The sequence below is a fragment of the Lissotriton vulgaris genome, chromosome 5, assembly GCF_964263255.1.
Source record: "Lissotriton vulgaris chromosome 5, aLisVul1.2, whole genome shotgun sequence".
In the NCBI taxonomy this organism is placed as follows: domain Eukaryota; kingdom Metazoa; phylum Chordata; class Amphibia; order Caudata; family Salamandridae; genus Lissotriton; species Lissotriton vulgaris.
The window spans coordinates 1,334,902,833-1,335,191,190 of NC_141693.1; the positions used below are offsets into that span (position 1 = coordinate 1,334,902,833).

General features: G+C 45.6%; 1 protein-coding gene across 1 annotated transcript; it reads left to right on the forward strand.

Annotated features, from left to right (window-relative positions):
* Positions 1-85,672: 85,672 nt before the first annotated feature.
* MAPK13 (mitogen-activated protein kinase 13) lies at positions 85,673-207,097 on the forward strand. Its single transcript, XM_086923267.1, has 12 exons — positions 85,673-85,980; positions 186,625-186,754; positions 191,971-192,029; positions 194,864-194,972; positions 195,093-195,122; positions 198,812-198,859; positions 200,032-200,146; positions 201,364-201,435; positions 202,214-202,293; positions 203,383-203,461; positions 204,760-204,933; positions 206,808-207,097. The coding sequence occupies exons 1-12, from the start codon at positions 85,862-85,864 to the stop codon at positions 206,891-206,893; spliced, it is 1,101 nt and encodes a 366-aa protein (XP_086779393.1). The 5' UTR covers positions 85,673-85,861; the 3' UTR covers positions 206,894-207,097.
* The last annotated feature ends 81,261 nt before the right edge of the window (positions 207,098-288,358 follow it).

Sequence of the window (288,358 nt, forward strand, 5' to 3'; positions counted from 1 at the left end):
GTGATTGCTCAGAATTGAAATGTTCTGCCGCCTTACCACCATTCCGAAGAGTTAACTCAAATTTTTTGCGAACAGTAAGAGATTGCCCTTCATTAAGGTCCCCTGCTTCCTCCAAAAACGAATGCTATGTTCACTACCATCATTGACACTCATCTGTGTTGTGTGCTGAAGATCTAGGTCCTCACATGATGAGGTTGAATGGTCAGAAAATGAATAAAAGTTGCCTGATTCTGCATCAGGCATATGCTTTTGATCATCGCTTGAGAAGTGGGGAAGCCCATTGGAATCTTCATTGCCCTCATTAGCCCGAGGTCCATAGCACCCTGTGTCATCATATCACCAACATTCTCTCCCCCGACAATATCTCCAACAAGTATTAGGGGAGGTATTAGGGGAGTAACAGTAACAGTGGCTGAATGAGAGTCAAAATCAGCTTCTCCATTCGCCTCTCCAATCACAGCAGTCACAGCAGTGGGGAGAATAACATTCTGCATGGGGGCTTCAATACCCTCATTACAAAGAACAGAATCTGCCATGTCATTCAGATGAGCACAGTCATTTGTGGGGGGGAACAGGTTGTTTACCCTTACGCTTTTCTTTACTCGCTGGAAAATTGTCTCAATTGTTTTCTTCTTTACACCATCCTTTCCTCTGGTGGCAGCAGCATCTATTGCAACATGCGTGCAAGCACCCTTTGCTGGCTTAGTAGCATCTGCTAGCGTAGCCTCGCTCACCTCAGGACCGGTGGTAGTGCCGTTCGTGTTCGCGATGTCTGGTGCGCGGGGTCTACCACGCGTTCCCTTTGGGGGCATTATGAAGGAACTGCAACCGCATCTCAGCCCTTCTTGCGTTTTTCGGGAGCAGAAGCCACAACGTTAACCAGCAATCCAAGTAAACCGCCAGATAGCCATCCCACGCGCCGCTAACCGCCGGCTTCCTGACACCGCCCACACGCCACACGTCGCACTAGGAAGCGGCTCGAGTCCGCCACTTCCACGGCGAGCCTCCACGAACAAAATGGGACTGAAGCAGAGACAGCACAGATCTTTTTTTCGAAGCTTGGCGAGTCTACAGCAATAAAAAAGTATCCCTCCTGGGCTAGAGCAGCAACATTGTAACAGGTTCTGCACGAGCCATCAGCCTACGCGTCCACATCAGGTGCCATCTTGCCTCTCACACACATGACATTGTAATTCTATTAAAGTGTCTTACATAACTAGATAACTTATCGTGTGTTTATCTGGCAGCACCACAGATGAAAGGAGGGCAGTCATTAACCTACATGAATTTTTAGTTCTGGCTTCACAATGCAACTTTCACCTGACCTTTAACCCGACACTAATTTTTTTTTTACAGATCTGTGCTTCCACACGGATACATATCCATTACCATGCTATCTACTTGTAAAGCTTCACATTAGCATTCAACATTCTTTTGAAGCCATGCCTATTGGCATTGCCAATGCGTATTGAATGATTGGATTGTACGGGGGCGCTAGAGGGCGCCAGGCAAGATGGCCGCACAAATGTGAGGCTCCGCCAGATCGAGCCAACATCCTTATCAAAATCCTGTGTAATCTGTCCCTGTGACATCCCAGCGTAGCGGGCTTACCTTTTGGGAGTGAGGCAGCAGCGACTGGCAATCCGTGTGTCCCTCTGTCCGGCCCGATGGTGCGTGCTGCCGACTGCTATGCCGGCCGGGCCCTGACAACGTGGTGAGCGGAGACGGCCCTGCGCCGGAGGCCTGCCTGCGGGGACGGAATCCTGTGGTGCCCAGCGTGACTTCCTGAGAGGCTCGTGCCGCTGGTTGACCCTGTCGGGGCTGGAGGAGCGGCGCTGGGCTGCAGCGGAGGAGAGAGGCCGTTGACTGGGTTGACTCCGGCGTCTGCCGGTTGCGGTGAGTGGGGAGACGGCCTGGGAAAGCCCGGGGCTGCGGAGGTGGTGCTGGGGCCGCTCCGCGCGAGCTGGGGCGGGGTGAGATCCGGCGCGGCTTTGGGGGCCGATCCGACTGGTGTCGGCTCTGTGGTGCTGCGGAGGCTCTTGCGGCAGGCTGCCTGGGTCTGCGGCGGTGAAGGTGCTGTGGGTGGCGGCGGACTGCCCGACGATCTACTGCCGAGCGGCGGGGCCTACCGGGAGGCAGTTGCTCTTGCTCTGCTGGCCGCCGGTGCCCCCAGGGGACTGAGGTGCTACTCCGGTGCTGCTGCTGCACTGTTCTGGAGCTGCGATAACGTCTGGGGGCATCTTGGAACCTGTGGATCGTCCTGGTGACTGGGGCTACTGGAGGCCTGTAGGGCCGTGATTGGCGCCTGGGGAGCTCCACGCTGAGCCTTGCTTTCCTGCGCGTTTCCAGCTGGTGGTACTGCCTGTTGTTTATTGGCACTCCCTCCTCCTGGTGGTTGTGTCTGCCATCCAATCTTTGTTGTTGGCTATTCTGCCAGATTTGCTGGTGGTTGCTGCTGAGACAGCGTGGGCTACTGGTGACTGTGTGCTGGCGCTATGGGCAGGCCTGAAAGGAATCAGCCCAAATTGACTTTTGATGCTAGGAAATCTACGACGTCGGCCTCGCAGGCGCCGCCGGACACGGAACTTGCAGGGGCGTCTGGGGGTGCACCTAATTTGGAGGCTGTGCTGGTGGCGATGCAAAAAACTCTGCAGTCCCTAGAAGGTACCATGGAGGCAGTGAATCACAGACTGGACCATATGGCATCCCAAATTTGAGAGACAAAATGAGCGTATGGGAGAGGTTGAAAAGAGAGTGTCCGCCACCGAGGATGGCCTGGCCACTACCTCCACCAAGGTGTTCAACATGGAGCGTGTTTTGGAGGTCATCCAGGCCAAGAATGAAGAGTTGGAAGGGCGGTCCCGGCGCAATAACCTCCGCGTCACGGGGCTGCCGGAGTCCACCAATGTGGGTCGGATGGAGGATTTTATGGAACGCTTGTTGTTAGACATTTTTGGAGCGGATCAGTTGTCCCGAGTGTTCATAGTAGAGCGGGCACATCGCTCATTGGCGAAGCGTCCAGTGCCCGGAGCGACGCCCCGTCCCATCATTGCCCGCATACTCAATTATAAAGACAGAGATGTGATTCTGCGACTGGCCCGCGAGAAGGGCACCATAGACTATCAGGGCAATAAACTTGAATTCTATCCTGATTTCACAGTTGCGGTGCAGACAGCGAGGAAGGAATTCCAGGTGGTCAAGCAAATGCTCAAGGCAGAAGATATTCCATAGGCCATGCTCTACCCGGCCCGCCTCCGAATTGGACCGCCGGCAGACAATAACATTTTTACATCTCCTAAGGCAGCCATGGAGTATGCGAAGAAACAAAAGAAACGGAAACGAGACTCCAATGCAGCGCAAGATGGGGAGGAGGAGATGCGCGATGAAGCGGCATAGGTCTACGCTTTCCTTTGGTATCATTGACGATACTGGCCACACTGGTTGAGACCTCTCTGTGCGATAATGCTACACTCTTATCATAGACTGATTTACGCTTGTACACGGTCGTGGTGGGCTGCTGGGTCCGTGCGCTATTGTATTTTCAATGTTCTTAACAGTGGCCTAGCCGCAGAGCTGTGACGAATGTAATGCTCCTTGCTTACATGTTGGGTTTGATGCACGGTTGCTGGGTGGTGGCGGGTTGTGACCATTGTGCTGCAACGACGGAGAGGCTCTGGCTCTGGAGGGGAGACATGCTGCACTGCTGTTTGATATATTGTTGGTTGATGACGGGCTCTGGGCCTCTGTGCAGTCCTATATAGAAGGGTTGCACCTGCCTTCTGGAACAGGTCTTGGGGATGGCTGCTACCTGGGAGGGTTCCTGTTGCCCTGCTGATGTGCCTGCTCCCAGTTATATACTAGCAATTGCTGATGACTGTACTGCTGCCTCCTCCACTGACTGCGGCTGGAACGTTCTAGAAGGTGCCGCGGCGCGGGGGGTCTGGAGAGGACAGGTTGGATGGCTCGATCCCCTCCTGCTTAGCTTTCTAGTGGGAGTTGGGCACCTCTACGCCCCCACGCATGGGAGCTCCCCACAATTGGTTTGGTGCGAAAGTTGGGGTGTGGGCACTGAGGGGTTGGGGATGGCTTTGGCAGGTTGGGGGTGCTGAAGTGGGTGGGGGGTGGGGAACAGGTTACCAGGGTTTTCGGTTCTGGGGGGGAGTTTGGCACATGGGGGTACATGCAGGGAGGGTCTGACTGGCGATGCTGGGGGCTGCCTCTGGTGGGAAATGGAAGGAATGTCATTGTTACTGTATATTGGCCGGAGAGTGCATTTGAGACCAAATGGTTGAATATGTGTACTACCTGTTATTCTCTCTAGGGGGGGGTACGCTGAATTGGATAACGTGGAATGTGCGGGGTCTTAACAGACCACAAAAGACTAGGCAGATGCTTGCGTATTTAACTAGGCACGCTGTACAGGTGCCTTCCTGCAAGAGACGCATCTCAGAGGGCAGGCGGCTACTGCGATTGCTTGCCGTTGGGCTGGTACCAAGGTGGCCACTTCATACTCCTCTTACGCCCGTGGTGTTATGATTCTCATTAAAAAAGGTGTCCCATTTGTGAATCTGCATGAGGAGGTCGATCAGGAAGGTCGCTATATCATATTGCATGGCAAACTGTTTGGTACGCTAGTCACGTTGGTTAATGTGTATGGACCCTGTGAGAAGGTGGCCTGATATGCAGTGCTCACTATTCTAGTGAACACTATGTATCAGTCCAGCAACCCTTATTGATGATTGGTTGTAAGTCAACCTTATAGACCAGCTATCCTAGTAGCGTGGATACGAGCAGTCTAAGGCTAAAGACTCGAGAGGGCGCGTTAAGCCGGCTGTTTACCACACATATACCCCTTGAATACCAAGTGAAAGGACACCACACAAGTGTTATGAAAATAAACAGTTATTTATTTAAAGATCACAACAGCCCTGTACTCTTTATGAGGACAGGGTACTAAGCACAAACCAAAACTCTTACAAAAATACTTAAGTTAGCACAGTATATACAAATGCCCGAGGGGCACGGAAAACCATATACTCTGAAAGTGGAATGCGAAATTCCTAGCAGGTAAGTACAGTACTAATAGCTTTTGGAATCGCTAGGACTTGACTAGGGAATCGTTAGATTACTTCTAGGAGGCCTAGGGGACTCGGGTGCAGTGTGTGCACTCTCACGCGAGATGCGGGACAAAAGTCTATGGTAGCTAGGAAATAGAAAGGTAGTGTTCTCGGGCGAACCCGACCTGGTAGGGAGAAAACGAAAGTAGATTCTGACCCTTGGATAGTGAGGCTATGCTGGGGCACCGAAATGCCGAAGTTACCTAGCCCAGGGGCTGCAGCTGCATAGGTCTGAAAAGACGTCGGGAATCCTCGTAGACGGACCAGGAGCCGGAAGAAAAGATGCTGGCCGGTGACCAGTGAAGAAAGTTCAGTTGGATCCAAGCCTGGATCTCGAAGATGGATGACACCTGAAAGCAGAGGGGACCAAGTTCGAGACTACTAGCCAGTAGTCAGTGGGCACCAGGAGGGCACCGGATGGTAGCCACCTCGACAAGGTGAGTGGGTGACGCTTGACTCGAAGATCTCACGGACCAGGAGGCGTTGTCGGCGACCAGGATGGAGGATCGAGCTGTCCCACGAAGATAGAAGCTGTCGGCGTCGCTGGACCCAGGATTGGGCAACAAAGCCTTGGCAAATTCAAGCCCACGCGGTGGACCTAAAATGGCGTCTGGAGTGGACCAGGAGGGTCCGGGGTGCCTCTCTTGAAGAAGGAAGCAAGGGCCAGCCTGGAGCAACCAGACCAGCAGAAGAGTTGTCGTCGGGCGTCGTTCAGAAGGCCACAAGCCAGCCGGCTAGTAGCCAAACAACGCGGTGCACAGCAAACAGCAGAAGGGCCCCACGCCGATCGTGGAGATGCAGGGAGGCTGATCTTGGGTGCTGGAGCTGCGCAGGGTTGGGGCTTCTCGGACCCCAAAGCACTCACCAGTGGAAGACTCGGTGGGCTTGCAATAAAGATGTCGTGCAGTCTTGGCGATCGTCGGTCCCTTGAGGTCTCGTCGCACTCACGGTTCTCAGCTTGGCTGTAGAGGTGAGTAGAGGTCAGAGGTGCCAGGGAAGCCGGGTCTCGTCGAGCTGGGTCGTCGGATTCGTGATGAAGGACTTGCAGCAGACCGCAGTGTTCTTTAGGATGGTGCCTGCGGATGCAGGGTGACTACTCCTTAGCCACAAGGGAGAATCTTGAAGAAGAAATCGTGAAGTCCTTTCGAAGAAAGTGGTATCTTGATTCCAAAGATGATCTAATTTTAACAGGGGGCCCGCTCCCATCTTTATACTAAAAAAGGGGGCTGACCCGGTGACTAGGTCCTGCCTATGGGTGGGACTAGGTGGGGGGTGGTTACACCCCTCAGCCATGCCGGACTTCCCCAGGCCAGGGGCTGGTGTGCCCCTGGAACTGGTTCAGACCGGCCTATGCGTAGTGAGCACCGGGGTGCCACTCAGCAGTCACCTTCCTGTAAAGCCCTGCCTACCCAGGATACACAAAACCATGTCTGGGACGGTGCTAGCACCGCCCCTGACAGGAAACCCTTTGTCCAGGCTCCCCTCGCTGGAAGGACTCCCAGCTGTAGGGGGTCAGACTCGTGTCTGTGGTGGCAGCATCCATTTTGTGGAGCTGAGGCTTCAGTTAACTTTAACCGGGGTTCACAGTTACATACATGTCGTGTCCCTCTAGAAGGGTGGAATGCTAACCCCGTCGCCAGAATTGGCGAGGGGTTAGTATTCCAATTCGTATGACACCTTACTCGACATGTTTTGATAAAGCAATACCAAAGATAGCATTTAACCGCGAGGATTATAATGCACTTAAGAGTATATGGTATGCGATATCATGGAACAGCTATTAGGACTTGATTCCGCAAGCTGCAGACAGGCTCAGCTCATGCCAGAGCACCATCTCACACGATTCCAAGCACTCTGCCTTCAGGATTGTCAAGGCCTGCCATAGGAGTGACTGATAGGAATCTGTGTGTCCATTTTAGGGTTAGGTATAGGTATACTACACCTACAGCAAAGGGTGATTACACGACTTTGCCCCAGCTGTCATGCAGCCAGTTGTGTCAAATTTAGGAGGCCAGCCAGGGGTGGCATAATACATGCTGCAGCCCCTGGCAGCCCTGGGTACACCTATGCCCTGAGTTACAGGGTCTGATAGGGTGGCCCAGTACCAATTGGAAATGTACCTAGGGTACATGGAATCCATTTTAAAGAGAGAGCAGTAGGCCTGGGGTCCTGATTGGCAGGGTCCCAGGTCGACTATGTCCAAAACCAGCTAAAACACAGGGCAAAAAGTTGGGGGCAACCATAGTCAGGATGTACCTTCCTACACAACCCCCCCCCAAACGAAAGGAGATAAGGCTATCCTTGTCCAGGTAAGCCTCTATTACCTAAGTGGCCATATAAGGAAGGACCAGCTCTGGCTTGGTTTCCCCCTGTGTCATGGTCCACTAGGCAACCCCTCACCCTAAGGGTATCTGAGGGTCTCCACCATAGGGAATCTCTGTCTCTGGTGTGTCTTGGGAAAGAAGAAGGCTGATGCTGGGATGGAGTACTGAAGTGAGGCTCCTCTACCTTTGGGCTCAACTTCCTCCAATCACCATTCATCATGTGTGCCTTTCTTTCTTTAGCTGAGATGCACTGAGCTCTCAGGGTCAGCCTCTGGCTACCTAAAGCTGGAGGCTGAGTCCCTCTGTTTGGCTTACTGGAGGGACAGGTCAGGTCTGGGGTTTTTAGGCCCCATGTTTGGCTGTGCCCAACAGTGTCCAGCTGTGGGAGTTCCCTAACTACTTTTAAGGGGGATCCCTCAGGAGTCTGTTCTATTTTCACTTGGCTAGGTTTACCAGCTTCAGTGATCCTAATCTGCTGATTAGGGGGTTCTTTTGGACAGGGGGCCCTTTGGGGTCCACCACTGGCCTCCCTGGTCTCTTCAGCCCTGGGCTGACTGAGGCAGGGTAGAGAGGTGCAGGTTACCTGCTCCAGACTGGGTCCCACCTGGGAAGGGTCCACTGCCATCAGGGGTTCTGCCAGGCTAGGCCTGACTACCTCTGGGGCAGTTCCTTCAACAGGGGTAGAGTCAGTTCCCTGAGGAGGCTGGCTCTCACCTAGTGTCTGGGAGGGGGAAGACTCTTCTTCCTCCTCAATGCTCTCTGTTTGAGTGGAGTGATCCATTGTTTCAGGCTTCACAACCTCACTATCTGTCTGAGTAGAGGCTGAGACCATTTCAACCTTGCCAACCTTTTCAGGAGGGCACTCAGTCTGTGTTTGGGCTGTGACTGTCACAGCCCTCCTATCCTGTTCTGAAAAGTCTGTCTGAGCCTGGGCAGTGGCTACCACTGCCCTTCCAACCTTTTCAGGGAGGAATGGTGCTTGGACTGGGGCTGTAGCTATTACTGCCCCACTAACCTGTCTGGATAGGCCTATCATTCTGGAATGAGTTTCTTGTTCCACCTCAGCCCATGCTGAGAGTTCCAGGTCATTCCCCAGTAAGCAATCTACAGGTAGGTTATCTGTCACTGCCACTCTCATGGGCCCTGTGACATTACCCCAGCTGAGCTTGACTACTGCCATGGGATGCCTTCTTTTCATTCCATGAATGTCTGTCACCTGATAAGTAAAACCAGGGGTCAGTTGAGCAGAGGGGACCAGATGGTCACTCACCATGGTGAGGCTGGCCCCTGTGTCTCTGAATGCCTCAACTTTCTGACCATTCACTAAAACTTCTTGTCTATACTTGCCCAAAACGTGGGGTCCAGTAGTGAAGTTGGCAAACCCCATGCCAGTCTCACAGACAAGAGTGTGGTCAGGGAACCTGGCTAAGCCATAGTCCTCCTGTTGGCCCAGAGTAATGCCCACCACATTCTTGGGGGCACTCCCACCACCTGGGGGATTACCACTAGTGGTAACAGGAGGTTTAGGAGTATTACCTGGGGGTGTATTTCCCTTATTACCATTTTTAGGGCAACTGGCATCACTTTTGTAATGGCCCACCTGTTTACAGGTATGGCAATAAGGTTTCTTTTGTTCAGAAGGAGTGTTCTGGGACCCACCACCCTTGTTGGAGTTTTGGGGCCCTTGGGAAGTCTTCTCTGTGGATTTATCCCCACCCTTCTCTTGAGGCTTGGTTGATTCCTTTTTCTGGTCACCACCCTGGTTTTTAGGCCTAACCCTGGTTCTGACCCATTTGTCTGCCCTCTTACCCAATTCCTGTGGAGAGGTCAACTCAGAGTCTACCAGGTGCTGATGTAATAGCTGGTTCTGACAATTATTTAAGATTTGCTCCCTCATAATTAGATTATACAATCCTTTAAAATCAGTAACCTTACTACCCAGTAGCCAGCCTTCAAAAGCCTTAGTGGCACAATCAACAAAGTCAGTCCAATCTTGAGACTGAGTTTTCTGGGTGTCTCTGAACAGCATCCTGTATTGTTCAGTGGTTAAACCAAACCCATCAACCAGTACATTCTTCAAGACTTGGTAATTGTTAGCATCCTCCACCCTTGTGGTGAGGAGCTTATCTCTACCTTTACCATCAAAGGAGAGCCACAAGATAGCTGCCCACTGACTTTGGGGAACACCCTGCACAGTGCAGGCTCTCTCCAAAGCAGTAATCCATTTGTGGATGTCATCCCCTTCTTTAAAGGGGGGCACTATCTTATTCAGGTGCTTTGTATCAAAACTCCTTTCCCTATTGCTAGGTTTATTGCTGCCACCAGTGGGAACTGTCCCACTCAATTGTTGCTCTCTAGCAAAGGCAAGTCTCTCTTTGGCCAGGGCAAGTTCTTCCCTTTCAATCCTTAGTTTGACTGCCCTTTCTTCAGCTTCATACACTCTCCTCTTAGGGGAAGACATTCCTCTGTGAGAAGAGTTGAGAGAGCCATTGGTTCGAAAGGATCTGCTAGAGCCTCTTGATAGAGACCTAACTCGTCCATTCCCAATGTTAAGCTGACCTGAGAGTGGGCCCAGGGGTCCCCCAGTACCAAGCTCATGTCTGCTTAAGTTGGACCTGCTTAGTCTGCTGACTTCTACCTGTCCCTTATCTGCCTCATCCCCTGATAACTCATCCTCATCCTCAGCAACATCTGCCTCAAGGAGGGGATGGATATCAAAGGGACCCTGTAAGGAGGGCAAACTTCCATCTGGATTAGAAGGGTCTGGGTTACCAGCCCTACTGGCATCATAAGCCTCTAGGAGACCAATCAGAAAGGAAGTGGTGGGGTTAGACCCCTGTTTTAGTTTCCTGAGAGTACACACTTGTCTCATCTCATGGAAGCTAAGAGCAGCATATTTAGAAGGGACCTGTGGAGGGTCCACTGACACAAGGGGATACTCAGAGTTTCCTCCTTTGTCTGACATGCTGCTTCTAGTGTGGTGTAAGTGATGCACCTACCTACACTATGTGTTTACCTACTGATCCCTTGCTAAGAGTTGCAGCCAAGGTGTGCTAAGCCTTGAGGAGCTACAACAGCTGGTTCAGTAGAACTCAGAGTATTCTAAGCTTTAGTTATATGTACCTAACAGTACTTATGTGATCTTTCAACAAGATATTCTTAGGATACGTGTGGTAAAACAACAGCAAGCTCAAATCCCAACCGCTGCTCACCAATGTGAGAAGGTGGCCTGATATGCAGTGCTCACTATTCTAGTGAACACTATGTATCAGTCCAGCAACCCTTATTGATGATTGGTTGTAAGTCAACCTTATAGACCAGCTATCCTAGTAGCGTGGATACGAGCAGTCTAAGGCTAAAGACTCGAGAGGGCGCGTTAAGCCGGCTGTTTACCACACATATACCCCTTGAATACCAAGTGAAAGGACACCACACAAGTGTTATGAAAATAAACAGTTATTTATTTAAAGATCACAACAGCCCTGTACTCTTTATGAGGACAGGGTACTAAGCACAAACCAAAACTCTTACAAAAATACTTAAGTTAGCACAGTATATACAAATGCCCGAGGGGCACGGAAAACCATATACTCTGAAAGTGGAATGCGAAATTCCTAGCAGGTAAGTACAGTACTAATAGCTTTTGGAATCGCTAGGACTTGACTAGGGAATCGTTAGATTACTTCTAGGAGGCCTAGGGGACTCGGGTGCAGTGTGTGCACTCTCACGCGAGATGCGGGACAAAAGTCTATGGTAGCTAGGAAATAGAAAGGTAGTGTTCTCGGGCGAACCCGACCTGGTAGGGAGAAAACGAAAGTAGATTCTGACCCTTGGATAGTGAGGCTATGCTGGGGCACCGAAATGCCGAAGTTACCTAGCCCAGGGGCTGCAGCTGCATAGGTCTGAAAAGACGTCGGGAATCCTCGTAGACGGACCAGGAGCCGGAAGAAAAGATGCTGGCCGGTGACCAGTGAAGAAAGTTCAGTTGGATCCAAGCCTGGATCTCGAAGATGGATGACACCTGAAAGCAGAGGGGACCAAGTTCGAGACTACTAGCCAGTAGTCAGTGGGCACCAGGAGGGCACCGGATGGTAGCCACCTCGACAAGGTGAGTGGGTGACGCTTGACTCGAAGATCTCACGGACCAGGAGGCGTTGTCGGCGACCAGGATGGAGGATCGAGCTGTCCCACGAAGATAGAAGCTGTCGGCGTCGCTGGACCCAGGATTGGGCAACAAAGCCTTGGCAAATTCAAGCCCACGCGGTGGACCTAAAATGGCGTCTGGAGTGGACCAGGAGGGTCCGGGGTGCCTCTCTTGAAGAAGGAAGCAAGGGCCAGCCTGGAGCAACCAGACCAGCAGAAGAGTTGTCGTCGGGCGTCGTTCAGAAGGCCACAAGCCAGCCGGCTAGTAGCCAAACAACGCGGTGCACAGCAAACAGCAGAAGGGCCCCACGCCGATCGTGGAGATGCAGGGAGGCTGATCTTGGGTGCTGGAGCTGCGCAGGGTTGGGGCTTCTCGGACCCCAAAGCACTCACCAGTGGAAGACTCGGTGGGCTTGCAATAAAGATGTCGTGCAGTCTTGGCGATCGTCGGTCCCTTGAGGTCTCGTCGCACTCACGGTTCTCAGCTTGGCTGTAGAGGTGAGTAGAGGTCAGAGGTGCCAGGGAAGCCGGGTCTCGTCGAGCTGGGTCGTCGGATTCGTGATGAAGGACTTGCAGCAGACCGCAGTGTTCTTTAGGATGGTGCCTGCGGATGCAGGGTGACTACTCCTTAGCCACAAGGGAGAATCTTGAAGAAGAAATCGTGAAGTCCTTTCGAAGAAAGTGGTATCTTGATTCCAAAGATGATCTAATTTTAACAGGGGGCCCGCTCCCATCTTTATACTAAAAAAGGGGGCTGACCCGGTGACTAGGTCCTGCCTATGGGTGGGACTAGGTGGGGGGTGGTTACACCCCTCAGCCATGCCGGACTTCCCCAGGCCAGGGGCTGGTGTGCCCCTGGAACTGGTTCAGACCGGCCTATGCGTAGTGAGCACCGGGGTGCCACTCAGCAGTCACCTTCCTGTAAAGCCCTGCCTACCCAGGATACACAAAACCATGTCTGGGACGGTGCTAGCACCGCCCCTGACAGGAAACCCTTTGTCCAGGCTCCCCTCGCTGGAAGGACTCCCAGCTGTAGGGGGTCAGACTCGTGTCTGTGGTGGCAGCATCCATTTTGTGGAGCTGAGGCTTCAGTTAACTTTAACCGGGGTTCACAGTTACATACATGTCGTGTCCCTCTAGAAGGGTGGAATGCTAACCCCGTCGCCAGAATTGGCGAGGGGTTAGTATTCCAATTCGTATGACACCTTACTCGACATGTTTTGATAAAGCAATACCAAAGATAGCATTTAACCGCGAGGATTATAATGCACTTAAGAGTATATGGTATGCGATATCATGGAACAGCTATTAGGACTTGATTCCGCAAGCTGCAGACAGGCTCAGCTCATGCCAGAGCACCATCTCACACGATTCCAAGCACTCTGCCTTCAGGATTGTCAAGGCCTGCCATAGGAGTGACTGATAGGAATCTGTGTGTCCATTTTAGGGTTAGGTATAGGTATACTACACCTACAGCAAAGGGTGATTACACGACTTTGCCCCAGCTGTCATGCAGCCAGTTGTGTCAAATTTAGGAGGCCAGCCAGGGGTGGCATAATACATGCTGCAGCCCCTGGCAGCCCTGGGTACACCTATGCCCTGAGTTACAGGGTCTGATAGGGTGGCCCAGTACCAATTGGAAATGTACCTAGGGTACATGGAATCCATTTTAAAGAGAGAGCAGTAGGCCTGGGGTCCTGATTGGCAGGGTCCCAGGTCGACTATGTCCAAAACCAGCTAAAACACAGGGCAAAAAGTTGGGGGCAACCATAGTCAGGATGTACCTTCCTACAGACCCAACATCGATGATCCGGATTTTTATGTCACGTTATGGAATAAGATCTATCAGCTGCCCCCCTCGGCGATTATCTGTGGGGGGGACCTGAACGTGACGCTGGATCAAGGGTTGGATAAAAAGGAAACGCGCCATTCGTCCATGAAGCATGCAAGCGGGGCTGTCAGGGATGGGATGGAGGTGCTGGGGCTGGTGGATGTGTGGCGCTTGGGTCATCCTGGAGTGCGGGAAGGCACCTGCTATACCTCTGCTCATGATACATGGTCGAGATTGGATTACTGGTTGGTGACGAAGGACGTGAGTGGTTGGGTGGCGAGATCTGAACATCTGGCTCATACTTTATCCGATCACGCTCCTGTTCTGATGGAGGTCCAGCTCCCGACGCATGCGAATGTATCGTTTGCCTGGAGGCTGCCTGCCGGTGTTCTGAAAGATCAGGTTATGCGAGAGGGTTTACGTGAAGAGATTGAAATGTTTTTTGATAAAAATGTTGGTTCGGTGACCAGTGCGGGTGTGCTGTGGGAAGCGTTTAAGGTGACAGTGCGGGGCACTTGTATCGGCATGCAGGCCGGAGTACTCAAATCGCTTAGGAATTCTATGGAGCGGTTGGAACGTGAGTTGTTATGTCTGGAGCGACAATGTGAACAGGAGCCCTCCGCTCGCTTACTAGCGGATGTGCGCCTAAAGGTCTCCGAGTACAACGAGCTAGCAGATCAGGAGGTTCAGTACTTATCCAAGCGTACCAAAGCTCGGTACTTTGGCGAGGGTGGCAGGCCTGGACGGGGTCTGGCGGACATACTGCGCGAACCCTGGGCCAAACAGTGCACAGTGCAGGAGATCAGGGAGGGTGATAGGACTGTGACTGACGCGGAGGGTGTCTTGGACTGTTTCACTCGATACTATGCTACCATGTATGCACATAAGGACATGGCAGACGAAGGGGAAATTGCTGACTATCTAGCGGACGTCGCGCTAGTCTGGCTCTCGAAGGGGCAGCAGGACTTTCTGATGCACCATGTCACTGAGGGCGAATTGAGAGATGCGATTGCGGCTTTGCCGAGCGGCAAGGCAGCCGGTACAGATGGCCTGCCGCCGGAATTCTATAAGGAGTATGTGGATTTGTTGCTGCCGCATCTGGCGATGGTGCTGGAGGAGGCCTTTGAATGTGGGCAGCTGCCTCTGACTCTGAGGGAGGCTTTGCTGGTGGTCCTTCCGAAGCCCGGCAAACCTCTGGATTGCTGTGAGTCATACCGGCCGTTGTCGTTGATGAACACAGACGTTAAGATTATCGCTAAGGTGTTGGCCACTCGATTGCAACTATTATTGCCGGTGATGGTGTTGCCGGACCAATCTGGATTTGTCCCGGCGCGATCCACCACACATAACCTCAGAGCATTGTTCGCGGTCCTACATCTACTCAAACCTGATTTAGCTGCGGTGGCGGTCCTATTGGACGCTGCCAAAGCGTTCGACTCTGTTGCCTGGAGTTACATGATGGCCGTACTGCATCGTATGGGGGTGCCGTTCTTTTTCACGTCGCTAATTGCTTTGTTGTACACTAATCCTGTGGCCCGTGTGCGAGTGAACGGACGCGTGTCAGAACCGTTCACCATACAAAGGGGCACGAGGCAGGGGTGCCCGCTCTCGCCGTTACTGTTTGCCATCATTATGGAACCATTGGCCTGCATTTTGCGGCAGCGACATGCATCCTCGTCCCTTTGTTTCCGTCTACGCTCCCTGGCGGTATCCATGTACGCGGATGACATAGTACTTTATGTTCGAGAACCAGACAGATATCTAGATGGGGTGCTCAGGGAATACGTGCGGTTTGAGCGTTTCTCCGGCTTGTCGATCAACTGGGGAAAGTCCATAGTGCTGCCCCTGACGGATGTTACGCGCCCATGTCCGTTAGAATTCCCTTTGGAATGGGCTGACGAACCTGTCCGCTATCTGGGTGTCTGGATACATAGAGAAGCCCAAGAAATGATTCGGGCTAATTACGGTGTGGCCATTTCCAACTTAGAAGACCAAGTGGCGCGCTGGACTCGGCTGCCGCTATCGTTCGCGGATCGCGTAGCTTTGATTAAAATGGTGGTGCTCCCCAAATTCTTATATTATTTTGTCAACATCCCGCTCCCTTTGACGTCGAGTTTTTTCACAACGTTGCAGTCACTGCTTACTACTTTAGCTTGGGGGGGGGGGGGGGGGGGGGGGGAAGAAACCGCGTGTGAAATGGGACACCCTGACTAAGCCATATGAGAGGGGTGGCTTTGCGGTGCCTGATATGAAGCTCTATTATCTATATGCGCAGGCGCATTTTGCCTCGTACTGGGTCTTGGCGCCGCCATATACTCCACACATGGCGATCGAGGCGGCGGCAGTACAACCGCTGCCGTTGAAGGCAATGATTGTAAACTCACATTCTATTTATGAACGGGACGAGGTGGACACGGTGCAGAATACGGCGAGAGCGTGGCGGGAATTGGGCAGACGCGCTGGTTCGTTGCCTCTCTATGCGCCGGCCATGCCACTGCTTCAGCATGAGCACATCTCAGTATCGAGTGAGATAGGGGCTCTGCATCTCCTACAAGATGCCGGCATAACCACGATGGGGGACGTCTTCCCGGCAGGCCGCTTTCTGGAATTATCGCCCATACTGGACTGCACGAATAATGGCACCATGGCTACCTTTGTGTATGTCCGGTTGAGAGCCGCAGTGCGCGCTCATTATCCGACTTTTCCGTTAGAGCCGCCCGTGCTGGCTGCGCTACAGTTCATGTACACTGCTACTTCTAGAGTCAAAATGGTTTCGAGGTTGTACAAAATTTCACAAGATGAAGAGGGTGGTATGGATACTGCTGCGAAGACTAGATGGGATGCGTGTCTGCTGGAGCCGCTTCTGGAGGATGAATGGGAAGAGTGCTGTGCCATGACCAGGAAGTTTGCTGTTAATGGTAACTTCAGACTTTTGCATTATAAATTCTTGCAGCAATGGTACTACACACCGGAGCAACTCTTTAAATTTGGCCTGCGTGACTCCCCTATGTGTGTGCGCTGTGGGGCTGCTGTGGCTGACTTTCTACATCTGGCTTTGACATGCCCGCGAGTGTCTAGGTTTTGGGTGGCAGTGACTGAGGTGTTGTCTGCTATGACTTCGGTGTCCATTGAGGCGACGCCACATGTATGTTTGCTGAGAATGGTGTCTGGAGTTCCTTTGGGCGCTCGCCGGTTGGTGGCTCTGGCGCTGCAACATGGTAAGCGCGGTGTGGCGACCTGCTGGGGGGGGGGGGAGACGGGCACCGGATGTAAAAACTTGGTTAAAGGACATGGCATATTGTCGAAATCAATTGACATGCTATTATGAAGAACTACCAGAACGCTCCCGTCCCCGCGACATCTGGGGCCCGTATACCACCTACATGCTGGCGCAATTGTCCGATGATGACTAGCTCTGTCTATGTTTATGTGTGAGGGTTGCTATGAAGGGGGATGCCTGATGGGAGCGGCGGGCTGCAGGACCTCCTGTTCTCTTAAATTGATGCTTTGTACTGAGGCCTTTTAACCTGTGCTGGTTGCCTGGATGGTGTCTGGCCACCGATTGGGTAGCCTTTGCCTGTGGTTGACCCTTCTGAATTGCTGCACTTCCTTGACTCCCTTGCTTTCTGGCTCGACTACTGCTCTGCTGAACCTCTCTCCTAGGGGGGGTGGTCCACCCGCATCGTATTTGCGATCCCATGCATTGTTGCTTACCTGCTGTGCTACTCCAAGAGGGGGAGGGTTGGGGCAATGTGGTTCCTAATGTTATTTTTCAATTTTAAAAAAAAACACAAAATGAGACCTCAGATGACTTTCTAACTGCTTCCCAGATTTGTTTCATGCTCCGTGATGCTAGTTGCTGACTGGCGCGCCAACGGGCCTATGGCTGTCGGTACTCTGGCTGTGCACTATGACTCGTTTGTGCTTCTGATTTCATCGTTTGCGGCCGGCCCGCTGGGTTGTAGGCCAGAGGCTGTGTAACTGTACTTCAGATAATAGAGGTCTTCAAAAAAAAAAAAAAAAGAAAATGATTGGATTGTACACCTCTCCCTCATTTTTTTGATTTGTAATTGGCGTCAAGAAATCAGCTGTGTCAAGCAGTTCTTTGGAATTTACTTTCAAATGAATCTGTCTCCTGTCTGTAGAACTCATGTGCTTAATTCTTCTTTTTGAGTTGGAATTCATCCAAAATTGCTGAGAAGCTTTGTCTTGTTGCTGGCCAAGAAGGAGACCCTGAACGTCATTGGGGAATGGATGCAGTCACATCTAGGAGTCGGGGATCTGGCATCAGACACATTGTTTAACAAGCAATGCCTATTTGCCCTCGCGAGAAAGTTAACACCTCTGTTCCAGGTTCTTATGTCGCCGGTTCTGTAGGGAGAACCTCTTGAGTGCATGCAGTGTTTATGATTCTACCATAACATATGACCTGTCAAGATCTGACCTTGTCTGGATGGTACAGCAATAGGATAGAATCTTGAATTCCATAAACTGGTTCAGTGCATTCTGGGGTTAATCAGGCTGCAAGAGAGATAAACTCACTCTTTGAAGAAAGGGGCGATCTCACGGACTCATTGGTACATGTGGTTCCTAGGACCATATCGTCAGTACTGAAGATAATAAGAATGATTCTTGGTACTTTTTAGCGTTTAAAAAATATGTTTAAAGAAAGGCAAACGAGGCTTTCAGACCAATATTCGTCTCTCTTTCAACTCTCTTTCTCGTCTTGTATCCTATAGAGAAAGAAAATGGATCGGAAAGAGTCGTTTCATGATCAGTTTTATTTGCCTTCGGTTGTGGAGCAAAGATTCAGAGGCACACAGGACCAAGGGTTCCAGTTTGTCCTTCGATACATACAAAGCTGATAATAATGTCCTGGGAGGAGAAGCATTAGTCCAGTTGTTTCACTGTACTTCCTTTTTAGCCGACCTCGAAAGGAGCCTGATTATTCACCTCATTTGCCGTTTTCCCTCTGCCAGTTTTGATGCTGCTAATTTCGATCCTACTTTTGGTCATAGTCCACCTGTATCTTTAACTAATGTTCAGATGCTTACACCTGGAACTTTAATGTATTCGAAAGACTATTGATGCTAATAAATCCTTAATGCCCTTGCTGTTGCTGCCAATTGTGCCAGCTTCCGTTACAAGAGATTTAATACAGTCTCATTCCGGTGAACTAGCTAGCACTGTCAATGCTTTCCCAGAAGAGTTCTTGTATTTTTCAGCTGTTAGAATAAAGGACAAGGCTCCAGTCCCTCTGCTGGGGCGTCCCCCTCTCTTTCTGCTTGGTGATGGTCGGGGCCTCCTAGTCCTGGGTTAATTAAAATTCCTGTTGGGACAGAAAAGCCCCTTGCATGGGGATCGTGTTCAACTGGCAGCTGGCCCCCTCATAGTGATGAAAGACACTAGCCAAAGATGTAAGTAACACGAGCCTGGTAGTGGCAGTATACCATGTAAGGATCAGTAGGAGTGAACGGGCATTTTGTGCCTGTGTCGCTGGAGCTAAGTCTAAAGGCTCACTCAGTTAATGTTCCACTGCTGAGTGCTTAACTCACCCTTAGCCTGTATCAAGTTAGTATGTAGTGCTCTGCAGTGCTGGTTTGTTGCTACATGCATGTACTTTGTGTATGGGTGCCTGTGGATGGTACAATACATGGAAGTTCTGGGTTCCATTTTGGGAGATCCCGTGTTTACTGGAGGAGGAATGCTGCACTCCTAATAACTGGATGGGACACATTGGATGAAGAAGAAGCCAGGCTCTTCAGTACACTTCTCTTTGATTAAGGGTGAGGTCACTGGAAAGGGGCCTGGGGAGATCTCAGGGAGGAGATGGGGCTGATAAGAGAATCATAAAGAATAGGGCTGGGGCACTGAGGTAAACTTTCGATGCACATCTCACTGTGGCTGACATCCAGATGTGAACCGTTAGCCGCTCACATGGCCTGTGTTGTGAGGCTATCAGATTTGGAGTCACTCCTGCTGTGATGGATTGTGTTCTGGAAGAAGGGCTTAGGAGTGGGCACTTGAAAAGGATGCAGACCCTGCACGATAAACTTCAAACGCTCAGACCCTAAATCACATATGGGTCTTGAAATGGAGCAGCCAGTTGGGTTGTATGTCGAGGAGGAGAACTTCTGCAAGACTTCTGTCTCTGACCAGGACTGGGGTCTAAGGCTTGCCAGTCTCCCAGCTGAGCCAGGGGACATCACCCAGGAAAATCCAAGACCTCCTACCCCTGGAAGACCAGTGTCTGCCTGCTTGCGAAGACCAATGTGTCCTGTGAGGAAGAGGAGAGCGTTTGGAAGGAGCGAGATACAGTAGAGGATAGTCATCAGTGGATCCCTGTAGCAAGGTGTGAAGAGACGGCTGCTGCACCATTCGGGTCTCTGCCCATGTGCAGATTTTAAGCAGTGACTTTGTATGCCAGAGGGGGGCCACTGTGAAGTTAGCCGTAGTTGCACCGGTCGGGCTCTTGATTTTACTGTCATAATTTAATGGCACTCATCGAATAGTTTTATAAGCCTTTTTTATATTTCTATGTAAGCACTGCACTGCATTTTTATCATGTGTATGAATGATTTTATTGGTGAACAACAACAACTTTTTATATTGATAGATCACAACAGTGCAATGGTTTTTCGTAACTATGCATAGTAAAAGAAAATTAGAAAATATGAACTTAAACTCTTCATCATTGGCTTTACACTTATGTAAATTGGGCAGTATATTTGCAGTAAGTGTGCTCAACATATCCATCTAATCATTCAGCATACTGGTCAATGTACTGAATTACAGACTGATCAGCATAGTAACGCGGGATTTTGTAAACTTCACTGCCATGTAAAGGCTATCCATTAAGGCAGCAAATTTATCAAGGAGGAGCTGCAACCCTCTAGCATGCAGGAACATTAGGACCACGTCGTTGGCATATAACAATACGAGGAGCGAACTCAGGCCCACCCTAGGCAGTCTGTCTGAGCCGAGAGCAGGACCTACACAAGCTTATTAATGTATAGGGTGAACAAAAATGGTGCAAGGATGTACCCTTGCTGCACCACTTTGCTAGTTGGAAAAGACTGGACGCAAGCGGTACCGTGCGAGTATCGCATGGATGTAGAGGTGTATGAATGCAGGTTTAACATGTAAAGCCATCAAGTTAGCCTTCGCCCCTAGCTCAAGAAACAGAGCCCACAACGTGGCATGATTTACCCAGTTTAATGCAGATGTAAGGTCTATAAAAGCCAAGTGGAGGATTTCAGGCTGGGCAACAGTGTACTTATTTATGATTAGATAAAGGTTCAAGCATTGGTCAGGTGTGGACCCCCTAGCCTAAAGCCATATTGGATTGAGAATATCACTGGTGTCTGACTAGTTTAGTACTACTCTCTCAAGGACCTTCACTACAGCATCAATAAATTAAATGGGGCAGTAGCATTAGGAGTTGTCCTTGTCTCCCTTCTTGAGCGCCGTTATGATCATCGCCATTGACCATGAAGGCGGGTTCCCACAGCTTCCAGCTGCATTCAAAACCTGGGTATGAAGGGGGCCCCATAACTCAACAGCCATCATCAACAAATCCGGCAGAAACTCATTGGGTCTGTGCTTTCTTCCTAGTGAGAGCATTTATACCATTGGTTACTTCCTCCAGGGCGAAGACCACGGAAGTCTGCCCCAACTCGTTAACTACCTCAACCTCGTCCGCTACCACCACACCAAAATTGTAAACTGGGTAGCAGCAACACACATTGCCATGGGTGCAGACTCATGTCAGGTCACAAACTTATCAAGGTCTTGCCTCCTGTTTTCTACATTGGATCCACGCTTTTGCTTAATGTTTATAGCAATGGACGATTCTTTTGATCCCTACAACATTTACGGATGTGGGTTGGCCCATTTGATATTTAAGAAAGGGTCGTTATCACAGAGGGCTATACATTCCAACAGGGAAGTCCACACTCCTTACCGTCACTTGCGCTATTTCGCATGAGTTAGACTCTAGTTTTCTGCTTGGGACTCATCATTATACGTTGGCCTATGAAGCGCTCATACTGGATTACTTCAAGTTGTTTTTTCCATATTGCCTTGAAAAAGTCTAAGAGTAGACAAAACACATTTTGCTAAATCGTGTATTGGGAACTTTTTGAGAAAAATAATAAAGAGTTAATGAAAATCAACAGATGACTTCTTTGGACTACTTCCATGTGCAGTACACTTGTAGTCTGCTTAGATTGTTCATGAGAAATCCTGCCAAGGACTGTATCAGGATATAGACCTTTTCACTATTTATCCAAGACTGTTTTTTGATGGATGTATGTACTAATGGGTGTGCTGTAACAGCTTTTGTTTTTGGTTCATTTGGATGCATAATAATTCTTAATGTGCTAACAGCACCTTTGGGTAGTTGTAGCCTGATTCATGAAGTAAAATTGCGCCCGCAATCGCTGCGAAAATGCAAATGCGGGCGCAATTTCCGTAATCGGCATTCAACATCAAAATAGCGAATTCGCAAACACATATTTGCGAATTCGCTAATATATTCGCAGAATCCCGGCAGGTGAGCATTAGCGAATCGGAAATAGCGACACACCACGGATTCTGCGAAAATAATAGCGAAATTGCAATATAATCGCAATCGGTATTCAAGAAAAATCGCTATTAGCGAAAAACCCAAAAATCGCTATTTGCACCGCGCAAAATAAGGACAACTCAAAGCAGGTGGTAACCATGAAAGCCATGCAAAAAAAACATTCAAAAAACCGTTGTCCTATCACCAACAGGTACTGGCCTGACCAATCACACATAAGGACCATCATCATGAGCAGCATTAGGAGTCCCACAATGCCAGGAATGTACATGGTGGTGAGGCGTCGCAGGCTAGAGCGATTAGCACGGAGGAGACGCAGGATCCAGGACAGGACATTCCGCCAGCGGGTCACCTTGCTGGGCCAAACCAGAGAGCAGATATATGCGAAATACAGGCTGAATGGGGAAATGATAATGCAGCTAATACAGGACCTTGACCCCCTGATGCAGCACCCAACAAGCCGTACCAATGCTGTGCCTACACATGTGCAGGTATTGTGTAGCCTGCACCTCCTGGCCTCCGGGAGTTTCCAGGGGATAGTAGCGGCTGCTGGGGGGATATCCCAGCCCACCATGTCACGCTGCCTCCACACTTTTGTTGACGCCATGCTCACCCAGCTACACCGTCACATCAAATTCCCCGCCAGCCAACAGGAATTGGACATGACCAAGCTACAATTCTACAATGTAGCCCATTTTCCACATGTGCTCGGATGCATAGACTGTACCCACGTCGCCATCTGCCCACCAGCTGGCATGGAGTATATGTTCCGCAATAGAAAGTCCTACCACTCCCTCAACATCCAGATGGTCTGCAATGCTAAGACATACATCACTGACATTGTCGCACAGTACCCAGGGAGTACCCATGACTCCTTCATTTTCCGGCACAGCGGCCTCCAAACACGACTGGTCAGGGGAGAGTTTGGGGAAGGACACCTACTTGGTAAGTACACTTTGTTGGAAATGTCACATTGCTAAGATGTAACAGCGCAGCACAGGCAATCACCATCTGCTCCTCTCATTCAGGTGACAGTGGCTACGCCCTCCGTGAATACCTCCTGACCCCATACCTCAACCCTGCTACACCCCAGCAACGGCGCTACAATGTTGCACACATACGGACAAGGAATTGCATAGAAAGGACATTTGGCATGCTCAAGAGCAGGTTCCGCATACTGCACAAGACAGGTGGGGCCATGTATTACAGTCCTGAAAAGTGCTGCCGCATTGTGGCTGCCTGCGCAATACTACATAACATTGCAACCAAGCGCCGGATACCTGTTGACATCTCTGGCAGTGAGACTGAGGGGGACAACCGGCCACCTGCACATGCGCGCCATGCACATGGGGAGAACCCAGCAGAAGGGCACAGACGTCGCAACCACATCACAGTGAACAGTTTCTAGTACAACCACTTCCATCACCCCACAAATCAACAATGCATGCAAAATGTAATGATGACACAACGCTAATGTGTGTAGCAAAATAAATGTATTTGTTCAATTCACAAAAATAAAAATAAGGTTCCAGTCCAAATAACTACAACAAACAGTATTACGCCATACTGCTGTGCATCACTACATGGCAGGCTTAACTTCAGCCTGTGCCATTGATTTACTGCAGTTCTCAGGAGCGCCTAGTGCGCGTTGCGCCATAGCGCCTCTGAGGGGCATCCTCCTCCGGGGCTTCAGGCAATGTGGTGGGCCTGGTGCTGCGGGTGGGTGGTGGGACCTGTGAGGCAGATTGAGAGCTGACGCTGGACGCCCCCTCACTCGCATCATCACCCCCCACAACAGATGGAATAGCTGGAGGGTGAAGAGCAATGACGGCCGTGGTGAGGGTCTCCAGCACCCTAGTCATGTCCTCGCTGCACTGTATTATTTGGTGCTGCTGGGTCAGGGAGCGCCGCGCCAACAGAGAAGTAGCATTCGCTGCTACATAACTAGCCCTGCTGTAAGTGGCCAGCCGGGTCATTAGTTGGCGGTGGCGCCGGCGTGCTCCACTGCGCTGTCTCGACATGGCAGCGGTGTTGGCCTCCACGGCTGCAGCCATGCGGGCCATTCCCTCACCCACACCGGCCATGACTGCAGTCATGTTGTCCAATCTTTCTCCCACACCTGCCATGGCTGCCCTCATGCCGTCCATGTGGCCTGCAACAGTGGCCACATTGCGCCCTATCATATGCAGCTGGAGCTGTATAGCTCCTTGCTGCTGTACCTGGCGCTGGTGAATCCGAAGCATGCGTCTCTCGACGCTGAGCCGTGCCAGTCCCTGATCATTGGCCCGCCTGCTAGCTGGAGTGGAATGCTGGCGTGACCTGCCACGCCTGCCCTGCTGGCCTGAGTGTGTGGCTGGCCGCAGCGTGGAAACTGGCGCAGCCCCGGATGTAGAGGCGACAGCTGCTGGGGGTATGACCGCAGGTGTTGCAGGTGCGCCAGATGCAGGGGGTGTGACTGCTGGTGTGGCTGGTGTAGAAGATGCAGGGGGCACAGTGGTGACTGCCCTGGCTGCGGCTCTAGGAGGAGCAGCGGTAGCAGGTGGCACGATGGTGGCTGGCCTGGCAGCGGCTGTGGGTGCTGCAGCAGTCGCAGGGGGGACACTGCAGGTGGTTCTTGCTGCTGGTGTTGATGCAGCGACAGGGGCTGGTGCCTGGGTTGATGGTGGCACCTCCTCCTCCTGGACCCCCATATCGATTTGCAGCCTTTCGCTGTCGCTGCTATCGCCACCTGTGGGGGTAAGTGGTGGGATGTATCTGGCAGACGTGCAGTTGCTACATGCATGCTGGGTGACATTCCCTGAATGGCAGTGGCTTTGTGTGCTTTGGGACCTGTCTGGCTGCATTGTGGTACTACAACATTGTGGCCAGACTACATTTCCCACAATGCTTCAGGACATTCCTTGATGTGCAACTATGGCATGCCTATGGGACATTGGGGGAGCCTATTTGGTCATGGACATCCATAGGGGGCAGGGTCGCAGTCGCATGCCACTTACCTTGGGTGTCTTGGGTGGTGCGGGATGAGTCCAGTCTCGTAAATCCAACACAGGCCTCCTTCTCCAGGGTGTCCTCCACCTGGTCCTCCATGGCAGTATTGGGTGGTACAGTTGGTCCTCCTCCTCCAGTGCCCGAGGACTCCCCAAGGCGCGCCGCCACCCTCTCCTTGGCACGGCCTCGGAGGTCGTACCACCACTTCTTTAATTCATCGAGGGACCTGTCCGCCACTCCCACGGAGTTCACTGTCGCGGCTATCCCCTGCCATATCCGGCGCTTCTCCTGTTCAGGGACCCTCCTAGAATCTGTGCCAAACAGTCTGTCATGATTTGCCACCACCCCCTCTATGAGGTGTTCAAGCTCCTGCTCCGAGAATTTCAATTTTCTTTTGCGCCCAGACGAGCTGCTGGTGCCAGGTGCAGGTTCCTCAGCCATTGTACCAGGGTTGTGGTTCTGTGGTATTTTTCCTGATTAGCTGCAGCTCTCCAAAATGCTCCCTCTCTCTCAGCCTCACTGTGGAGAATGGTGGTGGGAACCGGCAGCTTCCTGGTTGTGATGTCATCACTGGGCTCGAAATGCGACTTCCCGTTTTCCCGATCTCGCGAGTTTGCGATCTCGCAAATAGCGATATCGCAAATAGCGATATCGCTATTTGCAAGCTCGCAGTCCAGGCGCGGGTAGCCGGAAATAGCGATTATTCTGCGATTATCGGTCATCGCTAACGGAATTTGCGATCGCGTGCGAATCGCTTTTTTTAATCGCAATTCTTCATGAATTCGGATTTGCGATTTCTGAATAGCGATTCGCTTTTTTTCGCTATTACAGAATCGCAAATGCCGATTTTCATGAATATGGCGGTTGGTGTATTAGGCTACTTTAGCACCCTAAACAAATTTCAGTGATAACATTATTCACACTTAAATTATGGTAAGGTGTACAACACAGATTAATATTGATTGTGCTGTATCTTTCCCTCATAGGGACCACTACTACCTATTTCTCCTCTTTATAAAATTGTAAACCCGTGCAAAAAGATCTACCCACTGTTGCTCAGGAATGTGGGTCCAAATGGCCGGGCCTGTCCCATCTTAAAAATAGGGTCTATTCACTATTCTCCTGAAAAGAGAACTAACTCCTTTTTCGCTTGCATGGACTAACTCATCCCAAGCTCGTTCCTGAAGGGTATATTTGCATTTGGCTACTGCCTGCTTGTAAGCCTCCCTTCTGGCTGTCAAAGACTCCTGTTTCTAAGGACCTGTTTCAGTGCTATCTTCAGCAGCTGAAGGCGCCATCAAACCATTCCGGATCTTGCCTGCCCACATGGATTGAGGGTGCAGTCAATAACTCCTTTGCTTTACTTGCAATACCCCAAAATTAGCACAATAGCCTTCTCGAGGGCCTCTGCGTCCAACCAGGTCGCCATTCCTGGGCTGTGGGGAAAAGAAGAGTAGCTTTAAAGGCCACCAGGTCTACCTGGGTCCAGTTTAGTCGCCTACCTTGGTCAACAAGGAGGAGCCCCCTAGGGACGCCCCGACATGAGCAAGTGGTGTCCATGAATCCTTCAAGTTCCAGGGACAAGGGGTTATGGTCACTAAATGGGCTAACGGTGATATTAAAGTCGGTGATACACAAAAATAGGGGAGCAGACACAAAGATAAAATCAATAATAGAAGTTCAGCCCCTCCCCTTGAAGGTTGGAACAATACTAGGATTAGGCGAGTTCACCAACTTCTACAGGGCAAGGACCAAATTATGAGTTTCCAAAAACATACTGAGCTCAGAACCTTCCTTGGAATGAACGACGTGGATCCCTCCGTCACCATACATCTGGGCTTGGGGTCACCATAGGGAGTGGGGGGGGAGGGTAACTAGCTGAGAAGATGGATATGGTTAGCAGCAGGGTGGCTGGAACGACTGCTGCTTTCGACATCCGGTGGCACAGCTGATCGCAATTGCTACAGTGTGTTGAAGATGGGCTTATTGCTCACCCGGCCTCCCCCACCCCTTATGCTCTGGCGTTACCTCTCTCTGGACTTTCCGTACACATTGGCAGACTGACACCTAAGTCCTTAACGCCACAGTCAACCACCTCTGTCACTCAAGTAGTAGATGTAAGGATTCAAGAGCAGTTTCCGCAGGAGTGCCAGGAACCGACGAATGGCCCAGCCCTTCCCCCCTACACCTCTTGAGTCTATCAAACACTAGAACGCGAGGGTGATATGGAGGGAAAGGAGGGAACAAAACAAGAAAAGTAGGGGAAGAGATACTGGACTTCTTGGACGTTTCTCCCTCTGCATGGAAGTAGGCCCTGAAAAGAATGGTTAAATTAATACAGCAACAGTCAAGACACATTCACTTAATTTCAATACCTGGACAACCTTTACCTGACTGTGCATAGGGTATCAAGAGGTGTTTTACTGGAATCCTAGTTGTATTCAATGTGCCTGGAGAGCCACGGAATGCCTGGTGTAAATAAGATGGATTACCCCTGGAAACTGAAGTATCTAAGTATATTGTAACATAGATCTACTGCGTCTTACCCTGTAATGGCTATCGCTTGAGCTGTGTGGTAAATATTGCAAGGATTAGGTCCCAGAAGTAGCTCAACTGAGACAAGAACATCAGCTGCATCTGAGGAAATGGAAAATCTTTATTCTCAGGGGTCTTACTAATATCAATAAAGAACTTGGCACAGAAGCTGAAATATGAAAAGACATCTTTATTAAACTTTCAATAAGTGAGGCTACATCACCCAGTCTGAGGAATACAGAGAACAGAGGCCTTTTATAGGCTTAGGGTTACAAAACTCAGCATAAAAGAAAGGGGCAGTCCTAGCTTTTGCAAGCATGCAAAAAGCCCAACATTCCTTCTTACACAAGTCGGAAAAAACCATAATAAAAGACCACAACCCATATCGTAAACAAGCCATAAAAGGAGGAACAAAAACAGATGAGAAGTAGGATAAGGGGTGTGTATGTGCATACCAAACTTTACAATCTCCTGTGCTCTGATCCTTAATCTTGATCAGCTACTGGGCAAGGAACTGGTCTAACAAGGTCAGCTTCAGGCAACAGGGTCATTTCACTCAGGTCATCCAAAAGTCAGCTACGTTACGTTCACCATAGGGTGCAAAGGCTACGCGCGTATATGTTAAATACGTAACACAAGATGGCTCGGGCATCTATAGATTGATGCAGTAGTCACCAGATCGCCGTAGAAGCAGGTATGGTGTGAGAAGTGTGGGCAGTTAAAAAGATTACCACGCTTAATTTTTGGATAAACAAATTTTTAAACTATAAACGATCTTCCATGCGTAGGAAAACACCGATATGGCCTGAAGTTAATACAGCCGCTCGAGGAGAGGAACGCACAGTTAATTGCAGTACACGAAGGGAAAACAGAATTGAACAGGTATGCCATCCCTATGGTGAACATAACTAATAGGGCTAGGGATAAATACACTTGAGAGTTACAGGAATGTTTTATCAATTTTAGGTTGTGAGTACAAACAACGTGCAAGGACGAGTGCCCCCTCAGAAACAGGAAAAAGGGAAGAGTGTCGAGATAAAGAAAAAGACACACCAGGTGTGTGCAGGGGTAGCTCGTGCTTAAATGCTGTCGGGCAGGTACTAGTCACAGAGAGTGATAATATATCCTACTTTGGTTTTAGGATCAAGACCAGGAAAAATAGTTGAGTGAAAAACAAACCTGCAGCCCGGCGACAGCTGGAAAACAGGTAAAAATAGCGACAGTATGATCTAATGGAGGAGAGCGAAGGAAGCGCAGTTAACTAAAACTAAAAAATCTTTTTGCTTTATATACATTTTAGAGACAAACACAAAAGACAGAGCCCTGAAGAGAACCTGAGAATTGATGTTATCGAGTTTGAAACGTGTCAGCACACAAAATGAAAATAGACATTTATTGTTGAATAGACCAAGCAATTGATTTATGGTTTATTGAAAAATTCTCTTACATTTAGTTGTTGTTTATTTAACCTTTAGTCCAAACGTGACTTTGTCTTGAAATAAGTGTGGTCAGTAAACACACTGTACAAACACGAACTGTTGTGTATATAACGTCAACAAATGTGCATATTGTGTATTTATATGTGTTGTAGAAATGTATTGTATTTATGTGTAAATTGTCAAAATGTCTAGTGTTTTTTTCATACATGAAATACTGAAAAATATGGAAATAATAGAATAAAAGGGTACAAATGAAGTATACCCAACAAACTAAGGAGTAATACTGGTTTGTTTTCCTTAAAACTTGAGGATCTAGAGAAATGTGTAGTTGGTAATCTTCACTTTGTAACAGTCAATTGAACTTTTGGCATGCTAGGTTAGGCCCCAGGCCAGAGATTGCAGTTTTAAATTAGATGCAGAATTGACGATTCATTCTCTTTTATGTGGATTACCACCTCTTATATACTCTTTCATGTGTATGGGGATTTCTACGGCTGCCATATTAAATCTATTTGCCTAAAGATAAATAGCGCGAGCACATATAAGCTTTGAAATCACAAAGTTTCAAACCAACTGTCAATGAGTTTAGATAGTTGGGGATGCCTGTCGATCAAGATAACGAGAAATTACATTACCATAATCTTGATGTTGTGCTTTGTAGATTTGCAGACATGCAAAACAGTGATGCAAACTACTTCTTTCATGCATAGGGAGGACAACCATTTATAAAACGAAAACCCTTCCTAACAAGCATTTACAATGCAATAGGTCTCCCATTATGAAAGTTTGAGCTATTTGTCTTGTAAATGACAATATTTTTATTCATGTGTTGGTTTTGAAAATAGCTAAATTAATAGCTTTGTCATTTACAATGCCAATAGTTATAACTTTCGCAAATGTGACAACTATAGCATTTGTAATGCAACATGTTTTGTATTTACGTGACTTAGATGTATAGCTATTACAAATAACGATGGCTTTTAATTTTTTAAAATAATTAATACTTAAATAAAAGTGATTGTAATGTATATTGGCAATAGCTTAAACTTTTGTAAATAACTTTTGTGAAGATTATGTTTAGTTTATTTTATTGTGATGAAAATCCAAGAACAGAAGTGGAATATTACCATCTTTTTGTGACATTTGTGGGCCCAGACCCAGCGGTGTTTATTTTATTTGTAATAAAGCTTGAAACATTGAGAGAACATATTTGACCCAGTTGTTGTTGAATTGTTGCACAGATTGATTCTGTAATGGCGCGGAGTGATGTTGTGGTGGCGACCAGTGATGCTGTGGCATTCAGTGATGCTGTGGTAGCGCATAGTGATGCTGTGGAGGCCGTGAGTGATGCTGTGGAGGCCGTGAGTGATGCTGTGGAGGCCGTGAGTGATGCTGTGGAGACCGTGAGTAATGCTGTGGAGGCCATGAGTAATGCTGTGGAGGCCATGAGTGATGCTGTGGAGGCCGTGAGTGATGCTGTGGAGGCTGTGAGTGGTGCTGTGGTGGTGCTGAGTGGTGCCGAGTGGTGCTGTGGTGGTGCCGAGTGGTGCTGTGGTGGTGCCGAGTGGTGCTGTGGTGGTGCTGAGCGATGCTGTGGTGGTGCTGGATGGTGCTGGGTGGTGCTGTGTTGGTGCTGAGTGGTGCTGTGGTGGTGCTGTGGTGGTGCTGAGTGATGCTGTAGTGGTGCCGAGTGATGCTGTGGTGGTGCTGAGTGGTGCTGTGGTTGTGCTGAGTGGTGCGGTGGTGGTGCTAAATGATGCTGTGGTGGTGCTGAGTGATAATGTGGTGGTGCTGAGTGATAATGTGGTGGTGCTGAGTGGTGCTGTGTGGTGCTGTGGTGGCGCTGAGTGAATATGTGGTGGTGCCAAGAGACAATCTGGTGGTGCTGGGTGGTGCTGAGTGATAATGTGGTGGTGCTGAGTGATAATGTGGTGGTGCTGAGTGGTGCTGTGGTGGTGCTGAGTGGTGCTGAGTGATAATGTGGTGGTGCTGAGTGATAATGTGGTGGTGCTGAGTGGTGCTGTGGTGGTCTTGAGTGATAATGTGGTGGTGCTGAGTGGTGCTGTGGTGGTGCTGAGTGGTGCTGAGTGATGCTGTTGTGGTGCTGAGTGACGCTGTGGTGGTGCCGAGTGACGCTGTGGTGGTGCCGAGTGACGCTGTGGTGGTGCCGAGTGACACTGTGGTGGTGCCGAGTGACACTGTGGTGGTGCCGAGTGACACTGTGGTGGTGCTGAGTGACGCTTTGGTGGTGCTGAGTGACGCTGTGGTGATGCTGAGTGACGCTGTGGTGGTGCTGAGTGACGCTGTGGTGGTGCTGAGAGAAGCTGTGGTGGTGCTGAGTGATACTGTGGTGGTCCTGAGTGGTGCTGTGTAGTGGTTCTGTGGTGGTGCTGAGTGATGCTGTGGAGGCCGTGAGTGATGCTGTGGAGGCCGTGAGTGATGCTGTGGAGGCCGTGAGTGATGCTGTGGTGGTGCTGGGTGGTGCTGTGTTGGTGCTGAGTGGTGCTGAGTGATGCTGTGGTGGTGCTGAGTGATGCTGTGGTAGTGCTGTGGTGGTGCTGAGTGATGCTGTGGTGGTGCTGAGTGATGCTGTGGTGGTGCTGAGTGATAATGTGGTGGTGCTGAGTGACAATGTGGTGGTGCTGAGTGATAATGTGGTGGTGCTGAGTGGTGCTGTGGTGGTGCTGTGGTGGTGCTGAGTGGTGCTGTGGTGGTGCTAAATGATGCTGTGGTGGTGCTTAGTGGTGCTGAGTGATAATGTGGTGGTGCTGAGTGATAATGTGGTGGTGCTGAGTAGTGCTGTGTGGTGCTGTGGTGGTTCTGAGTGATAATGTGGTGGTGCCGAGTGATAATGTGGTGGTGCCGAGTGATAATGTGGTGGTGCTGAGTGGTGCTGTGGTGGTGCTGAGTGATAATGTGGTGGTGCTGAGTGGCACTGAGTGGCGCTGTGGTGGTGCGGAGTGGTGCTGTGGTGGTGCTGAGTGGTGCTGAGTGATAATGTGGTGGTGCTGAGTGATAATGTTGTGGTGCTGAGTGGTGCTGTGGTGGTGTTGAGTGATAATGTGGTGGTGCTGAGTGGTGCTGTGGTGGTGCTGAGTGATGCTGTGGTGGTGCCGAGTGACGCTGTGATGGTGCCGAGTGATGCTGTGGTGGTGCCGAGTGACGCTGTGGTGGTGCCGAGTGACGCTGTGGTGGTGCTGAGTGACACTGTGGTGGTACTGAGTGACGCTTTGGTGGTGCTGAGTGACGCTGTGGTGGTGCTGAGTGACGCTGTGGTGGTGCTGAGTGATACTGTGGTGGTGCTGAGTGGTGCTGTGGTGGTGCTGTGTAGTGGTGCTGTGGTGGTGCTGTGTAGTGGTGCTGTGGTGGTGCTGAGTGATGCTGTGGTGGTGCTGAGTGGTGCTGTGGTGGTGCTGAGTGATAATGTGGTGGTGCTGAGTGATATTGTGGTGGTGCTGAGTGATGCTGGGGTAGCGCTGAGTGATGATGTGGTGATGCAGAGGGCAGAAAGGCACCAAAAAAGAGTCTAACAGGGCAGAAGGGCAGAAAAACAAGGGAAAAACGAGTCTAACAGAGGGCAGAAGGGCACAAAAAACGAGTCTAACGGGGGCAGAAAGGCTCAAAAAACGAGTCTAACAGAGGGCAGAAAGGCACAACGAGAGTTTGAGCTATTGCCACTGTAAATGACAATGCCTTTTATTTATGTGTTTTGAAATGCTGCAAGCGGTACAAAAAGACGCAAATTTCTTACTTATAGTCCTGTAAGTACAAAGTGCGTGTTTACGCACCACTTGCAGGTTTTTAAAATACGTAAATAGCTCAAACGCTTGCAAATGCGAGACCTATTGCATTGCAAACTCTTTTGATATACAACACATCTAAAATGTGGTCTCTAATAAGTTTTAATGCATGCGCTGCTCTATACGAGACCTAAACATGAAGGTGCGCCCCTTCCAGATACAGCTGGTGCATGCAATCAATAGTGCATTCATGCTTGGTTGAGAGGCTTAATGGTACATGATAAACGTATGAATTAATGACAGACATTAATGATGTAGGATGGCCTCGTGAGTGACATCATCAGGCTGAGGCTGCCGGAGAGGCTCGTGCAGACAGTGCCGTTTACCCCCAGTGGTTGGCACCGGAAGGGCTGTTAGAGACAGATATTATGTAGAGGCCCTCCACGCGTAAACTCAACCCGTAGGTATCAGAGCGCTTTAGGTGAGCACCAGTTACATTACAGACAGACACATTAATTTTTAGGCACGGGGAAAATAAGTGATTTGTCCAGAAGATGTTTGAGTCTCCCGCCGGGACCGAACCTGGTTCCCCATCTTCAAAGTCGTCCGCTCTAGCTGTTGGGCCACATCCTGATCAAGTAAGCCCCTGACCCTGCATGGATGTCACAGTCAGCTTGCTGGGATCATCATATCAGGCAGCCTCAGCAAGCAGATACAGTGGGGTGTCTGATAGAAAGCACGACAGCCAGACATCCATCCATCCTACTTTGTGGCTGTAGGTATGTGTCACAGGGTTTATGAGAAGGCCACCCGACGCATGCGCAATAGAGGCGTTCCTGCATTTCAGACCCAGCTGCAAGTTGGACCACGAAGCAAAGAAATAAAAGCCTGTATGTGTGAATGTTTGTATATTTTTGATTTAAATGACCTAATGCACGTCTTCACAATGATGCGCGGCCCCTGCATCTATTTATGATTAAAGTGGATGTGTGTATAATCTAAGTTTGGCCTGGTCTGTAGGCCTATCCGATGACATGCAATGTCTGTGTGAACGGATATTGGATTGTTACAGCAAAGGCCTTCATTTCAGTAGTTACAGAGCAGTGGGCCAGGAATACAGAATTATGCCACATGTATATGCATTTTAAGCAGCACTCTAAGGTGTGCTAGCTTATGTTGTGTGGACTGACCGTATTTCGCGTCCATCTGCGGCAATTTACATTGGTTACGATGGTGAGCACCAGCCGGGACGCGAAATACGGTCAGTCCACACAGCATAAGCTAGCACACCTTAGCGTGTGTGCTGCTTAAAATGCATATACATGTGGCGTAGTTATTTTTTGCCACTCACCTTCACTTTTTTCAGCTACACCACATTTTTAATTCACTGTGAGTAAGGTCCTGAAGGAAGCCCAACACAGTTTTATATGGGCTGAAACATTTCGACCTAACAGATAACTGAGACTCGACTAAATAAGTCTCCTGTAGTTATCCACCTGTTTTTATTATATCCTGGGCAACTGTGAATAAAAAAAGTTAATCAGTTACAGTCCCAGAGATATTTTTAAAACACCACTTCATCACACTTTCACACAAAAAAGTGCTCCACTGTAATCAGGTGTCGCAGCACAGCTGAGTAGCATTCGGCTACTGAGCGGGGAACCCGATGATGAAGCATGACACCAACTAGGTTGGTGTGTGAGGGTTCTTCTAACAAAACCCTGCTGTGCTGGACGCTGCAGTGTCGGACATTCTGCTAGACAACCAGTCCTAGCTCTCTCTCTTGTTTTGTATAGAATTTTTTTTTTTGCCATCTTGAGAAGCAGACTAGTGTTTATGGAAGCTCGCCATAAGAATAAGGGTGCTGCGAGGCCATGCTGCTGGTGCGCCAAAGGCAAGCCCGTCTACGCCCATCCATGTCTAGGCGTGCCAGGGGTCAGAGCCCCTGGTCACTTCAGGTCAGCCTCGACCTTTTATACTAAACACGATTTGCTGAACTTGCACCCTGTCCCTCCTAAAGCCTGCCGTGAGTCCATAAACCTTGAGGACATGGACGCTAGGTGTAGCCATTGCGATGTTCTGCTCCCTACCTCCAAGCCAATGATAAATAGAAGCATTTTTATATGAAACCAATGTACCACACATTGAATCTTTTCCCTCTTCACTGTAGGCCGCTAGTCAAGCATAAAGTTGAAATGGATGGGGGGCGTGGCTGCCTGCTAAGGGAGCTCCGCGCGCTGGAACATATACCGGGCGAATACCATCCTATCTGCACCCACTGCAAGTGTGGAGACCCCTTGAGGACGAATAGGAACAACTTCAGAACATTTTGGTGGCATCGCGAGTCCTCTACCCCGAGCAATGCTACCATTTTGAAGGGGGTTGCAGCCGCGGACTGAAGAAAATGGCGCCGAACTAGAGGGTGTATTGTGAGGCCTCTGACTACGGCTGCGGACTTGATCTCCCGACTGCGGACGACACAGATATTGGCTGCTGTCACTGTGCTCCTCGGGCTGACACGGACGTCGCAATCTGTTTGGCGATGGTGAGGACGACTGCATGCGGGTGATCTACGGGAGGGGACCAACGGCTGAGGGCCCTGTGCGGCGTACCCCCGGTGCGGACACTGGCCTGTCGGGGGTGATTGAAAAGGGCGGTCTGAACGCCTGTTTGAGGTCCTATGCGGCATCGCTCTACGAGACTGAAGGAAGTCTGGAAGCTGTCGGTGCGGAGGTGAGGAGGAGCCAGTCGGGTGAGGTGAGCGGAGCGCGGCGGAGGCCTGGGCTTGGGGCTTGAACGGTGTAGCTCCAGCGGGGTGCGGAGACCCAGTGACTGGGGGCACGCTGAGGGGGCTGTGCCGTGTAGGTCGCGAGGGGCCGTTGTTATGTTGTGCTTTTCCTTATTACTTGTATATTGCTTTAAGGCTCGCGTTAGTGCGTGCCACCATGTAGAATGTCGATTACTGTGCTTGCATTCTTGTTCCATGCGAGGCCAGTTGAAGCCTTCCTCTGCTGCTGTTAGTTGTGCTTCCTGGCTCCACCTGTTTTATCATTTATCTCAAATAAACCTTATGAGATACAACAGCCTCCATCTCTACTTTACAATTGGCGAAGAGGATGGGATCGACACCCTGCAACTTTCAACCTCGGATTATTTTTTTTTTCTTTTTCTTCGTCTAACAAGAAGAAAAGAGAATTGCTTTACAGAGAATTATTTTTTTTTCTCTCTACTATCACCTGAGCCATCTACATTTCAACGGATTCAAAAGCTGGTTCGTATATTTTCCTTACTGTAACGGAGACTTACTGACTTGCAGGCTCCGGTTGGTCGCGCATGCCGGCATCTTTCAATCGGGAGCCGAGTTCCAAGCACGATCTCCCGACGCGCGACCACGGAATGCCTTACGTCAGTCACGCGTTCCTTGTTTAATCGCGTGATGACATAATCGCGCTAGGTCACGTTGCGTGACCCTGCGTGGCGGCCATTTTAGGTTGGTCGAGGAAATCTCGGAGATTCAGTTACCGAGGCTCAGTCACCGAGGCAGTTTCATAAAAAAAAAAAAAAAAAACGAACTTTATTGAACCAGCGCTAATCCATCCTTGGCTCACACTATTGAATAACGTTTCTTTCTACTAAGGAGGATAAAGATAAACAGGTGAGACTGTCGGGGCACTTATTCTTTGTTAATCAACCAAGTGTTGTGTTTTAAACGAGATTACTGCACAAAACCCTTGTATTGCTTATATATATATATGGATTCTGGGGATCAACCCCAAAGTGAAGATAGTTCTGAAGCAGTAATGGCTCAACAAAGCTTTGTCATTAGCCCCCCACAACCCTTTTGGGCTACTGGATCACAACCAGACATGAAGTGGGTGGAGTGGAAAGAGTATTTTAATAATTACATCTGTGCTATTGATGAAAATGCTAAAATGAAACCGGAGCAAAAGAAAAGAATACTTCTACATTCACTGGGTCCTAAAGGATTAAAAACATATTCACGTATGCAAAAGTTAGCTGACGCTGATTCAAGTGAATTTGATAATGCCATTGCTGATATGGATAGATATTTCGCACCTAAAGTGTGTATAGGTGTTGTGAGACACAAATTCTTCTAAAGAAAACAAAAAAAGGATGAATTGGTAGATGAATGGGTTGATGACCTTAAAAAACTTGCTATTGATTGCAAATTTGGAGACTTACACGACGAACTTATTCGAGATCAGCTGGTGATGCACAATGACAATTCTCCTATTCAAGATCGCCTTTGGGTAAATGGCGATGCACCTCTCGACGATGTACTCGCAATAATGAGGAAATCAGAAATGTCGGGAAGATGCGCTACTGTAATTAAGGATACTGTTAAAGATTCTGACAAGGCGTCATCGGCTGTCTTCAAAATCCAAGGAACACCAAAATATCAGAATAAACAAACTTATAACAAAAGTTTTAGTCAACCTTACAAGAACCAAGGAATGGATAACAAGTTGGAAGATAAAAAGTGTTACCGTTGTGGTAGCAAAGAACATATGGCTTACTACAAGTCATGCCCTGCTTTACGAAAAAAGTGTAGTGTTTGTGGTCTCATTGGCCATTTTAGCAAAATGTGCCGCAGGCGTACTAATGTCAAATGTATTTGGAATGAGGATGAGTGTGTTGATGGAAGTAGTGATGATGAGGGTGGTTGTGTAAAGAATGTGAGAGGGAATTACATGTTGAACATTACTGAGGAAGGCAATTATATGTTGAACATTACTGATGAAGCAATGGAGGGCAAACCGATCTGTGAAGTCTCTTTTGGCGGCGTTAAAGTTAAGGTATATGCAGATTCGGGGTCTCCATATACGATTGTCAACGAGGAGATATGGAAAAAGAATTTCACACAGAAAATAGGGGATAAATTGAATACCTCAGATGTTAGTCCGGTAAGTTATACTGGTGGTAAAATTGAACTTTTAGGGTTCAGATGGCTCACATTCATATTTAAAGGCAGGGTGACCAGAGGCAAGTTATACATTGCAAAAAAAGGACCTTCTGTTCTGGGGTGGTATGACCAGAAAAGTCTTCATATCATCTTAGACCCGAATAGCAAAGAGAAGGTGCTTGTCGTAGATGAGGGCAGCAAATTGGAAGATATTTTAAAAGATAAATTCACCAATGTTGTAAGCGGACAGTTAGGCAAGCTTAGGGGTTTTGAGCATAGAATTATGCTCAAAGGCAATGCACAACCTAAAGTGCATAAGGTTAGGCCTATTCCCCTTTTGATAAGAGATGAAGTCAAGAAGGAAATTCAGGGTCTATTAGCCAAAGGTGTCATCGAGGAGGTAGACTCTTCGGAGTGGATTAGTCCAATAGTCGTAGCGAGGAAACCCAACGGAAAAATCCGTTTATGTCTTGATTTACGCCATCTTAATCAAAATATTGTGATTGAACGTTTTCCCTTGCCCAAAATTAATGAAATGGTTTCTTCCTTAAGGGGAGCGACTTGGTTTTCCACAGTGGACCTTTCCGCTGCATACCACCAGGTAGTTTTGGATCCTGAGTCTAGGCATCTAACAGCCTTCATCACACCATTTGGCTGTTTCCAATTTATAAGGATGCCATTCGGCCTTGCATCAGCCGCGGCTGTATTTCAACGCCTAATGCACAGATTGTTTGGTGACATGGATGGTATTAGTTTCTTCCAGGATGATGTTCTGATTGCTGGCAATGATAAAGAGGATCATGACACCAAGTTGTGGAAAGTTTTTACCACACTTAGTTCTGCTGGTTTGACTGTTGAACTGTCTAAATGCAAATTTGGGGAAAGAAGTGTTTCATATCTGGGCCATATAATTAGTGAGGAGGGCGTCAGACCAAAAACTTCACTAATAGAAAGTATTGTCAACTCACCTGCACCTGATTCTAAAGAAGGAATCAAATCCTTTTTGGGTATGGCTGAGTATTGTGCTAAGTTCATCAAAGACTTTGCTTCAAAGGTATACAACATCAGATCCCTATTGAAGAAAAATGTAAAATTTGAATGGTCTAAAGAGTGTGAGAAAGAGTTTGCTGAAATCAAGTGGGAATTGCAAAAAGTGAGCGCCTTGTCTAGTTTTGACCCTAATCTAGATTGTTATCTGACAATGGACGCGAGTGACAAGGGTTTGGGCGCAGTCTTATCACAGGTTGATGAGAGGGGTAAAGACAGAGTAATTTTGTTTGCATCCAGAGCCCTGTCACCTGCTGAAAGCAGATACCCGATTATAGAAAGGGAAGCCTTGGCTTGCGCTTGGGCTTTAGAACATTTTCGTGCATTTGTTTGGGGGAAAATGGTTCACATTAGGACTGATCACAAACCGTTGGTCCACATTTTATCCACTGATGGCACAGCTACTGCTTCTGCCAGGTTGGCAAGGATCTCTATGCGGATGAAAGAATACGTTTACGTGATCACATATGTACCTGGTAAAGACAATGTTGTCGCTGATTGCTTGTCTAGACTCCCTTCTCCTCTGGAAGAATGCGTTGATGATCCTTGGGGAAACATTAGTGTAGCATTTATTCATGATTCTGGTTTCCCAGCCATTAGCAGGGAGGATTGGTTAAGAGAACACAATGTTGACAAGGAATTAGTGGAAGTCTCAAAGTTTATTTGCCACGGCTGGCCAAAAGAGAGATTTTTATCTGGCACTGTGAAGCCGTTTTGGGAGGTACGTTCTGAATTATCATTTGAAAAAGAGGTTCTACTGAGAGGGGACAGGATTGTTCCACCTTCTGGGCTGAGGAAAAAAGTCTTAGAGTTATGTCACGAGGGACATTTCGGTATAGTAAGGACTAAGCTAGCGGTTAAAACCTTGTTTTGGTGGCCCAAAGTTGACAGTGAGGTGGAAACCTTTGTCAGAGGTTGCTCTGTTTGCAGTTCTGCAGACAAGTCTTTGAGGACTCTTAGACCAGCTATGAGTGAGGGACTCATTCCTAGCATGCCTTGGGAAACTATCGCGGTAGATATTTTTGGCCCTGTAGGTGACCCAAAGGAATACGGCCTTGTTGCCATTGATCTGTTTACCAAGTGGCCTGTAGTGAAGTTTGTGGACAGAGTGGATACTCAGACCGTGTTAAAATTTTTGGATAAAATTTTTATTGTGGAAGGTCTACCCGTTAACATCCTAACGGACAATGGTGTACAGTTCTTGTCCAAAGTTGCCCAAGACTATTTTGCAAAATGTGGTATTACACACAAAACGACCTCTTTGTACAATCCCAGTGGGAATGGAACTGTTGAGCGTTTCAATAGAGTCATTAAGGGGATTTTGCAAGCTGCGAATTACAAAGGTTTAGATTGGAAATTGGAAATACAAAAAGCTGTATGGTCTTACAAAGTGACTTTAAATAACTGCACAGGAGTTTCCCCTTTTGTGATGATGCGTGGCAGGTTACCTAGGTGTAAATTCAACCCCGGTTGGTTATTCAAAGATAACGTCCAGCAGTGGTCACCTATTGAGGTCAAGAAAAGTTTGGAATTGGTGCATGACAAGAGCAAAGCTTACTATGATCAGCGCCATGGCGTGAAAAATGTCATTATAAAAAATGGTGATTGGGTCAGGATTAAGAAACCGTACAGGGTTTTGAAAGGTGAGAACAAATTTGATTCGCCTAAACAGGTTCTTGAAGTTCTTAGGAACTCAGTCAGGTTAAGTGACGGGAAGGTTTGGAACCTGAAGGATGTGGCCTTGGATATTTGTCAAAACCATGATGCAGATGAGATTGTAAGAGACAAACTTACTGATTTTGATTGGGTTGAGGATTACTTTCAAGGCAGCAGTTTGCAGTCTCAACTTGCGCCTAATGGTTCTCTGCCTCAATTAAGGGAGGGGGATGGGGTAACCGATTCTCCTGTTTCTCACGGTTGTCGGACAAATAAATCCTCACATAAACCTGACAATATTGAACAGGAACCCAATTCAGTTGACACTGGTCATGTGCATGACAACGTGCCTTCCCTTCCAATTGTAACTTCCTCTTCTGTTAACAATGATACTGTTTCAGCACCTACACTACCTGCTGTTAAAGTTTCCAATAGGACACGAGTGTTGCCTTGTTGGCTTAAGGATTATGTGAAGTAGTTTATTATTTCCCTCCTTGTTCTTTCCTCCTTTCCTTTGTTCCCTTGCCTTTTCCTTGCAGTTCCTTTTGCCTATTATTGTGAGGGGGGGGGATGTGTTATGTTGTGCTTTTCTTTATTACTTGTATATTGCTTTAAGGCTCGCGTTAGTGCGTGCCACCATGTAGAATGTCAATTACTGTTCTTGCATTCTTGTTCCATGCGAGGCCAGTTGAAGCCTTCCTCTGCTGCTGTTAGTTGTGCTTCCTGGCTCCACCTGTTTTATCATTTATCTCAAATAAACCTTATGAGATACAACAGCCTCCATCTCTACTTTACAATTGGCGACGATCGGGATCGACACCCTGCAACTTTCAACCTCGGATTATTTTTTTTTTCTTTTTCTTCGTCTAACAAGAAGAAAAGAGAATTGCTTTACAGAGAATTATTTTTTTTTCTCTCTACTATCACCTGAGCCATCTACATTTCAACGGATTCAAAAGCTGGTTCGTATATTTTCCTTACTGTAACGGAGACTTACTGACTTGCAGGCTCCGGTTGGTCGCGCATGCCGGCATCTTTCAATCGGGAGCCGAGTTCCAAGCACGATCTCCCGACGCGCGACCACGGAATGCCTTACGTCAGTCACGCGTTCCTTGTTTAATCGCGTGATGACATAATCGCGCTAGGTCACGTTGCGTGACCCTGCGTGGCGGCCATTTTAGGTTGGTCGAGGAAATCTCAGAGATTCAGTTACCGAGGCTCAGTCACCGAGGCAGTTTCATAAAAAAAAAAAAAAAAAAACGAACTTTATTGAACCAGCGCTAATCCATCCTTGGCTCACACTATTGAATAACGTTTCTTTCTACTAAGGAGAATAAAGATTAACAGGTGAGACTGTCGGGGCACTTATTCTTTGTTAATCAACCAAGTGTTGTGTTTTAAACGAGATTACTGCACAAAACCCTTGTATTGCTTATATATATATATGGATTCTGGGGATCAACCCCAAAGTGAAGATAGTTCTGAAGCAGTAATGGCTCAACAAAGCTTTGTCATTAGCCCCCCACAACCCTTTTGGGCTACTGGATCACAACCAGACATGAAGTGGGTGGAGTGGAAAGAGTATTTTAATAATTACATCTGTGCTATTGATGAAAATGCTAAAATGAAACCGGAGCAAAAGAAAAGAATACTTCTACATTCACTGGGTCCTAAAGGATTAAAAACATATTCACGTATGCAAAAGTTAGCTGACGCTGATTCAAGTGAATTTGATAATGCCATTGCTGATATGGATAGATATTTCGCACCTAAAGTGTGTATAGGTGTTGTGAGACACAAATTCTTCCAAAGAAAACAAAAAAAGGATGAATTGGTAGATGAATGGGTTGATGACCTTAAAAAACTTGCTATTGATTGCAAATTTGGAGACTTACACGACGAACTTATTCGAGATCAGCTGGTGATGCACAATGACAATTCTCCTATTCAAGATCGCCTTTGGGTAAATGGCGATGCACCTCTCGACGATGTACTCGCAATAATGAGGAAATCAGAAATGTCGGGAAGATGCGCTACTGTAATTAAGGATACTGTTAAAGATTCTGACAAGGCGTCATCGGCGGTCTTCAAAATCCAAGGAACACCAAAATATCAGAATAAACAAACTTATAACAAAAGTTTTAGTCAACCTTACAAGAACCAAGGAATGGATAACAAGTTGGAAGATAAAAAGTGTTACCGTTGTGGTAGCAAAGAACATATGGCTTACTACAAGTCATGCCCTGCTTTACGAAAAAAGTGTAGTGTTTGTGGTCTCATTGGCCATTTTAGCAAAATGTGCCGCAGGCGTACTAATGTCAAATGTATTTGGAATGAGGATGAGTGTGTTGATGGAAGTAGTGATGATGAGGGTGGTTGTGTAAAGAATGTGAGAGGGAATTACATGTTGAACATTACTGAGGAAGGCAATTATATGTTGAACATTACTGATGAAGCAATGGAGGGCAAACCGATCTGTGAAGTCTCTTTTGGCGGCGTTAAAGTTAAGGTATATGCAGATTCGGGGTCTCCATATACGATTGTCAACGAGGAGATATGGAAAAAGAATTTCACACAGAAAATAGGGGATAAATTGAATACCTCAGATGTTAGTCCGGTAAGTTATACTGGTGGTAAAATTGAACTTTTAGGGTTCAGATGGCTCACATTCATATTTAAAGGCAGGGTGACCAGAGGCAAGTTATACATTGCAAAAAAAGGACCTTCTGTTCTGGGGTGGTATGACCAGAAAAGTCTTCATATCATCTTAGACCCGAATAGCAAAGAGAAGGTGCTTGTCGTAGATGAGGGCAGCAAATTGGAAGATATTTTAAAAGATAAATTCACCAATGTTGTAAGCGGACAGTTAGGCAAGCTTAGGGGTTTTGAGCATAGAATTATGCTCAAAGGCAATGCACAACCTAAAGTGCATAAGGTTAGGCCTATTCCCCTTTTGATAAGAGATGAAGTCAAGAAGGAAATTCAGGGTCTATTAGCCAAAGGTGTCATCGAGGAGGTAGACTCTTCGGAGTGGATTAGTCCAATAGTCGTAGCGAGGAAACCCAATGGAAAAATCCGTTTATGTATTGATTTACGCCATCTTAATCAAAATATCGTGATTGAACGTTTTCCCTTGCCCAAAATTAATGAAATGGTTTCTTCCTTAAGGGGAGCGACTTGGTTTTCCACAGTGGACCTTTCCGCTGCATACCACCAGGTAGTTTTGGATCCTGAGTCTAGGCATCTAACAGCCTTCATCACACCATTTGGCTGTTTCCAATTTATAAGGATGCCATTCGGCCTTGCATCAGCCGCGGCTGTATTTCAACGCCTAATGCACAGATTGTTTGGTGACATGGATGGTATTAGTTTCTTTCAGGATGATGTTCTGATTGCTGGCAATGATAAAGAGGATCATGACACCAAGTTGTGGAAAGTTTATACCACACTTAGTTCTGCTGGTTTGACTGTTGAACTGTCTAAATGCAAATTTGGGGAAAGAAGTGTTTCATATCTGGGCCATATAATTAGTGAGGAGGGCGTCAGACCAAAAACTTCACTAATAGAATGTATTGTCAACTCACCTGCACCTGATTCTAAAGAAGGAATCAAATCCTTTTTGGGTATGGCTGAGTATTGTGCTAAGTTCATCAAAGACTTTGCTTCAAAGGTATACAACATCAGATCCCTATTGAAGAAAAATGTAAAATTTGAATGGTCTAAAGAGTGTGAGAAAGAGTTTGCTGAAATCAAGTGGGAATTGCAAAAAGTGAGCGCCTTGTCTAGTTTTGACCCTAATCTAGATTGTTATCTGACAACGGACGCGAGTGACAAGGGTTTGGGCGCAGTCTTATCACAGGTTGATGAGAGGGGTAAAGACAGAATAATTTTGTTTGCATCCAGAGCCCTGTCACCTGCTGAAAGCAGATACCCGATTATAGAAAGGGAAGCCTTGGCTTGCGCTTGGGCTTTAGAACATTTTCGTGCATTTGTTTGGGGGAAAATGGTTCACATTAGGACTGATCACAAACCGTTGGTCCACATTTTATCCACTGATGGCACAGCTACTGCTTCTGCCAGGTTGGCAAGGATCTCTATGCGGATGAAAGAATACGTTTACGTGATCACATATGTACCTGGTAAAGACAATGTTGTCGCTGATTGCTTGTCTAGACTCCCTTCTCCTCTGGAAGAATGCGTTGATGATCCTTGGGGAAACATTAGTGTAGCATTTATTCATGATTCTGGTTTCCCAGCCATTAGCAGGGAGGATTGGTTAAGAGAACACAATGTTGACAAGGAATTAGTGGAAGTCTCAAAGTTTATTTGCCACGGCTGGCCAAAAGAGAGATTTTTATCTGGCACTGTGCAGCCGTTTTGGGAGGTACGTTCTAAATTATCATTTGAAAAAGAGGTTCTACTGAGAGGGGACAGGATTGTTCCACCTTCTGGGCTGAGGAAAAAAGTCTTAGAGTTATGTCACGAGGGACATTTCGGTATAGTAAGGACTAAGCTAGCGGTTAAAAACTTGTTTTGGTGGCCCAAAGTTGACAGTGAGGTGGAAACCTTTGTCAGAGGTTGCTCTGTTTGCAGTTCTGCAGACAAGTCTTTGAGGACTCTTAGAGCAGCTATGAGTGAGGTACTCATTCCTAGCATGCCTTGGGAAACTATCGCGGTAGATATTTTTGGCCCTGTAGGTGACCCAAAGGAATACGGCCTTGTTGCCATTGATCTGTTTACCAAGTGGCCTGTAGTGAAGTTTGTGGACAGAGTGGATACTCAGACCGTGTTAAAGTTTTTGGATAACATTTTTATTGTGGAAGGTCTACCCGTTAACATCCTAACGGACAATGGTGTACAGTTCTTGTCCAAAGTTGCCCAAGACTATTTTGCAAAATGTGGTATTACACACAAAACGACCTCTTTGTACAATCCCAGTGGGAATGGAACTGTTGAGCGTTTCAATAGTCATTAAGGGGATTTTGCAAGCTGCGAATTACAAAGGTTTAGATTGGAAATTGGAAATACAAAAAGCTGTATGGTCTTACAAAGTGACTTTAAATAACTGCACAGGAGTTTCCCCTTTTGTGATGATGCGTGGCAGGTTACCTAGGTGTAAATTCAACCCCGGTTGGTTATTCAAAGGTAACGTCCAGCAGTGGTCACCTATTGAAGTCAAGAAAAGTTTAGAATTGGTGCATGACAAGAGCAAAGCTTACTATGATCAGCGCCATGGCGTGAAAAATGTCATTATAAAAAATGGTGATTGGGTCAGGATTAAGAAACCGTACAGGGTTTTGAAAGGTGAGAACAAATTTGATTCGCCTAAACAGGTTCTTGAAGTTCTTAGGAACTCAGTCAGGTTAAGTGACGGGAAGGTTTGGAACCTGAAGGATGTGGCCTTGGATATTTGTCAAAACCATGATGCAGATGAGATTGTGAGAAACAAACTTACTGATTTTGATTGGGTTGAGGATTACTTTCAAGGCAGCAGTTTGCAGTCTCAACTTGCGCCTAATGGTTCTCTGCCTCAATTAAGGGAGGGGGATGGGGTAACCGATTCTCCTGTTTCTCACGGTTGTCGGACAAATAAATCCTCACATAAACCTGACAATATTGAACAGGAACCCAATTCAGTTGACACTGGTCATGTGCATGACAACGTGCCTTCCCTTCCAATTGTAACTTCCTCTTCTGTTAACAATGATGCTGTTTCAGCACGCTCGCGTTAGTGCGTGCCACCATGTAGAATGTCGATTACTGTGCTTGCATTCTTGTTCCATGCGAGGCCAGTTGAAGCCTTCCTCTGCTGCTGTTAGTTGTGCTTCCTGGCTCCACCTGTTTTATCATTTATCTCAAATAAACCTTATGAGATACAACAGCCTCCATCTCTACTTTACAGCCGTGGGTAGCGCTGTGCTCCCTGACCGTGTTACTGGTGACTAGGCTGCCCTCGAGGCCTAGAGGGATCTGTCTGCTGGTCCTCTTGACCCTCACTTGCTCATACATTGGGTGGGGAGGGTTGAGGGGGTAGCGGAGGGCCTCTTGGTTGCGGTGGATAGCGAGAGCGCCGGTCTCGGTGTTGGGGACCTGCCTCGAGGGGCTCTGTCACGGTACTTTGAAGCACTGATTTTACACACCAGAGACTGACATTCACGCTGACAAACTTTGCTGAGGAGGATCTGCTCGGTGGGGACATTTGGTGGCAATCTGGAAAGGAGGCCTGTATCCTTGCGTCATCTATCTACTACACACACTGGCGAGACACAAATAGCTACGTGCTGGGAACGGTGGTGAACACTGTGTGCTGGTGCGACAGTGGTGATCTGGCCATGAGGAGGACTAGTCCGCGCTATCCTGTTGTTCTGGGCTGCTGCATGAGTAACCTGCCACGCCTGGGAGTGGAAGATCCAAGCATGGGCAGTCAGAGCCTAAGCAGGCACAACTCCAATTTGAAAGCAAAAGGTCGACTCGCGTCACGGAAGGTATGGGGGAACGCGAGGTGCGTCAGAACACACAGAAGGAGCCGAGGATGACACACGATCCATTTTGCTAGAACTGCGAGCAGGAATGAAGACAATAGATAGCAAAATAGATGCCTTGGCCACCGGCCTTGATATAGTGAAGAAAAAAGTAGACACCCACGAGCGCAGATTGGATGTTCTTGAAAATTGGGTATCAGATGGCCATGACGAACAAGCCGAAGCGCGCACACAACTCTTGCAGATGGAAAAAATAATGGCCGTAATTAGTGGAAGGGACCAGGTTTCAGAAGCGCGCTCGAGGAGTAACAACGTTCGCATTATTGGATTATCGGAAACCACACCCACATCCAAAATGGAGCCCTTTATAGATGGCATGCTGCGTGAACTTTTTGGTCCCGCTCTCTCTGGTGTAATGATAGTGGAACGTGCACAAAGTTCGCTGGGGCCGAGGCCCAAGCCGGGAGCGCCGCCGTGTCCGATCATTGCGCGTCTCCTCAACTATGCAGACAGGGACGCCATTTTGAGAGAGGCCCGAGCTAAATATCCGGTTGTCTACAAAGGAGATAAACTTTCATTTTTTCTGGACTACACACCCGCAGTGCAATCGGCAAGGAGAGAATTTGTGCCTGTGAAAAAGCTGTTGAGAGAGGCGTCGGTGCCATATGTCATGTTATACCCGGGAAAGTTGAAGGTTACTCATGAGGAAAAATCGCATTTCTTCACTGACGCAAAATCTGCTCTAAAGTTCACCAAGCACATTTGTAAGATGTCGTCGCTGAGGAAACCCGTGGAGGGCCACACGATGGAATCAGGACTGGATAATGAGGGTCATATTGATGCATGATTGTATGATGTTGCAATGTTGTTTCACCCTGGGTGTTGTCCTAGAATATAGTAAGCAATGTTAACCTTATGTTTAGGATGTGTATGGGGGTGGAGGATGGCCTTATATGTCGCTGTACACTGATAGTCCGGAGGGGGGGGAATGAGCAACCTGGTGGATTATGAGGTGCTGAGATAATGCAGAGGTGGTGGAGAATAAAAGTTGGGTTATTTCCGGCGACCGCACTGCGGTGCAAGCACACGTCGCTGAGCCTCGTCCCCGGGAGGGTGTTCCCCACATGAGGAGATGGATAGTTGGGAGTGTTGCGTTGAGAGTGGGGGGGTATTGGTCTCGACCTGATTGGGAGGCTGGAGTGGGTGGTGGGGGAGGGAAGGGAGGAGGAAGAGGACGTTTTGTTTGAGTTTGTTTTATATTATGTTCGTTTCACTGTGCATATCAACATGTTTCATAACTGACAGGGTTGTGTTGTGCTGTAATGGAGTGCCTAATGCCCCTCTGGGATCTGAAGGAGTGCTAAGGATCATGGGCTGAGTAGTGGCTGACGGTAGATAATTGCAAGATGTTAACCTGTCATGTCCGGGGACTAAACTCTCCTAAAAAAGTGCGACAGGTATTGGCGTATTTAAATAGACACATGATACAGGTTGCCCTACTACAGGAAACGCACTTGACTAGATATACCGAACGGAGTGTGGCGAGTAGATGGGCAGGATTTCAACAGACTGCGTCATACTCATCATATGCGAGAGGGGTGCTCATACTAGTTAAGAGAGGGGTGGAGTTCCAGCCTTTGCACACTTACACAGATGAGGAGGGTAGATTTGTGATGGTATGTGGGAAATTGTGAGGAACGATGGTCTCCATTGTCAATATGTATGGGCCGATTGTGGATGATCCAACATGTGTGGATCGGATATGTGGTAGGTTGAGGGAGTGGCCTACTGCTCCTGTAGTTTAGGGAGGAGACCCTAATACATATTTGGATGTGACGCTGGACAAATCTAGCCCAATTTCTCACCGTACCCCTAAAGTGGCCATGAGTATCTCGTGAGCCATGGAGGAATTTGGTCTGTATGATGTTTGGAGGGTGCATCACCCACAGGTGAGAGAGGGTACACATGCGACACCATTGCATGGAAGCTGGTCGCACCTAGATTATTGGCTGCTTGGGGGAGAATTGATGGATTGGGTGGTGAGTGTGGCTCCGTTGGCTAGAATACTATCGGATCACAACCCGGTGAGATTGGACATTGCCTTCCCGAAGTATGTAAGACGTCCCTCTACGTGGAGATTGAGATCGGAGGCTCTGCTTGACCCCATATACGATGCGACGATTCGCAAGGCCATAATACAATACTTTGCAATAAACAAAGGTACAGTGGATGGGGCTTCAACGTTGTGGGAGGCCTTTAAGGTTACAATTAGAGGAGTATGTATTGGAACGACAGCGGGTATATTAACAGACATAAGAACTCAACTTCAAAACATAGAAAAACACACTTCGTGATTTAGAGAGGGACTATGCGGTCAGAACGGAACCGAGCATGCTGGATCGAATGCAGGAACTGATACGGGAATATGACGAGCTCGAGGTGAAATATCTCTCCCGTCGGCATACCGCGAGGAAATATGGGGAGGCGGGTAGACTGGGGCAAACACTAGCATTTAAAATTAGGGAGAGAATTGATAACCCCCTGGGGGGACAGAATAGTGGATGATCAGGGAGGTGAGCACTATGTACCCGAGGATATTGGGAGGCAGTTCTACAGCTTTTACAAGGACCTGTACACGACGCGCAGCTCTGCGACGACATCAGCCTTTGAGGAATACCTCGAGAATATAGCCTGTGCTTGGCTTTCTGATGTGCAGAGGAAGTACCTCTGTTTACCCATAGATGAGCAAGATATAAAACTGGCAATTGCGTCAATGTCCAATGGCAAGTCACCCGGCCCAGATGGGCTCACAGTTGAATAAAAAAAAAAAATGCTGGTCTCCTCGCGCCTTACCTGTTGGAGGTATATGAGGAGGCGCATGACACAGGGACGCTGCCTCCTTCATTGAGAGAGGCATTGATTATCACGTTGCTTAAGAAAGATAAGCCGCCGGACAGATGCGAATCCTATCGCCCGTTATCTCTCATCAACACAGACGCCAAGATCTTGGTGAAAATACTGGCAACTAGGTTGCAGCCTCTATTACAGGGCCTGGTGCTGCTGGATCAGTCGGGATTTATTCCTGAGGGATCTACATCCCATAATCTCCGGACTATTTTTTCCATGTTTCACATATTAGAGCTAAGTCTTGAGGCAGCGGCAGTGGTAGTGGACGCTGCCAAAGCGTTCGACTCGGTGGAATGGCATTACATGTTCCAGGTTCTGAGGCGCATGGGCTTTCCACCCCTCTTCATACAATGAATAGGGGTACTCTATGCGGCGCTGATGGCAAGAATACGAGTAGGGGGACTGACTTCTGAGGCGGTGCACATTGAGAGGGGCACCCGTCAAGGGTGCCCTTTATCACCACTGCTTTTCGCGATTGTATTAGTACCCCTAGCTAGTGTCATTCGCCAACGACATAGAGAGGCTGCAATTAACTTTAATTATAGACCAGTGGTGACCTCCTTGTATGCGGACGATATGCTGCTCTTTGTTCGCGAACCAAACAGGTATTTGGCGCAGCTGTTCCGTGAATATGTTCGCTTCGGGTACCTGTCAGGCCTTCACATTAATTGGGACAAATCGTATATACTTCCATTGACGATGGCCACTGCTCGACCCAGTTTGGAATTCCCACTGTTGTGGACAACAAAGCCGAATGTGGTCATTAGGGAAAATTACGGTAGGGCTTACTCGAAGCTGGAAAGCCTGGTTGATATCTGGATTTCATTGCCGCTCTCGCTGGCGGACCGCATTGCTCTAGTCAAAATGGTGGTGCTGCCAAGGTTTCTTTATCTTTTTCGTGAACATACCGATAGTACTCACGATGGAGTTCTTTAAACGACTTCGCGGCCAGTTGATTCGATTAATGTGGGGAGGCAAAGTGGCTCGGATACAATGGTCCACTCTGACTAAAGCGTATGACACTGGAGGGTTTGCGGCTCCTGACTTTTATGTGTACTACCTGAGCGCGCAGGCGTAGTACCTATATTATTGGTATAGACCACATGCATTTACTCCCCATGTGGCAGTAGAGGCAGCTCCCACCCCCCTTCATAGTATAGTTACTCACCAATCGCGTGGTACTCCAAGATTGGAAATAAATGCTGTTGATGCCACAGTCGCCGCTAGGCGCAAAATTGGGGGCTTAGCACAGAAACTGCTGATATACGCGCCACACATGCACCTAGATCATCATGGTGCACTGTCAGTCATGCAAGAAGTGCCCTCAATGAGAATATTGCAAGACGCAGGCTTATCACATATGCAAGATGTTTACCCGAATGGATCATTCATAACACAAGAGGCCCTACAATATTGTAGTTCTGCGCAGGGTTTGTTAGTATTCAGAAATAAATTGGCGCACAACAGGTAGTGGTTGGGTAAAAGGAGTTGTTAATTGTGGTTGGTGCAGCTGGATCAGAGAAAACCCTGAACTCTGAAAACAAGGGCGGAAGGGTTCCTGCCTTGTGATAACTATAAGCAAAGTCCGATGCACACAAGCCTTAGCTGGTTTCATGTTCTAACTTAAGACTTAAGACTGCCATTAAAACGACACAATAAGAACACATGTGTACGACCTCATCCTTGCTACGTATCAGTGATCAATCATATCACCCATACTCTGTTGTGTGCATCGGACTTTGCTTATAGGCCCTACAATATGTCAGCAATCAATCACAGCTTTTCCGCTTTGCCGTGCATAGATTGCGACATGCAACCAAGATACATTACACCACGTTCCCACAGGAACCTCCCACACTGCTGTCCCTGCAGTTCATGTTGACTACTCCCACTAATAAGAAATTGATTTCAAGACTTTATAAGCTGATTAAAGAGGAAACGGTTGTGGTGGCGGATAGGAGTCTGGACAGATACAATGAATGTTTGCAAAGTCCCATATCAGAAGAGAATTGGAAGCATATCTGCGGCTAGACTGGGGAGCTTCGCATGAATGGTAATCTTCGGATTATACATTTTAAATACGTACACCAGATGTACTACACTCCGGCACATCTGCATAGATATGGATTGCGTGAGACTCTATGTTGTAAACGGTGTGGACATGCAGATGTGGATTTCATGCATCTGGCGTGGAACTGTGGAAGGGTGGCTGAATCCTGGAGCATAGTGACGCGTGGTCTGACAGAGATGGTAAATATGGACATACCGTGCACCCCTCTTGTATGTTTGCTTTGTTGTGTGCCACATGTCAAAGGGGTGAATGGTGTTTTTGTATAACTAGCTTTGCTGTTAGCGGCTCAAAGGGTGGCAGTTACATGGGGTGGTAGACATCGACCGGCACTTAAGGCATGGATAACGGACATGGTATATTGTCGAGACAATCTCAAAACGTACGCTGAGGAGCTGCCAATATCTTCGAGACTGAGGGATGTCTGGGAACCACTACGACAGTATCTACTTAATAGTTCTGAATAGTATATTGACATTTGTTGAGGACCCAGGGGGGCAGGACGCATAATGGCTTCCGTAAACATACAGATATGCTTTGTTCACTTCAGTATTATACAGTGACTGACACATGTGTTTTTTGAAGATAATTGGTAGATTGAGTTATGATGGGTTTTATGGTTTAAATGTGATACGTTGTTTTATGTACTGATGATAAATGATATCTAGAGATTGTAGCATCTATATGAAGAATTTGGAAGATTTGATATTTGATTGGAATTGCGATGACGTGTACATTATTTTTATTTTTTGTTTATTATTGCATTCTTTTGGATAGTGTTTATGGTTTAACTATTTTTATTGTATGATGCGTTCTTTTTTTGTGTCATTTGAAAATCATTTAAAAAAAACAAAAGTTGAAATGATTTTCTTTAGGAACTTAAGGCCCGATTACGATGGCGGTCTCACCTCCATCCGTGACTGAATCACCGCCCGCCAGATTACGATTGCGGGTTGTGTGTTGGCTATCGGAAAGACCGACCGCCACGCATCCGACTAGCTCTTTGAGCCCACTGGATTGGCAGAGGGGCTCGTAGTCCCTACAATGGTGGCGGCGCCATAGAGATTACGATGTCCCTTCCCGCTCACCTGCTCATGGCGGTTAACTTGCAATGAACAGGCAGGTGGAAAGGGACTTTGGGGGCCCTTAGTGGGCCCCCTGGGCCCTGAGCTTTGGTCACTGAGGGCACCATAGGTGCCCCTCTACATATACCTGCACCATGTGTCAGGCATTGCATGGTGCCTGTCGGGTGGTCCCTATCTTGATAGGGTGGTGCCATCGTAATCAGGCAATTTGTCCAGACGCAGTCTTTTGACTGAAACTTGACTTAATGACTCCTCTCCTGACATATTGCAGGCCATCCCGCAAGGTTATTCGATTGTTAGTCAAGATAGACCTTTACGAAGAGCAGTGGACTGCCATAATTTTTAAAGAGTCCTCAAATATTCCTTTTCTGAAATCTCTATTGAAAACTGTATAGCCTCCTTTTTCTATCTGACTCTTTCAAAAAACTTTGTTTTGTATCATCCTCCAGGGCCTGAGTCTCACTTCTCCACCTATCTAGCATACACACTGCCCCCTTTAACCTTGTGATGTTAGATGACTTTAATATTTACCTTGATGATATTAACTGTCAAGCTGCTAAAACACTACTTGGTGATCTGAAGAGCCAACAGCTTCTCCAACAAGTTTCTACCCCCATGCACAGATTGAGTCAAATTGAAATCTGTACGCCTATTCCATTGGTTTTCCCAGACCCCCTAGCCGCCCCTATAAATCCATGTTATGTTTGGGTGCCAGTGATCCCTTCCCCCATTTGGGCTCAGAAGTGGTCCAAAGTGACCCCTGAGAGGTTAAATTATGTTGTGAAAAATCAGAGTTTGAGTTTGGACCACAATGTAAGCGAAGCAAGCACTCAATTGTACAGCTGGCTTAGAGGAGCTCTTGACCAGATTGCCTCTCTAGTTAAACAAGTTGTATGGAGACAAAAGCCCTCAGCAGGGTTGTTCAATGATGAACTCTGTTAGGTTCGGAGTTAGAACCCGTGGCATGAATCACCCTGACGATAGTCTCCATGGTGGAATGTAGAATGTGGGGGGGCGGTCGCACAAGTACCTGTTTAATAAACTCTGGAAATTTACCGTGTTGGCTGTCATCTTTGGACTTTTTAGTAACGATGAGCCGAGACGGACCAGGGACAGGCTGAGCAGATGTGATTTGAGTGTCTAATTTTTGCCCTCATCTGGAAAGTGAAGGCTGGGAAGGTCGGCGTTTTGCTGGAGGAGCTGCGTGTGTGGGTTTCTGGAGCTAAAGCAGTGACTTTGTGGTGGGATCTAAGGAGTCATTTCCAGTCTTTTTGGAGGCTAAGACTGATGCTGATAAGGGCTGTGATGTCATTAGGGTCCAAGCACAGTGGAGGCAGTGGTTTCTTGACAACCATCACATGAATGTACATCTTCTGGAGTTATCATGGCGTTCTCACATTTCCTGGCCTGCAACGAGTGTAGCAGAGTTCTCTGCTGCCTGTCAACCATTGCGCCGGATACAGGTCGGAAGCCAGCCACATTATCTTCGGAACGACTGATTTCAAGGGACCTGCAGTGTGTGAGCTCACAAAAAGTAACATTTTGCATATCAGTGATACGCACATCTTGGGCCGTAGCAAGTGAGTCTTCATGAGCCATACCTGGACATTGTGAGTACTCTTTTCCTCGACTCAAGAATGTGTTACTCTCGCCGGTGGTTTGCACACCGCATAGAGGTTATTTATTTATTTGCTTGTTAAGCGCCTGAGTCAATTCCCGAAGGGATATCTCTGCGCTGTTGCTTAAAAACTGGACAGTGTATTATATGATTCAGGCTTTGGAGGGAGATTCAGCAATTTATGGCAGGGTGAAAAGATGAGTTTAAATTTTTTTCTTGAAAGAGTCAAGATTACTGATCTGTTTGAGTTCAGTGGGTAAGGAGTTCCAAAGAATAGGTCCTTTGTAAGACAGGGCTCGACCACCTTGTCTAGCTCTTCTTATCTTTGGGACCTGTAGCAGCTGATGATTGCTTGAGCGTAGTGTACGTCCGGGAGTGTATGGGACAAATTTTTCTTTTAAATATTTTGGGCTAGTTCCAAACAGGCATCTATGTATCATAGTACAGATTTTAGTGTGTGCACGTGTCGGTGACATGCACACCTTAAAGTGATGTGTTGATACTTACTCTTTTAGAGTCTGTCCAGTGTTGATGTAAAATACTTTTTTCCCTTTCCCATTGTGCATTTAGTTCGGGTTACAAACTGTCGCCTCTTGGAGTGGAACCAAAGGAGGATTTGGCTATGGCCTTTAAGGAATTTCCAGCTCCACCAAATAAGGATGAATTATGATAATATATTGGGATGGTGGAGTCTTATGCTCGGTTCATTCCAAACTACAGTGGGAAAACTTATAACAATACAGTACTGATGAGGAAAAGTGAACAGTTTGTGTGGGTTACAGAGCAGGAACAAGAGTTTCAAGATGTCAAACGTCAATTAGGAAATGCTATTCCTCTTCAGCCTTTTGACACAAATAATCCATCTATTGTGGTTATTATTATTATTATTATGTTTCTTATATAGCGCCTGAATCGACCCCCGAAGGGGTATCTCCGCGCTTGCCTTGGGAACCCGTCCTGGCTTTTCCCTGTGAGATAGCCCCTACAGGGCATCCCCAAGGTGAAAGCCAGGCATCCCGCCGCGGGGGGGCCGTTGTGGAGATTAAGCAAGCTTAATGCCCAGAGTTGCAGAGTGTGAACCCATGATTAGGTCAGGCACCGAAGCGAGAATTATCGAGTCCATGGACATTTGAGCTCAAGACCCTGCCGCGTCGGGAATTGAACCCTGGTCCCGGGTCTGACCTCTGCTTCAGGGTCTGCCTGCTCTAACCAGTGAGCCACACTTCTTACTGAAGCCAGTCAGCACGGTTTGGGTGCAGTTTTTTTTTCAGAAAACGGAAGTCAAGGAGGAAGTGGTAGCTTTCGCTACAAGAGTATTGCGGGGTGCTGAACCTATGTACTCTGTAATCGAGCGAGAAGCTTTGCACTGCTGGTGGGGGGTGGATAGTTTTATGAACTACTTGGGGGGGGGTGTTCCTGTGTTTGTTATCCGTATGGAACACATGCTGCTGGTGAATGTTACCACTAAGGGGGCAGGCAGGGCCACTCCTCGCATTGTCAAGTGGCATTACAGAATGATGCAGTACCAGTTCAGACTGGAATACACTCATGGTGCGAAAAATATTTTTGCCTACTGCTTGTCGAGATTACCTCTTAGGAACGAGGGAGCAAGTGTGGAATGTGGTGTAGATGATATGGTAACATCTTTAGAAGAGGCTGGTTTGGGTTAAATTGCTAAGGAGGAATGGAAAGAGACAATTTTGGAGGATGAGGTAATGCAAGAGGTGGTTGGTATATTGGGTAAAGAATGGATGCCCAAGGGTTCAGGAGCAATGGGAACTTGTTTAAACATATATTCTCTGAAGTGAGTATGAGGTGATGATGATACGTGATGATAAGGACAGATTTGTTTGTGGTCCCGAAGAAAATGCAGTCTAAGATTTTGGCTTTGTCTCATGAGGGACATGTGGGCAGGAGAGCAATAGTGATGAGGATCAGGGAGATATTCTGGTGGCGGGTAATGGATCGTCGAGTGAGGCACTATGTCAGGGATTGTGTGGCTTTTGCAGTGAGTGACAAGTCCTAAGTGACCTTTCCCAGCCCGGTGGAAGTTATACCAGTTACAGGGAAACCCTAGTTTAAATTAGGCCTGGACATCATAAGGCTGTAGTATATGCCTTCCCTCGTGCTGTGCCCAGCACAAGGGATTGCCTTCTCTCGTTCTTGTTCCACTCCTCCGTTCTGTTCTAGCTCTCTGGGCAACGCTAGTCAGTTGCCCGGAGTCCTGGAGTCGAGCGGCGGCTTCTCCCTGTGGGTGTTTCCATTTACCGAAATAAAGAAGATTTTAACCTGCAACTCTTGCCAGAAATACTCTTATTTCATTTGGCGAAGAGCGGGTCCCGGACCTACCAACTTCAAACACCCACCAGGAAGTACTCGGCCTACTCCCTCGATGCCCTCCCTCCTACCAGGTGCTCATCTACTTGTCTGCAACACGTCTCATCTACCTGCTCTTCAAGTCGACGGTAGCTGGTTTTTCTCCTGATTTCCTCGATTTCCCAGCATGACGGCTGCAGATGGTGACGGTTGCCTTGAAAGCTCGTGCTTCAGCCAGTGAGTACCACGCGTCCTTCAGCGTCATTGTCCTAGCGCGTCATCATTTCCTACGCGCACTTGACGCTAGTACCCTCGATACTCCAGCGCTCCACCTCATCACGCCCTAACGTCATCACGCTTGCGCACGGCGGCCATTTTAGCTCGTTGCCTAGCTACAGCTGCCCACAACAACACGCTCCGCGCTGTTCTTCACACAAAGTCAGTTTCCTGATGCCTGACGCCACAGCGCGACCTTCGCTTCGTTTCCTTGGCATTTATTGATACTTTGGAGTTAAATACTGGTATTTTTTCAACATTATTTATTATATTTGACAAACTTATTGATTTTGATTTGTGCTCCTTCGGTGACAGGCACACCTCTGCCTGCATTTCAACTGTTATCATAAGCTTTAACTCATGTATATTATTTCTTGAGCACATTTACAACCATAACTGTGATACTTTTCATTTTATTTAAATGGCTTCTTCTCAGCAATTTGCTCAACCCCCACCTTTTCTTCAACTCCCTGGAAAACCTACTATTCCTTGGCGTCAATGGGTTAGAGCTTTTGCCAACCATATTGTAGCAATTGATGCAGTCAAGTTCACTCCTGAGAGGAAAGTTGCCATTTTATATGGTTGCTTGGGAGTTGCTGCGCAACATACTTTTGAGAACCTTCCCAGATTTTCTCCTCCCTCTGGGGATGCTGGTGATAATTGGGATGAGTATAAGGAAGCCTTATCTCGCCTCGCAAGACATTATGGTGAAGAACCTAATGAAATGCTTGAGAGACATAACTTCTTTAAAAGGAGACAGCGAGAAGATGAATCCATTGAAGAGTACATTGCTTAGTTAAGAATCTTGGCGTCTACTTGCGAATTTGAATCTAATCCCGACATTTACATTCGAGATCAATTTGTTTTTGCCTGTTTCTCCAAAAAGATTCAACAACGCCTTTTGAGCTGCAAGAAGCCTACACTTCAAGAAACTATTGACATTGCCAAGAGCATTGAAAGATCCATCACTACTTCTAACGCGCTGCAAAAAGACCAAACTCATTCTTCTCTTCATTCTTCTTCATATGACAATGTCACTTCTATTCGTTTGGTTAACACTAATAGGTCTGTTAGGCCTTTTCAAAGAAAACCTAACCCTAACCCTTAGTGTTACAGGTGTGGTTCTAAGTCCCATATTGGCAACAATCCCTCTTGTCCTGCTTCAGGAAAAAGGTGTGTTTTATGTAAAAAATTAGGACATTTTCAAGGTATGTGCAAATCTGTCAAAAGGTCGTCCAGACCTTCTGTAAATAGTATTCTATGTCCTGATTTGGATGATTGCGTTGACGAATTTCAAGACATGGTTGTATCCATCCATTGCAATTTCATTGACACCTCTAATTTGGTCAAAGGTCCATACTGCTCTGCACTGTTTGGTAACATTGAAGTTACAGTCATGGCAGATTCTGGATCTCCAATAACCATTCTCAATGAAGCGTTTTTTCTGGAAAAATGGAACAATTCCATTTCTTTGCTCAAATCTGACCTTAGTCCCAAAGCATTTAATGAGTCTGATATTATTATGCTTGGCTACTTCAATTATAGGCTTGAGTGTTTTGGGAGATCTATCATTACAAAAATTTATATTGCAACCAAGGGTCCCAATATAGTTGGCTGGCAAGATCTCGCCAAAATGGGTATTTACCTAGTTCCTGGTTCGGATGACCCCATTAGAGTTGGCGATCCTCCTGAAGGTTATTCCCCTGTCCCACCTTTTGTTTCAGTTTGTCTTCTCACTGATAATCATGAGTCAGACATCAAACAGATTTTGGACAGATTCCCCAATGTTTTTTCCAACCAACCAGGCACCGTTAAAGGTTTTAAACATGAGATCAAGCTTAAAGCCTCTGCCCAACCCATTGTTCATAAAGTTCGCCCTGTTCCCATCAGTGCCAGGGATGAGCTTAAATCTGTGCTCACCTCTCTCAAAAAGGATGGTATCATTGCACCTTCGGATTCTTCCGAATGGGTTTCACCCATCGTTATCGTTCGCAAAAAGAACGGTGAGGTTAGGCTATGTGCCGACCTTCGCACCCGTAACAAAAACATCTTGGTTGATTGCCACCCCCTTCCCAAAATTCACGACCTGCTTGCCAACCTAGGTGGTGCCAAATATTTTTCTCTTATTGATTTACGCTCCGCTTACCATCAGGTACCCCTTACCGAATCTTCCCAGGACCTCACCACTTTTGTCACCCCATTTGGTGTTTTTAAATATTTGAAACTTCCATTTGGACTTGCTGGCGCTGCTAGTGTTTTCCAAAAGATTATGGATCATCTCTTCGAGTCTGTTTCTGGGGTGCAGGCCTATCAGGATGACATTTTGGTTTTTTCTCCTGATTGGAAGTCTCATTTATCCCATCTCTCTTCTGTTTTGAGCAAGCTTAATGAAACTGGCATGACTGTCAGGGCTGACAAATGCAAATTTGGTTCTCAATCCCTGGAATAATTAGGTCACACTTTGACTCCTGAAGGCATAAAACCCAAGTCCTCCCTCATTGAGGCTATTTCTCAGGCTTCTCCTCCCAAAGACAAGGATGCTCTCCGTTCCTTTTTGGGTTTAGCGGAGTATTACGCCCGTTTCGTCAAAGGCTATGCCCAAATTGTTGAACCCCTTCGCTCTTTGCTTCGCAAAGGTTCCAAATATGATTGGACTGAAGAGATTAATGCCTCTTTTTCACATGTCAAGGACATGATTGTTGGTGCTCCTGCTTTGCACCCCTTTCAAGACTCTGCCAAGTGTTTTATCATGGTTGATGCCAGTTTGACTGGTTTGGGTGCCGTCCTTGGTCAGTGGGTTTCTGGTAGGGAACACACTGTTGCTTTTTCTTCCAGAACACTTAAGGATTCTGAAACCCACTATAGCACCATTGAGCGTGAGTCATTGGCTTGCGTTTGGGCAATTGAAAAGTTCAAGAACTACATTAGGAGGTTACCTGTCAGGTTTAATGACTATGTGTTAAGCTGAAATTTGTTTCTTATGCTTTGGTCCTAAATGCTTTTGATGTCTTAACTCACATGTATTTGTTTTCCTTTTGTTGTTCTTCATTTTTTCTTTTTCTTTGAAATGTTGTGAAGAGGGAGGAGTTGTAGTATATGCCTTCCCTCGTGCTGTGCCCAGCACGAGGGATTGCCTTCTCTCGTTCTTGTTCCACTCCTCCGTTCTGTTCTAGCGCTCTGGGCAACGCTAGTCAGTTGCCCGGAGTCCTGGAGTCGAGCGGCGGCTTCTCCCTGTGGGTGTTTCCATTTACCGAAATAAAGAAGATTTTAACCTGCAACTCTTGCCAGAAATACTCTTATTTCAAAGGCCCATGTATGTTCTGAATGAAAGGAATAGGTATGGATTGGTACTAGTGGATTACGGCACACGGTGGCCAGAGGTGCAGTTTGTGAAGTCAACACACACAGAAGAGGTGTTGGAGTTTTTGCAGTCCTTGTTCATCAGAGAGGGGGCCTCAGTTGAGTTTGTAACGGACAATGGGGTGCAGTTTACGTCCAAGGAATTTCAGAGATTCATGTGTCATTGGGGAATAAAGCACATCACAACATCTCTTTATCATCCTTGCATTAATGGCCTTGTGGAGTGTTATACCAGGGTCATCAAAGATAGTATTCAATTACCTGTGGCTAGTGGTTTGAATGGGGAAAAAGACCCTAAGGATTTATTGTGGGCTTTACGTGCCACTCCGAATTCCACCACCAATATTTCACTTTTTGCCCTATTAAAAGGCAGGCTGGCAGCCACCAAACTAGTAAGACCTTGGATAAATGACTTGAGAGTGTCGGGTGAAAAACTGGAACAGGTGAAGGACAGTTATGTGAAGGCTCAAGGGAAATATATAGACATCGAAACCTAGAAGGGAAGACCTCAATCAATTTTTATGAAAGGAGATTGGGTAAAAGTAAGGTTACCTGGGATTGTGTCCAAGGCTCATTTCACATTCTCGCAGCCTATAGAAACTGTGATGGTTAAGGAGAGAGTAGTAAAGCTAAGTGATGGGAAATGGTGGAAGAAAGAGATTATTCAAACAGAGAGAAAAGGGGAATGTTAAGAGTGAACAGATGAAGAATGAAAGGGACAAAGATGGTTTGGGTGATCATCTAGACCACGGGTACTTACAGTACGGCCCGCAGGCCGCCAGCGGCCCGGCAAACCTTCCTTGGCAGCCCGCGGACCTTGCAGACATCGTACATGGGTTTTTTGTTTTGTTTTAGAAGTATCAGCAAGCATCGCCAGTTGCAGCAGCGCGGACTCAGAGAGACTGCTCTATGGGGGCCAGGCAATTCCAGCGATAGTCAGAGTGGAGCTGCAGGGGCTTTAAGAAAAGGTGAAATACAACAAAGCCTCATTAACAAGTAAATTGTCTTTTTAAAGACCTGTGAACTACTCAGGTCCAGCTGTGTGTGTGCCCGGGACGCTGCGCGGGGGGTGTGACTGAGGGCAGCAGGAAGTGAGAGCCGGGTGAGGTGAGACAGATAAAGGTAGAGACAGAGACAGGTAGAGACAGAGCCAGACAGAGACATATAGAGACAGAGACATATAGAGACAGAGACAGATAGAGGCAGCGACAGATAGAGGCTGGGGCAGACAGAGCTAGGCAGATACAGGGACAGACTGACAGAGACAGACAGCAATAGAGACAGAGAGAGAGACAGAGATAGAGGCAGGGACAGAGGCAGGGACAGACAAAGACAGATAGAGGCAGAGGCAGACAGAGATAGAGACAGAGAGAGACAGATAGAGGCAGAGACAGGGGCAGACAGGCAGCGACACAGAGGCAGAGAGACAGAGAGACAGAGAGAGAGAGAGAGAGAGAGAGAGAGAGAGAGAAAGACAGAGGGAGAGAGAGTGGGGGAGAGGGAGGGAGACGGAGGGTGACAGAGAGAGGGAGATAGAGAGAGGGAGGCAGAGAGAGGGAGAGGGATGGAGTCAGGGAGAGACGAGTGAGGGAGCAGTAGACAGAGAGGGGGAGACAGACAGTGGGAAACAGACAGAAGGAGGGAGACAGATGGAGACACAGGGAGGGAGACATAGAGAGATAGAGGGAGACAGAGAGAGAGGGAGACAGAGAGAGAGAGACAGAGAGAGAGGGAGACAGAGAGAGGGAGACAGAGAGAGAGGGAGACAGAGAGAGAGGGAGATAGAGAGAGAGGGAGACAGACAGAGGGAGGCAGAGGGAGACAGCTGGGAGAGTCAGGGGAGATGGAGGGAGGGAGAGGGAGAAAGATAGGGAGACAGAGAGGGAGACAGATAAAGGGAGGGAGACAGAGGGAGGGAGACAGAGGGAGAAAGAGAGAGGGAAACAGAGAGAGAGAGAGGGAGACGGGGTAACAGGCAGAGGGGGGGAGACAGAGAGAGAGGGAGACAGAATGAGGGAGACAGAGGGAGAGAGACAGAGGGAGGGAGACAGAGAGTGGCAGACAGAGGGAGGGAGACATAGGGAGACAGAGAGGAAGACTGAGAGAGAGGGAGACAGATAGAGTCAGGGAGACAGAGGAAGAGAGACGGAGGGAGACAGTGGGACGGAGACAGTGGGACGGAGACAGCGGGAGACAGAGAGAGGGAGACAGAGGGAGGGAGACAGAGAGCGACAGACAGAGGGCGACAGAGTGAGGAGGGTGACAGAGGGAGGGAGACAGCGAGAGGGAGATGGACAGAGGGAAAGAGACAGACAGGGGAAGACAGAGAGAGGGAGAGAGAGGGAGGGAGACAGAAAGGGAAGGCGACAGAGAGCGAGACAGACAGAGTGAGTAAGAGAGGGAGACACAGAGAGAGAGAGGGAGAGGGAGTGAGGGAGGAAGAGAAAGAGAGATCGAGAGAGAGAGAGAGAGAGAGAGAGAGAGAGAGAGAGAGAGAGAGAGAGAGAGAGAGAGAGAGAGAGAGAGAGAGAGAGAGAGAGAGAGAGAGAGAGATGTGTGTATGCTGGGTCTGGTGGCTCAGTGGACGAAGGCTTCCGCTGCAGGGTTCAACCTCATGGTCACAGTTTTTTTTTTTGCTCTAGCCCGACCCCTCTCCCACTAACCCCACCCCCACCGGTGCGGCCCTCGGCCACAAACCACACTGTAAATTTAGCCCCCGAGAGAAAGTTTGTGAGTACCCATGACCTAGACCAAGAACGGTCTGGTATAGGAAAGGTCTGTGAGATCTTCATTTTTGGCTAAGGGTATTCTCTATTTATTTTTGGCATGTTTCATAAATGTTTATCATGTAATTGTGGGAGCCTGCTTAGGGTATGACTACTCATATCCTATTTAGATTTCTGCAAATATATTATATATGTATATATATATATATATATATATATATATATATATATATATATATATATATATATTATAGTGTGTTCATAGTTGAATTAGGGCTAATCCATAGTGCTTTACAAATGTTAATGTTGTGTTCATAAGGGGAAAGATGTGTAAGGTTCTGAGTTAGATTCTGGGGCATGAAACACAGTGAGGATACTAGTTATGGTGGAATGTAGAATGTTGGGAGAAGAATCAGTTGCTGGCTGCTAATTGAACTGTCAGTCGCACCAGTAGTTGTAACCCTAGAAATTTACAGTGTTGGCTGTCATCTTTGGACTTTTAAACTCCTGGTCTCAAAAAGGAAATGTAAAAATCTTGAGCACTTTTGGTGTAAAAACTATGACCCTTGTTGTAAGGCAGATTATAAAATGGCATTAAAAGCTTGCCACCAGCTTATTTCTCAGTCCCAGCAAGCATACTATTCACAGAGTATTTTAGCCTCAAACAACTCTTCACACCAAATCTTTCAGATTATTAAAACTCTCAAGTCCTTATTCACTGTCACTCCTTATGTCCCTTCTAAAGAAAGTAGCAATGTACAAGACTCTTTTTTCACTGAAAAAATAGAGAAAATATATGTCTACTTTCCAGTAGAAGCTAGAAATCACCAGCAGTTAGAGATGTGGTTTGATGGTTCAACCAATAATATTACGTTCCGGCAATTCTGTCCAATTTCTTCTATGGAACTGACCTCCCTCTGTTCTGTCATCAAATCCGGCTCTCCAGTGCATTTGATCTCTCCTGCCAACCTGCAACGGGCTGCGAGATTATTCAACCTGCTGTGTGTGAATTAATTAATTTCTCCCTGTCATCAGTCTGTGTTCTCCAACAGTGGAAACACGCCGTGGTGTTCCCACTGTTAAAAACAAAATGGCTACTGGATCCATCTATGCCTGAAAACTATCAGCCCATATCACTGCTGACTCCTTTTTCTAAGTTAGCAGAAAAACACATGAATAGACAACTTTACAGCTTTCTGGATGGTAACAAGCTTCTGCATAGTACGTAATCAGGCTTTCGTTCCCTCTTATAGGACTGATTCAGCATGCGAGGCAGATTATGGAAGAAAGCGTAATTGCAGCTATTCTTATGCTTGAACTCAGTGCCGTGTCTGATACGGTATCCCACAATATTCTGGTCAAGCGGATCCAGAACAGTGGCATTCGCAACAGAGTGCAGTACTGGTTGACCTCATTTCTACAGGGATGTACTTTTCAGGTTTCACAAAAACCATTTCCATCGACAATCCATTCTCTGCAGCAGGGAGTGCCACAGGATGTTATGCCAGGGGCTGTTGCACAACCCGCGGTGTCCTTATCGACACCGCCGAAGGCCATTGGGCAGCCCGTGGGGTCCTCCTCCACACCGCTGCATGCCTTTGGGCAGCCTGCTGCACCTTATGTCTTCACTCTGGCACATCATGGTCTCCTGCGGGGCACGCTTTTGTTCTTAAAACATCATGGGTGCACCCTGTGACGCTCCCATACGTAATGCGGCTGACTGCGGTTCTGCCCTAGATATCTGTTCCCTTGTGGACACGCTGCAAAGCCATAGGGCAGCCTGCTACCAATTATAAAACCTTGCAGCCCTTACCTCAAGGTCTGGGGAATATATTTTATACGGTTCTGTATAGCCATTCTTCTATGCGGGGGCCATCTTCCTGCTTGTCTTCTTCCTATAATTCCAAAGTCTTACTCCCAGAAGGCTTAGGCTTTGGGAAGAATTCTTTTTTATCACTTCTTCCCTATCCAAGATGGCGACTGCCTACTTCCTGTTTTATCACTTCCGGTCTATGGGTACTTAAGGGGCTGAATCCTTCATTTCCTTATGTTGCAAAACTCCTTGCTCCTGCTGGTGTGTCTGCGCTCCTATTTGTGAATCTTGCTCTGATCTCGTGTTTCTTCGTCCCTGTTGGCGCTTCTTGTTCCTGTTTCCTTGAAGCCTTCTGCCCTTGCCTGAAGTTTCCTGTCTTCTAGTCTGGTTCTTTGCTGATCTCTTTTGGCCCCTTCCCTGGTCTTCTCCTTTCGCCTCCTTTTTCGTTTCCTGCCTTAAGAGTTTTTTTCCCTTCTGGGTTTTTCTTCTTTGGGACTCCTTCTGGAAGGCACAGTCTGCTCTGGTGTTACAATGTCTGCAGTACCATGGCTACTGGAAAGTGTCGCCCTTACCTTGGACAGACCAGAACCTTCAGGAACCGAAGTCGGGAACCTTTCCAGTGCACCAACGTTGTTAAGAAAAGCTCATATTGTGACGTATGTCTCTTCATTGAGTCCAACCCTTTTTAATGTTTAAGTCATCCCTCTGACGGAGGTCTTTGAGCAGTATATTTTTACCATTTCTTCATATGCTGAGGACACACAACTGGCCATCACCATGTTCTAAAATAGTGAGCTCATGACCTCTTCTCTCCGTGTGTGTCTTTCAGATGTTGCTACTTGGATGCACCTTAACTGCTTGAAACTGAATGCCGGGAAGACTGACGTTCTAGTATTGGGGAAGCATCTTAACATATTGTCCAGTGCTTGGTGGCCTGACAGTCTTGGCCTCTCAAGCCCAAGGATAACAACCTGGGCATCTGGTTTGATGATAAACTTTCCGTTGATGCCCAGAATAATGCCCTTACTGGAAAGTGTTTTGGGATGTTGAGATATCTGAAAAACATTCTTGCTCCCCTCCCTGTTTCCACCCGCAAAACAGTAGTCCAGGCTCTGGTTATATCCGGATCAAACAACTGTAACGCTCTTTACTTGGGTGGTACCCAATTGCGGCTGAATAGACTGCAACGGGTCAAGAATGTGATAGCTCAGTCACTATTGGGACTCTCTAGAGAAGCCTCGTTCTGCGCCGCTTTGAAGACATTTCATTGGCTGCTGGTGGAACAGACAATTACCTGCTATTGTTTCAAGGCGCTTTCCTGTCAAGGTCCTACCTAGCTACAGCCATGATTACTCCCTAAGGGCCAATTAGAACTCTGAGGTCGGCTGCTGCTAAAAAGGCCTGTGTTCCTAGATGCCTGAATTGGTGGTTGTGCTTTGTCAGTTGACATCAAAGATCTAGAACTCGTTGCCTTTGAGACTTCAGCTATCACCTTCTGAAATGATTTTCAGAAAAAAAGTTGAAACTCTGACTTTTTGGATCTGCTTAAACTTTTTCTAGTCTGTGAGCCAGCATCCTAGCGCTGGGACACTTCATAAGAAGTAGCCATGCGCTTTACAAGTGAAATTATTTTTTGACCTGACCAGAAACATCCTTTATTTCCTAGGCTTAATGATTGCGAAAAGATATATTGCAAGAGATTGGTGTACAGGAAGAACTCAGTGCATGGAGGCTACAAGGGTAATTTCCGAAGGAAAGGAATGGCCCCAAACAATTATGAAATGGAGGAAAATTTATGGACTTAATGACATCATGAACAATTTACCTTAAGAACTTTCAGTGAAGTGATGTTATATATGGGCCAATATTTGTCACTTGCCTGGAACGGTAGGTTGCTTGGCCTGGGGCTTTAGGTTATCTCATCACCAACACTTACTCACTGTTGTGTATTGGAAAGTGCTTCCATGTGTTACTGTTGCAGTTTTTATTCTATGCAAATGCAAAATTAAAATAGTTTTTAATTTAAAGAAAAAACCTACTTAAGAGATTGTGACTCAGAGTACACTTGATGCAGAGAAAATGAAGAAAGTATGCAAAAGTAACTTATTACAGGGCTGCAGAGGTGATAGGACATTTATGTGAGACAGATCTTAAATTTGACAATTACAAGTCTTGTAGAACAATGGATCTTAACCTTTTGACTTCTGTGGACCCCCACTTAATCATTACTGGAACCTGGGGACCCGCAACTAATCCTTATTGGAATCCGGGGACCTTGGTGTAAGTACTTTCGATGGTTTTACTGCAAAACAATACACAAAAAATACAGCAATAAGCATTCATCAAACAAATATTTTATTTATTTCACAAGCAAATATATTTTTTAAAAAAATCAACATTTTAATTTTAATGGGAAGATTGGAGTTTTTCTACATTTAATTGAGGCCACTCATTGTTCATACTACACTGCTTCCACAAATCAATTTGAGGATACTATCTTTTTAGTCTCCAATTTCAAATGCCTTCACATTTTCAGAACATTTAAAAAATTTCAATTTTACATCTCTATATACATTTTAGTAATCTGTTAATATTATGTATTCTTTTTAAGTAGTCACAGACCCCTTCATGACTCACTTCCAGATGGCCTTGGGGTTCATGGTCTTCCTCAGCGTACATGACAGAGAGTTGTTGTCCTTCTCCAGGCACTGCAGACATACCTAGTGGGGGTCTTGCACCGACACATATCAATGACAGGAGTCACTAAGTTTGAACCTGGTGGATTTCTTCAGGGGCATCTCTGAAAAGAGTTGAAAGAAAAAAAGCATACTAGACTTCGACAAATGGTCGAAAGAAGCAAATTGGAAAGTGACTAAGGGAGCTTGATTTAGATCTGCGCTGATGTCGCGGGAAAGAAGGAACTGAAGTCAGCGCACTGGGGTGGCATCTAAAAGGCACCGTGCAGGTCATTTCAGGTGTGGACAATCCAATTACACCACGAGGAGCCAAACAATGACACCTGCTGGCTCACAAGGAGGATTGCTCAAACATTTCTGGATCCAGTCTGACACCTGGTAATATTCTACGGTAAGGAAGCTGCAACGAGATAGAGTCTCTACCAGGTAAAGTGTTACCAAATGTAGATACCTTGTTCTTAAAGTGGGAACTACAGTAAAACATAAGGGGTGGGCAATTTATATCGCTCAACCCTTGAGGGAAGTCCCTTAATGCCTGGGGCAAGAACAATGATTGTCTATTTTATCCGATGGACAGGTAAACGAAATCATCAAAAACTGACAGAGCTGTGGAACGTTAGTGCACTCCGGCAATCTGGATGCTTCTGTTTTTACACCTGTCACGCTTCTCCTTTGTGTCAGGAGGTAGTGGTCTACAAGCAATCTTTAATTCCCTGTTCTATTAACCCAACTCCCTAGTCCTTTAATTAATGCCCTTAGGCGCCTATCCTCACTTTATTTTCTCCCACTGTAGAACATTAAATGAACCAGACTTTGTCTGTTTGTGATTATTTACAGTACTGAAGTGCCTGACGAGCCCAAGTGTTTTATGAGGTGATTGGGAGGAAGCCACTGGAAGCCAGAAAACATGTATCACCAAAACTTTTTTGTAAGTACATTTTGTCTTCTTTAGCAAGCTAATAATACCAATCCAAGTTTGGATCAAGGGAATAGTCAGTTCAGACAGCAGAGTAGGAATATACTGTAAGTGCTCACTTTAAAACTGTGCTTTTTTCTGCTCTGTCCTGATTACGAAGCTGTTTAAACTGGTGTAAGCTGACATTTGTGAATCTTTCTGTGAAAAAGAGGCTGAGCAGAAAGAGGTGCAGGGTTCCATTAGACCTAAACATTTTACCTCCTAGAGATCAAAGAGGCTCAAGCTCAGCCCTCTGGGGAGTGATGTGGACTACCCACCAGCTCAGTACCCATTGTCACATGGCATTCACAAATGTGAAACGTACTGTCTTTGGCTATTGCAATTAGCTGTAGTTTTCATTTCCAGTAGAGCATATGATTAGTTATGATTAGATGCATATACATTGACAAGTAAAAGTGTCTTGGTCTGAGGGTTGGTATTTGATAAAACTAGATTGAAACAGCTGATGCTGTGTTGTGACAAATCCAGGCACCTGTCTACAGGGGCGTAGCTAGAGCTTGTGGCGCCCGGGGCTATCCCTCAGATTGCCGCCCATGGACTCCGCAGCCCTGTGATTGTGTGACCTTAAGTCTCGGACTCGAATTTCAATGACTATGAGTGACACTTTCTCCCGAGCAAAATCAAGCAATAAAGAAGAGGGAAACATATAAATATCAGAAATTACTCATTTGAGCAAAGAGAAAGTCTAACAGCTGCAAAGCACCAGAAAGGAGGGGAACTACCCTATTGCCCATTTAACCTGATTGGACAGTGGCCTCAGACACTCGCCTCAGACACTCTGCATCCTGCAAGGCTCAGGGGAGTGAGGGTGAGGCACACATAAGTTACAGCCAGCCAGGGTGGTGTTGTGTGTAAAATGGAATGTCCCGTTATGAGAAAATCCAAACATGGCAGACGCTGACACACCAAAAGAGGACGAGTTAATGTTTGACATAGGCAACAAAAGAGGTGTGCAGTTTCGTTTTTTTTTTTTTATTAATTCACCATACGTTTTGGCAGGAGGAGCACTTCTTGATCAGTTTCCCAGCGGACGACGGATGTCCTATTAATGTTAAACACAAAAGCCTGGAACAACTATTAAAGTCAGAAAGAGTAATGGTAATAATGAGGAAAGTGTCTAGACTAATGGCCGTTCAGAAAATGACATCCCCCATTTGTAACGTTGAAGAGGAGTCATGAGCATAAAAAAGCTACATATACTGTAGCAAATAAATAGGTAAGCTCTTTCAGACAAACAGAGAGAGAATAAAAGAGCTGCACTGGAGAGACAGTGAGTTCAGGTACCTAATATCTGTGGATGGTTAAATATAACATGCACCGTTTTAAATCACTTTCTGAGCATGTATTTGACAAGAATAACTTTCTGAAATATGTTGCTCAACGACGATAATGTATGTTGCGATTTTCAGTGCTACAGGACAGTGAATGCAAAAGCAGGAGAGCTAATAAAACCTGATACAGTGCTTTAAAATAATTTAGAAGCAGTCACTGTATGGCACATGTATTCAGGAAAAACACAAACCTTTCCCTCCCAAAGCTTGTGGTTAGCAACTCTCAGTATGTAAGTCACAGTATCAATTTATGAAAAAACTGTCTTATCATCATGAAGTATACATGTCAAATGCTTGCTGACGAGACCCTAAACACCTTCCATAGCTGCCAAGGTTTCAGATTGCTTATGTGTGACATTTTCATAATTTCAGTGTAAATATGAGTGGCATTTCATTGACCATGAGTGACACTTCCGCACGAGCAAAATCAAGCAATGAAGACGAATGAAGCATATAAATATAGGAAATTGCACCCACTTAGCAACAAGAAACTCTAAGAAGATCCGAAAACTGCTGCAAATGGCCTGTGGCTTTGCTGTTACTCAATATTTGTGACTGCTGTAGTTTCTATTTTTTTGTTCTTTGTCAATGCCCAACGCCATTGTGTAGTATCATTTATATACCTTATATCTTTATTTGTAAAGCACTCTAACCTCTTTCAGCCCCTCTCTCACAAATTTTTCATTTGTTTTCTAGTGCTGCTCATACCAATGAAGCGTGCCAGAGCACGTTACATCAGACAAACATTATACCAACACAATGGCTCTTTCGTTGTTATTCCAGTCAAGCAAAATGTAATTGGTAGCACATTTCCCCTGACAACAGCTGAAGTGGTTTCAGAGGTAATTATGAAACTGAAGTGATTTGCAGTGTTCACAAGCATTTTGCCTAGTGTTCTACAAGAAATAGAGGACACATTTGAAAATAGCAACTGGGGGCCTAAGCCAGGAGGATATTTGAAACTGAAAATATCCCGCAATGTCACCTTAGTACCAACACAGGCAGGCACGCACCGGCTTTAATACACCGAGCTCTCTCACCCATACAATTTTTCTATCTAAATCTAGATGCTTATATGGCGTGAGGATTAAGGCTGATTGGAGAGATTTGTGTGTTGTGTCGCCGTGGTTATGCGCTTGAAATGTACAAAGGTCAATACAAATGAGATCATCAGTATCCTAATGAGCATTATTAAAACGTCCAAAAAATAGCTTCTATTTTGGCCACAGGATATTGAAAATTTTGAGCGTGACAAAGACAAAAGGGTGCCAGATATCATTGTCTACTGAAGTGCAGGTACTCTCACTTGTGATAGAAAGCCCCGAGGGCACTCGGTACCAGCTCATTTAAAGCACTGCTTGTGCAGGTACCCCAACTTTCCCCTTACTGTGGATGTCAGCCCTCGCGCTGAAATGTAGCGCAGCACGGCACGCGGCAGCTGTGACGAGTCACGCGCTCTCCTTTCATGAGTGGCTGCCAGCTGTCTGAACGTTCGCACCTTGCCCGTTATGGACAGTGAGTGATTAGCCCAGATCACAACTCAGGTAGCGGGCAGCAGCTTTGTTTTCGTTGTTTGCTTGCAGGCACGATGTTGTTTGAAGTCCTGACCTGTATGGCCCAATGCCTCCGCAGCCCTCCCTGGCCCTGACAGACACGCCCTGACCTCTTACCTGCCTCAACGTGGGCTGCTGGGGTCGCGGGTGGGTCTGGGACTGTCCGGACTTCTGTCCCGGCTACTAGGCACACGAAGGTAGGAGCGAGTCTGGGGGTATGGTTTACCAGCTTTATTGGTTCTTTTGGATTTTGTATGCTCTTGCTGGCTCATTAAACAAGGTAATGATCTCTGTGTGGTCAGTTATACAGTCACTGAATACACACAGTAAACAAATAATATGCAGTCTTTTGGTGCTTTGTCAATGGTCTGGCGTCTTTATCCCTTCTTCGGGTGCAGAAGTCTTTGACCGGCCTCCGGAAATCCAGAAGGGAGCGGGGAAGAAAAGAAACAAAACAAGGGTCAGGTCTCTGCCTATTCTCAAGATACGTGGCGGGGGAAAGGGATGTGCACACCTAACACCAGTCCCTAACAGTGCCGTGCCTAAGTGAGGGAGATAACCATGCTAGTGACGTAGTGTGGTGCTCAGGCGGCCCTTCCACCACCCTTTGAACCAGCCCCCAGTCTCCCCCGTCACTTGCCTGTCGCCACGGTCCCAGGTGACCGTGGTATCGTGAGATCCTGCCTCCTCTGGTTCCGTCAGGGGGCCGGTCTCGCTCGCGTTATCTGGGGTTCTTGAGGTGTCTTCAGGTTGGTCCCTCGGGCTCGGGACGTTCTCCTGCCTTTCCTCGTTCTCATTGACGTCCTCTCCTCCGTCTCTCGGCCTCGAAGCGCTCTCGAAGGTCTCCTCTGCTCCTCCCGGTCCCGACTCCGGCTCCGCGCGCTGGTTTGCTGTGGACGTCCCCATTTGTGTGCGCAAAGCGGAAACAGCGCTTCCCATGGCCACAGCTGGTACGCCGACCTGATTTCCGGCCGCGTCCAATCCCGCGGCCATCTTGGGTTGGGTCGGGGTTGCGGATTCCTCACACTGCCTTTCCCCCGAGAATGGACGATCGGGCCATTCGGCCAAAGGACACCGGGAGAGGAAATCCACGTTGTTCTGCAAACTTCCTGGCAAGTGGAAAGTGCTGTAGGAAAAAGGCTGGAGGGCAAGAAACCAACGCAAAACCTTGGGGTTAGTATTCTTATGCAGGGAGAGCCAGGTCAATGGTGCATGATCAGTCAGGAGAATAAAATGACGACCCAGGAGGTAATATTGCAAAGCTTCCACAGCCCACTTAATTGCAAGGCATTCCTTCTCGATAGTGGCATAGGAGACTTCCCTGGGGAACAGTTTTCGGCTGATGTACAAGACAGGGTGGAGGAAGGCTTTCTCGTTGGGTTGGGATAATATGGACCCTAAACCCCTATCTGATGCGTCTGTCTGTAGGACAAAGGTGGTATGAAAATTAGGACAGGACAAAACCGGGTCTCTACACAGGGTTGTTTTCAGGTCTTTGAAGCTCTGTTCTTGGGCGGCGGTCCAGGGCATTTTGTCTCTGGAGAAGGGTTTGGTAAGCAGGTCGGTTAAAGGACTGGCCACAGAGGAAAAATGTGGTACAAACCGCCGGTAGTATCCCACCAGGCCCAAGAAGGAACGGACCTCTTTTCTCGTTGTGGGGCGGGGGATGTTGGTTATGGCTGCCACTTTATTCACCTGTGGGCGTACCTGTCCTTCCCTGATGTCATATCCCAGGTATTCGATATGGTTAGCCCCTAAGGTGGTTTTCCGGGGGTTGAGTGTTAGTCCTGCTTTCTGAAGGGCCCCAAACACCTGCTGTAAATGCAACATGTGGGTTTCCCAATCCGGGCTATATACTATATACCACAATGTCGTCCAGATAGGCTTTGGCGTAGTCTCTATGGGGGCCCAGAATAACGTCCATCAAACGCTGAAAGGTCGCGGGCGCCCCATGGAGGCCGAAGGGCATTACTCGGAACTGAAAGAGACCCAAGGGAGTTATAAAGGCGGTCTTGTCTCTACTATCTGGGTGAAGAGGGATCTGCCAATATCCTTTGGTTAGATCAATACACGACATAACCCTGGCCTGTCCTAACGTCTCAACCAATTCGTCCACCCGTGGCATAGGATAGGCATCGAATTGGGATACAGCGTTTACTTTCCGGAAGTCGATGCAAAAGCGGATGCTTCCATCCGGTTTTGGCACCAGAACGATGGGAGAGGAGCGGGGCTTTTTGATGGTTCTATGATCCCTGCCTCTAACATCGTTTTAACCTCTTCCTCTATTGCCATCCGTCTCGCTGCTGGGATCCGGTACGGAGCCTGTTTAATGGGTTGGGTGGTATGAGTAATGATGGAATGTTCCACGAGTGTTGTTTTCCCCGGTTTTCCGGAGACTACCGTGGGAAAAGAAGCACAGAGGGCCTCTAACTGCTTCTTTTGTTCTTTCGCCGTCTGAGACCCCCAGGAGGGGTTTTCAGTGGCTTCGTGAGTGTAGTGGGAGACTTCTAGGGGTTTGTTTGTGACGACCAAGCCTACCTGTGTGCCTGATCCGGAAGGGAGTATATCCGGTTCTTCCCAGGCTTTTAAAAGATTGATGTGATAAATCTGGGACGCCTTAGGGTGGTGTGGGACAGCTATTCTATACGTGACTGGCGTGATTTTGGCCAGGACAGAGAAGGGTCCTTGCCAAGTGGCTAGCAGTTTCTTATCCGAAGAGGGTAAAAGAATAAGCACTTTTTCTCCCACCTTCAGCTCTCTCAACCTGGTATTCCTGTCATATAACCGTTTTTGCTGAGTCTGGGCGTTTTCTAAGTGCGTGTGCGCTTCTTCCCATACAGCGGACAGGGTCTCTTTAAGGTTTTCACTGTATTGGAGCAGGGGTTTTCCCTCGTCCTCTGTTTCTACCCATTGTTCGGCCGCCATGTCCAGGAGTGTACGGGGCTTCCTTCCAAACATAAGCTCAAATGGGGAGAACCCCGTCGACCTCTGTTCATGTGTGCGAATGGCGTAGAGGACTAGGGGTAGCTGACGGTCCCAGTCTCTGCCTGTTTTATCGATGTGCTTCCTCAACAGAGTCTTGATGGTTTTATTGTATCGTTCCACCAGACCCTCGGTCTGGGGGTGATACACGGAAGTCCTTAACTGTTTGATCTGTAGTATGTCACAGACCTGCCTCATCAGTCGTGACATGAAGGGAGTCCCCTGATCGCTAAGGATTTCGTTGGGAAAACCTACTCTTGAGAACAGTGTTACCATCGCCTGGGCCACCGCCTTGGATGTTGCTGTGGTCAGGGGAAAAGCCTCTGGATACCGCGTGGAATAATCCACAATGACCAAGATGAATCGATGCCCACGGGCAGAAGGTATAAGGGGACCCACTAAATCCCTTCCCACCCGGGAAAAAGGGATGTCAATCACGGGTAAAGGATGAAGGGGGGCTCTAGGGAGAGCTGGGTTGTTCACTAGTTGACAGCGTACGCAGGCAGCGCAAAACCTGGCTACCTCGTGATATACCCCTGGCCAATAAAAGCGATCCAACAAATAATCAAGAGTTTTCTCTTTCCCACAATGGCCTCCCCCGGCCTGACTATGGGCTAGCAACAGGACCTGAGGGCGGAACAGCCCTGGAACCAGGAGTTGTTCCCTTTTCCCCCTATTTGTAAGAGTCAGGCGATACAACAAGCCCCTCTTTACCACAAAATAAGGTCCTACCTTTCCCTCTTGTTCGTCCTCAGCCTGGGTCCACGCATTCTGTAGCGAGTTGTCATCTCTTTGGTCGGCCCTGAAGTTGCGACAGGCAGTTGGAGACTGATCTGAGGAAGAAAGAACATGCATTGGGTGTGTATACTGTGGTCGTGAATACAGCTGTCTCTCTTCCCTCTTCTCCCTTTTGCTTTTTGTCTGTCGGTCCGTGGGTTGTGCTATAGGAGTGTTAGAAAACGGGGCGTTGGTCAACCACTCGGTTGGCGAGGGAGACCCTGTGAATGTCTGTAAGTAGTCCGAAAACCGAGGTAAATCAGTCCCTAGGAGAACGCGTTCAGGCAACTCGGGAATAACCCCTACTTTCCGTAGCTGAACCTCCTTTTGGATCTCCAGGGCTACCTCTGCGAGGGGGTATAATTTTTGGTCCCCGTGCACACAGGTGACTTTCACCTGAGTGTTGGGTATCAGAAGGGCCTTGGGCACCAAGTCCGCGGCTACTACAGTTTGTTGGCAACCTGTGTCGAGTACGGCTATCACTGGTTTCCCATTCACGTGAACTTTCATGTTGTAGGGATTGACAACCTCTCCTGTGCTAAAAATCCTCCCCTTGGTCAACCCCACATCCATAGGTTCTGGCCCCGGGGTTCTATTGGGACAGTTACGTGCTATATGCCCCCACTCGGCGCACTGAAAACACTGGGGTCCTTGATGTGTAGGGACAGGGGACGGGAACCTAGGGGTTATCCTACTAGGAAGAGGAGTGCTCCGGGACTCGGGTAGGGGGTTTGGAGGGCGTAAGGGAGGACGAATAGGAGAAAAGGGGGCGCGGTGCGCTAGGGGACGGAAATCAGGGGAACGATGGAAAGCACAAGCCAGATCTACTGCCAGAGCTACTGTCAAGTTCGGGTGTTGTCGTATCCAAGCCCGGGTGTTGCCAGGTAGCGCCTCTAAGTACTGTTCTAGCACTACTTTCTCGGTTACATTCTCCACCGTGGCGTTGGACGGCTGTAGCCAACGACAACCCAGATCACGTATGCGATAGAACAAGGTTCGGGGGTTATCGCCTGTGGCCCATTTCTCCTTCCGGAACCAAGTCCGGTAATACTCCGTATCATACCCTAATCTCTCTAGGATTGTCCTTTTAATCTCTGCATAAGGCGTGCTTCCATCGGGGTTGGCCGCCTGGTAGGCCGCCTGCAGTTCTCCTGACAGCAGGGGCGCAACATACTGTCCCCATCGCTCGGGAGGCCATGCGGCTGTGGTGGCCACCCTTTCAAAGTTCACAAAGAAAAAGTCAGGATCCTCGCCGGTTTGATATTTTTGTAGCACAGCACTGGGTACATTGGGGTGAATCCTGGAATTGGCCACCACGTCAGACAAACGTAGAATGGCCGTGTCCTGTACTTGTTGGTTGTTGACCAGTAGGGAAGCCTGGTCTCTTAGTGCCACGTGTAGCTCCTCTCTGTCTTTCTGGGCCTGCTTTCCCTGCTCCTCCACCATCAGCTGCAGATGGCGTTGTCCTTCCGCCAGTTGGGTCACTATATTCTCCATAGTGGAGGGGTCAGACGGCTGTGTCGCGGTCTTAATCCCACTTCTGACACCACTGTCAGGACTTCTGTCCCGGCTACTAGGCACACGAAGGTAGGAGCGAGTCTGGGGGTATGGTTTACCAGCTTTATTGGTTCTTTTGGATTTTGTATGCTCTTGCTGGCTCATTAAACAAGGTAATGATCTCTGTGTGGTCAGTTATACAGTCACTGAATACACACAGTAAACAAATAATATGCAGTCTTTTGGTGCTTTGTCAATGGTCTGGCGTCTTTATCCCTTCTTCGGGTGCAGAAGTCTTTGACCGGCCTCCGGAAATCCAGAAGGGAGCGGGGAAGAAAAGAAACAAAACAAGGGTCAGGTCTCTGCCTATTCTCAAGATACGTGGCGGGGGAAAGGGATGTGCACACCTAACACCCGTCCCTAACAGTGCCGTGCCTAAGTGAGGGAGATAACCGTGCTAGTGACGTAGTGTGGTGCCCTTTGAACCAGCCCCCAGTCTCCCCCGTCACTTGCCTGTCGCCACGGTCCCAGGTGACCGTGGTATCGTGAGATCCTGCCTCCTCTGGTTCCGTCAGGGGGCCGGTCTCGCTCGCGTTATCTGGGGTTCTTGAGGTGTCTTTGGGTTGGTCCCTCGGGCTCGGGACGTTCTCCTGCCTTTCCTCGTTCTCGTTGACGTCCTCTCCTCCGTCTCTCGGCCTCGAAGCGCTCTCGAAGGTCTCCTCTGCTCCTCCCGGTCCCGACTCCGGCTCCGCGCGCTGGTTTGCTGTGGACGTCCCCATTTGTGTGCGCAAAGCGGAAACAGCGCTTCCCATGGCCACAGCTGGTACGCCGACCTGATTTCCGGCCGCGTCCAATCCCGCGGCCATCTTGGGTTGGGTCGGGGTTGCGGATTCCTCACAGGGACACTTACACCACCGGCCTCATTTGTATTGACCTTTGTACATTACAAGCGCATAACCACGGCGACACAACACACAAATCTTTCCAATCAGCCTTAATCCTCACGCCATATAAGCATCTAGATTTAGACAGAAAAATAGTATGGGTGAGAGAGCTCGTTGGATTAAAGCCGGTGCATGCCTGCCTGTGTTAATACTAAGGTGACATTGCGGGATATTTTCAGTTTCAAATATCCTACTGGCTTGGGCCCCCAGTTGCTATTTTCAAATGTGCGCTCTAATTCTTGTAGAACACTAGGCAAAATGCTTGTGAACACTGCAAATCACTTTCATAACTACCTATGAAACCACTTCAGCTGTTGTCAGGGGAAATGTGCTACAAATTACATTTTGATAGACTGGAATAACAACGAAAGAGCCATTGTGTTGGTATAATGTTTGTCTGATGTAACGTGCTCTGGCACGCTTCATTGGTATGAGCAGCACTAGAAAACAAATGAAAAATTTGTGAGAGAGGGGCTGAAAGATGTTAGAGTGCTTTACAAATAAAGATATAAGGCATATAAATGATACCACACAATGGCGTTGGGCATTGACAAAGAACATAAAAATAGAAACTACAGCAGTCACAAATATTGAGTAACAGCAAAGCCACAAGCCATTTGCAGCAGTTTTCAGATCTTCTTAGAGTTTCTTGTTGCTAAGTGGGTGCAATTTCCTATATTTATATGCTTCAGTCGTCTTCATTGCTTGAGTATGCTCGTGCAGAAGTGTCACTCATGGTCATTGAAATGCCACTCATATTTACACTGAAATTATGAAAATGTCACACATAAGCAATCTGAAAGCTTGGCAGCTATGGAAGGGGTTTAGGGTCTCGTCAGCAAGCCCTTGACATGTATACTTCATGATGATAAGACACTTTTTTCATAAATTGATACTGTGACTTACATACTGAGAGTTGCTAACCACAAGCTTTGGGAGGGAAAGGTTTGTGTTTTTCCTGATTACATGTGCCATACAGTGACTGCTTCTAAATTATTTTAAAGCACTGTATTAGGTTTTATTAGCTCTCCTGCTTTTGCATTCACTGTCCTGTAGCACTGAAAATCGCAACATACATTATTGTTGTTGAGCAACATATTACAGAAAGTTATTCTTGTCAAATACATGCCCAGACAGTGATTTAAAACGGTGCACGTTATATTTAATCATCCACAGATATTAGGTACCTGAACTCACTGTCTCTCCAGTGCAGCTCTTTAATTCTCTCTCTGTTTGTCTGAAAGAGCTTACCTGTTTATGTGCTACAGTACATTTATATATAGCTTTTTTATGCTTGTGACTCCTCTTCAACGTTACAAATGGGGAATGTCATTTTCTGAATGGCCATTAGTCTAGACACTTTCCGCATTATTACCATTACTCTTTCTGACTTTAATAGTTGTTCCAGGCTTTTGTGTTTAACATTAATAGGACATCCATCCTCCGCTAGGAAACTGATCAAGAAGTGCTCCGCCTGCCAAAAGGTATGATGAATTAATAAAAAAAAAAAGAAACCGCACACCTCTTTTGTTGCCTATGTCAAACATTAACCCGTCCTCTTTTGGTGTGTCAGCGTCTGCCATGTTTGGATTTTCTCATAACGGGACATTCCATTTTACACACAACACCACCCTGGCTGGCTGTAACTTATGTGTGCCTCACCCTCACTCTCCTGAGCCATGCAGGATGCAGAGTGTCTGAGGCGAGTGTCTGACGCCACTGTCCAATCAGGTTATATGGGCACTAGGGTAGTTCCCCTCCTCCCTCGTCTTCATTGCTTGATTTTGCTTGGGAGAAAGTGTCACTCATAGTCATTGAAATTTGAGTCCGAGACTTAAGGTCACACAATCACAGGGCTGCGGAGTCCATGGGCGGCAATCGGAGGGATAGCGCGGGGCTCCACAAGCTCTAGCCACGCCCCTACAGGGCTGTCATTGGTAGCGCTTTCGCGCGCTACAAGATTGACGGCCCTGGGACAGGAAACACAAAGGTACGTACCACGTCGCGTTAATAAGCGCTAAGCAGCCAGGTGTGGTTGCTGTTCAAACGGGGGCCGGGTGGCACTGGAGGCCCGTGGCAGCGATCTTTATAATTCATGTGGGGACACGGACACTACTGTAGTGATTGACAGTAGTGCCCGCGAGTGTCCAAATCGATTATAAAGGTCGGCCACGGGCCACCAGTGCCGCGCGGCCGCTGCCCCCAAAGCAGTGCCGCCTGGGGCAGTCCGCCCCCTCGCCCTCCCCTAGCTACGCCACTGCCTGTCTATGGTGACCACAGTTGCGCTTAGAAATATCCTTGTTCGTCCACTCTAGTTTCTGTATGTCCAAAATGCTGCGCTGGACTGATGAGCCTTCAGACCACGGAGGGGAGTGTGTCTCTTTCGGCTTTAGGCTCCACACCATGGCAAGAGAGCACCGACTGATGAATATCAACCTGACTAAAGGAAATACATTATAATATCAGAGCTGGAAATGCAGTTCATCGATAAAAAGCTCCAATTATGTCAATCATATCCGACTACGCTGTGCTAGGCAGGCATGATGATTTGTAAAACATTGCTATTATGAAGAACAGAGGGCTTTAAACAGCCTAGATAGCAGGATCTCCAATATAGGTCCAGAATGGCCAAATTCAGACCAGATTTTCATGATCATCTCACAAAATAAATGTACATGCAAGTAATCTCACTGTGCCTCGTTTGCATAGTCAGTGGTTATCCTGTAAGTCTGTTAATGGATCCTGACCGGTCTTCATGGACATTCCTGCCACAACTGCATTGGAACCATTATCCTTCTGCAAGTTCCTTAGATGGTTGGATGGTAGTTTCCTTATAAAAATGTTGCTGAATGGCCCCTGCTTGGATTGGAAAATGTTTGGCTTCTTTCACACCTTTTTGGTAATCTCTTGATTTCTGAACAGAGATCTGGCACTCCTCCAGTTATTCCCAAGTTAGATACATGTTAAGCAGACCTTTCAGAGTCAGACAGCCAGTGCATTTTAGGCTCTGTGACTTGGCCATTATTTCAGCTTGTGAGTTCCAGCCTGACAATAAAGCTTGCTATTTCTCAAGCCAAACGATCTCTGACTGCTTCTGTTTAAAATTTCTTGAGGAACCGCCAACAGCAAACTGTAATGCCTTGAGAGGACGGGTTGAGATGTCCCCCACAAAACTAATCACCTTGAAAAAGAGATGTGTAGGGGTATCTGTGAGGCAGCTGTGTCTATCTACATGATATATGGGAGGGAAGAGAGTCATTGTATGTGAACGGTGTGTGTGTGTCAATACAGTGTGACTTTGCAGAGTGCAGCAGGAGTATCTCTGCTGGGAGTCTACCTCTCTGTCTATATTCAGGGGTTGGGGTTTTGTCTACTAGAGAACTGTGTGTGTTTGTGCAGGCAGGTGTCTGTGCATGGAGTGTGTATATGGAGGGTGTGTGCGCAGTGTGAATCTGTCTTTGCAACTGTCAGGTAGTGAATGACTTGGGCGAAGAAAAATAAATGTATGGAATCATAGTTGTTTCCCATGACAAATCCACGCGTGCTTCAGTTAACACACTGCCCCGAATGATCATGTGTATTTATTATTTATTTATTTATAAAGTTTTATATAGCGCGAACTTGATCCCGAAGGATATCAGAGCGCTTTACAATTTGATTCAATTAAATAACTTCCCACCCGATTCCCCTATAAACCCACATCCCACTATGTCTCGGGGTGCCCCACTATGCATCAAAGAGCCCCACACACCGAGGATCCTTCACGCGGTAACGTTTGAAATGGACAGCATGTGCCCCTGCCTCAAATTCACTACTGCAAACTGAAGCTTTTTGACCCTCACCAGTACTAGTTTCATTAAACAATGTCCTGGGCACACATTAAGAGTCAAGTACACAAGTGTCAGTCCACTCCAATCGTATTGCAGGCAAAATAATCACAAAAGGTCGACACTAGTGGATACTTTTTTTCTGTTTATATTTAGCGAACTTTCTTCAGACAGTAACATCATAGGAGAAACAAGCAGACACGTGTTTCATCACCTGGGTATTCACACGTGACTCTTCAGGGCTGAACAACAAAAAAAGCGCAGATTCGCTGGACCGGTGATAATTCCAACTCGGTATGTACGGGTACAAAATGAAAATGAGTAATTGCGCGATGTGCCAATTATAAAAGGCAGGAGTGGGCAGGACGTGTAGATCTCTTGCCGTGGAGACCGGACCAAGTTCGGGCGGGCGGGTACGTCCGTCCTATGACAAACCGATGTTTGACATGCTTTGAAAGTGAGCCTGGAGTCCGTCTCTCTTTTGGAAATACGGAAAGAGTACTAGTTTCATATTTGGTCCTGTTCAAAGACGCATTGCCATGCCAAATATTTCCATGGCCCAAGTAACTGATCTTTAGGCAGGCATGTATACCCCTGTAATACACTGCTGGGACCCACTGTGCATCATTTTGGCCAATGTATTAATTGCAGCACTTGAATTTGTCTTGGCAGAGTATTTTTGAACATGGGAAAGCATGAAACACTAGCACTGCATGATGATCATTTGGTAACTAAGGCTGGCATTAGTACTTTGAAATACCTTGGTGGAGCTCCTGGTGTGATGGTTAAGCAGTGACTGTGACAGGAGGATATGCTGAGACTCGAATAAGGGGCAACATCTTGATGTCAGCATGCATCCTCCACTATTTAAGCAATAATGTAGGCTTCGGCCGACAGACAAAACATCGCCAACTGGCCGGAATTTCTGAAATGTTTGTATTCCCTGCAAAATGGATGTAAATGCCAAGGGGATGCAACTTGCTTTGTTGACAATGATGTCCAAATAGCAGTACCAGAAGTGAGTTATTCAAGAGCATTTGCTGCTGTCTTTCGGTACGTTATGGGCAGTGGTTAATTTGTAAAACAATAAGTGCAAGGCCCTCTTCATGAGGACAAACCAGCTTGCAACATTCATTGCCCCTGCGAGCACTGCCAATTACTCTACCAACACAACTACTAACCATAACACTCCTACAAGTGTACAATTCAATACAAGAGTAGCGAACTTTCACATCATCTGGGAGGAGGATGTAAGGTGGTATGTGGAGCTCATGCAGCTGAAACAGGTCCAGGGCCGGACTGGGAACCAGAACCGGCCCTGGCAAAGTGCTCGGCCGGCCCCCCTCCGGGAGGAGAGGGGAGGGGGGAGAGGTGCGACCGCGCTCTGTGACAGGGCCGGTTTTCGGCCGTTTTTGTTACAGGGCCGTTTTTGCAGCATAACGGCCCTGTAACAAAAACGGCCCCAGGGGCCCAAAACCGGCCCCCAACCATGCGGCCCACAGGGGAATTGCCCGGTGCTCTCAACGGCCAGTCCGGGCCTGAACAGGTCCTTACTGAGATGTGTCCACATACATTTGCCGGGCCAAGTCACGAGCCTTGGACACAACCAATGCTTAATTTGAACGGATGGTTGTCGGTGGTGCCCACCTGCACTCGTTTTAGGGGACCAGCACTTATTTTATTTCATCAGATATTTACACAGAGCAAGAGACAGAAAACCATATAAAACGGAAAGAAGGAGGAAGAGAAAGACATAAAAAGTCACAAATGGACCTTGCCAGAATCTTCAGGGTCGAGATAAAGAGGCAGGAATTGTCTGATAGTGTATTAAATAGGCCTGAGGTGGATTCAAGACTGTGCTGCCTTAGTATTTGGAGCACCGGCCGCAGGCTTCTGAACAGCACATTGGGCACCGGCAATCATTCTTTTACAAATTAAGAGGGGTATGTTTGTGTGTGTGAGAGTGAGTGAGTGTGATAATTCATTAAAAATGTTCATATGTGTAATTATTTACGCATGTGCATTTGGTATGTTTACTTCCTTACAATGTGCTCTGCATGGTTGTGAGCAATGTAAAGTTATTTGCCAATATTTGGGGTATATTGAGCTTTGTGCTGTAATGTTATTCCATGCCTTAATTGAATTGAAGTTGATTCCCTTACAGTACCCATGAGAGGCAGTGTAAGTGGTGGGCAACTTACTTGAAAGCTTGGCTGGAGTATATGTGAGCTTATTTGGGCTGTAGTACAAATAAGGAGATATGAGTAAGTTTTGTAAATTGCATATGACTTATCTTTTATTGCTATATTTTTGTATGTGTATGGTTTTCCCATATCAACTCCCACTTTGTAGTGGATATTTCCCATTTTCCAGCCACTACACTTGCCACTTCAAAATTTATATCTAAGACTCTCACTGAATGGCCCATTAAATTCTGGTATGTGTGGTAACTTCTGCTAGCGAATAATATAGAAATCATATTTTTTGCGGCTAACACTGCTTTCCAGCAGTTTTCTCCAAATAAATCTTGGCAGGTTAAGCAGCTGAAATTTACCAGGGAAAAAGGTGGATTCAACCTAGCCTGGCTGATGATGGGTGATACCCCGAAACTAGTCCTTGGATGCTTGTTTCTGGTCCAAGGAGGACCTGGCTTGGCAGTTCGGCTGGGCTGTTCCCATGAACAGCAGCGCCAAGACTGATTTCCATATGGCTGGGTCTAAACTGGGTTGGCATGGTGAGCAAAAGAACGATGGATTTAACCCAGATTTCTTGACAGGGGGGGAATGTTTGATGTGTTCCACATTCTGTCCATCATTTGTGTCTTTTGCTTTCTCATCCTAAGTGTGCCGGGTATGCCCAGATGTGGATCCTGTGCTCATTGTGCCACTGGATTTCAATCAAGCCTGGCTGATGAGGGGTGATACCCTGACACCGGTCCCAAGATGCTTGTTTCTGGTCCCGGGAGGAGCAGGGTCGAAAGTACCAAAAGAATGATGGCTTTCACCTAGATCTGTTGACTGGAGTGAATGTTTGCTTTGTTCCATATTCCGTCCCTCATTTGTATATCTTTTATATTTCCATAAAACAGTAGTCCAAATCCTTATTTTGGCTTGTGTGAACTGCTGTAACTCACTTTATATTGGTCTTCCTTCCTACTTTGTATCTAGGCTGCAGAGCATGCAAAACACTTCTCTTTGCCCGGTACTTGACCTCCTCAGCACATGCACCTGATATACTACCATCTTTGCTCTTTCCTCTGGAGTTCCTTTCTCAAGTGCAGCAAGTTCAAAGCATTGAACAAGAAGTCTCGGGAAACATGACAGCTTTTTAGGCAAGATCTTTTGATTTTACTAAAATTATGTTTGACACACTTATGTTGGCTTTCCGGCAGTCCTCTTCATCCATTGATTGACCGGTCATTGGGGTATGCATATTTTTCTTCTCCTCACTACAACATGCAGCAGGGGCAGTGGCTCAGCCCACTTCAGACAGTGGCTAACTTCACTGTGTGAGAGGGTGTTCTGCCCTTTCAGAAAGAGCACATCAAAATATAAAGTAGTTTCTCTAAATGCCAGTGACGAATATGTATGACAATTTATTTTTTATTTAGACTAAAACAATATTTTTACTTTTAGCCTAAGTTATTTTTAGACTGGTGAGGGTTTACAACTTTCCTAACAATAACGTTTTGCACATTTCGTGACAAAAAGCTGGCGGACAATGCCAGGTCTATTGGTTTTTCCAAATGTGTGTTTATCGTGCATTCCACACCCAAGCTTCGTCGCTCCAGTTCTGCCAGAATTTTAATGTTAACTGTGTTCCGCAGGTCTAGACTGGGCGGGCGGGTTTTTTCGGTCAATACGTTTCCTTCCATTTCCGTGGCATTACTTGCCACATGACTTACCTCAAACGTCTGAAAACTCCTCTTTTTTGCAGAATAACTGCCTTGTCGTACTTCAGCGGCTTGTTTGTCACCCTCTCCGTGTTTAGCTGTTGCGCTTCTTAGCCGCGTCTCCTAAATATACAGAAGGCGTGTGATCCTCTACCAGGCACCCCTGAGCCTGAAGGGGAGGGGCCGGAGCCCTAGTGAAACGTGAGCTCGGCCCTGACGGCAGGCCCAAGGGAGGGGCCGAGGGCTGGATCCCAACACGCACATACCTGGCCCAGGTAGGCTCCGTCCAGCAGCACTTCCTCCTGTCTGACTGAAAAAACCTGCAACCTCAACCAAAACAAAGGAGACGTCGCGTGGGAACCTTCTGTCCGGGGAACCCACCGGGGCTCCTGGAGCAAGGTGCCGGGATGAGCTTCACCAGGCGGAGGGCTTTCTACCGGGAGGAGGTGAACAAGACCGTCTGGGAGTTGCCCAAGCGCTATGCCTCTCTGTGCTCGGTGGGCAGCGGAGCCTACGGCTCTGTCTGGTGAGTTCTTGCTGTCTTGGGTTATATAACGCTGGTACGAGCAGGGGAGAGGAGCTGGAAAACGCTGTGGGCATTTCATTTTGGAAGGAAGGAAGATATGGAGCTTACCAGAACACACGGGCCAAGTGATTGATCTCAGGGCACATGGAGTTTTGAAAGTCATTTTGTAAATGTACTTTTATTGAGCTGGCGCGCGCACCAATGGCTGCCAGTGGTGAACCCTGCCGTCCCTGCAGTCAGTGCGTGAGTGGAGTTCTGCCTCTGTCGTGTCCAGACAGGTCAGGGGAAGCTAGGCAGGTGACGCACCAACACTTCCTGTTTCCAATTCGCACATCTTCCTGTTGATGCAGGTAGCTCCGAGCTCACATATCACAACACAGGGGAGAAACCGAGTTTGGGGTGGCCCTTATCTTTAAAAAAAACATACCGCCGTTCCTGGTAGAACCAGGAAATGATCCATAAATAACATCCAGTGCGATTCTTTACTATTCCTTTTTAACCTGGCAATGCAACCTCTACCGTAACTCTCAATTATTAATCATTTAGATAGCTCTGAAATGCTTTTTACGTGTTTCCAGCTTGTACGCGTCGTCATTATCGTATATGTCAAAGGGGAAGAAACCCCAATTTTGATGATCTTCACTTGTTTACTTTTCTTGTCCTGAAAATATCAGCCAGGCCGATAACTACTAGTCACGTGGAAATCCTTATGTTTGCACCAGTTCACGTGCCTTCTCATTGATAAGAGTCCACACCCTGCTCCCTTAAAGTGGCAGGGTGCACCCATGGCGCATCATGCGACGCGGGGCTGCTTCAAACACTTTGAGCTTTTTAACTCCTGGAGCTCGCCCAGCTGTCATGTGCAGACTCTCACAGGTGGTAAGAAGAGCCAAACAACAAGCCTCCCAATTCAGAGTATATTTCCTGGCTGGCAACCGGTGTTGCTCATATATATGTTGACCCACCCCCCTCCCGTCAGGCAGCTATAAAATATCATTCCCTTCTAGATTTATCTCTGCTCAGATCCAGCAGGCATAGGTGTTCACCGTTTACAAATAAGTATCGAATATCCGGCTTCAATTTACTTCAGCCTAATTCAGAGTAGTTTTCAAAGACTTTTTGCCATACCCCTTGCCAAATAAGTAGCTGAACCCACCATCCACTTGGGCATGAGGAAAAGTAACACAGCATAACGTGTATTTGTAAAGTGCCAGTTCACCCTTAAGGGTATCGTAGCCATGATGTACGATTGCTTTTAATTTGCACCACTCGTTAAGGTTGATAGAGCGTTCAATAATTTGAGGTTGGTATTGCTGCCCTGGCCCATGAGACAGGAGGCCACTCATCAGTGAAGAGAGATAACTCATAGTAGTTTGTTTAATCGAGCCAGGATCACTACTAACCCAACCTATGAGGTGCCCCACAATTGTCTAGCTTGATTGTGCAGGGCCTCGACTCCCTCTAGTGAGCAAGTGTCGGTGAACTTTTATAACTGACTGCCTGTGTTCTATGGCGTGCAGACAAGCAATATGTGCAGTGGCCAGGGTTGACAGGTCCTTGTTGGATGACCCCACTAGCATTGCTTAAGATTCAGTTCTAGTCACTCAATAAAGGCAACATAAGGAAGCAAAAAACAGCAATCCAAGATCCGTCCTGAAAGGGGACGAGGATACGCTGCCTGCATCTAAACCCACCCTATTCACTGACCTATAGAGAACATTATCATGGGGGCCCAGCAGTCTTCATCCTAATAATGAATATCCCAAGATAGACAAACCAATTTCCCTGTGGGTTGTAATATAAAATGCCCCCTCCCCAAAATTCAGTATGCAATCGGCTGACAATCATCAGCTACCCCCAACAAGACCTTGGGTTTGTTATTGTGCCAGAGAATTTTCCAGCTCCTCAAATTGTAATAATCCTCCCTAGTAATTGTGCCACCTTCCTTGACCATACATTTCCCCATCAGATAGTTGGCAGAAGTGGCAGAGCAATATTTTCCATTAATTCCATAAAATGTTGTCCTACACTTTGGTGCGGCAATCACGTCCGCAGCGTATTCACAAGCCCCAAAGTATTTCTGTACATATCGTAACACTTTGCCATGAAAACCACGAGGTATTGCGAAGGTGCCACAATATTGTATGACTGATGGTATTCTGCTGAACGTACAAGATGCTTCCATGTCTGTCATTTTCATGAATACTAAGGCCATTTCCATGCCAACGTGCATTGTGTGCATGACAATAGCCTCTTGTGTGCGATTGTCTTGAATACAAAGGATGTGTGTATGCAGGGCTTTAGGTGGGCCGGGTGACAGTGTATGTCAAAATTATTACCACATTAATTCTATGCCACACAATTTTGTCATGAATTCCACAGAACGCCGACGCCGTACAGCCCCTAGATGCACATTATTCCAAAACGTGTGCAATAGACGGCGGTGCATACACTGGATATTCGGATGCGAGTTGTGCCATAAATCTACGGAACACTGACATGCCACTGAATGTTCTGATCAGTGTTTGGGATGCTGCTGAACCACACATTATCACATATGCACAGCATGTTTTCTGTGTAACACATTGTCAAAGAATCCCAAAATGTTGCCTAAACATAGACTTGTTATGAGGCCAATAACCTACATTAAAATTGCATACCAGACATTTATTTACAGTAATATGTAGGATTTTGTCATCTGATGCAATTTTTTTAAATCCATGCCGATAGGTTTCCACACTTCAGGACTGGTGTGGGAATTCAGGCATTTTCTAGTAGGCTACAAACTGGGGAGCTGATTTTAGGGCTGACTGCCATTTTCCAGCCCCCAAAGCACACATGCCCCCTCTGTGGCTGAAAGTCCCTGTTGCTTTTCTCTGTGACAGATTGCTCTTTATTTTCTCATTCTGGCAGCCCTGTTGGTCACAGTCGAGTCCTAGACTCATGAGGAGTAAAGACTCGCTCCTAGCTGGTGCTTCTTTTAAAACAGCTGGACCTGGTGTCATGACAAGGCCTTGACACTACTAATAATGGGCCTTGACACTACTAATAATGGGCCTTGACACTACTAATAATTGGCCTTGACAATAGTAATATAATATAATAGGCCTTGACACTACTAATATTGGGCCATGCCACTACTTATAATGGGCCTTGACACTACTAATAATGGGCCTTGCCACTACTAGTAATGGTAATTAAAGAAAAGGGGTAATCCTGTGTCCCTCAGAACCTGGGTAGTTAATGGTTAAATAAATAAATTGTTCTGTTGGGTAAGACACAACTTTTTCATACTGCTTATTAATGCAAACAAGACTTGGTGCTCTCTGTTACATACAATCCTTTGAGAAATTAATGCTCAAATAATGACAAGTCGGCAGATCAGGAAATCGTTTCATGCAGTTTTATAGCAGAATTCATTTGTATTTTATCTGAATTGCTTTTTTCAGTAAAAACATTTAGTACACAATAAGACCGTCAAAAATTATAATGATAAGTGCAGTTTGAGTGACTTTGGTGGGTAGTGCTCAATTGGTGAAAGAATTAATACAATAAAGAAAAGATTTCCAATATACAAATATATACAAGTGTTTGTTCTAAAAAGCCAGATGCTGATTTGCAGCCATGGATTCCTAGTGTTCCTAAGCACTGAACTTTTGCAGCAGATAGAAGGGATGTTGCACCTCCGTCTCCGTGTCTAATCTTGAGATACGAATGGCAATTGTGCCACGCAGACTCAGGCTGAGATTCACCGGTCTTAACTATAAACTGCCAACTTCACTCACACACCTGTCTTGAGAAAGACCCGCCTCGACCACCAACTGGGGCACAACAGGGTCGAAACGTCGACGCATGTCCTAAATCCAGACGCACCAGGATCCCAATAAGAACACTAGGAATCCATGGCTGCAAATCAGCATCTGGCTTTTTAAAACAAACACTTGTATATATTTGTATATAGGAAATCTTTTCTTTATTGTATTAATTCTTTCACCAATTGAGCACTACCCACCAAAGTCACTCAAACTGCACTTATCATTAGAATTTTTGACAGTCTTATTGTGTACTAAATGTTTTTACTGAATGAAGCAATTCGGATAAAATAAAAATGAATTCTGCTATAAAACTGCATGAAACGATTTCCTGATCTGCCGACTTGTCATTATTTGAGCATTAATTTCTCAAAGGATTGTATGTATCAGAGAGCACCAAGTCTTGTTTGCATTAATAAGCAGTATGAAAAACATGTGTTTTACCCAACAGAACCATTTCTTTATTTAACCACTACTAGTAATGGGCCTTGCCAATACTAATAATGGGCCTTGCCACTAGTAATAATGGGCCTTGCCACTAGTAATAATGGGCCTTGCCACTAGTAATAATGGGCTTTGCCACTAGTAATAATGGGCTTGCCACTAGTAATAATGGGCCTTGCCACTAGTAATAATGGGCTTTGCCACTAGTAATAATGGGCCTTGCCACTAGTAATAATGGGCCTAGTAATAATGGGCTTGCCACTAGTAATAATGGGCCTTGCCACTAGTAATAATGGGCTTTGCCACTAGTAATAATGGGCCTTGACACTACTAATACTGGGCCTTGACACTACTAATAATGGGCCTTGACACTACTAATACTGGGCCTTGACAATACTAATAATGGGCCATGCCACTACTAATAATAATAGGCCTTGATACTACTAATAATGGGCCATACCACTACTTATAATGGACCATGACACTACTAATAATGGACCTTGATACTACTAATAATGGGCCATGCCACTACTAATACTGGGCCATGCCACTACTAATAATGGGCCTTGCCAATACTAATAATGGGCCATGCCACTACTAATAATGGGCCATTCCACTACTAATAATGGGCCATGCCACTGCTAATATTGGTCCTTGATACTATCAATAATGGGCCATGCCACTACTAATAATGAGCCATGCCACTACTAATAATGGGCCATGCCACTACTAATAATGGGCCATGCCACTACTAATAATGGGCCATGCCACTACTAATAATGGGCCATTCCACTACTAATAATGGGCCATGACACTGCTAATAATGGTCCTTGATACTACTAATAATGGGCCATGCCACTACTAATAATGGGCCATTCCACTACTAATAATTGTTATTGTTATTGTTACTTTAGTTTGTATAGCGCCAACTCACCCACAGGTCTCAAGACGCTTTAGACTAGGGAAACACAACAATTCTAACAACCAGAGGGAATACAAATGACATATAATTAAATGGGGCCAAGGGCTTCCCTAAACAAAAGTGTTTTCAGCTGCTTTCTAAAGTGTAGAAGGTTGGGCCATTCCACTACTAATAATGGGCCATGCCGCTACTAATAATTGGCCATGCCACTACTAATAATGGGCCATGCCACTACTAATAATGGGCCATGCCACTACTAATAATGGTCCATTCCACTACTAATTATGGTCCATGACACTGCTAATAATGGTCCTTGATACTACTTATAATGGGCCATGCCACTACCAATAATGGGCCATTCCACTACTGATAATGGGCCATTCCACTACTAATAATGGGCCATGCCACTTCTAATAATGGGCCTTGACAATAAACACAGAAAGTCTCCAATAGGAACCATTGAGGGTTGTTACAATTACAACAAAAATAGTTGTATTAGTGGAAGTATTTTACCACTCAAAAATAATATCAACAATATTTATAATGCAGAAATTAAACCCCTGTAAAGCATGTGCAAAAATATTCATTTGCATTTTATTTTAATCAACTCTTTATTCTCTGTTCACAGATACAATGCATATGAATCGACATGGGGTTAAAAGCTATCTTATATACATGGATACTAACAAAACAACACTGTCCTCAGACTTGCATAACAGAGTACACCACGAGTAGAAATCTGTGACCTTCCTGCTCTCTGGATTATATATGCTACTCTAATAAAGCTTTCTTTTTTTTTTTTTTGATTTCTAATCTTTTATTGTATAAAAAAATATATATTTACATGGAGCATGGAATATAAAACAGTTGAACGCATGTTGGCTTTTCCGTCTCTAAACACTGGGTGTAATGGAGACCTTACCCTGGACAATTTAACATTTTTGATGACTATCTTTCCCATCACTATTCTAAAAAACATGAACTTAAATATGCGAGTGTCTTTTCAGTTTCATTTGAAAAACGCATATTCCAGGAAAATGACGTACAATCCCTAGTCACGAAATATACCGTTAATGTTGACCGTTTGTATACAATCATACCTGTTTCTATTCACAAAAGGCGCAGACAACTGTCAAACGTTTTGCTTTGCTTATATCATACAATAATCCACAGGAGTCATGGAAAGCAAACATGCAATGTGTGCGTCAATGCCTCTCGCTTTACATTAATCAAAAGTGAATCCTGTTCCGCCAAGTGCACGCTGTAGCTGTCAGAAAGTAAGCATAATAACGGACACTCCCTAATTAAATATAACCAATGTTCAGTATTTAAGAATAAGATTGAAATTCCCCAAAATTAATGTAACTGACAAAGACCAATCGTCCTCCTACTTCAAACAAGGTACTGAATAATATGTGTTGGGAGCCCGGGTGAAAAATGGGGAAATGGAAAAGACACCAGCCATGGTCGTAGCCACGGAGGTGGGGTGAGGGCTGGGCTAGCCGTAACAAACTTGCCCCCCCCCCCCCCCCCGCCCCCCCCCCCCCCCCCCCCCCACCGCTTCCCAACGACCCAGGCATCTGGTGCAATATAGAAGTGCGGGAGTTCAGAAGGCGAATGAGCAATAAAGATGCATTTTAGTTTTTGTTTTGGTTTTAATTTGTTACATTTGCTGCGTGTTGCAAGACAATTTAAATACATTTCAGGCTGTCGTGTGGCAAGTGGATGCTTCTCCTTTTGTGGAGACGTTGTATACTTTCCTACCTTTGACTGCAAAGTGAAAGGATTTTGTAAAGTGAACTATGACTATCTCGCTGTGGTACAGGCAGGGCCACTGTAATTATACAGCTGTATGCACAAAATTATGTGGCAAAAAAACACAAATTATTCCATTTGATGGGGCACATTTTTTGATAGTATCACTTCTTTATTTTGACATTTTTGCACATTAGCACTGTCTGGGGAAAGATTTCACGTTATTAGCACCAATTGCACATCCAAATGCTGTTCGCTGTAAGTAATTGAAAGGGGACCAGTCCACTTTTGCGAAGGAACCTCCACTGCACTGCAGCACATGTGCAGCATTTTTAGTAACATTTGACCTGTATGAGCTAGAAACAAAATATGTTTTTGTTAAAATAATCAGATTATGCAGCAAATGATGTATTTATTGGCAAATGTGGTGAATTCATAATCGTGCATTAAACACTGCAGCTTCAGAATCTCATAATTCCGCTGCCGCAGAATCACATCATTCAAGTGGCCTTGTATACAGCTAATGCGAAAAGAAATACTGTAGGATGTCAATTTGTTTATAATCCACATACAATGTTAATACCTGTAAATGAACAGTTAAAATATTCAACATATACCAGCAGTCACAAAAGCACTAATGAAGCACATTTTGTTTTATAATTCTGAAGTGCAATGGAAACAAAGATTTGAATAGGACCAAAACAATTTTTCGTGATGTACAAGTGAGAAATATTGTGTACTGTATTGCGCATTTGTATAGCACTTCCTACCCTTATATGTGACACTGAAATGCTTACCTATATGGGTAGCAAGCTACGCCAGATAGGGTGGCATGTAGTTAGAAGGGTGTTGTATTTGTTTTGTGATCCAATATGGGTAGTGATTCCATGTCGTACGCAATGACCACCAAAGTGCGGCGATCATGTCCGGAGACCTGGTGCGTAGTAGTGTGGTGGATAATCAATTATGAGAAAGACAGGCGCGCAATTTATGTTTTTTTCAGTATACTGGAAGCTTTGAACAACTCTGTGGGTACCATTATGGTATTTCTTATGATTATAGCCGGCTTAGCTGATTACTTTACTTGGGTGTCCAATCAGAAATTTTGGGGCAGATTTACTTACATTTCACGTAAAGCAACAAAATAACTTGCTGCCCTCTGCTGCATGAAAGGCAGATAGCTGAAATTTGCCATGTTTACAAAGGTATAGCACAGTTCTACTGTCTCCTAGCATTGGTGTACTGTGTGCTGTCTATCACCAATGCAGGCACCCTTGCACAAAAACTACCCATAGATGCACATTCCTCTTTCTACGTGTGCTGCACAGACCAGCACTCCTAGAATGGGGAAGTAACAAGAAGAAATAAAGAAATGTCTTTTGTTACGGCTCACTGGGGAAGGCGTAGCATTTTGACGCATTCTCAAGTTTAATAGCTTTAGTAAATCTGGGAATGCACCAAATTCCATAAGTGGATGGATCAGAACTCCCATGCTCCACTCATGAATATACTTCCCAATGCAAGGTAACTCGAGGTAGCAAAATGTGCTGCCTTGTGTTATTTTGTATTTACTAGACTACATAAAGCCAAGCAAAGTGGCTTTGTATTGCTTAGTAAATCCCAAAAATGATTTTGCGTCGGGATGCACCACAAAAGTGTCACAAGCCCAATGCAAAATGTTAGTAAATCTGCCTCCTAGTTTATAGTTCTGGCCCACAGCTGACTTTGTTGGAAGGAGAGAGAAGTGGAGAGAGATGCTGGGATTTGTATTATTACTATCATCTCATATCCGAAAGCCATTGTGAAATGTAAAGAAGTGGCCATAGTGTAGAGGTATTTGAGACCTGTAGTCATGGACTAGATTAAAGTCCTTTAATTGAACCGCAGTTTGTGACAGATATCTTCAGTTATTCAATGTCTGTTCATTTAGTGTGGCCGGTTTATTGGCTGCACAGTACTAGTTATGGACAACCCTTGTAGCAGATATGTTTTATGTGAATGTAAGAGGTGTAAGTTCCATTTGGCTGCCAGCTGCTGAGTGTTCTAGTATTAGTTTGAGCCAGAAATGCTATGTATGAACTTACATAACTATATCATAGCCTAGCTAAGCATAGGTCATCTCTCCTTAAATCACCTGCCTACCAAAATAAATCTGCTGGTTGGGTTGTTTGCAATCTGTGGATCGTAAGCTGAAGATTGAGTTTCAGGGTGCAACTGTCTTTCCAGGTTCTGTGCAGAAATGTGTGGTGATGTAGTTGTCTTAAAAATGGCCATGTTTTTCACTGTTTTCTGTAAGTTAAAGATTCTTCGATGCTTCGAATGTTGGCTGGAAAGGTGTTCCAGAGCTTGGCGGCTTGTAACGAGAAAGCAGTGCCTCCTATGGATTGCTCATGTTAAGGTGATATGAGTGGTGCGAGCATGGTGTGCAGTGTCCTGATCTATGTGTATTACTTTAGCTTGTAAGTACAGCGATCCTTTTCTCCGAGGCTCTGTGAACAATGCAAAGACTCTTGAATATTGCCCTTCTTGCTTTAGATAGCCAATGGAGTGTGTCAAGACTGCAGTCTTATGTTCTCTTGGGTGACGGTAGAGAAGACATTTTGCAGGGGTATTTTGGATGAGAAGTTTTTTGCTTATCATGAATGTGGGTATGCCAAGGTATAGGCTGTTGGCATGGTCAAACATGGAGATTACGCGTGTGAGGATGGCTTGCAGTTTCTGTTTGTATCCAAGGTAAGGGTGGATGCAAGGTAGTGTTTTCATTGTGTACAAGGCACTCAGTTTTGCCCTTTTAAACAATCAAATATCGGTCAGAATCCATAATTACTTCTAGGTTTCGGACTTCTCTTGATATCACTTGAGGAGCCACATGTTCCTTTGGCTATATGGCGGTAGGCTGCTATTTTTGTCACTGTCCTCATGTAATAAGGTCTGCCTTCACAATATTTAGCTTTAGATGGGTATTTATCATCCATGTGTTTATGACTCGAAGGGAGTCCTCATGTTTTAGATTGTAGAGGCATTTCAGACCATCCATTTTAGAAATCATTTGGGTGTCATCCACATAGTTGTAATAGGTGAAGTTGAGTGAGTTAACCAGGTTGGGCAAGGAGGTTGGGTAGACGTTGAATTGTAGAGAGGATATGAGGGACTTCTGTGGGACACCACATTGTTGTATGTGAGGAGCTGATAGGAAACCCAAACCTCCCAGCCATTCAGAAGCAATATTCAGTCAGAAAACTCAAGATTCTAATATGGAATGGTGCTTTGATTAGCCTATCGTGCTGGGGCAGATTTATCACATGTCGAGTATAACTTCTATTTGACTCACATTGCTCCACTCTTCACTGGCCTGTTGTGAAACATAGCCTGATGAGATTGGATATCTGCTCAACAGATTGTTATTTTGTTTGCAGGAGCCACATAGTTTGTTAGGGTATTTGAAACCCCTATGCAGCAGGCACATTAACCTAACAAGTAGTCTTGGGAATCTGAAATGGCCCGATATAGCCTGCCATGTCACCAAGGTACCTTTCAAAAATTATTTAATATCTAGATAACCCTGCCAAATTCAAAACACTAAGGATTCATCTCTTGAACCAAATAATGTGGAAAACGTAATCTGGGCATTTGAGGCTGAAAGCATTTGTATTATAATTGCCCTATCTAGACATCTCTGCAGAACATCAACTAACATTTTCTGATTTTTGTATAATGTAATTTATAACTTGTTTAGTTTGAATCTGTTTTTTGAACTTTATTGACTCCTGTGAAATTCTACTTTTATCCTCATCTAATATGTAGTCATACCAGATAAATTGCTGCTATGAAGTTCAATGTTATTAATGTATAAATGATAAATATTTGGTGAACATTTGGGGTAGTGTTTTTTATTGGGAGGAGTGTGGGAATACTGGGTGGTAGGAATTTTATGAATCATCACAGATTTCAGAATTTTCTTTCACAGAAATGTGAGGAAAAGAAAATAGCCAAAGTTTGACGTTTGCAGGCCATTTTGGGTAAGAAAAAGTATCAGAATTCATGCAAACTTCGCCACCCCAGACTTTCCCTGGTACCTTGTTTTGAAACATGTTTGAGCTTGGAAGGTTTCTGTCGGTGCTGACCAAGTCCTGGCCTAAATACCACAGCTACCCACATCGCCAGAATTGTTCAATTTCCAAGGCAACATCTTAATCTTAATCAGGGCTGGAGCCAAATGGCCAAGGAGAGGATACAGGACTTCCAGAATGGAGCTCGGGAGCAGATCTGTTGAGTATGATGGTTGTACAGGTTACAGCTGGAACGGATGCAAATACCATGGAGGTGCTGCCAATATGGAGAGCAGCAGCATGCTTCAGGATTCGGAGCATACAAAGATAAGGGAGCAGTAAAACCCAGCAGGCACAAAAGGTTCAGAGGACAAGCAGGGACGAGGAACCAAGAAGGGTAAAAATAGCAAACCATGATGGGTCACAAATTCCAACTAATAAATTGAAGGAAGCAAAAATAGGCCACAACTGGGAGATGTTGCCAGACACTGAACCTTTATACACAGACGTATAAGGCCCTACACTTCCTGCCCACAACAGGGAAAAGAGAACTAGTCTAGCTTCATGATCCCTTCCTCCACACTATCTAATCCTGAACTCTTTGGAACTTAAAGGAGTGTCTAAAATCTGAATCCCTGGGTAAAGATATTGTGCTAGGCTAATATTTTCTTATAGTCCTAACAGCAATAGGTAATCTCGTTGAGTAATGTATCAACACTGCAGAGCATTGTTACATAGACAAGCATCTCTGCATCAGACTATTGACCGTGCACATTTATATCGCTACTGGAAGTAGTGGACCTGTGCAGAGACCATATTAGAAACCACTTCCACATTTCAGCTCATAATTCTAAAGTGCAATCAAATGAGAAACATTTTACCTATTGTTAATGCAGCCTCCATTTTAGCAAGACCAAGACACTGAAACATCCAGAGCTCCATGCAGCTTTAACTGTCTCTTCAAAATTCAACTTGAACATAAAAAGTTGCATTGTAAATGATACTATGGTAATTTAAGAGGGGCTAATAAGACCATAACTAAAACATAGTTTCAGTAAAGGAGTAGAAAAACAAGGGGGGGGGTTGGGAAGCTGAATATGGGCAACCCCCAGCCTCCCTTAAATATTGTAATAAGTACACGAGAGGGAAAGCCTCACAACTGATAAACTCTTAACATTTCAAGAGCTTATATTAACTGGTCTCAAGATATACCAAAGGGAAAATGAATCTGCACCCGGGTTGTTCGGTGCGACCCTTGCATCACATGGATATATTAGTAGGATCCTCACCCACTAGTACCACCAGTGGCATGCTTCATCATCTGATCCTCACGTACTGTGAAAACCAGCATTAGGAGTTGGTAGCCACCACAATCTGAAGAAAGCCTGCTAGTCCTGAGTGTCACTTGCAACAGGCTGAAACATATCAACCTTACTGAGCTATAGATGTTAGGGGTCATTGCACCCATTTAACATCACACTGTTTTGATCCCAGCTAAAAGACCTTATTATTAATATGCCCAAATTAGGATCCTTGCTCTTGGTTTGAAAAACGTATCTTTGTTGTGCCTCTTTCTGTCAGTCACTGACTTTGGTATAGTATCAGTTGCACAATCAAAATGGGGCTCAATGTAAATCTCACTTATGTTGGAGATTACAAATTGTGACTTTCAAGAAGGTTTTGAAAGGGTGCCTCACTTTCGAGTCACCTCGATGAAGGACGCAGGATGGGTTCCATCCTGATTGGTGATTGGGATAACCGGCTCTGGCTTGCAGTTAATGGGCATAAAACATCTCCCTTCACTTGGATCTTTTGGTGCCATTTGGCAGGGCACAATTTCCGAGGTTGCTGGGTGATTTAGTTCCTTAATTTCAAACGGTAATAAAACAACAGCTGTATTGGTGCCTTATGGTGTATTGCACTCTTGTCTTGATACTATCTTTGGTGCTATTGTTAACCACTAGAAAAATGGGCAGTGGTGTATACATTTGGTAAAGGAAAAAAGTTTGCCAGTATCACTCTACCCTATTGCCAAAGGCCAGGTAGAAGGTGGATTAATGTTATGTTGACCACAGCACATCGCTGGGGTGTCAACTCCGCTGGCAGAATCCATTTACATGAGGGAAATGTCCCATGTAAACGTTTGCACAATAGACCGAAGCAAGACCAACACCGCACAAGATAAGATCATCCTTTGCTTGGTCATAATCTTGGTAGTGTCAGTGGGAAGCACTGGTGTGCCTGCATGAGAAGTGGCTGGATGTGTGAGGACTCTGGTGGATGTATTCCCCCTCCCACCCATTAGGTGTGGAGAACCACAGGGCCTTACTTAGACTAAACAATTCAATTCTGGAGGGACATTCATTTCCTGGTGGAAGTACAGACCTAATAACCATTGGTATTGCCTACCCAGAGAAGGATGCATTCACATAATTACGGTTAGCCTTAGCATACCGTCCTGGTGTCAACAGTTGACACCTGAACAATGACAACTATTACCCGGACACAGGCCAATGGTAGGCTGATTCAATGATAATGAGGAATCTGGACAGTGAATTATGCTTTGCTCACAATGTCACTATACTGTGATATATTGGCAAGCGTGATTCAAATTCTTCCTTACAGCCATGTCATAACAAGCCAGATTTGGAGAGTTTGCCTCCCTCTTGCCTGCGGGAGGCCCAGTATTCCGTATTTGTGCTGCATTTTGCTGGGCCTCAGGACTATGCCTAACAGACATTGTCTGATAGTTTTTGCGCGTTCCGTATGCATTCCCTTCAGCTGCTTAGTTGCCTGTATACTGTACGGCTGCCGTTGACTGCATGACCATGACATATGTGGGAACTGGGCTCCCCATTCACCACAGCACGGGGATTCTGAATTTCTAACCGGGCTAATTTTTTGTAGCCTGATTGATGTCAAATAGTTTCAGTGGAGGTAGTTGAAGTATGTCAGTTTAAAGCGCATATTGCTCGCCACCTCCTGTACTTGTGCACAGGCTGTTGTCCTTTCTTTGCCAGGAAACGGGTCGGTAAGTTGTCATCCCAAGCCCGCCAAGCTCGTAGTGGAGTCAGTGATCTGTCACCTTTTTAGGGTTGTGTATAGTCGCACCACTAGTCTCAAACATATTGTCCCATCTGAAGGAGTCGAATGCTTTTCAAAGTGTAGAGACACAAGGGTGCAATCCTCCTGGCTTTGTTCCACCAAGGCCATGACATAGGTGAGACGCTGTGTATTCATAAGCGTGTTACCGCCCGGTATGATTCAGCAGTGGTCCTCCTGCACCAGTGTTCCTCTTCTGGGCCATCATTTTTGGTTTACTAATCTTTTGGCAGGTATTTCATTGTCTGTGTTGAGCATGGAGAGTGGGCGGTACGCTCCTGTGTCTCTGGGGTTCTTGCATGGGTTTGGGCACCATAAAGATGACGGCTTCATAGTGTCTGGCAAGCGATTTATTTCCTTCACAAGCTTTCCAGTAATTAATCCACCAGGAGGTGAGAATACGCTTGGTAATATTCAGAAAGTAAGCCATCCCCACCAGGGGTCTTACCCATGGGCAGCGAACAAATCCCCACCATTATGTCACCGCAAGTGATCCTTAATTCCAGGACACCAGCATCTGCTTGGGAGAGCCACGGTAATTGGAGGGGCCGTAGACATGCTCGGATCTGCTCTAGGTCCCAGGGGCACAGTTTCGGATCTAGAGCAGTCAAATAGTCTGCCAGTGTGTCATTTATGGCAGATTGTGCCTCAGTCCTGTCAGGCCTAGTAAGGTTTATGATCTGTGAGGTGGGGGTTCCCATTTCAGCAGCCATGCCAGCAGCCTTCCTGATATGCCCCCCTCTTGCTGTAGTTTCTGTCTATAATCTCTTGGGGTGTACTTAACCAGTGTGTCCCACGTATCTGCTATGTCCCCCCGAAGGAACCAGAGTGTCTTCTGGCCGTACTTTTCTTGTCCCCTCCCGTGTCTGCAGGTCCGCCTGTCGTGTCTGTGTAGGTGGGAGATGTTGCCTGATACCACATGTGGTGGGCATACACTCACCCTGGAGTTGTTCCAGTATTCTTAATTGAAAGGGCACATCATATATGACGTCATCAGCAGGTCAGTATCCATAATAATAAGCCATCAAATCATACACTGTGGGGGAGAAGAAGAGAAGGAAGGGACTAAGAGGAAAAACCTAGGCGTGTGATTGAGCTCCGAATCGATGCTTAATTTGTGCTTGTGCTTTCCGGTGCTTAGCACTGCCACTTAATTCTCAACACTGGCAATAAACCGACCACAACATGGTAGTGCTCCTGTCTAATTTTGAAATGAGCACAAACACTATGTTTAATAATCCAATATGCATTGAAAGTTAATAATGCCTGCTGCACATGCTGTTGTTATAGCTCTGGGTGGCCTGGGATAGTCTGAATTCTCACACTTGTAGAAGTGCGATGGTTAGTGGTTGTGTTAGTACTCTCACTGGCAACGCTGGCTGGGGCAAAAGGTGGTGTAAGCCTCAGTAGCCCCCTGAGAAAGATCCTTGCACTTACATTTTTAACAAATGAAGCACTGCTTACAATCCAGAAAACTAGAATTCAAGTGTTACTCCAGACAGATGGGAATGCACAGCCTGCTGTGCAGTTTTTAGGCTTCGCCTGGCGTCCGCTGCGCAGCAGCGTTCGCGCTGGCGAAATCTTATGTTACAACAGTATGTGGCTTTGTCCCGCCTCTCTCTTCCATTGGCTAGCTCCATAAATGGAGGCTAGCCATTGGAAGAGAGATCTGTCCGTCATTGTCCGAGGCGATTCGTGGGCGTTCCATACATTTTTTCCCTCTCCGCCCCCTTGCGATCGTTATTGCGGCGGTGGGCGGATGGTTTTTTTTTCCCGCCAAGGTTTGTTTTTGGCATTCCCCTGAAGATGGCGCCCGAAGAACAAGCTGGCCAAGGGCTCCCGGCTCTCGCGGGCCCTGGCCTTCCTGGAGGATGAGGAGAAGTCGGTGAAGCTCCGCATCTCCACAGCGGAGCTGCCCCCCTGGGTAAGTCGGTGCCTCCTCCGCCCAGCCCGCCCCTATTCCAAACACAATCATCTTTGTTAATTAAAGGACTTCCTGATAATGGATGCCAACTAATCATCCAATGGATCACATAAACACTGGCCTCCTTTTGAGTCTAGTCGGCACTCTCGAAAAAGCATAGTTTCTGCTTAATTTACTGACACTTCCTGAGTTTGTCGTGACAAAACCGGTGCGCCTGGTGAATGTGTAAATAAGTAAATCATTCATGTATGGCGTCACTGGCACTCTCTTGCAATGTCTCAACAAGAGTTGCTGCCTCATGTAAACGGTACTCTTTTACCAACCTTGGAAGGATGAATGGCGAAGTGGTTTTCGTCAAGACTGAAATCTGGAGGCAACATTCACGTTTCTACAAATAGCGTGTGTGGCATATTATGCTAAATACATAACATACCAAACAGTAGTTTATTGCAGGCTTGATTGTACCTTTAAATAACAATTAAATGATATGTTATGTTACAAAAACAATAACATACCGATATATATCTAGCAATAGCTTTTAAAGGTTTTAATGTAATATATTTAGGCACAGTGAAAGGATGGGACAAGACAGGTGTTTCTACTCCAACTTGAAGAATTTGGTTAAAAGGCAAATTTAAAGAGAGCTCCTGTCGAGATGATGATTAACTATTGGAAGGTAACAGAGCTGCTAAATTTGTGAGACTCTTGTACCAGGCGTGGACACCACCCACACTCAGCATTCCCATTAACAGGATCCAGAAGCAATGGTTTTATACAAGTGTCAAATATCCAACCGTCGTACAGGCCACTTCTAGCAAGATCGTCATCGAGCGAACCTTCCTCTGTGGGGTCTGCTTGAGCTGCGGAAAAAGCAAGATGTGTTGGATATGCTGGGTTCAGTTCACAGGGCGGAAAATCAAGCTGACATCAAGGAAGAACAGTAGAGTACAAATGCCTATTGTAAACTTTCGTTATATTTCTTTAGAGGTCCCTAGCGGAGAGGTCTGGTACAGTTCGGAAAGGGGGTGGCGGGCCCGCAAGCTGTGTCTGTGATTAAGTACTCCTCCCCCACACCTGACTTTATTAAAAGCTAGAATAGTGGATTTCTATCCCGCAGCCGGGTCTCTCCAGAGGTGTGTGATTTGGGAGGCCCAGAGGAGTTGGACCCCCCACAAACGGGGTTCCAGATTGAACAGACCAGCCCTGCATTCCTTCTCCTCCAAAGCGGGGAATTAAAACACGAGACACCCACGTGCTGCACGGAAATGAAAAGGTCAGCCCCCGCCGCGTTCTCATTTCAACCCACCCACCCCGTCTTTAATAAATCCTGTAGCTTCTGCAGGGTGAAACGGTCTGGTGCGCAAAATCTGATCTGTCGGGTGGTTACCAATGGGTGAAACGTGATGTACATATATATCCTTGAGAAGCTTACATACCACCAGTGCTTAGTTTGTAAAATATGAAGTGCAGGTGCTCAAATGTTTGTTGGCGACCACACCTACTTTTCTCCAGCTCCACCCATTTTCGCCACTGGCTCCGCCCACTTTATTAGCTCCCCACATCCTCAACTGGCACTGCTAAAAGTCAGATGTAATATGAGGTACAAACACCTGTAAGTAACAATTCAGGGAAAGGGTGGAAACACTAACAGGACTAATGCACCGACGAGAGTAGTGATGCAGAGGCAAATACATGTATTAAGTAGAAGGGCGGGGGGCTGCTGTAGTAAATACATAATATTACTCTAAGAGACATGGGTGAAGTACAACAAACGGGAAATAAGGACATGCTAAAAAACTGTGGACCAACAGCACCATTGAAACGTACCAGAACATTAAGCATACTGTCTCAAGAGTGCAGTAACCATTACTTCCCCGTCCCAAGTTTCACAGCAGACCTGTCCCTCCCCCACCCAGACAAATGAGTAGCTTACTAATGCGTTAATGGAATGCAGATAGCCAGGAATGAGGTGCATCGGCAGAGCTATCATTTGGACTTAAGACAGGAATATCCAGGGCAAGACACCAGGAAGACACTGTTAAGGCGACTAGGCAGAGCGCTGCACGTGCAATTTATGCACTATGAGAGTTATAGAGCACATGGTAGAAAGTTTGTTTCATGTGTCTTTGTATTGGACTTTTGAGCATGTAGTTGTATGGTTTTGCATGGGGCACACTTTTAGGTATGCTGTGTATGTTTTTGATTCAGTTGGCAGCATGGAGTTCTTTGCACAGTAAAAAATGATTTTGCATGGAGCACATTAGGTTTTCACTAATCACGAGTTTGTCATTTTATTCATTTTTAACTTTGGCGAAGGTCTGTAAGTGATTACGTTTGGGATTGCACATTATCCACGGGGTGATTTAGGGCCTAATTGCGCATTAACGGAAGACACAGGTTATCTGGGTACTGATATGCTTTTTTTTTTTTTATACATTACACATACATTACACTTACCTCTGAATTTAGTAATGGAATAAACCGAGGGCCTCTGGGGCAGGGTGGAGGTACATTGGTGGGTCTAAGCTTGGACACTAAAATAACACGGCAGAGCAGACAAGAAGTGGGGGGCACAGGTAGCTCTGTGTGTAGTTTCCTGATTAGAAAAGGTTGGCTGGGGCAAAGATTGAGGTGCATTGGAGCAAATTGGTCGCCAGTGGCAATTTAACGGTGACTGTGAAAGGAGCCTGTGAGCACTGTGTGTGCGGCTAGCACTGCGTTAGAGGGGGTGGGGAAGAGGGTCGTTGTAAAGGTGCATTATTACCCACGCTGAGTGTAGTCTCCAGTGCGCTGGTAGGAAGGATCCCCGTGATCGGTGATTGGTAGAGCTGTGTATAGATAGAAACCTCAGCACTCACCATCAGTAGTTGCCCTCAATGGCCTCCATCATCCAGCGTGAAGCTAATTCTCATACCACTGCCGCAGAATAGGGAAGCAGCACCCTCGGGATGTTAAGCCTGGAGGCCCAACAGTGCCAGGAAGAGCAGCGGGAGCAGTAACATTGGAAACCAGCGATGTGGAGTGCTGCGTGGCGGGTCATACTGCTCTCAGTGACGGAGACACACAGAGAGAGCCCAGGAGCCCCTCAGACACCCAGAGAAGCAGCCAACTGTTCAGCCTCAAACCCACGATCTTTGGAGCCCTCAGCCCTGTGCAGCCGAGTCTTGAAAAGGCACAGGAAACAGGATATGGAAGGTGCTGCACCTTGCACTTGCCCCTCTTCTTACAGTGGTTGCTCTCGGGGCTTGCAAGGGCAGTCCGATGGCACCGTGGCAGACAGGGTCAGGATTAGCGGTGCAGGCCGGGGGCCACGGTATAATTTATTTTCAAATGTTCCCTCTAGAAATAAAAAATGCCCGCCTATTTCCGCTATCGGATTGACGTCAGGATCACTGTAGGGGCAGGAGGCAGAAGCAGAGAGGCGGGCGGGCGGAAGTTAGAGAATGGGGGAAGGTGCCTTTTCCAGAAGGCTGACCTGCTCCGGGGGCTGCGCAGCTTTTCAAGCAGGAGGGAAAAGGGACGTGATTAGAGCCAGCAGCCAGGGAGAACAATGTATATTCATAATTAGCCTTAGGCAGGAGCATGGATATGCACTGCTCAGCTGTGTGCTCCCGGGCAGTCCCAGTGCCTATGCCGCATCCAAATGGAATTTTTTTACGCCGTTTTCCCGTGTGAACATAAAGAGGTCAAAATGGAGTGTAGACCCAGCCCTAAGAAATAAGTGCTGGTGCTAAGCACCGGAAAGCTCCGGCACAAATTAAGCACTGCATACCACCATACTGCAGAGGGACCCTTATGACAGACCTGTCGGTTACAGACTGTGTAGCGCTCGGAGATAACATAACGAGTCTTTGTAAAGCGCACGTTCACACATGGGTGCTAAATAAGGGAGGTTTGCCCCCCGCCCCTTCAGTGGTACTCATTTTATCGAACTCCAGAAGGATGAAAGGCTGAGAGGGTCTGTTGGGATTTGAACATGTGACCATCACGTGGCACACAGGTCCCTGCAGTGGACGCAATAGTCCTCAAAGCCACCAGACCTCCAGGGGCGCGAGTTGCAGAAGCTCGTACGTGTATACTACTCTCTACTACTCACTCTACTATTCACTCTCTACTACTCTCTACTACTCACGCTCTACTACTCACTCTCTACCACTCTCTACTACTCACTCTCTACTTCTCTCTCTACTACTCACTCTACTACTCACTCTACTACTCTCTCTACTACTCACTCTACTACTGACTCTCTACTACTCACTCTCTACTATTCACTCTCTACTATTCTCTACTACTCACGCTCTACTACTCACTCGCTACCACTCTCTACTACTCACTCTCTACTTCTCTCTCTACTACTCTCTCTCTACTACTCTCTCTCTACTACTCACTCTACTACTCACTCTACTACTCTCTACTACTCACTCTACTACTGACTCTCTACTACTGACTCTCTACTACTCACTGTCTAGAGCTCACTCTACTACTCACTCTCTACTACTCTCAACTACTCACTCTACTACTCACTCTCTACTACTCTCTAATACTCTTTACTCACTCTCTACTACTCTAATTCTCTTTACTACTCACTCTCTACTACTTTCTACTACTCACTCTCTACTACTCTCAACTATGCTCTACTCACTCTCTACTACTCTGTACTATCCACTCTATCTACTAATCACTCTCTACTACTCACCCTCTACTACTCACTCTCTAATACTCTCTACTCACTTTGTACTACTCAACTACTCACTCTCTACTACTCACACTCTACTCTCTACTACTCTCTTCCTCTCTACCACTACTCTACCTCTCACTACCTCTACGCGCACACATATGCACATATATGTATACATATATTGTGTGTGTGTGTGTGTGTATATATATATATATATATATATATATGTGTGTGTGTGTGCCACCTTTTATTTATGTTTTGCCTTTTTAAACAAAAATAAAATGCATTGTTATTTTTAATGTCAATAGCTCAAACTCGCGTAAATAGGTCTTGCATTTGAAAGAGATGAAGCTATTGGCATTGTAAATGACAATGCCATTTATTTATCGGTTTTCAAAACCAACACATAAATAAAACTTTCGGCATTTACAATGCCAATAGCTCAAACTTTTGCAAAGGCGAGACCATTGCATTGTAAATGCTTGTTTTAACCTGTGAAAGTCCCACAGCATCGCTGTTCATGGCAGCCTAAGCGCGCGCGATCCCACAGAGTGACGGGGACCCCTGGACTGTTTCCAATCCCCTTACCTGATATGATCGCAGAGAAGGCGTTAACCCACCTGTCATGTCGTGTGGTGTAGTCTAGTGTTTGAGGATGGACCGGTGGGAGGAGCAGGAAAGGGAGGAGCAGGAACAGGGGAAAGGGAAGTCCAGTTAAGAGTAGGATGGCTACGAATAAAGATGTATTGAAGACTACTCCTGGCTCTGGTCCTGTTTGGGGGGGCACGACAATGGCGACGAGGGTGGGATAACGCTGAAACCCACATCTGCCCAGAACCCCTGCCGTCCGTGAACGGCCCGAGACCTGCGAGCCTGCAGCCTGAGTCAGTGCCGAGTGAGAGAAGCGCGAAAATGAAGCGCGCTACATGTCGAGCCTGAATGCTACCCCAGAATTCAACAAACGATAAATAAAAGGAAAGGAGCTGCCTGCACTGTCGGAGGGCCGCCGGAGTGCCTCTAAGTCGGGAGAAACGGCCAGCAAACACGGTGAGCCTGCAGCCTGTGTCAGCGTAGCGCACGGGGGGGGCTCGAAACCAGAATCACCCCTTGCAGCGCGTGCGTATGCTGCCCAAAGCGCGAGGATCAGCGCTACTTCAAAGAAACTGTGCTCACCTGCAGCCTGTGTCGGCGTAGCTTGCGGGGGTCCGAAACCAGGATCACCCTTTGCAGCGCGTGCGTATGCTGCCCAAAGCGCCAATATCAGCGCTACTTCGAAGAAACGGTGTGCCCGCCCTGAAAACCGGCGCGCATCAGCGCCACAGGCGAGGAGAACGCGTGAGGACAGCCAGGCATGAGCAGCAACGAGAGGGTGAGTCCTCGAATGCCTGAATGTCCGTGCAAAAATACACTGATGCCTGTCTAAATTAAAAGGGAGCAAAATAAACGACGTTTGAGAACGGAGCTTGTGATTAAGACAGGAACTATTTGTGTCCCAAACGGCGGCCATATTAGAGTCAGGCGCCACCCATAGGACTCCATCAGAGTTATGGAGTCGGCCATCTTTAAGTCAGGCGAGCAGAGTTTGGGACAGGAACACTGAAGAGAACATAACTTTGGAAACAAGCATTGGTACACAGGATAAACAAGCACCAATAAATGCAATAAATAAGGTGAACAAACAACAAGCACAAGCCAATACAAGAGGCTGAACACTGAAGAGAAAATAACTTTGGAAACAAGCATTGGTACACAGGATAAACAAGCACCAATAAATAAGGTGAACAAACAACAAGCACAAGCCAATACAAGAGGCTGAACAAGCGAACGAACACATGCAAAGCATAAGGTATCGAAGCGAGTTTAACGGCAAGCACAAGCCAACACAAACCGCGACCACAACAAACACAAGCAAATGCAAACTGTAAACGCAACGAATACGAGCTGATGCAAGTTCATAGCAAGCACAACAAGCACGAACCAAGAAGCATACCGCCAATGGGCGAGTGCCGACCAAGCTGATCTCAAGAAACCAAATCCTTTCAACTGAAGCTTGCGCATCCCACCATCATGCCACTGAGGAAAGACACGCACAAACACAACCCCTGCATCGGAATACCTCCTCCAGTGGCACAAACCAGCGACCACTGTTTAGGTCACAAATGGTCAAGGTGGCTGGAGTCGTTGGACGAATTCCTCGCAATAACCGGTGAGCGGAGGGATAGCAGGCGTCGACTACTATTGCTTCAGCTGGTGGGTCACGAAGGCCGACGCCTAATCAAAACATTTTCAACAAAGGACACAGAGAAATATACAGGACTCAGAGAGACGCTGCTCGCTCACTTCTACACAAAGGAAGACGTGGATCATGAACACATTGCTTTCAACGCAGCGCGGCAGGAACCATCAGAATCCTTACCAAGTTTCATTACCCGGCTGCAACGTCTAGTGGAAGGCTGCCACTTCGACACTTTCACAAATGAAGAGGCAATCCGACTGCGGGTGATTGAAGGCTGTTCAAAGCCCAACACCAAGCGCAAGATCATTCAAGGACGGTTCTCGCTAAAAGAGATCATCAGGAGAGCCGAAGTTGGAGAGCGGGTCACAGCGAGAGAAGCATCCAAGGAATTCCACCAGGACGCAGGAAACAACAAGAGAAGAAAGGAGACATTCCCCATGCCCGTGAGGAACATCCAGGAGACAAACAAAACCCAAGAGAGGGAGGGCGAAAGCAAAGCATCCAAGGAATTCCACCAGGACGCAGGAAACAACAAGAGAAGAAAGGAGACATTCCCCATGTCCGTGAGGAACATCCAGGAGACAAACAAAACCAGAGAGAGGGAGGGCGAAAGCAGACAAGAAGCAAGATACCATGAGAGACAAAGTGTCAAGGAACTCCCTGAGCCACCAACACAAAGGACAATGAATAAGGATGCACGAAAGACTAGGACAACCAGGAACTATGACTCCGGAGACATACCAAACAGTGACACAGACCACACAGAGGAGGCCGAAGACAATGACTCCGGAGACATACCAAGCAGTGACACAGACCACACAGAGGAGGCCGAAGACAATCTACTCAATGGTCGTGACGAAAATATCAAACACCGGCGAGGAGACAAATCACGTTACGTCCAGAAACCAACATACCACTTTGGAGAACCATCATGCAGAAACACAGACCACACAGAGGAGACCGACGGTAGTCAACTCCACAGCTATGAGGAAAGGACCAAACACAGGCGTGGGGACAAACCACGCCGCCTCCAGAAACCGAGATACACACACACTCGAACAACTCAAGACCAAACTAAGGAAGCAAATACGTGGCTAGCAAACAACCCCGTAACGACAACAACACAAAAGACATTTCAAGAGATACACCCAAAGGAGTGTCTCATCGACAGCATCGACTCCAAGAGCGTGTCATCGTTACTTCAAGAGATGCACCCAGAAACGTGTCCCTCTGATAGCAGCGACTCCAGGAGTGCGTCATCGAGCGATCCAGAAAGCACGTCTGGACGTTCACCCGGATCAACGGAACCCCAGCACCGACAACAGTCACGGTGTCCACCACCTGAAATCACAGTGGAAGCAACGACCGTCTTGCCTGTCCAAAGTAACGCACCTCAGGCCAACAACCCGCAATGCCTGAACTCCCCACAAAACAACATACCATGTCAACCGCAGGAACATCATGACGTGAAGAATATACCGTCACCACTGAAAGGGTCAGCAAGGCTTACGCAAAAGGGACACAGAAGAAACACGGATGCAGGCGATTGTACCCGCTGGGGGGGGAAAGATCACCCAGTCAGTCATCCACATCAGTCAGAAGGGAAACATGCACCTATGTTGTCGGATATGCCTGTCCATGGACAGGAGGACAGTGTTGCCCTTGACCGGAGAAGACAACGAGAAATAGAAGTGCATGCAGACGCTCGGAAGAAAACCAAAATAACGGACACGCATGTAAGAGACCACTTGTCACTCAAGCTACAATTACAAAAGAACACGGACGGCCGACATCTAGCGGAACCATCGACAGCCACATCACAAGAAGCGATACTCCTGTCAAGAATGCCGGAAAGACACAACGAAGTATCTCCAGCAGACTGCGCCCTGCTGATTGATATGCACGACTCGGAACAAGAGGACATCGGGCCAACAAATGAGTCCCGAGACCAAACCGGGTCACCCATGTCAGCCAGTGCCCTGCTGACTGGTATGCACGACTCGAAACAAGAGGACAGCACTGCCCACGACTCAAAGAGACAGAAGTTAGCAAGATCTCGCACTGATGCTCGGAAGGAAACCAGAACATCGTCCACTCCTGAAGGAGATCGAGCGTCAGTCGAACGAGAACTACCAAGAAAGACAGATTGCCGATATCGAGCTGAGTCACCAACTGTCATCTCACACAAAACAGCCACGTTCGCGTCAGAATCTGTAAATGGGTGGATAACCCGGAAGACTACTGAAGCCCGCAACGAGTCAGAGAACCAGAAGACCACACACAATACTCTGTACTCTCAAAAACACACTCCCGCAGTCAAGGACACCCTTATCGAGGCAGCTGACAGCAGCTCAAACAAAAACAGTGCCTCACTAGACTATACCTTGCTAGCGCCTGAGAAGCTGGCTGAGTACAAGCCTGGAACGGCAATGTGTCCACGACCCCTGCGGACTCCCGCAGATCTGTATGGGGACAGTCAAGAAACTATGAACAAGTTGAAGATGACTATTTTGTTAAGAAAGGGGGAGGTGTCATGTCGTGTGGTGTAGTCTAGTGTTTGAGGATGGACCGGTGGGAGGAGCAGGAAAGGGAGGAGCAGGAACAGGGGAAAGGGAAGTCCAGTTAAGAGTAGGATGGCTACGAATAAAGATGTATTGAAGACTACTCCTGGCTCTGGTCCTGTTTGGGGGGGCACGACACCACCTTGCAAGCCGGTCTTTCAAGGCACGCATCAGCTTCAGCCGGCAGGGGGCGTGCGCCACACGGTAGGAGTCCAGGGTGCAGTAAGATTGTTCAACCCGTGAGGCTGGATGGATAGAGAGAGCTGCCGAACACTTTTTCTTAGGCAGGAAACCACTTCTGCGTCCTGATGCGAGAACCATTATTACTTTGTACAAAAGCTGCATCTGACGAGCAGGCTGAAAGCAAAATTTGAAAGACAAGTGACCGAAACTGGCTCTGAAGCTTTAGATAGTATATCCACTTCCTCGGACTGGAAATGTGTATTACAGTGGGATGCAGACCACTCCACTTTGTTCCAGTCCCTCGTCCTTCTTGACCAAGGGAGCAGTGTTGCGCACCGTAAGTACTGGCTTTCTTCTTGAGCAGTGGTGAGCATGCCTAAAGTGCCGAGAAGCCTACCTGCCTGCTGAGTGAGGGAAGGAGTGTGTCTGGCCATGCAGGAGAAGTCCAGCACCCCCCTGAATGTTTTTAGCATCCAGAGAAGGAAGACTGGAGAGTGAAGCAAGGAGTGACCTATCAGACAGAAACAACCCCCCGCCCCTTCTCTGCATGGTTCCTGAGTGGCTCGCACTAAGTCTGTTACAAATCAGACACCCCACCCCAGTGATGCCTGGCAGTCTGCTGAGGGTTCGTAAAACTGCTGCGGACATGCCCCCCACGGTCTCACCAACAAAAGACAGTCAGTGCTGGAGACAGGGACGGTTCTAGGATTTGCGAGGCCCTGGGCTAAAAGGGAATGTGCGAGGCCCCTCTAATGTCGATAAGTAGCCCCTTGCAAGGAGACCATTCACAGACACTGTGGGAGGCCTATTGTCCAGCATTTAGTCGCCCCCCACAGTTTTAACTTTGAGCCCACAAGTATTTCTCACACCTTCAGTCCGATAGGTGTGAGAATTGCTTGTGGGCTAAAAGTTAAAACTATGGGGGCGCCAAAATGATGGACAATGGCCTTCCAGTGTCTGTGAATGGGTCTCCTTTCAATTGAAGGGAGCGTCTCCCTCCCTTATGTATCCAGATAACATCCCTGAGAGGGCAAGGGAGGGGGGCCCCCTCCATTTCAAAGAAAGGTGACACCTTTCTTTGAAATGGATCGGCAGGAACCGACAGGACACATCACCAGTGCGTGGCCCCATGCTGGTGGGCTGAGTGCGAGGCCCTGGGCAGCTGCCCACGCTGCCCATGCCTATCGCCGGCCCTGGCTGGAGAGACACATGTTTGGGGGCGCGTGAGCAATTGAAATATTGAGTGTGTGTGAGTAACCCTGAAGGACATCGCATCTGATTGGCTGCCGGCAGAGGCCACTTCAGGACAATGGCTCTGGGTCATTTGGGTCACCTGCAGGCAGGCTACCGATGTTTAGGTCATGGGGTAAACGGAACATTTACTCTCTTTTTTTGTTGTTGCCTTTTTGGTGGTATTTATAGAAGCTGAACCTAGCTAATGTGTGAAGTCCCACTCCCAGCACCATACAGGTACGTTTAAAATTAAAACAAAGGGCACAAAGTGTGTAACAGAACGGAAACGGCGTCACAGAAGGGTGAAGGGGAGGGAAGGGAGGGATAAAGTCTTGGAGGGTAGCCAGTTTGTGAGAGGGGACACATCTCCTAAATTTCAACAATACTGGCGCTAGTCTGCAAACGGATGTCGTGCCTCTTATAATTAATCACCAGTTCTGGCGGACTCGGAGGAGGTCCATCAAGGGGTAAGTCATGAGGGGGTGACACCATGAGTAACGGCACTGGGTGACACCAACCCTAGTGACGCCGCTGCCTTATCACAAGTCAAATCTTCCACTGGACAAACATCCGATCTCTCGCTAAGAAGAAATAAAAACTAAAGTTATCCTGACATTTATATTGTTGCCTGTAAATTTCTGAAGGCCAGGAATGCGCAGCAGCTGCTTTTAAAACCACACAATTCTCATAAATACGACGCCCCACCTGAAGTCAACGACTGGTGCGGTCACCCCACTCTAAAGCCGGCCCTGTAAGCCATAGTGTGTTGATGGCCGTAGACGGAGTCCCAACCCTAGTGAGAAGAGAGGAGACTGGCCGGAGTGGGGGTTATAGTTTCTTACAGGTAAATACAGCTAGGATTACAACCCTATATTATGTTCTCATCTGAGTGTGTAATCTCGAGTTCAACTGCGAGATTACAAATCCTCTTATTTTTCTAGAAACGTTAGCATTGGGCTGGACATTACGTTATTGTGTCTGAAGCATTGGACTGCTTAGCTTCGCCATTCTGTAGAAACAACTGTACTTGGCAAAGTTTGCCGAGCCATAGTAGAATGGATCCCAGAACACTAGTGGCAAATGACCTCCAACACCATGGTTGGTGCCCAGTATCCCCTGTCTACCCTGTGGAGGGTCTGACCATTTGTGTTAAAGTTAACACTTGGATAACTGGAACATGAAAGAATTCATTTGTATTGCGTGTGAAGTTTCCAACCTTGGTCAAATATTTATTCACTGCATTTAATATCGGCATACCAAGTAACAATACTTCTGCTAATACAATTCCATTGGCGTTTGCAATAGTTCATAAGCCACACATGCGATTCCTCATAGAGTATACTGTTAAATAGAATTAATAATTCTATGTATGACTCCTTCAGAAACAAACGAGCGCTATGGAGTTCGAAATCCATGTGGACAACTCCTTGTAAACAAACAAGTGATGTAGAGTTCATAATCCCTTTGGATGACTTCTTGTGAAACAAACAAGGGCAATTCTATTCTTGCAAGATACTTCTCCGATTTCCAGATGTCTTTGTCGACTTCATGGCAGAACAGATCCCAGAATTCCAATAACCAGTTCCGTCGGCAGCAATAATGAATCTCGATTAACTAGCAAGGATGCTATGAACTATGAGAAATATATACTCTGTGCTTCAAGAAGACCACCACATTCAGCATGTCTCAGATATGAGAAATGTAGTCCTTGTTTCTAGTCAAATGTTTCATGAAACGTGTCCTAAATTGAAGGGCTTGTGTCAAAGCAACACCCAACCCCTGCGCATCCTCTTGTGCTTCTGAGAACATACACCCTCATGAGCCTCGGAGAAGAACATAGTGAAGCTAAGCTCACAGTGGTAAGCATGTCATAAGATGCCCCCGTCCCAACAGGGACAACATCCTGGCAGTTGAACTAACTGCCACTCTGTAGAGTTCCTTTAGGCCTGGGCATCATAGGCTGATTCTTATGACCGGGTGCATGGCGCAGCCCTTCAGGGCTCCCCATTCAGCAAAATGCCAATTAATATCTGTGAGCTATGAGAGACTCGGGGCCCGCTTCACATTCTGCAGGGAGGTGAGGCTTTATTTTGTATTCCTCTAGACCAAAGTTCTTCCAGTCAACCAAAAACTACAAGTGTCTCCTAATAATTCTTAGATCTTATACATTTGATATTCTTTTTTCAGCTTTAACCTGAATTGGTGCGTAATTTGAAGCAGGACGTGTTTTGTAGAGCAGAGTTTTAGCAAGGAGACCTGAAGTATGGCATAAATATTCATAGACTGGGGTAAATTTAAAGGATATGTTACTGAAGTCACCAGACCTTTAATAAAAAATTGTAACCGCATCTTTTCACCCACTGTATATAAAGGTGCTGGAATTTTTTTTCTCGTCCGCTTTGGCTTTCACTAATGCTGCTTCTGAATTATCTGAAGTTTATCTAAATGTTCTTGAACTTAAGACACTGGTGTAGAGGAACATAATCCAGTGTTAAAATTCTGTTTTGCTACTCACACATACACAAATAGTGACATTCCTGTGGGCGAATGTCACTGTTATTATACATTCATTCTAGCCACAGCATCTTACTTCAGTCCTCTTCTTGCACCAATACCTTATAACTCCAAAAAATGTTCCACACATTGATTAAAATATTGTGTCTCTTTCAGGGTGACAACTAGTTGACAAGCAAAGCTCTATATCCTATTGTTTACACTAATCAGACCAGAATTTTTTGATGTAAATATGGAACCACTGTGAGTTTTCAAACATGTATAATTTTAAGTAGACCAATAATATAATTTGCAAAAATGTATGCTAATACTTTAGAAGATTGCTGTCAAGTTTATACAATAAAATGCATATCTGTGTTAAATGATTATCACCAACCTGTATCTCTGTACAATTCTGACTTCTGGGTAATTACACAATAAAATCCATTGATAATGTATGCCAAGGTTTAAGTGGAACAGCAGACGAGGGTTTCAAAAGTCCCACAGGCTTTGTATGAACTTTTAATCTGGATACAGACAGAACATATCTGAACATATTGTTTAACATCAGTAACAAAGTTGGCCTCCAGAAATACTTTTTAACTGCAGCCAAGGTTTGAGCAATTGCAGGATGCCATGCAGTTTTAGAATCAGGAAGCCAGCTCCCTGCCTGTGGCCTTCTTTGTGCAGTAGACAAATACACTTTCTTTCCTAGATACAATGGCTCATCTTTTTAATTTCGGTCTTTTTTTCCTCTCTGATGTTTTCCGAGCTATAAATTATAACTCTGTAAAAAGCCCCATTAAGAAGGTATCTACATTAATCAGTGCTATGGAGTAAATGTTTGCTATTTCCCTAAGGGACACAAAATGAACGTGAAAAATTAGCATTTATGAAAAGAGACACAGTTGAGGTTGATAAATGGTGAAGGAATACTGACATTTGCAGACCTGATTTTGAGTGACTCACAACAGAGATGTTTGTAAACCTGTAAAAGAGGCATTTGCATATTAAATTGTTACCAAAGTAGCAATAGTGGAGTGGTGTGGCTCACTGGTTAGAGGCGGCAGACCCGAGAGCAGAGAACGGCCTGGGACCAGGGTTCGATTCCCGACGCGGCAGGGTCTTGGACCAGTATCAGCGGACTTGATAATTCTCGCCCCGGTGCCTACTCTAATCAGGGATCACACTCGGCAACTCTGGGCATTAAGCTTGCCTCATCTCCACAACGGCCCCTCACAAACGCCGGGGATGCCTGGTTTCACCTTGGAGACTCCCAGGAGGGACTATCTCACAGGGAAAGCCAGGACGGGTTCCCCAGCGGTCTATAGCGCTACGAGGCCTGCGGTGCGGGTAGCAGTGCGCTTTACAAGACACACAATTTAAATTTAAATTTATATATTGAAGACCAATATAAGCTGGCATCTACACGTTACCAAATCAATACAAATAACAGGATAAGGACCATGTGGAATTGAATTTCTTTATATATTTTTATTTATAAGATTTTATAAAGTGCAAACAGGACCTGTGAAGGTATCAGAGCACTTTACAGGGAAGAAGAGAGAATACACAGTAAAGAGACAGTGATAAAAACACAGAATATTGTGTATACCCAATCAAATATTGTGAGAAGTTGGCCTGGTATATGATGTCCACTATTCTAGTGGGCACCCTGTATCAGTCCAAACAACCCTTATGGTGATGGTTGTGAAGTCAACCTTATAGACCAGCTATCCTAGTGGTAGCATGGACAAAGCAGTCTTAGGCTAAAACTTCAGAGGGCATGTAAAGCCAGCTGTTTTACCAATAATAACCCCTTGAATATCAAATGAAAGGACACCACACAAGGTATATATCAAATATATATGTATTTATTACTAATACAACCCCTCTGCACTCTTTATGAGGTCAGAGTTCGAGATACAGCACAAGTTACTCAATAAGCATACTATAAGTTGCACAAATACAATTCTGCCCAAGGGGCCTCACGAACCATCTACTAAGTAAGTGGTATAAGAACCACTTCAGGAAAGGTGAATAGGCCTAGTGCCTAGAGAATCGCTGGGGCTACACTGGACCACCAAAGGTTAGGAAGCAGGAGTCCCACAGGATGCATGTGCAGTGTCTAAACCCACTCGCAAGTTACCATGGAGTTAGAATGGGAACGTAAAAGTTACAAAGTAGTAGATTTCGGACACTTCCGGAAGGACTATGGGAAAGGTCTGTTAAACTAGGACACTTGGATAGTTAATACCCACGGGAGCATCGGAGTACTCTAGTTACCTCACCCAGGGAAGCCGGATGCATAGGTGTTCTTTTGTGTTGGGTTTCGTCGCTGGATCCTATGGAGAGCTGCAAGAAAGTGCTGCAGGCGACCAAGAGGAAAGTGTTAGGGTGGATCCAAGGGTGGATCGGAGTCGAGAAGAACTTGAAAGTAGAGGGGACAGAGTCTCGGTCACTAGCCAGTGAGCAGGAAGGAACCAGGCGACCACGAGCTGGAGTCGAGCAGTCCCATAACGAATCTATCAGTTGGCGGTGTCTGTATCCGGATTGGACCCAACAAACCTTGGCAAATGCAATCCACGCAGGATTAGAAGATTGGCTTCTGTTCAGACCAGCAAGGTCGGGGGAGCTTCTCCTTTGCATGGAAGCTGGAGCACGACTGGAACAACCAGGCAAGCGGTGTTGATTCAAAGATTCGTCTTCGTAGGGCTCACTAGCCAACGGGCTAGCAACTGGGAAGACGCATCGAGCTGAAATGCAGGAGCGGGCCCCACGCGGCACTCGTGGAGTGTGGAGGGCTGAGCTTTGGTACAAATGCTGCTCAGGTCTGGGGCTTCTCAAACCCCAATGCACAACTTCGAGGGAACCTCTAAAGCTGCACGGTTAGCAAAAAGCAAGTAGTCGAGGATGTCCGGTCCCACGTCTCTCGTGTCGCCACGGGTCTCAGCTTTGCTGTGGATGTGGGTCGGAGTGAGAGAAGTCTGGAAATCCAGTTCCTGAGTCGCTGAATTTTCAGGTTCCGGCAGGAGTGTCGACAAAGCAAACCGGCAAGTTACTGGTGGTGCCTATTTGCACAGGGTGTTCACTCCTTGACCACAAGGGAGATGTCTTCAGTCTTCCAGTCGAAATGGAACGTCGAAGGTCCAAGAGTTCGTTTCAGAGTTTCATTCCAGGATAATCTAATGTCTCTAGACACAGCTCCTAACTTTATACCAAACTAAGGAGCTTGATTACCTGCTAGGTCCCTCCTATGGGTGGAACCTGAGAAGGGGGTGGTTACACCCCTTTCTCTTTGTCCAGTTTCGCACCAGAGCTGGGGCTGGAGTGCCCCAGCAACTGGTTTGAACCGGGCTATGCATGGAGCACCTTGTGTGCCCCAGGCAGTGTCTGGAAAAGCATCTTTCCATTGAACCCACCCTGCCCCAATCCACTAAATGCTGTCAGGGGAGGTGCCAGCACCTCCCTCGACAGGAAACCTATTGTCCAGTCCCCCCCTGCCGGAGTTTCGTCCAGCAGCAGGAGGTCCGAGTCGTGTCTGTAGCAGCAGAATCCATTTTATGATGCTGAGGCTCTGTTTAACTTTAACCGGGTAAAGCAGTAACTACATGTCTTCTCCCTCTGGAAGGGTGAAATGCTACCCCCACCGCCAGGACTGGCGGGGTGGTAGTATTTCAAAGTGTTTGACACCTTACACGACATGTTTTGATAAAGCCAAACCAAAGTTAGCATTAACCACGAGGATTATAACGCACTTAAGAGTATAAGGCATGGCTATATCATAGAACAGCTATAAGGACATGGTTCCGAAAGCTGCAGACCGGCTCAGCTCATGCTAGAGCACCATCTCACATAAAACCAAGCACTCTGCCTTCAGGATTGTCAAGGCCTGCCATAGGAGTGACTTATAGGTATATATGTGTCTATATATAACAGGGTATATATAGGAATACTATATCTAAGCAAGGGGTGATTACACCACCTTGCCCAATCTGAGTGTTCAGCCTGTGGTGTCAGTTTGGATGGCCAGCCAGGGGTGGCATAATTCATGCTGCAGCCCCTGGTAGGCCTTGGATGCACCTATGCCCTGGGTACCTATGGTACACTATACAGGGGCTCACAAAGATGACCCAATACCCAATTAGGTATGTACCTAAAGTACATGGTATGCATTTAGAGAGAGAACAACTGGGCTGTGGGTCTGATTAGCAGGCCCACAGCCACACTAAAGTTGAAAAAACAGATTATCACAGCAAAAAGTGGGGGTGACCATAGGAAGCAGACCCTACTCTCCTACAAATATCCCTACGGATTATTATAAATTGGAAAAATAAATAGATCAAGGCAGAGGATGTGGAGGAACAAAAGGGGGTGGTGATGGACGGAGCATCTGAACCAATTAAACACTCACACCCAGTCAAAAGATCTGGGTTTGATCCATCACCGTTCTTTAGCCCACTCTGCCACCCCAGTTCAGACATGGCTATATGCAAATCAGTCTGACCCTGTGCCTCATGGGAACAGTCCAGCCCGAACTGCCAAGCCATGCCTTCCCTGGACCGGAAACAAGAGGATGTGGAGGAAACCTAAAAGTAATGTGCGGAAAAAATAATATGAAAATTAGTATTGAAATTGGATACAACATTCATGAAATGACGTTTCAGATACTGGAAACATTGGCTTGTACCAAAGGACATGCAACTGCAACAAACATTTTTAAATAAAGAACAAAGTCCATTGATTTTTTTTATTTTTATTTTGAACAGTGTCCTGTACAGTTCTTATTAAGAGAAATTGACTTTAAAACCTTGTTATGTCTGGCTGGAAAGCTGTAGCTTTTGGTGGAGGTCATGTTACTAACTTAAGAACTTCACAGAAACATTTTTTCAGAAAGGGCCTATGGGTCAACCTGCTTCAACCTTTAGCTTGTTTTAAGTGTCCTTTACGTTCTTGTTAATTCTGTGAATGTTACCTATTCTATATTTACATTTTACATTAGTGATTGACTCTTAAAGATGTCCCTTTTCAGTAGTACATCTCAGCTAATGGGCTACAGGGGAGTGTATCATATGGCTGGGTCTGAACTGGGGTGGCAAAGTGAGCTAAAGAACGATGATGGATTCAACCCACCTCTATGAGTGGGGGTGAGTGTCTTAAAAGTTTCATCGCACCGTCCATCGTCTCTTGGTGTTTGCTCTGTTTGACCTAAGTCGGCAGGGTATCGCCAGACGTGGGTCCCTTTCTCACTTTGCCACTGAATTCAAGCTAGCCTGCTGATGAGGGGTGTTACCCCGAAACCGGTCCCAGGATGCTTGTTCTTGGTCCAGGGAAGACCTGGCTTGGCAGTTCGGTCTGGACTGTTCCCATGAGGCACAGGGTCAAGACTGATTTGCATATGCCTGGTTCTGAACTGGGGTGCTGAAGTAAGCTAAAGAACAATGATGGATTCAACTCAGATCTGTGACTGGGGGTGAGTTTTTGAAAAGTTTCAGCGCTCCGTCCATCATCTCCTTGTGCTTGCAATGTGAACACGCAACATGTTTTAGCGTTTGTAAAACCCTGATGGAATCGCTGTGCTCAGCCTCCACACAATGTGAGTTTGAAACTCGCTCTTTAGTGGGCTTTAACACACATTGGTGGCCACCGTGTGATGTTGGGTCCTCAGCGGGCGGCCATGTAAAAGGAGCAGATATTGTGTGACACACGGTTGCACCGTATCAGTTGGCACATCAGTGTTAAAAGAGTGAGGTATTGGCAGCATCACTGAGCCACCGTGAAAACCTGTGCATGAATTACCGCTCCAAAAATGAGCCTGCTTAACTTGTATTCATTGTTGAAAAGCACAAAATGACATTTTGCTAACCAGGGTCCCTATTATAGAAGTGTCCCGGGGGAGCAACGGGTGCTTTCACCCGCGTTGCACGCTCCCGGGGCACTTTGTATTGCAGAAGGGGCCACAGACACTTGTGCATCCCCTTATGTAATACTGAATGCTTTGGCGCACATACAGCGCCGGCGCTTCCTCAAAAGGGCGTTCCCTCATTTGCATGGGGTGTGGCTCCATGCAAACAAGAGAATCCCTTTGCCTGTGCGCCCTTGTCGTACTACAGATGTGGACGCAGAAGCAAAGAAGCTCTCGGGAGGTGCAGTGACAGTGTGCCACCAAAAAGGTATTGCACCCCCTGATCAGGGCCGGACTGGGAACCAGAACCGGCCCTGGCAAAGTGCTCGGCCGGCCCCCCTCCCCCACACAGCAGAGGACCGCACTCTGTGCCAGGGCCGGTTTTCAACCGTTTTTTTTGTTACAGGGCCGTTTTTGCAAAAACGGCCCTGTAACAAAAACGGCCCCTTGGGGCCCAAAACCGGCCCCCAACCATGCGGCCCACCGGGGGATTGCCCGGTGCCCGCAACGGCCAGTCCGGGCCTGCCCCTGATTGTAGCCCTCTGGCTGGTGGGGGGGAAAGGACATCCTCTTGCAGGTGGGTGCAGTCTCTCACTGCAACCTCCTGCCAGGGGGATCTCTAATCCCCTTTAAAAGTGCAGGCGGGTGCCGCCTGCCCTGTGAAACATCGATTGGATTCAAGTCAGCCGCTCAGTTTTTCACATGATGGGGGCTGCTAATTAACCCGAATACGGCACATTTTCCTTGCTGGCGCCAGGCGCACATTTTATGGTTTAAATTTGTTTTATTGCCTCACTTGCATGTCAAATTAGCAATACACATTGTGAGAAAAGCCTCACCATTATACTTATAAAATGCAACTTTTGACCCCTTGTAAAGGAAAGGAGAGCGAGAAACAACAAACGCCCTCAACACAGGCGCACATTTTAAAGGTTCGTCCAGTGCAATCAAGGAAAATGTGCCATATATATAATATGGCCCCAGGAGTGCACTTATTCCATTCTGCTTGGAAAATACGATTGCACTGCTCCTGAAGTGGGCATTAAGCAGCTGCCACTCCATGTGCAATCTACACTACTGTCGGCTGGACACACTGCCCCTTCTTGTCAGTATGCAGATCCCGCCCCCCCCCCCCCCCCCACACACACACACACCCAGTCAGAGGTTGAGCTGGGCGTGCCAAAAATAGCTGCATCCACTTCCTGAACTGCGCTCCATACTCTCCATCACAATACACCCAGGTACAGAACCTTGTGCTCGCACATTGAAATGTAGAAGAGGGAACCAGTTGATCTAGCATCATAGGTAAAACAAACTCCGCACACAGCAAAATCCTAACTGTATTGGTTTTACCTATCTAAGTGGGAATGACTAGGGGTTTGTCTGCCTTCTGCGAAAACCACAGTTACAATGCCATCTCTGTAATCACAGAGCTTTGGTAGCTCATCATCGGGGAACTCGTTATGGCAGCTGCACCCCATGAATCTCTGACCCTCCATAGCATGCACGCTTCCATCCAGAGTGTTGTCTGGCTTCCTGATTGGCAGTGCCTGGTTTCATCGCTCTCATGGCTGGAGCATGGCTCAGTCAGAGAGGGGCGGTGCCCCACGAGCCGCCCGTGCCTGCAGCTCCCTCTGCGTCTCTGAACTTAAGTAAACTCTCAGTTAAGAGACGCCGAGGGAGAACTGACAATCATGTCAGTCAGCATGACGTCGGACCGCCCACCCCCTTCAGAGTCTGAAGGGGGTGGGTGGTCCAACGTCATGTTGACTGACTTGATTGTCCGACCAGGGGCAGCAGGCAGCACCACAAGTGCGCATGACTGGGGAAGGTCGGCGAATGTTTCCGCCGTGCCCAGTCATGTGAACTAGTGTCTGCGCAGGCTGGCGCATACCCATTAGGAGAGCGAGGGTTGAGCAAAGGCTCAAACCTCGGTCTCCTAATGGGCAGGCGCGTGGAGAGTAACCGTGCCCTAAGTCAATCTGGTGCTGCTGGCAGCACCAGGATTGGCTGAGAGGGGTTGCCACCCACTTGCCGACATTGATGTGGCTGTTCTGTTCCTGTAGGCGCCAACGGCCCGAGGAGGCGTGGACCTGCTCAGGTAGGATTTTTTAATGTATTTAAAAACCCCCCTCCCCCCCCCCCCCAGCCCCCACCCCTGCACGATTCTCCTCTCCCCCACCCCCTCCCACCGCGAGCTGCAACTGTTTGCCAAGATATTACCTACAAAGCTTTCTTATGGGTGACTCTCTCAAGGTGAGGCAGCTAAAAACTTTCTGGTTTATGGATGCTATGGAAGATGTGTAAAAGCGTTTTTCTATATGCGAGTGTAATGACGGGAAGCTAACACGAAATTAGCCTGGGAATATTTACATCAATAAAACCGAAATCATGAGCTACTCATTTTACTAAAATGAATCGGTATGCATTTCAAAATCCATTAAATCATTGACGGAAGGGCCGCACCTCTTTGTGTTTCTAGCGCTATCTGTTGTCTGTTTGTTAAGAGCTTTTCACCCGTAGAGTTTTTGTCTAGAAGGGCGTTCTCCGCCTATGCGGGGAATTTTATGTCACAGGGTTCCATTTCTAGCCAGGATTATGTTGCAAATAAATCAAGTACCCAGAAACAGTTGTGTAAAACAACCAAATATAAACACATTAAAAAAGCAACCCAAAACCTGGGATTATGTGCTGTAAGTGTAAGAGTTCATGCCTTACTACGTTGCCATTAATTCACACAAGTAAAGGCTTTGTGAACATTTCTCACTCTTGTGCCCTTCAGTGTTACCCCCTTGCACACTTGTTCTTTCTCAGACTGTTGTCAGTGCCAATTTTCACAGTGGCAACTGTCACCGATCCTTGGGTAAGCGGTATTGAATGTTTCTTTTGCCTCTGCGGTCCTTAGTAGAGTGTGTAAATGTTTGTTTGGTGTTTGGACTCACTGTGTGTGTGTACTTCTACGAATCCGTGGTGTTAGGTTCATTGATTGCTTATTATGGGATTCTCATCTTTGTTGTTGTTTTAATGGCATATGTTGTCTGGTTGACTTGATTAACTAGGAATAGATTTTAACACTTTTGGTTTCTTTTTTCATTTAAATGATGTAGTGGAAAGTAACTAAGGGAATGCTGTTGCCTTTGTGTTTACAGTAAATGCGGTTCATGTCAATGTATCTAGAACTTTTACGCCCTACCACTTCCAAATGTCACCAGCCACCACTGGGCTCTGACCTAACCAGGGTGGTCTGCTCCTTGGCTGTGGAGGTCATTTGGATTGGGCTCCTCCCTGACCCTGGAACCCAAAAGGAGGGAGCCCTTGTGTGTGCTTTGGACAGATGCAGAGTGAAGAAAGAACTGTTGTGTGGTTATGCACGAGGCCTTTACTTAACGCTGATGTCCTTGTTACAGGGGGTTGTGACATCAACTATCATGCACTGTCTGCTGTCCGCAGTAGCCACTAGGGGTGTCGGTCCCCTGTAAATCAGAATGGCTGGTCAGTGGTGATCTCTCCTGAGCCTATGTGACAGGTGATTAGGGGACTGTTGTGGAATACGGGTCCATAATATCTACATTTAAAAAAAAAAAAATTATTGTAAAGGATTTATATAGCGCTGGCTAGACCCGGAGGTATCAGAGCACTTTACATGAGCATTAGATCATAGTTACAGGTTACACAGTTATCAGAGCATGGCAGCAACTTGTCAAACCCGGGGCAGGAGCTCAGTCTACCTACCACTCTGGCTCCCAGAGCAGAGTTGCTTGTGTTATTCTCTTGTGCTAGCATAATTTTTTTTGACTTGGTGCCAGGTTTCTATGGTGTGGGCTGTGGGGCCTGTGAGGTGCTGTTGCTTAAGGGTTGGTACCACAACAGGTTTCGCACTGCACTCTCAACATTGGTAAAATAGGAGTTTTGGACCTTGAAGGGGGTATTTTGCAATGCATACAGAAAACGAGGCAATGCCAGCATTTTGAAAAGGGACGCTCTTCCCAAAAGGGTTAGGGGGAGGGTTCGCCAGTGCTGAATATCGACATGCAGGCGGGTCAAGGGGCCCTGTAGATTGTTCTTATAGAAGAGCAATGGGTCAGGGGTTACATATATCCCCAAGTATTGGAATCCCTCACTTGCCTCGGAGACCTCGCAGCTTGGTGGTAGTTTTGGTAAAGGTCCGTGGATCAGAAATAACATGGATTTAGTTGAGTTTATGCTATAGCCTAAGTGGTTGCCAAAAAATCCAGAATATGTGAAGGATGCGATGGATCGATGCAGTTGGGGCTGCTACATATAATAGTATGTCATCCGCATAGAGGGAATGTTCTGTCCATTTTAATCCCAGTATTAGGGGGTCCCCCCTCATCCATGTCGCCAACGGTTCCAAAACCAGAGCGAAAACAAGAGGAGACAAGGGACAACCCCGACTGGTTCCCCTACCCAATTGGATTTGTCGGGATGTATGGCAATTGACTACTATTTGTGCTTTTGGGTCTGTATAGAGGAGCTTACTCCATTTTGTTCAGTTAGGGCCGAAACCCATACGCTCCAAAACAGTGAATAGATATAATCTGTAGACAGCGGCCCACTCGCTCTCTGTGGGTCCAATCCTCTTTTATCTGTGTCTTGAATCAAATCACCCATGATGCACACAGTGGAAGTTCCTGAACCTAGGACCAGCTTAGGAAGCACTTTCTCCTAGGTTTTCAGGCCTCTGACTGAAATCACCCCTGGACATAGCTACTAAATTTCCAGCTTTGTGAGTAACTTGAGATCTTCAGTAAAAAGTCCGGCTTCCGAGCCAAACACAGCACTGAAACCGCCCTCATCACAGCCACAGACGACATCCGAACGCTGCTGGACAACGGAGAAACAGTTGCCCTCATCCTACTTGACCTCTCCGCCGCCTTCGACACAGTCTGTCACAGCACCCTCATACAACGCCTCAGCAACGTCGGCATACAAGGAAAAGCTTTGACTGGATCATCTCGTTCCTCGCCGGAAGAACCCAGAGAGTCCGCCTCCCCCCCCCCCATTCAAATCAGAGCCAACTGAAGTCCTCTGCGGTGTACCCCAAGGATCTTCACTCACTCCCACCCTCTTCAACGTTTACATGAGTCCCCTCGCATCCATCGCGCGACATCACCTCAACATCATCTCCTACGCAGACGACACCCAGCTGATCATCTCCCTCACCAATGACCCAAACACGCCAAAACCAATCTTCACGAAGGAATGAAAGAAGTAGCCGAATGGATGAAGAACAGCCGTTTAAAACTAAACTCGGACGAAACGGAAGTCCTCATCTTAAGATCATCCCCCTCTGCCTGGGACGACTCATGGTGGCCACCGGCCCTGGGTACAGCACCCACACCTACAGATCACGCACGCAACCTGGGCTTCATCCTAGACTCCTCCCTCTCGATGACCAGACAAGTCAATGCCGTCTCATCGTCCTGCTTCAACATTCTACGCATGCTCAAAAAATCTTCTGTTGGATCACCACAGAAACAAGAAAGACAGTCACCCACGCACTGGTCACCAGCCGACTGGATTATGGAAATACCCTTTACGCCGGAACCACAGCCAAACTACAGAAAAAACTCCAACGCACCCAAAACGCTTCCGCCAGACTCATACTGGACATCCCCCGTCAAGCTCACATTTCCGGTCACCTGAAGGAACTCCACTGGCTGCCCGTCAACAAGAGAATAACATTCCGTCTCCTCACCCACGCACACAAGGCCCTCTACGACCTAGGACCCGAATGCCTCAACAAACGTCTGTCCTTCTACACACCCAACCGCCAATTACGATCATCCAATCAAGCCCTCGCCGCAATTCCGCGCATCCACAGATCCACCATGGGAGGAAGATCCTTCTCCCACTTAGCGGCCAAAACCTGGAATTCTCTCCCCACTCACCTCCGCCTTACACAGAACCACCTCTCCTTCAGAAAGCAGCTAAAAACCTGGCTATTCGATAAGTAATGCACTCACCCTCCCTCAAGCGCCTTGAGACCCTCTGGGTGAGTAGTGTGCTATACAAATTCCTGAACTTGAACTTATTGAAGTTGGGTAATGGTAGCACCTGCTATTTGCAGTGCTTTGAAATGGCAGAATTGCTGAATGAGGTGCTACAGTAGAATCAAGTTGCTATTGTTATTGATAGGCCAGTTATCTATCGATTACTCAACAAGTTTCCTTGTGGCCACATCCTAGCTTTGCAAATGGTACAGGTGTCTGTAGACTGCTACTTCTAAGTGCATGTGGACATCCGTAGTTTGGGGGTGTTGGGACCGTTGTTGGATCGTCTTGGGTCAGCCGGATGCGGTGAGTGTCTGATCAACACACTTCACAGGATTGTATCAGATATAGCCTATTGCATGTCCAGTGATGGTGGAGTTACATGATGTCTTCGAGTATTCTGGCCTGTCCCCTTGATGGAAGGGGTGAGGGTGTTGGGATGTTTCTTTTGTAGCTTGTTAAGTGAGAATGCTTGTCTAAACAGGCACATTTTAGATGCATCTTCAATACTTTATTCTTCCGTTCACTATAGGGAAAGGGTCGAGTAAGTTAAACAATATGGGCTGCATACTGAGTTACCTGCCCCTGTGTTGTTACAGTAGAACTCGATATTGGACATTGTCAAGTTAAGACCTGGTGATCTAGTGGGAACCTCCATAAAGGTCTTCAGTTAGAATAATCCCCTTCTGTGATCTTCTGGTTTAAAAAAGCATCTATGTAGACCCCACCACCACCAACCACTCTTCCCATCTTTGCTTTGTTGCTTTCTCTGCTTCTCCATCATTGGCTATTCCGAGGTGGCCTTTGGTGCCCTCCAGCATCATACACATCTCAGAAGAAAATATCATATCACCTCCACTTATCGTTCACGTCGACCGTTTGCTTGCACTTCAAGTCTGATCTAAAGGGGGAGGAAACCTGTTTAAGCCTGTGCTACAAGTCTTAACAAGCTTGAAATTACGGGTTTTGTACCGTGAGATTATCCTTGCATTGGGATGTTATTTCGGACTATATGCATTCCACTGCTGCTTTCTGTTCGACTTGTGTGCGCTAGTGACACTTTACTGGGGACGTCAGTAGTGTACCTGCAAAAATATTCAGAAACATTAGCAAATCCAATAGAAAATGCCCTTTAATTGTTTGGCAATTTTGTGGGTGGGTTGAATGTAAGACTTAGTCTTTGGTTAGATGGATGTTTCCATCCAACCATTAACTCACTCATCCGTGAACTCGTACAGTCATTTATTCACCCTTTGACTTTTTTATGTGTATTCAACCCAGAACGGTATTAGGGCGGTGGGACTAGTGCCACTGCACTGGGTGCCAAGCTGGGAGTGCTGCGTTTTGTTTATTCGCAGTTTTGACTCATCATAACGTAGCAAAGTGGGTTACTGCTTTTGTCAGAGAGATCCTTTTGTTACTTGCAGTTCATACGTTACAGTACTAATGTAGTGCAGTTGACTATGGCTGTCAATAAAAAGCATAAGAGGACCCCTATTCTGAAGGTACAGGGACCAGGGGAGTAAACAGGAAAATGGAAAGGAGTCCCTAAGGGTGATGACCCCTGTGGGGTTAATCAATGGAAAATTTTAACGCCCACTGCGCAATGGTACTGTACAACCACCAAGTATCAACCGATAGATTTAGATAAATTTAAGGCGTTTCTGTAAACTCAAAAACCAAACACAGCAATATCAACAAAGAGAGCTTCGAGCTAATACTACACAAAATACATCTTGCATAAAATTTCACATGATTTTATTACATTTGATCGTCATTAAAAAGATTTTTTGTTTACAATTTGTCAGGTAATAACCAAAGAGATTACCAGAAGTCAGTACACAATATACAGTCTAATACACAAAAAGTCAATCAAAGAGAAAAATAAACAAACATTTTTTTTAAAAACTTGAGATATAAAAAAGTTGACGCGGCATTTCGGTTAAAAACCTTCTTCAGGACAGTTTCTCAAAACATTATTTCTGTATCGTGCTCAGTTGTTAATTGCTGAGATCAGATACTGGGATGATGTCCTAGTATAGGTCCACACTTGAGACAATGACTGGCCAACTTAATAAGGCTGGGTCTGGTTGTGTTTAGTAATTTCTTATAGCCAAACTGATGAAATCCGAGCTGTGTAGGAGTTGCCACCGTTTATAACTGGTATTACTGTTAGGCAATAAGGAGAGGAAGCTTTATCAATTGCTGTAGCCGCGTGCTGTCTTTGCCTCGTCAGCTATTTGTCAATATCGGGAGTTCCTCGCGGTATAAAGAAACTTCAGGATTAGGTGAGACGGCCTTCCTGCTCCTCCATACACAGCATCCGGGGTTGTGCTGGTATTTTTCTCTTTGATTTATTTTGTGTAGTATTAGCTAGAAGCTCTCTTTGTTGATATTGCTGTGTTTGGTTTTTGAGTTTACAGAAACGCCTTAAATTGATCTAAATCTATCGGTTGATACTTGGTGGTTGTACAGTACCATTGCGCAGTGGGTGTTAGAATTTTCCATTGATTAACCCCACAGGGGTCGTCACCCTTAGGGACTCCTTTCCATTTTCATGTCAATAAAAAGCTGCATGTAAACCTAAAGGTATAGGTTAGAACATTATGGTTTTCCTCCTCTTCCATTATCCTGATTTTGCCAAAAACGTTTCCTTTGGGGAGGAACAAATTCTTATCAGTAAAGCCGACCGCAACCACTATTACGTTTAAATCCTGAGTTGGTACTACTCCAGGCAATCCCTCCTAAAATATACTGCCTACCAGTAAAGAGACATGTGTCTCCTGCACCTCGTACTTCTCATTGTCTTTAACTTTTCCAATACACTGATTTACACACATATGATTCATAGGCTCTGTGTGATTTGTGTGTGATGTAAAGTGCTCTGACACTCTACACTGGTATGAGTAGCACTATAAAAGAAATGAAATAGATGTGTGAGAACGGCTATGGAGAGATGAGGGGCAAGATGAGGGGAAGGTCGCTCCCCCTCCGCACAGCACCACCTGTGCCTCCCTGCCCCAGCTGAGGAATTTCGGGGCCCTCCACCACCTGCAGGCTACCACCTGCGCCGCATCCCTGGTGGCCTGTGGTAGGCCGTAGGTAGATTTGTTCATCCTCCTCTTTATTGCTTTTATTGTATTGCCTGTATTTTCATTGTTGTGTCTGTGACTGCTGTTGTCTGTCTCCCCCCGCTGTCTGTACGTGGTCCGTGCCGCTTTTTCTTCCCTCTGTTCCCTTCACTGTCCCCGTGCTCTCTCCGCCCGGTCTTTCCTTCTGTACCCCACGCTGCCCCTGTCTCTCTACCAGGGTTTCCCTTCTGTTCCCTTCGCTGCCCCATGCCTCTCTGCCTGTTCTGCCTTCTGTTCTTAGCTGCCCCTGTATTTCTGTGTTCTGCCTCTGTGCCACTTGTTTTTCCGGTATTTCTGTGCCCTTTTTGCCTTCTGTGCCACTCGTTTTCCCTCTTGTTTGTACACCTTTTGCCTTCTGTTCCACTCGTTTTTTGTGCACGTCTGCCTTCTGTGCCACTCGTTTTCCCCTCGTTTTTGTGCCCCTTTTGCCTTCTGTTCCACTCATTTTTTGTGCCCTTCTGCCCTCTGTGACACTCGTTTTTTTGTGCCCTTCTGCCCTCTGTGACACTCGTTTTTTTGTGCTCTCCTGCCCTCTGTGCCACTTGTTTTTCCCTCGTTTTTGTGCCCCTTTTGCCTTCTGTTCCACTCGTTTTGTGTGCCCTTCTGCCCTCCGTTCCACTCGTTTTTCCCTCTTTTGTTTGCCCCTTTTGCATTCTGTTCCGCTCATTTTTTGTGCCCTTTTGCCTTCTGTGCCACTCGTTTTACCCCCGATTTTTCTGCCCCTTTTCCTGTGCCTGTTATATTAGTTACCCCTCACCGCCCTCGCTGCCCCCGCCTCCTGCCTCCCAGCTGCTCCTCCCTCCCACCTCCCCATATATGCCAGCCGCTGCGCGGCCGTGCCGCTGGCTGGCCGAAGGTGAACCCGTCTGCTCCCGTCCGTGCCTGGACCGCGCCCAGGGCCAGAACCCCTGGCCCCCGCACCCGCCACAACGACCGCCGCCACTACGACGGCAGCACTCTGCACGCTCTCAACTCTGGACGGAGCCACATCTCCTTCAAGGCTGCCCCAAAACGAACACACAGCCCCTTCACCTGCCAGAACTGCAGCTACACCAGCCTCAGAGCCGATGAACCACCCGCCAAGAAAGAACCCAACTACCTCCGATGCATACTACTGAACACCCAAGCATGCTGTCGAGCTCTGGGACCTGCTCGACATAACTTCCCCGGACGTCGCCTTCCTGACAGAGCCCTGGTTTAACGACTCCTCCGTAACCGACATCGCCATAGCCATCCCAGACGGCTACAAGATCACCCGCAGAGACCACACCAACTGAGTCAGAGGAGGAATCTCCATCGTCCACAAGAACAGCATCAGGGTCTCGACTAGCACTGACGACGTGCTCAGCACCGCCGAACACATGCATTTCCATATCCATACAGACTCTAATTCCAACCTCAGCGGCACCCTCCGCCCCCAGTTCAGCGACTCCATCGCCGACTTGATCAGCACGCACGCCCTGACCTCCACTGACTACATCCTCCTCGGAGACCTGAACTTTCACCTTGAGAACAACAACGACAACAACTCCACAACCCTGATCGATAACCTCGCCAACCTCGGACTGAAGCAACTCGTCACAACGCCTACCCACTCCGCCGGCCACACGCTCGACACCGTCTTTTCCTCAACCCCGTAAGTCTCCATCAGCCACACCACTGAACTCCTCTGGACCGACCACCGCTGCATCCACTTCGCCTTTCAGAAACGCACCACACACCACCGCATCCAACAGATCCACCGCCGCTGCTGGAGCTCTCAGCCCACCCACAGATCCCTCCAACACCGACAACGCTGCCCACAGCCTCAGACGCTGGATCGAGGACTGCTCCAACACCCTTGCCCCGCTGAAGAAACCCCCCCCCACAGAGATACCAGCAAGAGGGCCAGCTGGTTCACCCCAGAACTCCTAGCCTCCAAGCAAGCCTGCCGGAAACTAGAGAAGAAATGGCACAGTGAACAAACTCCAGACAGCCACGCAGCTCACAAGGCCGCCAGCCGCAACCACCACCACCTCATCAGGGCGGCCAAGAAGACCTCCTTTAAAGACCACCTCGACAACAATGCACACAATAGCAGGGAGCTCTTCAGCATCGTGAAGGAACTCTCCAACCCCAGCTCCAACACCAACGACATCCCGCTGTCGCAAGCCCTGTGCGACTCCCTTTGTCACCTTCTTCCACCGCAAGATAGCAGACATCCACAACAGCTTCAACACCCAGGCAGCCCCAATAGACAGCAATACAACAGACCCTCCGTACACCATCGACCATGACCCCCTGCTAAACTGAGCCAGCGTGAGCATCGATGACACCATCAAGACCATGCGCTCAATCCACTCCGGCTCTCCATCAGACCCATTCCCGCACCACGTCTTCAAGAGAGCAAGCAGCTCCATCGCACCCCACCTGCACACGTCATCAATCTCTCCCTCGAGACCCCGACCTTCCCAGAGAGCTGGAAACACGCAGATATCGACGCCCTACTCAAAAAACCTAACGCAGATCCAAGAGACCTCAAGAACTTCCGGCCCATCTCTCTTCTCCCCTTCCCGGCCAAGGTCATCAAGAAAACCGCCAACCAATCGCTAACCCGAAACCTCGAAAAAAACAGAATCCTGGACCCTTCCCAGTCACGGTTCTGCAGCAACCACAGCACCGAGACTGCCCTCATCGCCGCCACTGATGACATCAGGACCCTGCTGGACAACGGCGAGACCGCAGCACTCCTCCTCCTAGACCTCTGTGTCGCCTTCGACACTGTCTGCCACCGCACACTACGCGCACGCCTCCACACCGCAGGGATCCAAGACAAGGCTCTGGATTGGACCACCTCCTTCCTCGCCGGCAGAACCCAGAGTGTCTGCCTCCCCCATTCTATTCCAAAGCCTCTGAGATAATCTGCCGCGAACCCCAGGGATCCTCCCCCAGCCTGACGCTGTTCAACATTTACATGGCCCCGCTCGCACACGTAGCCCGACAGCACGACCTCAACATAATCTCCTACGCCGCCGACACTCAGCTGATCCTTTCCTTCACCAAGGACCCCATCACCGCCAAAGCCAACCTCCACGAAGGAATGAAGGCCGTCGCTGACTGGATGAAGACCAGCTGTCTGAAACTGAACTCGGACAAGACGGAGGTCCTCATCCTCGACTCCAACCCTTCAGCCTGGGACGACTCCTGGCGGCCGACGGCACTTGGGGCAGCCCCGACACCCACGACCACGCACGCAACCTGGGAATCATACTTGACTCCACGTTCTCAATGACCAAACAAGTCAACAACATATCCTCCTCCTGCTTCAACAGCCTCCACATGCTCCGCAAGATCTACAGATGGATCCCAACAGATACATGAAAGACAGTCACCCAGGCCCTTGTCAACAGCAGACTCGACTACCGAAACGCCCTCTACGCGGGAGCCCCAACCAAGCTCATCAAGCGACTACAACGCATCCAAAACGCCTCGGCACGACTGATCCTCGAGGTATCACGCCACGGCCACATCACCCCCCACCTGAGAAACCTGCACTGGCTCCCCATCAACAAGAGGATATCCTTAAAGCTCCTCACCCACTCACACAAGGCACTTCACAAGACTGGCCCAGCCTACCTCAATAGACGGCTCTCCTTCTACATCCCCAACCGCCAGCTACGCTACGCCGACCTCTCACTCGCCACCGTCGCGCGCATCTGAAGAACAACCATAGGTGGGAGATCCTTCTCCCACCTCGCCGCCAAGACATGGAACACCCTCCTACTGAGCCTACGACAGACCCAAGACCTGCTGACCTTCAGGAGGATACTCAAGACCTTGCTGTTCGATCAGTACCGGCCCTCTCTCCCCAGCGCCTTGAGACCCTCGCGGGTATGTAGTGCTCTTTACAAATGATTGATTGAGTGATTGATTGATTGATTGATTGAGGGTGCCACCAAACATTGTCGCACTGGGCGCCACCAGCGCTAAAGCTGGTCCTGATTCAACCTCTCACCCATGCACAGTGCAATACACAATCTCAAGAATCAATTAAAATAAACTTTTAATTGTAATCTAGACCTATTGGCTTTGCCAATATTTATTATGAAATTCAATGAACTACAAATGAGTCAGACAACAGGCTTCACAAAGGAAGGCAATAATCCTTTTTAACTGCAGTTGTGCCGCGACCTACCATTATTCAAACATAATTCCAATATGGGAAAACTTGTAACTGAGAACCATGAACAAATGGTCAGTTGCTTTTACGTTTTGAACTTTGTGGAACATTTACCTTACTACTCAAGTTAGCAATTTTCTCTTTGTATACAATATATTGTATGTTAAATGGTTAGTTTACATTAGCGTAGGAACAATATGGATCCCTCCTGAGGACCTGCTTGCAGCATGAACTGCATATAGAGTGCTTGATAATAAAGAGAGATGAATACCTCATGTTGTCATCTATTAGTGGCTGCAGAAGACTGGTCAGCCTTGGCCCCAGGCATACAGGCGGTCCACGGTAGGAGAAGGTTAGTCAGTGATATAAATGGAAAGATAGAAGAAGTGCAAATACTCAATATTTAAGGTGCTGGTGTTCTCTGATTAAATGTATCGCAGCAGTACTGGGAAGTGCAGGTACTTTCCAATTAAAATTAAAGAAGTGCAGGTACTGAGAAATGGACAGTACCTGCCCATTTAAAACACTGGGCCGCATAGGAAACCGCAGCAGCAACCTGAGCAGTCCCTTCTGACCCCAAGAACCTCCCGATTTACACTGACTGACCTGATGTGTGACTCCGCCCCTGTGAACACCATCCTCCCGGTCACAGTGGCTCTCTGTGCATAGGGCTGAGGTAGGCCAGGTTGCTGCTTTGATGCTTCCATGTCAGATATGGGTGACGTTGATGCAGAACAGTAGCCACGATATAAGATGGCGCCACTGCTGATCGCTCCCTCCCAAGCCGGTTTGCTCCGATGCGCAGAAGTTTGCCAGAGGTTTCAAGTCTGGGCTAACATTAAGTGAAGTCATCTACAAAAAGATTGGGAGCCTACGTATGGAGAACATTCAGTGTGAAGTAGTAGGTCCGAGGTGACAATCTATGCCAGAGAGGGAGGGAGCAGTTTTTAGGTCTCGCCTGAGCAGCGCCCATGCACTGCTCTGCGAGTTAAGGGGGCTTCAAAAAGCTGACCATATGCTTGTGCATGTGTGGCCTATTGCTTGCGGTTACCCGCACTGGCGCCATATGTTATGAATTATTGCGCCCAGACATGGGTGCGATAATTCAAAACATATGGCCTGGTGCTCGCTCTTGCGTGCACAAGCTTGTTTTAATTAGCAGCGGGAGCCGCTGCCATCTTTTCTGGATCGGGTTTCAGCTTTCACTTTCGTGTCTTACAGCGCGCGCACCACTCGTTTAGTTACAGTACTTGCTTAATCAAACGCTCCACCCTTTTCCACCGTTAAAAAGGTTGCTCAAGGCACGTGTTGATGCAAGATTTTTTTTTTATAAACAGAAGTGACATTGCATAATACAGGAACACCAGCAAAACAAAAGATCTAAACCCTGGGCACTGCCGTGCCACTACAGCACTCGACCACTCAAGAATGTAACTTCAGCACCACCACAAAATCAAACCGTTAGAGCAAAGATACATCCATTATATTATTCAAGGGTTAAGCAACCTAAAATGTATTGGTTATTTAACACTCCAAAGACTCTGCAAACCTAGCATGGGGTTTAAGCCACTCTTGCACCAAAACATGGGTTTCCTAGTGTCTACAGGAGACCAGCCCACAACAGGCTGCACATTGGTTGCTACGAGAATCACAGGGCCTACTAGAAAAACATACTTTAAAATCCTTTAGGCACTGGATTACATATAAACAAGGATGGTAATTCTAAAACCTGTCTGCTAGCAGGACTCAAGTGATTAGCGAGAGAAAATGTTGGCACATTACATAAACTGTGAAGTGCTACACAGTATTTTAGATTACATGTTTTTTCACTTCTTCACCTTGATCGCTTTTGTCATGAGTAAAAATGCAAAAGGAGAAGTGGAGCGCCCTGGACTTTCCACATTTCTGGATAGTAGGCTGGCTTCCCCACGTCAGTACAAAGCTGTGAATCCAATGGACGCGTTTCCATCATCATTTCACCACTGTGAGATCACATTTTAGAGTTCCCATAATGAAACCCATCATTTCCTGTGATTGAAAAAGGGGCAAGTGTGGAGTCTAAACATTAATAATCAATGCTATGTTAACAAGTATTGGCATAGCCAATAGTTCTCGCCTTTGGAACCTTATAAGTATTTAGTTATATAAAGTACAATATCCTTGGTGCAAAAACATGAACTGTTGCATGGCTAAACACTTATAAGGTCCCAAAGGCGAGACCTATTGGCTATGCCAATGCTTGTTCTGGCCTATCTGCTGCTCTTCACACAGCAACCACTCCGTGGAGACCGTGGCTGCTATCGGGGCTGCTGCAGTACCCTCAGAAGGACGTTCTTTCTACTCGGTGTGCTTGTCTCCATGAGCATGAGCTTAGAAACCCAGGGGTGACTTTGGGTATTCATCCTGGCGCCCTCTATCTTAGATCTAAGATTTGGAATACAGGAGGAACCAACAAAGTTCTGAACAGCAAGATAGATTTCACTGGGTGTCTATTTTTACTTTAAATCTGTTTAGAAAGTTTTGTCACACAGAACAGTGCTACGCTGTAATATTCAGAACATCTTCATTGGGTTTCTTATGGCTGCACCGCAAAACAAAACCCCTCCAGTACCCTGTTGGCACAGGAACTCCTCATAACCCGAGAGTAGCTGTGTGTCCATCCTTCTCGTGTCCATGGTAGGAGGAGAGCAGGTTGGGAAGTGTGAACTGAAAACTTATGAACCCCATGAAGCTCCCCATGAGGTTCCGGGAAACACATAGCACCATGCAGGAGTCCCCCAGTTACCCTGAGACCTCCAACCTCCTGTCTGTTGGAATTCTCAGATTCTATGGGTTAGGCCCGGGGTAGAAAAGGTCAGGAGCATGGATAGGCAGAGACGAGCGCCCTGCGAGGATAGCATTGTGCAGAAGCAGTGACAATGGGCTCAGCTGGGTTAGGTAAACCACACCAAACCACACTACGACCCCACATTCTGTCACGCCCTGAGGGATCACCGTGTGTGGCCTAAGGCTCAATAACCCAACCATTTTCATACGGAGCGAGTGAGGGCTCAACCTTCTTTTGATAAATCAAAAGAAAAGTGCAAGGTCTTTTCCAGACATTATTTCCATGATTTCGCTTGTTGCTTTTCCTTTCAAAGAATGGTAGAAATGGCTTGAAAAGAAGTTGTTAATTGAAGATTATGTCCATTAGGTACACCGGGGTAGGCGTATTTTAGATGCACCAGTTGAGTACTTTTAGTCATTATTTATCATTGTATGTATTTTTTCTATTTTATGTATCTTATGGCTTAGAAGCCATATAAATGCTTTTACAGTATTATTTCATAATACTCCTTTTACTGTACGCACTTTACTTCATAGCACGTATTACGATTGTAGCAATTCACTTCTCTTGCATGAGAAAGAAGACTGCTCAATAAATAACCTTTTTATTGAAAACGCCTGTCGCTCTATTTCTCTGCACTTCTGGTGAAACGAAGCATGCACGATTGACTGAGTGAAATGGCCATCTATTATTCCGCGACTCTGATATATTTCTTATTCTTGGGGAACAAAGTTGTCATGTTATATGGTTGTCAGAAACTAATCCCTTGTTGTGTATTTGAGAATGTTTCTAGTGACCTCTGAGCTAGCTGGCATTCACAATTAAGTCTAACATTCAATAGAGACCTAGTCGACCTAAGTCCTACGTCTAAACTATTGTTTATGTTATTCCAGTGCACAGAGCCTATTGGGAATATAGGAACTACACTACATGGTGCCTAACGTTTGGTAAGGTGATAATTTAACGCTAGATACTAGAGTAACTCAGTCGTGCTTTTCACACAGACCCCTTTTTCCGTAAAAACTCAAATAGACGTCTTGAGTGGGTAAATGGTTAGTATCCGCCAGAACTAAGTAGGACGAGAATCCTATGTATTCGTTTTTTGGTTTATTCAACGTTGAAGGATACAGTGTTCCAAAATATTGTGCACCTAATCTTTGTTTCCTTGAAACCTGCTCTGCAAACTTTCATTAAACAATGTCAACTAACGGCGACAACAACGCAACCAGTGGAGCTGCAGTAGATGCGAATCAACCGGGTTTAGACAATACAGGGTTTAATGAAAATGAAGATGATGCAATAATCATCCCGATAAATGTAAGAAAAAGTGTAACTTACAGACTAATAAATAGTGGTGTACCATCAAGAGGTGGTACAGTCATATTTGTGGTAGAGGCACATGAATATCCGCAGACAGAGGTATTCTATTCATGGATAACTTTTCCAGCAGCAAATGCTATAACACATGAGTTCCACTACTACAAAGCAGAGGAACCTCCAACGGAATACGTTCCTTGTGAGGACGTTGAAATTCCACTAACTTACCAGGAGCCTCAGTTCTGGTTTAATGGCGCCCTAAAACATCAAAATCACATTACCAGGCTCTGTCCACTAGGTAGACCAGGAGCCACATGGCCGGTTCTAGCCAGCTATACACCACATCCTGACATTGAAGAAATGTCAGACAGAGAACTATTAGTTCAATTAAAACAATTAATTAAAATACATAGACAATTGGTCCCATATGTCATGCGGACTTTAACAGTCCAACCTGCTATAAAAATTACACAACACACCCCTCACCAGGGGAACACAAATACAATTACACCACAGACTATACAATCAGTCATTGGTAAATTACCCGCAAAACAGGAACAAAGTCCGTTCTGGTTGGCTCAAAAGATTACTCAAATAGAGGCAGTATTCCCTGATAGTACACCTCCTGAAAAACACAAAATTCTGACAATCTGTTTACTAATGGGGATCGCAACACATGTGGAAGACTGTGACACTTGGGGAACAGTCTTTGCTTCAATCTACACAAAAACACATGATGTTCCGTCTATGGCGGTTATACCAGACGTACTAAGACAGATTCAAAATGAATACGGTCCAGAGCCTGCTTTAAATCTAGGTATGAAATTACTGAAAGACTTTAAGCAAGTCTCGGCTATACTACTAGCCAACATAAAAGGAGAAGCAGCATCTGTGGCGATCCGCCAGAAATAGCAGACCAGCCTTTTGAACTTGCCAGAATAATTGAAAAATCCTATGAAGAATTAGGTAGAGATAGTGTGGGTGGGAAACCACTAAAACCACAACTAACAGAAAATCCTGAAAATTTCATTAAAAATAGTTTAATTATTCCTAAAAAGAAATGGGAAACTACCAGACCGACTCTTCCTAAAGAGAAACAGTTTCAGTCCAGAGGGAGGTCTCCCCAACGGAGAGATAGATCTCCAGAACGGGGGGATAGGTCTCCACAACGGGAGCCCTCTGAGAAAAGATATAACCTCAGAAATAGGGATAATTTGAAAAAACTTGACAGATATCAAGATATTGATACACGTCCTTCTCGATCTTTTCAGACTTCCTCGCAGAAATCGGAAAGAAGAGGACGGTCAGAACATAAAGAAGAGCGTGTCCAGTCCAAAGACAAGGAACCCGCTCACCAAAGTAAAAAATCTCAATTTCCCAAAAAGAAGGAAGCAAGCATAAAGATAAAACATGCCGAGGATCCTGAGGACACAACTCCAGAACAGGGAGTGGGCCCAAACAGTGCTTGACAGCGCAGCAGAAGTGACCATAGCTCGTAAGATCCTGATGAATCTTCTGGAGACAGTGGATACGAATTAGTACATTCAGTTGGAAACTGCAGACACCAGAGTTAGTGTACCCCATAAATTATATGAAATAACATTGCGTATAGAAGGGGACATAACTAGGAAAAAAAGAACACTCTTTTGGGAGAAGCCATCTAAAGGCTATGATATTCTTCTAGCTGAGAAAGATTGGCCACCAGAATTTGTCAGGGAGTGCCCACATGGCGAAGAAATGATTATGCCTGCCCTCTCAAATCATATTCCAATTCATAAAAAATACACATATGCAAACAAATGGACAGTGGCCCAAGCTCCTGCATTATATAAAAATCATGTAGGATGGGATGAGGAATCCCCTCACCATAAAATCCAGTTAAAAAATCAACCTACTTCACAAAGACAGTATCCTGTTAAGCAAGAAGCTAAAAAACAAGTCAGGGAGATCTTAGATCAACTTGAGTACCAGGGGGTGATTGAAACATGCACCTCACAAATGAACAATCCTTTGTTTCCTGTCTCCAAACCAGACAATTCATATTGTCTAGTATTGGACTACAGACACTTAAACTCTTGTTGCAAAACATTTGCATTACAAAATTCACACAGTGCAGCACTAATGATTAACATTGTGCGCAAAAAATATAAAACCACATTAGATATTTCAAATGGTTTCTTCTGTCAAAACATTGCACCAGAAAGCAGGTATTTGACAACTTTCTCAAGTATGGGGCCCCAGAGGCAATTTGCCATCTCCCCCAGGGGTTCAAGAATAGCCCAGGATTATTTTCAGCCAGAGTAACAGAGTTACTACAAATGTATGATGATGCATTATCTTATGTCGATGACATCTATCTAACAGACGATGATTTTTAAGGCCGACGGTGGTATTGTTGAGGGTGGGGGGGTAAAATGCAGATACGTAAACCGATCTTTCGACCATGGTCCCTAAGGGACACTCACCGTGATGTTTTCCTACTATGTAGAGTACTATGCCGCCCGGCCTCCGGGATGCGGGCTGAATGGCTGTGTATGGTATACTTTTTACTGTTGATCGGGGGGGACGTCACGAGTGGACTGGTTGACTAATTGTATTCTGTGGTTTCTAACTCTGCAATAAAAACAAATAAAAAAAAAAAAAAACAGACGATGATTTGGACAGGCACCTGAAAAGAGTGAACACCATTTTACTTGGGTTCGTATCTGAAGGGTACAAATTCAACTTTAAAAAATCACGGATTGCCCACCTCACTGTCCTATTTCTAGGATATGAGTTATCAAGTGAGGGGAAAAGCCTAGCAGACAATTTCTTAGAGAAATGTGCGCTGCTCCAAGCACCAAAAACCCTGAAAAACTTACAATCAATTCTAGGTTTCCTGAATTTTGGAAGAACTTACGTTCTGAATTACGCAGAGAGGGTTAAACCTCTCTACGAATGAATAAAACCTGATTTCAAACCAAATAATTGAACTCAGAAACACACAGAAATTTTACGTTCAATACAAACAGACATGTTAGCTAAAAAAAAACTGCAAACACGCGTAAACGTACGCAACCTTGTAATCCGAGTCATCCCAGGAAGATGTGGATTCACGTATCTGACCTATAACGAAGGTGAAACGGTACCAGTAGCTTACAAATCACACTTGTACACACAAGCTGAAATAAAATTCACTTCAACTGAGAAAATTCTGACAGAGAGTGAGGCATTTTCTTTTGTTCAATGGAAGCTTCACGCACACAAAGAGGTGTTGTGGTGAATAAATAAAGATATGCGACACGGGGAAGCCTTGCTTGGTGAATGAGGGGGCAGGGTAGCTCCCATTGAGTGAAGGCATTGGGAAATTGAAATGTCATCAGCTGAGTGCGTTTAGACTACAAACAGCGCCATGTGCCAGCGATGGATTTAGGCCCCTATCTCTGTACTGGGGAAAATGTATGACATTGTTCTGCATTCTGTCCATCAACTGTTTTTTCATTTTCACCCCGAGTGGGATGGGTAATCTCAGACGTGAGTCCCATGCTCTCCACACCACTGGAGTCAAGCTATCCTGGCTGATGACGGCTGATAGCCAGAAACCGGTCCTAGGATGCTTGATTTTAGTCAAGTAAAGACATGGCTTGGCAGTTCGGGCTGGACTGTTCGTTCCCATGAGGCACAGGGTCAAGGCTGATTTGCATATGGCCATGTCTGAACTGGGGTGGTGTGGAGTGCAAAAAAACGATGGATTGAGGCCCATATCTCTGTACTGGGGTGAATGTATGACATTGTTCTGCATTCTGTCCATCAACTGTTATTTTGCATGTGCCAGCGAGTGGCGAGGAGAGAGTGAAAGAAAAAGTAGTTGAGTAAAACAAAACATATGGCCCATAATGAAAGTATCCATGTAGCAGAGGAAGTCGCTAGGGCAGGAATAAAATAGCCACAGGGTGGAACAAATGTACATTATTTACCAACAAAAGCAATAGATTTTGTAAAGTCAAGCCAAGCAACCAATGAAAACGTGGAGGGTGTGTTCAGAGTCCCTAGAGGGATTACAGCATGCCTCACAGAGCAGTGCAAGCATGCTGCCTCTAGGCTTGACCTAAAAATGCAAGCAATGCACTCATTCACATTGAGGCAATGGAAAACTAATCCCAGTTCCTTTTGACGTGTCGGATGTTCATGCAGTCCCGTTTTTAAAAACTTTTTTCCATTCTGGTACTTGTTTTGTAACACCAGAATGCAAAGATAAAACCAGGATTGGATGAACTACTGATGACTTGAGTGGGATAACGTGAGTGCTGTGGGCATCTAACTCCTCAGGATAGAGAGAATGTCTATCTGTCTCATAGCTGCCAAGATTTCAGATTGCGAATGTGTGACATTTTCATAATTTCAGTGAAATTATGAGTGACATTCGGTGACCCTTAGTGACACTTTCTCTCTAACAGTATAATGTCACCCACACTTAGTAGTAGCATGGAACAGACCACAGCCTATATTGGACACCTGTTGCCGGGCGGGGCAGCAGAGAAATAATGAAATAAACAGAGATTCCCTGACTTAGCCAGCCCCCACCTCCCTGGCTAACAGCCATGCCGTCGGGCAACGGCCGACGCGGCCCGCCCATTTTGCGGAAGTGCCGCACTGCCGCGAAATCGCGGCCGCAGCAAAGGGTTTAAATGCCCCCCAAAGCCCCAAAGATGAAAAATAAAAAGGCAATTTGTTATCATTTTATTTTAAATCATCCCATCCTGAACCAAGTGTCAGGATGGGGTGGGGCCTGCTGAGTGGCAGCAGTGAGGACTGGTAGACAGAGAGCGGCCTGTGCACTGTTTAAAGTAGGCATGCCTCTTTGGCTGGCTATCCTGCAATGTCCAGCCAGACATGCATACTTTAAACCTTTACACTCAGCGGTCCTAAGACAGTTGGGTTGAAAGCAAGTGTAGGCCTCCTGCGCACTAGGGAGCAGTGAGAGAGGCTGCTCCCTCCAATCAGGGTGCAGCTCTTATGCTGGTTAACAGCAAGTGAGAACCTGCAGTATTGGGACAGGGAGCTTGCTGGTGCCGGCATAGCAGTCGAGGAAAGAAGAGGAGCCAAGGGCGTGTTCATTAAGTGTTTTAATTTTAAATGTTTTTATTGTATGTGTGTTAGCCCTCGACCGCCCTGTAGATACCAGCATAATCAGATCAGGATCAATTGACAGTTTTTCCAGGCTCTCTGCCACGTGGGACCGAGGCCGACCACTGGTTGTGAGAGGGGCAGGGGGTATCTTCTCTCTGTTTAGTTCTCCAATTAGGCCCCTCTTTTACTGCAGTTTAGACTGACCCAGTTTTTAGCATGTATTTACAAGCTTCGTTTTGCGGCTGGACATCCACATCTGTTTGATACTCTGGTTTGAGCAGGGGGTGCCTTTTTTACATTAATTAGAAGGGTGTGTGGTTTTGTGTTTCGGTCTTCAAATCTCTGAAGTTCCTTTGGCTTGCATAGGAGTTTCTGTGATAGTTGAATATTTCCACGTCATAATATATTGAGATTCCTATTCCTCCCATTATACACTAGCGCCATCTTGTGGCCTTTGAAAAATGAGCTCAGCTTTTATGTGTCCACCCCAGCAAAGCAAGAAACTGGAACTCAGGTAATGTGGAAATAGTACTGTTGATGCTTTATTCTAAATGTGAGAAGCGTGTCACTGGCAGGGTACTGTTGATGCTTTATTCTAACTGTGAGAAGCGTGTCACTCGGCAGGGCTGCTGTCTCCGTTGCTGTATCAGAGGGGAGTGTTAGTCAATAAATGAGACACACACTCATTGAGGAAATCCGACACCAATTTTGAAAAATAGCAGATTTGTATATTCATTTATATAACAAGATCTTTGAGATTAGGTAAGTACTTTTAAAGTTAGCGATTTTCAGAAACATAGAAAATACAGCTGTCCGATCTGAGACATGAGCCTCGAACGTGGCCATGTTATCATATGGGAAAAAGATACACTACATAGGGGTACTTTCAATCGAGTTATAGGGTTGTTCTTAAGGTAAGTAGGGGCCAAGGTCCTTAAAACTATCAACAGTTTTGGTTTACCTGCCATGGTGCGTCTGGGTTCAGAGGTGCTTGTCGCAAGGGTAGCTTCAAATGCTTCCACTGAAGTCAATGGGAACCTGTAACAAAAAAAAAGGCTACAAGTGGGGACTAGGGGAACATTTTGGCAGAACCCAAAGGGGGCCCCAGCTCTTGAGGTTCTCTGGAGAAAGGGTGCACCACCGGTAGGCTTGGACTCGGACTGTGAGGCTCTGGTGTAGAGGTGTTTTGTCCAGTGGTTCAATCACACTTTTTAGGTCGACCTGGAGAGGAGGACAAACCAGGACAATTGGGCCACTCTCGATGGTGGCACCTCTGGTGCTGTGTCCCATATTGGTAGGTCTGTCTTGGCAGTGTTGGTGTATGGGATGGACACTAAACAAGCCTTGGCTGTTGCAAGGGCTCCAGTACCCTGCATATTGGTCCAGGGAGGCTCCTGGGGATCCTGGTATCACCAAACTTGGTAGGGAGACGGATCTGACCTTCTGGAGCACAAATACCTCCTTCTGGGATACTGCTTCCTCAGTGAACCCCGGGGTAAGCAGAATGGTGTACTGGGTTAATGCAGTCGGTGGCTGCAGGCAAGTGCTTCCTCCACTTCAAAGGAGATGCAAGCTGGTTGGCAAAGTGCTGGCAGCCCTCTGAGGTTTTGAGGATGCACAGCTGCAGGACAAGTCAGATTTTTGCAATTATCGGGACTGGAGCAGATTGACAAGCAGGGTTTGGCACCAAATCCACAGCTAGTTCACCTTGTTTCTGCCCTCAGAGTGTGGGCTCTTGTCAGCCAGCACGCTAGATAGTGGTAGGTTTTTCAAGGGACACCACTAAAGTGCTCTCTGTGTGCATGTCATAATAAATTGTGTACAAGGTATTTGATACCAAACACCATAGGTTTCAGTAAAGCCATCATGTAGCTGGGGAATTCGTAAAGACCAGTGCCCAGTACATATACTCAAGATGGCTTCCCTGTTCACTTGTACGATCTAGTAATTGAACTAGACAGTACAGGGGCATATCTGCTCAAGCAGATATACTCTCACTTGTAATATAATGCACCCTTTCTTAGGGTTAAAAGGCCTGCTATAGGGGTGACTTACATATGGCTTTGGCATGTTACACAGTGAGTGTGCCATGTCGTGTTCTCATTCAAGGTTTGCATCATGACAAGTGATCTGCAATGGCAGGCTGCATGCAATTTGTATGGGAGTCCCTTAGGGTGGCATAATATATGCTGCAGCTCTTAGGGACCCTCTTTGCTACCCATGCCCTAGGTACCAGGGGTGCCACTTACTGCGGACTTACAGGGGTGCCAAAGTGTGTGTCAATTATTTTGCAATTAGACCCTTTTACCTTGTTTTAGGGAAAGAGCACTGGCACTGGGGCCAGGTTAGCAGGGACCCAGTGCACATCAGTCAAAAAACATCCATGCCAGCGGAGGTGACCATGACAAAAAGGGGCACTTTCCTACAGGTGGCGGCAGCTAAATCCTAACAGTTTAACACAGGTCAAAATTAGAACTTGACGAGTGAACATGCGAGCTCAAATGAGCTCTGAATTGCATTACATGAACGTGTCAGTGCAGTAATGCGGAGATGAAGGCTAATTTGTGTTAGTCTAACTCCAGGTGATGTACTCTTGGCAGAAGTGAATGTTAAAAGGCTGCTGCTGCATATCGTTTTGATGAAATTAACTAGACTAGGGTGAAAGGAAGTTATATTTACTGTTACACGTTTACTCGCTTCTTATGGCCCAGTATCTTACTCTGGCAAATTATCTGACCTCCAAACAAACCCTTACATAGTAAGTGCCATAACCTAAAATGATTTGGTCAGCCTACAAAATATGTTGTGTGGAATCCAAGGTTACCACCAGCCACGGTGTCACTGGTTTACCAAAGTCCTATTCCCTGATCCCAAAATGTTAGATTTCAATGCCATCTAGAGGTCAAAGTGAGAAATGTTCTCACTACTGACACCCGCAAGAGCCTCAGGAGACCAGTTCAAATTACGGAAAGGCCCAATCAGCCTTTCATCTTTACAAGGTTGATACATTATGGACTATTACAGTGGGTAACAGTGATACTGATGTTTACAGTTTTTCTATAATCATAAATAGGACCCTTGGAAGCTGTTACTTTTGCTCAATCTCACCCGGATTTCGAAGGAGTGTGGACTCTCTGCTGTCCTTTGCGGGAAACGGACCCTCATCACCTCCCGACCAACACCTCGCCTGACCCGCTCCGCGGGTCCCGCAGCGCGCCATCTGCTGCTGGTGACTGCTGGTTGCTGAGGAGGAGCGCGGGGAAAGGCGAGTCGACCAGCGGGGCTGCGAGCACAGGCAGGGACTCCAGCATCCAGGAGCCCCTGCGCGCCCAACCTGCAACACCTGGGCTGCTCTCCCCGCTGGCCACGCCCCCCGCCAACAGAGTGAAAACCGGGCTTCACTCTCGCCCCTGTGGGACCCTTGGAAGCTGTTACTTTTGCTCAATCTCACCCGGATTTCGAAGGAGTGTGGACTCTCTGCTGTCCTTTGCGGGAAACGGACCCTCATCACCTCCCGACCAACACCTCGCCGGACCTGCTCCGCGGGTCCCGCAGCGCGCCATCTGCTGCTGGTGACTGCTGGTTGCTGAGGAGGAGCGCGGGGAAAGGCGAGTCGACCAGCGGGGCTGCGAGCACAGGCAGGGACTCCAGCATCCAGGAGCCCCTGCGCGCCCAACCTGCAACACCTGGGCTGCTCTCCCCGCCGGCCACGCCCCCCGCCAACAGAGTGAAAACCGGGCTTCACTCTCGCCCCTGTGGGACCCTTGGAAGCTGTTACTTTTGCTCAATCTCACCCGGATTTCGAAGGAGTGTGGACTCTCTGCTGTCCTTTGCGGGAAACGGACCCTCATCACCTCCCGACCAACACCTCGCCGGACCCGCTCCGCGGGTCCCGCAGCGCGCCATCTGCTGCTGGTGACTGCTGGTTGCTGAGGAGGAGCGCGGGGAAAGGCGAGTCGACCAGCGGGGCTGCGAGCACAGGCAGGGACTCCAGCATCCAGGAGCCCCTGCGCGCCCAACCTGCAACACCTGGGCTGCTCTCCCCGCTGGCCACGCCCCCCGCCAACAGAGTGAAAACCGGGCTTCACTCTCGCCCCTGTGGGACCCTTGGAAGCTGTTACTTTTGCTCAATCTCACCCGGATTTCGAAGGAGTGTGGACTCTCTGCTGTCCTTTGCGGGAAACGGACCCTCATCACCTCCCGACCAACACCTCGCCGGACCCGCTCCGCGGGTCCCGCAGCGCGCCATCTGCTGCTGGTGACTGCTGGTTGCTGAGGAGGAGCGCGGGGAAAGGCGAGTCGACCAGCGGGGCTGCGAGCACAGGCAGGGACTCCAGCATCCAGGAGCCCCTGCGCGCCCAACCTGCAACACCTGGGCTGCTCTCCCCGCTGGCCACGCCCCCCGCCAACAGAGTGAAAACCGGGCTTCACTCTCGCCCCTGTGGGACCCTTGGAAGCTGTTACTTTTGCTCAATCTCACCCGGATTTCGAAGGAGTGTGGACTCTCTGCTGTCCTTTGCGGGAAACGGACCCTCATCACCTCCCGACCAACACCTCGCCGGACCCGCTCCGCGGGTCCCGCAGCGCGCCATCTGCTGCTGGTGACTGCTGGTTGCTGAGGAGGAGCGCGGGGAAAGGCGAGTCGACCAGCGGGGCTGCGAGCACAGGCAGGGACTCCAGCATCCAGGAGCCCCTGCGCGCCCAACCTGCAACACCTGGGCTGCTCTCCCCGCTGGCCACGCCCCCCGCCTATCACCTCACGTACTAACAGTTGTAGACTCAAAAGGAGGGAGTCGCCCCCGCTACGCGGGAGCGTGCGGGAGCGCGCCGGGAGAAGCCCGGGACAAGGGCGGGACCGTCTGTGGCCGTCCGGGGCCGGAGGAGGCCGGGCTGGGCTACATCCCTTGGCTCCGTAAAGCGGATATCCAGATATCCAGCTAACAGGACAATGGCTTCAGGCACTCGATCCTGTAAGACAAAGAAATCTGCTGGAGACGTTGTTTTAGGTACTATGGACCAGTTCATAACCCGAGCAGTTTCCATAGTTGAGAAGGAGATAATCTTGGCAGAACGAAGGTTATCCCGGGATTCTTTGAGTATGTCTAACAAGCGCTCATCTCTGGGCGCCATTGCCCTAGCTGATAGCCCTGGTCATATTCCCCTAACTCCTTTGTTGATAGTTGATTCCCCAACTATCGACGAGAGAGTGAGTCGGATTAGGGCTAGTTTAGAAAGGGTAACCACCACAGCACCAAGTATTGTACTTGACCCGACACACTCCATTTCCTCCGTTCCTAGTATCCCATCACCAGGGGGTCAGATTCTAGATTGCAATCCCGAAATCCTTGACGTCGCTAGCCCCCCTGTGCTTATTAGTGAAGCTGTGAATTCCCCATCTACTGCAGGACATACCGATATCAACACTCTTAGAGTAGTAGCCTCCCAAACTGCACCTGCAGGGAACCCAGCCCTAGGCACAGTCCCACAAAAGAAGAGAAAGCGTCCCGCTAGCCCCCGCAGGGGAGGCTCTCTAAAACCCCTCAGTAAAGTAAGTAGGAACATTGTATCAAAAGGGGGCACCACTTCGAATCAGGTTCCTTACTCAAAACCTCACGCATCCCACACCGGAGATCCTGCTTTGGAGGGTATTCCTGGTCAAATGGCTCCTATAGATACTAGCATTTTCCCTCAAGTCGAGAGCATCATTAAGTCTGTGGTGATGCCTCTCGTAGATAAGATTGACGGCCTCACTCGCAAACTAGCCTCACTTGAGCAGTCAATGCTGGACAACTTTTATGCAGTGAAATCGTTAGTCAAATTTCACGCTAAGTCCCAGGTTGAAGAAAATGGAGGGCTAAGGAGTGGTGCTGTCCCATTAGTTCCCTCTATTTCTACAGCCCTCCCTGAGCCCACATCTTGCCAAAAAACGCTCGCCATGGCAAAGGTTCCCCAATCACAGCAATCCAACACTGGAACCATACCCCCCCCACTTACTTCTACTCCTGAGTCTAGTTTGGCCCGTCCAACGAACAAATCTAGCACCCAGGCTCCCAAGGCACTTAAGGTCAAATTTGCTGCAAATCCCAAGCCTATAGTCCCTAACACTAAGGTAACTGGAAACACAGTGACCGCAAGTAATGGTGTTACAACCACATCTCCTCCAACTCCTGTTACACAGGCCGTGCCCAAACCTCCAGCAAAAACCACGGTAAAATCTCCGGCTAAAGACAGGGTAAAACGGCACACGCCAAATGCTAGCCTTCCCCCTGGCTGTAAGCCTTATGTGGTAATTTTAACAGGGGTCCCCGAGCTTGAAGAGGGTTCTTGTGAGTCCTATTCTGACCTTAAACACAAGACGCTCTCCTGGCTAAAAGCTAATAGACCCCTCCCAGGGCACATTGATGGTAGAATAGCCTTCGTCCGACGCGTGGGTTGGATTGGCAACAGACGTAAGGTTATTACCGGGGACTGTGTGTTGATCAACTTCAATGATCCCAGAGCAGCTGGTATGATCTGTAGCCAGCAGTCGTATCACAATTTCTGCGACATACAAACCAGGGATTTGGGGTACTTCTATCACCCCCCCCTTTAATGGGGCCTAACAAATCCCTTCAAGATGGGGGCAGAGGAGCATGGTTCCCTCATTATCCAACCTTGGACCCCAGAGCAAGGGTATGGACTCCTACTCAATCAGCCACTCCACAGGGTTGGGGCTGGTGACTTGATAATTTAGTGGCAATCAATGTCTCCCCCCCCCAGGGTCAATACAATATGCATAGTTGGGGAGGTACCATTGTCCAATAATGTTGTGCGCCAATCCCCGCCTACCCCAATTCTGCCCGTTCTTTTAGGCGACGGGTCAGATAAAATTGAGTTAGTGGTTGGAACTCAAACTCCAGGTCCACAGGGTGGGAATGGTGGTTGCAATGAGCCCCAGCATCATGCATTCCTGAAAACCATTAGTTGGAATGTGGCAGGCTTAAACAGCAAGCTAGATGTCCCGGACTGGGTGGCGCTCATCGAACCCCACTCAGTCTGTGCATTCCAAGAGACGTGGTGCGTAGAACCAAGGTACCGAGTGGGTCATGCCACCTTCTTTGTCCCGGCAGAAATCCCAACTTCGGGAAGAGGTCGCCCCTATGGAGGTCTCTTAGTTTGGGTAGACATCTCTTTGGGATGGAGGGTACGCCATCACCCCCAAAAATCTCCAGATTTGATGCGCCTCACTGTAACTTGTCCGAGGAGAGCTGAAAAACTGGAGATTATTAACATCTACACACGAGGGGCCTCTGGGAGAGCCTTGTCACCAACGCTCTCGGACCTGGAGGTAGCCCTGGGTGAGTGTAGTAGCGATTCTTTAATTTTGGTTATGGGGGACTTCAATTGTACATTCGAGCCTTTGTTGCCCGATGAATCCCTGGATTTATATGATGAAGATTCTAGGAGAGGTGTCCCGTCACTTGATCTTCCCATCATAAACAGTTGGACCCCCAGAATCATCCAGCTAAATTCCCTCACTCTGGAGCACGGCTTAAGAGCAGCCAATGGGAGGACACCATCAGACTTAGCGGGGGCTCACACATATAATAGGGTCGGTCATTCATCCCGGATTGATTACATCCTTTTAAACTTTTCTTTGTGGGTATATATGAAGGATATGATAGTCCTACCCTCCCTGGATAGTGACCATAATGCTCTTTCTTTGACCCTATCAAACTGGTGGAAAGAGATTACCCCAGCAAGTGGAAACCATGATACACTAGCGATAGGGCCATTGGGAGGGGTGGTTCCATCAAACTGCTTAAGACGTCTGAAATGGGACAAAGTGGCAATAGATGAGGAGAAATTGGCATGTATCAGAGCTGTTACTTCTACAGCCTGTGCCATTTTAGAAAGTGAGCCTATTTGCCCAAATCAGATTACAGCGTTGTTCTGTGAGGTCTCGCTATCAATTGGGGACCTTTTCAAGGCTAAAGTAAAAAAGGGAAACAATAACCGTGATAACCGGCAGGGCAAACCAGGATGGTACTCGAAGGAGTGTCGTGCTATGAAGAGAGCTCTGATATCGGCTGTAAAAAGTGGAGATGCTACTCTAATAGCCACCAAACGGAAGAGCTATAAAACGGAGCTTAAAACAGCAAGGAGAGACTGGGAAGACAAATTTTGGCAGGATCTCCGAATTGCCAGCGCCGGAAAAAACGCTAAAGGTTTCTGGGACTTAGTACGCAAGAAAAACAGACCCCTTGATACAGTCATCACCTGTAACATAACCGAGGACCTATGGTACACTCATTTTTCGAAATTGTATACAGCAACCGCAGCTGAAGCGTTGGATTTCGTATTACCACAGCCCTCTCGAGTGGAGGAGAGACCTGAGGAAAGTCTGTTTACTAAGAAAGAAGCGGAAGGTGCAATAAAATCTCTCGTCCCGCGCAAGGCGGCTGGCCCCGATGGTCTTCCGGGTGACCTGCTCCGTGTTGACCTAGACGATTGGAGTACGTTGATTTCATCTGTATTGAACGCTGCCATGGCGGGTGCTCCTCTGCCTGCCTCCTGGATGGCCGCCGAAGTGGTCCCCCTGCACAAAAAAGGTTCAAGAGAAGACCCAGGGAACTACAGGCCAATTAGCCTGATAGACTGCTCACAAAAAGTAGCAGGCAAGGTCCTCCTAACTAGAATACAGCAATGGGCAGATGAAAACAGGATACTTTCGGATCTCCAAGCGGGGTTCCGAACTGGCACAGGAACAATTGAACAATCGTTAAGGCTATTTATGATTCACTGGAAGGTCGTTACGATTGGGAAGGGCACATTATATCTTGCTTTTATCGACCTCCGGACGGCCTTCGATTTGGTCCCCAGAAATAACTTATGGAAGGTCCTTAGTGATCTTGGCCTGCCACCTTACCTGCTTCACTTGATCATGAAGTTTCACGAAAACAACTATGCCCAAATCCGCTGGGGTCCTAATGGTCAAAAGACCCGAAGAATAGATGTGAATAGAGGAGTGCGGCAAGGGTGTGTTCTTGCCCCAACACTCTTTTCGCTCTATGTTAATGGGGTGGTGGACCACTTGTCAAGGATACCAGCAGATGCCCCTCGCCTGGCTGGTCGTTCTATTCCCACCCTGCTTTTTGCAGACGATACTTTGCTCTTGTCAAAATCGCCAATGGGCCTACAACAGCTTCTTTCGGGCTTTGACGATTTTTGTAAACAAAGAGGACTCTGTATAAATACAGACAAAACAAAGTACCTCATCTTGAACCCTCCGCAAAAACTTGGCCCTCCGCCAACATTGGGCTCCGTGGCACTGGACAGGACTAAGACCTTCGATTATCTGGGTATCAGGCTGGTGGATTCCATGAAATGGGACCAGCATCTGACTAAAATGCTGTTAAACCTAAAAAGAGTAACCGGGACCCTGCTGAAAGAGCAGAGAGCTGCCTCAACCAAACCCATAGCTGCAGTTTTGGACATCTACTCGGCTAGAGGAGTAAGTGCCGCTTTGTACGGGGCGGAACTGTGGGGAATGTCGAACTTGAAAGACCTTACTCGAGCTGAGAATATCTTCTTGAGAAGCCTCATGTCCCTCGGCCCTTCTGTCCCCATCTTGCCTCTGCAATTGGACATGGGCTGTCGGGCGATTGAAGATCTAGCAAAGTTACGCCCTTTGCTTCTGTGGGCCCGCATCTGGAGAGTCCCCGAACTCTCAAGTTATGCGGATGGACTGCGGGAGATATTAAGATCGACAGGTTGGGCGAAAATAAAGTGGCTAACGAATATCAAAGCATTACTCACCAATCTGGGGCTGGAAGAAGCATGGTACCAACAGACAGCCCCGCCCAAATCAACGATAAAACAGCTTTATTGGAATTGGGTGACAAATAGAAGGAATTCTTCCACCTCGATTTGCAAGTCGACCAGAAACTTCATGGAGTCCAAAGATATCCCCTTTAGAGAACTGTATTTGGACATTATCTCAGCCCCTTGGGAAAGGTCCCTGTATTTTAAATTTAGAACTGGTCTTCTCCCCGTAATGGAATTTACTAGTCATTGGAAAATTCCATACCAGACTGCTCCGTGGTGTCCCTTCTGCCCACAGCGCCAAGAATCTGTCCCCCACCTTTTATTTGAGTGTCCTGCATATAAAGTCCCACGGTCAAAATGGCTAAAACCCATGTGTCGCACACTGGGTACTAGGCATTGTAACGTGGCCCTAAGGATTCTTCTTTCAGACACTCGTACCTTTTACGCATGTGCCACCTCGAAGTACCTTGGGTGGGCATGGCGAATTCGGTCAAAAAGACTCAGACAAATTGTTTAATTACGTTTTTTATTATGGTCTGTCTAAAATCCATGCTTATTCTAGGGAATTTATTTACAGTAAAAATTTGCGGTTTTTATCTTTAAATGCATTGAAATGAATTTTAATTGTATGTACGCTTTTTAAGATATTGTTATATGTCGAAATAAAGCCTTTTTGACTGACTGACTGATAAATAGCAAACGTACAATCAATCACTACACAGAAAATGCACAGAATGGGTTATTAGCATTACAGGAAGGCCACATGACCTCCCCTTCTGCGTTTAGTCAATATATATACGTAATGCAGTAGCCGATTGCCGACATATCGAACAGGAAAAGACCATGAACCACATATGTCGCAAGAACATGTTGCTCCACATAATTCAGCATACGTCCCACACAAAGGAAGACTTCAAAAACAGTAATGATGTAGCGATGCGTGCATTGTGCCACGTGCCCTTACTCCAGGTACCGCTTGGCATTCTTTCTTAATACTCTTCGCAGACAAAACTGGGCCGTGGGTTAAACCTGGGGGTTAGGGCAGGGTTAGGATGTTGAGCAGGCTTTAAAGTAGACGATAACTGTACCTCTCTGTTCCAAGGCTGCAGCCCTCAAAGTTCAAAGTCTTGGGCGTCCCTTGCTAATAGACGTGGCAGTTCGAGACAAGCATAGACCAATGGTGTTCCTGCTTTCAGATGTGATGAAAACCTAACCTTAACGCACCGAGGCCAAGATTGGAGACCCAAAATAGTCCAATGAGCCAGCTTGCCTGCTCCTAGCTGGGCATCACCCCTGGACATCTTGACTAACGTTGCATTTTGTATTCAGAAGCAGGACCTTTCAGGCATTTACCACTAATCGGTGAATATGGTAAACCTGGACCTGTTTTGAGCTAAGACGAGACCTGGTGGCCACCACGAGCAAGTGCCCCAGGAGAGGAGGCTGCATGTCGCTTCTCGTAGCACCACAAAATGCTTGGACCAGCCCTGTGTTTACCACTGGCAACACTCCAGCCACCGTGTCAGCCATCTGTTCCCTGCAGCAAAATGTAGCAATGTCATTGAAGGTGAGGAGGCCTTTGTGTTGGGATTTTCCAGAGGCTCACTGGGGCAAGAGGCAAAGTCTTAACTGGGACACTTGGCAGTAAATACAAGAACACAGGCCGAGGGCGACCTATGCAGAGAGGACCGGGGCAAACTCGAATGCAAACCTGGCGTGCACTTATTATGACCCACATTTCTTCCCCAACTCTATCTGCATTTCGTTGTGTCCGCACATGCGCGGTTTATGAGACCTTTTTGGGGCATGAAGCAAAAGCTTGTGTTTTCTTGACCTTTTGTAATTGCTACAAACTGGAGGCCTTTGCTTTTTAAAACATTACATATCCCACCACTGCTTTTGTTTCTGTGTATTTCAAGAATAAAATATGTTTTTATGTAAAATGTAAGTCTCACACCCTGACCGCTCTTTCTGCCACATAGGAATGCAACCCCTCGCCTTTGTGAACATGAAGACAATAATAATCATTTTATGCAGTGGCAACTTTAGTAACTGAAACTGACGCCTCTTCTTTTGAGAAAGATTTGACACAACTTTGTTGATGACACAGGTTGGGTTATGTTACAGGCGATCAAGGTAACAGCGGACACTCATCCTGAGAGAGCATGCGCTATTACATTTGCTTCTTCATTTACCATTTAAATTTCAAGTTCATTAACTGTAAATACCTCCAACCTTTCGAACTTTCTGATTTATAACGCATTAAATGTAGAAAACTCAAACCTTTCCAACATTTAATTCAATTAAAAAAACCTTCTGACAAGTCAGAGTGAGCCACGACCAGTCTCCACTGTTGCTCAGGATTCCAACTGTCTCTTGAAGAATTAGGAGTGTGGTCACTTTCATTCTCATGCCCTGCCATAATGATTCTTGTAACTTGCGGAATCCCCTTGCAATTCCCGGATCCACCATCCCTAGGCACTTGTTTCAGGTAGTCTTAGAATCACCATCTAAGTCTGGCATGTAACTATGAAAACTAAATTCTTAAGCATTAGAGACCAGCAAAATGATTATAGAGACTGAGGGTAGGAAAGATGTTGGCTGCAAAAGAAGCCGAGAATATTGAGATGGTCCTCAACTAACGTTCCCTAGTGATGCCATCTTAGGGGAGGGATGCTCTGCTTGGTGCCCTGATGGCACTCTGAGAAGCACTGAATTCCTCCTTTACCAGGGGAGCAGCAGTGCATTGCCAACCTCTCTGTTGTCACCACATGGGTGACGTGACTGGCTGTATATCCCTCGCCACCAGCTGGAAATCCTAACATTTATTGCGGTCTTCATTCGGTTGTCATGAAGAACAATATGGACACTGGATGACGTCTGGCCAGTCAGCAGACCGCTCTACAGACCTGTGTTTTGGCACTGGGTCAGTGAAAAGGAGTCCACTCAGATCAATGCTCTTTTCTTTAAAGTTGGCATCTGCCTGAAACAGAAGTTCAACCTTACTGCGTCTGTGACTGGGGCAACTTTCATGGTGAATTCTGTAGATTTCTCCATGGGCTTCTCGGTGGTGGTGAAGTAATTGCATCATTCATTTTAGGACGATTGAGAGCAATCAGATCCTCTAATCCATATTTATATTATTTAGTTTGGGTAATGCACATTTCATTTGTTAGTATGCATGTCTCTCCTTTGGCCCACAACCTGTCTCCATCACATGTCTCCAGTTGAAACTTACTTTCCAATGGGTGTTAAAAAAAAATAGGCCACAGATGTGTGTTGCTGCCAAGAGCAATGAGGGACAGTAGTGTCTCTGGCACGTTGCAATACTCTGTGGTGAGGATTGCTCATCCAAAATGGTGGGGCTGCATAACGGAACCACGGACACTCTAGATTGTGACTTGCCTGGGCACATCCCGAAATTACATACATCATGTTGTCATCAGTAGTTCCACATCATTGACTAGGTACTGTACTGAAGCTTTGCTACAAGGAACACAAGCTGTTTCTTCCTTTTTTTGTACAACTGAGAGGATTCCCCACTGGCTAACCCCCACTGATCTCTGGGGGACAGTGCACAATTCCCTTCTCACGTCCTGGTGTAGCCTCTCGAACGACCGAAATGTGTCGTGGACATTTTTTGCGGAATACCTAAAAATAGCTTTGCAAAAGCGAGTGTCTGCGTCTGGTCCTTGGCGGAAGTATTGGAGTGACGGGTGTAAAAGATATATATACCAGCTTACACGCTATTGCCCACAAAGGACCGCATCTTCCTTTTGGCTTGAGGAACACTTGCAAGGTAAATGCATCCGCCAAGGATTGCTGTAGCTATGGGTTCAATCAACCCTGACAATGGACTGTATTGAAACAAGATTTGCAACTCACCAGACAAAAAACGAGCGCATAATGCAAAGGCATGGGAAATATTTTCCACCGGAGGTTTGTAGACATGGATGGCGTGGACCACTAGCCCCAGAATGCATGGCAGCAGCGCGTACTAAGGCGGTCCAATAGACGACAAAGTATTTTAAGAAGCAGTTGGCTTAGTAATGTATCCATCACCAGAATATCAAAAATGTTTCCACGTTCTTAACAAGTTGGCAAAATAAATGAGATTATTACTTACGTTTAAAATTTCAGGTAGCTGTTCAGAGCCACGAGCGTTACTATGTGGGGTTACTTACCCATGGGGGGGAGGGCACTAGAGGGCCAAAAGAGTATAAAAGACTACGCGAGTGGACTTGCACACATGCTGGAAATCTGTTTGATTGCCATACCCTGAACAAGGTCGTGAGACCGAAACGTGTTGGGATGGACAATGCTTTTCAAATTAACGAAGGATCGCCTTCCTATCAAACAATAAAGTGAATGACTGCAATCTTCTCACGCTGCTGAAAAGGGAGAAATGTTGTGTTTATTTATGTTTGTTGTGGTATATATAATATCAGGGTGTGTGTGTGTTTAGTGGAATAGATATATGCAAGTAGTTGCTTAGCAATCCACTATAAAAAGTCATAAACGTATAAACTTCATGTGTACAAACATTAAAAATAGTACTAAAAACGTACCTGTGCTATGCATCATTTAATGTACTTTATTCTCGATCGTAATTGCCATGATGTAGTGGCTCCCGATGTAGCTGCATGCAACGATTGAGAACTGCCCATAAATATTCAACTGCGATGTCAATATATTATGTGAATCCGGGTAAACCGGAGTTCCCTGGAAACACTGGACAGCCGCCAAGTCTGACATGAGCTCAGTAAACATGCTTGTGGCCAGGCGAATGCTGACAGGCAGAGCTTTATACCAATAATCCTGGGTCCTTGCCACAAACTTAGGAACGCCCGCTGGCACACCCAGAGAGGAGGGAAAAGTGGCATCTCATAGACCGAGTGAAATAATCCAGGGCCTTCCAAGTTAAAGCCAAGATGTGAGGTAGAATTTTCCAGTACTAGAAACTTTGTCTATCATCTATAGAAATCCTCAAGTAAAATATGAAATGGCAGTGCGTTAATGGCGTGTGGGTTGAGAGTGGCAAAGACAGTATCTCTCACAGCACCTAGCATAAACTAGAAGAAACTGGCTTCAAGAACCAGCACAGACACTCAAGAATATTGCAGCATAGTTTAGGAATTTCACGGCACAATATGTGAAATTTTGCGGCAACCTATTGCACTTTTAGCAGTATTTTAGCTTTGCTTTACTTTGCCATCACTCATTAAATTTAGATAGCTTTGGAGTTTACCTTTATACTAAATCACCATGGCAGAAGATATATGCATGCTCGCCAGGACAGACACACACATACACACTTTACCACACATCTTGAACAGGTTGTCATTCAAAATAAAAGCACTTTGCAATAGATGGTTCAACACATTGAAAGATTTTCCCATCAGCATAGGAAATGACATCACGGCACCCTGCACTCCTCCCCCCTCCAACAACCTACTCAAAGGCAGGTGCAACGCGGACGTGCCGCAGGCGTGCTGAAGGAAAGACGATCTGTGCCCGGACCGTGCCTAGCGCCAGGAACCTCGGTCTGATCACCGCCCAGCTATACGCCGCAGCATTACTTATTTAGCAACACCCTGACTGCAGTTCCCCCAACTGCTGCTGTACCTTTCACCTGCTCCCTCTATCGATTATCCATCAACCCACCCCACGCAAATACTAGAAATGCCCTCAATACCCCCACCTAACACACACGCCTTGTAAACACCAACAACGCCAACATCCCCACCCCACAACACACACCACACACCACAGCAAACCTGCACATCAACACTTAATCACATGCATGCTTCTAAACACATAATCACTCAGCAAACACACAACTGAAATATGTGACCTTCTGATCAGTGATGGACACAACATTCTCTTCATCACAAAGGCCTGGCTCAACCCCTCATCGACACCCGACATCACCTCAGCAATCCCAGCGAGTTACAAGGTCGTTTAACAGGACCACCATCATAAGCCAGGAGGAGGACTCACTCAGAGGCAGCTGCCACCTTTTTAAAGTGGTGGAGAACTTAAAAAACTAGGTTCAACCCTTTAAATATAAGATTATCTTGCTTGAAGATTGTCTGCGGCACACAATCAGCTGCAGATAAACTCGAAATTCCTCCTTCCTTACGCTGGTTGCTTGACAATAGCATCAGAGCCAATCCACGTACTGCTCTCATGCTGCTTACAATGCTAAACAGCATAAGAGCAATGCTAAGATTGGCTGGAGCAGGCAAACGCAGCGCTCCATAGTGCACTTAAGGAGCTGTGCCTCTGCTTCTCAGCTGCCTTTCAGCTGTTGATTGCAGAATTCCCAACTGTGCATGTCAGGCTGCCCACAGAGAAAATACCGGCCAATTTGACATGCACTGTTCAGTTAACAGCTTCAGGTCATCCCACTAAATGGTTGTGATGCCTATGAGAGAGAGTTCAGTCTAGCCCCCCCCCTCCCCCCCTCCCACGTACAGGAGAGGAGAAAGGAAAGTGTGCAAGGGAGAATGTGTGACTGTGTGATGCAGTGGAGTGGTCCGGGATCAACGCCTTCACACTCCTATGGACAAACCTGGGCTCGCTATCATCTACAAGGAATCAATCAATTGCACAACATCCACAGATAACACCACCACATTCATGGAGCACCTGAACTTCTGCTGCAAATCTATGAAAACTTTACCCTGAATGGAACCCTAGTTTATCGATCACTCGGACCCTGAGCCTCCTTTACCAACCTCATGACTATTTTGCCTCTTCACTCACTATCCGCTCCAAAGCCTACATTCTCCTTGGTGACCTAAACTTTCACTTGGAAGACCAAAACCACCCCCTGCTCCACAGCACTCCCCGAAAGTTTATGCAATATCGGACTCACCCTGCTTGTCTCAGTACCAAAACACACTGCAGGACAGACACTGGACCTCGCCTTCACCAAAAGCTACTGCATCAAATACAACTCCGCCACATCACTCGCATGGTCTGACCACTCCATCATCCTCTTCCAAATCAACACATCTCAAGTCAACCCCCTACCAGGTTCATCATTCCAAGCCGCAGGCGGAGAAAAATCACAGAAGCAGACTGGCTCAGCGCCCTTAGCCTGGATGAACCTAACCCCACAGACCACCTCATCAAGGACATCAACAACTTTGAACACCTGGATCAAGAACTGCATGGACTACTTCGCACTCATCAAATTCAACAAGCATAGTAGATCAAAGGAGCAGGCCAGCTGGTACACAAAAGGTCCCAAAAACACCATACAAGACTGCAAACAGCTAGAAAAGAAATGGAGAGCCAGCACGACACCACCGACAGATCTACCTACAAGGCTGCATTCGGAGACCATCACCGGCAAATAAGAGACGCCAAGAAAAAAGGACAAGTGGACTGCATCAAAGTAATCTCCAACAGCTGCAAGGAGATCTTCTCGCTCGTCAAAGATTTTTACCTTGCATTGAGTCACTGTCAACAGAATTGCTGCCTCTCTGTTGAGAGTCTCTATGATAACCAATACAACTTCTTCCACAGCAAAATCACAATCATCTACAGCAACTTCACACAACATCCCAACCCGAGAGAGTTCATCGCTAACCAACCCACCACCAACCAAGATGACCAACAAGACTGAATGGACAACCCTCACAAAAAACAACACAGCAGCAATCATGCAGACCATGCACTCAGGAGCCCCAACCGACCCGTGTCTCCACCATATCTACAACTTGGGGCATCACCAATCGTCACCACCGTGACCCACATCATCAACACCTCCATCACGTCTGCCACTTTCCCAGATGAATGGAAACTTGCAGAAATCAACGCGCTCCTCAAGCAGCCCACAGTGAACCCCTATTAACTGTGCAACTTCTGACCCATCTCCCTACTCCCATATCCATTAAAGTAATTGATAAGGCCATCAAAAAGCAACTCAAAACCCAAATTGAACTTCACCATCTTTGGGGCAACACTCCATCAGGATTCAAAAAGAACCACAGCTTCAAAACCATGCTCATCGAGGACACCAACAACTTTCGAATCTTCCTGGACTGAGGACAAAAAGCGACCATCATCCTACTAGACCTCTGCGAAGCCTTCAATACTTCAACACTGCCTCTCCCAACACCCCCATCCGAAGACTCCATGAGATTGGCATACAAGTATACGCTCTCAAATGGATCTGTTCCCACCTCAAGGGAAGAACCCAATGGGTCTGGCTGCCACCCTTCACATCAGAGACCAAGACACTGGTATGCAGAGTCCCATAGGGATTGTGCCTCAGCCCTACACTTTTTAACATAAACGTGACACCTCTCGCCAACATCATCCGATCACAAGACATCACAGTCCTATCCTATGCTGATTATACTAACTCATCCTCTCCCTGATGTACAAGGCAACCACCAACAGAACTAAATTCACCTACTGCATGACCATGGTAGCAGATTGGATGCTAACCAGCATTCTGAAGCTCAGCTCTGACAAGATGGAAATACTGGTCTTTGGCAACAAGACCTACCCATGGGACTCCACCTCGTGGATGTCATATCTAGGACCAACACCCACACCCATAGTCCACGCAAGTAATTTAGGGATCATCCTAGATTACAAGTTCAACATGACAGATCAAGTCGACGCAGTGTGCCCCTCCTGCTTCCACATCTTATACATGATATGAAACATCTTCAAAGGGCTGGCTCAGAACACCAGACAGTCACAGAAGCATTCGTCACCAGCCAGCTGGACTCTGGCAACACTCTACTCCGGAATCTCAAAACAACTCCTACACAGACTCCCGATTATCACGAACACTGCAGCACGACTCTTATTCAACCTTCCACATCACATTGCACCTCGGGACATTTGCTGGCTCCCGATTTACAAGCACAGCCATTCAAACGTCTCACACAGACACACATACAAAGCACTACACACCACTGGACCAGAATAACTGAACAGCTGCTTAAACTTTCACCAACCCACCAGACATCTACGCTCTAACTTACTCTCACTCGCACACACTACCGCATCTGCAAAAGCAAAACTGGATGTTGCTTATTTTCCTACATCTCACACAAGATATGGAACAACATCCCGCAACACATTAAAGCCTCCTCCTCCCTTCCTGCTGCAAGAAGACCTTGGTCTTCGTATAAGCACCTTGGGGACCTCGCACCTGCCCAAGAGCCTGGACAACCTCTTGGGCGATTAGTGCACTATACAAATCAACATATCATAATATAACATAACAGTGTGTGCTGATCTTTGTTGCAACTGATTTTATGGGGATATTGAAATGCCCAGCAGGCTCCATCAGCACAGCATTGGTCCTGATGTGGCAAACGTTACAGCTAGGGAGCTATAGAGAACAGGTGTGTGTGTGTGTGTGTGTGTGTGTGTGTGTGTGTGTGTGTGTGTGTGTGTGTGTGTGTGTGTGTGTGTGTGTGTGTGTGTGTGTGTGTGTGTGTGTGTGTGTGTGTGTGTGTGTGTGTGTGTGTGTGTGTGTGTGTGTGTGTGTGTGTGTGTGTGTGTGTGTGTGTGTGTGTGTGTGTGTGTGTGTGTGTGTGTGTGTGTGTGTGTGTGTGTGTGTGTGTGTGTGTGTGTGTGTGTGTGTGTGTGTGTGTGTGTGTGTGTGTGTGTGTGTGTGTGTGTGTACATGTATGTACATGTATGTACATGTATTTATTTTTTCATTAGAGGTGGGCGAGCCAACAAATAAACAAGGGTAGCTGAGCGAGAAGTGTTGCTTGGTTCTAGGAGCCTGTGCATGAGCCAAGCCACGGAAAAATGTGACTGGTAAATCTTGCAACAAACATCATGTAAAAATTAGATAAAGTCTCTACAAAACTGAAAAAAAGTATATTACTTGGGAAACCTTTTCCCTTAGCATATCATATTATATCACTTATTAGAGATATTTATTAAAAAAGATAGGATTTAAACATGAATTTAGAAACTTGCCTGCCCCCACTGCCCTCCTGAGGACAATGCGATAGTGATCTAAGAGTCAGTTGTCATGTGAACTCTATATGTGGCGTAGAGTCTTATTAATTCAACATAGATGAGGGCAGGAGTACTACTCTCGGTTTTGAGGTGTGCACACTTTTACTTGGACCAAAGACGGTCCTATTCTTCAATTCTTCATTACTCAACAAGAACTAATATAGTGCCACCGTTATTGAACACTCTCACCCGATATATTTCGATCACTTAAACACCTCTAAGAATAACACGCGATGGCGTTTTATATACATGACTTCAACTGCAACATTGTGAAATATCGTAAGGAGGGTAGCCATATGAAATAGTTCCCTGAACAATGGTTAGCTTTTCGTTTGTTTATGCATTTAAACTTAACAGCTTTTTCGTTTAGTTAGAGTAACCTTGTTGTTATATCAGATAAAAGCTATTTTGTATATACTATTGATATATTTTCTTGTGTTGTATAAAGGAGTGATAGATACATTCTTTGTTTCACAGATTTCCCCGATGAAGGCCCCATGGCCGAAATGCATTGGAAGGAATGTTTTTTTGACTTATGAAAAATAAGAAAGTTATATATATATGATCCTTGACGGATAAACAATGAACGTGATCATGCAATTACATTGAATAAGTTCTATGAGTATGAATAAAATACTTGTGAAGATCAAAAGTGCAGAAAACTTTATTGAAAAACTTTATTGAAAAACTTTATTGACTAAACATTAGCTGTTTTTTTCAGCACTAACTCACCAGTGCCCTAGGAGACACTTGCACATTCAGTGTCAGTGCTGTCCTCAATTATTGTTATGTACACCTGAGCGGGGAGTATTCCCAAAGAGCACGGAATACGCCTTTAATTGTATATATAGACTTTGCAGTGCACGGCCATTACCCACAGTTAGCAAGTGAATTTAGTGTCATGGACCTCTCTTTCGCTTAACATCAAATCAAGTTGCATGATGAATCTAAAATCTTACATCTTTTGTTAATCCATTGGGGACCTACTGCTTTGTCAGGATGTCATTTGGGTTCACATCAGCAGCGGCATGTTTAAAAAAAATAATTTAAAAAGTGTTAAAGGAAATTCCTCATGTTCTTTTCTCCCAAGACAACTTTTTAGTCAATGGGAAGGACGTGGAGGAATACATTAGCACTTTATCAGTGGTTTTGGAGAGTTAAACCAGGGCTGGTCTTCCTATTAAGATAGAAAAATTTGAGTTCAGGTTACTGCAGACTTTTATTTGCGTCACACTATATATACTGAAGGTATCAAGCCAAAGTTAGATAAATCAATTTTGAAGGCATCATAACTGCTAGATAAAGACCAGGTTAGATCTTTCCTTGGGTTAGCAGAATTTTATTCTAAGTTTATTCCCAACTTTATGTAGTTCTTTCATAAGCAAAGTTCTCATGGTTTGGAGTTAACTTTGTTTGAATGGATGAGTGTAAAGCAACATTTGAGTCCATTAAGGGCAGCATCAGCAGTATGCCTACTCTACACAATTTCGATTTATTTTGAAAAACAATACTAACTACAGATGCAAGTCTCAAGGGCGTTTGTGCTAATTGTCTCAAATGGGGAATGGCGAAGAGCGGGTTGTGGCTTAGATAAGCTGTGAAGCGTTTCACAGTTATCGAGAGAGAAGCATTAGCCTATGTATAGGCGAATAAACATTTTCAGTTTTATCTTTGGGGGGATATGATTTTTTGTCAGGACTGGTCATGGGGCCCCTAGTCCACATATTTTCTGCAAGAAAGAATGAAGGTCACTCCCAGGATCAGGAGGTGAATAGAACGGTTGGCTGAAATTATTTTTCTAGCCTGAAAAATAAGGTTACTGATTGTTTTTCTTACCTGCCTAATGATAAAGAGGCTTGAGTGCCCGATAGTTGCCTTGTTAATTGGATATGTGAGGATACCATTAGTAAAGATGACAGGAAATTGGCGAGGGAGCAGGATGTTGAAGCTAACGTTCTCAGGGAATTTATTGTCAAGGGGTGGCCTGAGAATAAAGATTTCTCTGACAAATTGAGAGGGTTTTGGAACATAAGTGAGAAGTTGAATTGGACTGGTGCAGAGTTATTCAGAGCAACAAGGGGAATTTCTTTCAGACAGTTAAGAGAAAAGGTAGTTAATCTAGCGCATAAGGGTCATCTTGGAAGATGTTTTACTAAAGCCAGAGTGAGAGAATTGTTTTGGTGGCCAGATTTGGACGGTCCGGTGTAAGGAATGCTGGAAAAAACTGGGATTGGATTTTATGGGTCCATTCCTCCTGTTACCTCCAGGAGAATGTCATGTGATATTGATAGTGGATTGTGAGAAGTTAGCCTGGTATATGATGTCCACTATTCTAGTGGGCACCTTCCACCAGTCTAAACGACCCTTAAGATGGTGGTTGTAAAGTCAACCTTATAGATCAGCTATCCTAGTGGTAGCATGGACCAGCAGTCTTAGGCTAAAACATCAGAGAGCATGTGAAGCATGCTGTTTTACATATTATAATCCCTTGAATACCAAATAAAAGGACACCACACAAGGTATATACAAAATATATATGTATTTATTACTAACACAACCCCTCTGAACTCCTTATGAGGTCAGAGATCGAGATACATTACAAGTTACTCATTAAGCATACTATAAGTTGCACAAATACAATTCTGCCCTAGGGGCATCACGAACCATATACTAAGTAAGTGGTATAAGAACCACTTCAGGAATAGTGAATAGGCCTAGAACCAGGGGAATCGCTGGGGCTACACTGGACAACCAAGGGATTGGAAGTAGGAGGCCCACGGGAGACGCGTGCAGTGTCTAAACACCGTCACGAGTTACCCTAGAGTTATAATGGGAACATAAAAGTTACAAAGTAGTTGATTAAGGACACTTCCGGATGGACTACGGTAAAACCCTTTTAAACTAGGACACATCGAGAGTCAACACCCACAGGAGCACCAGAGTACTCAAGTTACCTCACCCAGGGAAGCCGGATGCATAGGTGTCTTTTCGTGTCGGGTTTCGTCGCTGTTTCCTTTGGAGAGCTGCAAAGAAGTGCTGCAGGCGACCTGGAGAAAAGTGTCCGGTGGATCCAAGGGTGGATCGAAGATGTGAAGAACCTGAAAGCAGAGGGGACAGAGTCTGAGTCACTAGCCAGTGACCAGGAAGGAACCAGGTGATGTTGAGTGTTTCAGTTGAAGAAGGTGAAGCTTGTCTCTGCAGCCACGAGGACCAGGTGTCGACGACGACCAGGAGCTGGATTCGAGCTGTCCCACGAAGGATCTAGTTGACTGCAGAGTCGGTATCCGGATTGGACCAAACAAGCCTTGGCAAACTCCATCCACGCAGGAAGTGAAGATTGGCTTCAGGTCAGACCAGTAAGGTCTGGGGAGCTTCTCCTTTGCAGGGAAGCTGGAGCAAGCCCGGAGCAACCAGGCAAGTGGTGTAGATTCAAAAGAAAGTCTTCTGAGGGCTAACTAGCCAACGGGCTAGTAACCGGGAAGACTTGTCGAGCTGAAATGCAAGAGCAGGCCCCACACGGCACTCGTGGAGTGTGGAGGGCTGAGCTCAGTGCAAATAGTGCTCGGGTTTGGGACTTCTCAAACCCCAATGCACAACTTCGAGGATTCCTCCGAAGCTGCACTGTTTAGCAAAGAGCAGGTAGTCCAGGGTGTCCGGTTCCACGTCTCTCGTGTCCGCCACGGGTCTCAGCTTTGCTGTGGATATGGATCGGAGTCGGAGAAGTCTGGAAGTCCAGTTCCTGAGTCGCTGAGTCTTCGGGTTCCGGCGGGAGCGTCGACAAAGCAAACCGGCAAGTTACTGGTGGTGCCTGTTTGCACAGGGTGGTCACTCCTTGACCACAAGGGAGATGTCTTCCAGTCGGTATAGAACGTCGAAGGTCCAAGAGTTTCGTGTCAGAGTTTCAGTCCAGGATAATCTAATGTCTCTAGACACAGCTACTATCTTTATACTGATTTAAGGGGCTGGATTACCTGCTAGGTACCTCCTATGGGTGGACCCTGAGAAGGGGTGGTTACACCCCTTTCCCTTTGTCCAGTTTCGCGCCAGAGCTGGGGCTGGAGTGCCCCAGCAACTGGGTTGAACCGGAATATGCATGGAGCACCTTATGTGCCCCAGGCAGTGTCTGGAAAAGCATCTTTCCATTGAACCCACCCTGCCCCAATACACTACAGGCTGTGTGGGGAGGTGAGCACCTCCCTCGACAGGAAACCTATTGTCCAGGCCTCCCTTGCCAGAGTTTCGTCCAGCTGCAGGAGGTCAGACTCGTGTCTGTGGCAGCAGCATCCATTTTGTGATGCTGAGGCTCTGTTTAACTTTAACAGAGTAAAGCAGTAACTACATGTCTTCTCCCTCTAGAAGGGTGGAATGCTACCCCTGCCGCCAGAACTGGCGGGGGGGGGGGGGGGGTAGTATTCCAAAGTGTTTGACACCTTACACAACATGTTTTGATAAAGCCAAACTAAAGTTAGCATTAACCGCGAGGATTATAATGCACTGGTATGGCTATATCATAGAACCGCTATAAGGACATGGTTCCGAAAGCTGCAGAAGGGCTCAGCTCATGCTAGAGCACCCTCTCACATAAAACCAAGCACTCTGTATTCAGGATTGTCACGGCCTGCCATAGGAGTGACTTATAGGTATATATGTGTCTATATATAAGGGTAGATATAGATATACTATATCTAAGCAAGGGGTGATTACACCATCTTGCCCAAGCTGAGTGATCAGCCTATGGTGTCAGTTTGGATGGCCAGCCAGGGGTGGCATAATACATGCTGCAGCCCCTGGTAGGCCTTGGACGCACCTATGCCCTGGGTACCTATGGTACACTATACAGGGGCTCACAAAGGTGACCCAATTCCCAATTAGGTATGTACCCAAAGTACATGGTATCAATTTAGAGAGAGAACAGCTGGGCTGTGGGTCTGATTAGCAGGCCCACAGCCACACTAAAGTCGAAAAACCAGTAAATCACAGCAAAAAGTGGGGGTGACCATAGGAAGCAGGCCCTACTCTCCTACACAACCCCCCCCCCCCCAAAAAAGCAGGGACATTAAACTAACCTTGACCAGGTGAGTCTTCATATTCTAAGTGGAAATATCTGGAGAGTCCATCTGCATTGCCATGGTCAGTTCCAGGTCTATGTTCCACTGTAGAGTCCATACCCTGTAGGGAAATGGACCGCCTCAGTAGTTTGGGATTTTCCCCCTTCATCTGATTTAGCCACAAAAGGGGCTTATGGTCTGTCTGAATCTTGAAGTGAGTACCAAACAAGTATGGCCTCAGCTTCTTCAGGGCCCAAACCACAGCAAAGGCCTCCTTCTCAATAGCTGACCAACGTTTCTCTCTAGGGGTCAGCCTTCTGCTAATAAAAGCTGGTCTTGGCCATCTTTATTCAATTGTGAAAGAACAGCTCTCACACCCAACTCAGAAGCATCTGTTTGGACAATGAATTATTTGGAGTAATCTGGTCTTTTCAGAATAGGTGCAGGGCACATGGCCTGCTTCAGGTCATCAAATGCCTTTTGACAGCTTACTGTCCACTGAACTTTCTTTGGCATTTTCTTTGAGGTTACGTCATTAAGTGGTGTCACAATGGACCCATAGTTCTTAACAAACTTTCTGTAGTAACCAGACAGGCCCAAGAAAGCTCTGATCTGTGTCTGGGTGGTTGGAGGAGTCCAGTCCTTTATTGTCTGGATCTTGCTCTCCAATGGTTGAACCTGACCTCCACCTACAAGGTGGCCCAGGTACACAACCTTACTCTGCCCTATCTGGCACAGTAGCCTTGATAGTTAGGCCTGCCTTTTGCAGGGCCTCCAAAACATTCTTTAGGTGGATCAGGTGATCTTCCCAAGTGGAGCTAAAAATCGCAATATCAAGATAAGCTGCACAGTAGTCATCCAAACCTTAGAGGACTTGGTTCAGCAACCTTTGGAATGTGGCAGGTGCATTCTTCAAGCCAAAGGGCATCACCACAAATTGGTAATGAACTCCTGGGGTCGGAAATTCTGTTTTGGCTTTGGCATCATCCGCTAGTCTGATCTGCCAGTAGCCTGCTGTCAAGTCAAATGTGCTCAAAAACTTGGCAGAAGCCAATATGTCAATGAGCTCATCTGCCATTGATATTGGGTGGGCATCTGTCCTTGTGACAGCATTGAGACCTCTGTAGTCCACACAAAACCTCATCTCTCTCTTGCCATCTTGGGTGTGAGGTTTAGACACTAGGACTACAGGATTGGCCCAAGGGCGCTCTGAGGGCTCAATAACTCCCAACTCCAACATCTTTTGAACCTTTGTCTTGATAAAGTCCCTGACATGATCAGGTTGCCTGTAGATTTTACTCTTCACAAGCAGACTGTCACCAGTGTCCACCTCATGGGTGCACCAGTTTGTCTGACTTGGAGTCAGTGAAAACATATGTCTATAGGATTGGAGAACTTGTCTGCAGTCCTGTTGCTGTTGGTCAGTGAGGCTACCTACCAAGGCTACACCATCAACTGAACCATCGGCAGGGTTCTGAGAAAGCAGATCTGGGAGAGGGTCACTCTCCTCCTCCTGTCCCTCATCTGTAGCCATGAGCATGCCCGTGTCTGTCCTGTCAACATATGGTTTCAGCCTGTTGACATGAAGCACTCTGTGGGGGCTCCTGGGAGTTCCAAGGTCAACCAGATGGGTTACCTCTCCCTTCTGTTCAACCACAGTGTGGGGTCCAGACCATTTGTCTTGGAGTGCTGCTGGGGCCACTGGCTCCAACACCCACAGTTTCTGTCCTGGCTGATAAACAGTCAGCACAGCTGTTTGGTCATGCCAGGCTTTTTGAAGTTCCTGGCTAGCCTCAAGATTTTTAGATGCCTTTTTCATGTACTCATCCATCCTGGAGCGGAGACCAAGTACATAGTCCACAATGTCTTGTTTAGGCTTCTTGAGAGGTAATTCCCATCCTTCCTTCACCAGACAAAGGGGTCCTCTTACAGGGTTTCCAAACAGAAGTTCAAAAGGGCTGTAGCCAACCCCCTTCTGTGGGACCTCTCTGTAAGCAAACAAAAGGCAGGGCAAACGGATGTTCCATCTTCGCCTAAGCTTTTCAGGTAAACACTTGATCATGCCCTTTAAGGTCTTGTTAAATCTTTCAACTAGACCATTGCACTGTGGATGGTAGGGCGTGGTGAACTTATAGTTCACTCCACACTCTTTCCACATAGCAGTTAGGTATACAGAAATAAAGTTTGCACCTCTGTCTGAGACAACCTCCTTCGGAAAACCCACTCTTGAGAAAACTCACAGGAGGGCTCTTGCCACAATAGGGGCTGTTGTGGTCCTTAGAGGAATAGCTTCTGGGTATCTGGTGGCATGATCCACTACCATCAAATTAAACCTGTGCCCAGATGCTGTTTGGGGATCCATTGGTCCAACAATGTCTATCCCAACTATTCAAAGGGAACCCCCACCACAGGTAGTGGTATTAGGGGGGCCTTTGTGGTGCCACCTGATTTGCCATTGGCTTGGCAGGTGACACAGGAGTGACAAAACTCCTTGGTATCTTCTGACATGTGGGGCCAGTGAAATGGGGGACACGCCTGTCCCAAGTCTTGTTCTGGCCAATATGTCCTGCTAAGGGAATATCATGGGCTAAGGTAAGAAGGAAGCCCCTGAATGCCAAAGGTATGACCAACCTCCTGGAAGCACCAGGTTTGGGGTCTCTAGCCTTTGAATACAGGAGCCCTTCATCCCAATAAGTTCTATGGGTACTTGCAGCATTCCCAGCAGTCTCTGCATCAGCTTGCTGTCTGAGGGGTTCAAGAGATGGGCAGTCCAATTGCGAGTGCCTCGGGTATGCTCTTGAAGGCCCCCTGTCCCAAGAAACTCACCTGATCAGGCTCAAGCTCTTCTAGGACAGTTCCTTCATGGGCCTCACAGTCAGATTCCTGTGAAGACTGATCCTCATCCTGAGGCAAGGGGGAAGGTACTGCCTTAACCCTACTGCTCTTTCTCTTGGTAGGCAACTGGTCTATAGTTTCAAGATCCAGGGCCTGTACAGTTTTGCACTTTTTGGCCTGTGACCTGGTCACAGCAAGGACTTGTGCTGATATGCCTAACATCTCTGCATGAGTCCTATACTCCACTTCAGACCAGACTGAAGATTCCAGATCATTGCCCAACAAACATTCTACAGGGAGGTCTGAACTAACAACAACTCTTTTGAGGCCAGTTACCCCTCCCCATGAGAAATTAACAATTGCCATACTATGGGTGGTAGTGACATTGCTTGCATTGGTCACTAGGTAATTGTCACCTAGTATTATCTGTCCAGGGTCCATAAAGTTAGGCTTCACCATGGTGACACTAGCACGTGTGTCCCTGTAGACCTGATCCACTTGATTATTAATCAAAGGAGTCTGTCTGTACTTGCCGAGGTTACTGGGGATCACAGTAGAGGACATAGCCATGTCCACATCACAGACAAGAACAGCTTGAGTTGGTATTCTGACTAGGCCAGAATCCATCTCAGTTCCCAGGGTTAACCCTACTACACCCTTCTGTTGAGAACCAGCACTAATAGCTGTACTAGGGTGGACAGTTGCCTTGGGGACAATGGTGGCTGGAGCTGCCTCCTTCTTGGTGCAATCACTGGTCCAGTGAGTATTACTCTTACAAAAATTACACCATGGTTTCTTTGGACCTTCTTTCTTTTTGGATTTCTTGGAACCCCCCTCATTAGAAGCTTTTTGGGGACCTGGCCAAGACTTCTGGTCTTTTGCTTTCTCCCCACCCTTTTGGTATTGCTTCTTCTGATCACCACCTTGGTTCTGAACCTTCTGCTTCACCCTGGTTCTGACCCATTTGTCTGCCTTCTTTCCCAATTCTTGGGGAGAGGTCAGATCAGAGTCAATCAGGTGGTGATGCAATTACTGGTTCTGACAATTATTAAGAATCTGTTCTCTCATAATCAAATTATACAATCCTGTATAGTCTTTGACCTTACCCGCCAGTAACCAGCCTTCCAGAGCCTTAGTGGCACAATCTACAAAGTCAGTCCAGTCCTGAGTCTGTTTTCTTGGTGTCTCTGAACAGCTACCTATACTGCTCAGTGGTTAAGCCAAACCCATCCATTAGAGCACTCTTCAGGACATTGTAGTTGTCAGCATCCTTATCACTAACTGTGAGGAGCTTATCTCTGCCTTTATGTGGAAAGGAGGGCCATAGTATAGCTGCCCACTGACTCTGGGGTACCCGTTGTACTTTACAGGCCCTCTCCAAAGCAGTTATCCATTTGTTGATGTCATCCCCACTCTTGTAGGGAGGGACAATCTTACTTGGGTTTCTATGGCCATATGACCCTTCCCTATTTCTAGGGATATTGCTGCCACCAATGGACTCTAGTCCACAAAATGTTCTCTCTCTCTCTCAAGAGCCAGGGTCTCTTTCTCAAGGGCAATTTCTTGCCTCCTGATTCTAAGATTGGATTCCCTCATCCTAGCCTTATGTTCTCTTTTCTTAGGGGAAGTCATTCTCCTGAGAGCCGAGGCATCTGACCCTATTGAGTCATCAGAGTGGTTGGATTCACTGGAAAGTGATCTCCTCCTTCTGTTCTCAGTGTTAAGCCTGCATGGGGTCTGGATGGGATTCTGTCCCCTCCAGCCCCATGTGTGGCTTAGGTTGATCTGGTTCAGTTCTCCAACTTGAACCTCATCAGCATCCTCTTCATCATCAGCACCCCCTAGATTATCATCCTGGCAATCTTCTGTTGAGGGATGGCCCCCCCCCACTACCTGTCTGATCTGGGGTTGCTGCCTTTTCGGTATCATACTCCACTAATAGATCTATCAGGTGCCTCAGGGTTGGACTCTGTCCTTGTCTCTGTTTCCTGAGTGAACATAAACTTCTACGTTCATTAAAAGTAAATGTATCATAGTTAGAAGGTGCCCTGGGAGGGTCAACTTCTGCTGGGAGAGACTCACTAGGTTCTCCTCTTAGGGACATTTTCTAGTGAGGTGTGGTGTGTGCACCTACCTACACTAAGTGTTTTCTACTAGAACCTCCCTAGGAGTTGTAGTCAGGGTGTGCTAGGCCCTTTGCTCTACAACAACGAAGTTCAGTAGAACTTAAGTATTATAAGACTTGATTTATATGTACCTCTAGTTTATATGTACCTCTACGTACCTTAATGTGATCTTTCAAATGATATCTCAAGATTATATGGTAAAACAACAGCAAGCTCTTATCCCAACCGCTGCACACCAATGTGAGAAGTTAGCCTGGTATATGATGTCCACTATTCTAGTGGGCACCTTGCACCAGTCTAAACGACCTTTCTGATGGTTGTTGTAAAGTCAACCTTATAGATAAGCTATCCTAGTGGTAGCATGGACCAGCAGTCTTAGGCTAAAACATCAGAGAGCATGTGAAGCAAGCTGTTTTACCAATTATAATCCCTTGAATACCAAATGAAAGGACACCACACAAGGTATATACAAAATATATATGTATTTATTACTAACACAACCCCTCTGAACTCTTTGTGAGGTCAGCGATCGAAATACATTACAAGTTACTCATTAAGCATACTATAAGTTGCACAAATACGATTCTAAGTAAGTGGTATAAGAACCACTTCAGGAATAGTGAATAGACCTAGAGCCTAGGGAATCGCTGGGGCTACACTGGACAACCAAGGGATTGGAAGTAGGAGGCCCACGGGAGACGCTTGCAGTGTCTAAACAGTCGCGAGTTACCATAGAGTTATAATGTCAACGTTAAAGTTACAAAGTAGTTGATTAAGGACACTAATGGATGGACTACGGTAAAACCCTTTTAAACTAGGACACTTCGAGAGTCCACACCCACGGCAGCACCGTAGTACTCCAGTTACCTCACCCAGGGAAGCCGGGTGCATAGGTGTCTTTTCGTGTCGGGTTTCGTCGCTGTTTCCTATGGAGAGCTGCAAAGAAGTGCTGCAGGCGACCAGGAGAAAAGTGTCCGGGTGGATCCAAGATGTGTAGAACCTGAAAGCAGAGGGGACAGAGTCTGGGTCACTAGCCATTGACCAGGAAGGAGCCAGGCGATGTCGAGTGTTTCAGGTGAAGAAGGTGAAGCTTGTCTCTACAGCCACGAGGACCAGGAGGCGTCGACGATGACCAGGAGCTGGATTCGAGCTGTCCCGTGAAGGATGTAGTTGACTGTGGTGTCGGTATCCGGATCGGACCCAACAAGCCTTGGCAAAAGCAATCCACGCAGGAAGGGAAGATTGGCTTCAGGTCAGACCAGCAAGGTCTGGGGAGCTTCTCCTTTGCAGGGAAGCTGGAGCAAGCCCAGAGCAACCAGACATGCAGTGTAGTTTCAAAAGAAAGTCTTTGGAGGGCTAACTAGCCAACGGGCTAGCAACTGGGAAGAAGCATCAAGCTGAAATGCAAGAGCAGGCCCCACGTGGCACTCGTGGAGTGTGGAGGGCTGAGCTTCGGTGCAAATGGCGCTCAGGTCTGGGGCTTCTCAAACCCGAATGCACAACTTCGAGGATGCCTCAGAAGCTGCACTGTTTAGCAAAGAGCAGGTAGTCCGGTCCCACATCTCTCGTGTCCGCCACTGGTCTCCGCTTTGCTGTACATGTGGATCGGAGTCGAAGAAGTCTGGAAGTCCAGTGTCTGAGTCGCTGAGTCTTCGGGTTCCGGCGGCAGCGTCAAGAAAGCAAACCGGCAATTTACTGGTGGTGCCTGTTTGCACAGGGTGGTCACTCCTTGACCACAAGGGAGATGTATTCAGTCTTCTAGTCGGTATAGAACGTCGAAGGTCCAAGAGTTTCGTTTCAGAGTTTCAGTCCAGGGCTGGAGTGCCCCAGCAACTGGTTTGAACCGGAATATGCATGGAGCACCTTGTGTGCCCCAGGCAGTGTCTGGAAAAGCACCTTTCTATTGAACCCACCCTGCCCCAATACACTACAGGCTGTCCGGGGAGGTGAGCACCTCCCTCGACAGGAAACCTATTGTCCAGGCCTCCCTTGCCGGAGTTTCGTCCAGCTGCTGGAGGTCAGACACGTGTCTGTGGCAGCAGCATCCATTTTGTGATGCTGAGGCTCTGTTTAACTTTAACCGGGTAAAGCAGTAACTACATGTCTTCACCCTCTAGAAGGGTGGAATGCTACCCCCGCCGCCAGAACTGGTGGGGGGTTAGTATTTCAAAGTGTTTGACACCTTACACGACATGTTTTGATAAAGCCAACCCAAAGTTGGCATTAATAGCGAGGATTATAATGCACTTAAGAGTATATGGTATGGCTATATCATAGAACAGCTATAAGGACATGGTTCCGAAAGCTGCAGAAGGGCTCAGCTCATGCTAGAGCACCCTCTCACATAAAACCAAACACTCTGCATTCAGGATTGTCAAGGCCTGCCATAGGAGTGACTTGTAGGTATATATGTGTCTATATATAAGGGTACTTATAGGTATACTATATCTAAGCAAGGGGTGATTACACCATCCTGCCCACGCTGAGTGATCAGCCTGTGATGTCAGTTTCGATGGCCAGCCAGGGGTGGCATAATACATGCTGCAGCCCCTGGTAGGCCTTGGATGCACCTATGCCCTGGGTACCTATGGTACACTATACAGGGGCTCATAAAGGTGACCCAATTCCCAAATAGGTATGTACCTAAAGTACATGGTATCAATTTAGAGAGAGAACAGCTGGGCTGTGGGTCTGATTAGCAGGCCCACAGCCACACTAAAGTCGAAAAACCAGAGTATCACAGCAAGAAGTGGGGGTGACCATAGGAAGCAGACCCTACTCTCCTACATAGATTATATGTCCAAGTGGGTGGTGACTAAATGTGTGAGTCTGATTAACACAAATGTTGTGATAGACTTTCTAAAAGAGTACTTTTCATGGCAAGGGGTTCCCAACCACATTTTTACGGACAATGGATTTCAGTTGATCTCATTAAATGCAAGAATTTCTTAAGAGTCTCTCCATTGTGCATCGCAAAACTGCAATTTTTTCACTGCAAGCCAATTGAGCACATGAATAAGTTGGTTAAATCATGTGCTCAAAGGGTGCTTGAGTTTAGGATACCATTAGGTGGTGTTCTTTTTGAACTGTGGTGGGCACATCGCAACACGCCCAGTTGTGTGACCTTCAACTCATCATTCTTTTGCAGGAGAGGTAGGCTTGGAAATGCAAAGTTGAATCTTGCTTGGATAGATTTAAACATGCATGATAGAGGATGATTAAGCGGTGAGAAGGATTTTTATGAATGAAAAAGCAGAGGTGTGGAATTACGGAAACGCTACTAGTCAAAATACAAACAAAAGTTTGCTTACATACATTGTGTCGAGCTGTTACTACATCACTACGGTGATGTAGTACCAGTTGAAAACAGTTTCAGTTTATTTTATTTTGCAGTTACTAAAACCATTGCAGTACATGCAAGAATAAAAGCATGTATAAAATATTCGACCACCGTAATAAAATGTCATCATAATGCAAATGTGAAACACTTCCGTTGCTTACAAATTAAAAAATACAAATGTAGACATGCAGGAGCCACCTATGTTAGTAACCCAGTCACCTGCATCGATTGGTGCTCCCCTTGCGAAAATTAATGGACCAAAGACTCCAATGCCCAAAAACTTTAGTGTCAGTTTAGCATTTTTGCCTGGGCCGCTTCGAGAAATCTAACTAGTCTAGTGTTTAATTGTGGTGATGCTGGGTCGAAGCAGGCCAAGACTGCCTGCCTCCTTGTCCGAATTCCCCTTTGATTAAAGGGAATTTTTAGCAGTTGCCTCCTTTCTTGAAGCATCTCCGTGGAAGAACAGATTGTGTGGATGATATTCCCCTGACCGTTTTTACACAGACTGCATACTGTGAAAGTCTGCACTCTTTTCCATGGTGGAAGAAGCTGCGTGCATGGCAACACTCTGAGTCGTAGCTTTAGGAATTTAAATTTCAGTCCTTTTGAATAGCCCAAGTTAAAGTATTGTTTCAGGGCTAGGGTCTTGTACGAATTCGAAGTCATCCAAGCCTGCACTCTGACTGAAAAAGCAGCTTTGTCCTCCACCAGTGACTGTATTTTCAGCGACTTCCACACTAATTTTTTAAAAATTGAATGGTGACACTGTGTATCCCATAAGGTTGATAAGCCTGTGTTTGCCAGTGCCTTCTGAAGGTACAGTCTTGCGGGCAAATTCTCCCTCTGTTGTAGATCTTGCCACAGCAGGTGGTTTTAATGTGTTAGGGTTTGATATTCTGATTTTATTCCAACAATTGATGTATATTCCATATTTGGCCCAGGTTTGCTTTATCAGGCCAAACTCCAGTTGGATTTTCGCCTGGGAGGTATAATTTGGGAGGCTGAACATATTTCTGTATGCTTTTACAAGCGTTTCGTCCAGAAGATTGGTATCTCTCCCGTGCAGTGCTTCACTACCATAGGTAATACCAGATAGGATTTTGGCCCGTGCTACCACTAAAATCAATCAATCAATCATAGCATTTGTATAGCGCGCTACTCACCCGGAGGGGTCTCAAGGCGCTTGGGGGGGGCGGGGAGGGGGGGTCTGCTACTACTCGAAGAGCCAGGTCTTGAGTTGCTTCCTGAAGGAGAGGTGGTCCTGGGTCCGTCGTAGGTGGATGGAGCGGGAGTTCCATGTCTTGGCTGCTAGGTAGGAGAAGGATCTTCCTCCGGCGGTGGCTCTGCGGATGTGTGGAACGGCGGGGAGGGCGAGGCTGGTGGAACGTAGCTGGCGGGTGGGAGTGTAGAAGGTCAGGCGGTTGTTGAGGTACCTGGGTCCCAGGTCGTGGAGAGCCTTGTGTGCGTGGGTGAGGAGTCTGAACGTGATCCTCTTGCTGACGGGGAGCCAGTGCAGGTCTCTCAGGTGTCCAGAGATGTGGCCATGTCGGGGGATGTCCAGGATGAGTCAAGCGGAGGCATTCTGAATGCGTTGGAGTCTTTTCTGAAGTTTGGCTGTGGGTCCTGCGTAGAGGGTGTTCCCGTGGTCCAGTCGGCTAGTGACGAGTGCCTGGGTGACAGTCTTTCTGGTTTCAGTGGGGATCCACTGGAAAATCTTTCGAAGCATGACGACGAGATGGCGTTGACTTGTCTGGTCATTGAGAGGGAGGAGTCAAGGATGAAGCCCAGGTTACGTGCGTGGTCCGTTGGCTTGGGGGCAGTGCCCAGGGCGGGCGGCCACCAGGAATCGTCCCAGGCGGAGGGCGATGATCCCAGGATGAGGACTTCCGTCTTATCTGAGATCGGTTTCAGGCGGCTGTTCTTCATCCATTCGGCAACGTCTTTCATCCCTTCGTGTAGGTTGGTTCTGGCGGTGGCGGGTTCGTTAGTGAGGGAGAGGATCAGCTGGGTGTCGTCGCCGTAGGAGATGATGTTGAGGTTGTGCTGGCAAGAGATGGCTGCGAGGGGGCTCATGTAGACATTGAAGAGGGTGGGGCTGAGTGATGATCCTTGTGGTACGCCGCAGATGACGTCGGTGGCTTCGGATCTGAACTGGGGCAGACGGACCCTCTGGGTTCTTCCGGTGAGGAACGAGATGATACATTCCAGTGCCTTCTTTTGGATTCCGATGTTGTTGAGGCGCTGCACTAGGGTGCGGTGGCAGACCGTGTCTAATGCTGCGGAGAGGTCCAGGAGGATGAGGGCCGCTGTATCTCTGTTGTTGAGCAGGGATTTGATGTCATCTGTGGCTGCGATGAGGGCGGTCTCGGTGCTGTGGTTGGCACGGAAGCCGGATTGCGAGTGGTCGAGGGATCCATTCGTCTCGAGGAAGGCGGCCAGCTGACTGTTGACGGTCTTCTCGATGACCTTGGCAGGAAAAGGGAGGAGCGAGATGGGACGGTAGTTCTTGAGATCGGTGGGGTCCGCTGTTGGTTTCTTCAGGAGGGCTCTGAGCTTGGCGTGCTTCCAGCTCTCCGGGAAGGTGGCGGTGTTGAAGGAAGTGTTGATGATGTCCCGGAGTTGGGGTGCGATGATGGAGTCGGCCTTGTTGAAGACGTGGTGGGGGCAGGGGTCGGTTGGTGATCCGGAGTGGATGGTGTTCCTCACGCGGGTGGTGTCTTCTGTGCTGACCGGAGTCCAGGCGCAGAGGGTGGTGGTGGGGGGCGTTGGCTCGGTGGTAGGGTGCGTGGTCTGTGCGTCGAAGCTGTTGTGTATGTTGGCGATCTTGCTGTGGAAAAACGAGGCGAGGGAGTCGCAGAGGTCTTGCGAAGGAGTGATGTTGTTGTTTCCGGCACTGGTTTTGGAGAGCTCTTTGATGAGGTTGAAGAGTTCCTTGCTGTTGTGGGCGTTGTTGTCCAGTCGTTCCTTGAACGCTGTCTTCATGGTGGTGCGGATCAGCTGGTGGTGTTTGCGGATGGCGTGCTTAAGGCAGTCATGTTGTCTGTGGTCTGGTTGTTGCTCCAGGCTTTCTCGAGGGTGCGGCAGTTCTTCTTGGAGTTCTTGAGTTCATCGGTGAACCAGGTGGCTTTCTTGCTGCCGGGATGGGTCTTCAGTGGTGCGAGGTGGTCAGCGCAGATGGTGATCCACTGTGTGAGGTTACTGGCTGCTTCGTTGTGGTCCGTTGTGCTGGCGGGAGGGTTCTGGCTGAGGCAGGTGGTGAGCTGGTCGTGGTTCTTCTGAAGCTGAAGTGGACGCAGCTGTGGTCCGTCCAATGAAGTCCGGTGGAGTGGCTGAAGGAGATATGCTTGCTGGAGGAGAAGACGGGGTCAAGCCTGTGGCTGGAGTGGTGGGTGGGGGTGTTCACCAGTTGCTTGAGTCCGAGGTTGGCGAGGTTGTCCAGCAGGGTGGTGGTGTTGGTGTCGTTGTTGTTCTCCAGGTGGAAGTTGAAGTCCCCTAGGAGGATGTAGTCGGCGGAGGGGAGGGCATGCGGGTTGATGAAGTCTGCTATGTCTTTGCTGAATTGTGTGCGTGGTCCCGGGGGTCTGTAGATGAGGGTGCCTCTGAGGGTCGTCTGGGTCGGTGTGTATCTGGAAGTGGAGGTGTTCAGCGGCGGTGAGGGAGTGTTCGGACTTGGTCGTGATGCGGATGGTGATCTTGTGTACGATGGCGATGCCTCCTCCGGTCTGGTTGACGCGGTCCCTACTGGTGATCTTGTACCCGTCCAGGATGGCGATGGCGATGTCAGGGGCTGAGGAGGCATTCATCCAGGTTTCCGTGAGGAAGGCGACGTCTGGTGATGTTGTGTCGACGAGGTTCCAGAGTTCCACGGCGTGTCTGTGGACAGAGTGGGTGTTGAGCAAGATGCACTTGAGGTGGTTCTTGCTGGTGCTCGGCTTGGCGGGTGCGGTGCAGGTTCGGAGGCAGGCTTGACAGGTGAAGGGTCCGTGGGTGCGTTTCGGGGTGGCTCGGTAGCAGGCAGGGTTCCGGCCGGCATTGAGTGCGTTGAGGGTGGCGGCGTGGTAGGTCCGTCGTGTGGTCTTGCGTCGGCGAAGGGCAGGGGTCCTGGCGCTGGGCGTGGTCCAGGCGCGGACAGGCTCAGACGGGCTTGCCTTTGGCGCACAATCGGCGCGCCCACTGCGCATCCACGCGGTCTCCATTTAAGGCGAAGTGGGAGGGAGGAGCAGCTGGGGAGCGGGGAGGACACGGAAGAAAAGGGGGCGGGCCGCGAGATCACGGCGGCGGGAAGTGGGGAGCGGGGGTTACACCAGGGGAGGTAAGACCCTAAGCACAGAGGGAGAAATATAACAAATAAAACAGCAGGGTAAACAGCGAGTGACAACAAGGCAAATAGCAGGGAAAAAATGACTACAAGGCAAAACAGGGAGAAAAACGGCAGATCGGCACAATGAGCAGCAGCGAGGGGACACACACAGAGCTAGGGGGCCGTGCGGCGCGGGGGTGTCCTGAGGACACCCCCGCGCTACTGGTGTCGTAGGGCACTGTAGTTTGGCTGATAAACTTTTCATGGTTAAGGCAAGGATCATCCCTTTCCTTTTGATCTCTTCTTGTTGACGGGTAAATGAGCCTTCTTTATCTAAGTAGACTCCCTGATACTTATAAGACTCCGCTGGTTCAATGTGTTTGTCGCTCAGATGCCATAGGTAGCTCTTTTTTCATTTGCTGTTAATTGTCATGGTCCTGGTTTTATTTAGGTTTATTGAAAGGCTATTTTTTCTACGTAGACCTGCAGACCATTAAGAAGATGTTGCAAGCCAACTACCGTATGGCTAAGTAGGACTACCTCGTCTGCGTATGGTAGATTGGACAATGAGGTGCCCACTAGTCTGGGTGCATGGGAATTACAGGTGTTAAGTGTCTGTGTTAAGTCTGCCATGAAAAAGTTAAATAAGATAGGGGCCAGCACTCAGTCCTGTTTAAGAACTTTCGTTGTTTTAACTTATCTTGAGAGATGGGACCCTGAACCTAATTTGACCTGTACTCGGGTATCAGTATGTAAAAGCATTATCATTGATAGAAGGGAGGTTGGGATGCCTCATCTGGCTAGCTTAGTCCACAGTTTGGACCACTCCACATTGTCAACCGCGGCGCTGAAGTCGAGGAAACAGACATGCAACTGTGTTTTCCTCATTTTGTTGTGTCCGTTATCAAAGATATTGCCATGATGTTTGATTTCGTGCCAGAGTTTTTTCGGAATCCTGTCTGATTTAGCGGGATTATTTCATTATTTTCTGCCCAAGTTGTCAATTCCTCCTGCAGTGTTCCCGCAAAGTATTTGGCCTCGTTATCGATCAGTGCTACTAACCGATAATTGGCTGGCAGGACCTTGCTGCCACTTTTATGGATCGGAATAATTGTTGAACCTTTCCATGAATCTGGGATAATGCCCAGTCGTCTTACTTCCAGAAATAGTGGACGGAGTATTTCTGCCCAATCTTCTGGCCTTTCTTTAACCACTGCTGGTGGGATTCCATTCGGGCCAGGTGCTTCTTCCTTTCTTCCCTTCCTGATCTGTTTCCTGAATGTTAGCTGATCAGTGACAAGTGGACTTTCCTCCTCATAATCGATTAAGTCGGAAGAATTGAATGTGTCATTTGCCCTTAATCAGATAGCGGCGGCGGAGCTGTCAGGGAAATAGTTGTTGCCCCTTTCCCTTCTTCCTATGTTGGTATAATGTCTGTCCGTGTCTGCTCTACTCTGCTCCGGTGTGGACTGATTGTTGCTTTGGCTATTGAAGTGGGAGTTTAAGTAGCTTGCCCAGGTTTCCTCTAAAATGTAGGAAGTAAGTCCCCCATAATGCGGGTATATGATAGTGTTTACTGTTTTCCAGAAACGATCGCTGGCATTCTGCTTTATAGTGTGCAAGAGTTTTACCCAGAGGACCTGTTTGTTGTTATTATTAATGTTCCATTTCAGTCTCTTTAGTTGAGTTCTTTGTTGCCGCAGGGATAAGAGGAGCAGTGTGTTCCCTGGTTTGTGGTGTAGAGATCTTATAGAGCCGTTTATCATTCTCTTAAGTACTTTTATTTGCGCTCTTTGAACCTTGGTTATCTTTTTCTCTTGTGTCTGCACTGGAAAACTCCTTGTTTTTATGTCTGTTGCCTTTAAGTTGCTGAGGTTAGTTGTGAAGCATTCCCAGGTTTGTATCAGGTTCTTTCCGAGCGGTTGAGCGAGTAAAAGATTGATTGCTGTGTCTGTTAAGGACTCTATGCTTTCTGTCGTAAAATTGATCCTCTTATAATTTGTTGGGTAACTTGAGCCTAGATGTAGAGCAGGATGAATGATAGTTGGAGCAGTTGCTGCTAGAATAGTCTCTTGTGGACTGTGGTCGCTGTTCCCTTTGTCACCCATTCTAAAGCCTGTTACGTGTTGAAACAACAAGAGGCTGACAAACGTGTAATCTAAAAGCGAGCTTGTTAGTTCAGTGTGGTAGCTTGCCACTGGAGGAGTATCCCCGTCTGTTCTTCCATTGAGGGCCCTAAGATTTACGTATTCTAGTTCTTCCAGCAGGAGTCTGTTTACCCTGTTAGGCCTCCAATGAGTAAAGGATCCTTGTGTTGGTAAATTGTAATTTAACGATTGGAGTTAGACTTCCTTTGCTTTGGATGATCTCATTAGATATAGATTCAGATCCCCTGATAGTATAAGATTTGGGGTTTCGGCGCTGCCTAGATAGGAAGTTATTTGATCTGTTAACTTTACTGAGTCAATTGCTGTCCATTTTGGGTGGATGTATACTTTGAGCAGAGTTACTTCGTTTTGTGCCCCTGCCAAGGAAAGAGTGAGTTTGACTGCTAAAGCTACATCTGTTTCCGGGCCAGTTGCCACCGTTGTCGATATGGATATTGTTGAAATAGAGATTGCCAGCCCCCCTGAATAAAGGGCCAATTTTGCTACCCTTAACGGCCGGAGGGTCAAAGCAAATGAACCTGTGTATGTGAGGGGTTCCATGAGCCATGTTTCCTGTAGCATAATAATAACAAAGTTATTAAGATATTGCAGGAATTCTGGGTCTTGAATTTTTTACGCTAAACCGTTAACGTTCCACGAGCACAGATGTATTGCTGGTTCTTTTTGTCTGTTGTTGCTAGGGTCTATATGGTTATTATGTCATTGAGTTGCTGCCGCAAGTTGTATGGTTCTTGTAATTAGATCAGAGTTCCGGGAGTTGCGTCTGCATTTCATTTCAGCCCTAGGAGATCCATGTTGTATGCCTTAGTTGAAAGCCCTTCTCAGTGCTGAGTGGCCAAGTTTCCCCTCTTAATACAGAGGTTAAGGGCCTTGAGCTTTCTTTAGTACCTGACCTTGGGCTCAGGTTTAGTAGCGGTGCTGGATAGGCTGGAGGTTGGTAGGGGCTGATTTGGATGCCCCAGTCTTTGAAGGTGAGATGGTGATTTAATACCCTCTGGACTGTTGCGGCTAATTTCCATAATGCCCTTGTTATTTCTGGCGTGGCTGGATTATCTGCAGCGAGAAACTCTATTGCAAGTAACTTTGTTGTATTCAGGTCTGCTAAAGTGGGCATGGCCCGAAGTAAGTAGAACGTTGCCTCTGTTCAGCAAATCGTGGCGGCCTTTTGTAATATGCTCTGGTTTGAGCAATGTGTATCTCTGGGCCAATGGCGGATCATTTGAGCGATAGGTTGTGATTTCGAGTGGCCCCGTCTATTTAGCGGTACAAAAGGGGGTGGTGATGGACGGAGCATCTGAATCAGTCAAACACTCACACCCAGTCAAAAGATCTGGGTTTAATCCATCACCGTTCTTTAGCCCACTCTGCCACCCCAGTTCAGACATGGCTATATGCAAATCAGTCTGACCCTGTGCATCATGGGAACAGTCCAGCCCGAACTGCCAAGCCGCTTTTGGCCGCCATAAGTGTGGCAGGGTATGCTCAGACGTGAGTCCCTTGCTCACTTTGCCACTGGATTCAAGCAAGCCGGGCTGAAGACGGCTGGAATGCCAGAAACCGGTTCTCGGAAGCTTGTTTCCGGTCCAGGGAAGACATGGCTTGGCATTTTCGTTTTTAGGAATATCGTGTGTATAATATTATATTGCTGGAGTGTCTTTTTATACATTGTGTATGATTGTATTCTTGTCTTTTATGAATTTTTAATTCGAAATAAAGACATATCGAATCGAATCGATAAAGAAGTCAGACCTAACGCCTTGGTCTGAACATTTCATAAGAAACAAATCAGACTCAATCGCAGCTGGTATGACTCACTGGTGGGCCGTGCAGGGATGGGGGCGCGCGGGGGGGGGGGAGGTTTACTTTTTTTTAAAAAAAGAAACGTTAACTCACCTTTGCCGGCCCATCCCGCGTCATCGGTCTGCGTTGTCTTAACTGTCTACAACAGGATGCAGCTGCAGGTAGCATCCCTCCCCTCCTCTAAGCCAATCACAACGGGACATCGACCCCATTTTCTCTCTGTAGGGTGCATGCAACCTACATAGAGAAAATGCAGAGTGCATATGACTGTTTTGGTTGGCCCTGGGGCAGACTAAACCGTCACTGCAGCACCCACAACAGTGGGCTAGCTACTCCTCCCCTGCCCTCGAGCAGGATCGCCCACCCTCCCGCCCCCAACCTAACCCTGCCTTCTGCTTTCTCGCAGTGTGAGAAGCAGAAACATACTATGGTATTTAAAATACCATTTTATGTTTCTGCTTCTCACACTGAGAGAAAGCAGTGGGGGCGACGCTCCTCCGCCCACATGGAGGAGCCGCCCCTGATCAAACCTATAACATTTGACAAGCCTTCTCCCAATTAAACAATTAGTCCGAAACCTTGAGCATTGTTTCGTTGGCAAAACCAACTCGGGCCTGTTGCAGTGATTGTAAATAGTGGAATAAAGGCACTTTTTTCAGAGTAAGCACACACCTAATATTCAATCAAGTCCTGTAAGAAAGCAGGTCAAAATGTGGGCAGAGTCCAATGCCCTCTCTAAGTAGCGCTTTTTAAAGCTTTATTGCTGTTGATAATGTAAGGTATGTGACATCTGCACTACCAAACCAGACCTAAATATGTGTGTATGATTGAAGAACAACCCAGGGGCTGTGGTGGGTGGAGAGTGGTCTGAAAAATCCAAATACGTTTTCATTTATTTAAGGAGGGCAACGATAATTATCCTCTAAAGAATATAACATTAAAATGACATTTCAATGCCATATAGATATTTAAAATACCATAGGGATGGTGTTGTTGAGCCATACCTACTCAGTTAATATAAATGTATGTAAAGCTAAACAATTTGATATTGGACACTTAATGCTAAACACTTTGCAAAGTGTTAGCTAGAAGATTAATTGGGGTGGTTTCAATAGGCTTTTCTTTAACTTAGTGTTTTGTGTTATTCAGTAATCTTAGAACCATAAATGCCAATACAAAGAAGTAACAAATGATTGGCTGGATTGTGTTTGAGGCTGGTTACCTTTTAGAAATGGTTATATAAGTAGCATGAACAGGGTCTGACATAGTGAGCTCTTGAATGCGTGTTATGATTCAGCTGATGTGATGCCGAAATTTGGTTGTGTACTTATAATATTAACCCTTTATGTTCCCACTAGCTCTGCTATGGACTTGAAAACGGGTGTAAAGGTTGCCATAAAAAAGCTGAACCGGCCGTTCCAGTCTGAGATATTTGCCAAGAGAGCTTACCGTGAACTCTCACTTTTGAAGCATATGATGCATGAAAATGTAAGTATCCCACGGCACCATACTGCTGCTATATTCCTTCTCCTGGGTGGGTGAGTGAATATTGATTATCACCCAGCTGCGCCTCATCGAAGTGTTTTTTTTAAATTTCAAAGTATTTTATTGATTTATACTGTACATTTGCTAAATATCTACAGGATACAAGTAAGTCTTGGTTACAGAGTTATGGTTACATATCAACTTATACACTTGTTCTCCTGTGTGCCATACATTGTCTTGCTCAGAGGTGAAGAAAATCTGAGCGAGGTGGAAACGTGTTTGTAAATGTGTGTTTGTATATATATAGCGCACTTCTACCCTGAGGTCTCGTAGCGCTGTATTCATACCGCTGTGGAACCCTTCCTGGCTTTCCTGTGAGATGTCTACTCCTGGGCACCCCCAAGGTGAAGCCAGTCATCCAAGCGCTGCTGGGGCCGTTGTGGAGATTAAGCAAGCTATTGCCCAGAGTCACAGAGTGGGACCCATGATTAGACTAGACACCGAGGCGAGAATGATCAGGTACGGGGAGATTGAGTCTAAGAGCCGCCGAGGCAGGAATTTAACCCTGGTCCCGGGCCAGACCTCTGCATCAGTGTCTGCCGCTCTAACCATTGAGCCACGCTTCTCCACAGGAAAGATAGAGGAAAACGGAGAAGCGCAGGGGATACTTATGTTTCGCTGCGGCTGGTCCCTTCTGGGGCTGTGGTGGTTTGTGTTGTAGTTGGTAGTGAGTGTTAATGTGCCAACCCTCACCTATGGACATGCCTGCCTATGCTGCCCTCACCCATGATTGTGTTCCCCTGGCATCTACCCTCTCCCACTATGCCAGTTTTGTCTCAAAATGCGAAACGCACATTTGGCCCCATCTGGGTCCCCCTCGCATTCCAAATGTACCACAGTTTGCCTCAACTGCTCAGCCTCATCCTGCACCAGGCAGTTCTGTCAGCCGTGCTCTTTTACTGCACCATCCTTACTCCTCAGCTACACCACCATTAGAAGGCACAGCCTTCCTTTTTAGGTTTTTTCCTGCACAGCTCTTGTGCTGTGCTTGCGAAATCTCTTTCACACACAAACAAAGCTTAAAAATGGGCTTGGAGCCCGCCCATTACTTACCACTGTTTGGCTCCGACGTCACTCTTGTTTGCTTGCTTCTTATTGTTCAGAGCCTCCCCCTTGCCTCAGCTTCCACCTGGAGCTTCGTGTGTCCCCTTGTCAAGGAGCATGGACCAAGTGTAGCTTCCTGTCTGCGGGCAGTGTCCATCCACAGGCCATAGGTTTATGCAGGTGCTTTTTTAATTCATTTTTAAAAACTTTTGTACATGTACTCTAATAGAATGCATGTGTCAGTAGGGACTTTCTTTATCCCCCGGCCTGCTCTTTCTGTTACTGCTCCCTTCCACATGTTGCTTTGCCCTTGCCCTCCTCCCAATTTGTGTTCCTCACCCCCTGCTCTTCTCCTGTTGTACATGGCTTATTTGCTAGCCCCCGCCTGCCCTCCTGTTGTACCTGATTTGTTCACCCCGCCCTCCTCCTGCTGTCTGTGGTTTGTTTCTCACCCGCCCTCCTCCCTCGTGTTGCTTGCCCCCCGCAAAAGATATTGCATAGGCAAAACCTGTTGGCTTTGCTAATGCTTTTCCTAAATGTACCCCCCCCCCCTTAATGAGTTTGACTTTCATGCACCTAGCTTTTTCGCCGACCTCCTAGAATTAGATGTCAAAATGTATTTAGGAGGTCTGATTCTGGATTTATGATACTAGGGAGGGGACCCTTATCTTGTGTTATTGAGGCGCTTTGACTATAATGCAATGATTGCATGGTAAAAAGAGAATCAAAAGTCATTTTTAGTAAGAAATGCTCTTCTATAGCTGTGGATTTTGTGATTGTCAAATATGTTGTCAGTTACTGACGCTATCTCGTAATTAGCACCACACACTGAGAGCTAGGGTGTAGCCAGATAAATAAAATACCCCCCACTTAAACCACATCCAAAATGCCAGTAAGAAAGTGAGGTTATAAAATATCCTCCCTGCCCCTATTTCTCTTTCAGTGTTTTTTATTCTTTCCTTCCCTCGATCTGTATTTTTTCTTTTTCTTTCAGTCCTTATTTTACCATCTTTGTCATTTTCTACCCATCCTTTATTCTTCATTCATCCATCCTTCCTCCTCTGCTGCTGTCTTAATTACTTCGTCTGCCCACCCGTCCATACATTCTTGCTTCTGCCCTTGCACCTCTTTAATCCATCCTTTCTTCTTTTTCTAAATCCTTCCACTTATCAGTTACTTCATCCATCTTTATATTCATCCAGTGATCTTCGTTTATTCTTTCCTTCCATCATCCATCCTTCTGTCCATCCAACCATTCATCCATCCATCTCTCCACCCATTTCCCCATCCATACCTCCATCCACACTTCTCCCACCCCCTTTTCTTCCTTTCAGAATGTCTTGTGTCATTTGTTACCCCGCCTCAAAACGCCTTTTTATTGCTCCAAACAGTGGTGTTTGAGTTTCAATTTGGACACTGTCAGTCTCTGATCAAACTAAAAGGAGCTGGAAATAAACAGTTACATGTTTCATGTTATTCACAACTGTTCAATGGTACCCACCCCGCTGAAGCTGCTAAAGTGGGGCTTGATGACGACCCTGACTGGGAGCCTATTTCATCAACTCTACTGCAGCCTTTTGTCATATTTTAGAGTGTATTGTAGGTTCTCTATATGTAAACCAAGTAGCTCCCGAGCTACATTTTCAAGTCCACCAGAAATGTAAGATGGCTGCTATCACTCCCAAAGCAGAACACATTCCTGAAGACATCCATCAAAAATATAATCAACATAAAAAACCTCTTAAGATCCCAAAAACCCTTTTGCTTCTGCTGCCATTTTGCGCATACAGTTCATTTGGCTTTTACTGGCCTATAAAAATGTTTTAAAAGACTCCCAAAGGAAGATTACCTTACTTTCTGATTTTGCAGAATTTCAGTATGTTGTTGGATTGTTCAAAATCAACTGAACCGCTGTCTTGAGGATCTTTTTCTGTGAGTCTATTGCTGGAAAATAGACTTCCTATAACTGGGATGGGTAGTTTGATCAGCCCTCACGCTTTGTGTTTGATGTCTGCGCTTCTGTTATGTATGCCAGATCCTACATTAGTAATTGAACCTCCTAATATTATTTAGGCCTTTCATATACTAATGCTTTGAGTGGAGATTTTCCTTTGTTGAACTTAAACAAGGAATACTTCTTGAACCATGAGCATTGGAAGGAATTCCCACTGTGAACTGAGGTTGACAACAGAAGTAGTCCCACAGTTGAACGTAGTACTGATTCAAGTAAAATGTGAGTAATGATATGGTCTTTATACTTATAAGTGATGATCACAGTTTGTATTCTTGGATTAGGGTCTTAAATAGATTTTTTTTATTTTTATCGGAGGTCTATTTTTCAAATCGATGTGTGTGTGTGTGCTCACTGGCAAAGAGGAGCGTAATGCCCATGGGTGGGGAAAAAACATTATCTATTGTATTGAGCGTTGGGACACTGCACCTCTTATGTCTTTTAGGGTTTAAAAATGACCATTATTGACTCAAGGTTTGAATAACATCTGCTGTATCCGGGATTAGAGAAGAAACATATATTTGATAAACTACCTGCAAATTAGATATCTCCTCCGTGGTTGTATAGGCCAGACCGAGGAGGCCCCGAAGGAGAGTCCCATAGAGTTTAGGGTGTTAAGTGCCCCACTACACAGGCACACAATATCAGCAGTATATAATACATCGCTAGCTAATAGCACCTCGCCACTCAGAGTCCTTAGAGACAGATGGGAGGGGGATCTTGGCAGATTGGAAGATGAGAAGTGGGGGGGAGGCATGTCGCTATCCTGGGGAGGCAGTAATACGGGCAAACTTTAGGCTAATGCACGCATCGAGGCACATTACTACATACATTATGGGAGTGGCCCAGGCTGTCTGAACTCCTACAAACCCATTAGAACTCATGCCTAAATTAATAACACTTGGCATCTGGGGCGAGCAGTCATTGAACAAATACACCGATCTATTCTATAATGTAGCTAAAATGGGGGCAAGGCGCAATGTGGTCCACAAGTGGAGCAGTGCCATGGTTCCTAAGGGTGGAGGACTGGGAAGTCAACATGGACTGGTGCACGAGAGCAGAAGAACAGGTTTACAAGGCTCAGCCCTGTCCGAACAAGTTTGATTAAATATGGGGGGCTTGGAAATCCCGGATCGAGGGCATGGACCGAGATTCTGAGGAGAGTGGCGATTTGGTGCTCTGGATGAACCGCGGAGGAGTTTCCCCGGGAGGACAGTGAAAATGAGGGCCTCAGTAACCAGCCACAACTCTGGGCGATACCAAGGGCCTCAGTCCGGAGAACTATGTGTGACACTGGGAATGAAGAGTTTCAATTGGTGACCAAGTGTCTACGGGGAAGTGGGGGATGTGAGGGTGCACTAGAGAGGTGTTTGTTTGAAGTCTTTTGATAACTCAATACAATTATTGTAAAATATATTTTTATTTGAGACACAAGGTCTACTTCTCTCTTGGACAAGAGAAAATATGCCTCTTTGACTCTTTGACTCCAACCCTGAAACAAATGTTCTCCTGCACTCTGAAAAATAAAAGTTCTGATTTTCACTATGTCAATCTGAAACAGTAATGAAAATGTTTTGATTTGTTAAAAGGCTGCACTGTGTGAAACCTGGCCTGAAATAGAAAACTTTGTATATTCCCAAGCATTGAAGCCGGTGAAGATTACCTGGATTGCCTTCCACCCTCTCTAATGGGAAAGCCAAAAAGAGTCGAAATAAAAATAGCATTACGCTTACTAGTACTGTCAAGCTACCTATAGCACAATACATTCTGTAACAAAGAAATGGGTCCTGTCATCCTCAATATTTTATTTTAGTGCATGTAAAAGTTTGATGCTTTAAAGCAATGTTAACAGGGCAAGAGTTTTAAAGTGAATAATGGAAGGTGCAGAAAGTGTGAGGGTATTAAACCAGCTAAAGGAAGGGAAAGGAGGATCCGTGATTATTATGGGGAATCGCAAAAGAGTGATTAGGGTGCTCCTGCTCCTATCACCGCTCCCCTTTTTATATTCCCATGGAGTCCATCCATTGTTCTAGTTTCTTCTGTGAATCTGCTGACCTGGCCCTCCCCTGTTGACCTTCGTGGCTTATTCTGCTCTGTCTTTCAGGTCATCGGGCTGCTAGACGTCTTCACATCTGCCACTTCACTCCAGGGGTTTCAAGACTTGTAAGTTTACCTTTTTAATTCAGATGCCTGCGTCATCCCAACACAGTGAATCTGATACTTTTGTGGGTTTGCCCATCTAGGGACACAGTTAGTGTCACAGTCGTATTGTATTGTAGCATTTAAATAGCGTTTCATAGCACAGATCGGGATGTGAAGCAATCTCATTTGTGTCTGGATGCTGAGAATGCCTTCCAGAGCGCAGAGTTGAGCAGGGTGTTTGTAGATGGACCTGTCTGGGAGTTCTTGGGTGAGGTGTGGGAGGTGCTCTTATCGTGGGGCTATGGTGTCACTGTGCTTAGGCTTGAGCTGTTAAGGAATAGTGTGGACTAGAAACAGTTGTGCATGCTGATCCATACCCGTTTTTAAGTTTTATTTATAACATAGTATTTATAAATGTGGGAAGAGCTAGTTTATCGCCTCTGGAACTCAAGATGGACTCAAATTACTCTAATTTTTCTGAGAGATCCATGTTATAATATGTTATATGAACTTGATGCTCATAGAAACAAGGAAAACTGAATCCATATCATAGCCATCTAGATTGAGAAGGACCTAAAGGATTCAGCCTAAATGGGAAGGGTCTCATTTGATGGCAGGTGCAGGGATTTTGCTTATAGATGTGGGATTCCTTAATTGGCATAATGAAGCATATATATGTTGATTTGAACATATGTTGAGAAATCAGTAGCCAGGGTAGAGATGAAAGGCACAACCTGAGGTGGATGATGGTGTTGCAGCGGTGTTCTGAAGCCTCTGAATCATTTATTTGAATGCACCGAGGTATACTTGGTTGGTGTGGTCTAGTCAAGAACGTACCAGGTTTGTGGTGGCTTCTGCCTATTGGTAAACTCCTAAAAAAGAAAAGACTTGATGAAGGCAACTCATTGCGGGAAAGGAAGGATCCATTTGTAACCAACTTCAATTAAGGATTCAGGGACAGGGCTTTACCCATGATCATGTCTTGTGTTCTTACTTTGAGTGATGCCTTAGTATGTGTCCCAGGTTCTTTTGGCAGATGGTGGACAGATGATATGTGGTGCACTTACCAAAGGACTTGAATCTCCGTTTTTGAGATGCTTAGTTTGAAGCAATTTGTTTACCTACAGTAATCTATCACCATGAAACAATGGTCTATGGTAAAATAATCTAACTCGACTGGGTAAACTTTGTAGTAGCATCAGTAATAATATTTATATATTTATGTAGACTGAATGCTGTAGTTGCATCGTGCCATATCATACATTCAACTAAATAAACCTACAAAAACATTCTTAAAAGGTTCCAACTATTTCCTGGGCCCTGCTTTAGTGGAAAGTCTAATGGATGATTTCCATCAACATGAAGTAAAAGAATGTGACCCTTCTTTGCTCCCTTTGAACAAGATATCACACCCCATTGAGTTTCAGGCCCTACAACTTAGGCCACCAGCTTGACGCTTTAATTACACCCATTTAGGAGCACCTGGCTTAACTCTCTTACCTGGAATCTGCTCCTGCACTCGCAACCCATGCAACAAATTGCAATCACAAAGCAATCTTGGTTTAAATAACTGACTGTATACTGCCTCACAGGGTAAGCACGCCCCCCTTACCATTCAGCAGTGGAACTTCGGCCTGGCTTCATTAGAATAACTAGACTGAAGAAGTCAGACCTGCACTATTCAGATTTTGACCCTAGTCATAAAGGATTGGTAGGAAGCCTGTCGCCCAACTATCAGCCCGGCTATTTTAAGGCTAGGCTAAGATTGGCATGGCTAGTAAAGCAATAAAGTACTTGACAGAGTACATTATCCAAGTTTTGACTACTGCAGATAAATGAGATAAACAATGTTAATAAATCAGTAATGTTAGATGTGTGATGAGCCAGTCATCATGCTTTCGTGAACACTGAACAGGCGTTGAATGACTAAAACCAGTTAACAGCTATGAGTTGAAGCTGCTGGTGAGATGCAGCCAGCTGTCACTGGGATTTGCAAAGAGCACAGCTGCCACTTGCGACAGCCATTTGCTCTTTCCTTGTCCGAAGGCTTTGGGAGCTCACATGAATTGAAGAGGTATGTTGACTGAGTGTACCCTACATGGGAAACATTGGCTGTCATTTGTCTAAGACAAATGTGTGCTTCAATCGTGTTGTGGCAGCCGGGTCTGGTACCAAGTATGATGTCAGAAGAGATGAAATGGAGTAGATCAACACCCAGTTGTACATTGGTACAGATCTCTTATATGGGAAGGTGTTGTGGGGGGAGGGCCAGATATAGACTCTTGTTAAGTCATACTAAACCTGCAGCTGAAGCTCAGACTGTTGCATGAGATGGGAAGGAACATGTGAGCACATACACCAGTGCTGCACTGGGGTTAAAGTCAACTGGTGATAATGGCATAACGTAAAGTTGACTTGATGTTGTTTCAGGAGTTGGGAGGGAACAGTCCCATTTTAGAACCCATGCAGAATGCGTTGGTCCTTGATAATCCAAATGCATGCTAGCATTGAGTTCCATATGTGGCACTGAAAGAAGGGCTCCCATGCAAATGTTCTTCGTGTGCTTACAAAGATACACCGTTCTCATGAGACTGTGAACGTGAAGTCAATTTAATTCCAACCAATTGGTTAATGCTTTGTCACTTTATACAAAACTTAAAGGGAGATTATGGTGAATTGAAAGATATATTTATTCAAATTTGTATTTTTGCATTTGGTTACAGGATACCACAGTAAGTTGTTAAGAAATGGAGGCAGTTGGAAGGTAGCATTTTCAGCATGAATGCCGAATAATTGAGAGATGCTCACTTTACTGCCGCCTCAGGCGTCAATTTATTTTTGGGTTTGGTTTTTAGTTACCTGGTGATGCCATACATGGAGATTGATTTACAGAAGATTATGGGAATACATTTATCAGAAGACAAGATTCAGTTCCTGGTCTATCAGATGCTGAGTGGACTAAAGGTAAGAAAATGGGGTTTGTGCAGATACCTTCCTGAAGCTTGTTTTGGCAGGACATATGGACACTCAGCCTTGTTCTTCTGGATCTGATTTCATTGAATATTTCACTCTTTTGTTTTGCAGTACATACATTCAGCGGGGATCATTCACAGGGTGAGTACTGAAAAGAATATCTACATACTGTGGCTTGCTTTTGCACCATGGGCAATTCATCTTGGGATTAACTGAAAGATACAGCCTTCACTTACCCATAGGCTGCTCAACACTAATCCAAATGGCGCTGTCCACCCTATATATATTTCAAATTGTATCTAAAGTTATTTGTGAAATATATGCAAAATAATGTTAGCAAATTTGACAATTACAGTAGCAATACAGAATATGGAGAATGTAAAAATGATGAGAAGAAATGCCGTGGTATTTTCGAATTCCTTTTACTGATTCTCTGCTAATGAGAATTAGCACCTAAAAAGTTCTGTACTTATTAGAAATGAAATATATTATTACAAACATGAGTGACAAGCGCTGGCTGCTCTCTAGGTGCAAGACTAGGCCCCTTCTCTGAGACCCCACCTTCTTACCAACATGCACCAACAACTGATAGTCTGCTGGCATATGGAAAAGCTTGGGAACACAGAACAAGGTTATAGGCAAAGCAAAATCTGACTCAAGTGAAACCGTAGTTCAATACCATCTCTCTCAATATGTGAATGAATTAATTAATGAATGAATACATTTTATTTGTGTGGTTACTCAAAACCATTACAATAAAACGAGGTAAAAGAGCATTCCAGTACAAAATTGAACAGTTTAAAACCATAAACATTGTGAATAAAATCTAAAATTCAATGATCATTAAGTCCATTGTGTTTTTATTTTTTTAACACAGCAGACAGTTGTACATGAGCTAAGCCGTTAGTTCCGGACGGTATAGAAGCTCAACGTGGTACTTGGCCAATTACTTAACCGGGAGGGTCCATCAGCTTCCTGTGAGTCTGTTGTACAAATTTACCAAACATAGCCGTATGTTTCACTGGTCCAATGTATACAGTGGATGTATAGCCTCCTTTACAGTTCTAGTCCCCCGTTGTAGCCATATGGGCCTAAGGTAAAGGCTGCGATCTAGGCGCAGGGCTGGGCAGCAGAGTAAGATGTGGGCCAGGGTCTCACGTTTGTATTTGCAGAGCCGACACTCCATGGCCACCATTTTTATCGAGCCGGGAGGGTATAATTCTTTAAGGGGGAGTGGATGTAATCTAAATGCGACAATCCTGTGTAATGCTTCTCTCCCCAACGCCTGCGTGAGATGAAGTTTGGGGTTGTATTCTGTGTCTGGGAGGCTTTGGGACTCATGAAAGCCTCTTAATACCAATGATTCCAAGTCTGAGGTGCGAGAGCAAAGGCGGACTTGTTTTCTTATTGTACTTTTGAAAGCAGTATACTTGATTATCTTGGGGTCCCAGTTTTGGATTGCAAATTTCAAGATGTCTTTGGCGGCGGAACGGCCAGTTGACCAGGCATTGCCAGGTTCCAGAAATATACTTTTTATAATAGACTTCATTGTGTTCTGGTGCCGCCATGGTAAGGTAGAAGTATTTACTCAGGGAGGCCATCTCTTCCAGCTTTTGTTGGTTCAGGTTAAATTCTAACCCCAATAGATTATTCCTGGTGCATGTAGGTAAGTGGAATAGCTTTTTGTAAGCTAAGCAGTGGATTTTTTCTAGGTCACTCGCTAATTTCCCTGGAAATGCCTGTTGTGCGTAGTTAAGTGAAGGAATTAGTTTCGCCCTCAGAACTCTTTGAATTGCTGTTGTTGTGGGGCTGTGTAGAGTGGCATAAAGCTTACAGAGGGCGTAGGTAATGCTTTTCCCTTTCGTACGCATTTTTATCAAGGTGAACTCTTGGGCGACCAGTTTTGCTGAACCAAACTCCCAAGTATTTTTAGTGTTGTGTGCAATCCAGAGACAACTGGCTTAGACTCCATTTTACCAGTTTTTTCTTAGGGTATTGCCCAAAGATTATTGTTTTAGATTTGGATGGGTTGGCAACCAGTTTATTTTTAGCATTGTACGTTGCCAGGGCCGTAAAGTGCTTTTTGTAAGCCTATTTTAATGTAATCTAGGAGTACCAGGCCGTTGGCGTATTGCATTAGTTGGATCTTAGTGTGCCCAATCATAGGTGTTGCTAATGTGGCTCCAATCAGGGCTTGGCCCATGTCTGCGGTGTATAGATTAAAAAGCATCGGAGCTAAAATGCACCCTTGCTGTAGGCCGCGATCCGTGTCGATTTTCCCTGTAGCAGATACGCTCGAAAGTTTAATTCTTACCCAGGTTCTTGAGTATAATGAGCGAATGACTTGTAGTAAAGATGGATCGATGTTCCAGCGTGCCAACTTCTGCCAGAGGATGGAACGGTCTACGCTGTTAAATGCTGCAGAATAATCAATAAAACAAGCAAAAAGCGGCAGGCTTTGTCGTGTCACTGCTTTTTGAGCTATATATGAGAGAACTGTTATATTGTCCACTGTTGATGCTCCAGGTCTAAACCCTGTTTGAAAAAAGGGCAGGAGGCCTTCAGTGCTGGCACAGTTTGAAAGTTCCACGAGAAGGGTGCTTGCATAGGCCTTGCCCTCAATATCAAGCAGGGCAATCGTGCGATAATTTTGTGGGTTGGATTTTGGCCCCTTCTTATGAATTGGCTGCAATAGCGACCCTCTCCAGGAATCTGGAACGTCCCCCCAGAACCTATCAATATGTGGGAAAATAGGAGACCGATATCTCAACTGGGCGGAAATAGAAAAATGAAAGAAAAGATAAAGGCTCTTGACCACTTGTCAAATTCCTTGAACCTGAAGCTAAGCAAGAACAAGACGTGAAAGGCAAACATGGAGGGAGACTGAGGCAAAAGAGCAAAGCAGAAGGTGGTACAAGGCCGGGACTGTAAAGGTAGTAACTGGAATTGGGATTCTTCACATTCTCAGAAAAAGGGGGCAACTGAAGCTCAAAAAATGAGTTCCCATTTGAGGCAGATGTTAGAGCAACTGCTGCAGGAACAAGGCCCTCTTTAGTAGGCCCTTGTAACTCATGCCCACATAGGGTACTGCTAATGCAACACAGAAAAAGGTGGGCTCTAGCTGCAGAGCAGGGCAAAGCAGTTAAGGGGACTCCTCCAGTGCTCTACCAAAATAGTGCACACAGGGAGAAGGAAGCTAAAGCTGGACAGAACTGAACAATAGAACAGAAAACTGGAATGATCCTACTTTCAAATGTGTGCAGGATAGAATGCAAACTAACACTGGGGCATTGAAGAGGTTCCAACGCAGAACTTGAAGTAACATGAGATTCTTGGACGCCCTCTTGCCCAGCTCCCAGCCTCAGGCAGGTCATGCTGCTAACAGAATACAACCGTTGATCAGATCAAAATCTCAGAATGGGATCTGGAATGGGCCGGGTTTTTAAATAATATTAGCGAATCCTGTGATAGAACACATGGTGTAGCACAGAGTCCGAAGTAGTGTTTGTGATGCAGGTATCGCCAAAATGTCCTTCTGGTAAGAAACACTTTTAAAATGCATTTATTTATTTCAGAATGTCATTATTTATTTACTGCTAGCTGACAAGTTGTCAAAGGTGACCAATTGGATCTGGGCATTAGTAAATCAGGTTTTGTTTTTTATGCTTAAAGGCAGTGCCAGGTGCATGCCCCAAAGAGGTCACAAGCAGGTTTCAATTATTCTTAAAATTACCCCTAGCAGTATAGGCAGTAACCCAGAAAACCAAATATCTGCCACGTTTCTGGGGATTGACCTCACTCCTGTGTGACCTCTAACTCTCTTTTTTTAGGATTTGAAACCGGGGAACCTGGCAGTGAATGAAGACTGCGAATTAAAGGTAAGTGGGAAGCTGCGATTGAAAGGGAGCACACAAAGAAATCACAGACAGGCTTCACTGGGCAAAGTGTGAACCTTGTGCCAGTGCTTTATGACATCAGGGGGGATTCTAGCCGCTACTGCACCAGTAGAAATCCTAGTTATGATGCACATGTAGTAGCTGAAGCACTCTGGCACTAGTGACATTAGTGTCCGAGTCCTGGAGCCGGTCAGGGTGAGGGTGCCAACACCACACTAATGGATTGTTAGAGGTTGTGCTTCCTAATTCTGGTAATGCTACACCTGGGGTCCAGTCTGATATCACTGCTGCAATACATTTTTTCAGTAGTGCGGACACCGTAGGAGAAGGACATGCAATGTGCCCAAACCCATGCTGTGGATCTCTTTGGTCCCTGGGAGTACCGAACATAGGCATACCACAGAAGGCCTTCCCTGATCTTTTTTTCATGTAACTGATCTACACGTGACGTGATTGAGACAATAAAGCACTTTGATGATCATATCAGTCTAAAGATTGAAGAGACATGGAAGTAGGAGACTGGCAACTGTAAGACAGCAGAAGAAAATAAACAGGTAACTTTTTCAGGTGTTCATCGTTGTCTAAGCATCCGACCCTCGAAAGGATTGGAGCCTTCACAAGGGTGAATTTCCAGAGGGTTGAAGCTAGAGAATGAGAGTGTGGGGGGCTTTTGTGTTGGCAACAGGCAAACGGGAACACATTTATAGTAAACATTCAAATCGTTTGAGGGCGAGAGTCTAAAACGTTCCGCTCAATGAAGCAAAAGGTAGCAATAAATATTTCCCGATGAAGAAATCTGTCGAATTTTTAAATTGAATGCATTGTTACAACTTAGCATATTATTTTAGATTAATTCAATAAAAGGTATTTAACCCTGACGTTTTTGTATTTTTTTAAATGTGCGAAGGCTGTCAAACCTTTCTTTGAACATACTGTTGATGTGACTAAGGACAGAATTATAAATACGAACAAAAGGCTTGCTCTGCCCGAAGTCTAGTTGGCATTGAAGTCAAATGTGTGGGTATATTTGCAATAGGGAGGAGATCCATTAATTACCTTTTGCTGCAAACACGCTGTCTTAAAGCCCCAGAGCAACTTGAAGGACAAGTTCTGGTGTTCCTGTCTGTTCCTTACCACAATGTCTCCTGTCGCAGATCCTGGACTTCGGCCTGGCCCGTCAAGCTGATGCAGAGATGACCGGATATGTAGTGACACGTTGGTACAGGGCACCGGAAGTGATTCTGAACTGGATGCATTACAACCAGACTGGTGAGTAATGCTACGCTTGGGAGAGGGTTTCAGAATGAGCATGGCCTACCCAGCGGCCCTCTTTAAGGTCTTTAACATTCAGACATGTCACCAAGTACTCCCCAGGTACGACCGCCTGAGGGAATTTACATTTCCACTCGTCACATGGGGATCCTCCGTGTAATGTTCCTGTGGGATTGTTCACAGTAGTTCGGCTAACTTTCACCGATGGGACTCCTTCCTGGTCCAGGGTGGGACTCCCAGCAGTTTCTGCCCATTGTGCATCCTTTGTCATATGTTTTCATGGAAATCCCTCCGTTGCACAGTGAACCTCCTGCTCTGCCATTACCCAAAGGCACACGTTCCCGCCCTCCCTTTATCTTGTAGTGCACCCTTTCTTCACCCAGTACTCTTTGGGACGTCACAATATGCTATTCAAAGGCAGGATTGATTACCAACGAATTCTTTAAATATTACTCCCTGCCAACTAGTGCCCAGGTGGGACAACCATCTTAGGCACTTTGAGTTTTGCCCTGCTTTTGCCAATCGATTCAGGGCACAACCCGCTCTGACGGCTGAATACACATGTAAAGAGAAATAGCACTGAAGTATCTATATTTTCTAAAGGTAAATAGTCCCCGCGCACAAGCAAACAATTTCCAGTAGTCAGAAGAAAAGATAAATCAAATCAAATTCCTTCTTTAGCAAAGTTCATTAAACCAGTTCTTTCTATTTTCTTTATCTTTTCTTTGTTCTTTATACATCAAGTGTTCTTCACCATATCCTCAATCTTCATAATCCAACAAGATGTAGCCAACAGAACAGAAACCAATGCCAACACGCGTTTAGTCACGGGCAACAATAACCCAATGACTTCTTCAGCCCTACAATAAAACGAAAATTGACTGAATGGTGAAGTTCATTTTCTGACTTTGCCTCCGTTTGAGGTTTTGCCTTACTATTTACTGATACTTATGTGATTTTTTGTCCTCCGTGCACTTTTCTTTTCTGTCTTTTATTGACTAAAACTATGGTGGTGTTTTGGTGTGTTTCTGTTACCACTGGTGACGGTGTGACTCAATAGATTTTTAGTGAAATGTTTACACTACATATCCCTTTTCGTTTTATTGGCCATCTATTGCAATAAAGGTTTTCAATGTGTACCGCTGCGAGAGCTCTACCCTGTGCTGTCATTAGCGAACGCATCATTTTTTCCTTTCTCCTTTCTCCCTCTCCAGTGGATATCTGGTCAGTCGGGTGTATAATGGCTGAGATGCTGACTGGAAAGAATCTCTTCAAGGGTAAAGACTGTATCCTTTGTAGCACCCGGGACTACTTTTCATACATTGTCACAGTGCTGAAGGGAGAAAATAAAAACCGGCAGCTAAAGTTAAAGATGGACACGATACCACCAAAGTGCCAATTATTCATACACTGTATTTGTATAGGAGAAAGGCACAAGAGTCGGGGAGACTATCACCGCATTGGTGCTAGAGAGATGTACATGCCTGGTAAATGCAGCTGCTGATGTGTGTAGCCATGTAGGGCTGCCTGGCACCATGCATGTGTCAGTTTTCACTTTAGGCTTCATGCGTGACTCACTTGTTGAGAGACTATATTAAGAAATAACTGCACCATGCTGCTTTCTATACCTAACCTTGGAGAGTTAGCTGAAAATAGGGTAACGATGAATCCAAAAGACTAGGGGGGACTGGAGATGCCAGGCCTAAGGGTTAGAGAATAGAGGAGTAAATGAACAGCACATGAGGAGCAATCTGTGTATTAAAGGGCCTTCAGTCCTGTTTGTATAGGAGACGGTTTATTTGCACACACATTATGTACAGATGGTCCCCCTGTCCCACCAGCAAAACCTTTGGTTATCTTTCTGAAATAAAGTATCAACGACACACTTATTACAGAAGAACGAGGACGCCTAGGAAGGGGGAGATGGAGGGTACTCTTCTAAATGGGGGTGCAAAGTTAGTCGGAATAGGGTGTTGGAGAGAGGGTATCCATCCTTTTGACAAAAAAAAGTAATCGGTGGCCAATGCAACAAGATTGAAGTATTTGCCTTAACCCAACTTACAGACCTCGACCAGCTGACCCAAATCCTGAAGGTGACTGGTGTTCCTGGACCAGATTTTGTGCAGAAATTGGAAGATAAAGCAGTAAGAGAGCAAAAAAAGTGTCATTGGGAATTCACAGAAAAGAGGGGCTTGGAGGATAAAAGAACAGCATGTGAAAGAATGTACTGAGCTTTAAAGAGGAAGGAGAAAGGGAGGTGGAAATTGTGAAAAGAAAGAGGTGTCAACGAGGACATGCTGGTGAGCAAGAAAGAAGCTGAACGTGAGATGTGGATTTTGAAGCAGAACAGAAGTGCTGAGAGACGAGGCTGTGGAGTAAGGGGTTGTGATGTGTGGCAATAAGGGGTTCGTTGATTACGTTTCATTGCATGGGTAGCCTTGTAATAGAAATTCATTGCATATGATGCATATTTAAAGTTACTTTTTGGGAGGTTATGTTAAAAGATAAATTAGAAGAGAAGCAATGGTCGACATGACATAAACGTTACAAAATCCAAAAATGTATGTTACCTATTTTCAGAGAGGACAAGATTCGAAGGACACCCATGAATGTGCTGAAATATATGGATGGTGGTGGAGTGGCATGCTTTGTTAGGCTGATGAGACATATTGGGTGAGACTAAAACCGTAGTTAGTGTGAGTTAATTGACCGCAGTTCAGTGTGGATGGCAATTCCAGTGATGAGGGCCAAAAAAAAGGTTCTTGAGGACATCAAGAAGTTTAGGAATGGTCTAATAGCAAAGTTAATTTGGTGTTTTTGAGAGATATGTCAGTCGTGCCATGGATCCCTTGGGGTCATGTAACTAAGTTGAAAATGAGAGAGAGACGGAGCTGGTTGAGATGTTTACAGAAAAATAGGAGTGCGATTGTAAGGTGTGGGGAGGGAAATGGAAACTGGGGGAAAGAGATGAGAGGAAATTATGAACATTGAGGAACAGGTGATATTCGAGGTGCTATGAGGGATACTGGAAAAGCAGTGGCATAGCAACAGTTGCCATGGGCCAAGAAAGGAAAATGGGCCTCTGATCAACGGATAGATGGTAAAGTACAAAAATATTCAGGTTTCATCAGGCCCCTGTGCCACTGTACCTGCAGCACCATTGGTGGCTATGCCCCACTAAGATCTGGGTTCTGAAAAGGAGCAAGCCTAATTTTTCCATCTCTGTTTCCAAGGCCAAGAAATACATCCAGTCTCTTCCAGAGCTGCCGAAGAAGGATTTCTCACAACTGTTCCCCAACGCCAGTCCATTGGGTAAGAGAACGACCACTTTGTGACTACCATGCAAACATTAATCTACTGAAAAATACTGATGAGTTGGTATTTTTATGAAATAAATAAATGCAACATTTTGTATCACTTAAAAGAATAAACTTTATAAAATGGCAGATAGTTCCCTAATTAAAACTTAATTATAGGCTTCTTTCTTCTAGCCAATTAACCAGATAGGGGCCTTTGTCGCAGGGTACCCGTCAGGTATTGTACTTTTAGAACCAATGACAATCACGTTTTTTTGTTTTTGGAAAATGTACACCCACCTAATATAATGAGCAGAACTCTCTCTCTCTCTCTCTCTCTCTCTCTCTCTCTCTCTCTCTCTCTCTCTCTCTCTCTCTCTCTCTCCTTCTCCCTCTCCTCCCCCCCTCTCTCTCCATCTCCCTCTCCCTCTCCCTCTCTCTCCCTCTCTCCCTCTCTCCCTCTCTCCCTCTCCCCCTCCCCCCCTCTCTCCCTCTCCCTCCCTCCACCTCTCCCTCCCTCCACCTCTCCCTCCCTCCACCTGTCTCTCTCTCTACATCTACCTCTACCTCTCCATTTGGCGTTGCTTTTCAACATATGAAGCTGCGTCTGGGGCTGGCGTACCCTGTAGGGATTTACCATAAGGTGTTTCAAAAGCCTGCTACTTATTCTTTCCATGCCTGTGCTTTTTAAATACTACAGAGAATTCCTGCTCTTGCAGGGGTGTGTCACATTGACTTGAGGGGGAAAATATGGGAAACGTCTCCAGCCAGTTGCCTCAGAAAATGAATTTACGATTCAGTGTGGCCAGACGATAGTTCAATGCTGGTTTTCAACCACAAAGTGTATTATAGAAACATTTTTAAAAAGTTATGACAGTGGATTGAAATTTATTTGATTCACAAAGTAGTGCATCTAAGATTTATAGCTACTACAAGGTCCCATTAGTGGTTAGATGCTTTTTCAGCTCAGAGAACTGTATCACATTGCAATGAGGTGGATAAACAGAAGAGAGGGAGTTCAAAGTTTTTGAGAAGAAGGGGTAATTTTGTCCCACTCTATGGTCATCTAGCAGGATGCTCAATTATCTAGAGTTCCTTTTAGGCATGTTTTAGCAGACTCTAGTGTCCTCATATGGAGCTTCCATAAAACCAGTCCGTATCATCCATTGCTTTTAGTTGAAAAAGCAAGTACTGATCTTGGATTCTTAACCCAACCTGGGTCTTTTCAGACGAGACTTGCCACGTCCTACTGCTGTAAGCAAGTAGACCTCTGTATGTGCTATTAATGCCCCTGCTTTCTGTGCTCTTCTGTAGCCGTCGATTTACTGGAGAAGATGCTAGAGCTGGATGTAGACAAGCGGCTCACAGCTAGCGAAGCCTTGGAACACCCATACTTTGATGAATACCGAGACGAAGAGGAGGAGACTGAAGCACCACCATATGATGACTCCCTAGACCAGGAAAAACTCACAGTGGATGAATGGAAAAGTATGAAATGTCTCCTATTTCTAAATTATCTGTGCCCTTTCTTTGTTTAACACAGTACTAAAATTATCTCTCTTCAGGCTTCTACGAGACCTAGCACCCATAGGCTCTACACTTCTCTAGTATAGAGCATTACACATCTCTCTGTAGAATAATAGCACCCATCAATCATGACCTCCATGCTCTCCCTTCGAGTACTCTACATGGTCTCTGCATCACCTTTACATCTAAGGTACGCCTGGATAGACCAAAGATCTTCTGCCCTTGTTCATCTCTTCCCAGCAATTCTTCCCCAGTCCATGTGTGTGTGTAGCCCTTCACCCATCCATCCTTATATACACCAGGGGGGCTCCTCCGCTAAGCAGGTAAAACAAATTATAATAACTCATTGTTATTATCAATTTATTTTTCCGTCCTTGCTCAGCTGGGTAGGGGCGCTGGACTGCTCTGCTCACAGAGCAGGTCATTCCCTGGCTGAGTGTCGAATCCTGGCGCTCAGTCCAATCACAACTCTGCATTGTACCGTTATGATTGGCTATGGGGAGCCTGGGAGCCTGGTGCTTCCTGCACTGGATTCCTAGACCTAGAAGCCGGCGAAGAGGACTGAGAGGCAGTGGCACACAGATGTTTCTTTTTTTTTTCACCCCCCCCTTGTGATACTCCCCCCACTGCCATACACTTTTCACTTTGTTACCTCTAGAGTACTGCTCTGGGCCATTCCTCCACCACCCTCTCTCTTTCTATCCATCTTATACATGGCCTCTGCTTAGAACACCCTCAGGTGCGCCTTTTACTTGAGTACAGCCCTCTTCTTGTACTGTGGCTTGTATCACACTCACCTGTCTCTTTGGAGAGGCAGCTGCCTTATCTCTAGAAGCCTAATACGATGAGTGAGCCTATCTCTTATTCACTTTTCCAAACTTCGCTGAGCAACGAACACTGTTTTCATCAATTGTATAGATGAAACGTGATCATTTGTGTATATGCACACCACGCTCTGCACCATCCTCACCTGCAGCCTTCTTCCAAAGACCACACTCATCTACAATAAAAACACTTTTAACGACAGATATAATTTTTTTGCTGAATCTAATTCCAAAAAGGCCTATGTTTTTAAGGGTATCATAGTGATCATGACTTTTCAACTCCAGATAGACCGGTCTCACACGCAGAAAACGATTTAGCATGCAGGATTATGACGTATGCTTTTCTAAAAACAAATATATTCAAATGTTAGGAAATTTCCTCTTTCGTATACTTTAGCTATCTTTTTTACTTTATTTAAGAATTTTTTCTTGTGTTACATAGCCTTCATTTTATGAAATAGCCTCATCTTGTGATACAAGTCGTGACTTTATAGGAAAGGAACAGCTTCCTTAAGCTCCAGCCAGCAATAGTAAACGTTTGCAGATTTTTGTTGTTGCAAAGTGAAATGAATAATCAGTTTTTATCTTTTGTAAATTTGGCGTTCTAAGAAGTTTACAAACTGCAATTTCTATAGTCTTCTCATAAAATAAAGAGCAAAATAAGTAGGCGAAAATTCTTAGAGCTTGATTTACAAATATGAGCGAATATACAACATTAAGAATGAGAAACAAATATTTTATTATTGCAAAATGTCTTCATTCAGTCAATTGTGGATCTCTTTTTGGAAGAGTCGCTTCTAGGAGTGAGCAGGAAACTCATTTTCCACATCTCCTTTGCTCTTGTACCCATGGCACATAATGAAAGGAGCGACGGTGCCACTATCTTGAATGGTGCTTTCTATGTAGTGATATGATGAAGGCACTTGCCAAACGACTTCTAAACATGCTTCCCAAATAATAAACTACAACTTGTGGCAGAAGCAGGTTACATTTTTCTTTGTGTTTTTGTAGGAAATATTTACAAAGAAATTGTGAATTTTACACCTATATTGCGGAAAGATTCCAAGAGGAGGAGCGGCCTGTCGCTGAAGCAGTGAACCAGCTGGAATGAAGCACATGTGAGCAAGATGGATCCTCCTCTCCTGATAAAGATGCAGAAAACACGTCATGCCTTGTATATATTTTAAGTGGGATTTTAAGAATATCATTGCCTTACTGTCCCAGCACAGACTTTTCGATCATCAAGGGATACAGAGGCGTCTGTAAAGCAATGCTTGTTAATAAAACTGTTGCGAAATGCATGCCTTACTCTACGTATAACCTTAATTCAAAATTGGAGACTGTTCGATGGATCGTTGGAATAAAACCGGTTTAGAATCTTGAAACAAGAAACAGACATGTCATAGAGGTAGGTTCAACATTGAGGGACAGTAATCAATACTCATTTTCCCTCGCGGAAAGATCGCTACATTAAGGTTCAGGGTGCACCTAGGCCAACAGTGAAGTTAGGACATCGTAAAAACATTTCACGATCTCATACAAATATGCCTGCACATATAACTACATTGCTTGTATGCCTTTTGATTTTTTGAGGGCTGCCTATAACTGCAGTGTGGTCCCCTAAGTTATGACCAGGTGACCTTACAATTGGTGCTTTTTTTCAGAAGTACTACTGAGTGGCTGCTTGGGTGTCCGGGATGCTGATCATGCACTGGGGACCATGTGATACATGGTAAGAATATCATGCAGGCTGTTTGTACTCCTGGTATCTTCATTAAACATCAACAGCTGATGGCAAGGCAGTTGTCCATGTCCTAAACTGTAGTCTGTCCTAATGGGGCGACATATGGAACCCTTAATTGCTGCTCCTAAACCAGAGTGCCACTAATATGCAGTGCCCCCACATAACACCACCCACGCCACACAGTGAGTCCCAGCAGACTTACATCGGGGCTCTTGTACACATTGAATATCCTGGTTTGCTGTACATATGCACAGTGGACACCCAAGGATACCTAGCAGGCATACAATTTATGACGACATCTAAACATATTTTCTGCTTCTTCTCATAATTAGCGTTCTTTTTTCGTAACTTAGAAATTTCCTTAAAATCAGAACGTAACTTTGTGTTATTCTGACAGATGTTAATTGATATTTGCCATCAATAGATGACACCTCAACACTAAGGTTGCAAGTGAAATTTCTCACTCTATATTTTCAATAATTGGGTGGACTCAGAAAGAATCCTTGGTAAAGCCAACAGCTCTCAGCATTCAAATATAATTATTGGGTATCCTCAAATTATGTGTCCCTGGGTTAATGCCCCAGTGTCTGTAATCACTCATCCATACTAAAAGTATTGATACATTTCAGTCGACCTATCTAGCTCCTAAGACTGATCAACTTGCAAAAACTGAAACCACTCTGCAAATTTCTTTAAACATTAGCGCCCACCAATCCCAGAAAAGCCAAACTTAGCCACAAATCAACCAACAAATGGTTTATTGGGGAACATGCTGTGCTGAAGCATAACCACTAATACTGGGGCTGAAAATTACACAAAATGGCAATGAGTTTCAGACTGAAGAAGACAACAGCCCACTTCAAGAAGCATCAGTGAGGCTTCCATTAATCTTGCAACGGAGCCAAAAAGGCGTACTTTGCCAAGCTTATCCATGAATGAATGATTTATTTATAAATGAATGAATGATTTATTTATAAAGCGCAGCAATACCCTGAGGTGTCTAGGCGCTACCTGAAAAATACAATACAGCTGGATTACAGTGGGGGAAGAAAAGGTTATGCTCTAAATAGCCAGGTTTTCGGGTTCTTCCTGAACTTTAACAAGTTAGTCTCTCTTTTAAGAGAGGTTGGCAGAGCATTCCCCAATTTGGCAGTGGTGGTGGTAAAATGTTTTCCACCCCACTTGGTCTTTTTAGGTGTAATGGCTGGATTTTCTGTTTAGATGGGATCAGCCCCCAGGGGCCCCTGTGACCCAGCCAAAACGTACTCACCTTCCCTTTCTTAGATCGTATTCACAATGAGTAGCTATACAGATAAATATACAGATTGCACCTAAGAATGGGGAATGACAATATACATATATGGATTTTCTATAATATCTTATTCACATCAGTTGGCCTCGCGGTCACCCCGACCCAGACCGTTCTACCCTAGGGCAGATCTGACACACAATCCGGTGTGTCTACACACGGGCCTGCAGAACCCAATGCTCCCTTTTCCAAATTGTTCGCGATCCTGCGAAACTACACGTCAGTGTCCCTCCTGACGCTCTCACTTATTTTAAGCCACAATCTGGTGGATTTACACACTGGTCTCCCACCCAGTGTTCTCATTAACGCCGCATATCAACGACGACCACATTCCTATGAACCATTATTGGGACAATATCTCGGCAATCTACTTGGGACAAAAACTAAAATAATAACTTTGAATATGGGTTCAAATTGTATAGTGTACTTCTTGCTTTTGACATCAAAGGTCCACTCATTCCCTCTTTATTCGATTACCACTTATTTGATCGGGATTTCTCATCCGTTCACCTAAATAGTGCTCAACTAGGAATATCGTTTACCCCGATTGAACATAAGCACCAGGTACACAATAATTCTATACGAATTAGGATATTTATTAACAATAGACATAAATCACATTACTATGCAACATTACATTTGCAAAGGGAATAAAAGATAAAGGTTAGAGTGCACATACTATAAGAATCGGTCGGACATCACCTGGTTAATGGGAAATCGGGACTCGGCAGTCATCTAGGCTCCTGTCTCGTCTCTGGGTCCTGGCTCGCCTTGCAGTCACCCTCAGCCGTCACAAGTACACGTCTGCACCGCTAGGCTCAACCTCGTCTGCTCTCCCTCAGGACCTCGGAACCTTGCTGTTTATTAACTACCGTCTCTCTCTCTCTGTATCAGTGCGCTCCGCGCCACTTCTCGTTCAGTCTATCTCAGAGAGTTTCGGTCTTAAATCTTTCTCCGACTTCAAAGATGGCGACTTGTCCACCATGAAAGTGAATAATAGCAGAGATGCTAACGGCTAGATGCCGCCTACGGACTGACTAACTCAAGACTAACACCTTCGCTAATATCAAAGCCCGTTCCTTCATGGAAATTCACGGCCAGTAACCTGCCGCCCACCAAATTCTTGTACCTCCCCGTACCAAGGACACTTTCCCAGCCGGCCGGCCTGAAGTTGTGTCTTCGGAGTGGAGAAAAATACATTCCTTCGATAAGGGTCAGCCTGAACCGGTTCTCTCCAAGCGAACAACAGTTTGAAACTAAAACATTACACTTAACCTAGAAAGCCTTCTCGAGCTACCGGGCAAAAAGCAAAATGGAGTCTGTCTCGTTTAAGGCCTACGGAGCCCATAATATGCATAGCTCCATGAAAAACAGATCGGCATGTTAGCAAATGAGCGAATCATGACTAATACTTATATATCTAACCCCTCACTTAAATTCATAAGCCTTACTCTAAGGAAAATAACACGCAAATGCCTTTATGTATATAAGACAGGGTCCCTGTCTATCGGCCTAATCCCTATGCTATGGGGGTGATAGGCTGGAGTCACTTCTCCATCATTCTCCTTCTCCAAAGAGCTAGCAAAAAGACAGCCATAACATTAGGTCTCGCACCTGGCGACGCAGGGCGAAGCGCTGTCGACAGCGGGACTTATTGTCAGCAACTTGCCTCTCAAGTGGTACAGACTGGGGCATGCGCAGGCGATTGGGGTCTGTGGACGCGCACGTACAGGCATGCGCACATCTCCTGTCCCGCGTCCCAGGCAAACCAGCATGCAGTTTCACTTTCGCCCCTCACTTTCGCCCCATCGTTAGAGCGGCCCGCAATGGTGGGTTCGCTCCGGAAATAAAAGCTGCGCCACCGGCAGGACCCGCCCCACTTATAAGGGGTTCCATATTCTAGTTGCGCTACCAGATCATTCAGACATTCCTTTAAAGGTCGGAGGTTCAAACATTGGAATACAGGACTGCAGGGGCTAGCTGAAAAGCCCCACCCCTCTGGCGGTATAAATTGTGTTAAAGTTTGGAAACTTGTGTTGAAATTTAGACCCTCATTCGCTGTGCCAGGGCCACCGGCTGTATACGTTCTTCCCAATTCTTGCGCAATGCTGAACGGGGGTGGGGACGGGCTTGTAAGCATTACATTAGTAGACATTGCACTTAAAGCAGGCTTTTAGTGCACATGTAAACAACACAGCATTCAACATGTAAGTCTTATATCCTGTGCAAAACAGTAAGAGCCAGAATGTGTTTGAATAAGTTTCACATTATATTTTTTAGGGGTGACCATCAGATAATTCGCAGCACAGAGCTGCCACCCTCAGGCATAGAAGCTAACAAAGCCCCTCTGCCCCGACAGGGTGACAATGTTAATGTTTACCTGCTGGGAATTCTGAACCCAAACACGTCAACAGCAAAGATACTTAACACAGAAGGCATCGGGCTGTGCATAAAGCGCGTGGCTGCGCCGTTGCACCTAAACTGGGGTCCCTGGTCAGCCCCTGGCCCTCCTGGTCCTGAACAGTTCATGCGGATCGGTGTCAGAACAGAGACAACATGGGGAGTGCCTCATTTACACGATACGCCCCGTCACTTAACTCTCGGGCTGGCACTGTTAGGTGCGCGTGTGTGTGTGTCAGATGCCTGCGCCCTGTTGTTTATCCTCCACCTCAACAGAGCAGTGCTTCCGAGGTCTGCTCGTGGGGAGCCAGCGGAGGCAGAGCCCGGGGCTGCTTCTTGCCTGCCTCGAGTTTAGCCGCTGCCAAGCACCCGGCCCCCGTCCGACCCCTCTTCGTTCCCGCCCGACCCCTCTGCTGTAGCTCCGCGGTCGGCCCTCGCTTCCACACAGCTAACGAGCGGTGCATGGAGGAACCAGGAGTGTAGAGGTCCCTTCTGTGTGTGTCCCATGATGCACATTTCCTAGCGTTTTGGAGGAAAGTTAGGCAGTGACAGAATTGCCATTTTAAATTAGTTTTTCAGACTAACAACACTCCCGCTTTCAATTACATGAATGCTTTCTCCGGATTAAGATGTCCACCACATTAATACACGTTTATTGGGAAATTACATTTTTCCTCTAAATCTCCCTCTTATTTGTTTCAAAATGTTGGCATTTGAGCAATGACATTCACTCTCAACCTCCCTGGACGCACCCACATATCCCCCACCTCAGAAATATCCACTGGCTCCCCCCACACAAACGTGCCCAGTTCACAATACTCACCCACACAGAGGGTTGCCACCTTTCCAAGAGAAAATTACCTGTTGATATTGTCAATATATCAATACATCTTTAGTTGTATGATTAATAACAAGTATTTACAATGCAATAGGTCACACATTATTATAAGTTTGCATCGGTGCGTAAACAATCACTTTGTACTTATAATCCATGCTTATGAGAAGCAAGGCTGGCAGTATCTTTTACTGCCAACCTTGCTCATCGTAAGCAAGGACTATACGTTCAAAGTGCATGTTTATGCACTGATTGCAGGTTTTAAAAACAAATGAATAAAAGACATTGTCATTTTCAATGCCAATAGCTCAAACTTTAATAATGCGAGACCTATTGCATTGTAAATGCTTGTTTATCCTGGGAACCATCAAATTCACGAGTTCGGCTGATCTTAGCGGCCTAGCTGGGACATATGGTTTGAAATAGCTTGCTAGTTGGATTTGGGCCCATTTGGTTGAGAGCTTTAAAGGCAATTGAAAGGGATTTAAACTGAATCCGCTTTGCTACCGGCAACCAGTGAAGCTGGCGAAGAGTGTCCAGTTACAGACTCCGATATAGGGATTCCTAGAAGAATTCTGGCTGCGGTATTCTGTACAATTTGCAGTTTTTCGATATTACATTTAGTTGCATTGGTAAGTAAGGCATTACAGTAATCCACTCTTGATTATATAAGGACGGATTTTCTAAGTCCCAAAGTAACTGAAGGTAGAACTTTCTGCAAGATTTTTAAAATCAAGAAGCAGCTAGAGGTGGTAGAATTGATCTGAGTCTCAAAGAACATTTTGTTATCCATTATGACTCCCAAATATTTTGCTTTAGGGACAGGCGTGGGTAGTGGTCCATGCTGGGCTGGCCACCAGTTATTAGTCCAGATATGAGGATTGTTTCCAAAAAGTAGGACTTCTGTTGTGGATGAGTTCGATCTCAGACAATTGTCTGATATCCAATTCCCAATATGACTCAGGCAGTCATGGAAGCTGCTTTCTGTGTGACTTGAAGATCCATTTACAGAGACAATTATTTGTGTATCGTCTGCATGCGATACTAGGGCAAAACCGTAGCTGTTTTAGTCTGGCCAGCGGGGTAATGTATAAATTGAAATGTGTGGGACTTGGGAAGGATCCCTGTGGTACCCAAATTGGCAGTGAAAAAGGAGGGGATACATAGTCGCCTAGTGCGACCAACTGCAATCGCTCAGATAGGAAGGAGCCTTATCCTGATCACTATGATGGCCAAATGGTCCATAAGCCGCCTGTGATTAACTGTATCAAAGGCTGCTGATAGATCCATTAGGATCAGGGTGGACCTACCCCCGCCATCCAGCGTTTCCAAAGTTCCTCAGCGGCTGTGATTAATGCCAGTTCTGTGCTATGATGTGCACCAAAACCAAATTGGGAGGGATCTAAGATTTCAATGTCCTTGATGAAAGGGGAAAGTTCTAGAGTGAAGTAGTGTGGCTCACTGGTTAGAGGCGGCAGACCCGAGAGCAGAGGACGGCCCGGGACCAGGGTTCGATTCCCGGCGCGGCAGGTTTCTGGACCAGGGTCAGCGGACTCGATAATTCTCTCGCCTCGGTGCCCACTCTGATCAGCGATCACACTCGGCAACTCTGGGCATTAGCTTGCCTCATCTTCACTAACGGCCCCCCAGACCGCCGGGGATGCCTGGTCTCACCCTGGAGATACCCATTAAGGGACCATCTCTCAGGGAAGCCAGGAAGGGTTTCGCGGCGGTCGAAGCGCCAGGACGCCTACGGGTAGCAGTGCGCTATATAAATGCCAACACATTTACATTTACATTTAATGGCCTTTCAACCACCTTCGAGGCGAAGGGGAGTCTGGAAATCGGCCTATAATTAAGTGGATCCTTGGTGTCCAGTGTGTTTTTTTTTAATGAAGGAAGTATGGAGGCTTTCTTCCATTCTGAAGGAAACTTCCCAGAAGTAAGCATGATGTTAAATATTTCTGTCAATGGAGGTGCGAAGGTCTAAGGCAATAGATGTAAGATTTTAGGGGACGTGGGTCTGCAGGAGAACACAATTTAATGGTCTTGATTAATTGTAGTGTTTTTTTGGCAGTTAGTGCCGTAAACGAGGACAAGGTGACAAATGGTACCTTTGTATGTTTTATTTTATTAAGTTGAACAGGGGTCTGTGCTTGGTCATTAGACTGTTGCAAAAAGGTATCGTAAACAGCTTTGACCTTATTTTGGAAGGTGTCCGCTAAGAAATTGCAGAATTTCTGGCTTGCAGTTGTGTCCTTAAGAATTGGCAGTTTAGACAAGCTTTTTACCATAGTGAACAGGGTTTTGGGACATCTGTTGGCCGCTCTGATTCACTCGGGAAAATAAGCAGCTTTCTCCCTGATGATACAATTTTTATATGTCTGAAGAGATTCTTTGTGTTCCTTTTTAGTTGCAGTATTGTCATCTAATCTCCACTACCTATCAAGTCTGCGGCAGAGTAGTTTTTGCTGTTTAAGTGTCATTAAACCATGGTTCCGACGGAGTGCGCCTAATGCGACAGCTATTTTTTGGTGGAGCCAATTCTGTCATGGCTAAGCCTAGTTGGAGTGATAATTCGTGACTGCTAAGTCTAAGATGGAGGATAGGCTTGAAGAAGATTTAGATAACTGGGTTGCTAGATGATTTGACTCGATTTTATTCCAAGGTGAGTGACAAGAGATTCCGCTGCCTGTTTAAAGCTTGATCTATGTGGTAGGGTTATTTTGAAGAGGACTGCGTAGTGATCAGACCAGGTCAAAGGGAGAAATCAGTCCAACTAATGTGTGGGTTGTCCGTAAATATCCCATCCAAACAGTGGTCTGCAGTATGTGTCGCACCTTCAACCAGTGGATGTCTGCACTGATCATCTGATCAAGGAGTACTCTGGTGTCTGAATCTGAAATGTTTTCTAGTAAAAATGTAAATCACCTAGAAAGATGAAGTCCGAATGATCTGCTTTACAGGTGAAAATATAATCAAGATTATCAAGGAAGGGGGCCTTAGGGTTGGGCGGTCTATCCATAAGGATGCCGTTCAGCGAGTAAGGTTTGTTTAATTCAATTTTAAAGCTCATGGCCTCACAGGCTAGATTCCCGAATAGTTTTAAAATGCAGGATTTAAAGTTAGTTTTAAGGATGAGCACTAAGCCGCCCCTCTCTTATCCACCCTATCCACATTGTAAATTGTAAATTGATACTTGTACAGCGCACTACTCACCCGCAAGGGTCTCAAGGCGCTTGTACGAATACCGCTGTGGAACCCATCCTGGCTTTCCCTGTGAGGCGTCCACTCCTGGGCACCCCCAAGGTGGAGGCCAGGCATCCTTAGCGTTGTGGGGGCCGTTGTGGAGTTTAAGCAAGCTATTGCCCAGAGTTGCAGAGTGGGACTCCATGGTTGGAATAGGCACCGAGGCGAGAATTATCAGGTCCGTGGAATTTTTGAGCCCAAGACCCACCGGGGCGGGGAATTGAACCCCGGTCCAGGGTTAGGCCTCTGCATCAGGGTCTGCTGCTCTAACCATTGAGCCACACTTCTCCACATTGTGGATTTTAAAGCCCGAAGGCACCCAATCATACTAAGGACATTTTCAGCATCAGTCGGAAACTGACCAACCCTGGCTCCTTAAAAAGATACTCAAGCTTATATCAACCAAAATCTGAAGACCATGCATTGTTCCAATCAAAACTCTCTGGAGTCAATAAAGTCCATCAACAATACCTCAGAAGTGCCTCATTAGCCCTCATGCTGCCTCCTCACCTACATTCATCTTCTTCTAACTTGTTGCAACCCTTGGAAATCATTGAGGTCCTAAACATGTCTTCAAAATAATTGAATTCCGCTGGCCTCATAATTCAAACAACTCTTCAAACCCCATCCCCCCACTTACAGTAGTCCTACCTTATTTTATCAATCCTTCTCTCAGGATATGTTTGTAGACCCCTGAAACAAACAATTATCACCCCCTTCTGAAACACAGTCTGGTAATCTGAAAATACTGGGCAATTACCAGCCTATCTCCAACTTCACGTTCCTCCCCACAAACTAAGGTACAATGATGAGACAATTACAAAAGTAGAACTTAACCATCTTATACACGTCCACCAATCTGGCACAGAAACTAACTACATAAATTAATCTGTGACAAGAACATCTCTTCTCCCTGGGTGAGGATAAGGAAACTGCCTTTATTTTTCTTGACCTGTCTGTGGCCTAGGACACCACTGGCCATACAATACTTAGGCAAAGGTTTAAACTCTGGGCAGGAATCTCCAGCCCTGCACTGCAATGGATCCATTTATTCCTCGCCAATCACAGCCACAAAGTCAGAATCTGACCAATTGAATCATCCATGTGCCAGGCAATGTGTGGGGTTTCTCAAAGTTCATCCTTCTCATACCTACGTTTCAATATCTACATACTCCTCTTTTATTAGACCTCTTTTATCAGGCCCAGTCTAAATGTATGCAAATCATGACCAAATACATTTGTAAAACAATGTCACAATTAATTCAGCCTGCTTCACACCATTGGATGTAGGTTCTTTTTGTGTATGAATGGTGTCAAGACAGAGAGTCTAGTGGTCAGAACGACCTTGTCTACTGCACAACCATTCACCTGTCCTACAAACCTTGTATTGTCTCCCTCTGTCTCAAAGGAAAGAACTTGAAAATTGTTTCAACACTATTCTCACCTTTGCTATTTCAGTCCACACTATGGTGGACAGCATAAACCTGCAGCTCTCTCTTCTGTTAAAAATTATCACCTCTCCTCAGTGACCGTAGAAACATGCTGGTGCTAGTACACGTAGGTGGCAGGTACATCTTCTATTTTGGCCTTCCAAAACATCTCCTTGCCAAGCTTCAAAGTCTTGAAAATCAGGCAGCCAGACTGTGCCTCATCCTCTATTAGCGGGATTACATCAAATGAGGCCTTAAAGCTCTCCAGTTGAGGCCAAGATTAAATGGAAGGCATTATGTATGGACCACAATGTATATCAGGGCAAAGGTTCTGCAGAAACGTACACCCCACTGCATCCTCCTAAGAGACCATCACTTAAGAGCAGCCCACTGGATCAAACGACAATCCTTCAAAAGCATTAAAATAAAGAGGCAACCCTCTGGGGGTAAAATAACCTAAACTGTGAAATACGATCAAGCTGAACCTAAAAGGGGAACCCACCCACATGACGTTCAGGAAACCCTGGAAAATGGAAGTGTTCAGATTTGCCTTCAATTGAGTTCAAGGTGTGATATGAGTTGTGCTGGGGAATTTCAGTCATGATTACTAAGATGCCTGTTTGGAAGCTATCTTTCCCGCCTACAAACAAGTTGTCTCCTTTCCCCGTCAGTGTTCTGAGGTTAACGACAGGCAATGAAGAGCGCTATAAAATACTTCTGCAGAAATAAACAAACAGTAAACCCCACAAGAATGTAGGAAGTTTAAAAAGTGTGACACATAACCTCAAAAGGGCCTAAAGTACACTAAAATCCTTCTGTCTCCCACCTTCCACATGAACATTATTGGGAGAAAAGCCTGCCTTTGGTGAATTGTCAGAGCCTAAGGTAGTATACAGTGACAGTGTAGCATAAGGAATAGGCACAAGAGCTTCTGCATCGGGTGGTCAGTTTACGGAGAGCCTCTACCACCTGTGCCCCTCCCTATGAGCAGGCTGCCTTAGGCTAACATGAAGGATTGTATCGGTTTACATTAGGAACATCTTGCAATAAAAAGAAAGAATATTCCCAGGTATACACTGTTGGCAAATGAGACGATTGGGCTGCATTAGCTTAGTGAAGGTAAAGCCACAAGTGCCCCAGAGGTTTAGCAATTTCTTGCACCACAGAATACGAAATGCTGATCAAAAGTGCCATTATACAGAATGTGGCCATAGAAAGGAAATAAGTCCACTGGAAGTGCTGAGCAGCAGAAAATGGCAATCAAAAGGACTAGACTACTTAGTAAGGAAGCTGTAAAATCATTCAAAATGAGATACAGTAGATATTAGTCCAAAATTAATTAAGTTTATTGCAGAGAAAATAAGATCTCATCCATCAAGTTATAGTAGTCGGATGCAACTGAGTCTCTATCCACTCCAGAGTATTCTATCTCCATGGAGCTACTCAAGAAACAATAAGTTTTAGCATGGGCAATTGCTTTAAGGGAAATTAACCTTATGTACAAGATAAATACAAGGAGTGAGCCCGTTACTACACACCTCCCCCCCCCATATTACCAAAGGAACCAACACGGGAGAAAAACAGACACATATACTAAAAATTATTCTCTAATATAATCATTGAACCTTCAGGAGGTTTTACAATCCTTCCACTCTTTACCATCAAAGAATTTGAAGGACATATATTAGAAGAAGTGGAAAAGGTTTTAGTAAGTTCTTTATTCACCAACGGATTATTAATTACCACAACCCTATTGAGATTCCATATCCTGGAATCTTTGGTTTTAATGGCATTTGTGAGAACCTTTACAATTCTATGAACTTTTTTAAACAACTCAGAAGATTTGCGTCCAAAAGGGGCTCTAATGATTACTGAATCTCCTACATTAACTCAAGTGTTCTAGACTGTTTTCCTGGTATCATAACTCAACTTACGTTCTTCAACTTTGTCAGCTTCTTTTTTCTTCCACATAGTTTGAGAAAACTTATTATTATTTCTCTTAGCCAAGATGTCATTCACCCAGAAAGGAGTAATGAGGGTATTGAGACGTCTACTTTTAAGTAAAACAAATGGCGTACAACCAGTGGTTGCATGGGGAGTGATTCTATGCATTTCTACAATTTTGCTAACACCCTCTTTCCAATCAACATTGTTCTGCTTAGATAAAGAAATAGCTTATTTAAGAACCCAGACAAACCTTTCCACCATTCCATTACTTTCTGGATGATATAATGAACATCGCTTATGTATAATGGAACACTTATCCAAGAATTCTTCCATTTCTTTGGAAACAAATTGTACACCGTTGTCTGTAGGAAGGTAACCAGGAAGACCCTCTCTAGTGAAAACTTCCATTAAACATGTAATAACATGTTTAGTATCTCTACATTTGGTGGTCTTAATTTCTGTCCACCTTGAAAACAAGTCTATAAGAAGAAAAATCTATAGCACCATCTTTGCATTTTACAGGACCTAAAATGTAAGCATGGGCGGAAAATCCGTTCCGCTCGCGGATTTTACGGATTTTCGGTAAATTCGCAATCCGCGAGATTCGCGAATTTCCCGCAAATCCGCGAGCAGCGGATTTTATGGCTTGCTTGCACTGTTCGCGTGAGTTCGCGGCTTCCCAGTTCAACTTCGCGCCCCGCGAATAAGCGCTAAATTGCAGAAATACGATCTTAGCAAAACTGAAACTACTTACCAGGTTCAAAAGTTCAAGCTCATCATTAGTAGCCATTTCCTGTAGTGCTTCCTGAGGGGCCCCTCCAGAGTTCAGTTGCCTACTTGCAACTATTATGTGACCCTGCTCTGACCCTCAGAATAGTTACACATATGCCACAAAGGTCCTGAATTACAGCTAAGGGAGACAAGCAGGAGCCAGGCTGGAAGTTCAAATCCAGTGACACATTAATCAGCCCCTAATTCATTATTGTCAGTTGGGGCAGGGCAGGTGTTGTAACTAATTTTGCAACAATGAAAGCACTTAGCAAGTGCAAAAGATCACTAATCAGGAAGCACTAAGGAAGCAGGTGCCAGCTAAAAAAATATTCTGTGACACATTAATCAGCCCCAAATTAATTCAGGTCACTTGAGGCAGGGAAGGTGTGCTTTGCTTTGCCACAATAATGTACACTGGACAACTAGAGGGTGCTGTGATGAAACAGAGGGTGGCATGGGTGGGCCAGAGGGTGGCATGAGTAGTCAGAGAGTGGCAGTGGTGACAGAGAGTGGCAGTGATGAAGAAGAGTGTCCCAAACAGGCTGGACACGTAGAAACAACAAGTTCGCAAAACTTGCGACCCGACAGGTAAGTTCGCGTTTGCGAAATTGTACAAAACCCTCGCGAACTGGCAGAAACCTGCGCAAACACACAAAAAAAAAATCCGCAAATTTGCGGATTTTGCGGATTGCGAGTTCGCAAATCCGCAAAATTCACGAACGCGAGATTCGCAAAATTCGCCCATGCTTACTAAAATGTCTAGTGCCAATTCTTCCCAGGGTCCACTCGGTCTTTCTCTGATGACCATAGGTTGGACTCTAGGTTTTTAATATTTTTCACTTAATGTGCAAGGAATACATTCTCGTACAAGCCTTTCTACCTCCAAATCCATTCAAAGCCCCTCAATAATTAAGCCTAACACTTTCTTTGGTTTTAGATATGCCTTGGTGTCCCTGATGAGCCTGCACAATTAATTCCTTGCGAAAACACCTAGGTGGAATTAATCTTGTTCCACAAAACATCAACCCATCAGACATAGATAGTTCATGCCTAACATTCCAATATTTTTCAGAAACACCTTGACACTTTTTGAACAAACCATTTTTAATAAGAGAAGATAATTCTATGAGTTCATCATCAGTCCCACATTCATCTCGACATTTTTTTCTTTGATCCCATCATTCTCAATGGCACAAACCCATTCTAGCTCTTCCTGTTCTTCCTTGTCAGCACAATCATCATTTGTTGTAACTAACCTGGACAAAGCGCCAGCAGTATAATTACGTGCTCCGCGTAAGTATTCCACACTAAAGTCATAGCCTTGAAGATCAACCACCCACCTAGAAATTGTGCTAGAGATGGCATCAATTCCTTTCCTATTAAAAACCTCAACTAAGGGTTTATGGTCAGTGCGAACTACAAATTTTGTTCCCCATAAAATATGTTTTAGCTTCTTCATGGCCCAATGCACAGCTAATGCCTCCCTTTCAATCACGGAATAGCGAAATTCCGCTCCCCTAAGGCTCCTAGACAGTAAAAGAATGACATTGGTTCCATCCTCACACTCTTGCTGTAGGAATGCTCCCAAACCTTTCATACTTGCATCAGTTATAAGAAAAGATTTGGCTGCAGGATCAAAACTCCGTAGCTTAGGTGTTTCATTGAGCAACACTTTTATCAAGACAAATACGGTCTCACACTCTTTGCTCCAAACAAAGTCAATACCCTTGCACAGAAGTGTACGCATGTGAACACACTTTTCAGCAAAACCTTTGACAAACTTCCTATAATATTCGGCCATCCCCAGGAATTTCATGAGATCTTTATTTTTGGGTGAGGCTAAACTTTCTATGGACTCAATAGGATCACTTTTAGGTTCAATGCCTTTACCTGAGATAGTGTGTCCCAGGTAGTCAATAGAGGATTTTTTAAACTTACACCTAGCAATCATTACTGTGAGATTATGTAAACTAATTCTTTCCAACACTTCCCTAAGTCTCAAATCATGTTCAATATCATCTTTCCCATAGATTAGGACGTCATCCCAATAGATTTTGACACCCTTTTGACCTTTTAATACTTTCTCAAGGGCTCTCTGAAAAACAGAGGCTGCGGATACTAGCCCAAAGGGTAAATGCATGAACCTAAACGTACCAAAAGGTGTAATGAAGGAAGTATAGTCCCTTGCTTTCTCATCTAATTCGATTTGATGATACACTGATTTGAGATCAACTGTTAAAAAGACTTCCGCCCCTTTAAGCAGAATAAGCATATCTGATATTTTGGGTGTCAGGCGGGATACTGATGTTGCCTCGGAAGTACCACGGAGGTGAAGCCCAGTCCACAACTCCCCCTTACCGGTTCACCATATGCCAGGATGTATACACTGGAAACAAATGGTGATGCCCGCAAGGGGAAAGAAACGAAACAAAACAAGGTAAGGAGGGGAAACACAGGGTCCTCTTGCACAGTGAAGATGGCTGTCAGTCCTGGGAACAAGCGTACCTCTGTCAACCGTCACCTACAAAGATAAAAAACAGATATTAATATGTTCCCTCTGTATCCTGTATGAAGGAATGGGAAGGTAATTATATGAATATAGCTATTCTCGCTACAGGATGTATGTATGTTAGAAAATAATAGCTTCTGTACAGGAATGAAGTTACTGAGCATGCCCTGCGAGGAAATATAGGTTGAAGGTTTTGGAGGGATGCTAAATAAAGTCGGGGCTACATAACAATCCTAGTAGCCCAAAATAAAGAATAGTAGAAAGCCTATTACACCATAAGTGTAATAACACTGTAGTAAAGAAGAAAACAACGAAAGGCAGGGAGACTAGACTATAATCAACTGTTCCCTTAAGGATGCCAGGGAGGCACCGAACATAAGGCTTAAGTAGATTCAAATTATCCACTCACTCGAACTAAGTAACAAAAAAGGACACTGCCACCAATCGCAGTGAAAACAAACAAGAATTACAGAACGCCGAACCAAATTCGGAATACCTTAACACTGGAGGGAAATAGAGCTCGCCGAATTTGTGAACCGTCGACAGCCGCAACCCGACGTGGCCCGCAGAACGCCACCACCGTGACCCGGGCGCCAAACGTAACCCCGGAACCGGAAAGGAACGCGAAGCGTTCTTGGGTTTGCAAAGCGGAACTAAATGTCATCACCAGAGCTTACACACATGCGCTGCTCTTCATGCATGCATGTTCTCCCTCCGTGGCCATCTGGCCAACCAACTGTGCCTGGGGTCTTTGCCAACCACGGCGGCTGCAGGCACGACAGTACACCCCTCCTAGACTTCCTCCCACTGGTTTGGGTTTAGTGGGATACCGTTCATGGAAAATGCAGAGCAGTCGAGGTGCATGTACCTGACTCGCAGGTTCCGAGCTACGTTCTTCTATCCCATAACCCTTCCAATTAATCAAATATTGCAATCTGCCTCTGCACCTTCGGGAATCAATAATAGCCTCTACTTCGTATTCTTCCTTGGAATCAACAGTTACAGGATCAGGGGCTACAGGAAGACGCGTACCAGGCTCAACAGGTTTAAGGAGTGATACGTGAAAAATGGGATGTATCTTCATAGATGGAGGTAACTCAAGCTTCATAGCAACAGGATTCACTATTTTAGTGATCGGGAAGGGTCCTATGTACTTGGGTTTAAATTTACAAGAACCCCGTAATGTCATATGTTTAGTTGACAGTCAAACCTTGTCACCGAGTTGATAAGTGGGTTCTGGTGTTCTTTGTGTATCCGCCCCCCTCTTATATGCTGCCTTGGCCTTATCCAGATTATCATGGATGGAATTGTGTACCGTCTGTAGGTGTTGGACCAATGTTGAAACTGCTGGAGTGTTACAAGTGACAGAAAGAGGAATAGGCACTTCCCTGGGATGGAAACCATGGGACCCATAAAAGGGGGTAAACCATGTAGAGAAATGATGGCTGTTATTGTAAGACAATTCTGCATACCAAACGATCTCATCCCAGTCTCGAATCGACTGAATAAACTGATATCTCACGAATTGTTCAAAGCTTTGATTAACGTGTTCTGTTTGTCCGTCCATCTGAGGATGGTGACTGGAGGACAAATGAACGTCGATCTGTAATAATGCACACAAATGTCTCCAGAATTTAGAAACAAATTGTGCACCCCTATCAGTTATCAGAACAAAGGGGATGCCGTGGAGTCTGATGATGTGTTGTAGAAAAACTTGTGCGAGCGTGACTGATGAAGGAAGGCCAGACAAAGGAATGAAGTGAGCAGTCTTGGTGAACAAGTCTACCACCACTAATAACGTAGTGTTCCCCTTTCTTGTGCATGGTAACTCAACGATGAAATCCATGGACACTGTGTGCCATGGTCTGGGAGGAGTAGGGATAGGGCATAAAAGACCCACCGGTTTCATATGGGACGCTTTTCCTTGGGCGCATACATGACATGTCTTGACAAACTCTTGTACATCTTGGGTCAGATTTGGCCACCAGCAATAACGTTTCACCATAGTGGGTGGGTGCTCATCAATCGGGGGGTTTTCAAAACCAATACGAGATAGAGCATCTGCTTTTCCATTCTTCTTGCCTGCTCTGAAATGGATCTCAAAATCATAACCGCTAAAGAACTTAGTCCATATAAGCTGTCTCATGGATAATACCTTGGTAGTTTTGAGATACTGTAGATTTCTATGATCTGTTATGATGGTGACCGTGTATTGGTACCTAACAGATATTGCCTCCATTCTTCTAATACCTTCTTTATTGCAAGTAATTCCCTTTCACCAATGGCATAATTGATCTCGGCAACAGTGAGTTTATGTGAATAATAAGCCACTGGGTGTAGTTCCCCTGTCTCTGGGTGGACCTGCGATAACACACCTCCTACCGCAACCTGGGAAGCATCTACCTCCACAGCAAAAGGACTCTGCTGATCAGGATGTCTGAGAATGGGGCCACCGGTAAAAGCCTTTTTCGAGTGTTAAAGGCGTGTTCGGCATCAGGAGACCATACAAAAGGTGTGTCTTTCTTTAGGAGCCTGGTGATGGGCGTCACAAACTCAGAAAAATGATTTATAAAGCGTCTATAAAAATTGGCAAAGCCAATGAAACGCTGTACGTCTTTAACTGATGTAGGTGATGGCCATTGTATGACTGCTTGAACCTTGTGGGGGTCCATTTCCAACCCATGAGGTGATATAACATATCCTAGAATGGCCACTTGAGACCTATGGAAGAAACATTTATCCAGCTTACAGAACAAGGAATTGTCCATCAGTTTCTGTAGTACAGATTGGACCTGATTTATGTGCTCCTCCAAGGTTAGCGGAATAGACGAGCAAATCGTCTATATAAGCGATTACACATTTGTCTAGTAGGTCCTTCAACACGTCATTAATGAAGTATTGGAAGGCAGATGGTGCATTGCACAGCCCAAAGGGCATTACTAAATATTCGAATAGTCCGAACTTGGTGCAGAATGCCGTCTTCTACTCATCTCTCTCTTTTACTCTCACAAGGTGGTACGCGCCTCTTAAGTCCAGTTTTGTGAAATACTTAGCCGTTTTCACCTGGTCCAGCAGAGGAGATGAGTGGCAAAGGGTATCTATTCTTAATCGTCACAGCATTGAGGGAGCGGTAATCAATAGAACAGCGCAGACCCCCTCCCGTTTGGGTATAAAATAGAGAGCGGACGAAACGGGGGACCTAGAGACTCGAATGAATCCTAGATCCAGCATCTTGCCCAAATACTCCCTCAAATATACGTTCTCTTTTTCTGTCAACGCATACACTCTGCTTGTCGGTATGTGTGCTCCTGCTTGTAAGTCTATTCTGCAATCATAAACCCTATGAGGGGGTAAACAAGTTGCTTCTTTGGCATCAAATATAGAAGAAAATGCTTGATAGACTTCGGGTAAGGTCTTATCGGGTTCATCAATGTTATCCTCCCTGATAGTGGCAGCTGTAGTTAGGCCTTGTTGATCCTCAGCGTGGAAGGACTCAATAACATATGGTTTCTCAAGAGTAACCTCAGACGCAGCAGAGATCATGGATCTTGTATGTTCCTTACATGATATGGAGTTAAAGACCACCAATCCCACTTGCCAGTCAATAGACGGGTTGTGTTGTCTTAACCAAGGAAGGCCTAACACCACCGGAATTGGGGTGACTGGATAATGTCAAATCTAAGGAGTTCCCAATGGGTGGTTGCTATAACTATCTCTTCCGTGTCTGTGGTATGTGTGATAGGGCCCGACTTCAAAGAGCTCCCATCAATGGTAAAAACCTCTTCTATAACTTCTTTCTGAATCTGAGAAATGTTGTTTTCTTGGGCCCATTGCGCATCCATAAAGTTTCCAGAGACCCCGGAATCAATCATTATGGAGATTTCTAAACTGTGGCTTTTCCATTGCAATAAAGAAGGTATAAAGAAGTGGCTTTGAGTGTGAGAAAGTGAGGAGATTATAGATCCGGAATGACCCGATGCCTCAGCCTCTTTGGCCTCGGGTCTTCTAGTTTTCCGACCTCCTAGATTGTTTAGGCTTAATGAAGCATTCTCTCACAAAATGCACGGCTTTGCCACAATACAAACACAATTTATTGTCCCTTCTTCGTTGTTTTTCTGTTTCACTAAGAGGACCTTTAACACTCCCGATCTGCATGGGTTCAGAGCCTTCTGAGCTTGCTTCAGGTTCCGTTCTTTTATCCCTGTAGGTTATCCTATTAAAATCAAAACGGGTCTTGTCTTTCCTTCTCTCCCCCAACCTGTGATCAAGTTTCACCACTAAATCAATCAACTCCGTGCAGGAATCAGGGGGATCAACAACATGAGCTTGTGCATCTTTTAAGTCTTCACGTAACCCCTTATAGAATAAGGCGCTACGTTTTTTAAGAGGCCAACCTGCTTCTGCCACTAATCTATTAAAGGTTGAAATATACGTAGGTAGATCTCTGGAACCCTGTTTAAGATTCAGTAGTTTGGTATCAGCTGCGTGGTTGAAAGTATGTTTGTCAAACAACTTGCGTAGTTCGCTTTTAAAAGCGTCAAAATTTAACAGCAGAGGATTGTCCCTTTCGATTAGTGGTGTCGCCCAATTGGTGCTGAGCCCCCTAGGTAAGAGATCATAAACGCAACTTTAGCTTGATCCGAAGGAAAGCATGTTGCTTTACACATAAAGTGTAATTGGCACTGACTGATGAACCTAGCACATTTAGTAGGGTCTCCAGTAAACCGTTCCGGAGGGGCCAAAGGTATTGGGGTGGAGGAGTAACCACCTGTATAACTGGATTCTGGGAGCTAGAGGCTCCCCCCACTCCGTCTCTGTCAAGCCTATTCAACCTGACAGCCATCTCTTGAGTTTCTAACTGTAGATTACTCATCATGTTGGCCAGGTCGCCTAGTGTCATGTCCATGGTACTTGGGCGACAAATCTATTCAAGGCTTCGCGTTCTGTCAGGCTGGATACTGAAGTTGCCTCGGAAGTACCACGGAGGTGAAGCCCAGTCCACAACTCCCCCTTACCGGTTCACCATATGCCAGGATGTATACACTGGAAACAAATGATGATGCCCGCGAGGGGAAAGAAGGGAAACAAAACAAGGTAAGGAGGGGAAACACAGGGTCCTCTTGCACAGTGGAGATGGATGTCAGTCCTGGGAACAAGCGTACCTCTGTCAACCGTCTCCTACAAAGATAAAGAACAGATATTAATATGTTCCCTCTGTATCCTGTATGAATGAATGGGAACGTAATTATATGAATATACCTGTTCTCTCTACAGGATGTATGTATGTTAGAAAATAATAGCTTCTGTACAGGAATGAAGATACTGAGCATGCCCTGCGAGGAAATATATGTATATCTGTTACCCCTGTTGAATCTATAATGAAATAACTGCAGGTTTGTATGTTCTGTGAATTATCTGTGTGGAGTTTTTGGAGGGAAGCTAAATAAAGTCGGGGCTACATAACAATCCTAGTAGCCCAAAATAAAGAATAGTAGAAAGCCTATTACACCATAAGTGTAATAACACTGTAGTAAAGAAGAAAGCAATGAAAGGCAGGGAGACTAGACTATAATCAACTGTTCCCTTAAGGATGCCAGGGAGCCACCGAACATAAGGCTTAAGTAGATTCAAATCATTCACCCACTCGAACTAAGTAACAAAAAGGACACTGCCACCAACCGCAGTGAAAACAAACAAGAATTACACAACGCCGAACCAAGTTCAGAATACCTTAACACTGGAGGGAAATAGAGCTCGCCGAATGTGTGAACCGTCGACAGCCGCAACCCGACGTGGCCCACAGAACGCCACCACCGTGTCCTGGACCCAAACACGAAGCGTTCTTGGGTTTGCGAAGCGGAACTAAATGTCATCACCAGAGCTTACACGCATGCGCTGCCCTTCACGCATGCGTGTTCTCCCTCCGTGGCCATCTTGCCAACCAACTGTTCCTGGGGTCTTTGCCAACCACGGCGGCTGCAGGCACGACATTGGGGAGAGGATATTTATATACCACAACCTGTTTATTAAGTTCTCTCAGGTCAATGCAGAGACAGAGACTTCCGTCTGATTTGTGAGTGGCTATGACCGGAGCCAACCATTGTGTTCCTTCTACCTCCTCAATTATCCCTTCCGATTTGAGTTTTCCTAATTGTTCCTTCATTTCTTCTCTTACTGACAAAGGAACACCGCGCACTTTACTAGTAAATAGAACCGCCCCGGATATTAATTTTATCTTGTGTGTAATCATTTAAACATCCTAATTCATCCTTCAAGACTTTGGGAAAAGAATTCTTCAACTTTAAAGTAAAGTCATCAGTGCAATCTTGTGAGCTAACCTTAGTTACTTTGAAGTTCTCTTTTAACAAGATAGGTGGATCACTATTGGGATCTAGCATGACACCTAAATCTCTTTGATGTAACCAGCTCAATATACTGTCTCCTTTGTGAGAGACATTAACTTTCCCGGGGACATAGCTTCCTTTGTATTCAATTAAGCCAATAAAATATCCCACAAGTTTTATTGGCTCCCCACCATAAGCGTAAGGACTGATATCTGCCTTCCACAATTTGACCTTGTCTTTTAACCGATGTAAATAAAATTGTTTAGATACAATTGTTATTTTCGCACCAGAGTCAAATAAAACACGTGTACCACTATGTTCCACCATTACCTCATCTATTGGACCCTTTTTCTTGTCACCAGAAACTTGAGAAACAATTTGTCTGATGCACTTTCAATTTCTTCATTCTTGCACACCATGTTGACTTTGGTTTTATCTTTTTTAGCCCTGCAAGAGGAAGTGAAATGTCCAACACTCTTACACCTACCACATTTTGCTTTCAATGCAGGGCATGTTTTACCATTTGCAAGATGGCTAGGACTCCCACACCTATAGCATTTAGATTGAGAATCATTACTCTTGGACAGAAATAAAAAAACGGAACCTAATTTATGAGCTTTCCTTTCATTCTTATCTTTCACAACCATACTCTCTTTAGAATGTACTTTTACTACATGAACATTATCATTTTTACATTCATTCTTAGATATCACTTCAACACACTTCAGAGAATGTTCTATTTGCTTTGCAATAGTTAAGACTTCATCAAGAGAAGGTTTGTCTTTCTGCCATATGTCATCTCTAACTTTCTGCACATTGCACCCTAACATAAATTGGTCTCTTATTCTTTCTTCTAACAAACTTCCAAATTTGGAAGATGAACCTAATTTGCTGAGAGCAGTAATATAATTCTCAACTGATTCACCTTCATTTTGCGTTTGTCGGTCAAAATGATAGCGCTCGAGAATAGTGCTCACCTTTGGTAAATAATGTTGATCTAATTTGAGAATGCAAACTTCATACTCATGCGAGGTGGAATCATCTATGTCAGGTAAATGGTTGAAAACTTCCTGACCCTCTGACCCTAAACAGTGTAAAAGAAGGGCAGTTCTTCTTTCGGCGCTAATATTAGTTCCACAAACCTTGGCATACCTCTCAAACACCTTCTTCCATTTTTGCCACCTGGTTGGCGGATCTCCAGGGTTGGCTAGAAAGAATGGAAGTATGGCTACGTTCTGCATGGCAATATAATCAACACTTTTGACAGTAAAATAAAATACACTGTGTGTTCAATTAGTTGAACACATACAGTTAAGAGTAATTAAACTGCAACATAAGGAGAAAATTACCCATAAATCCACTCAGTTAAAAAGGAGTTGAAAAAATAAAATAAATGATCTGTGTGGAAACATACACTGCAAGAAAGAAGTTCATGCATGACACAAGTAAGGTAATTTTCCATATAAAAAGTAGAAAAAAAATCTCAGTTTTCAACTTCCTATAAGATCAATATGTGCACTGTACACAATAAAAGTTGTAAATTAAAATGTGAGCGCACAATATAAATGAAGTAATTATAATAAATGAGTACGGATGTCCAGTACCTCATGTATAGTGAAATTTTTCACTCACCAAAACTCTCTCTTCACTTTAAGTCCGTGTTCCTAAAATTGAGAATAAATAACTGTACTAAATTCGCGTAAATTGAATAAAAGTAAGCGCAATAACTATTAAACGCTTATCAAAAGCACTCTGAAGTAAACTGTAGTCATTAACTTTCTTTGCGAGCGTAAACACTGAAGATAGGAGAGAGATGTAAATAAAAAATGTCCGCCACGTAAACGTGTGACATGAGGAGGTGTTCTGGCATCACACAAAGTACGGAGGCTTTTACTGTCCAAGCTGAAGTTTACAATGCCTCACGGAAAGTTCGAATCTGATCTTAAAGTTCCAAGTTGCTCGAGGATTCTTGTGACGCGCACACAAAGAGTCTATCGTCATGCGAAGGCACTCGTGGTAAGTTTTGAAAATCAACAAAGTCAGTTTCAACGTTAAGTCTAGACGTTAAGAGGACTTGTTTCAAAGATAAACTTAGCTTCCACAAACAACAAGAAGCTTCAAACAGAAACAAAAATACGTAGTGTATCACTCAAAGTGTCCAGTGCTATTTGAATAAACTTCCACCAGCTTCTTTATTGAATCAAGAAATCCGCTTAGCAAAGTTTAAAGTAAAAAAGTAAAAAAACAATGAGACAAATCTTAGCCTCAATTAGATTAAAAACGGTTATCCACAGTTGGGGAAAATTCTCAATGTGATCCCAATTTTCATGTAGTCAATGAGGCATAAGAATACAAAACCCAGGTATTCCTTACTTAGTGAGCAATTTGCTAAAGTGTTTTGACACTTAGATATAATTTTAGCTCCCAACAAAGTCTCTAGGAACACTTAAAGCCCACGTCGAATTCTCCAAATCCTCCAATATTAAAAAATATATATGAAGAGGGTGAGAAATGTAGCGAATGCTAAGGTTTTTTTAAAAAGTCTCTTAAAGTATAAGGAAGAACTCGCATGAAAATGTCCAGATGAAATTGAAAGTGTAGATGTTGGGATCTTCTTTATTTTTGAAAATATTCTCTCAATATTCTTCTTCAAATTATCCTTGCCACACATATGGTGCATCCCATCCTCGTCACCAGTGTAAAATCATTCAAAATGAGGTACAGGAGATGATTGTAGTCCAAAATGAATTACGTTTATTGCAGAGAAAAGAAGATCTCATCCATCAAGTTACAGTAGTCGGATGCAACGGACTCTCCATTCACTCCACAGTATTCTATCTTCATGGAGCTACTCAAGAAACAATACGTTTTAGCATGAGCAATTGCTTAAAGGGAAACTAACCTTATGTACAAGATAAATACAAGGAGTGAGCATATTACTACAGAAACCAGAACTGTGCTGCTCGGTAAACGAAGAAGTACTTCATTGCTTGATGATCCAATCCAAATAACTCCACTAAAACAACCTTCCAAGTAGAAGTACTATCCTAAAGGATTGGTCTATAAGAATCTGTGTCAATCAGAAGAACAGTGCCACATAAGTACCCATGAGATGGAGTGAACCATGTGACATGCCGATCTGAAGGACAGTGTGTTGTGTTCCACACGGGCAAGTAGCACAAGACAGGTAATATCTTGATGTATTTTAATCTCATGAACAGTATATACGAGCCACCGCTGCTCTCCTGCCTGAAGGACGTTCAACTGTCAAACCTCGAATCCTCCAGGCAGTAGGCAGCCTTGGCAACAACCTAACATTCCATGAGTTGCTGAATTACCAACTCTTGCTAAAGTCATAACACAGTGATGCAACAAATACTGAGGACTGATACAGTGGCAGCTAGATCATGCCCATCAGAAGTGCTGGGCTGCAGTATCTCGCTGTTCTGTACTGTAAGCCTGCACTGCTGCACCACAGAAGATGCAGATCAGGATTACCAGGCTTCAGACAATGCACATCGGAATTCCTGCGATGGACAATGTGGCAGTCAAAAGAGCTGCTGAACAGAATGTGCCCACAATAATTCCTGTGCCAGAGAATGTGATCATCAGATTTATTGTCAGTAAATAAGATCCAAAATTCGAGTCTGAGACTTAGCCTCACACAATGACAGGACCATCAAACCTGACATGGTACATATATCTCAGTCACACTTGCTGTGATATGCAAAAACAAGCTGCATTTACGATGGCCTACTGTATCACTGAAAGAGCCAGCTATGATGATAATGAGTAAACGTCTTCTGGTGTTTAGTGACAGACCTGCCCCAGAACATTACCCCACAAGAGTTCTTTTCATAGGGCTTCAATACCATCCACCTCAGAACAAGGGTCAATTTCAACAGCAGTAAAATCGGGAATAAGGTGGTATCTTTAGTAGCAGCAGGGGAGGGAGGGTACAAGGCACGGTAAGGCTAGCTTCAAAGCAGAGGTAACTTTCATCTTTAAAGTTCATTATTTGGTGAAACTTTCATCTTTAACGGTCATTACTTTGTTTCCGGAGTGTTGTACTACAGAGTGATGAAAAGGTCACTCGGCTCCAGGGCCGCTTTTAGCATTGGTGGCATGTGATATAACTATCTCTGTTGGCAGCCTCCAATGTCCTCCTTGTTCACAGATTTCCTTACTACTGCCCTCCATCTCTCTATTCATCACTACATAGCCAATTTCTCAATTTTAATATATTTTATAGTGATACTCATTCCTATGTCGGGGGTCGGAGAACTTTACATTACACATATAGCAACAGTGTTTTGTGCAAGTATGTAAATCAATGCGTCTCACATGAGTGTTGCTAACAACCATGCCACTGGCCTCATACATGTGACAAACTATCTTTTACTGATTGCAGTCTATTTATACTGAATGTAATGCAATATTTAACTCAATTACATACATCCTCAGTGCTTTCTGTCACAGGCTGTGCCCTTATTGCACCATAAATACTAGTCGGTTCAGTTCAAACGTCTTTAATTCGGTTTTTTTTTAACCATAAGAGACTTCATGAACAATGCATACATTACTCCTAAAATGCAGAACAGTATAAATATCCACAATGTTCATTAAAACATCATCAGTGCATTAAACATTAAAACTTAATTAAATATACTTTAAAGACGTACAGAAATTCATTCATATGAAAGGTAAAAAATGTCATCCAGTTATGTGACTAATAGGTGCCTAGCTCTGATAACCCATACCTATCCTAAACATTTTGCCACTCCTACGGACAAGCATTCGGAGGTTTTGGATCTTAAGATCCAGAGTGCTTCCATGCACCCCCTTGTCTTTATCCTTTTGCAAATGGGTTTAAGCCATTTGCGGCGGGGAGCTATGTATGCTGGACAGGCGAAAAAAACATGGCCTATAGATTCTTTTTGATCATTACACCAAGGGCAATACTCTGTTTGATGTCCACGCCATTTGTGTGTATATGACCTAACTGGTAATGAGCCTATCCTAAACTGATGGTAGAGTTTTCTATCCAAACCTTTGGTGATGTTATCCCAGTAGGGCTCTAAACAGAAATCTACCTTATGGCTCAGGAACAATCCTGTCAGGGTTGCAGTTTGAGATCACTTGACATGTTGTTCTTTTACAGTCGCCCAATACAATAGTTTAAATTCTTGTTTTGACGGAAAAACATTGTTTCCCGGATCGGACCACTGCAAACTTAAGCCCATGTTTTGTAGTGTGGACTTCACTACCCGGAACCATGGGAGGTTACCAGACCCCATAATTGATCTTAGATCCAGGATTTCATTAGCAAATAAGATTAATTCTGGTGTGGTCCAAATGCGTCGCCACAAAGCTACCATCCTATAACATGCTAGATCTTTAATAGAATGGCAGCCCATATCCAAAAGAAGCGGTAGCATCGGGGTAGATTGTGGGAGACTAACCAAACTCCGCAAAAACTAGTTTTGAATTTTGTCCAGAGGTGCAAGGTCCACAAAGCCCCATAGATCTGCACCGTAAAGAATTGCGGATCTAATTTTTGCATTGTATATTTTTATTACTGGTAATATCCTTTTGGTGTGTGAGCAACGTTGCTCCTTAACCAAACACCCCGTTAAACGGGCAGATTTCAGGCATAAGGCTTCAATCTGTGGCTTCCACCGCAACCTATAATCTAAAACCACACCCAGATAAGTCATGACATTCACCTGTTCAAGGTCAATGCCATTCATACTGACATGGCTACGTTGTGGCTTATTTTTTGTTAACACCATGAATGTCGTTTTTGAGACATTAATCTCTAAATCATTAGTTTTACAGAAATCCATGAACTTATTTATGGCAGACTGTAACTCCATCTGAGTTTTTGCCAGAATCAACGTGTCGTCTGCAAAAATAAGCAGAGGAAATTTTCTACCTCCTAGAACTGGGGCATCTGTAGGGGTGTCTTCAAGATACTGCACTACTTGATTTATAAATAGTAGGAATAAGGTGGGAGCAAGCACACAACCCTGCCTTACTCCGCGGGTGACTGGAAAGGGCTCAGTCACCTGGCCCTGACTGCCCCATCTTACTCTTGCAAAATTGTTCTCATGCAGTCTTACAGTTAGTTCCAGGAGTTCTGGTGGCATTCCCATTTTTCCCAATGCAGCCCACATCTTCTCTCTCGGTACAAGATCAAAAGCGGATTTGAGGTCCACAAACGCTGCGTAGATGGTCCCCCCTCCTAAAATCACAACCTTCCAATAGATCAGAATAAATCTTAGCACTTGATCGATAGTGCTTGTGCATGACCTGAAGCCCGCTTGCATCGGAGATAATATGTTGTCCATGCTCATGCAAGCCTTTATTCTTGCCAGAACCATTCTTGCTATGACCTTCTGCAGGGCATCTATAAGACTGATAGGGCGGTAGTTCCCTGGTAATGATCGATCACCTTTTTTAAAGACCGGTAAGATCTCCGCCCCTCTCCTTGAATCTGGAACCCTAGCCCCATTAGCAATGGCATTGGCTAAGATCGTAATATATTGTACCCAATTATGCTGGTCATATTTAAAAAGATCTGCCAGGATGCAGTCCATTCCAGGGGCTTTGCCCGCTTGGACCAATCTTAATGTATTCTCAGCCTCTTTAGTGTCAAATGCTACTAACAAACAATGCGTTGGAGGCAAGGTTAACCGGGCTATCTGAGCATCTCTTGGTGCCTCATTCGGACCACAGAACTGTGATGCGTAGTGGGCCACCCAATCCTCTGCCGAGACATGATTAGATGGTATTTGTGAGTCCTGGGTCCCTCCCCATTTCACAACTTCCCAAAATTTTATCTGGTTTGATGACAAGCAGGCCTCATACAAGTCGTGCCAACGACAATCGTCCCACGATTGCTTCGCCTTCTTTTGGACCTTTTTATAATTTATCCTTTCTGCTCTAATATCTGATAACACCCTTGTTTTAATGGCCTTAATCAATGCGCAATGGGCCTGACGGCAGGATTTGTCATACCATTTCGCACCAGGCAAAGTTCCCCTGATTTTCCCAAAAGTACCTGTCTTCGTAAAATGGGTTTTCAAATTATCGAACAGTTCCTCATGTAAGAGGCTGATCTGCTCGAGTGGGCCTGAGTTAGCGATCACTGTTTTAGCTCTATTGACAGAGGTTGCAACCTCATTGGATATTTTGTTAAGGGACACCGTATCTTCCAAGACCCTACACCAGCGGACTCTATGGCAGTCATTAGTTAAGATGGCCTCACCTATCATACTGTTAGATACATTTGTTCTACCGAACCCCCCCTCAGTTTTCAGGCTTAGTGTCAGGGGGTTATGGTCACTCTCTGGTGGTGCTGTAATTACCATATCATCTAACACTGGCCAAAACTCTATTTTAATTAAAAAGTAATCAATCCTGCTAGAGTTTATTCCATTGTCAAACGTTACCTGCCCTATTTTGTCTGATTTCGCTCGTCCATTCGCTGCTCTTAGGCCTCAATCCAAACATAAACCTAGCCAATGTAGAGCTGCATCAGTAACCCTTTTGATAGGATTAAGAGCAAGGACTGGTACGTTCCATATTTGGTCAACCTCCATAGCTGTCTTCACCCTCACTAGGTAGGGGTTCGAAGGTGCTGTTTAGGTCCCCTGTCACTAGGATAAATTTGTCCCTCCCAATTGAATCCAATAATTGATCGAGGTCGTCAATAATTGCAGGGCTCCGCCCACCCGGTAGACCCCTTGAGTATATATTGATAATAAATATATCACTTTGATTATCACTACTAAACTTTAATCCCATGATATCCATATTTTAGACTATCAATTCCAGAGGCCTATAGCCAAGGGATTGCCTAATCCAAATTACCAGACCTCCCGATGGTCTGCCTTTTTGCCCCCCTATTGGCTGGTTTATAAAAATTAATATAGCCCATGCGGAAGATTGGATCAGGAACCCAACTTTCTTGGAAAATTACAATATCATGCTGATCTATAAGCTCTCCCCAGTCAGCCCTATCTGTTTTCCCCTTTAATCCAGCAATATTCCAGGAGACTAATTTAATCACTGGTTCCTGTCTAGAAAATACGATGGTTTGGCTTTGATTGTTGGCCACCTGGGGGTTGATTCTCGAGCTCCCTTCCTCGACCAGTAACAGGCTGTCTACCACATCGTCTGCAACAATACTACTATCACACTCTCCCACACTATTTCTCCCCCCCCCCATCGATTTTAGCGCCACCTTGTCTTTACTACACAGTATGGGGGCACAGGTTTGCATCACCTTGGCTTGAGATGGACAAGAAACCACTAGATTTCTAGCTGTATCGCCATTACCGTTTTAATCATCTATCAAACACAAGGGTCAATCAACACCTTCCAGACCACTGAGCGGGTCATACCGATTCAGAAGAGGTGGATAGAACGGGAGATGTGGTACCAGACCCGGGCAATGCCTTCCTCTAGGTCTGCTGTTTTGGAATGGGTGTATTTGGTGCGGTAGTCCACTAGGCCTGACTCTTTGGGGATTAAAGTATTGGAAGGATAACGATTGAACATCTCCCACATTACCAAACCTTGGGTTTCTACGGATAAAATCACCACCCAGGGATCCCTAAAACTGACTATAATACAGTCCCCCTCTAGGTCTTTTGGACAATACCCCACCCAATTTACTCTCCTAACATTATGGATTTCTGTTGAGGACATAGGTGGGAGAGTTCTGTTTTTATTAAGCCAGAATTTAACTTTGTTGTGGAGATCCCTATGTGTTTCAACTTTCCCCACCTCCAAGGGAACAACCCCAATTAGGATAATAGTATATGGAGCTGATTCAGGAGGTAAGTTAACTCAAGGAGGTTTAGGTTTGACAGACTTAGTTTCAGGTTGGCCTTGGCCCAAGGGCTTAGTTGCTTTATCTATCTTACTAGGGGCAGGCTGTGTTTTAGATACTACATCTTCTGTTGACGTTTTATCCCTATGTTTGGGAATGACCTTATTTTTCCCCTGCTTCAAATGAGCTCGTTGATGCAACTGGGATACTGGATTGACAGTTGGCCCTACCCTTAAAGTATCGTTGGTGGGCTTTGACTGACCTCCATTTTGGACATTTCCCGTATTAGCATCATCGCTAGGTATCTTTCCCAACAAGCCTGTGTTTTCTCTAACTAGCAGCTCCAACTGGTCCATTTTATCATTTAACAACCTTGTCCTTTCCAACAATGGCAACATTAGTGACTTCATCAAAAATTCTATTATTCCCACAAGGATGTCATCAATATTATTGGACGAGGGTTGATTTGTGGCTTGATCAATGTTTTTTTGGGGCACAGGGGTGTTGGTGAGGGGTATTGTTAAAATCGAAGTGGGTTTAATTGTACACTTATTTTTGATTAGCTTTGCAGTACCCCCCTTTTGGACTTTTTCGACCCTCTTCCTCTTGTTATTTTTAGGTCTAGGCAATGGTACCATAATAGGACTAGTGTTCCCTGCACTAGATATGGAACTAGAGTGAGCAGCAGTATTATCGGTGTTCAATAAATCATCAAGAAGGGAACTACCTGATGATATCTCCAAATCCTGGGTAACTACATCATGTTCCGTAATTTCGGATACCAGATCTGGGCTTTTATATAAGTTATCACTAGGATCAAGATCACATAGTGGAACAGGGGATGCAGTCTGCCCTATTTTCCCCAGCGAAGACCGTTTCCCGGTTACTAAGTCAATAGAAAGTCGTTTTTCAGCAAGGGCAATTTCCTTTTCCAATATACTTGTTGTGCGCTTGAAAAAGTGGTCAATAGTGCTGGTAAATACACCATTTGTTGTCGAGACTTGAACTAGTCTTTCTTTACCTGATCTCAGAGGCATTATACCGTCTCTGCTGAACTACCATCCAGCCTTTAAAAATACAAACAGAATTGAAGGCGATAACAACAGTCCAAATTTAAGAAAAATTAAAAAAAAGATCGGTAACCTAACCCCATAACAGTACAGTTGGATAAAGTCTCACTTGTAAGAGGGGTGACCCAACCCGACCTCTATCGTCCTCGGACGGCCTCAGACGGCCCGCCCTTTACCAGGGCTTCGCCCGGCGCCGTTCCGCTTGCGCGAAAATCGGTGTTGCTTTATGTAGGGGAAGTTGGGGGCGGGAAGAGTCACAGATGCGCCTGGTGTACTTCGCGCACTGAGCTCTGGGACTCGCAGTCCTGCACCCTCCTCCTGACAGAGTCAATCAGCACCCCAGTGGCAAAGACCAAAGTTCGGGCAGGTCTGGTCTCCAGTCGTCGTCCAAAGCGGCAAAAATACAAGGGAACACCAGCAACCGGCTACGAGCGGCACCCGCAGAGCGGGGGTCGCGAGCCGTAGATGAGCACACGGAGAAGCTGGGGGCGGGAAGAGTCACAGGTGCGCCTGGTGTACTTCGCGCACTGAGCTCTGGGACTTGCAGTCCCGCACCCTCCTCCTGACAGAGTCAATCAGCACCCCGGTGGCAAAGACCAAAGTTCGGGCAGGTCGGGTCTCCAGTCGTCGTCCAAAGCAGCAAAAATACAAGGGAACACCAGCAACCGGCTACGAGCGGCACCCGCAGAGCGGGGTCCGCGAGCCGTAGATGAGCACAGGGAGAAGCTGGGGGCGGGAAGAGTCACAGGTGCGCCTGGTGTACTTCGCGCACTGAGCTCTGGGACTCGCAGTCCTGCACCCTCCTCCTGACAGAGTCAATCAGCACCCCGGTGGCAAAGACCAAAGTTCGGGCAGGTCGGGTCTCCAGTCGTCGTCCAAAGCGGCAAAAATACAATGGAACAACAGCAACCGGCTACGATCGGCACCCGCAGAGCGGGGGTCGCGAGCCGTAGATGAGCACACGGAGAAGCTGGGGGCGGGAAGAGTCACAGGTGCGCCTGGTGTACTTCGCGCACTGAGCTCTGGGACTTGCAGTCCCGCACCCTCCTCCTGACAGAGTCAATCAGCACCCCGGTGGCAAAGACCAAAGTTCGGGCAGGTCGGGTCTCCAGTCGTCGTCCAAAGCAGCAAAAATACAAGGGAACACCAGCAACCAGCTACGAGCGGCACCCGCAGAGCGGGGTCCGCGAGCCGTAGATGAGCACAGGGAGAAGCTGGGGGCGGGAAGAGTCACAGGTGCGCCTGGTGTACTTCGCGCACTGAGCTCTGGGACTCGCAGTCCCGCACCCTCCTCCTGACAGAGTCAATCAGCACCCCGGTGACAAAGACCAAAGTTCGGGCAGGTCAGGTCTTCAGTCGTCGTCCAAAGCGGCAAAAATACAAGGGAACACCAGCAACCGGTTACGAGCGGCATACTAGTCATTATTCCCCTAGTGCACCAACCAAGATTCACATCAGTGACTATCCAGCTACACACTTAGATATCTGAAGTGATTAAATCAACCAACTGAGTTTTCTTGCAAGCGCAACACATTTCCCACAGATGAGTTTACTTTGTGTTTATTTTCCATTTTAGGTGTGTGCATTACATGTTCTATACAATTACCCATAGGTGAAATGACAACAAAATTCTTAATTATCCCTATTACCCCTCCTGAGGTATAGGCCATCAACCCGGACTTTCCAGCTATCTCGGTCTTGGGCTTTTCTTTCAATCTGATTGAAGATGAAACTCATCTCCTTGCAATCAGCTTTGAGGCCTCAGCGCCATGTGACTTAGAGTTGTGCTTCACCTCGCCTTCCCGACCTGAGGGGTGGGGTTGGCAAAGGTGGGTACACCTACTTTCCTCACTTGGTTTTTCCGCTATTTCTTCCATCCAAAGTGGGAATCAGAACTGGTAGGGGCCAGTTGCTGGAAGCAGCAAAGGACCTGGGGAAGTTCACGAAGGCGGCAAGCTTTTGAAGCTTCCCCTTTGTGGACCCATGCCCATTCTGGGGGAGGCAGCTTGGCACTTCGTTCTAGGATGTGCTTTGTTTCAGACCCCTGAGAGCAGCAGGCTTTCAACCCAGGGGTCCAAAAACATGTCTGGTGGTGGCAGCTGGCGAGAAGCCACTCCACCTGGACACTAGTGTGAGGTCGTTTTTCGTGGGGCATCTCTAAGATGCCCTCTGTGTGCATTTTTCATTAAATCACACACTGGTATTAGCGTGGGTTTAATGTGCTGAGAAGTTTGAAACCATAGTTTCCAGTTTTCAGTAAAGCCAGTATGGTACTGTGGAGTTCGTAATGACAAACTCCCAGCACCATATACTCTTAATGGCATTACCACACTTACAATGTGTAAGAATTGGCAAAGCCACTGTAGGGGTAAAGGGCTCATGCACCTGTACCCTCACCACTGGTATAGTGCACCCAGTTAGAGGGGTGGCCAGGGGCATAACACAGGCCCCTGCAGCCACTGCAGTGAGGGGGGCCTGAGATGCAGTGCCCCCGTGTCTACCTTGCAGGGGGGCCCTTCAACTTTTGTTACACCACTGCTGTATAGCTGCAAAAGACATGATAAAAACATAGTCAACAGAGCCAAATGGTCCACATTAAATGCCGCCATCGTTAATAATCTTCTACAGTTAACTGACAAACAAAACATCTACAACAGAGGTCTTCAAACTTTTTGATGCCGGGACCCCCTTTTAAAACCTTTTTAGGGGTAAGGACCCCCTTCCGACAAAAGTTCCTAGAAACTGGTACTCCTCATCATCATCTTTTGACAACCATAAATGCGCCTGTTAGACCTCATCACATCCATCCATCATTCATCCACCTACACTTTCACACATCCATCCATCCATCCTTTCATCCTTCCATCCACCCTTCATCCATCCACACTTTCATCTTTCCATCCATACATCCATCCACCCTTTCATCCATCCATTCACCCATCATTGGTCCACCTATCTTTTCACACATCCATCATTCATCCATGCAACCTTTTATCCATCCACACAACCTTTTATCCATCCATACATCCTTTTATCCATCCATACATCCTTCATCCATCTACCCTTTCATCCTTTCATCCATCCACCCTTTCATCCATCCATCCTTCCATCCATCCACTCTTCCATCCATCCACCCTTTCATCCATCCATCCTTTCATCCATCCATCCATCCATCCACCCTTTCATCCATCCATTCATCAACCCACCTTTTCACACATCCATCCATCCTTCATCCTTACATCCATCTAGCCACCCATCATTCATTCACCCACCTTTTTGAACATGATGGTCAGTGCAGTTACGTGACAAAACAGTATACATTGTACACTCTACAATGTATACTGTTTTGTCACGTAACTGCACTGACCATTATGTTCCGTTATCAATATTCTCGCTTCTCTGGTGTTGAAAATGAATTGTTAAAGTGTAAAGTTTAAATGATTTTTTTATATAATATGCTTCCTCTCCTTTTAACAAACACAGCTAAATTTGTGCATTAACTGTTGATCTTCTTTTAATGTACTTTTAACTCACATTTGGGACTTTAATGGACTTGATTGTCTAAATTAAATATTTATTCTCTCTCTGTCGGAGATAATGGCATCATACCGGGCATTCAATCACTATCTTGAAGTCAGCTTGTTACGTCTTGAAAGCATAGAATGTGATCACCCGCACTAAACCCGTCTAAACGTTCGGTAAATGCTGGTGTACACAAGGCATGCCGACTCCGGGTGAACGCTAATAAATGGGCACACGTTACCACAACACCGTTTATGGTACTTTTAAGAGTAATTGATTTTGTCAGACTACTGCACATCTATCAGTTTCGCCTTCATTATATTGGATTGTTACTTGACAGTATGATACCGTTTTTGCCATTGAGTATGAGGAACTTTTAGTTTATTTATTTATTTATTTGAGGAGTTTCATATAGCGCGATTTAACACATGGCTCTGTTTTTATTTGCATTCTGTATCACGTTGGTCATTTCACTGGTGAAAGATGCACTTTTAAGCACATGCTGTAATCTTCTTGTTCCCAAGGCGAGTTATAACTTCTGTATAATTTTTAACCCTTAAAAATACACAAAATGGAATACATTTTTTACAGGTTTCATACATTGATTTATTGCATTGGACAGTTTGCATATTCATTCATACTTTTGACATGTCATAGAAGAAGTCCCTGCTTGATGAAAATTGACACTGAGATTATAAAGAGGATTTGATGTATGATTGATCATGAACTAGCATTTCCCAAGGAATACAGGTAAGAAATGAACACTGATCATGATTGGTCACTGACATAAAGATTCATTGTTTAAGATAAGGGATAACATGGAGGTCCTAATCATAGGGCCTTCCCGGTCGTGGTGGTTGACGAACAGCCGACACGTGTTTCGTTACATATGCGTAACTTTCTCAAGGCTGTAAACAAAGATGAATAATAGAAAAGATAGTGCTCATAATATACCTTTTCTGGTATGTACATCAGAAGATATTTTACTCCAATATCAGGTGTGGCCAATGTGTGAACCGAGAAAGAAGAAGCGTGCAGTGATGTTTTCTTGTGATATTCAAGAAAGGAAGGTGTTAATCAATTCATTTCTACAGGCGAAGGTGACATATATAGAAAAAGGTTTTAGGAAAGCCATGATATCCCAAAAAGTGACCAACAAGGAACGATATAGGTTCAAGAAGGTGATTGGAAAGGAAACTAGAAACTCGTGAAAAATACCAGATTCGAAAGTGCCATTGTTCAGATTAGGACCTCCAGTTTGGCCGCTACTCTTGCTTTTGCTTGTAGTGCTCAACTAATTTACAATCTATTTACACAATGTGAATATTACATATACAGCTCTCTGATTCTTAGATACTTTGAGTACTATGTTTGAAGTTATCTCCAATTGCCATGACAAAATATTGGACTAAATAACATTAAAATGTTCAAGAAAAACACACATTTGTAATGTTCTCCTATCCTTCACACATTGATGAAGTAATCATTGTTGTAGGACCTCTAGTACTGACCATTTAGCTAAATCTAATGACCAAATCGCAAATTGTTTCAGTCCAATATTAGAGTGCCGAGGTACAACCAATTTCTAAGACTTGAAACAACAGGTATTAATACTCGTTGACTTGGCATTCTTGGTAGTGAGATGCCCCTGTTCCTTGAAGGGCACCGTAATCTCTGTATATTGACATACTGGAAACAGATAAAATAACGTTCAGCTACTAGAGAATTTGATGTGCGACTGTCTAAACCACAGCTACCGTCCTATGATATTATAAGGGATAACATGTTCGCATTATTCTTGTTAGTTTAATAGATTATAACCTCCTGATGAGGGGCCGATAGGTCCGAAATGCATTGAGGATTATTACAAATTCCTGGTTTGACAAAAAGGGTATCAAAACAATTGTTATTCTATTTAGAAAATTAAAAACCGTTTAAAATGTATATGAATGAATGAATTCAATAAAGAAAGAATTATTTTCGACTTTGGTTCAACTAAGATTGATTTTGGGACCACAGGATTTAAAGAGAGGTTACCCACAGATGGACAGACTTGGAGTGCAAAGGGAGACACAACATGCTGTCATTTCAGCCTCTGAGTATGGCCCTCATGTTCGTCTTCTCTCTCTGCGTTTCTGTCCGTCTGTCACCACTGCGCCCTGCTTCCTCACATCCTTCTGGAGCAGCAACTGTGGGCTCGAGGCTCGGAATCAGCTTTGCCGGCTCCACCCGCAGGTTTTGTTTGTCTGAGGGGGAAGGGTGCATTGTGGGAGCAGTAGGTTTCACCGCAGTGCCTGTGTCATGGCCTGCTTTCTGCCTAGGGTGCAGTAACCAAGGCCCTAGGCTGCCATCCAGCTAGCTCCATTGGGTACTGACCACACATTAATGAAAGAGGGACTGAAAGAGATCTGCTCTCTCTAAAACGAAGCATACAGGTGCTCAAGCAGGTATTACAATCACTCTCGTGCCCTAGGACCACTCTATTGACGGCAATGAAGTAGTACTGCTCGGGAGCTCTAACAGCACAGCCATTGCACTCGGCGCCAAGGTCCTCCCCTCATTGCTGCAGTTTAAACTGCAACCTGGCCTGTCTAAGTAAAATCTTTGGACAAGATAAAACCACCATTTTGATAATTAATAAATCACTCCTATGTAGGTCTTGTAGCCCACAAGGCAGGGTGCATAGTATTTAAAAGTAGGACTTGTAAAAAAGGCAAGTTAACATGTTCTTACAGTGACTAACCCCCACCAGCTATTTTCACTGTAGAAAGGCTAGCTGGCCAATAGAGAAATACTGTGAAGCGATAATAAATATTAATTAGGCTATGACAGGCTTAGGACGGACTTTTAGTAAGTTACCTGTTTTACTTGACTGGAGCTCATGGTGGCTGATTTAAATTAGCCTCCAACTGTTACCCAGTTGGTAGACGATCTTGATCAGGTGTAAATACTGTTCCCAGAGCAGGGACAATCGGGCCGGTCTGGCTACCGGGCGTTTTGGTTGGCTGCCAAGCTGGGGCCCAATTTTACTGCTGTGGGGACTGATTTATGTCGATGGAGACCTGCATTTGCTTCTAAGTAAAGAAAGCAAAACAAATGGTTTTAAACCATACTTTAAAACCATTTGGTTTTCCATTCTTTACTTAGAAAGGCCTGGTAGCCAGTCCGTCCCTGGAGACAATGGTAGTGGGTGTAGGGAGGTATTTTGTTTATTTGGCAGGAAGACTAGATAGGCAGTGCAGAGGTGCTCTGCTGTCACAAGCAGATGTCAGATGACACCTGCACCGGACCCTTCCTATGACCAGTCAGGCAACCACCAAAACCAGTGGGGAGAAAGGTCCCCCCGAACTGGTCTGGAGTGATCAGGGAGGAGGGGACTACCTAATACAGTGGAAAAACTTCTCGATGGGCACACAGGCACTGCACAAGGGGAGAAGAGTTTCACCACTTTGAATGTAGTTAGTGAGGGGCACTGTGAGATTGTTTGTAGTGGGGCATACAGGAAAAAACAACTGGTATGGTTGCCCATGGGAAAGTTTCACCTCTCTGGTTAGGGAGTCCCCTCCACCCACAAGCTAGTGGCAGGTATTCCTGCGACACTCAACACACCTTCTTCAGAACACTCTGGACCTATGGAAGAACAAAAGAAGGACTGCACTTGATGTTTAATACCTGTGAGGAGACCTAAAACATTGGACTTGCTCTCACTTGCACCAAGGACAAAGAATAGGACTCCAAGGGTAAATTGGCTGGCCTCCTATGTAAGCTCCAGTACAACCACAAGATGCAAGAGGCCTTTTTTCTGAAGTGCCTTGTTGAACAGTACCTACTGGACCTGTCCTGGACCCGGCTGGTGGACTCTGCTGGAGAAAGTCTTGACCCCCAATTGAGGTTCCAGAGGCCCTGGAAAATGTGACTGTTTCTAACTGCACTTTGTCTGAAAACTGGGACTTAGAAAGGTTTTGAACTTCAAGAACTCAGGAGCACAGGGACATAGGACCTGGCCATATTTGCCAATTCAATCCACCCAGGGCACATTGCTACTGGTCAGAAGAAACAGTTTTACCTCACCTTGAGCTTTTCCACAGCAACAAATCTGATTCAGTGGGATTTCAGCTCCACAAAAATAAACTAAGGTAAAAATCTTGACCCTGTCCCTGTCTCTGTCTCTGGCTGTCCCGGTCTCCCTCCCTCTGTCTCCCTCTCCGTCTCTGTATGTCTCCGTCTGTCTGCCTCTGTCCCTGTCTCTATTTGTCTCTGTCTGTCCCTGTCTCTATCTCTGTCTCTATCTCTGTCTGTCTCTGTCTCCCTCCCTCTCTCTGTCACCCTCCCTCTCTCGCTGTCTCCCTCCCCCTCTCTATCCCTCTCCCTCCCTCTCTCTACCTCCCTCCCTCTGTCTCACGCACTCTGCCTGTCTCCTTATCTCTCTGTCTACCTCTCTCTGTCTCCCTCCCTATCTCTCTCCCTCTGTCTCTCTCCCTCTCTCTCCCTCCCTCTCCCTCCCTCTCCCTCTATCTGTCTCCCTCTTGTCTGTCTCCCTCGTGTCTGTCTCCCTCGCTTTGTCTCCCTCGCTCTGTCTCCCTCTATCTGTCTCCCTATATCTGTCTCCCTATATCTGTCTCCCTTTATCTGTCTCCCTCTATCTGTCTCCCTCCCTATGTCTCTCTCCCTCTGTTGCCTTTCTCCCTCTGTCACCTCCTCCCTCTGTCTGTCTCCCTCCCTCTGTCTGTCTCCCTCCCTCTGTCTGTCTGTCTCCCTCCCTCTGTCCGTCTCCCTCCCTCTCTCTGTCTGCCTCTCTCTGTCTCCCTCCCTCTGTCTCCCTCCCTCTGTCTCCCTCCATATGTCTCCCTCTCTCTCTCCATCTGTCTGTCTCCCTCTCTCTTTGTCTCCCTCTCCCTCCCTCTGTCTACCCCAGACGCCCTCCCTCTGTCTCCCTCTCTCTCTGTCTCCCACAGTTTCTCTCTCTCTGTCTCCCTCCCTCTTTCTGTCTCCCTCTGTCTGTCTCCCTCTCTCTCTCCCTCTGTCTGTCTCCCTCTCTCTCTGTCTCCCTCTCCCTCCCTCTGTCTACCCCAGATGCCCTCTCTCTGTCTCCCTCTCTCTCTGTCTGTCTCCCACTGTTTCCCCATGTCTCCCTCTCTGTCTCCCTCTGTCTCCTTCCCTCTGTCTCCTTCCCTCTCTCTCTCTCTGTCTCCCTCTCTCTGTCTCCCTCTCTCTCTGCCTTCCTCCCTCTATCTCCCTCTGTCTCCCTTCCTCTGCCTGTCACCCTCTGCCTATCACCCTCTGTCTGTCACACTCGGTCACCTCACCCCAGCTTACAGGGCACACACATAGCTGCACCTGAGTACTTCGCAGGTCTTCAAAAGACCATTTATTTGTTAATGGGGCTTTGTTGTGAATCGCCGGCCCCCAGTGCAGAGTGTCTCGGAGTCAGCACTGCTGCAGCAGACTCTGAGTCACTCTTTCAAAGGAATGCCTCTTAATTAGCAGCAATTATGTGCTAAGTGCCCTTAATACCGGTGTCATCCTGCGACACACCCACCATTTGCAGGCGACACAGTACTGTGTCGGGACACGCAGTTTGGAAAGCTCTGCGCTAGTACAATGCCAGCACAACTGGAACATCTAAATAGGCTTGGCGCAAGCACGTTGAGCTGACAGCGACAAAGTATTGTTACCCAGCAGAGGAGTCTGCCACCTCAACGATGGTGCGCCGCTTACATGATGGTAAAGAGTCTGTCAATGCGGACGGCGGTTCAGTCAGCACAAACCTAATTACAGCGGGCGGGATACTGTCAGTTTGGGGCAGGTACTTGAATAGTCCACCACGTAGGGACAACGGGAGTCCCACCAAGTTCAAATCAGGCCCTCAGTCCCAAGGTAAAGCCTTTGAATGGGTTGAACATGGTGTATCCAACCCACTCTCCATCGCGGTCGGCCTGAAATCATATCTGGGTACTGGTCTACCACGAACGTTGACTTCCTTTGAGGCTTTGTGCTTTTTGTTGCTATTTTTACATACATTTTTAAACATTCAGATCTACAGTTAACCTTTTTGGATTTTCGTCTTTTTATCATCTTGCTCATTTAATCATTCTCTATGTTTGAAATGGGTTTTTTATTGTGTTGCATTTTTAACGTTTGAACTACTTGATATTCCTAAATAATGTATCCATTTTCTCTAAAATAAGGCTGTCTGCTCTGTGCTGTAGCTACCCAGGGTTGGGTCCAGTTAAAGATTTCAATAATTTAAACCTAACAAGATAGTGATCTTATTGCTTGTGGTGGACTACCATCAACCCCAATTAATAATGAACTTTCTCACAACAACAACAACCCATGATATCAAATGGTTTATTACTTTTGCAAAACAGCTATCGAGCAAACAATTTGCAGATGAAAACATTGTTACCTGCTTCTATTTTTTTTTTCCTACTTACTTTATATTTCTACTATTTGTTTCTATAGGCAAACAATATACTCCTAGCTGAATTCTGAATTTCTCTAATTTTTAGAACTGATAGCCTTTTGGGTTCACCACTGGAGATCAGCCCTGCTTCTATTACAGACTGCAAGTTGGTAGAAAACGCAAAAATAGGGAATTTCGACTAACGCTTAGAAAAAGCCAAAAACGGTCTTAGCACAACAACAAAAATTTGTTGATGCCGTTTTTGAAAGTTAAAAAAAATATGGTTTCTTGCACACTTTTTGGAATTTTAGAAAAAATAAAATTGGTATATATTGGCTTTTTTTAGGGTTCACTCCAGAGGAATCCACAAACCCTGGGTACCTTTAGAATCCAAAAACTTGTAGGAAAAAGGTCACCATTTTCACATGGTAGAATGAATTTGAGGTAGGCTGTTTAAGCAAATTTTAATTAAAGTAAGTCTGTGCTAACTTCATCCGGTTAATTTAATAAGCTTGATTCAAACCATTTCCTGTTCATAAGCGAGCCAAAACGTATTTCACCCATATTATCATTTCCAAAAAAGCGCATCCTTCGGTTAGTAGAAAGATCCAGCTACATGAATCGCTAGGCTTACATGCACCTTTCACCCTAATGGACGACGGACACTTGTCTTTCGGATCTTTCTACTGACCGAAGGACACACTTTTTAGACATAACCATACAGGAACCAGGACAAACCTCTTAAAACATGGAGTGTTTTTCTTCATATCGCCTACTTCTGTCTCAATGACCTGAGAGTCTTCAGCCTTGAAAAGCGTATGAAAAAGAAATGCTTTGAAGCACATTTAATAAATTAACCAGATGCAATTATCACAGACCACAGGCTTACTTTAATTAAACTTTGCTTCAACTACCTACCCTTAATACATCCTACCTGATTTTTTTAATGTGGGCGAAAGGAGTTCTGCCCACTCCAGGGTACTGACAGTTGCCAACCCCAACGTTTAGCCAATATAGGGTGCCTGGCTCCCAGTCTTCATCCCTTACTGTCTTTTCTAGACCTCTACTTACACAATTTTGACATGGACACCTTTTGTAGAAAGAAATTATGAAAACCTAAGCGCAAAGTGCCCCACTCATTAAAAAAGGCGCAGCACTGGGGCACCTATGGAGTTAAATACAAAATCTGGAACTGTTATAAGTTTGTCCAACTGAGGAAAGAAAACTGCAAATTGTTTTAGGATTCCACTAAACCTTCAGGAAGTGCTAAGGGTATAATGAACAACAGTTGTACATACTATTGTGCACTAGTCTTATAATTCTAGGATTTGATATGGCACAGGAATCAGTAACCTTTGATTCTGTAGCTAATGGGACCCAGCTAGCAGTTTTTTAAATCAGGTCTTAACTGACACTCTTGTTTATTATCTGTTATTTCTTTTTGTAAAACCTCAATCTCAGATTTTTTTGAACGCACTTCATTTTGTTGTTTAGGGACTATATCTAAGATTTGCAATATTGTGGTGTAAGGACCCATTGCTGAAGTTGGAAAGATTATATTAGCCATCCAATCTGTTAGGACAAACTCAGTTGAAAATCCAGATCTGAAAGAAGCGAGGATATTTTCAACCATTCACCAAACCCACAGCCAATTCCACAATACTTTTGGATACACTGGATATCGTCACATGCCTGGTTGCACAGCTTAGCTTACCAGAGTGTTGACATCTAGCAAGCAAGGAGAGCCTTGGTATAATTGTTTTTAAAACATATTTTAATTGACATTTTGCAAAAATCAAACATTTGAACACAATGAAGAAAAAAGACTGAAACATAAAACAGAAAAACAAAAAAGGGAGGCAAAACATAATATACCTACTATTACCGTCCACATTCTAGGGCGTTAGCTCCACCCATAAAGGGTTATCTCACCAATAACATATTTAGGGAGTCGTTTGATATCATCCCACCTTGTGCATGCCTCTTCATAAGTTGAGTCATGATATGCCATTGATATCGATTAAATATAACCAATAAGAGTTGAGAAAAAAGGAAAATGAATTGTAAACAAGCAACGAGTAACTGGTGTAGAGGAATAGTATGAACACTTGAATTTGCTAATATCTAGTGGGGTCGGGAACAATCCCAACCCGCAAATGAAGACTGGGCTGGTGAAGGGGGCCTTAATATAATTATAGGTTGTACATTGATGTTTTACGTTGAATTGTTGTGTATGATATACCTTTCTTTGTATTTCCCTCTACATTACAATTTGAAACTTACCATTTTATCTGCATGTATTTATGCATAAGGTATTTCTATACTGTAAACCTAGCCAAAAGGCAGCGGAGCACTGCACTGTCAAAGAAAAGCATGAAGTCCATGAGTAATAGAAGAGGAAGCTGGGTTTTAGACTTTCAATGCATTGTGATGTAGTGTGCCGTAAAAATGTGAGGCTACCACTCTTCCATAAATTGAGCAGCATTGAAGCGGTCCTGATTGATATGGGAATGTTGTTCCAGATCCTGGGTGCATAGATGGAAAAAGCATGCTGTCTTGTGTTTTCTTTTTAACACTTCTTAGTCTTCCTAGTTTTCCGCTAAAATACAGTTAAGGTTTGATATAATGAATAAGCATCAAAATTGCAATAATCTTGTTTCCCAATGAGAGCTATTTCAATATGACAAATGGATAACAGTAAAATGAAAGCATTCATTAGTATAGCATTTGTAGTTTCTATACTTCTGTTATATACGTATCCACTATGTTTGATAACAGCATACAAGAAACAATACATCTGTGATAATATACTTTCATTGGAATTTGCAATAGTTCCTAACCCACACAATTGAAATTGCAATAGAGTTCATAATTCTGTGGAAGAATCTTGTGAAACAAGTAAATGCTGTAGAGTTAGTAATCCCTATGGATGACTCTTTGTGGAGCCAACAAGTGCAAGTCTGTTCGATTCAAGATACTTCCCTGGATCCCAGGTGTGTTTGTCAACTTCACACAAGTGGAGTGGTGTGGCTCACTGGTTAGAGGCGGCACCCCGGAAGCAGAGGTTGGCCCGGGACCAGGGTTCGATTCCCGGCGCGGCAGGGTCTTGGACCATGGTCAGCGGACTTGATAATTCTTGCCTCGGTGCCCACTCCAACCATGGGTCCCACTCAGCAACTCTGGGCAATAGCTTGCTTAATCTCTACTAACGGCCCCATCAGTGCCGGGGATGCTTGTCTTCACCTTGGAGATGCCCAGGAGGGACCATCTCACAGGGAAAGCCAGGATGGGTTCCCCAGCATTATACAGCACCGGGACACCCCTTTGCTGGGGCAGCTGTGCGCTTTACAAGTATACGACATTTAACATTTTAACAAGAACAGATAGCAAGATTCCAACAAGTCCCATCTGATACAATATTGTATCATTATTGACTAACACTATGGACCACAGGGAACTTAATAATATCCTGTGTAATAAAACTGGAGCAGGGAGTTGAGATTGAGGTTAGCCTTCTTTGCTTCATAGTACTCCATGTACAGCAAAGGTGTGTATGATTCTGATGTAAGAGTGGGATTAAACACACACAGCAGTTGCTGGAGGGAATGTTGAAATTCACTATTTTAACATCAGACCAGATGGCTCAATACGGCACACAGAAAGGTTTTACATTACTTTCATATTCTGATAGGCTAGTACAGCCTTGTCCAATGAAGGGTTGTGACTGGGAGCTCTCTAGCTCCCTATAAGTAAGTAGCTTTTCTGTGTGCAACCGAGCTTACTAGGCTATAAGCTTTTACTTGGTTGAATTAGTATATGTACACCAACACTCAAAAGCATTTATTTGAGACAATGCATTTACAGAATTTATAAGCTGATGTTTGGAGAAAAATGTGTGAATCTCCGAAATATACTTAAAACTGACATTTGAGTTATAAATCTTACAGCGCTGGGGAAGACCTGCTACTGATATCATTACCTTCTTACCAGGAGCATTGCAGTTACAGCAGTCATGTATTCCATACATTACAAAGCCTTTTTTATCTTTACTTCGGGCAACAGTGCCTGAAGAACTAAGGTGATCTCTGCTGGTAATCATGCATGAGTTGATCACTAATGTAATCTTTTCTGATGTGGTTATTATTTCAGATTAATAGAATAGGGATGTGTGATAAAATATGGTTAGGTGGAGATTTATCTAACCTTTGCCCAAATGTGTATAATTAATGCTAAAAAGTGTGTAGTATTTACAATCATTCTAATGCATATGATTTTTAGATGAACAGTATATAATAAACAACAAAATAGTGTAAAATAAAACCATTGTGTGGGTATACTGGCACTGCTCTGTGTATACCACCTGCAGATAAGAGATTATCTAACACGTTCATTTGACTCCAGTCATTCGCATGGTGCATTCTTGGAAGAGGGCGAGTAGTATCCTTCCAACATGCCCCCAGATGAGAGAAACTCTGCACTAACCTCGTTGGTAAAGGAAGGACTGAACTTGAGTTGTAGTGCGCAGCAACCTAACTACTGTCCCGTGGCCCAAAGGGATATTGTCATTTTTCACTAAGTTAGCATGAGCACGTCGCAGCTTGCCTGCTGCTTCTGCGCACATTACTACACGTCTTTATTTTTGCAATATTTCAATGATCACTTTCATATGGGAACTCATCGCTGTGTTCACTCTCTGCATGTTCGTGTAAATTTGACTGAACAATATGTGCAAGGTCGAACATCAATGCCCCTTGTTATTTTGTTCTGGCTAGACATTAGTCCTTAGACAAAACATAACAATGCAGCTGTTGTTTGGACAAATGTACTTATGTTTTATTAGAACACTCAAATAGGTAGCACACATTTGGAGAGGGACCTTTCCAGAGAGAAGAGCGAGACAGCACCTATGATATAGATCTACCATCTATAGGCTAAGGTATGGGGTATGTTGACAAAGCCCAGAGATCTTCTATTATATAATAATACTTCTTCTTAGCAATGGGGGGAGGTTATGCACTATAGTCTTTTCTCTATTGTCCTTTTATGATGACATCTCCCTTCCTGATATATGGACTAGCTGCTATGCTGACTATATTTGTACTATGCATTTTCCTGCTTGTTGTGGCATGTATACTGCATATTAGGACACATTAGTTCAAATAAATATTTTTAACTGTTTTGTGTCTCAGTCAGATCTTATTGTGGACAAGTTCAACAGTGTGAGTGGAAGGGTGTGTCTTGTTACTTAGATTCCTGAGAGATCTGGGAGTGTTGTGTTCTGGGGTGTCTAATCATTTGTTTATCTGTGAGTGAGTAGGAGAGCAAGTGAGACACTATATCTAGTCGGGCCTGGGTTCATGGGTACTGAAGTGGTAGGAAGACCACCTTTCCTATACACCAAGGCCACACATTCCTGCGCATAGTTCTGTGTTTGTGCAGAATCCCTGCAACACTACCCTTATTTGGGAGTCGAGCTGAATCAACATTTTCTTCGGAACAGATGAGCACAGTCTGCTGTTCGGCATCCAAAATATTGAGCTGAATGTTGCCTGTTTCCTCAAGGTAAAGAAGCCATCAGCCAACTGAAAGAGTACTGACATTTGACCACAGCACCTAGAAGCCGCTCTTCCCCCCAACAGAGATTGCAGCAGGGCTGCATAAACCCAGCTGCTGCAGGTGCATGAGAGCTGGATGTTCACAGTGCCTGGCACCGGTGCTTGATACCAGCTCCATCCTTTATTGTTGATCTCCTGTCTCTGCTTTAAATTTCAGCATCCAGCTCTGCACAGTAGCCACGTTTGAAAGGGTGTCGGTGGTCGTGACCAGGGCTGGACTAGCTACCGGGCTTTTTGTCATGCTGCCAAGCTGGGGGCTGATTTCGTTGATGTGGACCTGTGTGTGCTGAACGAAATTCGTTTTGCTTTGCTTATTTCGTTGCACACACAGGTCTCCATCTACGAAATTAGCCCCCACTGCAGTGACATCAGCCTCCAGCTCAGCAGAATGCCAAAACGCCCAGTAGCCAGTCCGGCCCTGCTCGTGACACGTGTAGTACGGTCCTGTTGGGCTGACACCCCATTGCCTGCTAACCTTCATCACCAAGGCTGGTTATCGCCTGCACCAACCCCAACCCAATCCCAAACACCACAGTATAAAAGCTCTGATCCCGCGTCGCTAGGATTCCATGTCACAAGGTACATTTTAAGTAATGGGCAAACCCTGAAGCTCAACCTAGAGAGAAGCGAATCTTCCCGAAGTTTATTTAATTTTCCTGAACTCCGAGACATTCTGCAGTTCATGGCAGGGTTACAGTTTCACGGCTTTGTCTGCCTGTTTTCAGTGTCTGCAACTACTAAAGGATGTGAAGCTGTAACCAAGTAACTAGGTTTCTTTCAAAGGATTGCGATTTTCTTTATTTGGCAGTAAATTGTTTGCAATTAGTTATCTAATGCAAATGCGATTTTTTTTTTTTTTTTTACATGATTGCAATACTATTTGTCCCGGTCTTCCATGCTCCAATAACTTCTTATTTTTATTCTCACATTTCTTTATTGCAATTTTATTACCAAAAAGTACAAACACATTGAATAATAAACATATATCAATCCAAAACCAGAAAAAATCTTCCAATAACTTCAAGTGAGTTTTTTGTGTTTCTCTTTTTGGGAGCTTCCCAATGTTTCATTTAGCGACCTAGCAATATATAAAATATTTTAATCCAGGGGGTCTAGTTGTATTACTAAATTGTCATTTCACTACATTTATATTGTGTGTGTACTTTTGGGGTTATATGTCACTAACTCGCTCTCCACAATTTCAATTTTCATTTCACATTACCATAATTTTGACTTGGGAAGTAGAGGTCCCATTCTTTCAGTTTATAATTGTTTTTTTATTGTAATTTATTTTTCTTTCACATTTTGTTTACATTTATCATGTGTGTACTTTTAATGTTGATCCAGCGCTCCTACTTGAAAAACTGTCTCATAAACACTACCTATTACCTCAATACTCACCATTAATCATGAAACACTCAAACAGGCCCATAACACCGGTGAGACAATTTTTGAGCAACTGAATCATGTGGTCTGATTAATAAATTCACTCACCTAATATTTACACTATTATATACAACTGCAGTTTTTCATCTTTTACCATGGTTTTAAACATTTAGTCCATCAAAAGTCCATCAGCACGTCATTCAGGAATCGGGAAGTAAGAGCTTTTTCCCTGCTCATGATGTCAGCTTTTATACCTTTTCTCTATCTAAAACTCTCTACATTCTACATTCTTTCAACAAAATTCAGTTCTTTCATTGGCTGAGCCATGTCAGTCCACCATTAGGTTATCATCGAATTTTGACCAAGTCCGGGCTTCACATAAGCCCTATTGTCTTTCTCTTCCACGACATTTGGCTTCCTCAAAAGGGTATCTTTTCCCTTCGAGTACTGTACTTTTTACTTCCTAACCTTGGCAGACAATCACAAATTCTGTCCTTGGGCATTCTTTTTTTTTTTTTATTGAGATGTTTCGGGGTATTGAGGTAAAAAAGTCATTACATATATCAATTCATTACACAATCAGAATAAATAAATACATCAACAACAATAAATAGAAAGTACAAACAGTAGAAAAAGGCATGGCTAAAACATACAAGATTAAAACATACACTGGAGTAGGCATGAATAGGCGTGAGGACCGTCCAATCTTATACACAATTCATCTTATATTTTCAGTGCCTAGATTCCCTCCATTTTCTGGCCGGTGCCCATATGTTTCTATCCCATTCACGTGTTTTCTTCCCCTTAAAATCATACAGGCACTCCTCAATATTGTGCATTCCTAAGAGCCTTGTTAACCACTGTTGGAAAGTGGGTGCAGAGGTATCTTTCCATCTGGCGGAAATTAATAAACGCAATATAGCCACAGATATAAAAACCAGGGCTTCCACCCCACCTTCTGCCTTCAGTTTACCGTCTGTGCCTACTAAAACCACAGTAGGGGATAGAACGATGTTTTGTTCTAGCAGCCCCTCCAAGAATAACTGTATCTCCCTAATAATCGGTGTTAAATTCGGGCAGTTATAAAACATATGGAGTAAATCTGCCGGACCCGTATTACACCTAGGGCATCTATCATTATCTCTTACTCCCCAGGCGAACAGTTTTGATGGGGTAAAATACAAGTTAAAAAGGGTCTTATAATGCTGAGCTCTCAGATTTGAGGAACGAAAAATCTTTTTATTTAATACTATGGCTAAATCTAGGTCCACATCTGGGTCGATAATTTTTTGAGCTAGGGTAGTTTCTGTCTTTTCCATATCATCCTCCAACTCCTGTAGAAGATTATTATAACATATTTTAATTTTACTGCCTCCCTTTTTCAGATAATCTACAATTGGATAACTCAACAAGAGAGATAGCCTAGGCCTGAGTGAGCGAATTGTTTGAGCCAATTGCGCATATATAAGCCATTGACTGGCTGGGAGCCCGGATTTTTGCTGCAGTATATTAAAGCCAAGAATCTTGACACCTAGTATAACGTCACCTAGACACCTAGCTCCCAGCTCCCTCCAAAGACGACTATTATGTTTTGGCCTAAATGGGCAAAGATGTTAGATTTCCATATATCAATATTAGCATGAACTTTTGGGATGTTCAAAAATGTCATTACCAACTTCCAGGTTCCCCATGGACCCATCAGAATCTTATATCTGGCTCTCTTGTAGTACCTCCTTTCAACTTCACACATCAGCAATCCTACTGTCTTCCTTCCCACTAAGAGCTCAAAAATAGTGGGGAGTGCTTGAATGTCAGGCAGGGATTCTGCAATTTCCAAATCATATTGAAACAATACATTCATTTGAACCAACAAACATGTCCAATGATATAGCCTGATATTAGGCATCGCCAGGCCACCCCTCTCAAGTGGTAGAGACATACGGGCAATCGACCTTCTGACTTTCGCATACTGCCAAATGAAGCGGATAAATATTGCTTCGATTTTCCTAATTCTCCCCTCTTCCAATAGCAATGGTATGGCACGAAACAGGTAGAGCAGCTTAGGAAAAAATAGTCATTTTCAATACGTTTACCCTGCCAATCAATGATAAATGTAATACGTCTATCCTCTTAAGCTCCTTTTCAATTGAATCTATCAAGGGATGATAGGTATCCACAATGATCTTATTCACATTAGCATTCACCCTTACACCCAGATACACCGCTGATTCCACATATCTTTGATCCAACTTGATGATATTATTCGTGGATATGATCTGTGTTTTTTCCTCATTCAGGCGATATCCTGACCGTGCACCAAAGTCCTTAGCCAGCTGACATATCTCAACCATAGCTTGTTGGGGGGCCGTTGTAATAATTGCCAGATCGTCAGCGTATGCCAGGAGTTTGGTAGTATGGCCATTGAGTGTCACTGGAATGATCTGTTCAGACAACAGAATTTTTTGAATCAAAGGATCAATATACAGCGAGAATAAGATCGGGGAGCAGGGGCATCCTTGCCGGGTTCCCCTTCTGATTATTATCTTATCCGAGCTTTGAACCATAACCATAACCCTGTCAATTGGATCACTGTACATTGCCTTGATTGCCTTCATGCTCTTCTTCCCAAACCCTCTTCACCAAACAATACCCCAAAATTTATAAATTTTTAACCCTTGAACATGTTTTGGACTTTCTTGATATTAGTATTTCTACACTTTAGACTCATCTGTTTTTCTGCATTTTTCCTATTGTGCTCTCCGAAACTCTTCTAATTCGATCTCTTTTTCTTTCTCTTTTCTGAGTTTGTAAATTCTTTTTTTTCTATTAAGTGTTTTCTTCTCTTGTGTATCATGCAACTAATTTTAAACAAAAGTGTTATTATAGCTATAACTATTAAAGGGAAAACTATTTTACCTATAATTGAACAACCAATCTCTTAAGAACCAGTGTTTAATTGTTGCAAATCTTTTAGCCAAGCGCTCTGAAAAACTTTCATCTTCTATGGATGCTATCTCACTATGTAACTCAGTAATGTTTTTTATATACATCTCTATATTCTGACTCTTATCAGGAATATATGTGCAGCAGTGTTGAACATGCAATATCCCACAGACTCCACCCTCTTTAGCTAGCAGAATGTCTAATGCAAGACGATTCTGCATTACCATAGATCTCATGGCAACAAGTTCTGTGTCGACTAATTGGAACCCACCTGCAGTATCTGTTGACAATCTGTCAACAATTGTGGACAATTTTATAATTTTGTTTGCATTCAGGGTTATTCCTACCATAGGTATTAACGCACCAAATATGTCTCCCAAAATTTCTGAAAAGCTTTCTCTTCTAAATCTACTTAGGTGATTACCAATTTCAAATGAACCTTTTGCATTTCTATCTACATGAAAATTTTTTGGAAAAACTAAACCTACAAAACATGTCCCATACCAGTGGGCAGGAAGACTGTAATAAGCTTTATCCCCATAAATGAAATAAATTCCAGGAAAAATTGGATCTTTGCCTCCTTTAAATCCCTAACCCCCTACAATACGATTGGTATCTTCACACTGACTTGCACCGACGAAGTAGTTATCAAATTGGGTATTATCTCTTCTTATACAAAGTTTTCCACTAACAGGTTTATCTATGCGAATTGCGACATTAACATTTCCTCCATTAAGCTTTTCATCTTCCAACTGCCAAAATTTAGACTTAGTCTGTTTCGTCATCTCATTTCGCTTATAAATTGCCCTCCTCTCTTCCACCATATTTAAAAATGTTTTTTCTTCTGTTCACAATTTACATGTTAGATTATTTTTAAAAGCATACTCATAAGTAAGTTCACTAGTCACTAAGAAAAATTCCCTCATCTGTTCAGCATATTTCACTTTATTCAAGCTTTCTACAATTTTTAAATTTGCAAAAATCTCATCAAAGTCTGAATAATAATATTCCAGACGTCCAGTTTTATAAAACAAACTAGCTATTACACTACATGTCACACCGTAAGTAAGAGGAAGCATGTTATAGGTAACACCCTCTGACACAGAAGTTGGTAATTTCACGCATACATAACAATCTTTTGCGTTCATCACCTTAACGTATTCAGATAAAAGTCTTGAAAAAGTAGATCTCCCACAGATCTATCTTGATGAATCTCTGGTTTATGTACAATGACCTTATTAGGATCAACAATCTTGTCATGATTGACCACAGCTTTACTAGTCATATTAGCTTTATACATCTCTTTATCTATTCCAAAAGGAAAAATGACAGCTAAAATTAACCAAACTAATATTATTAGAACTACACATATTAAAGACAATTTGCAACATCTTCTGAAAATTGAGCATCTCGAATTATTAATATAAGAAGGCATCTTTAGTAAAAACAAAAATTAAAATTAAAAAATCACTAAAAATCACTAAATATACCCCCCTATTTTTCTTTTTTTTATATCAGATAACTTTGTTTTCTAACAGCTTTTCTTCGACCTTATGTCATACATCAAATGTGTTTTCCAGCTAACACAATTTCTTCGACTTTGTTTCTCCTAACACAATTTTTTCGACCTTGTGTCACTTCATAGAAAATCAGTCATTGTCACTTTCATTGTCTAAATTAATCTGACTACTACTAATTTCTATTACTGGTGGGATCACTATGTAGGACCACTCAGGTGACTTATACTTCTGATTTGGTTTAATTATTCTCTTTGGCCTATTACTGATCACTTCTATTTTTTTCTCTGTTTGCTTTTTCTTATTCAAGTCTTCTTCTTTTTGACTTGAAATCTCATTCACCTGCTATTTTGCTCTATTCACTAATTTGAATTTCAGGCCTTCTTTTTCACTTGGCCAATTGTCTCCTTTTCTTGTTAACCTCCTTGTTGGCTCTGTCAGGTTATATTCCACTCTGCAAGCTCTTTTCCTTGATTTTTCACTTTTGATTCATCCCCACTGTCATCTGTTTCACTTTCTGTGTTATCAGCTGATTCATCAATTATCAGTTTTTCTGTATCAGATTCTTCTTCAGATTCAGGTACTTCTTTACTCGGCAGTTTCACCTTGTTAGGAACAGCATCCTTATAGCTAGTACTTGGAATTTCTTCTTCTTCTTCTTCTTCTTCTTCTTCTTCTTCTTCTTCTTCTTCTTCTTCTTCAATTACTTCCAATCAACAGTTTCAGAATTTTCCTTCCTTCTTCCAAAGTTTCCAATCTGCTTTTCAATACTCTCCTGATCTTGATTTTGAATCACTTCTTGTTCAGTTTGCTCTTCTGCTACTTGATCTAGCATATCATTTTCATTTTCTTCAGAATCTTGTATCACAACTTCATCATTCTCTTCATTCAATGCTTCATTCGCATTTGAATCTTCCAGATCTCAACTTTCTTGTCGATCTTCAGTATCTGGATTTCTCTCAGGCTCTTCTTCTGAATCTGAATCAGCTGTTGTATCACCTTCTTCGTCAGGATTTTCAGGTGGAGGGACTTCAATGGTATGACTAGCATGGATCCATCTTTTCAGTCCCCTACACTTTATTGCATTTGTTGTGACTAGTATCACCTGTCTTGGCTTCTGCCACCTTGGTACTAGGCAATTTCTTCTTCGATATACCTTTGTCCTCACCCAGTCTCCTGGCAACAGATCATGAGCTTGTTCTTTCTCTTTTGAAAGTACTTCAGTTCCTACTTGGTGGAACACAGAAGTCACCACGTCAGATAGATTTTTGCAATAATCCATAATTGCAGTATCATTTATGCTCAGTAGTTTATCAACTGGAACAAATGCTTGTCTCATGACCCTTCCCATTAAAATTTCATGTCGGCTCAGATCTGTTTTTCTGTCTGGAATGCTTCTCAAAGTCATCAAAACAAGTGGAAGTGCATCTGTCAACTTCATTCCTGTCGCTAAACACATCTTAGCTAACCGATTTTTTACTGTACCATTCACTTGCTCAACAACTCCTGATGCTTGTTTCCGGTCCAGGGAAGACATGGCTTGACTGGGTGTGAGTGTTTGATTGATTCAAATGCTCCGTCCATCACCACCCCCTTTTGTACCGCTTTTGGCCGCCATAAGTGTGGCAGGGTATACTCAGACGTGAGTCCCTTGCTCACTTTGCCACTGGATTCAAGCAAGCCGGGCTGAAGATGGCTCTAATGCCAAAAACCGGTCCTCGGAAGCTTGTTTCCGGTCCAGGGAAGACATGGCTTGGCAGTTCGGGCTTGACTGTTCCCATGAGGCACAGGGTCAGACTGATTTGCATATAGCCATGTCTGAACTGGGGTGGCAGAGTGGGCTAAAGAACGGTGATGGATTAAACCCAGATCTTTTGACTGGGTGTGAGTGTTTGATTGATTCAAATGCTCCGTCCATCACCACCCCCTTTTGTACCGCTTCTGGTCTGTAGGCACAATGCAATTTTTGTTTTATTCCTAGTGCTTCACAAATCAGTTTTAGCAATCTGTTTTCAAAATGTGTGCCGCGATCCATCTCAATCGACACTGGAAAACCATACCTTGGTATGAGTTCTCTCAAAAGCAATTTTGCCACAGTAATTGAATCATTGTGACATGTTGGAAAAGCTTCCACCCATCTTGAAAACAAACAGACTATCACCAACACATATCTGAGTCTGTTTCGAGGTGGCATTTCAATGAAATCAATCTGTATTCTGGTAAATGGACCACCCTCCCGTCCTATGGTTCCCATGCTTACAACAGTCTTTCTGTTGGGGGTAATCTGTTGGCATATGAGGCATCTCTGGCAAAAAGACTCTGCAATTATTCTGAATTTTGGATTGTACCAAGTTTGCCTAAACAATCTAATCATAGAGTCTCTTCCGATATGTCCTGGACCATGGTACATGCGTGCCATGTCTGAAATCATGCTGTCTGGCATTACTGGTCTGTCATCTTTGTAAACCCAGATCTCATCTTCCTCTCTTTGCCTGCATCCTGCTTTTAGCCATGTGTCTTTTTCCTCATCACATGCCTCATCTTGTAACTGTTTTACTCCTTGTCAAGTTTCAACTACAGATATTAGCATAAGTGAGTTCAAAATATGTTCATTATTTTTTTCCCGCTTTACAGACACATTTTGTCTTGCGCAAAATTTTGCTATTGCATCAGCATATGCATTTCCCAAAGTTACATAGTCCACTCCCTTTTTTTTTGGGCTGTGCATTTCACCACAGCAATTTTTTCTGGAAGCTGTGTTCTGTCTATTAGTCTTTTAATCAACTGAGCATTTCTTATTGGTGATCCCGCAGAAGTTAAATAACCTCTTTGAGACCAAAGCTGGCCATAGTCATGGACTACGCCATAACTATACTGACTATCAGTCACTATGGTAACCTTCTGATCTTTTCCCAGTTCACATGCACGAACCAAAGCAACTAATTCTGCCACTTGAGCTGAACGAATTCCTTTGAGACTGGAGGCTTCAATTACATCTGCAACAGTACACACTGAATTTGCTGCAATCAGAACACCATCATCTGTTCTTAAGCATGAACCATCAACAAATAAAACAAGATCTGATTCAGGCAATGGGACATCCTTAATATCCTGCCTTGGTTTTGTACCATAATCTAATACATCCAGGCATTCATGATCAACCTCATCTCTGACTTCTGTTTCAGTAGTGTCAGGTAATAATGTGGAAGGATTTAAATTCACACATCTCGAAATAGAAACATTTTCTGATCCCAGAATAACTTTTTCATATTTTGTCAACCTGTTGTTTGTCAAATGCTGTGTTTTGCTTCTTGTGAGGAGAATCTCAACTGAATGTGGGACGTAAACTTTAACTGGAAATCCCATTATTATTCCTTCACTTTGTTCAAAACTCACACTTGTTGCAGGTACTGCTTTTAAGCAACCTGGTAATGCTTTTGCAACAGGGTCAAGAACAGCTGAGAAATATGCTATTGGCTTTCTTAGTCTTCCATGTCTTTGAATCAGAACTGATAATGCACAACCTTCTCTCTCACTGCAATACAGCTCAAACTCTTTTTCGTAATCAGGCATTCCCAATGCTGGAGCTTCACACAAAAATCTTTTTAACTGTTCAAAAGCTTCTAATTCAGTTTTTGTTAACTTAATTGGGTCTTTTATGTCTGCTTTTGTCAGTCTCTGCAGTGGTTTTGCATTTACCAAAAATCCACTAATCCATTGGCGACAATAACCTACCATTCCTAAAAACATTCTAACCTGTCTCTGTGTTTTTGGAGGTTGCATTGCTTGAATCATTTTTATTCTTTCTGTTGTCACTTGTCTGATTCCTTTTGCAATTCTGTGACCAAGATATTTTACTTCTTGTTTGCAAAACTGTAATTTTGCAGGTGACACTTTATGTCCCTCATCTGCCAGGTGATTTAAAAGAGTAATGGTACCTGTTACGCAGTTATCTCTTGTTTTAGAAGCAACAAGAAGATCATCAATATACTGCACTAACGTAGATCTTCCAGGTAATTCTAGATCTTCCAAGGATTTCTTTAGCAACTGATTAAAAATAGATGGACTCTCAGTATACCCTTGTGGGATTCTACACCATGCTAATATGCGCTCTTTGAACCGGAACGCAACAATTTGCTGGCTTCCTGGATGCAATGGAACAGTAAAGAATGCATTGCATAGATCAATAACTGTATACCATTCTGCATCATGCAGAATCTGATATAAAATTACCGCTGGATTTGGTACAACTGGGCAACATGGAACAACAATTTTGTTTACTTTTCTCAGGTCCTGAACAATTCTGAAAGTTCTGTTTGGCTTTTTAATTCCCATAATCGGTGAGTTACATGGGCTACTCTCGATTTCTCTTAGAATTCCTTGTTTTATGAATTTGTCTATTACAGGTGTAACACCTTCAGTCACTTCTGGTTTCATTTTATACTGGGGAATGTTTGGGTAATCTGCTCCTTGTTTTACTGTTATTTGTACTGGATCTACATTTTTCATTAAACCCATTTCATCTCCAGTGAAGTCCCAGATTTTAACATTCACTGTCTTTTTTAGTTCTTCAGGCAAATTGTTTTTATCAAACACAGGAAATAATTTGCTTTCTTCTGCCTCAACCATTGACATTGTTAATTTGTAAAGTCCATCCTCTTCTAAAGTTTGCAGCTCTATACCATCCGTTGAGCAGTATATTTTGCAATTCATCTTGCAGAGAATATCCCTTCCTAAAAGATTTACATAAACTACAAATCTATGCATGTCCTTAAATTTACCTATTTCAACTTCAACTGGTTCAGTTAGATCTGTTTTAATTTGCTGATTAGCTACACCTACTACTTGGATCTTGTAACCAGAGAGAGGCAGGTTTTCTATTTCCACTGATCTAACAGTAGAACGGGTAGCACCTATATCCACTAGGAAAGTAATTTCTACATCATTCACTTTACCATTTACAAATGGACCAGATTGATCTACCTCAAGAGTGGCTCCAAGCACACACTCTTTCTCCTCTCTCAGGCACCGTCAGAAGTAATCCTCAGATTCACTCCCATCCTCTTTCATCCAAAATTGTTAAGACACATTTGACACATTCACTCTCGGTGATCTGTTTACCTGTTCACCTCTGCAGAATCCTGTTTCTGTATTGTATCTCTGCACATTTACACAGTTTGGAAGTGGCGGTTGTGGTATCTTACTTTGCTGATTCACTATGTGTCTTTGTAGCTGTTGCTGCTCTTTTATCTCATTCTGCATCTGTGGATTTAATGATGTATTTTTTACAAAATTTCTCGGCGGATTTTTACACTCGCGCTTCCAGTGTCCAATTTCGCCGCAATTAAAACATGGGAGTTTCTTTTTTAACTCTTCTATGTTTCCCATCAATTTTGGTTTATTATAATTACCTTTAAATTTCCCTTGATTTTGATCAACATTTTTGTTTAAAGTTGCTATTTGCTGTTCAGCCACTTTTACCTGTGCCCACATAGCTATTTCTTTCAGCTTCTTTTGTTTCACATCTAATTCATCACTACAGTATTTTGCTTTTCTCAAAATATCATCTACTGTGAGTGACTGCCAACCAACAATTCCAGATCTTATCATCTAACCAATTTCAGGTCTTAAGCCATATACAAATCTGTATATGAAATGGCTCATATCCTTTTCACTTAGATGCTCATAACCACTGTATTGTTTAAATACCAGCAGTAATCTTTCATAGAATGAATGCACTGATTCTTTCGGCTCTTGGGTTGTTCTGTCTATTTTAACCCAATCCACTTCTTTTGGTGGAATCTTGTTTTTCAAAAACACAATTACTTTATCGTACATTTTCATTACATCTGGTGAAGGGGCTCCTGTTAACTTATCTCGAGAGGGTTCTTCTCTAGGCCAATCTATGGAAATTTTACATTCCGTCCACAAATCTGATGGGACAACTATGTCAAAGAATCCATCAAGATCAACCCACGGGACTTTTGAAACTTTCACAAATCTGTCACCCATCGATACCATTCTACAGGTTTTTCTCTCAATCGGGGAAAATCATTGGTGAACATTAGAATGTCCTGACTTGTCCAAAGAACATGCACATAGCCTCCTCCTGCTATTTCTCTCATAGGAAACTCTTTTGCCTCTTTTTCTTTTTCTCTGATAGGAAAAGCTAAGGTTATTGTGTCTTCATCTTTCTTCTTTGCTCACTTTGCTCTCCATTTACTTAATTCACCCCATTTTCTCAGGAACACAATTAAATCTTTTATATGAGTGATTCTTCCTGCAGTAACAAATTTTCAATGTCTTTTTCAGAAAAGTCCACTCTATAATTTATCTGCAAACTCTTCTGCTTGCTTAAATCTATTTCTAATTCAAAAGCCATTTCCTCTAATTGGTCATATTTGTTTTTCGTTTTCCATGTTATGGTTTTGCAAATGAATAATAATTCATCATCCTGATATGCCTTTAATCTGTCAGTTCCAATTGTTCCAATTAATAATTCTTCAATGTCTGCTTTCAATTTTGGAACATCAAGTAATTTACATTCTGGGCTTTGCATTAAACTTTTTACTGGAGAACCAGAATCAGAATCTGCACCAGTTGGGGTTTTACATGACAAACTTTGATTAAAAGTTAAGTCAGGCATCATCATTTTTTCTCGATGTATTTCGCTTGAATCTGAATAAAAATTTTCAGTCACTTTCTGTATTTCCGAATTTAATGGGACAGTTAAAGCTGAATGTCTAATTTCTTTTTGATCAAACACTGGGAGAACAGGTCCAATTGTTACAGGCACCGTTACTGCTTCCATGCTTTTTGTTAACTGCTGTATTATTTCATTCGCAGAACGAATGTATTCTGAAGTATCTGGCAATCCCTCATATCTTTCTGTTCTATTTCCATTTTTTGGGGTTTCATTTCTTTGAACAGGAATTTCAGTGAAATTACTATTTTCTCCTGATATATTCGAATTACATCCTGTTTCTACCCTCTCAGGTGTTTTGTTTTTCTGATGCTCTAATTTGTCTCTGGAGATTTCTCTATTCTTTCAGGCGTTCTTTTAAAATTCGGATTTGTTTAGGGAGATGTCTCATTAATTATTTCCCTTGGAGGGGCACTTGGAGAAGTCCATGTACAAACTGGTTGATAAGGTAGTGGCTTTCTGGTATAAATTTCTTCTAATACCGCATCTTCTGAATCACTTTCCTCTCTAACATGTTTTTCTTTTGTAATGTAATGTAATGTATGTATACTTGTAAAGCGCACTGTTACCTCGTTACGTGGCGTCCTGGCGCTGTATACCGCTGGGGAACCCGTCCTGGCTTTCCCTGTGAGAGGGCACCCCCAAGGTGAATCCAGGCATCCCCGGCGCTGCTGGGGCTGTTGTGGAGATTAAGCAAGCTATTGCCCAGAGTTGCAGAGTGGGACCCATGGTCAGCGTAGGCACCTAGGCGAGAATTATCGAGTCCGCGGACATTGACCCAAGACCGTGCCGCGTCGGGAATTGAACCCTGGTCCCGGACCGACCTCTGCTTCAGGGTCTGCCGCTTCTAATCAGTGAGCCACACTTCTCCAAGGGAACCCTTTTTACCAGATATCTCATCAATTAGTCTCACTGGGTACAAAACCATCACACATGTCTGCCTTTCTCCATCGACGCACTCTATCCTCATGTGTCTCTCTATCGAAACCTAATCCTGTTCGCTTTGGTATGCCTCTACCTTCTCGTTCTAATTCAAACATTTCATCTTCCCATTCAACATGAGCTTCAAATTGAGTAGGTCTAGGCTTTGGTACAAGTTTCATCATCCTTTCTCTTAAGTTTCTCAAGACCGCTTTGTTAAACGATCCATCTTCCGGCCATGCTAAAATACCATCATTTTCAGTATATTTCATCCAATTCTCAATCCAAAGACAAGTATGGTAACCATATTCACCTAACATATAAGCTGCTGGTGTTTTGTACTTATGAATTAATCTTCCGTTTTGCGTTAAAATTTTCTTGTCAGGTTTAATTTTATTTTTCAACTTCTGAAACCATGTAATTTTCTTTTTCCCTTTCATGTAATAATAATCCATGTCTTTTAAACAAATTTTTCTTGCTTCGGTAAAGATCGTAACAATTTCCTTGTTATTCCGCCACACCAACCAATCCGTGAGCGAAACTCACTAACTAACCAATCAGGTTAAGCTACGTCACTGTTCTGCTCAACCAATAGAATTACTGTTTTTTTTCAGGATGACCCAATCAGTTGTAAGCTCGTCTTGTCACGTGAACCAATCTGTGCGCGAATACTGTGATGTATGTTAGCCAATCACAGCGCAACTCTTGTGACGTATGCTACCGCTGCAGCTTCTGTCTCTCCCTTCGCTCCTTACTCTGACACCTCCTTTACAAAAAAAAATTCACAGTGCCATATTTACAAACCTTTCAAATGAATTCAGTTAGTAACACCACAAAAACAAACCATTTGTCTGTTTCGCTAAATAAAGTGATAGCTTTCTCAAACAATCAAGTATTCTTTCGCGTGAAATAGACAATGCTGCTTTCACAGAATATTAAAATTTGTCGATAAAGTAAGGCTACTTTACCCATTCATTTACGCACATTCATACGTAAAGGATCCCTAACCATTCATACATAAATCTTTAGTAGGACTTTAACCTGCTAACAGAAATACTCATTCGCCAGGAAGATAGACAACGCTTCCTTACCCTTCACTCAAGCTTAGATAAATTCTACTACTCTTTTCACAGTGAGTTTTAAAACAGGACAGAAGTATCCCTATACTCAAAAGCTACGATTTCATAGACAATCCTCGCTATACATTCTACCTTACACACCTAAAATCCCTAAACTTGTGCTGTATGTCCACAACACTTGTGATATACGACGATACCACTATTTTGAAACAGAACAAATGCACTGTGTAACTTCACCTGTCACACTACTCAGGCCGGCACAACTAGGAATTTTCACACTGCTGGAAAAAACCTTTCAACTTCATGTAACAACTGAACAAACTTAACATGTTTTAGACATGTATCCTCTGTATTTCCATGTAACATGTCAGTTACCATAGTAACCATCCTCTGCTACCAAGTTATTGATCCAGTGCTCCTATTGAAAAACTGTCTCACAAACACTACCTATTACCTCAATACTCACCATTAATCATGAAACACTCAAACAGGCCCATAACACCGGTGAGACAATTTTTGAGCAACTGAATCATGTGGTCTGATTAATAAATTCACTCACCTAATATTTACACTATTATATACAACTGCAGTTTTTCATCTTTTACCTTGGTTTTAAACATTTGTCATATATTAAATCAAACCACTGAAGGCGATTGAATCAACTGATAGTAACTAGACCATGAATAAACAATACCAGCTTGTCTTTTCAAATCTAATTTTTTATTATCTTTATTCTTCATAAAGAAAGAGCATTTACGTTTTAGAATCTTTATTTTTAAAGCAAATAAGAAAGCAGCATTTTATTAGGAAATGAATTATTAAACTGACATTTATTAAAGCAAAATCAGAAACATGAAGTATTAGCAAATAACAGTTTCCATACCCTAATTCTATTTCCCTGTCTATTTCTCGCTTCACCTGAAAAAGAAAGATATTAATTAAAGTCTGCTGTCCTTAAGTGCGTCAAAAGTCCATCAGCACGTCATTCAGGAATCGGGAAGCAAGTACTTTTTCCCTGCTCATGATGTCAGGTTTTATACCTTTTCTCTATCTAAAACTCTCTACATTCTACATTCTTTCAACAAAATCCAGTTCTTTCATTGGCTGAGCCATGTCAGTCCACCATTAGGTCATCATCGAATTTTGACCAAGTCCGGGCTTCACATAAGCCCTATTGTCTTTCTCTTCCACGACATTTGGCTTCCTCAAAAGTGTATCTTTTCCCTTCAAGTACTGTACTTTTTACTTCCTAGCCTTGGCAGACAATCACAAATCCTGTCCCTGGGCCTTCTTTCCGAGAGCACATTTTATTCAAGCAAAAGTCTTTTTCCTTTTATTAATAATGTTTTATGCAGCAAAAATCTCCATTACGTAATGGAAGGCTCCACTCTGGACAAGGTTTCTTTCACGTTGCATTTTGAAGTGATCATAGTCCTGTTTTGATTTTCTTGTAGAGTAATCCCCTGACGAAGGGCTCCGCCCGAAATGCATCGGGATGTGTGATAATGTGTGTACCATAACATATTGAACCATATGTGGATTACAGTTACCTCTACATTGTGGAAACAAAGACATTGCTTCCATATGTCTTAATACATTTTGAAAAATGGATATCTTCAATCGGAGTATGAATTCATAATTACCACATGCCTATGGAAACAGACTAACCAGTCCCCCTTGTGTTGTGCTCAGAGGTGTTCTCTCCCTAGGCGGGGGAGCTGTTCCTTAGTCCACCATTAGGTCATCATCGAATTTTGACCAAGTCCGGGCTTCACATAAGCCCTATTGTCTTTCTCTTCCACGACATTTGGCTTCCTCAAAAGTGTATCTTTTCCCTTCAAGTACTGTACTTTTTACTTCCTAGCCTTGGCAGACAATCACAAATCGTGTCCCTGGGCCTTCTTTCCGAGAGCACATTTTATTCAAGCAAAAGTCTTTTTCCTTTTATTAATAATGTTTTATGCAGCAAAAATCTCCATCACGTAATGGAAGGCTCCACTCTGGACAAGGTTTCTTTCACGTCTGCATCTCTGTCAGCCATATTTTTCCAAGCCACTTTTCAGGCCTCACTTTGGAAACTATTATTAAACAAACACAGACATCAATTAATTAAAGAATTGAAACACATTCTGTTACCCACCCCCCTTCTAATAATTAACCAGGTTAATTATGTTACCTGGCCGAAGCACATGTATGCAGCAATATATCTACTTTTTCCTTCAGGATCTGCACGAACTCCGAAGGCTTTTGTCACAAAAGACATAACATAAGCTCATATAATAAGCACATGCCATTAGTTAAACAGTCGCTTTTAATACTGACAAAGACAATAGACAAGGTTAGTTTATTATTTTCTTCTTTGCGTATGCAACATAAAGCACATTTGTTAATCCCACGTGTAATGTTTGCAAATTTAAACTAAGTTGATTAATACTTTTCACCACATGCTTATTAATCAAGTTATATATTATGGGAGATTAACTTCACAGGTTAGAACAACATTTTGCTCTTCACCCTGCTCCATCAATGTTTAAGTGCAAACCTTAATCTTATTTTTACTTTTTTCCCTTTCAGTTTATGTAGGTGTATGCATTAAGAACCCAGAGATAGCATTATAGGACCACATCACACATTGTACTGGTTATGTACTGTAAAAGTTTTTTTTTTTTAACATACAACTCAAAAACGAGTGCAGGTTTCCACCAAAAAGTCAATATGCGCGTCACATATATCCAGTTCAGATTCTCTACCCCACTCCCTGAGGTTCCCCATGGGACAGTCCTCCAGTTCTGGGTCTGAATCAAGTGTGCATCCTGATGTGTGTGGTATCACTGCTCCCATCCTCCCAGTTCAGGGCATGATTCTTCTCTTTCCTCCCTCTCTCCCACTCCCCCGAGTGGTCCGGTCCAGGGGGAGGTGACCCTGGGTCTGCTCCTCCTGTCAGTCTTATCTGTGGTAGGATCTGCAGGCTCCCCACACCTTTGCAGATTTTCAGGGATACCCCATGACTTGATATGCCACACACTTAACATCCACGCAGTGGGTCATATCAGTCCTCCTTATGTCTTTGATTAGGGCCAGGGGGCCATGTCTTCGCCTCCCCAAGGCCAAACCCAGCGTGCAAAAGGTCAACTGCTCTCTGGGCATGTCTACATCCCCCGGTATCCCCATAACAATGAACTAGTGTCCCAGCATCAGTGAAAGCTCCCCAATAATCCCATGTAGGTAGCTTTGTATAGGCTGACAAGTCCACAAAGTGTGGAAGAAGGATCTCTCCCTAGAATTGTATCTCAATCAGTTGGGGGAGAGCGATCCACTCATCTTAGATAAGCGGCTTTGGTTATAGTGTACCCTGTGCAGAATTTTTAGCTGAATAAGTCGGAAGCTTGCTTTAATTGCTACTCTCGCGGATGCATCAGTGCAATCTCCCAGTCCACATCTTCCATTGGGCCTATGTATGCCTTCCAGCTTGCTCTAAGTGTCTGTATGTTGTTTGGCCTATTGTTATTAAGCGTATGGTATGTGTATGAAATTTCCTTTCTGCCCAATTCCTCCATAGGTATTCTGCCTTCAGTAGGGTTGCTATCCTCTAGGTCCCCCCAATCAATCTGTTCTGCCTAGACGGCATGTTATACCTGAAGGTAAGTGTATTGCTGGGAGGGGTTTAGGTCAAACTCTTCCTGCAACTCCTGGAAGGACTTCATCCCCCGTGTCCCGCTATGTCCCCCAGTATGCATATGCCATGGTGTCCCATCGGACGTAACCCCCTTGCAGCACTCTAAATGTATCCCCTTTCCACAGGGGGGTTGCTTTTGAGCACCTTTGGCCTGCCCCACGTATTTTATGGTACTGTCCCAGTCCTGCAATGAAGCCCTACTTGGTACCGGGAGCCCAGTCCTATCCCCAGTGTCAGAAATATAATGTATGTGTGTTTGTCAAGGACCGTTCCACCCTTATTTCTGGGTCTCCCATCGAGGCAAAACTCCACTCGTTCAGTGCTGGAAGCTGGGTAGCCCATAGTATATCCAGAGGGTCAGAAGAGATGTGCCCCTATTGTACGCGCTTCTCTGTAACATCCACAGGGCTATTCTGGGGGCGCCACAGCACGGATCGCATTTTGTCAAAGAAAGAGTCTTGGAGTGGGAAAGGGGGATTTTGAAGAACTTACAAAAATTTAAGTAGGGTGATCATTTTAAATAACGAAGCTCTACCCAACAAGCATGGTGGTAGTCCTCTCCATCTTGTCATGTCTGCCTGAAACTCCTGGTACGTCACCAGCAAGTTTTTCTCAAGAAAAAGGGCCTCATTCAGGGTAACCTCAATGCACAGATATCAGAACCTGTCAACCACCAGGTTAATGAGAACTGGAGTCGAGGGGCCCCCTTCACCAGCACTCATTACGAAAAGGGTTGTTTTACTCCAGTTAATCTTGTACCCTGTATATTTTTCAAAGCTATGACATATTGAGAGAACCACAGGTATCGAAGTCAAGGGGTGTCGGCATACAGCGATATTTTGTCGGCCTCTGGCCCTACTGCTGAGAATCCCACCATGTCTTTTTTCTAATACACGCCCAGGTTGCCACTGGCTCCAAGCATAGGGCAAAGCATGTGAGGAAGCGCCTTCTTTTGGCATGGTTGCCCCCACTTTTTGCTAAACTGCTGCTATACTTTGACTGAGTTTGCCCTGGGCTCCTGCCAAACAGGTACCCAGGGCCTACGTTCTTTTCCTAAACTGCATTGAAGATAAAACCCAATCAGCATTCTTTGGCCACAGGGTAGTCCCTTGTAAATGGTACCCCAGGTACCAAGGGCACTGTGGCCAGGGAAGGCCCCTAAGGGCTGCAGCTCATATTGTGCCACCCGTTAAGCCCTGTACCTTTACACACACACTGCCTTTACAGGCTGCGTGTTTTGGTGCAGAAAAAAGGGAAGAGTCAACATGGCACACATCCCTGTGTGCCATGCCTACAACCCACTGCCCTGGCATAGGTGAGCCACCCCCAGTGGCGCAGCAAAACTTGAGGGGGGGGCCCTGCAAAGGGCATGGAGGGCCCCCCTTCCGGACTTACTCCAGAGCTCTCAGGCCATGGTACTGTGCTGAGGGGGCCCCCTTGAGCTCTGGACCCATGCACTGCAGGGGCCTTTGTTAACGCCCCTGGTGTAAGCTCTCCCCCCCACCCCCAATTTATTACCAAGCCTGGAACTATACCACCACAGGACCAGAGTAGGGCAACATTCAGCTGTGAGTGACACCAGGGCATGACTGGATACACAGACATGAAAGGTTGACTGGAGACATCCTGAGGCCCATCGTAATTGACTGGTGGGATCTGATTTTTCACCACCCAACTCTGCTGAGTAATTACAGTCAAACAGATCTGCACACTGGTAAAACGACATGATCCATAACTTTAACTTTTCCAACTGCCTTGTTTCCCCCACCCCCAGTATCCCCATGCTTTAACATCACTCTTCACATCGAAGCAGAAAGAAATTCAGCAATTGCTAATTCTGGAGGTCACAGTGTCATGAGTTTTAGTTAGGTCCACTGGGAAACACTGCCATTTTACATACACACGTTTCTTTCAAGTTGCCTTCCCCTTGTATGACAGTGCAGGATTAATTTCCATGGAACTACATTTGGTTACAAATTCCACTTTGTAAGAACACTATCACGACACCTTGAACATCCCATACAAGGTCTGAACGTACATTGTGCAAATGTGATTGTTTGTTGTTCATCCACGCGGTGAAGCAGCTATCTATAGAACATAAACTATGACGGCATGACTAAGGTCTCGGCTCAGAGCAAGTGTGCTTTTTTGTTATAAATAAACAAGCATTTCCGGGTTGGAGCAGAGGAGCGCTTGCTATCATAACAAGGTCACTACATGCTGAAACCTCAGCCCATCTGTTTGCTGATCCCTCTGCTGTGAGGAGGGGTGTTCAACCAGTGATGAAGAAGGGGACCTACATACATTCCCTTTAGGTAATGGGGGTTAGATAATCCAATAGGGATTTTTTGGCAGAACACACACACACCCTAGACACTTAGGTTAGGGAACACATAGTAGGAGTACGATATCTAGGTATTCTTTTATATGCTTTCATATATACATTGGTTAAGCAAGATGGTGGAACTGGACATACTGTTCTTTGTCCTTATATTGCTAATTACTCATATCCGCTTCTGTCTATTGATCATTGCAGATCATATATTATATACAAGAATTACGATGGTTCAATAAATATTGAAAATGCCCCTCAGTATATTCATTGTATATTTCTCCGAGAGAGAGCACACGTGACTGAGCAAAAGGGTTCTAGATCTGTGCCTGGGGAATCAGGGTTGTCATGTTCTGTGGTTGCCCAAACCATTTGCTACCTTCCTGGGTTTAGGGGTTTTTATAGTGTCACTGTGAGCTAACTGGCCTATAGGATAACATATACTGAGGGGGTGCAGGGAATCAGTCTAGCACCATCCCAAAGTTTGTGTTGCCTAACAAGCGTAAAGTTCCTAATGGAATGTGGAAACTACAGGACATGGTGCAGCCAACGTTGATAGAATACGTACTTATTTAATGGATCGCCCGAGAAGTTCTCTCATGCATTCTCAGAAACCCCTACTTACATCCTAAAGCGGAGACTACTTTGGTGATAGGGACTATCTGTCTTAGCTGGATAGGTAAATCCTATATATTGGATGTAGGTTGTTCAAGCTTGAACTCTTCAAAGGATCTATTCCCATTGTGTCACCCTCTCTGTGATTCGTTTAGAATAATGTCTGAAGATAGAGGACTTTACACAGCTGAGAACTGCAGATATGCGGTTACTCAGAAACTATTACAACATGGTCTTACACCTAGGGGTGGAGATGTCACCTTCATGGTTGAGGCTCACGAAGCATTTAGGATAGAGATATTCTATTCTTGGATTACATTCCTGCCCACAGACAACACAACACTGTTATTTCACACCTCCAAAGAGGATGAGATACCAGAAAAGTATACACCATATGAAGAAATAGAGATACCTGTAACATGCCAAGAACAAATAAATTGGTTTAATGACGCCCTACCAAAACATTAGACTCGTCCCCTTAGTACTGATAGAGCACCATGGCCAGTCTTACCCGATTGCACACTGCATCCTAATGTTGATAATTCATCAGCAGCACAGGTGCAGTCTCTATACCAAGATTTAGTAACACTATATAGATGCTTGGCACAGATTGTTATGCGAACACTAACACTTAACCCTGCGAGAACTGCTCAAGCTGCACAACCACAATTGTCTACCCTGGGCCCTAGCCCACAAACACTGAATGCAGTCATGGTAAGGTTTTCATCAGACGGGAGGAGATTCCACAAAAAACAAGTCAGCTTGAAGAGTTATTTCCCCATACAGGTTGCAGGAAAAACACAGAATATTAACAGTTTTCTTACCAATGAGGATGGCTCCACCTGTGGAAAACTGCACAACTTGGTGTACTGCAGTCTTTGCTGCATTATATACCAGAACACATGGTAACCCTTCATTGGCTGTTTTTTATGAAGTGCTGAAACAGATTCAGAATGAGTACAGGGCAGAACCTCCCCTGGATTTGTGGATGAAACTGATGGGCAATTTTTTCACAGCATCCACCATTATGTTGAGTAACATAAAGGGGGAAGCAGCAGCGTTAGCTATGTGCCAGCACCTAAGGGATTTGGCTCCGGCACAATAGGAGCATGAATTACTTAAAATTATAGAAGAAACCTATGCTACTCTAGGTAGAGATAGTTTGGGAGCCAGACGTTTGCTTATTTTTCTGGGTATGATTCATTTGACCCTGTCTCTTATTACTATAGGCTTGCACTTTTACCTGTAAATTAAAATATGCTGACATACACCAAGCTGAAATATTCTGCTTCTTTTCTTTCTCAGCTGTCTGTGCAAGGTTTCAACTTTTGGTGGGACACTATATATTTTTTTTAAACATATTTTATTGGCATTTAGTTGATATACCATTCCGTTACCTTCATGTCAAGACAATTACATACCCAAAGGGTTTATGCTATTGTGCTTGTCTTCTCTTCTGCTCATTGCCTGTCCGTAAGAAAGAAATCATTGCATTATATTCTTCTCTAACCCCCCTCGCTTTTCCTTTCCCCAACAACCCCTCCAATTGTAACACGCTCCCCCCCCCTGCACTGCTGTCTCTCGGGTAAATCCTCCCCAACTCAAGCACCTTCCTTCCTTGTTCCAACCTGAGCACATTAGCCTGTTTGTGACTGCCTCCCAGCCTGCCTCAACTTCTCCAAAGTAGTTTATGAAAACAAGGGTACCCCATAAAGTGAACCAGGGGTTATATAGTATATTAGGGTAGGCAACGGTTGAAGGGTGGCCTAAATAGGTCCAGAGTAACAGAAATTCTTTATCTTGAATTGATCTCTGGAGCATAACATGTAGGGTAACATTAGAAAAAATATTTATTCCACATTTTCAATATGTTGAGATACGTTCCAGGTGCTCACATGAGTGACAGGGTGCATAGCGTGACATAAGTGAACCAAGTGAGAAAATACGAAAACGTCACATAAAAACAAGGTATAAACCACAGAGCTATATACAATGGAGTAGGAGAATTTCCTTGGGTCGGTTGACGGCGTTTCGATCGTTAATGATTTTAGATCATCATCAGGACTGCATGAGCTTCCTGAAATCTGTCTCTAACAGTCCCTGCTAGTGGGCATATGAGATGCTTAAATTGGAGATGTTTGAATTGGAGATGTGGTCACTGTCTTGGTTCAGTCAACAATTAAATATGAGGTGGAGAATAGGTATTGAATTGGGGCTGGATATACTCAGCTGGTAATGACTGCTCTTTCTTCTTGATTTGTTGGTAGAAGCTGTTTACCGTGATGCTTTCAGCACTTAAATTAATCTTTAGTTAACATCCCAACCGAATTGTCACGCGGGGTCCTGCCGGGAGTTAATCGCCGCAGTCCGCTGCAGAGATTGGGGTTCCAGTCATGCTGCTCTCGCGTCGACAACCGAGAATTGCAAGATTTTACTCAAGATCTTAAAGTCGAGATTCAATATCGACAAGGGCCTGTAGGCCGTGCATTCCTGGGGGGACATGTCAGGCTTTATTAATGATATCACTACTGCATCTTGTGAGGAGGTTGGTAAGCATCCTCTCTCACCTGCCTCTGTATACATTTCTACTAGTTTGGGAGTCAGTTCATTGATATATACAGCATAATATTTCTTGGGTAACCCGTCTGTATCTGGAGTTTTCCCCGTGGCTAATGCCTTGATAGCTACCCCTACCTCGCATTCTGATATTGCCGCTCCCAGTTGGTCTCCGTCCTTCTCCGTCAGAATAGGCAATGGGAGATCAAAGAAACAGTTCAAAGAATTGGCCCATCTACTCACCCCTTCATTAAATAGGCTCTGGAATGCCTCACTAGAGACCCGCATCTATCCGGATATATGGAAAACCGCCCTTATTCAACCTATTCTAAAAAAAGAAAACACAGACCCCACTATTCTAAAAAACTTTAGACCCATATCCCTTCTGCCTGCCCCAGCCAAGGTTCTTGAAAAGGAGGTACAAAAAAGACTTTAAAATTTCCTGGAAACTAACAAGCTGTTACATGACACCCAGTCCGGTTTCAGAGCTGGCTACAGCACCGAGACCGCACTCCTGGAAGTTACAGAAACCATTCGAGAATCCATGGACAAGGGCTGCTGTGCAATGTTGGTGCTGCTCAATCTGTCAGCGGCGTTTGACAAGGTGGCCCATAAGACTCTGCTTAACAAACTGATACAGCTAGGGATTGCAGTGACAGTTTTAGCATGGTTTCAGTCCTTCCTTGAAGGACAAGCCCAAAAAATTAGACTACAACCATTTATTTCATCTTCCCGACCTCTGATCTGTGGAGTCCCCCAGGGATCGGCACTCAGCCCCACCCTGTTTAATGTCTATCTTGCTCCCTTAGCCTCACTCATCGAACAGCATGAGGTGGGTGTCATCTCATATGCTGATGACACGCAGCTCATGTTTTCCTTTAAAGACCATTCAGAGGAAGCGTTTTCCAAATTCAAGCACTGCCTCAAAGACATCTCCACCTGGATGACCACTAACTGTTTCCGGCTCAATACCGATAAGACAAGGTCCTTTTTTTCAATCAACCCACACCCCCCAGATCCAACCTCTGGAGGCCCTCAGTACTTAATCCTCCCCCCTGTCCTTTCACCTCCGTTAGAATCCTAGGTTTCAAAATCGATAACACTCTATCATGTAAAACTCAAATTGGACATGTCTCCTCTATCTGCTTCTTGAAACTTAAAGCACTGCATACATTTCTCCATCTTTTACCCATAGAGTGCAGAAAAACTATTGTACACACCCTAGTTACATCACAACTGGACTATGCTAATAGCCTATATTTGGGCCTACCTGACTATTTGTACAGGAAGCTGCAAATTATTCAGAATGCAGCAGCAAGTATTATAAGAAACATCCCATTCAGGCACCATATTTCTCCCCACTTACGCAGCCTTCATTGGCTGCCAGTGAGGAGGCGTACAGAATTTAAAGCTCTTACTATTGCCTATAGAGCAATAAAGGGCAACGGAACCTGAGGAAACGTATTCACATATCCCGCCAGACAAAAAACCTTAGATCCAACCACCTGGAACTTCTCGTCACACCTCGTTTTTCCAGAGCCAGAACAGGTGGAAGCTCTTTTTTAGTTAAAACAACCACCCTCTGGAATTCCTTACCCCTACAAACTCAAATTGGACATGTCTCCTCTATCTGCTTCTTGAAACTTAAAGCACTGCATACATTTCTCCATCTTTTACCCATAGAGTGCAGAAAAACTATTGTACACACCCTAGTTACATCACAACTGGACTATGCTAATAGCCTATATTTGGGCCTACCTGACTATTTGTACAGGAAGCTGCAAATTATTCAGAATGCAGCAGCAAGTATTATAAGAAACATCCCATTCAGGCACCATATTTCTCCCCACTTACGCAGCCTTCATTGGCTGCCAGTGAGGAGGCGTACAGAATTTAAAGCTCTTACTATTGCCTATAGAGCAATAAAGGGCAACGGAACCTGAGGAAACGTATTCACATATCCCGCCAGACAAAAAACCTTAGATCCAACCACCTGGAACTTCTCGTCACACCTCGTTTTTCCAGAGCCAGAACAGGTGGAAGCTCTTTTTTAGTTAAAACAACCACCCTCTGGAATTCCTTACCCCTACAAATCAGGAAGGCCCCCTCGGAACTCAGTTTCCGTAAGCTGTTAAAAACATGGCTATTCAATCTCCCCTAGCTCCCACAGGCCACACTCTGCGAACTGCTTTTATTCTCCTCTCCGCACAGCGCCGGGACACTCTCATCGGGGATAGCCACGCGCTTTATAAGATACTTTATTATTATTATTATTATCTGCCAGGTATCCCTCTATGTCCACCTCCCATCGGGGACCCGAGCTCCTGTAGAGCTGTTCGTAATTGTCGCAGAATCTATTGTTGATGGCGTCTTGTTGGTAAAGGAGATCCCCCATCCGTAAGGAGCATTTTCCGCACCCCAATAGATAGTGCCATACATCGTCCCCTAATTACAGCCTTAAAGGCCTCCCACTCTGTCCCCCTAGAGTCCGTGGTGAGAGCGTTGTCCTCAAAGTACGTGGTGATCTGGGCCCTGATCTCATACAGGAAAACCTGGTCCTCTAATGCCTCTGGTTTAAGGCGCCACATAGTGATGGGTTGTTGTTGGGATACCCAGCACAACCTGGTCAGTACTGGTCTATGGTCAGCAACTGTTCTGGTGAGATATCCCATACCCCGCAATCGGACATGTACATCTGGAGAGCACAAGAAAGTGTCCAACCGTACATGCAAATCATGTACCTTTGAGTGATGGGAATATTCCCTATATACTGGGTGTGTGCATCTCCATATGTCCACCCGCCTCCAATGTGATTGCCAGTCCCTAAACTCCCTGGTCACTCTATGTGCTGGAGAGTCCTTGAGAGGCGGGTGCGAGTGGTCAAGACCAGATCTGCTATGCAATTAAACCCCCCCCCGACCGGCCTGTCAGATACAGCGCCAGGGCCCTTGACAGTCATTCTAGGAATAGTCCCTGGTCCAGGTTCGGACTATAAATAATATTGATAAACATGTTGTCCTGGTCGTCCAGCCGCCCTGTGACCACTACATACTGTCCGTCCGGGTCCACCTTGTGCCCAGTGTGTTGAAAGGGGACCCCGCCCTAATCCAGATGAGAGTCCCCCCTTGCATATGCGGAGTAGGAAGTATAATACGCCTGCCCAAGCCATCTACGGTGTAGTGATGCCCTCTCCGCTCCTAGTGTGTGCGTTTCTTGCAGAATTGCTATGTGAATTCCTCTTCTGTTCAAATGTGAGAAGATCTTGTAGCACTTACTCATGGAGTGCCTTCCCCGGACATTCCAAGAAATGAGATTGTAGGTTGTGTTAGCCTGCATCACAAAATGATCTCGCTACCTCCAGCCGGCCCCCGTGCCCAGGCCTATCGCTCATTCCTCCCTGAGGATCTGTGGACAGCAGTGCCCCCAACTGTGAACAAGTAAACTTCCCCAACTCCCCCTCCCCAGGACAAGTGAGAGATTCTCCCCCATCCAAACTGCCCTCAGGCATGGTAACAAACAAATGCCTAACGTTCAGGTGGTAGCTAGGTGAAAATCCGTTTGGAGGGAAGCCTCCCTCCCCACCGCCCCCGGGTGTCCCCCATTCCTCAATGAGCTCTCCCGAAGCCCTCCATAGGCCTCAACGGCTCTCAATGTAACCACAGGCTATTACCACCTCCCCTCCTAGGCAGGCTGCCCAGCATGCAAGTGATGACCATGACTTTTTCAGAATAAGTTGTCCGCCGATCTAGGGATCAATTCCAGCAGGGTCTGTCTGACGTCCCCCATAGTAGCTGAGCTGGTATGGAGTCTAATTCTCTTTGATCCTCCCCCCACTGTGAGGGATTTCCCTTCGGACTCAATACGCTCAGGAAAGCTATGGCCACCAGAGCCCCCTCTCTGTCTCTGCGTACTTCATGTTGTGTTGGGTGGACCTTGAGTGGCCCCCACCTTCCCGGGGGATCGTGCATGGTCCTGCTCTCGCTGAATCTCTGCCATTGCGTCTCCTGTCTTTTGGCCCCCATTCCTCTATCCAATCCCACATATCTTGTAGATTGTTGTAGAGCTTGGTCTCCCCCGCACGTACTATCCGCAGCCTGGACGGGAATACCATTGAGTACAACACCTCTATTTGACGTAGCTTTTGTTTAGCTGTGACAAACATCGCGCGCTGCCTCTGCACCTCCCTGGAGAAGTCTGGAAAGATCCGGACCACACTATTTTCAATCTTTAGGAGGCCTTCTCAACACGTGGTCTCTGTCTTTATAGGAACAGGAGGCGAGTCACCAGCGGCCGGGGCGGTCGGCCTTGCAGAGGTGCCCGTGCCTGGACCCTGTGGGCCCACTCCAGTGCAAAATAGGGCGATACGCCTTCTTCGCCACCTCTGTGCGTAGACATTTTTTGAAGAAAGCCACCATGTCGTTCCCCTCAACTTTTTCGGGCATGTTATTACGCCTTGCCCTGTTTTCGGGCATCCTCAGCCCGTTGTTCCAACACCCTAACTCTCTTTTCTATGGCTGTAAAGTTATGGGTTGATGCCTGGACATGGGGCTTCAAGCCCTCAACCTCCTCCTCCACTGTCGTTTCCTGTAGTCTGCCCGGAGGAGGCCCATGTCCTCTCTTAGTGTTAATTTTGGTCTCTACTGCAGCCCGTGAGGTTTCTACGGCCTGCAGTATATCATGAAGCGAAATTTCTTCCTGGGGTGTGGCCCTGTTGCCGCCGGCCCCCAGTAGTGCTTGCTATTCCCCGCTGCCTCCGCCCGCCGACTCCTGGCACTCCGCCTCTTGTTTTTGGTGACTCTCTCCAGCACGGATTCAGGATAGGTCCGCCGCAGTTCTGGGCATCCCACCGTGCCACAGGTACCAATGTGCAGGGCTCCTCTGCTCTCATCCGCAGCGATATCAATCAGGCCTCCCCTGCTGTGTACAGTCGCTCATCCGCTTGCCCACGATCCGCTCCCCTGGTAGGTCTCAGTATCTTGGCACACCATTGTGGTGGCCCGCCTCGCCTCTCCCAGGCAGCAAGTCTTTTGACTCGCAGGTGACGTCGCTGCTGCTTCATGCAGCCCTTGGGATCCTGGATGCCTCTGCTTGTGGGCCCCATGCACTTGCCAGTTTGGCCTCCTCACTTGGCCCGGGTTCCCGGCGGCCACCCACTGTGGCAGTTCTACTCCCCGCTCAATTGTCTACCAGACCCGCTGCCTCTGACCAAGGGTCTCAGAGTCCGGCTCACTGGTGGATCCGCCAGACCTTGCAGGCTCCACGCACCGCATGCAGACTCCCCTCGACCTCGCCGCTGCCTCTTGTCAACCTTACCGCCGCTATCCCTCTCAGCGTTTGTCCCGGGTCCCAGCCTTCTCCTCCTGCCTCGCGGGGCTCATCGTTGGCATCCACTCCCAGCCGTGCCTCGGCCCAGGGTCCCAACTGCTGCACCTCCGCTACCATTCCTCTGGTATCAGGGCCAGGGATCGTCTCATTGTGCTGTGACTCCTCGCAACGGCTGCACCTCATCTCAGGGCCCCAGCCGCCACACCTCCGCTCGGCTCGTCCGGTATACGGGTCACAGATCACCCCAGCAGGCAGCGACCCTGCGCAGCGGGCCTCAGCTGCAGCCCCCAGCGGGCTCTTGCAACAGTTACAGGTGGGGGCTCTCTCAGCATCTGTAATCTTGTCCGCGCCTACCTTCAGGGTACCGGTGCTATTTTCTCGACCCTCGTCTCATCCTGGTCCCCTCGCCAGCCGGGTTCACTGTTCCTCGTCACCTATTTGCAGGTCAAACTCGGCGCCCCGGGCTCTCCACTTCCTCTGGAAGCCGCAGACAGACCCAAGTTGCCTCCTCCGTCGCGAGTGTCAGGTCGCGGGCGTCATCTTAGCTGTCCCCGCGTCACCTCTGACTGTCATGGCGTTCAGGAGGGGAAGCCTATTTTCCCCTAACTCGCCGCTGCCTGCCGGTTCCCCAGTCATTTACCCATCTGGGGGTCGGTTTAATTCAGACAGGTATGTGATATGCTGTATCTATTTCTTTCTGTATCTATTTCATGACATTGCTGTAACTGTAATGTGTCATTGTTGGAATGCTTTATGTGTCATTCATTATGTCACACTCTGAGCTCATGATGTCCTAATAGAGCTTTGCAGATAAACTATTACAGTTGCTGTTGGTTTATGAAGCCTGTTGGATGGGATCCTCATATTGAAATAAACTGAAGCTTATCCATCATACCTGTGTCCAGATAAATTCTTCAAATCCTACACCGGCCTTGCTTTAGTGGCCAGGATGGGTTGTAATGGGGGACCACCGGGGAGAGCTCAAGTTCAGGCTCCCTTCTCCATCGGCGCCCGGCCACGCCCCACCTTTTGGAGGGACACTATAGATGTAAAATCAATTTGGGGACAATAGACTGACATGTTCAGGGAACTGAGGCCTTGTTTAGAGCATGCCTAATACCACAACAAATGTTTTTTTCTGAACAAAACTGCAACAAACAACTTGTCTTGGATTAGCTAAGACGAATGATTTGAACATACCATGAATTCCCACATTCACACGTTTTGAAAACTGGCAGCAGTTTACAAAATACAGTGAGGAGACATTAGATACTGTGCTACGTAATGGCACATACAATTCATCAGACCCAAATTGGAAGGGATGGTTAGTTTGGCTACTAGACACAAATGGTTGTCAGGCACAATTCCTAGATGATATTGAGAGATTTAAAACAAGCAGGCCTGACATGCGGTACATGCAGTCTGAACACTCGGGGTGGTGACAACATACAGTGCTGGGAAGTTGTGCATTGACTGGCTAAGGGCCTCAACACTGTCTCAGGTGAAGTAACACTTATCTGATGCCCTGGAACTCTGGGACTTTCTGTAAGGTCCTCAGAAACCACGTCAGCAAACGCTTTTTGTATGCAATATACTATGAAATATGGAAAGTTTTTGAGCAGGAAGCTGCTGAGAGACTGCGGAAAATTAGCAAGGCCAATTTAAAAAAGCTCTAGCAGTGGTTGACAACATTATGACCACCTTGTTCTCTAGAATATACTCCTTGGGAAACATAGTGTAATTTGGCATTAGACATCTTTGAACAGGACATGTCCGCAGTACAACATGGGCAGTCACAGCTTAGGACTATTCTACTATTCAACTAGACACTACAAACACTACCTTCTGGCCACATTTCCCACGTAATATCAATGCCACAAGTCTGTTTTCCCCTTACCACCTTACAAAAGAGCAGATACTTATGGCACACAAAGTTGCAATATGCACTATGTTACAAATAGAAAAGTTACCTTTCACAATTGCTGACACACCATTCGTGGATTGGATAATCCATGGGTACATCACCCTGCCAATTTTGGCATTTCATTTTCAGTATTGTCTGCAATGTCACCAAGCGGGCACATACGATGTGTTGGGGGAAAGATTTTTACACATGTATTGAGAACTACCTTTTGAATTTCGGTGTCGAAATAGGCAAATTGAAGTGTTTCTCTTCAGTTAAGACTGCAAGAATAATTGAAGTGGATCCTTAGTGTGCACATACGTTTGCTTCAGGGGCCTGTAATGCTTCAGTGACAAACTTGTCTTGCTACTTGAAAGGTTCACCAGCGGCCGTGATCTGTCCAGCTTTAAGATTGCTCTCTAATGGGAGTTACTTGATGCTGAACAATCAAGTTTGCTGTGGGATGAAACCAGGGGTTCCCTATCTGGTGGTGGTTTCTTCCATTGTCACTAGTTGTATACAAGTACTGTTTCCATCTGCCTGTACAGTTAGGGAGACAACCCTTTGGCCTTCAATAAATCTTTCCAATGTGAACTTTGATGCCTTGAGCAAACTGAAAGCCTTATTGTTTTAGAAAGATATGGCCTTAACATCTGCAAAAGGAGCGGTTTGAGCTTCAAGTTGCAAGATCGGCTTCAGATATACAGTTGCTACTCTGCACTAACTTCCCACTACATTTTTGAGAGCTGGTGAACTGCATTTTTAACATGACTAATACTGCAGAAATGGCACTCTTTTTAAAACCTTTTGGCTCTGGGTTGGTTAGCACCTTCCAGACAGTTTACAGAGTCATTCCATCCTTCATATAGTTTGTGCTCAGAAAATTTTTTGGAGGTCTTCCGCTGGTCCTGCTTCTGATTGTTGGGACTGCGATTTTAATTTGTTTGCTCTAAAATGGGTGTCCCATTTCAAGATCATACGGAGCTGACACTATCTCATGGTACATTGTTCTGGTGCACATGTGCTTCGAGAACTGAATGAGCATTGATTCCTAGCATTTCGGCCAGTTTGGCTTTACTGCGTGCAGCCTGTATTCTGCTGTCTGCTGTGCACTTTTGAGTGTACCTTGGACTCATGCTTGGGAACGCAATTGGTTGAGCCTTGGGACATAAATGCACTAGTGGACCCCTTAAAGGCCCTGTTAGACCTGGCACCTTGGCGTGAGTCTACCTTCCACCTTTTGCTGATGTGCCTCCGATGTTTTGCTGGTTTTCCGATACTCAGGGCGCTGCGCCACGGCTGATCCGTGCCGCAGTGCAAGTGCTCCCTACTATAAATTGTACATACGATTGGTATCCCTGATTGGTGCATTGGATTTACTGTTAGTCCCTAGTAAAGCGCACAAGAGAGTGCCGGGGCTTGTAGATGCCAATACTGCTGGTGGGCCTGCAGCGCTGATTGCGCCACCCACCGAAGCAGCCGTAAAGATGTGTCTGGGAACTGCGACCGCAGAACCCGCGTGCGGTCTCGTACTGTCACGCTAGCTGGGCAAGTGTCCCCACTTGCCAGCACCGACCCTTCCCTTGACTACATATTAGTCACCCCTATGGTAGGCCTGCGGGCAGGGTGCGTTGTAGGTATAAGGTAGGACAAGCCCTGATGTGCGTGGCATGTCCTAGTAGTGACTTACAACCAAGACCGTATTTCACTATTGGAGGCTACCTGCTCCATTAGGCCAGACTGAGCTGCGAGGATTATTACCCCCTATAATCCCCGCAGGCTCAAGGAGCATGGTAGCGAGTCATGTTTAGTATGCCTGAACTCAGGATGATAAGATATTTCTTGTAGTCAAGTTTATTTTAGTATCCTGGGTTTGCAAATGCTACTTTTAGAAAGTTAGCCTTTGCTTGCTTAACCATTTCAGCCGCCTCTGCTGGTATGTGTATCTGACTGTCTGGGATGTGTGAGTGACAGGGCTGGAGGGGTGACAAGGGGTGAATGCGCAGATTACACCTTAGTGGGAGGTAGGAGTGCCTCTTGACTCGAACTGTCACTGTGCTCGACCACCACAATGCTGGCTCCACCCTCCTGGGGAGCGGCGGATGACTCTGCCGGCACCTGGCCCAGGAAGGGCGAAGCCCCCATCAACAAGGTACTCTGGCCACCCCTGTCCGGACAATGCTGGCTCCACCTCCTGTGGGGCGTCTGATGCGCCTGCCCCTCACACTGAAAGCAGAAGCCGGAGTACACCCGCGGGGGTACTCCAGAACTGAGAGTGGCTATGCAAAGGCCCCCCTGGCCTGCGAGAACAAAGGAATTGGCCTATAAAAGAAGGAGCCCTGCTCCTTGAAAATTAGATCCGGTTTGGGCCACAGAAGGACTCTGCCCTACGAGAAGGACCGTGAGAGACAAGGAAGGGTGCTGACTCTTGCCTGTGTCTGGTGCCTTGCTGCTGAAGGAGAGGAAGACAAAAAGACTACGAAAAGACTTTTGCTCTACTTGTGCCAAACTCTGCTAAAGAGATCTCCAAGGGCTTGCAACTGAACTTGCCCCCTGACCAGCGTCCCAGGACCAGTGGACGCTACCCCCTTGGAAGAAAGCGACTGCGGGTGCTGACCATCGCCGCAGCTCTGACGGAGGAATCTCCTCTAAGGCATCCACATCCTCCCGACCACCGTGACCGGGGCCCAAAGCAACAGCGGAAGCAAAGTGAGGACCAGCCGCCGCTGGTCCGAACACCGTGACCGCAACTGCACCGGGAGCCCGAGAGCAAAGCAAAGGAGGACCCGTCCGGTCCGAGCTCCCGAGGTGACTGCATAACGAGCAGCCACTCACCTGCAAAGACGGACAGTTGCCCTACGAGAATCCGCAAGGTCGGTAGCCTGCCCGACAGCCCAGCTGTGAGCCCACAGCTGCACCGGCACTTGGCTGGGTACGTCCTGCACTTGGGGACCGTACTGCCACGTGTCACCACCGCACAGCCGCCACCTCCAGGGTCGGAGCGGACGACGAGGAAAGGACCCTGCCGCCACAGGACACCGCTGCCCCGGACGACCAGTGACCTGCTCGGCCGAAGAGCCGCAACGATCAGCGACCCCGGGAAGGCAACGCGACGTGGGACAGATCCCTTGGAAGCCGCCGGCTCCACAAGAACTTTGAGTAACACCGGCCTACGGGCCTCAAGAGAACTGCGATAAGAACTGTGGTAACCCGAATTAAGTAACCTGCAACCGTCTTCATAAAGTTATTGACTGTATTCCCAATCCTGCCTAAAATCTATATAAAGATATATATTTTTACAAGAATACGGTCTGGTCTCGTTGTGTGGTGGGTTGGTTGTAAAGGTGTACTGTTGCAAGTGTTTAACCCTATGTGCCCCAAAGATTAGCCTACGACTGCTTAAGCCACACTACCTAGAGGGTAAGCAGAGGTTGTCTGGAAGGTAACCCTCAGCCCTGACGAGGAAGAGAGAGTCCCTGCTTGTCGCTAGTGTTGCACTGCGCCAACTAGAGTCTCCCCCTTCCTACATTGGACGCAGCGGTGAGGATTTCGAATTTACACTTGCGATAGTTATACCTGAGCTTCTGACCACTACACAAGGATCACGGTCCAGTTA

What these genes read in the sequence shown, in the direction of transcription:
- MAPK13 (XM_086923267.1), top strand. Translation starts at nt 85,862, where the DNA reads ATGAGCTTCACCAGGCGGAGGGCTTTCTACCGGGAGGAGGTGAACAAG. An exon ending in AGAAATTGGAAGATAAAGCA is followed by an intron (nt 202,294 to 203,382) that starts GTAAGAGAGCAA and finishes TCTGTTTCCAAG; the next exon opens with GCCAAGAAATACATCCAGTC. An exon ending in CCCCAACGCCAGTCCATTGG is followed by an intron (nt 203,462 to 204,759) that starts GTAAGAGAACGA and finishes GCTCTTCTGTAG; the next exon opens with CCGTCGATTTACTGGAGAAG.